Source organism: Anas acuta, chromosome 2, assembly GCF_963932015.1.
Source record: "Anas acuta chromosome 2, bAnaAcu1.1, whole genome shotgun sequence".
In the NCBI taxonomy this organism is placed as follows: domain Eukaryota; kingdom Metazoa; phylum Chordata; class Aves; order Anseriformes; family Anatidae; genus Anas; species Anas acuta.
The window spans coordinates 128876455-129164812 of NC_088980.1; the positions used below are offsets into that span (position 1 = coordinate 128876455).

Here is a 288358-nt window from a genome sequence, read left to right on the forward strand (position 1 = left end):
GCAGACGTGGTTTTGTGATGGTGATGTCACATAAAGGTTAGATTTGTGGGGAAAAAAGGGGGTGAACTCTGTCGTTTTAGCTCTATGTTGACTGTGTGACAAAACGTTACGCTTCAGGTTTGTCCTAAACATGAATTCCACCCTGAATTTAAGTGGCATTCCCAGTTCCTTCATACTCATACCTCAAAGGCACAGATACCTAGAAACAGAACCATTGAAATACTTTGTAGGTTTCAAATTATTTCAAATATCCTCAAATCACGTGAATACCACCTCAACTTAATTGTGATCTCCTGTAGTGGCCTGCACTCACAGTTATTGAAACCCTGCTACTGAATGTCACATTCCTACCTGTCACATACCAGGGTGAATCCTGAGAGACTTCACTGAAGTTTTCAAAAGTCTGTAATGTAAATGTAGCAAAAGCAGGATAAAAATTAACAATGATAAATCCAATTTCACAGAATTGGATTATATATGCTAGCATGAACACCCCAAAATAATAGCACGGAGATCACAGGATCTTGTGTAGAAAGTAGTGCTGATAAAGTGCAGCTGGGCTTGCAGAAGCATGCCCCTCACTTCAGGGGAGCCCCGCAGCTCAGCCTTCACCTGAACCTTGCCCTCAGACCTTTGGCCGGGTTCGCTCCGGACCCGCCTGGCCGCCCCTCGCTCCATTTGGGTGGGTGAGCACAGGAGCAGGGGTTGTTAACCAACAACCGGGCTTTCAGCCGGCAGTTCAGTGACAACCGTTTTAAAGTTTTGGGAACGTGGTGGTAGGAGGGGGAAAAGAGGCTCGGAAAGGTCTTAGGGACATGTGAGACCCCCCAGGCCTGCCCCCTCACCTGCTGGAGGGGTGTTTCGCCCTCTGCAGAGCTGCTCCATCCTCCAGCACACCACCTCTTCTCCCCAGGGCTCCCGCAGGTCAGGTCACGGCCCCTCAGCTCAGCAGGCAGAGCAGGACTGCAAGTGAGCCCTGGAAAAGTCAGGCAGGGTGAGGGAGGAAGAGCATAACCCAATCCTGCTGGAGGGAGAGGGGGCGAAACACCTTTGGGGTGAGGAGGGAGATGGAAGGGCAGCCGGAGTCCAGCGGGCAGATGGGCAGGGCAGTCCCAAAATGGGGCTCAGAGAACACTTTTGATTAGTAATCTGAGCTGCTTTTTACTCCTGCTGGGTTATCAAATGCAACGAGAAGCCAGTGTTGACAACTCCGCAACAGATTGGTTCAAGATTTCTAGCACTTCCCTGGCGAAGCCAGATTGGAGCTGTAGTAAGAATAACTTCTCTCACAATATTTGATACAAACAAAGGGTAGAAATGACTGCTTGCTCGGTTTCTTCCAGCCCGTCTGACATGCAGTATGAATGGGACTGAAGCCGAACCTGTACTGCCCTTTCAGAGCTTCCCACGGGAGCTAAATGATGGAGAGGGTTCTCTAAGGACGGTCAGGGAGTGCTAGCTATAGGGCTCTTCAGTGCCTCTAATCCGCTACATTCACAAATAGTTAGGAGTCAAACATTGTCCCCGAATGCCAGCTTTTTATCACGAGAGGCAACATCCCCTCTGCTCCTACCTCTTCCCAGACCAATGCTATGTTTCCATTCCGTGCCTTTAAAAAAGCCTAGCACCAGTAGGAAGGAAAGAAACCCCCAATTTTCCACGCAGTTAAGCACAACATTTTTCAAACCACGACCTGCTGAAGCAGTCAGTCATTTTTCATTTTTTTAGTGCGCAACAGATCTGTTTGTTTGAGCCTTAGTATTCAGACCAGCACGTGCACTAATCATGCATGTCCCGCTTCTCCCGTAACGCCTGGCATTTGAGCCCCTGCCAACTTCTTTATTCGGGGACCTGCCTTCTCCACACCCCCTTTGTAAACTTTGCATTTGTTTTGCTTTGTAGTGAGCATTGAAGTTCTCACTCCAGCTGGGAGGACAGTCAGGCACCTTCGGGAACAAGGCAATGATTGACAATATTAGGCAGAAAATTGTCTACCAGATGCTGCTCAAAAGGAGAGGTGGCAACCTCCCGACCCCCTTCTCAATAAGCGAAATCATCGCTTCTGTGCCTTGCCTCTGCCCCAATCATCAATTGAGCGGGGAGCACGAGGTCACCACTGCGTCTGGCTGGTGTGCAGCGAAATCCCACCCTGCAGACAGGGCTATGCTTTTTGCTGGAAGGAGGCTCCAGCACCAGCCATGCATTGGAATGAAGCAGCCAAATTCGCCAGCAATTAAGCATTTCTCTCCCCAATCACTGCTCTGAAACATTTACTAGCTCTGAATAATCTTACGGGTACGGAAAGGAATTCTGGATATAACATCCTCAGACTGCGAGAGAATTAACATCAACTAGAATGGCACATCCTTTTTAAACCCCCTCACCAATGTTTTTGTTATTAACTATTTCAATCAGGAATTTTGCAAAGCTGACACGACTGTCTCTTAAAAGGCCCTCGTTACCCAGAAAAACAGGTCAGCTCATCTGTTTCATGCTAGTACGAATACGATGGCTACAGATCCCCCTTTTTGAAATCAAGCAGTCTGAGTAGCAAAGCCATGAATTTGAAAATAAATAAATAAAACTAACATTTACCTACTTAATTAGTCCAGAGGGACCAAGGAAGAAAATAATAAAATAAAAAAGAACAAGAGGAATAAAGAGAACAAACACAGCACAGGATAACAACAGCAAAAAATTCAGTCTACAATGAGAGCAGAAAAACAGAAAACACAGGCCTCTGGCACGCAAATGTGTGAGCACATACTGGAAAGAAATGTACATATATTTTACACAAAAACCTGTTGGGGGTGGGTGGGGTTAAAGTGGTTTGTGAATAATAGCAATGAGTGTGAATAATAATCCCTAAAATGATACCAGAATAAAAGGAAGTGCATAGAAAAAGAAAGACAGTAAGTGAAATACTATTTTAAATAAGTGTATTCATTGCCTTAATCATGGAACTTCCCATGTAAGTTAAATTAAACATACGTTAAAAAATTGCAAGATTGGCACACCAACTTCCCCTTTCTCAGTGAAGTGTCAAGGAACTCAGCTTGACTCTTAAGAGTCAAGACTGAATTTGCGGAGGTAGCAATTACAAAGAAAATAACTAGCTGTTCCTTTCAAAATGAGCAAATTAGATCAAGCACTCAGGAAAACATAAATATTACAGGACCCCATAAAACAGTACTTACAGACTCACTTTTTACGTGGGAACTCCACCGTAAATGTTGTGGAATCACGGAAAAGAATTATATATATAGCTGTCAGTCAATGTCAGCAATAAAAAGCATTTCATCCAATAAATTAAGCAACGGATACAATTTTAGTTTGATCATACTGCTACCTATCTTATGATAGCATAGTTTTTATTTGCATGAATTCTTAATGTTGGAGATGAATGCTCTCTGCTTGGAAAATAGCACTCCAGATTTCTGGCTTGCATACTGCACTGACATTAACCCCAAAGGCTCTTTAGGTAAATTCTACAGTAATTAGAAGTTAAGGGAAACACCAGCTGGACAGATAACCTGGGGATCACCCAAACCACACAGATTTTGTAAATTTATTAACTGAAAGCCAGGACACCAGTTTGAGGGTTGGAGCCATTCTCCATGGTGTACGTGTTCCCAATTCCCAGCGGGTACACGGGGCTCGTTAAAGCCCCCATTTGTTGTGTTTTTTAGGAAAGTTCCCTCATGGAAGTTTCCCCGGAGGTGCTCCTTCCAGTCAGCTCCTGGGGAGCGCTCCCCGCACGCAGCAGACAGCTCACACGGCCTGCTTTTCCCTGACTAAAACCAAACCGAAACTAACCCTGGAAAAAAGCCACCTCTGGGTCATTTCTTTCCTCCTCCTCCGCCCCTTTTTTGGGAACATGCCGCCCCACTTCCCTGGGGAAATCCGCCTGACCTCTTCCTGCCTCTCCCTCCCTGCTCTCCTCCAGGAAAATAATAAATAAATAAATAAATACATAAAAAAAGCCACGAAACACCCCGGAGCCGGCCAGGCACAGCGCCGCCCCGCTCGGCAGCAGATTTCTCCCCGCCTTTCTCCGTCACGCAGCCGGGGACGAGCTGAGGCGGGCAGCGGCGCCCCCGATCTCCACAGCCTCCCCGCGGCCACCGGCCGCTTCCCCCGGCTGCGTGAGGACCCTGCGGGCTCCCTGGGGCCCGTGGCCGTGCTCCCGGCCGCCATCCCGCTCGGCTTTCCCCTCAGCTGCCTCCTCCCGCCCTGCCGCCGCCATGCGCGGCCCCCTCAGGCAGCTCCGCCATTCCCGCCCGCCGCGCGCGCGGGCCGTTTGCGGCCGTTGCGCGGCAACGCGGAGGGGGGGAAAATGGCGGCCGGCCGGCCCGCTGAGGGGAGCTCCCCTCAATGAGTCCCCCATTGCAATAAGCGGTTTTTATAACTCGTAAATAAACATCTCAAAGCCCACGTTAGCAACATTAGGATTGCATAAGACTTTCAGCTCCCTTAAAAAAAAAATAAAGATATATATATCCAAGTAGAGCGTTTGTAACCTTTGTCTGTGGTGAAAATAAATAAAATTCGGAAACTGGAAATAAGTAAACAGTCAGCTATCTGCAAATACATACAAAGGCCAAAACTTTGCTCAGTCGCATCTCATGGTTTTCAAGCTAAAATTTGGCCGACTGGAAACCACAGTTTTTGAGCTGAATTAGATCGGGACAGTCTGTACTCCTGCGGTTACATATTTTACAGCAGTAATACCAATGTAAGCGTGTAACATTAAACAGGCTGTGGGTTTGGGGCAGAATGCGCTTCCTGAGCTTGCGGTGCAGTCACGGCTGCGACTCGCAGCTGTGACGAGCTCAGCTCCTACGCTGCAGCGGCCCTCCCCAGGAAACAGCAAACATTTTTACATTTCACGTCCTAAATCTCATTTACTGCTCTGCCTGGTGGCTGGGGCTTTGGTTTCGTTTTGAGGGAAGATGAAAAAAAAAAAAAAGATTGAAGTACTTTGTGTTTTCTTGCGATTGCTTTTTCAATAATAATGTTCTGGCTGGGATTATTATCTTTTAATTATTTTTGTTGTTGTTTATAAATGGCTGAATTTTGTTTGGAGCCACCTCAGTGACTTTGTTTTGCTGGCTCCCTTTGGTAGAGGTGTGTTATATCTTAATCAGCGATTTGTGTGAGCAAGGAGGAAACCTTGCGGGTACAGAAAGTGTTACTCAATACCAAGGGTTCTTTTTTTCAGTTGTATACAGAACAAACTTATTTGTGTATAAACATTTTTAAATATATATATTTTTTAGAAGATGAATGAGCTGCTACTGCAGGCTTTGTTGTGGGAGGAACAGAGCAGCGGGGTGGGAGGTCGGGGCGGAAGGAAGAGAGCCCAGGGAGAAGCCACCCGAGTAACCCTGGAGGCTTCCCTCCTCTTGGTGTTAAGGCTGCTTGGTCAGAACGTGCTAACACAATGCAAGGCTGGTGTAGATGGCAAGATAATGAGTTTTACTTGAGCTACAATTTAATGAAGCATCTACCGCCTTGGCTGAGTTAGTCATTTGGAACGTGTTACTTAGATAAACAGTCTCAAGGCAGAAAACAAAGGCAGAATGAAGCGGCTCAATAAAACACAACATAGAGAAGGAGCAACACAAAACAGCAGAGGACAGCTGTAGGCACAGAGGAAGGACAGCAAAAGAGGAGTGGGGGGCTGGCGGGGTCAAGTAGTAGCCCCAGGGCATGGAATGAGAGCAGAGATGATGAAACCAACATTTTTGTTTCCGATATTTATTTCCTCATATAATTTTGCCTCGAACACAGCTCTTTTTCACAGGGAGTTTATGGGGACAAAGGAGAAGTAGGTAATCAAATGGACATTACAGGCCTGTAAAAGAGGCTTGTGATAATTACCTGTGACACCTGTACTGTCCTGAAGATGTCTGGTGCAGCTTCTGATAACGACTTGGATCACTTTCATTCTGTGTCTCTATTTCTGTGGTCACATTGCCCCTTCTGCCTTCAGAAGTTCAGCTGGCTGCAAACCCAGACTTAAAAGACGTGGGACCTAGATTACCACTTTCCTACAGGATCAGGAAGTTCATCTTGCTGAATGACTGACTCTGTTTTTAAAGAAGAACTAACCTCTTCTACCGCAAAGCATTAGGTGAGCAGCCTGTCACACAAACCATTATTTGAGTATTTTAAGTTTAATAACTAAAGTATAGCACAGTTATTTCTAAAAGATGAGTTAACCAACACCATCTATTCCTACTAGTTATCTGCAACTAGATTACAGAGAATGATACTCCGTTTGCACATGCATTTTGCAAACTTACTCCTCTGTTGTATTCTTTATTTTGCAAATTGCAGACATTGAGATGAAGGGTCTATAATTTCCTAGCTTGCCTTTCTCTTGGAACACTGGTGCTGCACTGGCACGCATCCACTTTGCTGTAACTTCATTTGAATACAGCAAATTCTTTATTATGATTAACAAAGGGTTGCTCTCTGGTCTGCTTTGAATCTCAGTCTGCTCATGGAGATTAGTAGGTTTTGAGCAATGCCAACTCACTAAATATCTCCGCTTCACTGATCTCGAAGACGTTTGTGACAATGGATTTAGTAGTCGTTTTCATGCATGTTCTTGCCTTTGAATGGATAATACCTTGGTTGTTCTGATTTCCATTGCTGTTTGATTCTCTGTCCCATTCAAAAGGGTTTTAACTCAAAACTCTTTCTTCGTATGTTGCTTCTTTGAGATACATAAACACATTTGTTCCTGTTTTTAATCCTTGAATGCAGCCTTCTTTCACCTCTTTGATTTTCTTTTAGGTGAATACATTGCAAATGTCTGTGTATTACCTCCCTCTTCAGGGTAGAAACAAATAAAACTTTCTCTCCCAAGGAAAGACTTACAGAGATTGTTCTTTGACCAGGAAGAGGCAAGTGGTTTTAAAGTAGGGAGATCTCAGTTACATGTCCTGCTGAAGCTCTGTCTCCCATTTCACCACAAGAATTAGAGAATGGGTTACAGTAAAATCTTAGGAGATACCGGATCAGCTACCCCCTTTATTTTTTTATATCAATTTCTCCATTAACCTCTTCAGCTTTTGATAGGTCACATACAGACTTCATTGAGCTCTTCAGTCTTAAGTATTTGTGACAAGTATGCTCTCTCAACTTGGATCATTTCACTTCAAATCATATTTTCAGTATTGTTATTTGTAAAGGTTTTTCTCAGTTCCGCTGCAACATAAAATAATCTTCCTGTCCCTGATATGTGGAAGAACATTTTCTGAGTTACTCAGTTAATGGAAGTAGATGGGAATTTATTTATGTTGATCACAAGTACACGCGGAGTACTTTAGAGTACATCCACCGTCTTAATTTCTAACTTTTCAATTAAGGTAATGGGCATGAGCCACAGTGCATGTTGCCACTTACAGAGGTTTTCTTTCATACATTTAGTTCCTAGTCTTCTCTAGGGGTTCTGACCACCGAAACATTTGAGTGTTAAAGCCTTTGTATTTCTTTTCTGAAATGAAGATATTTAATAGGTAAAGTGCTCTTGTGTGGTAAGAACTCAATGGTTCTAGATAGCTTACATATAAATAAAACAATGACCAGCAAATTCATCCCTGTCTTAAAATACTCATTGCCAAGCAGTCATGCATGTAAGGTTTTCTAATGGCTAATGATGGTATGGTATGGTGGTCTAGTTAGGAAAATGTCTTACATTTGTGTGCTTCCCTTCTTCCAGCTGGAACAGGGCATCACCGTTATTATCCTCTCCTACATCATGAGGATGCGTTCATTTAGAGGATTCCCTCATGGAAAGAGGACCTTATGTCGCTCATTTATTTCAGAGCTAGGCACGTAATAGACAAGTAGAACCAGGAGTTAAGCTTTTTTGAAGAGGAAATATTTACAATTTGAGGTTTCTTTTCATTAATGTTAATAAGAAATAGCACGTGATATTTTAAACAATATCGTATATTGAGGTTTATGACATTAATTCTGTCAACTCATTGAACACAACCCTGTGTAATAAAACAGGATCCTGGAAAGAAAATCTTTAAATTTTCCCTAGAGAAAGGTCATTAGCCCCCTCCTCCTTCACAAAAAATCATAAGACAAGGTGCATTATTTTATCTCAAAGTATTAGAGAAAATTTTAAACCCTTCAAAAATACTAAGTTAGATCCCTGAAAACAAACAGACCTCTGAAGCCTTGGGTTGCTGCCAGGTTGAACTGTTGACTTCTCTTTTAAATGCTGCAGGAGAACAGCAATTAATCTCCAAAGCCTGGCTTGGTTTCCGAAAATGGATGAGCACAGTGAATTCTGTATTAAACTAAGGAAATTTACTAGACTTTCTCAGAAAAATAAAAGCAGAAGTGTTCAGAGCTCTCAGTTCACAGAAAATGGGAAAAAAAAAATAATAATAATTAAAAAAAAAAGGATATCGTTTATTCAGAGTATTTCAGAGATGTTCTTTTTTTGAGGCAAATCTTTGCTGATCTGTCTTACTCAGTATCTTTACCTGCATTCCAAAGGCCAATGCTGTCTCTGAGGTACAATTTCCCACTGCTTAACCCAGTGGGTCAGTAAGGATACCTGGCCCTGTACATAACACCCACACTGACATCATCAGCACAAAACCAAAGGAGGTGGTCTAAAAACTCTGCAAGAAAGCTATGCCAGCGCCGTGCTGCTCTCACAGCAATAAGGCAGGAAAAATGTGTTCACTGGCTGCAGCCTGCCTGGGAGAATTGCTGTCACTTCTCTCCACTCTGAGAGCCAGATCAGCCTGAGCTGCGAGCCGCTGATCTCTTCCACCTGGTGCTCATGATTTTGGGCAGGAAAAATATCATAGCCTAGGGCTGTGAAATCTAGGGCCAGGTTTCATTAAAAACAGTGTCTGAATTGCTACCCAGCAATGTGAGGTCTGCCTGGCATCAGTACTTGCCCAGGGATGTACTCAGCCCTGCTCAGTCAGAGATTTATAAACATTTCATTATAAAGTGTTGGAAAACTGGCCTTTGTTTCTGGATTTAAATTCACATGTGCTTTGCTCCCCAGTTTCCCTGCAGTATAACTCTGGGCTTTGCTACTCAGGTAGCCACCTCCAGCCCTTCCTACCGGACCCAGTGTTTCCAAATATTTGTTCTGGGCTGTGCTGCACTGGGATCACATCACCTTACAGATTTATATAGCTTCCAGCATGAGTCACATTGTACCTAAAACATCTCTGAGTTGTCAGCATTTCCAGCTGAGGTAAAAAAATAAATAAATACACACCTATAATCCTTGAGTTTTGACTTTGTTCCAGCCACCTTGATTCTGCTGCACTGACCTGGCCTGAAAATAGCAGCAATGGCAGGAGATATTATTATTTTGGTGCATTTGTTCCCTCAAAAGATAATTAAACTATAAATTATACGTGTAGATGTGCACCAAAAGACGCTGTGACCATTGCAATTTTTCCATTGATCAAACTTGAATTCCGTGCAGAGTTACAATCCGGCAAGAGGTTTCCAGAGTATGCACAGAACATTTTCCTAACGCTGAACTTTAAAACCAGCCCATGAAACTTGGTATGATTTTAGATGAAGGCAGAAGGATTATCACTGAATCTGCCCAAAATTCTCAGTGTTGAGACGAGCAGGAAGATTGAATAAAAGATTTTCCAGTTTGCCTGTCAGCAATTAGGAGGAACAGGAGATAATGAGGAAGAAACGAATGGCATTATTTTGGAGCAGACCTAAAAAAAATAGTGCATGGTTCATCACGGGACTAATATTGTATAGTGATTGATGATTCTGTAATCAGAGCCTACATGGAGAGAAACAGGCTGTAAATTAAATGATGGAGTATTTCATAAATGGCCTGGAATTGTAATGCAATGATCAAGAATTTACGGAGAAAGACTTTTATGCCCCTTTCTTAGCAAGCTGCAGCCTTTCTAACAGAAATAATTAGGGTTCTGACAATGTATTCATTTGAATTAAGGATTGAGTTTGACAATAAAAAATAGCCTATAATCTGCATGTCACGTGCAGCTTTCTAGTGACACACAACCTCATGGTCTAGTGCACCAGCATTCATTGCAAATTAGTCTCAGTTTTACTGCATTCTTCAACCACACCAAGTGTAAGTACCTGAGGAAGAAAATTCTTTTACTATATCACAGCTAGTTAGGTAGCTCTTACTACTAAAAATCTGGAAAGTGATTCAGTGACAGACTTTTAGAATCAGTGTCTCTCTGTGGTTAGAAATTTCCTTTTTTTTTTTTTTTTTTTTAGACTTAGTAGTAAAAAAGGAGGAGGAGGAATCTGTTCTGTTTCCCCTTTGAAATCCTCAGGTTGGCAAGCCAGTTGGCAAGCCAATGGCTTCCTCGAGCAATTCACCACAGTTCCTTTCTGGAAACCTCTCTAGAACCAAAGCATTCCCTTTAGCTCTGCACAGAGGTGGAAAAGTGAAGATGGAAAGTAAATTACAGCATCTATTTTGGGAGACAGGTAGGATCCTGGTTAGGAAACTGGACTAATATGAGCAAACATTCACCAAAGAGTCTGTGACGATTTCAACTCAACAAAACATCTTTCGATCAAAGCCAGGTACGTATAGCACATGGGCAGATCAGCAATGCGGTACACATAATACCCCTGACACCACCAGGAAACCAGGAAGTTCTGGATATATCTTGCCTGTGCTCCACATAACATATGTGCATACTCTATTTGGGAAACCCCAATGGCAGCGGCCCTAATTCTTTCTAATGTTGGGTGTCGAAGGGCAGCTGACCTTTTTATTGATGTCAGTATCTAAGATACACGACAACTGCTAATTCTCAGAGAGGTTCTGGGCACAGTCTTCCACCAACTCACCAGAACGATGATGGTCTCCTTAATGATGGTATCATTATTCAGCTCTTAAACAAATGGTAAATAGGAAGGGATCTTCCTTTCTGTGATCACAGTCTACCAAAACAGCATTTTTGAATTACTTCACCATTTTCAGGGTCAGCCTGAACATTTCAGAGTCATGGGGAAGGTCATTGCAGCAGCTACTACTTCTGAGCATTCAGCAACTGCTCTTGAAGCCTGTGTGTGGGTCTGAGCTGGGGCAGCTCTTACCTTAGTGACAAAGGCATCCATCCTAGCGAGAAGCTTACAAACCTCATTAAAATATTCCTTTGTCATTCTGTTTTAATAATGCCTGGTAAAAGGTTTTCTAACTTAAATACATGACAAGGTTCTTGTCTGTTTGTAGTGCATGAATCTTTTTTTTTTTTTTCTCTTGGTCTGAGAAGATGGAGCACATGTTAGCACGTGGAGGGGATGAGACACCTATTTCCAAGAACTGTGATTCATGGTTTACTTTTACCCCAGTGTGGTCATGGCAATAAATGTGTCTGTGCAGTAACCAACAGTGGAGATTTCAGTGGCTGTGCCCAAGCTCTCAGAGATGAGCATGTGAAAACTCAGACTGGCTGTGAAAAGGGGCACACACAGGAGAGAGTCATGAGCTCCTGACTGCCCTGTGGTTTTGGTCATGAGGTGAATGACAATTTACGTTATAACTGTGTGCTTCAGTGCTCCAAGCTCTAGGGACTTTTTTAAAAAAACTTGTTTTCATGCAATATTTTTATCTTAAAGCTCCATTATGTAATCTGTATACACAAAGGCCCAATACAAAATGTTGTGTTGAGATACACACTAAATAAAAAATAGTCGTCATTGGTCAGGATAACACATCCAGCCCTTTTCATGGAGACTGGTTGAAGGATGACTGCATTACCACATTCATGTAACCTAAAGATATTCAGCCTCTCACATGTAGCCCTCTTATGGACAGTTTTGCCTTACAAGCTTGTTTTTATTTTTTTTTAACCTAAAAATACTATTGCTGAATTCAGCTTTGTTGTACCATACACACACTCACCAAGTAATAAGTATGCCATAGATTTAGGGAAATAAATGTCATTAACTTTCATGAAACAATCAAATGCTGTAATGATGGGCAGGACAGAAGCACCCAACAAGAGACTTAATCACTGTTTTTTTTTTTTTTTTTTTTTTTCGTAGCAGGATTTGGGAAGCATGTAGTAAACAAAGGATGAGGCCACATGCTAAGCAGCAAGGAAAAAATAAAATTGTGACTACCTGCTCATTAAGTGAGTATTATCCGTTCTGTGCACTGGGTGAAACAAAGGGCTAGTGGAAAAGACAGCACCTTCCAGCACCTTCCAGGAGCTATTTGATGTAGAGAAAAATGGCTATCAAGAGATGCTCCTAGTCAAGGGATGCTGGCAAGTACTACAGCGGTGGTAATGGGCAGAGAGCAAAATCATCCAGCAAGTTGTGCATCCACTTCAGAAACTCTGCTTGGTCTCATACTACTCTTTTGAAGCAAGGAGACAAAGTTCTTCAGTGCAGCTCACTGAGTTATTGAGCTCAGAAATCAGGAAAGTCTCTTCCAGCCATAAAATCAGCAGTGGCAAAGCAGCTGTGACCACAGTGAGCTGGAGTGAAATCAGGGTAACAACCAGAGCCCACCCAACAACCAGAGAAATCTTTTCATTTTCAGATTTACATAACAAGGCAATCCTTTAACATTGAATATAAGCAGGTACTGAAGCTTTTGAATCCAACCTGGAACTTGTCGTGTTTCATGCTCTCATGATGGTGTTAGAGCCAGAGACAACTTCTGAGGGATGTTGAGCCAACACTTTTCACACATGTTCAGTTTGTTTATGCTGCATTTCTCTTTTTTTTTTTTTTAAACTTTGGCTACAAAATCATGCTTCATAGAAGAAAAGCCTGGCAATGCAAGGAAAATTGCTGTAAACAACTACAATGAGTGCTCCAGCCTGTGCACAATAGACATGCTAGAACTCAAAATAGCACCGCAGAGGACAAAAAAAAAAAATAGTCTTAACAATAAGAATATTGTTTGTTTTCAAGAAATGCTGAGCATTGTTTTCAGTTCCTAGATTAAGACCATCTCCAAAAAAGCCTTTGTTATTGCCCAAACTAAACTCAAGTTAGGAAGCATTCTTACTTCACTTACGAATTTACCTCCAAAAACCCAGTGGTGGGAATGCAAGAAGTGAGCATTTGTTCAAGACCAAAAGCCTCATCCTCTTCCTTTCCTTTGTCTCCCTGTTTTGCCAGGTGTGGGAAGAGCAGCTTTAATGAGCAGCAATAGAAACTAAGTGTCTAAGAGAAACCGAGTTCGAAACTGAGAGCTTTTGGCAGCAGTCCCCTTTCCCCTCTTTTTGAGATCCTTAACACATGCCAAAGCTTTTCTCTTAACACTTGCCAGGGCTATTGAGTACTGAAATCTGTGTTCTGAACTTAAAACTCTGAGACGTGTATGGAGGGTGCTCGCTGCCCAGCATATCTGCCAGAACCCAGCAAGACTGAAATTTTAATCACAGATTCAGCTTTGGAATCCTAGAAATGAGAATTAATCCTGCCCGTGCTCTGTCTCCCCTCCACTTCCCTCTTCTCCCAGCTCTTTTGTCCCATCAGGCACAAACAAGAGTTTCTTGTATCCTGCGGTCTCTCTGGATGGCTGTGCTGATGCAAAATTGTCCCTGGGACTCATGCTTTCTTTAATGCTTGTTGGAGTGAGGAGTACATCGCTTGCAGCACAAATATTGCTCACAATAAAACGGACAGCAGCACCAGATGCTGGTTGTTCACTAGCATCTATTACTAAACACAAAGTTGTACAGATGTGTGCAGTATCAACACAAGGTACACTAAAGCAGTCCAAACTGATGGACTCTAGGAATTCCTCTTATTTTATCCTTTTTTTTTTTTTTTTTTTTTTTTTTTACAGAAATTGTTCATCAGGTATAAAAATGATTTTAGGGGGTGTTACTAACAGCTTAACAGCAAGCTTTTTATTTTTGTCTCAACATGGAAAACAATTCACGAGTTAAACATTAAGCTCCCTACCCAGTGCATGAGGAAAGCTACATGAAGACCCCAAAACCTACCTGACAAGGAGAATACCACCTTCAGGGGTGCACTGAGAAAAAGCATCCTGTGTCCTGGACCCTGCAGTGTCCTGGACTCCGCAGAGACCAGTGATGGATTCAGAGGTGACCATGCCATGGGCTTTCAGCTGTCTAGGAATGCTGGAACACAAAGAGAGACTTCTTCTGAAGGCAGGCTGGTGGATTTAAGGACTCTTTGACCAAGAACAAAACACATGACCTGTGATTTAACGCAGGATTTTACCAGAAAATGTCCCGCCTTCCCTGAACGTGCCCACTGTGGCTGCTTGTTTTGGTGCTGAACTCCCTGACATTGAGTTGCATTCAGTGAGCTCAGAGCACGCTTACTGGATCAGTGCCCTCAGAACAGGATCTGTCTAGGTCCTGGGTTCCAGTGGCACCTACCTAATTAAATAAGACACCTAATTACTTGGATTAGATTACAGCTGGGGATGGCCCAGTTGGCATGTAAGCAAGTGCTTTTAGTGGACTTGCAGGCCGTATGGGGGACTATCGAGTGAATTTATGTATTTTTTAGAGCTAACCAAGCAGCTGCGAAACAGCAGTAGGTCTGGAATGCACTTTGAAATTTTGGGTGATTTTTGATATGTGAATCTTTCTCTGGCTGTAGCTCCAAGCCTGACATGTCCCAGATCTACCAAACTGGATCTCTCAAGCCAAGAAGAGGAACTGCCAAGTTAGCAGCCCCACTCGGTGGGCATGCATTAAAATAAATAAGTAAAAATCAAGCAGAGGTAGGTAAATTCTAGCTGAAAAAAATTAGACTTGCTCATTCACCTGCCTCAGGCTATGCTTTCTGTCTGTGAAGAGTCAGTACAGAAGTAGCAAGAAGCCCCATGTGGTATGATAGCATTCTCATTCTTTTTCCTCTGTTGAAAAAGTACTTTACAGAGGAACAGGTGAGTTAATTTCATAATAAATTAACTGCACTTCAGATGGCATTATTTGACTTGCCTTGATTTCAGTGCTGCAGCTTTCATCTTCCTGCAGTATGAAAATCGCACACATGTTGCTGGAGACCATTCCCTCAATGTGCAGCTTCTGTTGTTAGTCCTGAAACACTACAGAGACATCAGGACTGCACTTAAATCAGTGAGGGATGCCCTGGCATCCAGATCTGTCCAATTCTCGAGCCAGATCTTTATCTCAAAGGGGTTGAGGCACACCACTAAGCAGTTCTGACTGCAGTGTGATGTGTTACACAGCGCTTTACATTTCTCAGTACCTTACGATGGAGATGACACGTGCTATAAAGCATTAGGTTTGTGTGGATTTGCCAGGAGGGCAAGGGTGCACACAGACATGAATGGAAAGGACATGTGCTCACCGTATGGGTGTACTCATGGTTGCTTGCTCTCTGGATGAGTTCATCCTTGCACTTCTCCAGAAGAGAGTATGTGCCAAGCATTTCTTCAGGCTAAGTTTTCTGCATTACAAATAGTAGTTGGCATTATCTCACCCAACACACAGGTTTCAAGACACAGGCTGTCAGAACAAACTGGAGTGGTTTGTGTCTGGAAGATGAGCATCAGGAAGTATCTGTCTGTTATGGTTTGGTCCCTGCACGTGGCAGACAAACCCTTAATTTTCTCCTCTGCATTCCCTACTGACTGCCTCAAGTGGTTGTTCTCGGTACATTGCCTGTTTGAAACTCCTCTGAAGGCATCTTTCATGGTGCCATTAGTGGTATGGAGGACTCAGACTCTTAATTATTCTTCTCTGTTAGGAATCTAGGGCTCTAAGATCCTCACGAGCATCCTCCATGCATGTTAAAGCATTTATTCTTGAAAGCAAATGAAAATTTGCTGGGCTCAGGTTCAAAGAAACCCCACAGAATTTGTATTTTTTTTTAGACTAATCTAAAATTATTTAATTCATTAAGAGCATGTCTGTACAGCTCCCTCAGGCACCAGGTTAATCATGTATGTTTTAGTTTTGCCATATCTGTGGCTGAGAGGTGTAGGATAACCCCAGGCCATCTCCCCTCATGAATGGTGTTTGCATTGCTGTAGCACCTCATGGCGTTGTTGCCGCCAGCTCACACATTTCCAACGTGCTTCCCAACTGTCCTCTTCCATGAACCACACCAAACTGACCACAGACTGAGGAGCTTTTCCCACATTTTCACACCAATTTATGTTTTCTGACAGTTCTCACTGTAGACCCTTGCTTGGATTATGCAAAGTGGAACAGCATGCAGGAAAAGCTTTGAAAAGGGAAGTTGCATGATACGAAGCCTGCATTTCTCTGGCTTCTCCCCTCCCCATTGACTGACACACACACACAAATAAAACAAAACCGCTTAATTATCTCCCTTATATGCAGTAATTACCTCGTTTGTGGCCAAACCACAGTGCTGGTGCAGAGGCACACTAGCTCCTGCTGCACAGGCCTGCTTGGCTGCGAGGAGGCTCCGTAGCTGGGGCTTGGTCCTGGCCATGTGGGGCTGGAGCAGCTCAGGGGGCATCACCCCCTGTGCCAGGGCCCACAGAAAGCTCTGCCAGAATGGGCTGCAAAAACAGGCTGTGCTGGAGCTAGGGGGATCCCCAGACACCAGATCTATTGGAGAACACCCAGGTGGTCCTAACTGGGATTTGGAAACTGTTGGCAAAATAATGTTTCTGTCTAGAATACCATAAGCATCACATTACAACGAATAAGAGAAAATTGACTTTACTCCCACTGTTCTCTTCCCACTCATCTGCTTGATGAGTATTTTAGTTGCAAATTACCAAGGACAGGATCCTTGTCTTCTTCCCTTTCCATTTACTGCTCCTTACACTGTCCCCAACAGACCTGTCACAGGCATGTGGCAATCACCATCACTCAGTCATGTACTAAACCTTTAAGTGTGACCTAGGTTGCAAAATCTGGAGGGAGAAAAAACTCAGATTTACAACAACCTTCATGTGCTTCGTACAGTTTTTGTGCTATTTTTATGCTCATAACTCACTGAGTCACTTTTTATGGGGGAAAAAAGAAAAAAGGAAGAAAAAAAAAAACACAACACCAAAAACTTGATTGTGCAATTAAAGACAAGGCCACTGAAAATAAGGTCACAATGCTAATTTTCCACAAGAATCTCCTGATTTGGTGAACAAGGTGGCTGAACGGGATCTGCTTGAAAGAGTTCCATGGGACAAGGCCCTGGAGGGAAGAGGATTCACGGAAACTGGTTGATATTCAAGGATCACCTCCTCCAAGTTCAAGAGTGATGCATGCCAAGCAGCAAGAAGTCAGGCAAAAATGCTGGGAGGTCTATATGGATGAACAAGGAGCTCATGGCAAATCTCAGACACAGACACAAAAAAAGCCTACAGAAGGCAGAAGCACGGCAGGTAACTTGGGAGGAATACTGAGACATTGTCTGTACACGAAGAGACAAAGTTCGGAAAGCCAAAGCCTGACTGAAATTGAATCTGGTGAAGGAGTCAAGGGCAACAGCCGTGGCTTCTCTAAGTTTAATTAGGTAAAATGTGGGCCTGCTGCTGAAGGTGGCAGGGGCCCTGTGACACATGACATGGCAAATGCTGACATACCGAATGCTTTCTTTGCTCAGTCTTTAACAGTAAGACTGGCCCTCGGAAGTCCAAGGACCTGGACACAGGCTTTTTTTATTTTGTAGTTTGCCACTAAAAAAAGGCTGCAGGTGAGAGAGGAAGAAGATCTCTGACTGCTAGCTGAAGTGCTGGCCTTTGAGTATACACTGGAGAAAACTTGGTTCTCTGCTGCTCGACTTGAGGTGCAAGGTAGGAACTTTAGGTTCAGATATTTTTTTGCAGGCTCCCATCATTTCCCCCCAAAATTAAAGAAGGAAAACTGTGACTTGTAGTATATGGCTTTTGTAGCTCAGCCAAACCCTTACAGAATTTGTGTGACAAATGAAAAATACAATGTTAGCCTTAACGTTGTGCCCTTGCCAAATTTCAAAGATTAACTACATAAATGTGGAGCATGCATGTGTGGCTCAAAGCAAGTCACACAAACCTTTACGTAATAGAAATTGTCAAGCTGTCTAAATATACAGATTGCTGCCAGATTTTCCTTATTTTTTCCCCGTCTTGTGGCAAACTGTAATCCTTAATAATAATGGTTGTTGTGATTGTATTAATTATCTTATTTTATCCTAATAGTCTGAATTACTTTAACTGATGATGTGATTTACGTTCCATGCCAGTCATATCTGTAAATGCACAGGGCTTGACTACTTTGGTCAACGAGCTCTTTAGCAGGGACTATTTCAGAAGTGTTTGCCATAGCTGTAATATTCTTCCTAGCATCATGACAGACGCAGGGTTCCCAATTTCTGCCTAAGCTCCCAGCTCTGTGTTCTTGCCTATCAGTCCTTCCACAAAAGCTGTGCAGCGATTCCAGTTGTGTGAGTTATATTAAGGGTCAATCTCATTTGTGTAATAACCAGCCAAGAAGAAGTAGTGATAAAGTACCTTGCCAGCTAGAGTGCTAGGGAGAACAGCCATTCATGAAAGATCATGTCCCTGCAATTTTTGGCTTTTGAAACGAATCTGTCAGATGTGTTTTATACAAAGTAATGTCAAGGCACTCTTTAGCTCCAGCACTTTCTAGTTCAATACAATGTTGTGCTCCAGGAACAGAGGGTGAACTGTGAGTGTTTGAGTGAATATGTACCCAATTAAAAGCAAATTGACAGTCACAGTTCACAGGGAATAATTCTATTTTAAACACCAGGTGTCACTGCAGTATACTCCTGACAGCATACCAAGCTCCTGTTTGGTTAAAGCTTGGCTTTTAAGCAATGTCAAAGAGGAGTGGAGAACAAAGATGTGCCTACTTTCTTTTCCCAAGTGCATGCATGCAGCTATATGGTTAGCCAGAATCTGGGCAAATTGTTCAATATTTCAACCAGCTACATTTGTAGTTCTACACAGTAGTCTTCAAAGCTGAAGCTAGCCATTGTAATATAACTATTTTATCGCCAAGAACAACTGTTTGGAAATAATATGTATATATATATGGATGTATGTATCTGTGATACAGTTCTCTTGATGAGAATAATGTATGTATTTTTTAGAACAGCCTCTGCTGGGTAATGTTCAGGAAATTAGTTCATTAATAAGTTGTATCAAGTTATGTCTTTTGCAGTTTTTCTGGTTCATGAACAAATGTTGACTGAAAGGCAATCTATTAAACTATCAGATGCTGAATAATTTTGCGTGCTTTCCTTATTTTTACAGGTTTCCTATTTAACATATAAGCTTATATCTTTCAATACTAAGATACACTAACACAGATTAAAGAGCCATTACCTTGACAGTGAAGAGATACTATTTGTCTGCGTGAGTGCAATTTTGCAGCCTCCTAACTCAGTATAACTGATCCGTGGCTGCACAGTGAATTTTCCAGAAACCTGTTCATCAGTAATAGCTTGGTATTAAATGGGTAAAGCTGCTTTTCTCTCATCTGTAATTAAAGATAATGAGGGGGAAAGGTACAGTTCATGGAGAATGTGAGTCCCAGCAGGCTATGCACCACTTGATCCTCATGCTCTAGTGTAAAAAGAAGCCTCGCTCCAGTGAAATGCTTCAAAGATGACATTTACTTGTGTTATTTAGGTGCAGAATACAGACTTGTGTTATGTATTCAGCTGTGGTCCTAGTTTAGCTGCCTCTGCAATGTTTCAGTATGTTCACAAAGGAGAGTCTTGCCATTGACGGAGCAGTGCTGCAAATGGCTGGGGAACGTTACCTGGAGAGCACCTTTAGCAAAGCAAAAGGAACCAAATTCTATGACAATTTCAGAAAATAACCCACAAAGCTGTTAATTGCAGCTTTTTCTTTAAAAATGCCAAAAGCTGCACAACTTTTAAAGGCTCAAGACCAATATTTTTACCTGCATTAAAGAGCACAGTGCTGCTATATTCATGGGAGTTCCAGCTTTAGTCTGCAGTCAATTTAAAATTTGTGCAGTGCATTTTGAATCTTGACAGGATTGTGGCTTTGGGGGAATAAGGTGCTATATAACACAAAGGAGACTTAAAAGTTCATTTCAGATAATGAAATCAGCACAAAATGCCTGCAATAAATAAAATTCTGTCAAATAATGCAAATATTAGGACATACAAAAGCAACTGTCTACAAGGACTAAATAAAACATTTGTTAAGAAAAACAAACAGAAAGGAGGCACAAATCGAAAAAAAAAAAAAGGACAAAGCTTCTTTATGGTGTTTTATTCTTTCTATCTGGCTACTGAATTTATATAGCATTTTCAATCCACCAAATTTTTGCAGGATCTTTAAATTAAACTAATTTCATTGCAATGTACCATTTCCCATTTGACATCATTTACAAGGATTTCCATTAAATTCAAAAGTTATTTGCAAATATATTAACTGGAGAAAATGGCAAAGCCTATTTCAAAAGCTTTCAGAGAATACAGTACAGAATCTTAGGATTTTCTTCCGCATATAAACAAGTAAATATTAGGATACTACTGTACATAAATAAAAGTTGTATTTTATATTATTGACGTATGTTCTTACTTTTAGATAACTGCCTCATACATTTAAGTAACATTTTTTTTCTTTTCCTTTTTTTTTTTCCCCTGACATATTTACATAAAACGTGTCTACATTTACAGTAAATAACCATAATTACCTACTGTGCTTTCAGCAGCCAAAAGCTGAATTGGCTAGAAACATCAGATGAAGATTCTTCGAATAATGGTATGACTAAATTACATCAACTTGTGTATATTACTAGAAAACGTTGAAAGGAATTTCATGGCATTTATCAATTTAAAAAATGCAACTTAGTCTTGGATCTGAACTGCTCTAACCGTAGTATAAGCCCTGCGATTACAGCCAAGCTACAATTTATGGAACATACATTCTGCAAAACTACAGTATTTTGGTGTCTGCAGTGCTGTTAATAAAACCATATTGATTTCAGAAAGGTAGCAAGCCAAATAACCAATCATGTAGCAAACAAGCCTCAGCAGTGCCAGCTTGGAAGTCTGCATGCACTGACTCCAGGTTTATATATTACAGTCATTTCTTTGAACTGCTCTCGCTACCTACAGATCCGAACCGCACAGTTCTTTTAACTGTATCCACTCCGAGACAGCCAGAGACAGCTCTAATCCTCTCTTTTCAGAAGATCATGCTGGTTAGAGGATGTTTTGAAGTTCTTCAGTGACCAGAAAATCAAATAGTTGTCCAGAAAACACAATTTGTTGCAAAAACGTTACTTAGGAGAACATTGCTAGAAAACCATTTTACTGATAAATATTTTTTTTTTCCATTATAAAACAAGTTAAAATAAATGAAAGTGTCTGTAATTACAAATACTTATCCACTATGTTCTATGTAGGCAATGTTCCATGCGTGCAGCAATTTTGTGCTGAAGCTCCTACAGCACCCAATTTAAAGTGAATCCTACTGAGGCAGGAGTTTAATAACAGCCATGGGAGATAATTATCCATATAACAGACTCTGCATTGTTTGTTGTTCCTATGGAAGTCATATCAGTTCACTAACATAAAAGAAAGAAAATTCACTTCACTGAAAATACAAACAGAAATACGTTAACACCAAACCAAACGTCCTAAACTTTTAGGGTCTAATCCTGCACTCTTATCTCATGCAAATTATTACTTTTAAATAAAATAACCCGGTTTTGATTTTTTTTTTTTCTCAAAAAACTTCTGTGGAAGTCCAGATCTGCACGTGGATGGAGGTACTTACATTAGTGCACCCACCTTTGCCCATTTGGGGTTTATCATAGAGCAAAAGCATGTATTTATAATTTATTTTCCTTTCATTTAAGCTGATAAAAGGTTGGGAAATCTACATGACAGTGGGGCAAAGAGGGCTTGACCCTTCCTCTCTGGGCTGAGGGAATACTGAGAATAGTAAACAGCTCCATCCATCTCTTGTGCCATTCTCTGCAACTTGTCCCTTGACTGCAACCTCCTCTACAATAAAAACCTTTAGGAATAGGTAGTCTGTGATATGGGTGAAGCACAAAAGAAACTTAGCTACTTTTCCTCTGACCTCTCTTTTCCTAGTAGCTGCAGTAGGCTCTGCCTGTCCTGCCCTGACACTACATGCTCTTCTCTGGGCCGGCACTGACTCTTGGCACACCTCGGACTAGCAACACCAGGCAGACTGAGGAGGAGCAGCTCACACCTCAAAGCTCAAGGGGTTGGGACTGGGAAGGCAAGGGCCATTCCAAAGTTGTCATCACCACAGAGCTGAGACAGGCCCTGCACAAAGGTGGTCCATCTGGAGCTCATTTGAGGTCTGAATTTGCCACACGGGTAGGACATTCGGAGGAGACCGGTTACGTGACCATTCTCAAGCAGCCTCAGAGATAAAGACCAAGTTTAGTATCCTCATGCCTGTGAAAAAGGAGGTTCTTGTGCTCTTAAGCATTTTTTACTAATGTAAAAAACAAAACATACAACAAAAAAACAGTTCATCTCTTACTGTACATCTTTCTGTGTCAGCTGAGTGTTTCTGAGCTATGGTACATTTTGCCTTGAGATAAAGCGAAGATCTCCACAGAAGTCTGCAGGACAGGATCTGATTTCCCCAAAACGTGTGACTTCAGAGCACGAGTCCAGGTTTCTAAACTCCGTTCAGAACTGTGAAGTGATGCAGTTTCTGTGCCCGCTGGACAGTGGCCAGATGCTGTATTTCATCAAGGACAAAAGAGAGAACCCAGACGGTGATGGCTGAGCATGACGGGGAGGAGCAGTTACATAAATAAGAGGATAGTTCAAATCCAACCTATGCTGAAAGTTAAAACATGAACGTCTCTTCGTAGAAATTAGGAAGTCAAAACACCAGTGCTGCCTTTTTTTTTTTTTCTTTTTTCTTTTTCCTCCGTAAGTAATAAGATTCGTAAGGCTTTAAAACAATACAAGATTAAAATCACAAAGTTGGTAACATTGCCTTGTAGTGAAAGGGAGGCATCCTGAAAGCTAAACCAAAACTTTTAAAGTCACGTTTTACATACATTGTAAATCTAAGCAGGTTGTTGCATTATCTTAAATTATGAGAAACAACATAGCTGCCTTCTAAACTGAACAAAGGTCACATTTTACATTTTCAGTAACAAATGTTCTAGTTAAAATTATACAATTGAATTTGCAGAGACAGAAAACTTGCCAGGCAGTTATAACAATAAATTAACACAATAAATGAAAGACAAATTTAGAAATGTGTATGGCAAGAGAGTACCACATACAGTAGACAAGCTGCTGTGCAGTAACAGTGAGCATCTTTACTTTTACAGAAACATCTTTACTTTTAGGCACTTTACTGTTGTGATTGTAGTGACAGTGCTTCTGTCCAGTTTGAGACAGAAGATGTCCAGAGAACAAACCCCACAGCTCAAAAAATCAGAACTAAGCTTTGTGTTGCCTATAGATTGGGCAGGCCAATGGATACTAATTCAAAGACACTCCACGCACTTGCTATGCACATTGCCATATGAGCAGGGCCAACCAAGTGTAGAGCATGGAGATGTTCTAGTGATTCTGCCTACAACATCTCATCATATAGAGTTAGATTAAATATATCTACATTGTGTAGACCCTCTCTTGATGACCTATGGCTTACACGTAAGTTTAATCAATGGGAACCTTATATCACAATAAGTTTTCAACTTTCTGTTGTCCATAGGAAAAGAACAGTGTCTGGTGTATGTGATACACTAATGCACTACTGGAAAAATATTACCTGGGCAACTGATTTGTTTAATACTTTTTGTTGAGGATATATGAATGCTGAGCATGGGATCTTTTGTATTGACCCAATGACATGGGGTTCTCCCTCCTTGGAGAAAAGGAACACACTGCTTTTATCTCTGTGATGCTTCATCCGTAGTTCTTATTCTCAGCATAATTCTCAACATGTTGATAACTGGCTAGGTAGCAAGGGATATAAAAATGCTTTTTTTAAAACTTTTTTCCTTTCTTTTTTTTTTTTTTTTTTTCCTTTTAAGGTTGAGATCTGCTCTGGCTATGTCTTCAGCCATGATCATCCCAAAGGACAGATACAAATGAACTTCAGCACCAGGGTATGAAATCATATTAACAGCAATTATGCTTCCTGCTCTGAGAAAGAGGTTTGCCCTTGAGAGTCTTCAGCACGCTATCCCAGGAGCAGCCATCAGGTTGAGCATCTTTTGCATTCACCCAGTTCTCAACAGACTGCACACACCAAGTTGCTTGTGAGGCACATACCAGCCTTATTCAGGCACGTTCCAACCTAAATAAACAACACTCATCTGAAATAACTGCTAATTAACCAAATATCCTCTTTGGAATTTGGCCCAAATCAAAATGTTTGTTGCAGAAATAGATTTCTTACAGTCATCTTGTGAACAAATGCACATACACAATTAAAGACAGAAGAACGTCCTTGAGGAGCCAAGTGTTTAGCTGCTCTCAAGCCAATGCACTTGGCCTGAATGGCTGCTTCTGAAAAGTATTGCCCAACCCAGGCTTGTTACATGTGATGGCTCCGTTCTGGTTCTTTGCGGGGTGAAGAAGAAACAGGGAAGCCCTGTCAGACTTTTGCAGTCAGAGCATCACAGTTAACGCTCAGTTCTGTGAAGCAGAAAATGCTAGAGAGAACACTTTATGTCACAACTTTACATGTCAGCTTTCAGAAAGCACATTGAAACCATTTATCCAGCATCTTATAAAAGCACCATTGAAAGGTTGAACAGAGAGCACCGTGTACACAGAATTTTGATCAAGACAACCGAGAGGAGCTGTTCAGGGAGCCAAGGAGAAGTACACAGCCCAGAAGAATCCCCACAAGATGGATTCCTCAGAGGCACAATGCGCGAGGACTTGGCGAACAAGGCAGCTGACCCCCAGCCAGTCACTATTGTGGGACGGCCCAGTTTTGGGTGACTGATACTTCTGAATCCCAGCACCCACTCCTCTTTTGCCATTCCCCTCATCTCTGCCCCGTGCAGCCTGCTATGTGTAAGCAAGCCTGTAACTGATACTAATACAAAGACTGAAGCTACCAATTGTTCACAGCTGACATGGACACAGACCACAGCCTCCCTGATTGCTCACTGTTGAAAAACGTAGGTTCTTCGAAAGAAGACTGATCATGCTTATTGCAAAGCTTAATTACTGTAGCTACATTACTGGGCTTTCTAGAGGAACATTGTGAGAGACTATTGCTAAACTGAGGCTAATTGAGGTCCTGTATGTTTGATGTGTCTTTATAAAGCTGTTACCAACTGTTCCCAAAGCTGTTTCCCCCACAGATAAATGGGGGGAATGCTCCTTCTAGTTTTGTGTCAAACAAAGAGTATGGAAAAAAAGGAGTATGGAAGTACTAAATACTTAGTAAAAAAGGCACTCTAGCTGATCTAACTGTGGTAACTAGGTACATGCCTGTGTACACATATCCTTAACATTTATTTTGCTCTGTGGCTGAGCAAGCAATTCTGCGCTTGTCATGGTAGAAAGAGACACTACTGGCTTCAGGATGGGGATAGAAGTCCCAGGGGAGATGGATTCAGGGAAGAGATGTCCAAACTGCATTTCCTATTTCTACCAGTTCCCAGAAGGGAATCAGAAAAGACCTTTCTAGTAGTGTAGTTACAGAGACGTTGCAGCTGCACTTGGCTTCACTATGTCAATTTGAAGTGCGATCTTCTTATACAGTTGTGCTAACAAATGGAGGTAAAGAAACAAGTCTGTGAAGTTGCCCCAGAAAAGATCACCAGGTAACAAATAATTCATTCTGGGTGTTGATATTTTATTTACGGGTGTGGTGAAAGAGAAACAAATAGCAGTGATGAGACAAGTAGAAGAGACTCCTCTTTCTTTTTAGCAAAAATAATGTATTTGAAGATTGCTGCTGGGAAAGTATTTCCAGTGTATTAGTGAAAAGGAAGCATTGGCAATAGCCATGAAAGAACAGATCTTACTTCTGGAAAGAGGGAACTAAAACAGAAGCTTTACTTATTTATTTATTTTAAAGTGATGTTAATTACTTATTTAAGAACCTTGGACTGAATTCTAAAACATTCTTCTACAGCATTAGACTACATAGTGGGGATTGTAGGGGAGTTATAACACTGCCCCCTCAGTGTGTCCTTGTTCAGAAGGGTAATTCCTTTCTTCGGCTCCCAAAACCCAAGCGTCAGGAGGTCTCAGGGGGTGAGGGCAGGTGCTAACACTGCAAGCAGCAATCCAGAATCTGACCGCCTTCCCCACCAGGCTGAGGGTCTGGTGGGCTGGAAGCAGATCCCTCCTGCAATGACTTCAGAGAAGACTGTCGTGGTCAAAGCCCCTGAAAGTGGCAAAGGACAGAGTGGGGGTAGCAGCTTGCACTAAACGCTCTGCAATAAACACTGGCTGTGTTACTGTGTCATCTGTCAAGAGCTGGAGGTGGAGAGCTTGAGGAGATGCAGATAAAACACCCATCTCCACCTCGTGACTGATGGAGGGGCAGAAGGAAAAGATTAAGCTCCTGTTTCTAATGTCCAAGATCAATTCACATAAGAAGGAAATAAAACCAATTTCAGACCCTGTCCACCACTCAAGATTTGTCTTGTCCACAGCAGCTGTTTTGCAGAGGTTATGAGCAGCCTGAGAGTGGCAGAAATGGGAAGGAAGGTGCCAGCACCACGGCACATCAGCGCTGAGTGCCATGCTGTGTGAGGCAGACCGAGACAGCAACAGAAAAAGACAGGGGAAGGGATTTCACTGTGAAAAAGGGAAGTCTGGGGGGTCTCAACAGGGATCAGAAAGGAAGGAAGGAGCTGAGTCTGATATCCCGTCCTCCAGTCCAGCACTCCTGGTTCTGCCTTGAAAGACAGCAAAGTGCGACCAGGCAGTCCTTCTTCCTTAGGCTCGCTGATCTTGGCTTGGGGTACTTTTAGAGTGATGCTTGATTTTCTTCTTTTGCAGCTTAAAATTTTGCAATCTGGAGTTCAATGTTTTTCTTTGCTATCATTAACTGCTATTATTTTTTTTATTTTTAAACTGATCTTGAAATTGCATCTGGTGAACCTGACAAACCTCGTGTTGCTACTGTTTCTCCAAAAGCAGTCATCCATGTAACAAGTAAGACAGCCCTTAAGGGATAACTGCATCCTGAGATGTGTTTGGGAACCTCAGGAGTTGTGTATGTCTCCCACTGAGCTGCAGGAGTCAGACCAAGGATGACATACACAAACGAGTACACCTGAGCACGAAGCGGGCAGCAAACACATAGTTAAACCTCCAGAAAATCTCCAAACTCAGCACAGAAGATCTTGTGATACGTGAGGCATTTTATCTTTGGCCTGAAACAGCATGAAGTAGAAGGAGAGAACAGTCAAAGGTGAACTTCATGAATTCACATTCGAGGGAACGCTGCAAGGGGAGGAAGACCAAAGTCAGCTATAAAAAGCACTGCAGTGAAGTGGAAGAAAAGTCTTTGCTGCGGCCGTGAGAGCATGGCAGCACGATCAAGATAGCTGCAGACTGGTCTGTCTGAGCTGCTTTTCCTTGCAGGAAGAGAGCCCCAGCTCAAGTGTGCTCCACGGCCGTGCAAGGTCAGGCTCCACAAAGCTTCGGTCACTCTGTGGGCGGTTTGCAGGTGAGCGCTGCTCCTCAGAGCCATGCTCCTTACAGGCTGCGCCATAAACCAGTACACTTCCTTCAGTTATAGGTATTTCTAACAAATGTGTGTTCCCAGGGCTGTGTTTGCCCTGTACAGTACCAAGTACCGCTGCGTGCTGGCCAGTGATCCGAGAAGGACCCAGCCTGATATACCAAACCTCAGCACTAAGAGAGAACTGAAGCTAAACCCATTTTGGGCTGCTGTGCAATGAGCCACTCTCAGTTTACATACTGCCTGTTTTGCATTAAAAATAAACTACTCTTCAAGCACATGCCAATATTATGTATGTGAATATTATGTGAATGCTACCAAATTTGGACCGTAGCTTGTCCTTGTGTACAAACCACGCGTATATGTGTGTATGCACAGGGACACGTGCACAGATGTACACATAAGTGTGTACAAAGGCATATAATGAAATGCCTACTCTCTACTGTTGGACTGTTCTTGTATTATCATACTATTCATCATTGCACTATTCTTGAAGAAAACGTGTATCAGTCCAGTACCTGCTTATTTCAACTTTTTTTTTTTTTCTTTCACTAGTAACAGAATAACCTGGTATCTTTGGAAAGACAGTGGCTTTCAAACTGCTTGTCAGAGCCCCAGGAAGTTTGTGGTCTCCCTTAGCTACGACTCTCCTGCTCCTTTTGGCAGAGGAACAAGGATGACCAATGGCAATCCCAGAAGAAATCCACTCTCTTTTCTACCTCTTTTTTGCCTTTTTTCTTTTACACAGACTGAATTATTTTAAGCTTAAAAACAGCAAGGCATGGTCCACATCCCTGCTTAAGAAGATTAAAAAAATAATATAGCAATTGTTTGTTTACGTACTTCTAAAATAGGAAAAAGATGTAAAGGAAAAAGAAATAAAACCCAAGGAAAGAATGGGATTCCTCTGGTTACATAAAGCAGTAAGGTAATCTACAAAAACTTCAAAGATTAAAAATATGTTGTAAAAATGAAAAATATCATCCACTCAACACAATACAGAAGTTTTCCTATATAATACAATAGATATTAAAATATTTTAAGTCTTTAAAAAGGGCAAAATTCTTTAAAAGATGACTCAACACTATTAAGGTTAGACTAAACATTATGCCAACACATTCATTTGTACAACTTCTTGCAACATGACAGTCGTCTGGTGTGTGTATGTGTAGGTACATGTGTGCACACGGGAGGGACACAGTGAGAATGCTAGGAGTGTCACTTGCCATATAAAAGCAGTATTTCACAAATAATTAAATGAAAAACCCTACAAATACCAGTACACATCTCAAAATACTGCAAGTCACATTCTACAGCCCCGACATTAAAAACAAACAAACAAACAAACAAACAAAAAAAAAAACAGGAAAGAAAGAAAAAAGCCTGCAGAATTAATTCAAGTACATTTGGGGTAGGTCCCTTGTGAAGTGAAGTGACTGTTATTTGCACTTTAGTTGTAATGACAGTGGAAAGGACACACCAATATCCTGACTCCATCTCAGCCCCACCTGGCTGCAAGGACTGATTTACAGCATGCTCCCAAAGACAAAGAGGTTAGCACACCTTCACGAAGTGGATGCCCGAGCTTGAATGAAGAATGATTCTTGAAAAACACGTTGAAGAAAATGATGTACAATAATCTTCTAAACTGAAAAGCTAGCTTTGTGTAAAGGCAGTCTTTTTGGTATGTGATCCTATCAGGACGACAAACACAGCACTCCTTCCCGAATTCTGGCCATCTTGGAACTAATAATAAAAAGGTAACAATAAAAAATAAATTTTCCTGTGAGCCTCCGTCCACCACCCAGAACAACCCCATGGATATCACACCCAGGCTGAACCATGCACGGCTTCTTCACGATTTCTATTCCGTACTTAGCTTTGTTCCTCAAAATAAGAAGCGATCCCCTCTCCTTGTCTCACATGTTGTTTTGAAAACACCAGCAGATAAGATAAAGGCTGAAATCTGGCTGCCAGAGTAGTTAAAGTCTGGTGACATCCCTGTGGTGCTGCAAGTCCCCTATGCTCTCATAGTCATTCTCTCCCGAAAGAGCAGTGTGGTTTGTGTTAGGCACAGACAAGGTCCTGTCTTCTTCTTGGCTCACTGCCTGGATAGCTTCATAGTCAGGCTCCAGCTCCCCGTTGGGTCTGTCTGCTGACTGAGGCACAGTGGTAGTACTGAGAGTGTTTTCAAAGTCCTTCACACTTGCATAGAGGCCACTGCAAACAGACGGGGACCTCTGAGATGTGATTTCTTGAATACAGGTGTAAGGAGAATCCAGTGCCTTGATGGCCTGTCCTGGCTTGCTCACTGAAGAGTACATGGCTGAGATCTAGGAAAAGGAGACACCCACTGAGTGTTTAAGTATGGCATAAAGTCTGCCCCCCTCCCACCACCAGTATATTGAAAGACAGGACCTTCCAATAAATACACATCCTTTCTTACAAAATTGCTTTTCTTGCATGCATTTATAAATTTATTATTTCCTTCAAAAAAGAATGATGACATTTAGATAAATAAAAGTTATTTGAATATAAATCCCTGCGGGCAATTCAGATCCAGGACTGGCTTTGTGAGCAGGAGCTCTTGCAAGCTTTGCTATGGTACTGGAGCCAACTTGGGCTGAATGAGACAGGTATCAAAGAGATGATCAGGTTCAGCTGCTGGAAGGCAAAAGGTTGTTGCCTGACCTTTGCTCTTTCATTGTAATGGTAGCAGCTACCCTCCAGCTTTTACAGACACTGCAATAGGACAGCAGTTATTTCTTGGTTTTATAGGTGCAGCCAACGAGGGACCAAAACGTGAAGAGAGCATTAAAAATCAGGAGGAAAATCAGAAAATAGCAAATAGTCAGTGCTGGCCTTGATGTGCAAGGTCTGTTCCCTTGGCTAGCCTGCACCTGAGCTGCACCTCAGTCACTGCCTGTAAGAACTGAAGAGATTTGTACCTCCCAGCTGCTGCAAACACAAGAAGGAGCAGGAATTTCTCTCCTTCTGGCTCCACGTGGGGTGGGTAGAACAATGAATCCAACAAGGGTAGAGAAACCTTCCCAAAAGTAAATTTCTAATGGCACAAATTGTATAAGCAGTATTCTAGAAAAGCTCTCAGAGGAGGTGGTACGCCCAAACTGCTGCACAAAGGTGGCCCTTCATGAAGAGGTGAAGGAGAAGCCCACGTCCACGTGTCCCTGTGCTCCTGGCTGGCACCCAGTGCATCCTGACTCCCTCTGCCAGTCGATGTGCAGAACTTCCCTCTCGTGGGCCACAAGGCTGAAATTTTTTGCTTTGCTTCTCTGGCACCTAGCATTGTAATTGACATACAGCTCCTCTGCTACATTTGAAGTCTTTCCCCCCAAGCATGCAAGACCGCCATGGATTTGTATCAAATTGTAAAGAAGCACTGGATATGGTCACGAGCAATCTTATTTCTGTTTCACTTTTCTATCTCTGTTTCAATCTCATCAATTTCTTTGACTAACAAACATTTAAAATAATAGTTTACGTTCCGATGCTTTCATTGTGTTTTTCAGCCCCGTACACTTTGAATGGGAAAGGTAGGGCATGTTTCAAACTTCTTAAGTAGAACTTAGCAACCAAACCAAGGAGCTGCCCTAATGATCAGCTAATTAGGGTCTCTCGTTATATTCAGACACCTTTTTTTAAGCTTATTGGCCTGACAAAGCCATATGCTAGAATACTTCTATTCAGAAATTTATAAATACTTCTATTTCAGACATATGACAGTGCAAACTCTGTACAGAAAAACTTCAGCTTTCATTTTCCCTTCAGACAATTTTCACCTTTCTTAGATCCTGCTTAATCACGCAGAGCTTATGCTAATTTCTGCCTGAAAAAAGGTCTCTAGCTAGTTATTGAATTTCATGCAAGAAACCAACCTCGTCTTCTGTAAGAGATGGATCTTCCTCCCGAGACTTGTAAGACATCGAACTATGCCTCTGTAAAAAAGGAAGAAAGAAAGAAAAAAAAAAAAAGGCTCATTACCAGTCAACAGCGTGGAACCTACAATAAAACCCTCACATTACAATCAATACATTGTATTTTATGGTCATTTGCTCACTAGTTCCATTTTATGGAGCTAATATCCAGCGTACATCTCTGGAGATAACAGCCCTGAGGTTAGTAGAGCTTTTTAATGTATCTGCTCTTGTGCTGACCTAAAAGGGGCAAAAATAATGTAATGGTTAAAACAATCTCTGCTGCGCTGTACCCCTGCCTTTAAACTTCCAATGAAGTAAAGTGTCTGCAGAGGCTTTTGAACAATTAAAAGCGAGGTGCTGTGAAACACTAGCCAGCCTTCTGCTTGATTTTCAGATACACTCCTAGATTACAAAAGAACTCACTGAGCTGGAGCCTTCCTTACGATTACTGTCCTTCCTTCAGCGAGGTCTGGAAGCTCTGCAAGGCAGCGACATTTTCCTCTACCACAAATTGTAGCAACTACGCCGAGGTGCACTCACAACCTTCAAAGCTCACCATGAACCAGCAATGTGCCCTTGCAGCCCAGAAAGCCAACCATATCCTGGGCTGCATCAAAAGCCGCGTGGCCAGCAGGGCGAGGGAGGTGATTGTCCCCCTCTGCTCTGCTCTTGTGAGACCCCACCTTGAGTGCTGTGTTCAGCTCTGGGGCCCCCAACAGCAGAAGGACATGGAAGTAGTAGAGTGAGTCCAGAGGAGGGCCATGAGGATGATCAAGGGGCTGGAGTACCTCTCCTATGCAGACAGGCTGAGGGAGCTGGGGTTGTGCAGCCTGGAGAAGAGAAGGCTCTGGGGAAGCCTTACAGCAGCCTGCCAGTACCTAAAGGGGGCCTACAGGAAAGCTGGGGAGGGATTCTGTGTCAGGGGGAATGGATTTAAACTAAAAGAGGGGAGATTTAGATCAGATACAGGAAAAAAATTCTTTAATATGAGAATGGTGAGGCCCTGGCGCAGGTTGCCCAGAGAAGCTGCGGATGCCCCATGCCTGGAGGTGTTCAAGGCCAGGCTGGATGGGGCTTTGGGCAACCTGGTCTGGTGGGAGGTGTCCCTGCCCATGGCAGGGGGGTGGAAACAGGTGGTCTCTAAGGTCCCTTCCACCCCAAACCTTTCTGTGATGCTGTGATTCTGTGACTTTTATGTCAAGCAGGGCCCTGGCTACCTCACAGCAGATGTACAAGTCCTCCTTACCAGGGCAAGCAGACCTTGCTGAACTCCTGCTCCACATTTTGGAGTTTTATGCAAAATGTCCACTTAAAATATTTCAGACCTCCTCCAGTACAGACCAAGACGGAGAAGTAGAGCTATTTTTAGCACAGTCAATTAAATATTGGCTTCCAGAAATGTATAAGACATACAAGATTTATTTATTTATTTATTTTCCATAGAGACTCATTACAACAGATGCCTTCCTTATTTCATTTTTCTTGGTGGTTTAATTCTGAAAAATTCCAAACTTCAGGCTCCTCATGCAGGTCTCAGGAAGACTCTGACCCAATGCACTCTGAAACCTACTCCTGGTGGAGCTTCCTTTAGGCCTACAATCTTTAACTTCTGTCTTGCTGGCTGGAAAATCTACGCTTTAACCTGTGGTTTGCTCACTCACCAATTAAAAAAAGAAGTTCAAATGCATTTTGGTGTAGCCTTTTATTGAATCTGCAATACTACAGATGCTCAGTTTTTTGTTCTTGTTTGTGGGACATGTTTTGTCTTGTAAGTTTTTAGGGTCAGCTTTGGCCATTAAAACAAATACATGCTAGAAAGAATCTGCAGTGATGTTATTTTCTCTAATTGGTGTGTTTGTAAGCACCGTGTGTCAGGATCCCTTCTACCGTTTCCCAGTCCAGTATTGAGAAACATCCCCAAGTACTGACAGTCCTGTCTGTTTCCCTGGTACACAGCATCCTTTCTTCTAAATGTGGAAACTGTGACACATTGATTTTGAAGGATATCATCATCTTGGAAACAGAAGAAAATACTTGCTCCTAAACGCCTTGTACCTAGCAATTCTATAAATTACATTTGAAGCCTCAACACAAACAGAACAAGTTCTTATTTTCTTTCCACTTTCCTTTTGTTCCTCAACAGCACTGGATTTTTTGCTCGTTGGCTTGGCTGTTGCTCCTGACTCAGGCACCAGAACAAGAACACCATTCTCCTCGGGTGCATTTGCGAGAGATGCTTTGCCCGTCCTCAAGCTGTGAAAGTCTGAAACCAGATGGGCAGCAGCCAAATGTACTCACAGAGAACATTTTTACCAGTGTTCCTGGATTTTCTCACTCTGGAAAGTCCTGGATGAAAAAGAGGATCTGTACTGCTGTATCTGTACCTGGAACGCTGACCAAGCAGTGTGCTTCTTCTGGATCCAGCAGGCATTACCTGGGGGCACAACTCTGCTGGTAATGAAACAGTGCCAGGCACAACCTGTCGCACCAGAACTCCTCTTCATGCTGTTAAACTCTGGAGCAGTCTCAGGCTTGGCCAGCCTTGCTCCCTCCCAAACATGACAGGAAGCAAGAAGAGACACCTATGGAGTCTGTTTAACTAAAAGAGTTACAAATCTAAAATACATTTCCATAAACATCTTGTTCTTGGTTGCCACATCTGAAAAAAACAGGCATTGCTGTGCATTGTGTGAAGAAGCAGAATAGAGGGAAAAAATTATCATCACCACAACAGAAAAACAATCCTGCAACCACCTCCACGTACAATGCTGACAATAATGACATTTATATATTCAATCAATTACCATTTCCAACTCTGCTGCAGCTGTAGCTCTCAAGGACAGGACAGGCGCACGCCTCGATGCATAATGCATGTACCTAGCAGAGGACTTTGGAAGGAGCTGACGCTGCCGAGGCTTAACTCAGGATGACTTTAGCTCTGAATAAATTTTAATTAGACAAACACCTTTTTTCTGGCACTTAGGGGACTGCATGTGTCATTTCTTGATTAATCCTTCAAAACTTGAACCATTTTAATCAATTCCCAGCCCTTGCAGTCACTGACATTGTATACACGGTGTGCTGGGGAGCTACTGAGCAGCAAATGCATTTCCTTTGTATCAGTGACAGGGAAATACAATGATTTTCTGGAAGTCTTTTCACACCTGGTAGGGAAAATGTCATTAGTACTGAAAGCTGCTTCTCTAAAAGATTAATTAGAAATTACATGTGGCCAGAATTTGGAGGGAGAGAAGTGTTGATGAATTATTATTGACAGACATATCTTAATTTACTAGTTAACAAGCTCATTATTTTTAAGAATGTGCACTGGAGAGTCTGGATAAACAATTTTTAGATTTTAAGTAGCCTTCCCTTTGTTCACATCGATACTCTAGGGCTTTATAAATTACATGGTTAATCAGTTATTTAACAAGGTATTTTTCTGCCCTCTGCCTGGATTACTGAAGTACTTCAAACAAGAGAACAAACAGAAGCAAGTAACAGTACCTCAGCTTTCCTATGATTTTTCAGGTATATATTTACATTAAAATGTTGCATCACACCTGAAGGATTTTTGGAAATTTTCATGAATACCTAACATTATTTCATGACTCAGACTCCAAAATTATATTAACCTGTTAAAATCACAGTTCTATTCTTCACAATTACAAATTATTTCATCAAGTTCTGAAAAATGTGAACTTAACAATTTGTGACAACTCTGTGCAATGATTCAAAAGTATTCTTGCAATTAATTCTGGTGAAAAACTAAGACTGGTAAAACAACTTGTTGAAAATGTCATTGCTCTGTTTTTCAAGGATTTCACCACTAATTTGTCCCTAGGCTGGGAGAAAGAATAAGCCACTGAGAAAACACAACTTTTGGCTGTGATTTTACCAGGTAGAAGTTCATTACTCTGTTCATGTGTGACAAACAGAATTCAACAAGTATAAAATCTTGATAAAGTCTTTGCAGCTTTTATGGCTGGCTTAATGGAGATTAGTACTTATTCTTTTGTGATCCTTTTTACATAGCAATTGCTGAATATCAGCTACAAGACCAAAAGTAGATCTTATGTTTCAAAAGTCTACAACTGCATTCTCTCTCCCTCTCTCTTTTTCTGTTCCTATTATATCCTACAGAGGATACAGATGAAACTTTGAGCAGATGCATAAGATGCAGTTAAGTTGAAGTGGCCCAACAGAAGAGAGTCATCTAAAGCTAAGGCACCTAGAAAAAATGCCTCACTCTTCCATCCACAAATCCAGGTTTTACTAGAAAAAAACAAGCGTAAGATTCTGAACAATATATGGTTGTTAACAAAAGCACTGGATACCTATTTTAATTTCTCCTACAAGTATAATACCATTGGATAAAGAAGTACAGTCTTCCTATGTAACTTCTGGATAATATTTGAGAAAAGCTTTATGAACAGCATGCTGCAAAGATCCTACATGTAGGTTCCAAAAACATGAATACATGTTTTTACTAAAGTGTAATGCTGTACCATGAATTTTCCTATTTCTATATTTTACAGTCTTGCATCAATTTGAGTGTGGTTTTACTTTTTTTTTTTTTTTCCGTTTCTTGCCATTTTTTTTTTTGTTATTTAAAAAATATTCCTCTGCCCTGTGTGTTCTGTAGTGATTATCTGTCTGTTTGACAAAGACAAGTAGTATTTACCTTCTCTGGTTCACTTGCTCCTTCTGTTCCTTCTCCTTCTTCCACTTCATTTTCTTGCACGTTCTCATTTTCATCAAGAAGTTTCATGGGTACTGGAGGGGGAAGCTCATCTTCTACATCTGGTGTGTTGTCAAGAGGGCTTTCTGAATTAGCACTTTGGCGACTTTTTTTATTTCGGTCTACAGATGCGTATTCTGCTGATTCAATTCTGCACTCAGGAGTCTGATCCTGACCTTCAGATGCCATCAGTGAAGCTGCTGACTTTCTGTTGCAGCTTCTTTCCATGTTGGCTGCTGCTCCAACATCTTTGATTTCCTTCACAGTTTCATACAAGCAGTCTTCAACTATGTTCTCTTGAGAGGAGCTGTCTTTTAAGACTTCGTAAGGCCCTTCCATTCCAAGACCTTGATCATTTTCTGCATTTCTAGCTGAGATGATGGTTTCCATGGTATTGTTAGGGGGAATACTGGGCAGCTCCCGGCTCTGGTGACATTTTATGGATTTTCCAAGACTGTCTTGTGGATCTAGCAGATCAGAGACAGATGTTTGTACTTCTTCATAAGGCTGGATACAGGCAGTTGTACTGTCCTCTGAGAGCACTAGAGAAAATTATAAAGAAGTATTTAAAACAACCGCATGACTAAGAAAGCTGAATACAGTTTGGTACTCTCTACATTACTCTGTTTCTGTGTCTTATTAAAAAGAATAAATGACAGTAATGCCTGCAAATGCCTAGTAGTCATCATGTTTTCAGTTTAGAAAAAGCTTTCAGTTACGGAGCTTTCTGCACTCAACTGTTAAAATGTCATTCTGACAACATCTTAAATGCTTTGTGCACCCCCAAATCGCTTTAGAGAACAACGGTATTCCCAATAAAGACAGGTTGGGTGTGCAGGTGCAGGCAGGCACTTACGTTCAGCTGGCTTATACTTGAATTGGTTATGTTGAATGCTTGCAGACTGTTCAATAGTTTCAGATGGGGAACACTGCTGGGAAGCCTCAAACCAATTGCATTCAAAATATCTTGTGGGATTTTCCTCTTTCCATTTCCTCACCCTTTGTAATCAAAAAAGAAGGTTGTCCTGCCTTCTCCCTGCCCAGCCCTCACCTTGTTCAACACACTGGCCAAATTCTCCTCTGAATCACACCTTGCCCAGCCTTGTTAAGTCAGCCTCACTGCACGCCACACCAGGAGCTCCTTATTGGAAGGCTGTGCCGTACTTCTCCTAGTCTCACACCACATAATGTAGGTTGACAACCTACTAACAAGCCAGCCATATGCACAAAAGAGACGAGTAGACTTCAGAAAGTAGTGTTAGGCAGAACATGTTATTTTAAGTAGCAGAAGTGGGCCACATGTCACTGTCACAAAGAGAGTATCAGGGACTGAAATTTATGGGACCTCTCATCTTACAGTGCACACGTGTGACATTTACCTGCATTCAGGGATGTATACGTGGGTACATACAAGTGTGTTTCAGATAGTACATGATGTGTTACTTTATAAGACACCATTTCTTTGAAAAATCACTTCTGGACAGCTTTACAGTACAGTTTCTATGGTGTTCCCTTGGAATAATCTACCTATTCTTCCATTTCCTTCAGTGTGTTTGACATCACGACAACAAGTGCTGCTGATGCAACCAGTGCCACTGATGTGGTGGTTGTCACATATGCATCTCTACCTTCAGCACTGGACATGCAGACTCACACAACAGCTCACCTAGGAGCTGTAACCTGACAGAAAAACTCAAGTTGGAATTTCAGGCATGAGATGGTAATCATTGTCTGAATGGGAAACACGAGGAGAAGAAAGGGAAAACATCTTTCTCCATTTGCTTGACTCCTGCATACACCCAGGGAGGAAAAAGTCACATTCAAGTTGTCCTGTTCACATGTCCAGGATGCCTGCAGACTTCCTGAGGAACATCAGGACCAGCCTGGGGAAGCTGGAACATGTTTTCCATTTCTGGCCTTGGCCCTCAGGGACTTCTGTGCTCTGCAAAGAGCTTGTCATAGACAGGCAGCCACCAACAAAACTCTGGCAGGTTGGGCAAAAGAAAAAATAATGTTTGATGGTGCTTCTCCCATAGCCCTGCCCCTGCTTAAAAGGCAAAGAGCAAAATAACTATTAACCAAAAGTATATCTAAAACATAAAATAAGAAATTAAAGCAAATTATTTCCTCTTCTGTGAAAGGGTTGCTATGCAAATTGTAAGCTGAGTAGTATCTGACAGTCTAAAACCTGTCTGATAGTTGACAGCATGCCTTTCAGGAGCAGCTTCTGACAGCTGAATGTGTGGTGACTGGTGGCAAGCAGAAACGCTTCCCCCTTTCCAGAGGGCTTTTCCCTGTCACTGAGTCACTCAGAAATGTGAGCACACCCAAATGCAACAAGTCAATGTACAGGGGCTGTGATGAACCACAAAAACAAAGTTTAGAAATGCCTTTGGTCACTTGTCTCCGAGGGGTAAAGATTTAATAGCTCAACCTCCAGCTTCACAGTGAGGTTGGAGGGGAGCTGGGAGGAGGGGATGCAGCCCCCGGTGCCATGGTGAACATTTGGCTCCCAGCAGCGCTGAACCCAGAGCACGTTTTATTTTTAGGTTCAGCCGAGCAAAATATTTTCCAGTGATACTTGACTTTCAATGTATGTGAATCACTTTGAGTGCTCGGCAAAGCAAAGACTGAGAAAAAAAAGGAAGCGTTGCTCACCCTCGCCATTGCTGAGCGCCCCGTTCTGCTCACTGCTGGGGGGCGGCTCCGTGGCCGAGCTCGTGATGGAGTGGCTGAACACCTCCTTCTCGGAAGGCTGCAACACAAAGCAGTGGGATTTAATCAACACATGGTCAGAACGCATGTTTGCATGAACAGAATCACAATGAATTTCATTCCCATCTCAGGAGAGACTCTGACTCGCATGCACCACTGGCAGGAGGGTAAAATCAGGCTGATTATACTCAAACAGATATTTATGTGTTTACAGATGTTAAAACAAACAAATGTAAGTGTGTCCAGGGTGGTCTCCCTTCCAGACTTTATGGTAATAGAAATTACCACAGCTTCAACCAGTGAGAAGACAGCAGCTGACAAATGGGTAAACTGCACTTGCACTGCAACCCGAATGAATGAAAAAGCAGGAGATATGGAACGACAACACAAAATGCAAATTATTGAGATCAGCAGAAGCTGTAATCCTCTTCCTGTTCGGAAACTTTTAAAATTTCCTGTGTTTAACAATCTCTAAACTTCTGATCTGTTTTCCAGCCTGCAGTATTTTGCAAGGGGCCTGATGCAAACCGACCCCAAGACAACACGAGCTGCCAGGAATAAACACTTACCACGTTCATCAGATTTTCATGATCTCCATTCTGATGTTTGGACTTCTTTTCCCTTAATGAAGAGGCAACACAAAATGTTACTCCAGATTACACTATTCCACAAATGCCAATCATTAATGGCTTTTACACACCTGCGGGGAGCAGAACTGTGATTCACCACAATATTACAAATTTCGTAACTGAAAATTATTTCAGGGACAGGTAAGGTTTCTGTGTAAGGTCACCAGCAAGATAGGGTGGTGATGAACATATCTGAAGAGGTACAGCAAACACACACAACCTTTTTTCTTGTTTAAGGAAAGATCACAAGAAGCAGCATAAGACACCCACAAAATTCATCCTACTTCCACTCAGGATACTAGTTATAATTAACAATAACCACGAGCAGCTCAAGAAGGCCTACAAATTACATAGCAGCAGAGGCTTTTCAAGATGAATGCTGCTTCAATTGTACTTCACGGGGCTCCCGGTATGGATCGAATTTCCCATTTCTACCATTTTGGAAATAAAGCTCTTATTCTGGCAGGTGTCTCCTAGGCAGGACAGACACCTGTAGGATCCTACCCTTTAGAGAGGCTGAACTCGGAGTCAGCAGTGTTTGTGACTCGGCCTCTTGCAGCTCCCTTCGTTTTTAGCTCTCTTCTCTCTGTGAAGGCCTGACAGATCATATCTACCACTGTGGGGTGAGTGCAGGTTGCCTGGCTCCCTCTCAGCAGGGCTGAGCCTCAATGTTTTGAAGGGGCCTTGAAATTTGAACGAACAAAGTCAGTAGAAGGGCCTGTACTTGTGCAATCTCTTGTGGAGAAGAAAATAAGGATAAGGTATAAGTACAAACCATTAATTAATAGCACTGTCTGATTCTTAATCATTTTGGTCTGGATCAATTCCCTGGTCTCCAGGAACAGCCAAAGCAAAGCTACAATACATAGAAATCATTTTCCTTTCCTTTTTGCCTATGCTTTTCTGTCCTGTGAATTGTGCCCACTTCACTTTCTCAATTGATAACAGGTTATAGAAACTTTTACTTCCAGATCTTTCTGCAAAAATGCCTGTTCTCTCAGAAAGCCTGGCGAGACCAATGGTCCAAATGCCAAGTTAAGAATGCAGAACTACATGTGTGTGCTGGAGGGAGGAAGGCATCTTGTGAGGAGGGCATCCTGCAGAAAGACAGAGGGGAGGACAGCAGCTGCTGCTTTACCTGCTTCATCTCACTGCACCACATGCTAAAACGGAGGCATAGGAACACAGCTGATGCCTTTCCCTCAGCAGAGACCAGCACTAACATGCTGCTCCTGTCCTGCAAACCCCCGGGGACAGTGGATCTTCGCAGAAGACCTCTGCTGGTATGGATCTCCCTCCCAGATGACACCAAGATTTGCAGCCCTTCCTCTCCCTTTTCCCTGCTCAGATCAGCTCTCCCTCATGGTTTGTAACAAAGCTTTGCCACATGTGCAGTTTTTCAGAGGGAGAAAGCAAAATTTTTTTGCTTTTATTTCAGCAGGAGATTTTTCCCACTCCTCCAGCTAGTTATAAAGCATCATTTAATACTAACGCTGGTGTAAAGAAACTATTCAGAACAGATTATTGTCTTTAAAAATGTTTTTAGCTAATTTTTGTGTGCGTGTCTGTGTGTATGTGATCTACACCCAGAAGAATGCACAGAGCCGAGCTATGCCAAGGGAATCCAGCAGTGATGTACAGGATGGGTGGTGCTAGAGCAGAGCTGGCACTGCCACCTGGCATGGCATTGCCATCAATGTCCATGACAGCACCTAGCAAGCTCTACAGCCTTATTCCTTCACACCAAAAATAAATTCTTAGATTATTCCTCTACAAGAGAAAAAAACAGTATGAACTGTTTAAATTCAGGTTTGCTCTGAAAACAGATGTTGTGCTGTCAGGCCTGAGATCCCAAATAAATCACCCCGAGGGTAAAAAGCTATCGTAAGCCAACCCACAGACATGCCTGCGGGTGCAAAAGGCAGGGTATTGTGAATTAACTTATCCCTCTGAGAACACAGAGTGACTACTTTGCATTAACTTACTACAATGTGGTAATTTATTTCTGTACCTAAGTCCTCAGTATTTCTTGCTAACTAATTCCTCAGGAAGCTAATCCATGCAGTACTTGATTTGAGAAGTGTTATTGCTTCCTAAGCCCCCAAGACATACCTGTTGCAGCTGGAACAGAGGAAGATGAGGAAGGTGAGGAACAGGAGTGTTGTCACAGCTGCCAGGCTTCCCCACAGGATGATGTGGACCCGTCCACTGCTGAAGAAGCCACCGTCTGGTCCCATGATACTAGCAGGAGCTGGTGTCACTTGTGGATGGAGAGGTTACTCCTTGGAGAAGGCTGGCATCTGTGCTGAACGCAGCTTCTGTTTCTGCAGAAAGAAGAACATCTTTGGAAGTTAGCACAGATTTTGAAGATAATGAATCTGACAACTCCAAATCTGACAGGAGAGGTTTTCAAAACCAGATCTTACAAAAAAACAGTTTTGACTGCAAGACAGCCAGCCAAAGATATTTTCAGCTACGTTTCTGATGGTGACATAGAACAAACTTTGTCAAGTATTAACACAAGCTGTTATGTATCTACAATCTCAACATGAATAAAATGTAGCACAACATCTCCGTACTCACACTTTGAAGAAGAAAGTTTATAAATCCATTTCAGGGACCAGAGCAGTCTATTTTGCAATGTTCTTTGTTAACTTCATTGAAAAGTGAGCTTTCAAAAACAACAACTTCTGCAAAGTTAACACAACATAATTGCAGCAGGACTTTACCTCCTTCCCTTGTCTCCTGCCTCCATGGGATTTAGTGTTTCAAGTACAATGATAAGAAAGTTAGATAAGATTTTAAAAGAAATAATGCAAAAATCTTTCTCACAGCAGATCAGATCTAATCTTTTAATCTGTTTCTATGTGCGATACTTATTTTCTTAATAGTCGGTCTGAAGAGTGGTCTGAAGAGTAGTAATATTGATTTTTATTTTTTTGCTTTTCTCCAACTAAATAGACACCTAAGATAACAACTAATGAGAAAAATAGACACGGTGTTTTTTAGAACTTGAACAAACACAACTTTTGCTACAGCACAGCAGCCCCTGCAGACACTTCCTGGGTTAACAGTATTTACAATCCATAAGTTTTGTTATTCAATATGTTCTAAACTCTTGTACATATTGTTAATATAACATACTGTCGACATATGGCAAAATTAAAAAAAAAAGAAAAGAAAAAAAAAGAAAAAAAATCTTTCATTCTGCACAGCTGAAGATATCTCTTTCTCCATAATTTAAAAATAAGTAATACAATTGCAGACTTTCAGCCTTATTTTGGGATTGATAAACTCTCAGGTAGAATACAATGGTCAAGAAAGGAGTAGTTATCTTATGGGAATAAAAAAAGCATCCCAAACATAAGACTGAATAATGACTTAAATCAACACGAGTTACTTTCAGATTTTCAGCTACATTTCTGATGGTGACAGAGAAAAAACCTTGTCAGATATTAATACAAAATATACTTTAATTGTATGTATATATTTTTGTTTATGCAAGTTTATGCATATCAAATATGTATGTACAAATGTATATATATTTCTACAGCATCAGAAGAACATTTTTAAAATAACAAATTCAATTTGGTACCAACATCATATCTGTATCAAAAACCACTATGTCACCATTTTGTTACTAAAATATTATGAGAAAAAAGTTTAATTTCTAGAAAAATGCCTGTCACATCAAAGGAAATCTGTTGAGTCAGCAGAATAAACAAACAAGTTATTTTACTATGTAGAAAGTAATGTTTCTGTTCCCATGCAAAATTGGTTCATTGATTTCCATCATGCAGGATCAGACTTCCAGACACCTTCTAAAAAGAACCAATTCTAACCAATTTCTCCATGGTGAAAACAAATTTTAAGTTATTAATGATATTGCAGTAGCTTGAAGAGGTGAGAAACAAACATGGAATTTATTAATTTTTCTGAGGCATTCTAGCCATGTCCAATTTACCCTGGTTTGCATTTGTTGTGGGGAACAGAGAATATGAGGAATAACCTGAAAAAGACCAAAAGATGTAGAAGTTTATGAAAGAATAAAAAAGTTGCTGGTCCTAGGAAGATAGGCATCAAAGCATAGTTGAGTATTTCTGGTTTGGCCAAGTAACTGGAAAGTCAGATAATCTGTAACTTTACAAAACCCATAAATACAAAGGATGGGGAGGGAGCAGCAGGTGTCACATGTTGTCCAAGTGCTGGATGTGTTTTACTCATAATTTTGAGTAGCAGTAAGTGCCCAACAGCATTTTAGTTGTCTTCTTTCTTAGTTTTCTCAATAAATAAGCATATAAATTTAGAGAACATGAATGAGGAAAAATAAAAATCCATATTTTTTTCAAATATTAGGCAAAAAAAGGTAAGAAGAATAGAGATTTCAAAGTATGTTTCTGAAAACAGAAATACGTGGGTATTTGCTTTTTGGAGCAGGCATAAAGTTGTCTTGAATGATATTTACTCTGAAGAGCAATACTGTTCTCCTCTCAAAAGACTAAGTGATATGCCAAAAGCTAACACAGCAGAAAAAGTTTCTCTACATATAAGGCTGCTGGCCTTTAAAAACAGACAATGTTGGAGCTAAGGAAAGCTAAGGATGCATGGTGTAAAGACACACAGGAAAGCTGCATCCCTTGAAAAACTTCAGCACAGTTAGGAAGTTGTGCGATGAGCAGAAGCTTTTTAAGCTGAGCTTAAAAAGAAGTGAGATCACAGAGAGAGCCAAGGGAGAGAGACGTGTGAGTGCCAAGACGTGCAAGACTGAAGCCAGAAATGAGAAACCCCACCAGGCAGAAGCCAAATGGAGGAAAGCAAATGACCAAGGACAGAAACTGTACTTGTTCTGCAGTGAAAGGCCAAGAATGCAGACACCAAAGCTTTGACTGTAAATTGAGAGAAAAAGGTCAGAAATGGTCAAGTGCTGTGGCATTTCTAGCTCCTGGAGGAGTTTGGCATCTGTGCAAAAGGACCTGGAAGCTGCTCAACAGTTCTGCTTTAAGTACAGAACAGCAACAAGTAAATATAATTACAATACAAACAAAGCATGTATATTCACCCGGTGTTGAAGACAGCACCCTTCTCAGGCGGTGCCATCAGAGGACTCAATCCTACTGTTCAATGCCTCCCAAACTATGAGGCTAAAACAGTTTTCATTCAAGCAGGTGCATTTGACACAGAAAAGCTTCTGGAAGCTGGACAAGCACCCACCACCTACCATGACCAGCCTGGGACAGAAACCTGACAGAGGACAGTGAAAATACAACGGACTCGTCTGCTTCCACTTGGGCAATGCCTGGGCACTAAAAGGTTAATGTGCGGTTAATATAAGGGATTTTGGAGTTGCTTCAGAAGCCAGTTTTAAGCAGAAACTTACTTGCAATCATGACTATGGAACAATAAGCAGCTAATGTCAAAAATCTCCGAGACACCTGAAATGGTTAACTACTGCTTTCACAATAAAAAGTTATATCGTGCTGCCCTCTGGTGAGGCTTTCTGTTAGGGGAAAGGTATTTGTGCCTGCTGTCCTCACGGCTACGGCTCGTGTGATGGTGCTTCAGAGGTGAACAAAACCCTGCTGCTAAGGATGGAGTTTCACAGAGTCTGTCATCTGCCTGGCTCGAAAAAATATCCTGATACCACCCTTGAAAGACTGCCAGACTTGAATAGCTTAACCTTGCAGGGAGACATTGCTGGGACAGGATAATGGTCAGCTGAACTGACTTTTTTCAGTATGTGAAGATCTTTGAAGATGATTTCTGTAGTTGCACTCTTTCCAGAAAAAGGCAAGGGTATCTTTCTTCAGAAATCTCAAGTTACTAGTGACACCAAAGTCGTCGTCATCGTCGTCGTCGTCGTGTCCCCCCCCCCCCCCAAAAAAAAAAAAAAAAAGACTAATAAAGACAGACCTGGGGTACCTGGATAAGAAAACTTATTTCATCTAGGGCAAAGTGCCAATGATGGCTTGCGTTCACATTTCAAAATCATTATCAGTTCAGAAAACTAATTCTTACATTATATTGAACAGAATTTCTCCTTCTTGTTGGAACTTTCTCTTGCTTTTTAGACATCAATATTTACCATTAGTGGAATCTATACAACAAAAAACACCCATAGCCATTTCTACAAAATTACAGTTAAATGCACAATTATGTTTGTAGTTTCAGAAAGAGGGATATTTCACTAGATGACCCGCACTTTTACTGTGAATAATGTGTTGTTTTTCCTTACGAGTGCTGTAGGGATAAAGCACAGCTCAGGCATTTCAGAGTGAGGACAGAAGGGTACAACGTGCAAGCAATTTGAACGTGAGATATACAAAAGAGCGTGGGAAGGCTGCAATTTTTGGGAGTGCATAGAGTGAGTACGTCAGCTCATGAGGGAGCTGCTGCAAAAGCTTGGATCGAGACCTGGACTCCTTTCAAGCCTGGGGATGGCCAGATCCTGTGCATGCAGACCCGGTGGCCTGGGAGGCACAACAGGAGATGGCAGCGTGTGCCTGTGCCCACTGCCAGGGCTGAGGCTCTCCATGGGCACTTCTCCCACCAACCATCCCTTCAGTGTCCTCTCACTGCTTCTGGGCTTTGCCACCATTTCATTCATGTCCTGTTACAAACCACGTTAGGCCCACATTTCAATCAGCTTCCATGGGGAAATGGGTGGGAAAAGCCAATGGCTCCGCATTTCTGGTTTCCTTCATGAATTATAGATAGAGTCTAGGCAAGGGAAGAAATTGTTCTGACAACTGAATGACTTTGGATGTGAAAACCCAAACGCGAGAGGACAGGAGAGACACTGGGATGGCTCAGGATCACAGCTCTCTGTCCTGAGCTGTCAGACCAGGAGCTTCGTGGGCCTGCCCCTGTGTTGAGCTTCCCTCTCAGGCTGCAAGGCCTCCTCGCACTCACTTCTCCTGCCCACTTCTCCCATTGCCAGTACCTCCAGTTACTATGATAGCATCCCTAAACTATAAAACAGTTTAGTCACATCATCTGGGTTGGAAGATCTCCTCCACCCTACTAGTGCAGACCTAGGAGGGACTGGGGAGAGTGGGGAAGAAGGCCTTGGAGGTGCGAGTATCATCATGGATGTAGCTCCCTTTATCCTTTAGTGCTGTCTGGAAGTGGCTCCTCAGTGTTTCCTTTCTGCAGCTTGCCACAGCTGGTGGACTCCTGATAGCAAAACTTCACACAATGCCCAAATTTTGGGATGCCATCAAGGCTGCGCCTGCGCCTGCATGGGCAAAATAATTCGGCCAAACTTTTCACAGGTATCTCCTACTGAAGATCCTGGCACGAAGTCTGAGAATCAGAATATAGGGGGTCCTTTTGACCTCATGCCCCTATGCTAGAAATCCTCCTATTCTCTCAGCACTCCTACACCACAGGATGTGCCCACCTTTCTACCCAGCCTGGCTCTTCTCATTAGCTCCCAGTTCCTGTCTGCTCACTACCCACTTCTGTTTGCTGCCTGAGGCAATCACCTCATTTATAAGTAGCAAAAACAATGCTAAGACAGCAATAAGCATGCACGGGTACCGAATAAAGTAAGTACAAAGATATGGAAATTTTATCAAAAAGCAAAAATTCAGATAATTCACAGGCATTTCTACATTAAAATAGATGACACTAGAGAACAGCCTGAATACAAAAACATTATCCTTGCTTTAAATTGGTGCTAGGTACTTAAGAGTAATTGCTCACTATTAGATGCTTCTGGAGACAACAGGTGACAGAACTGCTGTTTACACTGAGGTCCTGCTTGCAGAAACTCTCCCTACACCACCATGCTACCGGAATCAAGACTGAGGCTTCTGCAAATGCACCATAGAAAAGTTGTATGACCAATCTGTGCTAGTTTTTCTGCACCTGTCTTATGGTGTTTCAGCTTCTAGTTGATTATATTTAGAGCCAGTACTGAACTATGCAAACATTAAGACCAAGATCACGTTTTTCAGTGTCTAATGTATTTCACTTTTGGGGTTGGTGTGCACTAAATCAGAACAAATCCTTCCCTATGACAGATTAACGCTCTCCTAGTGCAGTTGCATTTTGAGCTACTTGGCTTGGCAGCACCCATGTAACTGGAACAGTTGAAGACAAAAAGACACGTCTTATTGCAAGCAGTCGGGAACTGCTACAGCAGACCAGATGTGCACATAATTAAGGGCTGGTCCTGAAAGCCTGATGCTGGAAGGAATTACTGACATGGACTATAGCACTGCTGTAGGCTGTCAGATGAGCCTTGCTGAGGCTGTGCATGCCGTAAGCCTTCAAAAAAGCTCACGTTTCTGCTTTGTGAAACAGCAGAATGATGAGGTCCTGATCTAATCCCCCACTGTATCTACTTTTACAGAAATCACTGCTGGCTTATCAAAGATCTGTGTGTGCTCTATAACGCAAAAACAGACCCCAGACAAAACCGAGCAGTCCCAAATTACCAGTCACTTTTAACCCCTTTTAAGCATTAACATCCCCCAAAGAGAAACCAAGTATCTCTGAAACCATCTATCTGAGGCACCACAGAAATCATTTAAAAAGGCCTGTGTCTCAGTAAATGCTGACCTACACTGCCACCTGCATTCAACCCACCCGTGCCGTGTCAGACCTTGCCACCTCAAGGTCAATGTATTCAAAGTTGAACTGACTTCTACATTTTGCTCTCTATTCCTATTAGAATTTTAGCAATTCACAAACTCAGAGCCATCACCAAATATCTTTTCTTTCCTTACGTATTGCTCCCAATTCCACAACCTCCAGGCACAGAACATCATAAAATCTCCCTTCTGCCGCTTCCAGTTCTGCATCAGAAACTTGTACCTCTGCCTCAGGTGTATTCCAGCTTGAGCAATATCACGCCGTGCTTCCTCGCTTCCCTCTGCCTGGCCTTCCTCCTTCTGCTCACTTCTTCACAGCCTGCCTCCCCTGTGAAGCTCCCGTTTCCCAACCCTCCCTATGCTCCCAGTGGTCCTAATTGCACACAAGCCTGCATCGTAGGCATTTCCTCCTCCTCAGAAAGACATTCTGGAAAGCAGCAAAAATCAGGACAGTTACATGAACAATTAGCACATGAATTCAAGAGCTTGCTTCAAGTCAGCAGAATAATTTCTATAAAAATGGTGGAGAAGTTTAGAAAATAAGAGATTTTATTATTCAGAAAACAAGAGCAAGGTTTTCTAGCAGACTGTAGAACTGGATTTTCAAAGGAGGGTGAGCATAATTGTATGTGAATGTGACTGTGTCCCAGCAAAGTAGAGCCTGCAAGCAGGGGTTAATAAATGTGCATAATTACACACCTAACTTGTCACGTAGCTAGCACTGTTATTTGCCACATCCACAAGGTCTTTCTGTGTATAAGCCATACGCTCACAAATCTCTGCTGAAGGTATCTGATGCTATAAATCAGGTCTTAAACCAACATGATTTCAAACTAGCCTAGAGCTCACAAATTCATGCCAGGGTGGGTGACAACATTACTCCTGTGTCACTGATAAGAGAACTACCCGTTACCAGCCCTGCAAAACCCCAGCACAAGCTGGGACAAACCAGTGCTGAGGACAGAGCTTTCAAGCACAGAGCCCTGGCAGCTGCTGGGGAAGAAACTGATAATGAAGCCTCTGTGAAACAGCTCGCAGGAACTCTACTGCATATTTTCTCCAGGCTTTAGCAGCCAAGTAATGGCTGTCTTGAATGCTCCAGCAGAAAAGCTTTATCTGATGAGTGACCATGCCAAAGACTACAGCTTAATTGTAGCATATTATTCTCTTTCCCACACCCCCACACTATCCCATATTGCTTTCTGGCTGCAGTGAGGTAATTAGACCATGATTACTGCATACTTTAGAGCATATAGAAATGAAAGCTGTCTTTGTGAAGTTTTTTTCCAGCTCTGCCACTATTATTCCTAAAAGCTTTGCTTTTCCGGGAACTGGATGTTATTTCTTATTAAACACGGCCTGTTTATAATTGCACTTTGCTGGTTATAATTCTACCATGCCAAGTGCCCTTTTAGCCTTTGCAGTGCAACAACACTACATGAAGCGGTTTGAACAAACCTTTTGCAAACTCAGGTAATAATAATGGAAATGGGACTAACTCAGAACGTAGGCACACACAGAGACTGCCTCCACGACCTGACCTAAAAGACCTCTAAACTCCATGTCAGTCTTATCCGTTTTTCAAACTGATGTCCCAGTCAGGCCCATGAAACACAATGGAGGGACAGTACTTTTCCAGAGGCTACCTCCGACTTCCAAAAGACCCTGAACTTTTAAAGATATGGGAGCTTGCAAAATATGCACTAGCAAAACACAATGCTCTGATTGTCTGTGACGAAATGCTGCCACAGAAGTGGGATACTTTTTAAAGAAAGACTACTTCATAAGGGTGGATTTCAACTTATGTGTGTTTAAATCTCTAAAACCAGGCTTCTGCTCACTCAGACACTATCTAAATGATCCGGGCTGAGAGGTCTCACCTCTGTACTTATCACAGGAGGACATTAGATGACTTTCAGCGACTACATGTAGATGCTTAACTTTTACATTGGTAAAATTTTAGTACATATAATGAAATTAACTATACCTAAACTGAGAAATTTTAAAAATGCCTCGTACCAAAATGTTTGGGTATTAGGGCCTTTTAATACACCATGAGTGAGATCCCCCCCCAAACTGAAGCATACCAAAATAATTCCAGTTTTGAAAAACCTAAATAAAATAATTTTTAAACTAAAAAGCCCACATCACTGAGTGCCAACACTAGCATGTAGTTTAAAACTTGGAAAGAAAGGAGTGTACCAAGGAAGCCAAGGGGAAGTCCATGGAGGTAAAGCACAAATTCCGTAAGAAGGGCTTGTTATGTTTAAGATTAAATAATCTCAAAGAAAAAGAAATCAGTGAGAATTGAGCTGTGTAATACCCTGCAATATTAGAAGTAGCAGTCAGTAGCAGCTTAGTGACAGACAAATTTAAAGAAAAGAAAAGAAATGTTCACATTGTCATATATTTTGTAAAGTCGAAGATCTACTCCAGGTTCAAATTTCTTCACTCCATTCAGAAAAGTGATTTTTCAATTTAGCATTTTCATTTCATTAGAAATGCCAGCTTTTCTCTTAATTATTCAGCACACATATGCAAGACCTTCTGCATTGTTACAGATCCTGAAGAGTTTATGTTTTATCTAGATCAGGCCAATGCAGCACACTAGAGATTCTTTGTGTAAATAACTTCTTTCTCACAAAAAAGAGCCCAAGACAAAGAATGCTGTTGAAGAGACCTTTGGCAGAGATGAGAACTGATCCCAGATACCTGGAGTCCCCAGCCAGTGCCATATTTTCATCATCTTTCTTTTCTCCTTCAGGTTGGAAACACAGGTCTCCTGCTGCTGTACCATTTCATTGCAATTTCCCTCCAAGATGGGCACAGAGATTTCATTCTGTTGCTCCTACTGGAGATGGTAGGTGGGGAAAGAGCTGGGGCTAATACAAATGATGATTGCCTGTGATATACCAGCACATCCTGCAGCATCCCCTCCACACCAAGGCACACACAGTGTCCCATTTGCCAGCCAGAGCAGCATGGGGTAATGAGATAAAACCAATCAAACTAATTCCTTCCTCAACACTGGCTTGCTGGCATTTCTTTCTCCAGCTTTCCTGCTGTGAAGAGTGAAATAGAAAACTCTGGACTTGATCCCAACGGACTGAGGCAATAAAAGCTAATCTGCAGTCCTATGGGAATGATCCATGAGCAGGGTTCCCTCCACGCACACCCAAACCCCTCACTCCCTCCTCCACAGCAAATACGATTATAAGATCTAATGAGCTGCAACTAATGCAATTCTGAACGTCTTCACAGCTAATGAAAAACAGGTCTTCTCCTTCGAGGTTTAATTGAGATATTTGGTTCATACACTACGGGAAAGAATCTCCCCATAAAGCTAGGCATGAATACTGCACTTATATATCCAGCAAGGACAGTTGTCTGTCAATTTTTCATCTCTTTCTCCTGATGGCTAGATACCTGATGGAGAGATCTGTGCTGAAGAGCTGTGTACGAAAATATCTGTGATGGGAAATGAACTTCATGAAATAAAACTTCTCATGTCATTTCAAGGAAAATCTCTAGTCTGAATGTCATCTACTAACCACCACTTTGCAATATCAACTTGAAATAAACAGAGCATTTCCTCAACAAGAATAACTAGTAATCTCTAATGAAAACACACCCCTTGCTTCTTAAGCAAGAGTCAGAAGAGAGAATTGGGCCTGTAACTTGGAAACTTGAATTTGCTCATTCACAACCAACTGACTAAAAAAATATATAATTTTTTTCCTTTCCTCCAGTCTGCTCTTTCTGCTGCCTGTTGGCATCAATTTTTCTGCAATTTAAGAATCACTGGCGCTGTGAGACTTCCCCTGCCTCTGTGCTTTCCCCTGTTACTATCATTAGCATGACTTTAGCAGGAAGACCTACAATATGTGTAGCACTGCAGAGATAAAGACAAGTACATCAATCCCGCTGCAGAAAGTTTTACCGCTACTTTGAGCGAAGAACTGCCAAAGCATTATGACAGACAGGCAATTGCTGGTAGGCGAGACTTGTGGAGCGTCACATCACTTCCCACAATCTATGAATCAATAACCCGCCTGCCTTTTCTTCTTCCATTTTTTGGCTTTGTGCTGACCCAATCGTTACTTTTCTCCCCCAAAGAAATTGGTCTTGTTAAGGCTTTGAAGGTGAAGAATAAGATGGGAATTTGATGAAAACCGAGGTTGGATACAGCATAACTGTTCTCCAGGGAGAAGAGAGAAAGTCAAAACTGGGCCAGGAAGAAGAATAGTCTTACACTGGTGATATATGAGGGGAAAAGCAGCTTGAAAGGTGTGTGTGGCTGGCAAGCAGTATCCACCTCTTATTTAAAGCCTTTCAGCTGTGCAGATGTGACCACGGCACGGACACACACATGCAGCTGCACCTGCCTCCACCTGCATGCATGCCATGAAAGCAGCCACTGCCTCTGCTCCCACAGGACCAGGAAATGACTTCGCCAAGCAGTGTTTCATCTGCTTTATCCTTGTTTTTTGAACAGTGTGCCGTGCTCAGGCCTGCTGTAATGCCCTCCTGAATATGGCTTATTTTAATGGATAACCTAACACTAATGGGGAACAAACAGGCGTTTCATCCTTTTCCATTGCTTAGGGAGACAAATTTATTGTAAAGAAGTCAGATTCTGCAGATGGGAAACAGTTCAATGGGACAGTTTTGGAAAGAAAGCATTCACCAATCAAGAGGGTGACTGCTAGTTATTGAAAGCTGAAACACTTACAGGTTAACTTGATGGCAGCAACAGCAAATTAATTTTTGCTTTTGTTGAAAGATTTTCTTGACTATGACGAAAAACTGGCTAACTGCCCAAAAAGCAGAGGTCGTGCAGCTCTCTGTGTTCTTTGATGCAGTATCTAGTTGATGTGCTACTTTCAGAAAAACAACTGTGACTTCCTTTTAGAGAACCCTTTTTGGATTTTCAGCTGACAAGTAACACATGATCACAGACCTTAGCTTGGAGCAGTTGCTAGACTACTTGCCTTTCTATTTCAATGAGTTATTCAAGAGAAACTCAAGCCTAAGTTTGGCTGAAAGAAAGCAAAAACAACAGAAAGACTCCACTCACTTTATCCCAGTTTCACAAGCCTAAAAATAGCAGAAGGGAGCTAATGGATTTTATGTGGACAGGAATGAGAACCCAGATTGGTGAGGGGAAATTTATTCTTAGAAAAATCCCTCATTCTGGAATTGTTACACACAGGCATGTGCTGACCCAAATAGATCATGGCTCCTATCACTCCCTAGTGCATTCAAACAGATAAAATGCTGATGTGCACCAAAAACGTTTTGGGAAAACAGCAAGCAAAATCTGCATGGAAACTGCCAGAAAAAGAAAAAGCACAGCAGCTGGTACACAAAAGCTAACAGGCAACGACAGCACTGCTGGCAAACACAGGTGAAGTGAAAGCAAGGAAAAGACAAAATGATGATGAAAAATACAAAGGTCTGCCCAAATGTATGGAGAAAATAAGGCAGATACCATAGAATACCTACTGCTATCTTGGAAAGATAGCCATCTGAGCTGCTTCAGGATGCCCAATTTATTCCAGTATGCTAGTGCTGCCTAACCTCAGGGACACTGGTTTTCCCTTGATGCCTTTTTCTGGCTTGGCTTTGCAGATATGATAGTGGAGATGGACAACTTGATGCAAGAACGGCAGGACATTGGTACCCCTCTGGCACGGCAGCTGGAGGCCAGCCGAGATAGCCTAAGGCATTTAAAGCAGCTTTATGTGCCCTGCCTGACAGCACTGTCTCGTGGCACACGCAGAGGCTTCAGGCACTACTGGGAACTCCCCACAACACCCACAGTGCATGGACATGGCTGGCAGAGGTGGCACAGGACCTACAAGGAATGCTTGTGTGTTCCAAATAGCGATTAGAGACCAGGAAAAACATCCCAGAGCATCCCATATGCTTCTGGCTGGGGAGTTGAGGGAGGCCCTGTTCTCTGCTACAGTGAGGCTAGATGGTGCCTGCAGGCACTGCCCAAAATTTGGGAGTCTTAATTTGCAGTTGAATCTCATACCAGTATACATGTGTTAAACAGATACAAACATATTCCTCTACAATCATTTCCTACACAAGTGCTGAATACTGTTAGCACTAAATCCTTGTTAGAAAGCACTAAGGATTTATGTAGGGATGAAACATTTCAGTCCAGTATCAAAAGAACTATTTTCTGCAAGCAGAACAATGCCAGAGCATCACAGTCCTTCCAGCTGGCAAAACCGAAAGGGAATAGCCAGATTTTCCAAAATGTTCCGTACCACAGACCCTATAATGTTTAATTATCTGATGATGCTTAGGACTCTGGGTAGAGAAGAGAAGAAGCAAATAAAACCACATGAATCTGGCCATCATTTGAATATTTAAGACCCATCTGCGAAGCATCAATGTGTGTGCCCGTACCAACATTGTGTTAAACATCCCCACGCAGCTACAGAATACGTGTGTAAGCATGGGATTAACAAACAACTGTCAAAAGATTTCAGAAAAAAAAAAAAAAAAAAAAAAAAAGGCAAAGCAAAAACCAAAACACATTCTTCTCCCTTTGTGAACCTATTACAATGAAGTATTCATTTCCCTGCAGTTTTTCCTCACTAAAATTTTGTGTTACTGTAAAGAGATAGGTATGCAGGGAACTTCTGGCCCAATTCTGTTCTTACATAAAAGCTGAAAACAGAAAGTGGTCCCATCTCTGGAATTAAGTGCAACTGCAGATTTCTTTTTATTTAAAGCACCATTAACATAAGTATCCAAGTGCTGAAATATTAAAACTGCAATAGAGGCAATTATTTGCTCAACCAATTTACATCAAAATAAAATATATAATAAACTTTTTTTTTTATTCAATTAGAGAGACCAGAAAAAAAAATACAAGAAAAAGCAGACGCCTTAGAAAATAATACAAAAGTATTCCTGCTGCAACTGAGTTCCCAGGAATTTTGAAATTTTAAGTCAAGTCATGGAGTTATTTTGTAGGCTGTTCTGCCTTTGTCTTTATTACCGGTGTGCTGCTATGAAAAAAATATCCAGATACCCTGTGGTTAGTGCTAAGCATTAGTTACTATCTCATGAAAGCAAGTTGAAACTTAAATGTCAGCCTTCAGTGTAAATCTGCTGAGATTTAGTCTCTTCCCAGAGTAAATCTATTATACCTCAGTAAATAGATAGGATATAAATAAAGTAGGGGCTCGGCAGAGTTTAAAATAGGAATTGCCACTGTATTAAAAGGCTTATGGGCAATGTTACTTAGAAGTATTTGTTTTAAAGTCTCAGCAGGCTCGTCCTGATGCCTATGGTGTAAAGCCATCTGCTGAACAGACAGAATCGATCTCTGAGTGTGTCCTGCTTGGTTTGTAAATTTACCTACTGTGACTAAGTACATAACTCATTATTAAAAACAGTCAGACCTGATCTTTCCTGAGGGTAAACTAATGCTTCTCATCATCCTTTTGAAAAAAAAGTATGCAGGAGATAAGGAATAGGTAAGGCATTTAAATGAGACATCATTTGAAAGGTTTACTCCCATGGCCTGACTCAACATGCAAATGTGGACTCCCAATCAACTTTGCAAGAGAATTGTAATTCATAATTGGCATTTCTAAAGCATTTTCACAAAGCTGTGTAAATATTGACTAATTAGCCACACAAGAAGCCTGTGGGGTAGGTGAGTAAGTACACCAACCCTCTTCCGTATCTGAGCAATTTACTGGCCTCTCCTACGGAGGCGACTGAGCAGGTGGGGGGGTTTCCAGCCCCATACCCTTTGCCAGCCCACGTTGCTCTGACCTCTGATGTATCACCTACTCCTCTGCTCTGAAGGTTGGATGAGATCAGCTCTATTTTAGAAGAGCTCTGAAAATAGTGGGCAAACCTCAGTTCATCATCCAGAAGTCCCATTAAAAAAAAACCACCTTGTTATTCAAATGTCAAAATAAAACCTGAGGATTTGATCTAACTACATACATTATTTACCTGATGATGGTCACCCATTCTACTTGAGGAACACAAAAAAGGTAGTGCACTATTATGGCCTACTCCCAGAATCAAAGTGTGAGTAGGATACTTTCAACGAAAGTTTAGAAATAGACCTCCACGTGTGTGTACTAAGACACTCCTTTACTTAAAAATCAGTGAACTCTTCCTCAACAAGGTTCACTAAGGCCACGTGCAAAGACCAGGCTGGGACAACCTGATTTAGTGGGATGTGTCCTGGCCCATGGCAAGGATGTTGGATCTAAATGGCCCCTTCCAACCTAAGCTATCTAACCACCACATACCCTCAATGAAGGGTGAAGGAAGTGCGAAAGTCCTGCTGAAGCCTCCAAGAGGCCCTACCCTTCATCATGTAATAAAACACTGAAGTTGAAGTTAATGTCATTAGCCTACAAGAAGGGTCTAAAAACAGAGTGAAGATCCTTGGAGGCCACATCATCTAGAAAGTCAAATACACCACTGAAAACTGTTTCCATCAAATCCAGCTCTTCAAATTAATTGTCCCTTAAGAAAGAAATAATTACTCACTAGTGTCTTAGGTTTTCTGGTTTAAAAGATCAAGTGCTAATGGTGGCTTTATTCCAGAGCTTTGTTAATAATTGCCATGTTCAGGGGTGACAAAGGTATTTTCCAAACAATTGCCTTATCACAAGCTTACAATGTATACAACGTACACAATATGACTCATTTTCATTTGGTATAATCCTGCTTTGTCTATTGAAGCCATTGGTTGCGTCTCATTTCAGCTGCAATCTCTTTAGGACAAAGATTGTGACCCTGTGATTTTGTAAAGCCTCACTCACGGTTAAAATGGTATATAAATTAAATAAATAAGAAGAAATTAAACTGCAGGAATTTCTTCTCCTTTTATCAGAAATTTGTAAGTGAGGATGAAAATAGTTTTAAATGTATTTTATTATGATAATATCTTCCAGAGATCTGGTTATCTTTGGTTTTTTAGATATTGGGTGATGCCTTTGAATTTAAGTGTGGCAACAATCCAGGTAAAAATAGTAAACAGGGAAAAGCAAATTAAGCTGTTGTCTGATTGAATACTAAATCCAGTGTTATTCCACTCTGCAGCTCATTCTTCAGCCTGGTTCATGTGTAACTGCTGGTAAAATACCAACATGTTAATGCTTTTTAACTATGGCCTGAGTTATCTACTCTGAGCAAGGCTAGACAAAACAAGCAGTAGAAATAGAGCAGGACTGGATGCCCTAGAGAGCAAATTGCTTCAAGAAAACCCCAAACCAAAGGAGTACAGACTCAATATGTGACTCAATATATAAAGTGACTCAATATGACAAAAGGGCAAAAAGGGCCTCTGTACTCAGAAGGTTTATACTGGCAGGAAGAACAGAGAAGCAGTGCAATGAAAATTACTAATATTGTCTACAGAGTTTGTCTCCCTTTCTTTCTAAGCCCAAATAACTGGTGGATCACATCACTGAAAGAAGGCACTCCAGGCCACTTGCCCCTGCTTTCATGACGCCCCTCAGCTCAGGCCACCTGAAAGGTGTGTGAGATGACCTGCTGTGGGCCAGGGTTAACTCCGGAGGGCTGGTGGCTTTGGCACAGACACGGTCCCCAAGCCAGGCTGTTCCATAAGTGCTCAGTGGCTTGGGCCTCTGCAGGGCCAGGAACAGCCAGAAACATGCCATCAGTGGTAATATGGTAGAATGATAAGCCAAGGCTTATCTCCAATGAAGTTCCATATGGCATGCTTTTTTGTGCACACATCTTTATCTTCTTCAGGACTTTGAGAGAGAAAAAAAAACAAAAACAACAACAAAAAAACATCATTTTTTATCTCTGTATAGAAATACACTCATGAAAACAAGTGTTCAGCCTGCTCTGAGGCTTTGACAAGTAGCACAAAGGACCTCAGGAGACTGTCCAGCTCTTGCACCTGCAGCTGGAGAGTAGTGAAAAGAAATGGATACTTTGGTCTTTAAGAATAAAGCGTGAAGACTAGGTAAGTTCCTCTTTTCATGTACACTGGTGTTCACCTACAGCATGTAAAATCCAGCAGTACTGGTAAAATGGACTGATAAATTGTCTTAGGTAGCCTTCTGCTCCTAGAGACCAGCAACTTCACACAGCTGTAAGGTGAGCTGTCTGCTCCCTATGCCTAGAGCTTGTAATTATGGATTCCCCAACCTTCAAGCCACCAAGCCTAACAGAACACTTCAAACTCATTGTTTTTTTCATTGTGCCTTTCTTTTTGCTTAACAACACTAAAACCTGTAAAGGGAACAGCACATGACATCAACTCTGTGCAGTAGGTTGGAAAATTCACCCATTTGCACAGCGTTGATAATGTCCTAAAATGGGCATTCACCCTCGAAAGGCATTAGCATGTAACAGCAGCTGCTCATCCTCTGAGCACAGATGAGTGTTGGAAAGAAGTGCTGAGAGGCTTTGTCCTAGAATTACGTGTCACTGTTTAAAACATGATGTGAGGAAGTTATTTTAATTGCCCATACCAGTCCAGGAATGAAATGGTCCTGCTCGCTAGCTTGGTAGGAGAGGTGCAAACTTTTTTCTTTAGTCAGAGTGTTGTTTGAGAAGAACATGTACATGCCTGAAAATCTGGAAAGCCTCACCATGAAATAAAATGAAATAAAATAATCCCAATAATATAGCTTTGCAAAATACTAGCTAGTACTGATAGTGTTTAGCCATGTCTCACATAGGAAGATCCGATTTCTTGCAAGCATTAGCAATGAAAGAGCACAAACTGTTATTTCTGAGATAAATGTTCCAGTTCAAATGTCACAGACCACATCAAAGGCATTCACAGCTGGTTCTGGGATTTAAAGAGGGGAAAAGAAAAAGACTTACACTGCCATAGAAAGGTTGGTGGTGATCACAGTGCTAATGACCACAAGAGAAAGATGAGATTTTTTTTAAAGCATCATTATCTAGTGGCCTTGAGTGCTAATCAAAACAAGGACTATAATGCCTACTTTAATGGGGTTTGTCTCAGTAATGCTCCTAAATGGAATAAACTACATTAAACCCAGACAAGCTATGAAGAGAGATAAATGGCAAAACAATACACCAAAAAAAATAAAGATTCTTTTAATCTGCTATTAACTGAGTTACCATCCATGGCATTCACAGTTAAATGCAGTTTTATAATCCATTTGTTGAATTGGACAACTAAAACAGAAATGTTGCTGTTCTTCTGCTTAAAACAACAGATTAAATAAGGCCCAAATTAACCTCCAGAACTGCTGGTTTGGTGAATACTGTAACATAACAGACTGCATATCTACCTTTTTACTTCTTTAAAATTAAGGAAAGCAGCTCCCCTGGAGTTTTTTCCTGAAGTAAATTGAGGGAATTTGCCCTCATCTAGGGAGTCCTGCAGATCAGCTGAGCTTCAGCACATGGCAGGGAGGATGCTCCAGCAGACTGAGGACCTCACACAGCCCCCCCATGGCCACTGCCAGCCCCCACAGCTCCAATGCAGCAGGGATAGACACAAATGGATCTCAACAGGCTTTGGATCACCCCCTGAATGTTTATGGAAAGGGACACTGAAAGCCAGCAAGATTGGTGCATCGCCATTTACCTCCTCCTTCTTGTGCCTTTGGCCTTGCTCATCTCTCCTCTGCATATTCTGGCCCAACACATAGCCATGCTCACTTTTTTGACCTTGATATCCTGGAAGATGAGTTACGCTTGAACCCCTCGGTGGGGATTTAATGGGTTTTCTATTGTATCTACTTTGCTGTACCTCTCACACTAAGCTGGGAGGATCCTCAACATCTGAGAAAGAATGCAGACTATAAGATTTTTATCAGATGTGTTCTTGCCAGAAGAGGTGACAATTTACAGATAAAATGACAGTCAAGACATAGAGGTGTTGACATTTTAATGTTCATTTAGATGCAAGACTGAATTGATGCTAAAGGTCCAGTGTTGGGAAGATGGAATAGCTCTTTGTCCATGCTGTACACAAAATGTAGGATCATGCACCTTATCTTGATGAAGTTTTCAATAAGGATCTTTAAAAACTGGAGCTGTAGCTTAGAAAACGTATAATTTATTCTATAATAAATGGGTTCACCCCAGTATTCCAGAGGAAAAAATAATCTTATGGTTTGTATTGCTTTTGTAAAATGGTCGCTCTCCTGCACTCAAGGGACTGTGAAAGGTCAGTGGTGTTGAATATACATGATTTATAAAGTACTCTGGGATGAGAGGTGCTGTGTAAATGTAAAATATTATTAGAGCATACTCTACTTAATTGACATACACTGAAATGAAATTGGCTGTGCCACAAGAGCAGAGCTAAGAAACTAATTTAGTCTGATGACAGTGGCTTGTCTACAGCTAGTGACAGTCTATGGCAGCTTAAATATAAACTCATCTCACAGACAGACTTACCTAATGCTGAAAGTTATTGCTGTTCACCTGGACCAGGTCATAGGTAGATTTAAATTTGAAGACTGTGCTCCCTCCAGTCTTTCCATTAGAAATGACTAGGTGGGCAAAGATCAGAGGCTATTCTGCACCACGGTGTGGCTTCTGAGGTGTGGGAGTTCCTGTGCAGCCCAGCTACCCTCCCTAGAAATGCCATCTTGCAAGAGCCAGTTCTTGGGTGTATGCCAGGAATGCTTGGGATGGGTCCTCACATGCCTCAGAAAGGTAGCCTCACTTTCAGACTCAAAATACACATCTTATTTATCCCTGGTTTTCATGGAGACTACCAAGTTCCACCTAGAGATTTGATCCTTGAGACTTGTTCACTTACAACTATATCCAAAAAGGCTTCTTAAAAAACACAGTCTCATAACTGAGTGACAGTGAGCTGGACTGGACTAGCAGTCCCACTGCTCCTCACTCACAGAGTTTCTGGCTTGGAGGGGAAATATAAATTATCCTTTCATGCACTTTTTGGGACTGATTCCAACTCCTCTCTTTCTTCTGACCACAACAGCCTATCCTTTAACACTGCAATAAATAATCAGTTTGAAGCAGATTTTAAAATGTTTTAACAGCTGACATTATTACTACATTTTACCATAAATGGAAAAATCCTTATTCCCCTTCCCAAACAAAGATGTAGATTGCAGATCATATTCTGAATTCTTTTTAAAACCTAGGCCAAAAGATCTCACCAGCACAATCTGTTCCCCTTCACATTATTATTTTCACTCTCACAGATTCTTTTATCTAATTCCTTTCCTCCCTGAAGTTTACAGTGTCATTCCAAAGATTTTTCAGCTACGTTTCTCCTCCCTCCTCTTAAATTCTCTCCCTCTCATCAACCACCTAAAGTTCTTTTTCAAATAGCAATATTTTCTTTCAGAAGAGCAATGCTATGAATTCAGTACTACAAACTAATCTGTTCTTACCTTTTCTCCCATGCTAAAACAAGCAGGTTTTTTTTCTTTCTTCTTAATAAATAAATAAATAAATAATAAACTTATGGGGTTCCCATTCCTAAAGGGAAAATAGGAGTTATTTTTTCTGAATGTATTAATGCTTTCTCATGAAAATTGATATATCTGTCTGAGTGGTAAAGAAGATTTGGTTTATCTACATCTGAGAGAATAGTTACATGATGTTATTGCATAAAATGATTGATTTGCAGGCAACGGAAGTTTTATTTAAGAATAATGTCTAAGTTAGTCTCATCTACACAAAACAATTTGTATCTGCACAAAAACAAAACCTACTCTATACTCAGAATAATTCCTGTCTTTACTGATGACTTAGACTATTTGGCTTCTTCTGTTCTCTCTGGATAATTTTTACTTTTAATAGATCTGCTCCTTTGGCTACAGCAGCAATGGCAGACGATGCCACTTAGGCTACACTGGTTGTGATTTATCTGTGCTCCCACTGTAAGCATTTATCACTGGGGACTACTCTTCCCTTTTTTTTACCTTGTATTTCGATAGCTCCTTCCCTAACAAGGAGAATGACAAAACACAATATAGGTTTTTAAACTAGGGAATGACATTTTTAGCTGAGATCTATGTGCAAATGTTTGTTTCCAGCTGTTTGAGCAAAGTAGCAGCACATCCAAGATGAATGTATACATATTAACCTTTTTTGTAATATAAGAAAAAATTATCTTAAAAAAATAAATCTCTCATCTATGAAAAAAAAAAAAAACAACAAAGGCTTACTTGCTTGGATGTTTACATAGACCTATGCCTATGGAAATAATATCTAACTAATTTCTCATAAGCGATGGAGTCCAGTCAAATCCTCTGCGCCATTTCACCCTCTTTTGACATTAACAATCCACAGGCTAGAAGGCACAGCCGAAGAAATCACTTCCAGACGTTTCTCCCATATAGGAATTTGAGGAATGGTTGATGACCATGTAGGGTCTCTACTTCTTTGCATTTACTAGATGATAAAGTTGAGTGGTATCTGGAGGATTCCACGATCTCTGCTATACCACTATTTTTCAGGACCTAACTCGGCACTGGAAGTTAAACCCATGTCTGGTTTCTTATCACATACCAATTGACCATCTTGTCCATGAGAAAGATAAAAAGCCACAAGGCTGTTTCTTTATATACTCCAGGTCTTCACATTCAAGCAATAGCACCAAGTGTTTATAGTTCATTTTCCAGCATGTCCCTAAATTTCTCAGTGACATGATCTTCAATATCACTTGCAATATTGGCATCTCGCAATTGCTCACGTCTACTTTTGTGACTTGGACACAAGTGCCATCCTTAAAGCCCTGACCTCAAGCACTTAAGAAGTCAGTGTAGGTAGAGCTAACGAGCAACCTCTCTAAGCTGTCTAACAACTCTGCTTTCTTTTGAATCCACAAACCAAAAAAACTCCACAACAAATGTGTGAATGAAATGAGGTGCTTCTTACTGTATCTATCTGCCTTTGTTGCTTCTGATCCTTGGAAACTTCTGCATTGACTCCATTGGCATGGTGAAAATAAGTCATAGCCAGAGGCATGGAGACATGCAGAGCAGACTTATGGTTTAAGCTCTCCTCCAGAGTCCTCAGCCTCCCTGTAGCACACACCAGCCCTCCCATGACCTCAGATCCCCATCAATCATCAAAGTCCTTCCTTCTCAAGCTAATGCAGCAGCAACTTCCGATCATCTTGTGTCAGGCACATTTGTGTTTGTAATTCATTTCACACTATGCAATTCATTAAGCACTTTATTTTGATTACCATAATGTGCGAATGCAATTTTGTATCTCCTCTATACAGGGTCACTTTTATGTCAGCTCGTTTTTGACTGCGACAGGCTTTTCCCATACTGAAGGCAAAACAGTGTTTACATTCAGTTAGTTAAAATATTTACATTGCACATTCAAATGATGCGCTTTCCCAGTGACAGGGCTCTCTGTGGTATTTCCTCCTGTACCTACTCTGCAGCGGAAACAGATGATTAAGATAAATATTCTGGGTGTCTCTAAACAAGCAGATTAGGGAAAAAAGCAGCACAGCTATACTATGCTAACATGCCTGGCCTTTGCAGTACCCATGCCAGCCGTGCTGTCTGTCTAGCACTGCGTGAAAGCCTGTCTTACAGGACCCACATTTAGAAAATGCAATGACATTTGCCAGTCATTGCATTTCAGACAGATTCTCCATTCATTGATCACTCACTTGCCCGCTTGGTGTGCAAGGTGGGTTGAAGCATGATGTGTGTCAGTACTGGGAGAGGAGGTAAGAACGGGGCCGTGACCATAGGATCACTTGTAGGAGGCACACAGAGAGGACAGGGGCTGCTGCTGAGTGAGACAGTGAAGTCCCACCACCCTCTTGTTTGGTAGCACTAAAGGAAGCCAAATTCTCCCCAAAAGGAGCAGACAAATGGCTGCTATATGACCCTATGGGATTGAGGAGAGAATCGGGAAAAGAAGGGAGGAGTTGAGCAGGAAAAGCAACACTACAGCTGGCAGGAGAAGGCCACAAAGTGGTAGCATTCCTGGGACTCAGGAAACCCACAAACTCTATTCTTTTAATATAAATGAACAAAATACTGCAACTGATGCTGTGTAGAGACCTGCAGCACAAAGAGCTGTGCCAAAGGCCCGCATGGCCCTCTCCCCGAATGGGCTGCTTGAAGCTCACAGGACAAAAAAAATAAAAAGGTATTAATGACTGTAAACTTTCATATCATTTAAGGCACATTATCATCTACACAATAAACAGTTAATTTTGATCACATGCTTGTCACTATCAAACGCATGCAAATCCTTCTGAAAGGAAAACAGATGCAGAGTGAATTAATTCCTCACGTGGAAACTCGGCAGCAATGCAAAATTAGAAAGAAAGACTTATAATTCCCGACCCTCGGTGGGTGTGCTCCTTACCTTACAGCAATGCCCACGCAGGTCTGCATACGGGATGTCCCAGGCAGGGAGCAAAAGCTTCTGTGCTGAAAAAAAGATGATGCTCTGGTTAAGAGGTTACTGCAAAGGCTGTGCCTGTGCTGACGCCCATCACAAACTGCTGCATCTTTTTGTTTACAGAAACATATACAATAGATGAAAGTCGACTATGTAAGGGAAAGCTATCTATTTTAAATTGACCCTGCCTTGGTGTCGTGTACTCCAGAGGAAATGGGTTATAAACGCCACCATATAAATGAGGCATGCAGCATTCAGCTCATGAACTTTAAGCAGGATAGTTTGATGTGTGGGAGACAAAGTTGTTTCACTTTTTCCAACTAACAGAGAATGAGACCATGTAACTGTTTGCCAATTGAAACATAGCAGTGAAAGAAATTGTAAAGTAAAGCAACAGGCTCTACACCATCCTAACCCAGTGTATTCACAGTAATAACTGAGCAATTCTGATTTAACTGAAAACTGTATTTATCCATGGACATTTTTATTTCCTGACATGAGTGCCTACAGCAAAGCATCTGCTGAATAATGGGTGTGAACTGCAGCCAACTTAATCATTCTGGTTCCATTTTTTGGCTTCTGCAGACGAGCTCCAGTTTGGGATTCCCACCCTTGCTGGTCCCCAAAATGTCCAAGATCATTCAGCATCTAATCTCGGGCTCCACTCCTCCCTCTTCTGGGGGTAACGACAGACAAATGTTTCCTCCAGACTTCCTCACCTGCTGTCCCACTTGGACAGCTATCCAGCAGTTGCACAGCTGGATAATTTGGCCGGCCACCTAGCCAGTTCCACTGGTTTTGGCAGACGGGTGCCCAGGGTGATTGGCACCAGCTGCTGCTGTCACTGGTGGGATGTTTTCCAGAGTTTCTCATTCAAGGCAACACGGTTGTTCCTTGAAACAGTTGCTCCCTGAAGATTAAGGCCAAGCAGCAGCACAAGAACTGCGTGTGTCCCCTGGGGCTGGTACGTGCCACCAGGCGAACAGGAGGCACCAGCTATGCCCTCCTGAATCCCAGGCGACCACAGACATGCTGGAAAAAAAGAGCAGAGCCCTGAAGTGCACAAATGACACTGTCCTCCTCTCTGATCTCCCTACTTGTAAAAATCCCCTCCCCCCCCCCCCCCCCAAAATCCCAGTATCTTTCAAAGACTGCTTGTGACAGTCAGTGCTCCAAGCCTGGAGCTGTGCTAGGGATGTGCAGTGCTCGTGCCTGCAGGCACATCAGCCAGGGCACACAGCATGAGCAGCAGCTACTGGGTGCTCACCTCTACCACCACTGTCATTATCTACCAAAACAGCAGCACAAACTCTCAGGAATACAGTTAACAACTGTAAGGAACAAACAGCAATAAGGACAGCAAGAAAGACCTTGAGAGTTGCTCAGACAAAATATATCTTCATTTTAAAAATAGAAAAATAACAAAAAAAAAAAAAAAAAAAAAAAAAAAACCTAAAAATATCATTGAAGTAGTAAGGACACAGGAGAAATAACTGCACACCAGCATAAAATCTGTTTAGCACAGTCTGCCTACTCTTAGTTATTCCAAAGTGGTTGAAAAAAATAAATGCATTTTTATTTCTGCTGAGGTGTGTGGAACAAATGTTAATTTTTTTCCCACTGAACGGAGCAGTTTATGCACCCCGAGTACCTGCAGGGGTGAGGAACTGCTAATAGGAAGAAGTATTTACCTTGCCTAATGGCTGTATGTTAATGTATTTCTATTAGCAAAACCCGTTTAACGTTGCATATGTATAGTAGCTTCTGGCTTAGAAAGTATGAAAGAAAGCACGAGACGAAATGGTCTTTTCTCTCTCTGATGGGAACACAGATTTTTCTCACTGATTGTAATGCAAACCAAACCCTCACACAGGGATCAGACGAGCTCCAAACACCCCCAGCTGCAGCACGACAGCCACGGAGCTGCTCTCCTGCAGAGCACCGCGGCCTCCAAACTTCTCCCCGCGCTGTCACACACCCTTCAATTAATAACCAGACAGCAGCAATCACCACCATGCCACCACAGGGATAAGAGCATTACCTCCGCATCCAGGCCCCCATTTCTGCCGTGCGGAGGACACCAGGAGGAGCTGTCAGCAGCTCGGATAATGCAGCTCCAGGAGCTCCAGCCCTGACCTCCTTCACTTTGCGATTCTGCATGCACGGCCGGACCTCCACCTTGGCGGCTGCCAGCCCGTGGCAGCCCGCGCACAAAGCTGCCTCTGTCCGCCCTGGCAGCGGGCTCTACCACAAAGACACCCTAATGCACGGCCATGCACTTCTACTTTCCTTCTTCTCGCTTATTCTGATGAGGAGTGATGAGGGAAAGAAGCAGTGTATTTTTGATCAGCTGAAGCCTCGCTGCGTTACCAGGAGGTGGTGGCTGGAGGGGAGGTGAAGGCCACAGCAGTGGCTCCCCGCCTCACCTCACAGTTTTTTTCTCAGGGCTGTGGGTGGCTGCGTGAGCAAGCATCGGAAGCAGGGGAGGAGTCACCCCAAGTGCAACCCTCGACTCGAAGCCTTGGCTGTGATGAACAGCAGTCTGGTGACACAGCAGGGCCAGCGCTACAAAAGCCACCCCACCCACCCACCCAAACCTCCGCTCGTGGCTGCGGGACACAGCGGTGATACTGTGCTGCCACAGGGCTCTGGAGCCACACACACCCCACAGCTCCTGGCCAGGCTGGCCGGTCATCTCCTCCACATGGCAGTGCCATTTTCCTGCTCCAAAAGGCAGGAAAATGATACGCTTTCCTCACCCAAAAATTGTGCGATGAGGCAACAGGTCACCCTCCAGGCAGCTGTTTGCAGCTGTCAGTATGTGAAGAGGAAAGTGGCAGCACTTCTAAGAGGCAAGCCTTTCACAATTACATGCCTATATATATATTTTTCCCTCTTAAAAAGCACACTCTCATATGTGCACAGCATACACTCCAAGTTTGTTTTCTTTTCTATCAGCAAATGAGAAGTTATCTCGCCCTGCCTGCAGGGAAGTGAGCGGCGATCCCTGCTGAGACCAACTGGAATTTCACAGTTTAACTCAGATGTTCCCAAGCCAAGCTACATGATGCATGGTAGCCGTTCCACATTTCTTCACGTTAATTATAATTCAGACCTTAAAATACTGCAACTGAACACTGCGGTAAGCAATGAAGGGTTTACTTCTAGTGACAAACAACAAGAGACACACAGTCCTTGGGTGCAGCACAACTCTGAACACATTCCAGGCCCCTGATGAACCACCATAGCATTACAATGATTTCCCATGCAATTAGTATTAATTATGACTCCCTGGAAGTTCCACAGGGGCCCCATCTCGCTTTTTTAGCGGTCCTACCAGGTCAGCCTGAGAGCCACTAGCACGCATCACTGGCATACCAGCTCCAAGGGCTCGTTCTTGCAGTTAAATTTTGGGGAACTTGCCAGAGCTGCCTTTGGTAACCATCACAGACATGCCATTTCCAAATCACTGCCTGTGAGTTTCCAACATGAGATGTTTCTAGATAGAAATTTGGAACTATTTTCTAAAGACAACCCGATTGTTTGAAAGCATTTTGCTGTGGCCAAAACTCCAACATCCTTTTTCAGGAAAACCGAATGGTGGTGCCAGTGGATACTAGCAGCCCAGTAAGACTGCGCATCTTGTACTCAAAATTAAGCTAAGAACAGAAAGTTGTAAATGAGCAACCACCTCTTTGAATTTTGCTCTTTAATAACTCCTTTAAAAAGTTTATTTTCTTTTGATATACTAATAAGATCAAGATATTTGCCTTAGCATCTTGCCAAATGAACTCAAGCAAGATCAAGATTGCTTTGTTCCAGCAGAATCAGATGACTCTGTGGCAATAAACAAAATGAGATATTCTTTGACTGAACATCATAAATATCTAAAACTCATTTCAGAGTAACACATGCATTTAGCTTCCAGGTCAGTATCCCAGCTGATGGATCTCAAACTTGATCTCTTTCTGCCCTATAGAACTCCTTAAGTAATCTCAAAAATCCATATATTTCTATCCTTTAAAACAAAGTGCTGAGGCAGTTGTTTAGAGTCAAAAGGACACCCTAAAACAGAGAACTGCATGGAGGCCAGCTGACAAATGCAATTCAATAAATATTAGAGGATGTAATGTCTAATGCTAAAGTACATTAGGAAATGCTTGTTGCTAGCAGCAAGTAGAATTACCCCAGCTAAAACAGGTCAGGTATAATCAAGAATAATGTCCTGTAGGCCAGCTTTATTGCCCCTCCATTTTCTGTTTCTCCCAACTTTCTAGTCCATGCGAATCTGTGCTCCGCAGCATTGCTCTCCCCATGGCATTTTCCTCCTTCACTGTGCAACATTTGGGAACCACCACATAGTGTCACCAGTCTGTCTAATGCCAAGTGTCTACTACATGGTATGGTATGGTTTGGCTTGGAAGCAGCCGAGAACATGATGACAGTTACTGCTCTTGGAAAGTCTCGAGCAGAAGAGTGCTACAGACTGCCTGTGCCATCTCATGTCACCTCTACCAATTCAGCTGTCTGCAGCTCTAGACTTTGCTTAAGGGCTCATGTATTTAGTGTGGATAAATCTAGGTATGAAAACAGAAATGCGCAGTATTTACATTTGGAAGGAAACATAAGCTACGTATATGTAAATGATAAATCTCTGCTTATGACAGCTTATTGATTTTTTTTTCCTTGTAGATCCTTCTTTTTCTGGGTCTTTGTGATCCATTTGTTTTTTATTGTTTAAAAGCTTTATTGTCTTCTTTTTCCACCTCTATGGCATGCAAAGATCAGGCGATTATTTTTTAGAATCACATGAAAGATGAACACTTTCAGACTATTCTCACTGTTGTTTTCAAGTACAGGCTACCTCATTTCCATTGGTGTAAATTGAAGGTAATTCCCTTAATTTCCAGTATCTTTGGATCTATACCATCCATCTGAGATCAGAATCCTCCTCATCTCTATCTCACACATCCTTAGCTCTCAAAGAGCATAACACAAAGGTATTGCTCAGAGCAGTTTAGGTGACAAAAGAGTTCTGTCACTCAGTGGAAGAATGGATTAAAGAACTACAGAAAGAAAGCTTCAGAGAATATCTTTTCTGTAAAAATATGCATGCTTTTGCATGAAGATAAGGTGCAGTATGTGTCTTGGAGGTATGGAATGATTATATTTCTCTGGACACTGCTACTCCAAAAATCTGGTTTGATCACAGGCTTTTGTGACTCTCTCTCTCTGCAAATCTGCAACTAAGAGACAGAGGGATACAATATTCATTTTTCAGAAAACATGAGAGCGGTAATTTACTTCTCCAAGAAAATATGCCAAGACTCAGTCACTGATATTTTAATACCCTATCAAATTCAATCTTTACAAATACAAAGCAAACATCTTTAAGCAAATTATGAACATGTCTATCCATAGAGATGGAAATTGTACAATTTACAATTGTAAATTACTTCTCTAATTGGTGTTACTTCAAATCTTCAACCAGTCAGAGAAAGATGTGTTCAGCCTGCATCAGGTGCTAATGAAGCCTTAAGTCTAGATAGAGATCTTAGTTAAATTAAAGTTAGCTGTTGAAGAAATCCATTTTGGTAACACTGCATATTCTAGATTTTCCTAAATGAGAGATTTTCCAGTCAAACTTTTGACTGTTGCTCCTTCCTGCATTAACTTTTTAAGAGAGTTACTCTCACTGATAGCTGTATCTGGAGCATGGCATGGCACTGGTAGATGCATCTCATCATGTCCTTCCACTGCCTAAGCCCAGTGCTGCACTGCATGAGATATTTTGCAGCTCGAGCTGGAAATTAAACACAAAATTACACCGTAATCAAGCATCTAGGAGCACATCACCTTTGGCTTGTCAGTTCTCAGAGGTACTTGTGTATCTCCTACATCCTCTGAAGGCACACACACTCTGGGCTGTGTGCTCTTTCTGCAGAAGATGACTGCATTTCACACTGAGCTACCTATCTCACCGAATTACCTTACTATGACACAGATCATTTGGGTCTACAGACAAAGGCTCCACTGAAGGCTCCTGACTACCTCAGGTGAAGACATCACCTATACAAATCACATAAAAGATTTATGGTCATTTGGATTTTAACTTGGGATACCAACCATATATCTCAAGCCCCTTCTTCCAGAAACCAAGTCAAGGCCCTATGAAGATCAAAGTGTACCAATACAATCCAAGTTCAATATTTTGTACTACAAGAATGCAAAAAATTTTCTCAAATCTTTTTAATGGAAGTTGATTATAGCAATTACAAAATACTGTACATTGGGGAAGCTTTACTGTTTTTTAAAGAACACTTTTTGTTGTTGTTGTTTCTTTTCAAATTTCTTTCTTCTCTGTTGTAATCTGTCAGGTTAGCACTAAAAATGGAACTAAAACTTGCACCTCACCTGGTTCTAGTAAGGCTGTTTTTATCGAGCTTTTGACCATGTCTCTTTGGCTTCCATTTGTGGCAACTGGAATTTTCATCTGTCCTTTCACCCAACTACTTTATAGAGTTAGGATTGCTTAGTCCAGACAATGTCGGGTTATTCAGTCTGCATCGGTCAAGGCTAAATACTTCTAGATGGTTTCCTAATGGTATTCATTAGGACAGGGATAGCTACAAATGGGCTTCCTTCAGCTTCAGCTTGCCTTCTATTCTTCCTTGCAGCTTGCTCATTTTTATTAAAAATGAAGGAAAAAAATCACATCACTGAAATTTCATTTTCTCCTCCTCATAGTCTTCAAATGTATACTCTCTATGAGGCCCAACAATTCTGGAAGAAGACCTCTCTAGACCATTGCATTTAACAGCAGCAATGACCAGAATTTTCTTTTTCTTCTGTTAATTCTCTGCTACATCCTCCCACTTTCCCTATTTTCCAGTCCTTAATTAAATTTCAGGTCAAAGCTCTTTCAGACTCATGACATTCAAATGTTTTTATATTTGGTTAAAAATAGTGCAAATGCATTATCTGGTATTGTCATAACTAACCAGGAGAAACTCTCCAAAATTATTTGGATATATGGACAAGATTTGATTATCTAAATCAAATTGCTAAACTACAAATGCACAAGGGAATCATATATTTATTTTTAAATGTCAAATCTAATTAAAGTGTGCTCAGAATAATTGGCCAGGCTATGGGATATTAGCTGACAGAGGTTTTGGAAATGGAAGCGATACCAAGGTAATTGGCAAAATAGCCACCAGAAAATATAAATCTATATATCAGTCAAGGATTTGGGATTACAAATGCTATAGGGAGATAAAGAATGACATCCTCCTGTCATTTATTGACAAGCTGTGACAGAGCAGCTAAGAAGAAGGATACCTGTGCCATTGCCTCGCCACCAGCCTGGACTGTGCTGCATCCTACCTCCCTGGGCTGACTTGTATTTCTGATCCTGCCCAACCTGTTCGAACAATCCCAGCTTTGCTTCCAGGAATGGTGGCATCACACTCAGCAAAAGCATAACTGATAAAACTGTTTGCATTCAGCAGATTGCGTTATATGAAAACTATTTGTTAAAATGTAAAAATTAAGAGCTCTGTAACAAGGAAGTATTTCAAGTATTTGCACAAACTATTCAAGTCCTTCACCAGACCTACTGCTCTGCAGAAACTTTTGGAAGCTCGTTTAAGTACTGAATCAGTGGTAAAAATCTCTGTTCAGTTTGTTTATTCATAAAAGAAAGGATCTACTAAAGAGAGAGAAAGAGTAGGGAAACAAAAACAAACCACCCTTAGAAACTTTGATTTAATCAGAGTGGATTGAGATGGTGTTTAATATTAGAAGACCCATTTCAGGAGAAACAGGATAGGATGCAGACCACCAGCTACTAGTGCTTAGTCTCTTTGATTATCCTTCAGAAGTGAAAATCAGTTTACAAAGCAGGAAAAACAAGATGAGCAACCTTAATCCACACCAAAGACACATAAAAGGCTGACTAATTATGCCAAGCACCTTTTTATGCAAGGAAGGCTGTCTGTAATGTTCTCCAAAGCACCCACAGGAGGAAGCAGAGAGAGATGCTGCCTGCACACCTGCTCCATGTGGCACTAGCCTGAAATGTAGGAATACAGCCCAGTGTTTGACCTATGTTATGAGCATGGAAGAAAGGAAGAAAGGAAGAAAGGAAGAAAGGAAGAAAGGAAGAAAGGAAGAGGAAAAAAAACAACACCAGGCTAATGAAGCACCTCATATTCACATAGCTCCCGAAGCAGATGAACAACGAATGAGTAAGAACTGGGGTTTCCAGCTTCTGTCTCTTTACTGTTGTCTTGGGATTTTATGCTTTTTTTTGGACTGCATACTACCTGTAAGAGTGCAGACCTGTTTGGCTATTTATTGTTGTCTTGTCCTTAAGCACGTTGTTCTCCCTTTGATGTACTCACCACAGATGGATTGGTGCATACGTGGAAGCCTCATCCAAACTTGGTTCAAGATGCTGGGTTGAAATAATTTAGAGATTCATAGGAACTGAAAAGAAAACTTAAAAAAGCAAATCTGACAAATGTCTGATAAATGCAGGCTTATGCCTGGCTGCTGATAAACTGTACCCTGCCCTGATTTTCGAATATACTTTAAGCTCCATGGAGCCTCTGAAATCAGCACTTGTCTGAGCGAGGACCAGTCAGCCAGAGGTGCCTCTGACCAACAGGAGGGCGATCTGAGAGCTCCCTTTTTGGCAAACAGAGTGGAGAAGCTAGAAACGTACGTGAAATATTTAGTGAAGTTTCAGGTCAAAAGTTCTTTCATCCACACCTCAGAAAGCTGCCAAAGCAGAATATTCCACTCCTTCTCCACCTGCTTCCAGCAGACATTGCCTTGGTCCCTGCGGATGGCTTTGGCAACTTCCTGCTGTTGTGTGCCCCTGCCTACTGCCTTCAGCTCCTGTGCATGGGAGCTGGCAGGCAGAGCAGACTGACGGACACATAGAGGGCAGCATCACTGCTCCGAGCAGTGCTCGGACAGGGAGGACAACACAGGACATTTGTACATCCCCCTTTTCAGAAAATCTCCCCTTAAATCACTCCTTCAGTGGGAACAGAACTAGATGCTTAAGAAGTCCTCCAAGGCCAGGTGGATTGCAAGATTTTTTTCATCTCTGGATGGGACTTCTATCAGTTTTACATAAATTGCTAGCACAGCCAAGGGGTTAGCAGGAGCCTGTTCATCTCCTCCAGACTCTGTGCAGTACAAAATACACTGGACAAGGGAGTTAACAATATTGCCCATGGACTGGGAGACTAATTGGGCTGGGAGAGACACAAGCAAAAAACCCTGAAACAGAGATCAGAGATGGGAGTCGCTTAAATGAGCAATCTTTGCCAGAATACGTAATGGCACATCACAGAGGATCGCGTTAGCCTACCTGTAAAAAACCCACACTTAACCAAACCCTGAATTTCATGTTCAGTATTTGCATTAAACTCATGGGAATCACATGGGCTTCAGTATGCCTTTTCTCCCACATCAAGGCAGATAGGACAGATAGGGATGGGAGACAAACACTTTCTGTTAGCCTGAGGGGAGATGAAGAAGCAAAGAAGTCCCCACGTGCACACACGCTCATACTCAGAGCCTGCCTTGCTCACAGCTCCCACTCCGCAGGTGTGGAGCAAGCAGAGCCTTCCTCCAGAGATGGACTCGGTGGCCCAGTTTTGGAGCTCTTAGCTATTGCAACACTGAAAGTGGCTTTGTATATAGCTTTCATGCTACTCAGATTCATCTTCCTGAGCTTGTTCCCTCCTCGCATTTGTTAATAAATTTCATTACATTTTTTTTACTCCTTTTTCACATGCACTCCTCTGTCCCCAAGGAAGGCGATGGATCAGCTGCAGCCAGCTGTGTACTTTGGCCCAGGGGCTCTACCCGATGCCCCTGAGAAATTGGCAGCTGCCCTGTGATGATGGAGAGGGAGGGTGCCCTGCACAAGGCAAGCAGGATGAATATTTCATTTGCAACCAGTGGGGCTGAGGAAAAAAAGTTATCCATGCAGTATGTTTAGGAAAGCCTCACCTCCTCTAAATGTTATGTGCACCACACAACAAATGGCAATTGTACCCTCCCTGCTTTTATTTATTTTACTGTGTGAGGAAGGGAAAGATAAAATAGTAATTCTCCTTTTTCCACCACTTGTAAAACCAGATGTTTAAGGTGGCTGTCAACAGTCTCTCTGTACCATGACCAGAAGTCATGGTGAGTTAAAGCCTGAATCTTTGCTCACACCAGCTTGGAAAGCTTCCCTTGGCCCACCAATTCCTGTTCCCTTAAGTGAGAGGCACCACAGCCTACAATCCTATTGATGGAGCAGGTTTTGTTCCATGAAAAATGGCTAATAAAGTTCAGAAAATCGTCTTTCTCTCTCTCTCTCTTTCTTTTTTTAGCTTTCCTGATTTTATAGGACAGCAAGAAGTTAAGTTCAACTGAGGCTGGGTTATCTCAAAAGCAGAGGCCCCTAAGCTAAAACACAGACATGAAAAATGTGAAATACAGACACAAATCTTCTCCAAGAGATCCTATTAGCAAGGAGATACGTGTGCTGGAAGACACTTTCAATAATTACAGGTCTTGGGCAAACTCAGAAATCTGTCTGCCTCTTTTTATGAAGCTTCTATTTTTTCTTTTTAATTAATTCCAAATCCTGATAAAACAAACTCATTTTACTTGTGTTTCATGAACTCATGACCAATAAAATCTGCTGGATTTGAACTGCAAGCAAAAAAAAAAAAAAAAAAGGTGAATATGTTAGGCAGTCATTTAGATATTGGCTTGTTTAAACAGGAGGCCATTCTTTTCATGAATTTAACGTCAGCAAGCATAGAAGGTGTCAAATGCTTTGGCCTTTATGTTGTTTCTCAGTGATATAATTGCCAATAGCTCCTTTTTTAAAAAGAAGGACACTCATAGTCCTATTTTTTATTTTATTTTTTTTTAATAACAATACTTAACACAGGGGAGGGCATAAACAATTTGCAGCTGAAGCTACATTTCCAGACAAATAACCCTTTAACTGCAAGCTCAAAGCCACAAAACCACTGTTAACAGGCAGACCGACAGATCAGAGTGGGTAAGATCTGCTGTTAGCAGTGACCCACTAACTCTGTTCTTCCCCACGCCAGCAGCTCCATCCTTCCCATACCAAAAGTGTTATCCATGTACATGTGTGCAGCTAAAACCCCAAATTATACCCTGTTCTATGCATAGTCTTTTTGAATACAGACACGTTTTCATAGGAACCATTTATCCTTTACACTTCTGTTTTCAGATTTATCATTTCCATTCAGTCAAGCTCCCTTGTTTGTCTTCTTATTTTGGCCCTAACCTTTTGTGAGCTACACACAGGACTCTTTTGACTCAGCACCATCTTGCTGATCTCAATTCTTGTGTTAACAAGAAGACAAAAACAGATGCCCTACCCCACCACACAACTTTAAGTTCTCACTCCTTGTGTCTGGGATGAACGCACGAAAATGAAACCCAACAGAACCACACAGGAAACATGAAAGGTGACTGTCACTGCAGAGACCTCGTCTTTGTTTTCCCAACTGCAGTGAAGGAGACACACTCCCGAATGCCAAAAACTAAGGAAGTTTGCTTAGAGAACCATTGCCTTAAAAAAGTCTTGTAATAAACTATTCGGTAGCGTTAAACTTTCTGTCTCCCAAACTCATAATTCTCTACTGAAAGGAGATAATGTGAGGTGAAGTATTGGAAAGTGAGGTGGCTTAACTTTATACACAGTCAGCTGGGCATTCTCTACAGGAGCGGTACATGGACCTGCAAACAGGGTTTCTGGAAGCTGAAATAAGCAGCAGGAAGGACCCCGCACAGCAGGTTTCCATTGCAACCCCACAAATACCATCCTCACATAAAATAGCCATAGCAATAAACAGAATTGAATGGGAAGCTGCATTACTGGAGGCTTGTACAGAGAACAGCCATGGCACTGGTGCAGCAATGCCAGCTGAGAGGCTTTGCTCCCCACAGCTAGGTGTTACCCAGCCACTGGACCACACCATCACTTCTCCATCACCAGCACAGAAGCATTGCCTGCAGGCTTAGACTCTCTGGAGTGCCACAGGAGGGTTTGGCACAATGAAATACGGGTCTTCAAGCCTCCAGAAAGACAGAAGCAAATCCCGATAAGCAGATTAAATCGATGCCTATGCTAAAATAACAAGCAGTGAGATCAATGTGCTTGGTGGCTAAGGTGGTTGGCCATGTGGGATCCATCAGGCTCGAGCTTTCTGTCCAGCAAACGTCCAGACAGTTTAGGAAAAAGTGCACTGAAGCAAGATTTAGCATCTCTCCGCTGTAACAAAACTTCAGAAAGCTCAAGATAACCCTGCACCTATTTCCCTTCTTCAGTGAGATGCAGCATCTGTCAGGAGCTTCACAGATTGAAAGTTTGGCAATCACTCAAGGAACCTCTGTCAGAAATGTTAAAACAGTGGCATGATTAGTTCAAATAATCTAATTCATGGCTTTAACTTCTGAAAAGAGCATTGACAGCCTGAGTGTCCTTCTGAAGCACCAGCACCAAAGGGAAAACACCCTTTAACTTTTGCACCAATTGCACTTGGTGGTTTCACACAACCATCCACACCAGTCTGCTGGAAGTAAGACAATCTCCCTGGGGCTGCTGTAGCCCTGGGGCTCTGTGGACATGCGGTGGCACTGCCACTGTCCCCAGCGGTGCCTGGGGAGCCAGGCTTGGCAGGCAGTCAGGACTGACCAGAGGAGACAAGCCAGGAAATACAGTGAAACCAAGAAAACTTCGCTCCCCAATTTTCCTCCGCACAAGAACCTCAACTTTTGTGACAAATTCTTTGCTTTTCACTTTTTCACCCCCTATCCTGAGCATCAGTACATTAAGACCTTTCAGTGGGAGCAGAACTGTGCTGTATTGATATTCATCTAGGAGATCCCGGACAAAGTTTTTTTTTTTTCTTCTTTTCTTTTTCCCCCAGCATTATTACAGTTAATTGGAAACATCTGCTACAAATATCTGTATGCCAGCAGCATCCCAATATACCAGGCATTCTCTGCAGAAATACCCACTCTGTCCTTTCCGGAGAGGTTTCGCCAACGGCATCTTTATTGTCAAAGAAAAGACACCATAAGACTAATGGGCCAAATGCAGAGTTTAAATTGTCTCTGCTCATATTCACACAAAGTAGTAACATATGCTGTGCTGTCACAGCTGTGAAAGATATTTTCACATCCTCGTTCAGATTTTAACTGCTTTCTTGCAGTGAAGCAGGTCAAGGAGCTTCAGGAACACTGTTCTCTGATACCCAATAGCATCCTTAACCTAATACATGGTTGCAGTGAGAATAGTCAAGTACATGCAATTAACATTTTACATTTTAATTTAGATTAGTGTCAACATATTACGTTAACATAAGCATGTTATTTAATGTAATGTGAATGTTAAATATTTATATAAGTATTTATGTAAATAAAGGATAATTATTTGAATGTCCACTGAAAAAAGTTCCCATGGGATAGAATGCAGCTTAAGTATGAAGCATTTGTAAATCCCAATAAATACATTTGGTGAGACAAACTGAAAATCTGGGCTTGAATTTACAAACATAGGATATTTAAATAGGTTGACAAAGATGATGAAAAAATTTAGTTCAGACTGGACTTCCTAAATATTATTAGCTCTCTGTCTGACTGTTGTAAAGAAATTTCTTTTTAATAGGCTGAAATATGAGACATGACCATTTTTAATACAAGGAATCTCCAACAATTGTGACTAATGAAAGAAAATCACCATGTCAAATTATTATTTTTAGGGGGGGAAAAAAATGAACTCAGACATTTATAGTAAGGAGTGAAGTGTGATTTTAATCTGATCTTTAATGAAGTCAGTCCGAACCAGATGATGTCTTTACTACAGAGCTTGTTCACAACAGCTGGAGATTTCTCTGTAACTGTAATACAGAGCATGATGGAAAAGCTTGTTTAAAAAGGTAAAGAGTCATAACTTACAACCTCCAAACACATCTTTGCAGCAGATGCTCTTCCCTTAGATGCCAGACTAGGAAACTTTATTCAGAGAAGAAAAAAAAAAGCTGAGAAATTGAGCCAGATTTTTTTTTAATAGATTATTATGGGTAAAATTTTCATGCAGATGGTCATTATGAATTCTTATCTCAAACAAGGAGATTAGAAACAGATTTCCCTTTTAAATGAAGATCAGCAATCAATTTTCTGTAATGTAATCTTCTTAGATCCTTCCCCCGCCCCACGGATAATATCAGGCATATAATATCGGGATATTTGGCAGAATTGTGATGTTGATAGTAATAATGTGAAAATAATAAAATAGGTACTCTGACTGAAAGACCACATATTTCTTTATTCCCCAAAACAAAAAGAATAGTTCCCATAATATAACTGCAACAATATGTGAATTTTGGGACAGGTTTTCTTGGTCTTGAGTAGTGGGTTTAGGATGATCATCATCACTTCCATCTCTCATCACTTTCATCTCACACTAGTTTGTTTTTCTTCCTGCCCTTCTTAAGAATATGCAATTATTTTATTCCCTAAGTAGGACATTCATTTTATTTTACCCTAGTGATTATCACTTCTGCTAAATTCAAGAGACATTAAGTGAATAAACCCATGAACCTCAGTGTTCAACCTGAAGTTCAATATTGGTTAAGTAGCGCTCTTGAACCCTCACCATAATGCCATACAAAAATTAATATAATCGCTCTACAATTTTAAGGCATCATTAACCAGAAAATTATACAGTGAAGTGCATAGTTATTGAACACATACATAGGTCTTTATGCCATGAAAAATGAAATGTCAGATACCTGTCTATGATTCTAACTTTTGCTCAATTGAGCTGTAAAGCAGATTTATCTTGGGGAAGTGGTGTGCTGGGTTAGCAGTGCCACATCTTCCTCTACCTGTGTGGGTAAACCCCTGATCAAACTTTTCCATATGTACTGCAAAAATGCAGAATCTGTATTCACGCACAGGTGGAAGATGTGCCATTTCCGCTGGTATTAAACAGAACTAGATGAAGGAAAGAGGGAAAAACTGTGCAATCTTGTTTGTGGCATTGAGTCATTCTTGATTCTCAAGTTTGTTGGCTTGCCACACTGCATGTCTGACACAAAATACAACCTCGCTCTCAAAGCAGAGTAAATCAGCAAGTAAAATTCTCAGAAAAACAGCAAAGTCTGTCCAATACTTTCCTAAAAATGCATATTACACCTGCTTCAGCCATGAAATCTTAATTAATGTGTTTAATATATTTGGAACAAATAGTCATGTCAAGCATAAAAAATGTGAGCACAGAAACTGGGTGAGAATAATCTCAAGAGAAAAAAAAAAAAAAGAGGCAGATGCTTTTGCTGCTTATTACACAGGATACAACACAAGTAATGATAACCATTGTTATAGCTGAACCAAAAGAAAGCTTTGCATGCTTTAAGTGGAATAAATTGTCATCTCTATTCTTCTCTTGCTTGCCAGTTAAAGAAATGAGCTTTAACATATGAATGGACAAAACAAATTGCTGGATTTTCTGTGAACTCTTAATTATATTTTTTTCCTCTCAAGGTTAGGGAGAACAGAAATTATGACACACGCTTTCTTCTGAAATCCACAGAGCAGCACAATGCTCAAAGGACTGTGTATGGTAATGCAAGATGAGAAGTGATGAGAATGGAAAAGAAAAGGCATTGGCTTTTCTGGACCTGATCTGCGCCCTGCAAACATGACCCCCATCTGCTGGTAGGACTTCAGGGCAATCCTGGGGCCAAGCTAGCAACACCCCAGGTCCTCCTTTCACATCCAAGCTCCCTATTTCGCTTGCCTAAGATCCTCCCCCAGCATCACTATCAAAACAGAACAAAAGCCACGCTTCGCTCAGAGCACTGAGCACACAACTAAATACGTAGGTGTCCTACTAGGTCTCTGTTGGCAGCACAGAACTCACCTGCCCTGTGACTGATGCCAAAAATAACTTGACTGAAGAGCTGAATAAAGAGCTTCTGCCTGTCTTTTGGAAGGCACCATGCCAACATGGGACGTGGCACTCAACTGCACAACAAAAACAGTGCTTGGTTCTCTCTCATCTCTTGCATCTTCTTAGTTACCTGAACCACACTCCAGCTACAAATCTTACTGTAACTGCAAGGAACCATCCCATCTAACATCCATCTGCGTGATTTCCATCCAACTTCCACAGCAGGTGGAATCTTTCTTCGTGGAGACTCTCAAAAGCTGCCTGGACATGGTCCTGGGCAACCTGCTGGAGATGTTTCTGTTTGAGCAGGGTGGTTGGACCAGATGACCCCAGAGGCCCCTTCCAGCCTCAGCCATATGGTGATTCTGTGAAACTGCTGAAATTTCCCTCACAGCATGGGTGGTCTTGCAAGAAGTAAACCTATGTGCTCTAGGAAGGTTTAGGCTGTGCTCCTGCACAGTGATCACTTATTATCAAAGAGGAAGAAGAAACTCAGCACATTCCCACAAAACCAAAGCACCTTAAAAAAACAGATGTATCTGACAACTGTCCCATCATGAGTTGTCCAACTTGTGGTCTTATAAGCATTCCCATTTTCTGCTTTGTTGCAGCTACATGTCCAAGAACACATCTTCTACGCCGCCCATAGCGTGCAGACACATTACACCACTGGGGAATGCTCCGAACATGTGGAAGCAGCTAGCAATTTAATTAAAACATTCACACACACAGAGGCACGTGCACATCCTATTTCTCAAGAGAAACACCTTAAATAAACATTCAGGCACACAGAATTGCATGAAGACTCCCACATCCCTTCTATAAACTGAAGAATTGCCATCTTAGAGATTATCTTTATTTTTACCTCTGCTATACCAGGAAAAGGCTGTTCACAAGCCTTGGAGATTATCAGGGACTGTCTTCTATTTCCTGGCCCAGCTTCACCCCTGGATCGTTTGCTTCCTCTTATGTCATTTAACCTAAATAGTTCTTTTCCCTCCCTGGTGTTTACTCTCCTCCTGGACATTGACTCTCCTAGAGAAAGCAGCATCTCTGGCCTTGTTTTATAATCTGAACAAACCAAGCTTTTACAGTGCCTTTCTGGTTCAGCGTGCAATCCATTGTTCCTCAGGCTGTCCTGAGAGCCCTACTGCGAACCTCTTCCAGTTTGAACATGTCATCTGTCTTTAATGTGCATAGTACATGCTATTCTTACTGTGCTTTGTCAACGCTTTAAAATATGTTGCTAATGCTTTCCTGTCCCTGCTAGGGACCTCACCCACTATCCTCTTGTCATACATTTATCTTATTATAAGGAGCAGCATACTGGTAGCTTGATTCTAGACAGGATCCCAGACCTAGAATAAGTCTTAGATCTAGGATCCTGGTCCTAGGTGAGCTAAGATAGCTGTGTTTACTTTTTCATGGTTTTCAATTGATGAGCTTTCAGCTCCCAGACTGAATTCAGAAGGTTACTCCCCAAAAGCATGGCCTTTCACTTTGCACAATTACATTTCATCCCAAGTCTATTACTCCAACTTGGAAGAAAATCTAATCCTTGTATGATGTTATGATTCTGTTCTGAAATGTCAGTGACTCTTACCTTTGAGTCATCTGCTAATCTGTAAGTGCACTGCTTTTTATTTGTGCCAATGACAGGAAGATATTCAAAGTGTTTCATCTCCTTTGAGGAACTTAATTAATAGCCTTCCCTTGGCCCAACACTCCCCTTTCAAGACTATTTATTCATTATTTATTCCTCTTCATTCAATTTTGTACCCACTCAAAATTTCTTCTGTAAATCTTCATCTCTTACCATACTGGTAATTCTCCCTATGAGTACCCTATTCAAGTTCTTTATCAGAGTTGACATGGATTACATCTATCGCCTTTCCTCAGCAACCGAACTAAAGAAGATGAAACAGCTACCCTCGGCACAATATATTTGTTAATGATTTTTTATCTCATTACCCACTTGCTTCCATGACTTTATTATCTTCTTCAAAATTTTCCCTAAAATATTACATCCTCTAGAGGTTGCCTTAACAGGCTGTTATTTGCCCAAATCAACTTCCCCTAGCTCTATCTCATAATTTGAAACATAAATTTTATATTTCTCATTCTCATTGCACATTGCAGAATTTCTAAGAAATATATTGAACAATCTCATATATCAATAAATATCTTTTCAGGCAGGAGCAGAAATGTTTTTAAAGGTAGAATTTGATGACTTCTGAAATATTGCTAGTCTCTGGAAAAGAACTGCTGGATATTATGTTTCTCTATCTTGTCCCTGAAACTGTATTACTGTTCTTAAAGTCATACCACTCTGGCTTTTTTTTTTTTTTTTTTTTAAGCTAAAATAGCAAACATGGTTCCTCTTTATAAAGGCCTTCCACATGAAACCTAAAATCAGATACCTCCCCATAACTTAATCACAAAGGTTAAAAAGGTCACCCCCAAAGTAATTGTACAGTTCTCAATAACAAATCTAATTTCTTTCATTTGGAGCAAACATGTATAATGCAAATATTATTCAGAAACTACCGCATTTTGGAATTAAACACACTTTTTTTGCAGCTGCTGTTTTAAACATCAGTTTGGAAATGGAGCAAAGTCTTGTCTCATTGACATACCCTTGCATAAACATTAACTTCAACAAATGAGTTTAAGTGTTTTCAGCCACCAACTGTGGCACTCAGCTGTATCTTCCACTTTACACTAGCCCACGACCTAATTAGCAGCACTGCAAATAGTCTAGGTATATACTAATATCATGCACAAAGATGTAATTAGAAGCGTGTGTATACACAGATATGGATGAAGAAAAGAGAGAACAAATATACAGCTCCAACTGATATCTTTATTAACTCATTCTCAGTAGCAGTATCATACACGGACTTAGTATGAGGTTAATGTATACCACACACTGTGACCTTTCTGACTGAATTTAATTGTATCTCTACCAAGGATAAAGAAAAATTATAAGGCACATGCTGATTGATTTTCTTGCTTGCAGACCACAAGAGCTCATTTTAACAAAACCTTGCCATTAGATTTACAATACAACTGAAAAAGTGTTTCAAATAATATACACTGTAATCTAATTTTTGAAACAATTATACCAAAGACTCTCCATCATAAGCCACAAAAGTCTCCATTTACCTCTTCTGTAAATGTTCTTTATTGCATACAGCATTATTCTTCAGTTGTTACCATGCTTAAAATGTGTGCAACGTTGTCAGAGCCTTGCTGCCAAACATTAAAGAGCACTTTTAGGCATTCTGCTCCTGTAATCTTCAGGGACTACAAGTCAGCGGAAAAGCAAAGTAAAAAGAAAAGACAGGTCATCATGAATCTAAATGCAAAGTAATCTCATAATAGACACTTCCACACTACATGCACAACGTACTCAGGTTCCACAAGAATTTTCCTGTCCTTAATTTAGTAAACCTGAGACCACTGTCTTCATGAACATAACAGTGCACTGTGAGCTGTTGTGAAATTGGAAATTTTACCAGAATATTTTATACAATGCAATTGCTATATAAAGTATGATATGCCTCTTTATAGGAGCTTTATTTTAAGCTTAGTTTCTTTTCTTTTAGGCCAACTTAAATATTTTTTGCTCATTTTTCATTATTTTAAATGCATTTTTTGTGCTATTTTCAGATATTGACTAGTGACACCATACTCTGCACTAAAAATACCCATGGGGATCTTTGAGATAAGTGTTTGTTTAAAGCAGATCCCACTTGCAAAGCATGACAGTAACAGCCCACCAAGCATGCTGGGGTTTCAGATTTTTTTTAAAGGAAACACATTTTGTCATTAATGTATATGTTTTCTATCTAATGCACTCATCATCGTGGCCAGAATGACTCATCTCCATTAATGCACTGAGCAGCACTGCGCACAGCTGAACAATCAGTTGGATCAGTTGTGTTTAGAGGAATGGAAATTTGGATGACTCCCAAATTACGGTAGACCTAAGGTCCCATTTGCCATCAAATCATTTGTATCAGAAATGACTTTAAATGACAACACTAAAATTAAATTTGTCCCATGTTTAACATGCCCATTAAAAAGAAATCCTTAAATGCCATTCACTGAAGCTCAGATGCGGATAGTCAAAATGACTATGTGGTTGGCCACAGCCCACCTCAGCAATATCCATGACTTGTACAATCTGCAACGTCTGTGACATCAAGGCTGAACCTACCCACTCAAGAAAAGAGAAAGTCACTTTTACAGATACCCCATTTCCACAAGACTCTGATGCAAAGGTACTGGAAGTGTCATCAGGAGGCCCAGAAAACAAAATTCAGCAGCAACAGCAGGCTGGGATGAACCTGGAGCTGGAGGGTTTTCACAGACCTTTGAGCAAGCAGTCAGCTTTAACAAAGCAATCTCTTAAGAGCCACTGTAAACCCAAATTCACAATTTCTCTTTTAATTCATCAGAATGCAAGCTCACTGAACAACTCCATTAAGGCAAAGACAGAATTAGCCTCATCACACATGCGGCAACATATGTCTCTTTCAACATGCACTGCAAAACAGATACGGAATGGAAAACAGATGACTTAGCTTCCTATTCTGTCTACTGGTAAAGAAAACATTCACAAAACCTGCATATCTTCATGTAAATTATTCTACTGCAAAGATAAATATCAAAGGTATGTGAAATGATAGATAAGTATCAAAAACATCTTAAAAGAATGGAGCGGAACTAAAAACACCTATCAAATCTCCAAAGAAAAAAAAATAAACAAGAGTTTATTTGTGTTCCCAGAAAAGCCTCAAGCCAAACATTAGCATTTTCTTTGGGAGGCAACTTTCTGAATATTGAGAGCAAGCTTAAATAAACTGCTGCCTTTTCTTTTTAGAATATTCAGGCAGTCTGCACATTTTTTCTTCTTTAAGAAAATAAACACGAAAACCAATGCAGGAAGAACTTCACACAGAAGTACAAAAGAAATTCAAATACTTCATTATAATTATAAACGAGATCTTGGCCAAGAAGACAGACATGTGAACCACTGCCAGGTGGGAGTGTTTGCTAGCCATCCTTCAGGAGCACCCGTCACAGAAATTCACCCTTGTCACCTTGTTCTTGTAGATATCCTTTCTGCACCTTTCATTAATTTTGTTTTGCTTTTTGTTTTCTTCTTTCTCAGTGCTGTCTTAGCCTGTCCCCTGCTATATTCCTGGCTCTTCTTCTGTATCCCTAAAACCTCAGATGAGGGCTTGCTGGTATAGAACATAAGAGGTTCTGGGGCTCCAGTTTGCTTCCAGCTGCAGTAATTCTTTCTAGTTAGTAAAGCCTGGATGAAAAGCACTGCTGCTTTCTTGCTAGATAGTAAACATTCCTCTTCCACTGGGCACACAAATTATCTTCTGTTATTTGTGAAGACAGCTGACTAATGTTCTTGTTTACTTCTATGAACATATTTATACCATTCCTCGCCTAGCCCAGGGAACTGTGCTGAAGGTGCTGCAGCTAACATATGGCAAATAGGAGGAAAAGCCTGAACACTGGAGAGCAGCACACTGACTTTTACCTTGAGTAACACAGAAATAGTCACTCTGAAGTCTAAATTTGGGCAAAGAAAGCAGCAGCAAAATAGGTATCAAACAATAACTATCTTCAGTGAACATCACTCATCAACTCAGAGGAAACATGGTTTTCCGCCTCCAGGGACAGGTGCAACATGTACTCATTAATGGCTGTTTATACAGATCAACACTACTGCTGTATTAATTTTTTCCCCCCTTAGATGAGGTATTTCATGATCAAAGTATAGAAATCAACACTGCCAAAGCAGCATTATTTGAGCAGTCAAGTTAAGCACACGCACGTTTGAAGGATCAGATCTTAATGAGTTTTTTTGGTTGTTTTTTGGCATGAATACAGCAAACACTTCAACACAAATATAACTCTGCCCGTCCAAAGCGAAGGGCTCTGCTCATGTAATTAGCATCTACAAGCGCAAGTATGTGTTTATAATAAATGAACAAATCATTAAAAATTTATTAGATTATTTCATAAATAGACTAATTAGTTTTGAATTTCTTAGATGCTGTCTTAAACCACATGACCAATATATAATTTGTTACCCTTCACTTATCAGTTTTCATTACAATGAATCCTGTGAATATGACACAGACTCATTAAAACCAACAGATTGTTGGTCAAACCTTTGTACACGATGCATGAAATTCAGTCCAACCAAGTGAAAACCTCTGTATTGCTGTTCCAGTCAACAAAGCTGTAGACAAATCCATATCTTTAACTTGGTCATCACAATCTCAACTCACATCCCAACATCAATGGACATCAACACACACCTCAGACAAAAAGGCAGCCTGCTAACTCATAGGGTCCCTCTGAAAAGGAGAACACATCCTGTGATCGCCAAGGTTAGTTTAAATTATAAAAGTTGGGTCTAAATTTATTAAATTTGGTTTGAAAGTAGTGAAAATTTCAAAGTCTTGCAGCAGTACATCAGTTTCTGAGAAAGTTGATGTTAGAAATATTTTCCAGATGTAGCTTAAGATTTCCAGATGAATTGAGAAAGCAGGAGAAAGTGAGAGAGACCTGTTCCTGACCAAAAGCTGCTACTTGCTCATATTAAACACCATTTATCCAGGATGTGCCAGATGAAACCAGATATTGGTGCTACAGGAAAGTGCCTGAATAAAATGTTTGTCTACTCTAGAAGAATTTTTTCTCTCTATTGTTTTATGAATGTTTTCAAAAGGCCCAGTTTCACTTTTGTACAAAAGAAAAGCAATTTTCAAATCTAGCATTCTGGAATAAAACCTTTATTTTTTTTTTTATTTTTTATTTTATTTTTTTTTTTACAAGTCATAGACAAAAACAACCAGGCTTCCAGGGCATGCACAACAGAAAACCCAGAAAACCTAATATGAAGTTTTCATAATACCTACGTAAATGCTTACCTAGGTATCTATTCCAAATCCCTATAAGTGTCTGTCCATATCTCAGATTTGTTCTTACATTTTCTGTGCATTTTCTACATTCAGAACCATTAAACTTACTTATGGCATCAGTAAGCTATATGAGGAACAAGACAACTGACATGGCAAAACCAAGCTGAATACAAAAGATCTCTAATACATCCTGTAATATTGTCAGAAACCGACAGAGACCACAGAAGCATCACGGAAGTAATAAAGGCAATAAATTGAAGGTATATGAATATCTGTTTTTATTTTCAGGACACTTCCTGAAATTATGAGACCAATTTAGCTTTGTTTTTCACACATCACTTCTACATCTTGTCAGAAGGCAGTGCACAAACACTGAAATCAATGTTCTCTTGCTAGCCAGGGCTAACAGATTTAAGCTAATTGCAACCACCTACATAAAAAAGTTCGTACTTTCAGACCAGACTGTGTGAAATATTAAGTCTCTGCAGATCTAGCTAATGGGATGAGAGTTATCAAGTGTCCACACTTCTTAGCTGAGGGCAGGACATCGGAATACCAGCTCCCAATGAGCCCCTGCTAATGCTGGTGGGGCAATACTCAACTTCATCTTGGTTCCCCAAGGAATGCCCAACAGTGACATAACAGAAAGACAACTGGTCAGTGTACTGCCTCCAAACAAGAATGAAACTATGAGAAGAGAAAGCTTTAGCCAATGCTTGTTCTTTTTCTGTTGTTTGCCATTTCTTTCAACAGAAAGAACTAGGCCCCAGACCCCAGCAAGCATCAAGTGATGAACAAGTTGCTCGCCCTGGCTACATGCTTAGCTAAACTAATAGGAAAAGAAAAAAAAAAAAAAAAAGAAAATGTGACACCTGTTTCAATATTTTTTGATATTTGACATTTTTCAATATGTGGCAACCTTTTCAGTGTCGTTACATTTGGCTTTGAAGCAGAATTACATTGTTTCAGCTCTACATATCAATAAGATCCTCATTATCTGAATTTCATCAAGACCCTCATACTTTTAGTGTATGTAGAGAAGAAGACATTGCTGAAGAAGGACTGTCTGAAACAATATTCAGTTCTGTCACTCCCACACAGACCCACGCATTGCTGCTGAGGTTAACTGTTCAAACCACAGTGTTATGACTTAGTCAGCTCAGTACTGCATGGAGACCAACAACTAACTTGAAGATGACTCCTGTTGACAGTGACAGCAATATGTAGTTAAAGTGCACCAAATGTAATGTTCAAGGACAGAGTATAGAGAACGAACCCTGTAATAATCACAAGCACACCTGCAAACCAGAAATCATTTTCTGATGTGTGAATATGTGTGAAGAGTTCAAGTTAATTTAGCGCACAGAATGCAAGACCCCATATTCTCCCTTGCATAACTTGCCCTAGGAGGTTATAATGATTCATTTTATTTCTACCAAATCTATGAATTTGCTTTCCTTCACCTCCCCTTCTCCATTTACAATTGGTTAATATGCAAAGGTAATGCATTTTATTGAAGAAATAAGGAAGGTCTGCATTAAGTCACGTCTGCTTCAGAACTCAGTTGACTCCCCACCAGCTGGAATCTATTATTTGATTAAAAATGTTGTTGTGCCAGCTGCCATGCAGCACGTTTCACTACCCAGATTCCTGGTGGAATTAAATCCATATTAAAAATGTAGTCTAGCATGAATCAGCCTCTTGTCAATGTTAATGCATACCTGGAAAATGAAAGCATTTAAAAAAGCAATCCAACTCTCCTAGAACTGGCCAACTCAACCTCTAATGCAGAAGGTGCTCAGTGGGGAAGAAATTCAAATTTCACATATCACAAGGTAGTAATGTCGTAAGGCAATGTCCTAATTATACCCCCAGGTTTGTTTTTCATAGTGATTTCTCTTACCATAAAAACAAACCAAACTTTCCTTCCAACAGAACCAGTCCTGAAATAAAGATGGCTGCTGAGATTTAAGAATTAAAAGCAAAAGCTCTTCTATTTCACTCATACTGTGAAGTATTTATTAGTGGAGGGTAATTATTAGGGAATTTGCCCAGAGCAAAAAAAATAATTTATAGTTCAAGCCTATTACTGCAAATTTAGAACGAGAGACTATGTCAGGCAAAAAGCCCATTTAATTCAAGGGGGATTTCTGCCTGGTGTGGACTGCAGGAATATGTGCCAAGAATATATGCTGTGAATAAGTACTGAAAATGTTGCTCAGTTTCTTGCAGTGCAAGAATATCAAAAGCTTTAAGGCAATCACTTGCAAAGGCACACTTAAAGAGCCTCTAAACAGGAAACACAGTGATGGCATATTGATAGGACTGATTTTTCTCCATCATCTTTTCCAGCTACCTCAAAGCACGTTGCAGAGTACAGTTTCACTATCTCTATAAAAAAAAAAAAAAAAAAGAGTCCATCAGCAGCTCTGAAGAACATTTATATTCAATGCTAGGTTTGCAGTTTGCTTTGTTCAATGAACATACGATAAAAAGTTCTGATAGCTTCAGATTAGTCTTTTAATACACAAGAGATAGTCTCTCAACCCACAATATAAGAACATGCAGAGATAAGGCTGAAAGCCCAAGCCCACATCCTTTCCTCATGTGGAAATGTTCCTCATGTCAAGGTAAACAGTGCTAAATTCTTTCCTTTGAAAAACTGAAGAAGTAATACATGGATATTAAACTGATTAACATTAGTCAATCTAAACTCCCAAGTAGCAGTTAAGTTATACGAGGTGCAAAATAAGTAGAAGAGAATATATATAAATAGATATATAATATATCTATATATCTAATATGTAATAGAATATAAAAAGAATATACAGAACTAAGCATAATTGGGTGGTCAAGTCACTACGGAGACAGCTGGTAAAAACACATTTGCTTAAACTGAACTGATGGCCTGAGCCCAGCTGAGAGTCACCCAGCACCCATACCGTGGAAAATGCCACCGTAATGGGCAACTTTGCTGATAGTGTCTGCAGAGAGGCAAGTTCCCAACAGTGCAGTCCCACCAGCACTGAACTCCACTTCATCTCTACACAAGGATCTACACATTTAGACACACGGCAGTTCAGACTTTCTGAGAAGAAGACAAACAAGAAGAAACTAACTTTGCTACATCTTAGAGATCTCCCTCTCAAATCCATTTGAATTCAGTTTGAAATAACCTGAACTATGACTTCAGATTTTATGGTGTTAAATGATTTATGTTTCCAGATCCACTTTATGACTTCCTCAATAAGCGAGAAATATATTACTTCATGTATTTTTAGAGCTTTGTACATTTTGACTTTTCCCTCAATTACCTCTTTCACATGAGTAACGAGTGCTGTACTGTGTCCCTATCTATGTTTCTTCAAATGCCAATTAGAAATGCATTACACACACACACAGATGAAGATCCTGCACATACAGACATGCAACGTGACAAATAGCAGACACATGGTAAGTAATGTTTATGCACTTTTCCTGTTCACTAACTTTCCTGGTAGCATATGCCAGCAACCCCAGTTCACCCTCATTCAAAAACTTAACCTGTCAAGGTTACATTCCCTGTTTCCGTTGCAAAAAATGAAGACATTTTCCACGCCAAATATGTAAAGTACCCAAACCTAGAACAGCACCTGCTTTGCAGAGAGAAAGCAACAGCTTATTTAAAGACATCATGAAGACAAAACACCACTGAAAAGGAAGTGTGGCATTTCTCCTTGGCATATGCTAGTTGTCTCAAAAGTGTCACAGGCAATGATATTTAAAATAATGATGTTCAAGTCCACCAAAAAAACAACACACCATACCTTTAGAGACGGTGTGATTTCAGGAAGGGAACACCATAACATTCTGTGTAATAAGAGTACAACACCAAGATTTGCCAGCAGAGACATTAAAAAATAGGTTGAACGTCAATTACAGTATTCCTACCCTAAATGGTAAATAAAACTTTATCCTTTACCCCCTCCCCCCCTTTACCGGCATGTATTGTGTGTAGGTCCTACATTTCAATAAAAGGAAGCAAATTCATTTAACAGCACACTAGAGAGTTTTTATAAGATATGCAATCTACAGGAAACCTATGTCCCTCAATACATATTTGTTGACTAAATGTGTTACTAGCATTAATATAACAGTTACTGAAATGATAAAAGATACTGAAGTTTAACTTACATTTTAAGAAAACTACCAGGTAGTAACAGCAGTGAGGTATTTTATATTAAAAAAAAAAATAATCATATTTTTGTATTATTATTATTATTATCTGAAACCTCCCATTTCTGGTGTGCCCCAATGCCATCACCCATACACCTCCTGTACCTCAATCCTGCTCACAAGTGGAAGAAAGGAAGTGAAGGAGGGTCCCTGCTCAGCCCACCATCCACCATGCACCTGCAGAGACCCCAATCAGTCTCCAGTCCTCAGCCTGCCCACCTCACCCCTTTAGCTCATGTTGCCTTTGTTGCATAATCTGGAAGGCCTAAAATGAAAGTGGCAGGAGACCTGAGATTGAAGAAGGGAAGGGTTATGGCTGAACTCATGACACAGGTTCAGTACCTCCTTCTGTCACAGAGCTCATCTGGATGCTTGCAAAAATGCGTGGCAAACATCCCATCTACACTCAACCCTCTCATTTCCCAAGCCCTGACCTGCAGCAGTCTTGAGCATGCACCTGCAAACAGAAGTGCTGGGAGATCTGACTAGGGAGAGCTGATACTCAATAAAGAAAAATGCCACTAGCCCTTAAGAAAAAGGATAAGCTGTACTTCAGCTCAGACATTCAAAATTAATAGAAATATTTTTGGAGCATTTCTTATTAAAGGCATATGTCTTCATTTTTCATGTTTGCTATGTGATAATAGCATTCCTTTTCCTCACACAGTGCTGTGAAAAAACCTCTGGAAGAAGCAAAGCACTGAGCCATCACAGTTATTTTCTCTTGGATACATTACAGTACCATCTAGGAGTCACAGGACAGGATATAGGCACACTGTAGGCTGTGCTGAGAGAGAACAAAAAGATGGTTCTTGTCTCTGAGGGTCACATTCAAACATAAAACAAAGAATAATAAATGGATATGTATGGTTCACGAGGAAACAGGAGGAAACAAAGAGGCAGCATCACTGAACACAAGAGGCAGTGGCTGTAACTCATCACTAACCTACTTTTTTTTCCTAGGGATTATGGCAGAGGAGATATTAAGAAGGGATTTAAAAGGAGAAAATGAGGTTAAGTGTGTTGATGTCTGCTCAGAGCTCATCCTTAACTTAGTAACAGCAAAGAATAAAGCACACAGATGCTGGTTTGAACACATGGTAAGTCAGTGATGAAGCTGGTATCACAAGTGAACTGGAGTAGACTTATGGATAGATGTGCCAGAAGGGCTTTGGATAAGAAATCAGGATGCTTCTTCGTATTATTATTCTAAGAGAGAGTGATGATTTTTACTGAAATGCTCACAAGAAAATGATTTTCTTTTTACATCACATTTGAGTAAAGTAAGAGCTATACAGGTTTTATGGGGACCATGCTTGGCACTGGATGGAGAGGTGGCATTGTTTCATGACCACGGATATCCCTATGAAACATGAAAGAAACGTGACTTATAGTTCACAACTGTTTTTTAAAATCCAGGATACCATTAGCTAAGTTGTTTGTTTTCAAGAGTTACTATCTTTTACTCCTTAAATACCTGTTTGCAAGAGCCAAAAACTTCTCTGCTCCAAAACTGTTTTGGTCTTTTAGACATTTGTTTATTTACATATGTTCTACTTGCTATTTAATTCTGTTGGAAAATATTTCAGATAATATTTTTTCCATTTTTTTCCTTAGCTCAGCCATTTTGCAAAGTTAAGAAACTAGTGGAATCTGGGGGGCAGTCTGAGCTCAGTAACAAGTCGGTTCTTAAAACACGTTTGACTTTCAGGAGATAATCTCAACAGTAATGCCGCCTTTTATCTAATTGACCTGTGAAATCAGACTAGTGTCTAATGACCTCCCAAAACATCTGTTGTATTGTTTAAGGGAAGGTATTTCAACAAAAACATGTTGATATTTGGTAAAACATTGTTCAGAGAAAAAAAAAGGTAAAAGTAGAAAAATGCAGAAGACATCTTTCCATCCACAAAGTTTTTAATGGTAGTTTCCAAATCAATTACCCTACATTTAAAGTTCCAACAAAACATCAGAAGAAAGCAATTTCAGGACCACTTCATAAAAACAAAGGAAGCCTTTTCACCATACTGTAATTAGACAAACCTTACCAACAAAAGGTCTGTTTAACACATGGATCGCCTCTAGTTATTTAACAGAATCACAGAATTGTAGGGGTTGGAAGGGACCTCAGGAGATCACCAGGTACAACCACCCTGCCAAAGTAGGTTTCCTAGAGCAGGTATTTCACTTAATACTCTTCCACAAGTTAAGGATCAACCCTGGAAGGAAAGCTGGTAGGTAACAAACTAGCTTGCTAACATGCCGTTGTCCTGTACGCTGGAAGAGCCCACTGAGGACCAGCATGCTGATAACAAGAAAACTGCACTGGGTCCAGCATGGTTGGTCTTCCAAGGTGGGCAATCCAGCAGAGCAGTCAGCAGCAAATAGCTCAGGCATTGAGAGAGGCATTGCTTTACATCTCCACTGACTTGGATGGAGATGCTGCGCTCCCATGAGGACCTGGCAACTCATAAATAACTAAATGTACATGTCTCAGCCTGGCGCTGAATTCCACTCTGCAACTGGGTACCCAAGCTCCCCTCAGACTATGGCGCCTTGGCAGGCTCCTATAGGATGCAACTTATCATACAAGCTTCCCAGCTAGGTTAAATGGACCATGTCCTAAAAGTAGCTACTTCTCTCTGCCGACTACAGGGAGACCTCGGGTGACCAGCTTCGCTGCAGACATCCTCCGTCTGAGTGTCCTGAAGAGCACTCCAGGCTGGTGAGGCAGAAAATGTGTGTATTCATGTTGTAGTTCTGGGGCTGCATATTAGTTGGCTCTCAAAAGCAAAAAGTTATGCTCCTGACAGCTGTAATGACAGAACTAAATTAAGAAAATAGAGTTCAGAGAGGCAGAGAGATGTGGTTGAGCTTTGGATGAACAAACCTTATTAACTGACCAGCTACCATCTATCTAAGCAGATTAAAAGAATTATTATTACAGCTCTAGTTTAACGGTTTGGAAAACTGACGTTTAAAGTTGCTGCTCAACATTCAGATATTCTTAATGCTGTGCAGTAAATTCGTTTTTTGACACCTGCTTGTACGTACACTGTAACTCTTGCAAGCTAATGGCAGCGTTCAAAAGTATCGGCAAGAGCAAATCAAAATGTATGCCTTTTTCAGAAACAAATTATTTTTGTGACTTCATGTTTTTACCAGATAGCAACCATAAAAAACATGTCCATCGCAACAAGAGCCCAGAAGAAAGTCATTTATATTACAGTTTCTTCAGATCAAGCCAAATGAAATTAGATTTCGAAATCCACAAAATATAGTCGTATGAAAACACTGTAGCATCTCTTCGTATGCCAGAACACTGCATGTGAAAGTTCTTATATTTGATTTCTCAGAAACTACCTCTAAAGCGTCATGTATTTTCATGCTTTTTAAGGCCATACCACTTCCTGGAAAATAAATAAATAAATAAATAAAAACAGAAATCGTGCATGCTTCAGGCAGTCCTACATATTCTAGCTGGACATAGATTACGCTGTCCCAGTTGAGTGATTTAAAATTGCATTTATTGTGATGTTTTGTGATTGAAGAGGCCAAAGCCTCCCTAGGGGAAAACTATAAGGTGGTCTGCAAACCAATTTAAGGAACACACATTAATTTCTTAGCTTCAGAAGGTTAATATGTGCCCTGGTTTCACTTTAAATAATGCCACCCTTTTATTAACCAAGGGAAAGACAGTAACTTTCAAGTCTATAGAGCGGAAAGCAGGTTTTTTGTTATTGTTTCTGTGTTTTTACATTTCCCTCCCCTCTCAGAATATGCAAACCAAATTTCAGAACTCCCAAATCTATATATCAAAGTACCTTCAGGTTCAATGCCAAATACTAGAGTCAAGAAATGCCAGTACAAATTTAGTTCAGCTCCCTTGAGCTTACACATTAAGATTAAATATTTAATTACATGATGACATGCAATTTTTTCATTACCTGTGTTCTAAATAAAAACAAACAAATTCTGTAATGACCCGGCAAGATATTCAGATCTCCATCTCATTTCAAATATATGACCTCAGTAATTAAAATTACACAAGCATTTACCTTGCAGAGAGACATACACAGTCAGGTAAGAATTTTCTTAAGAATACACGAGTTTGATCTTTTCTTTTTCAGTGGACAAACCATTTTTGGAAATAAAATGCATCTTCCACCAGCAAATACTACTTGTCATTATGTTGCCATCTAATTCTGAATGAACAAAATCAGCAGAAATCTCCTCCTTTTGCCTTATTTTTTCAAACAGGTCTATCACAACAATCAGCTTATCAAAATATTTTAACTCCCATTCTGAAAATACCAGCTATTTATTATTTTAATCTGCTGTACAGACATCAGTCTAACATTCAATTAGAATAAGTGGTTATGAATCACGCATATTTTGGGAATTTCTGACCCAATGCTTGGGTTTTTAATATTTATTGATAAAAATATTGTATTTCTAACAGAAATCTACATACAAACGAGCAAATTAGGAGAGTGGCAATCCTGCTTTATGACTTCGAGGTGTCTGAGCTCGGATATCTGCCTTCTCTGCCGACTTCCACCTTGGCTCGGATAATTGGAATAAAGATGAATGAAAATTTAGGCCTGCAGTTTTAATAGTAACTATTTGTTATTTAAATTTCCTTTTCTGCACTGAACGATTGCAAGAATGTGTGCTCAGAATTAAAAGGCTGCTCTTTAGCATCAGCACATTGATTTCTTGGGGTCCTTGCAAAGCTTTTCACATTGTTTCTGGACTGGAGATATACACCCCTCTAACTGCCTGTCAGACATCATTTCTGCTTTATGAATAAATAATACGATGCCCAAGGGAAGCGTTGGTCTAAGACAAAAAATCAATATGTGTCTAGCATGTGTTAGGCCGTTGTACAGCTGAAGTCTGTCTCAAATATGTGGAGTAATTTTAATAACAAAACAAATGCTCTCTAAACTGAGCTTAAAGGAGGGTTATTAAGAAAGCACTGCCACTATTTCGCTGTGTATCCCATTTGAAGAATAATAATATTGCCCTCTTAAAATGCAAATAGATATTCGTATTGCAAAGTATTTGGCAATTACTTATCTACAAATTTCTAATATACATGTTACAGAGGTATGGAAGCAACTAATTTTAACTTTGTTCCTCTCAGAGCAGTTTTGGTACGAATTTGTGTAATAAAGCTGTCTGCTACTACAACTGCCTTAATTTATATCTTAAAAATATCCTCTTCCAGAAATGCTTTCTATTTTTACAGAGGGCCTGGGATCAAAAGTGAAACAAAAGCAGGGCAAATTAATCATTCATGCAGCTCCCTAATCGCCTTAGTCATTCCTGCAGTGTAAGCCTATTTGCACACCCAGCACTGGTTGCAGATCCAGCATCCACCACCAAAGTCACAGTGATGCAAACCCATCGCAGGAACACCTGAACCCCTCTACCTTTTCAGTATGGGTCAAAATAAGACAACTTTGCCTACTGTCACAAGGGAGGTCTTTAATTCATTTATACTACAGCTGAGAAGAGCTGCTCTCTCACAGCTCCTCATCTCCCCAAAACATCTCCTTTCTGCTGTGTTTCTCACCAAAGTCAGCCTCACACATGAAGCCTGTGAGGACATAACTGGGGTACAAAAGGGTACAAACCTTTGGTGCTTTTTCTGAGCAGCTTTGAGGTTCAGCAGATCAGCAACCCAAACAGCACCAGAGGAAGAAAAAGAAGAGGCAAAGACAAGACAGCGAGCTGTCATCAGACGCATGAACAATCTCTGAGACCACTGACTCCAAGCCAACAGTGTCTAGCCCAGGGACATTGCCCTCAAAGGTCTTTTTCCCCTCCACCACTGTGCAGACCTCTCAGTGCAGATCCTCCCCCTGGGAGCATGCTGACAAAGCAGCTCCTCCTGCTACATTCACATAATGAAAAGCACAAACTTCATGTATTTATGACCTTTTCAGGTTGAGGAGCTGCAGCTGAGCGCCCTGGCCTGGGGGTGGTTAGTGCTGCAGGAGAGCTGGCCATCTGGAAGTGCAATCTAAAGAAAGCAGAGGAAAAACCTGATATCTTGGGGAAAGAAACCTACAGACATGCAGAAGCTACAGCTGAGGTGTTCTGAGGCTCACACTGAAGGACAGCATAGAAGAGCCCATCAGCATACATACAAAATATTTTTTTTACCAAATAGAAGAAAGTGAAATGGTAAAGACATGGAGAGGTGGCTTTCCAGAAAAAGAAAAATCCAGGAAAAAGGAGAAGGATCAGGATGAAGCTCGAGTGTATTTTTATTGATGTTGAATAAATGCAAACCCCAAACCACTGGTAGTGTTGGTGGAATGTTTGTGTTTAAACGTTATTAGGGAAGTAAGCAGGAAGAGAACTGAGAGCTGAGCAATTATTCCCAATTTACTTCAGGAACAGGAAGGCTCCAAATTCTGAGCACCAAACCAGCACATCCTGTGCACTGAAGGGACTCTGGGGGACCTGTGTGTCCTGCCTCTCTAATGACGGGCAGAGCTGGGATCCTGATGGTGCTTCCCCTGTCCTGATGAACAACGCCATGTTAGCAAGCCCTCTCTGACCTGCAACCAGCCAGCACCCTGTCCTTCAGACACACACCTCCTGCACTCATCATGTCAAGGCTGGGCCTGAAAACCCAGTGCAGAGACACAGGAATGTGGCATACCGCGGTGAAAGCTGTCCACTGCCACCGCACACCCCAAAGCAGGCCTTCACCTCCTGCCCCCCCCACATGATCCTGTGATTCTGTATGTGCAGGCATGGTGCTGAGGGACATGATTTAGTGATGGGACTTGGTAGGTCAAGTTGGTGGTTGGACTTGATGATCTTGAGGGTCTTTTCCATGATTCTGTGATTCTGTATTTCCACCAACCCCTGGCTGACAGGACCACGTGGTGTGGGACACTCAACCAAGGCACGCTTGATTCAAACTGCCTTATGTATGGGGCAGCCCCTTCCCCGCTGGCAGAAAGCAGCATAATTTTGGTGATAGTTGCACCAAAACTATCCCAGACTTGTGAGGGCCATAGAGCAGATTTTATCACTCTGGTCACCGCTGATCACAATGAAGAATAATGGGGCTATGCAAAGCAAGCACACTTCAGCAGAGCAGAAGCAGGCAGTGATGTATACCCCATGCCACCAACACGTCTGTCACATAGCATGAAATTACACCAACGTGTGGTATGGGAGAAGGACACCAAAACAAGGAAGGGTTTTAAGCTGCAGGACACAGCTAAGAAGGAAGCTGTCACCTGAACTGTGAAATTTGTTTAGGCATTTCTTGAAGAAAAAAATAATACATTTCCTCTGATAGTATAAAACCCACAATTTGTATAATTATTTACATTTAGCTATGCTTGAAGAAAAAAAAATAAATTAAATGTATCTTCTTACAAATAAGAACACAGATTTTCAATTAAAGTTCTGAGCATTTTTCCAGAAATAATAAGAAAACTTGCTTTCTAGGTCAGCAAATGAAGCAGTATTGTGAGCTGAGTTCAAAGGGCAGCCCAGCGAGTACCCAGAAGACTGTCAAGATCCTGCAAGGGATCTCCTAGTCTAGAGGCAGGAGATTTTGATAACATCAAGGAAAATCTGAATTAAAGACGAGGCCCAGTTTTGCAGCAGTCCTCTTGTGTACAATATGCAGTATGTGAAAACTGCTGCCAGATGCCCACCTTCTCTTCCCTTCTGTTTGGAAGACATGTTCAGAAGATGGCATAATTAGACTATCAAATACAGAATGAGCAGCAAGTTTGAAGCTCTGATATTTTATTATATATGTAGACAAAAAAAACAGAGTATGACGCATATTGTCAAAAAATACTTTAATGCTATTTTAAATGATCAGTTATGCTTCCTAGAAGTGACACTGGCCGCAGCCTCTCCACCTCAGCATGGTAGAGCCATACCCACCCAAGGGGAGGAACCCCTCAGTGAAATAACCAGACCCTTCTGTGTAGGCATTGCACCTCCCTAATTGCTAGCCACACTTGCCTTCCTGACCTCAATCTGAACACACTTTCTTCAGCCACTCTCTGAACTACACTAGCCAGTTGACCCAGAGCTGGTTCGTTGTTTTTAACACAGCCAAAAATCCCACGCTGCCAGGGTGCAGTTTGATGCTATTTCTCCAGCAATAAAACTGGCAGAAAGGATCCTGTCTTTACCACTCAGCCTCACTCAAGACAAAACAGCTGCTTCTGGGTTGTACTACAAATGGGAGCAGAGAAGTAAATCCAGATTTTTAAAAGACCCTGAAGCCCCACCAAAACATTTTTTTTTCAGCTCCAAGATTCTCAATTTTTTTGACCCAGCAGGAAAAACCGCTAGACCTACAGCTGTACTCAGATGATGTAGTCCGGCTGTCTAATTCTGATGGGAGTATTACACAGCATGATAACCTGCTCACAATTTCTGATTTCCTGTGCAAGAGCTCAGCATATCCAGGTCCTTTAGAAACGTAGCAGAGTCATCGGCGCTTTCTTATTGCAAACAGAATTTCCAAAATGATGAGTGATTCAACAGGAAAGAGAAAGACCCCTCACCTTGCAGAGGTGTTTCATTTCCAGATCTGAGTATCATTCACAGACAACAGGAGTTTGGAACTAAAACACTTCATCTCTGACAGATTAAAGACAACTATCACAATGCTCTGGCTTCCACAAAGAAGCATGGGTAATATTAAATTGATTTTATATGGATTTTACCTTTAAGGTGTCTGGCCAGGTTTTTTGATTTCTATGTTCATTTTAAAGGCAATTACTACCAAGAAGCAGTATTTCCATCAATTATACACCAATTATATTTATGTATTTCACATGGGCACAAGATCTGGGACTGAAGTATCTCTGCACTATGTATGGATAATAAAAAGAGACTCAGAGAGGGGCTTGGAGTATATTCACACAAACTCATTCATTGTAGCTTAGGAGATAGCATGTCAAACAAGTTGTGTAACCCAGTATACTACCACAGGTGTGCTCTCAGCTTTTGCTTCTCAAAATCAGTTAAACCATTAAGTTTCTCTCAGCTAATGAACTTTCCTTTAGGAGAAGCTCGGGTCCAAAGAAGGGCGACGAAGCTGGTGAGGGGCCTGGAGAGCAAGTCCTACGAGGAGCGGCTGAAGGAGCTGGGCTTGTTCAGCCTAGAGAAGAGGAGGCTCAGGGGTGACCTTATTGCTCTGTATAAGTACATTAAAGGAGGCTGTAGCGAGGTGGGGGTTGGCCTGTTCTCCCATGTGCCTGGTGACAGGACGAGGGGGAATGGGCTAAAGTTACGCCAGGGGAGTTTTAGGTTAGATGTTAGGAAGAATTTCTTTACTGAAAGGGTTGTGAGGCATTGGAACGGGCTGCCCAGGGAGGTGGTGGAGTCACCATCCCTGGAAGTCTTCAAAAGACGTTTAGATGTAGAGCTTAGGGATATGGTTTAGTGGGGACTGTTAGTTTTAGGTCAGAGGTTGGACTCGATGATCTTGAGGTCTCTTCCAACCTAGAAAATTCTGTGAAACATGCACAAGGTCAGTCAGCATGATGTGGTCACCTTGAAAGTTTTTCACTTGTGGTCTTATCAACATGCTGGAAGTGAGGAATACCAGGTTGGTATGCCCTAAAATAGCATTGATTCCCTGGAAAGTTTCAAGGCTATCTTTGTGCTAAGAAAGGGACTTGGAGTGTTCACAGTATTTATCAACTGAGCCACAAAGTGAGTGCATTGCATACAACAAAATGAACTGCACAAGTTAACACCTTATATTCAGAAAGAACTGAACACCCTATTCAGTACTGATAAGCCCTTGAGAAAAATCTCTCAAACTGCAAATACTCACTCAGCTGACTGGCTAATTAAGTCAAAATAGCCAACACTAGGATTCACTAGCTTAAAAACAACACAACAATCCACCATTAACAAGAAAACCTAATTCGATGTAAAGAAGGTAGCTCCTAGTCTAGTGATAAGCCTGCAGGTCACTAAGCAGCTGTCTGTCCTTCTCCTCCCAAAATAAAAAGTTTCTTCTTTTCCTGAACTCAGTTTGGTTAAAAATAAAACCAAACCAAAACAAAACAAAACAAGCAAACAAACAAACAAACAAAAAAAACATTGTGAAAGTGCAAATGACTGCCAAAGCTTTGGAAAACAGCTCTTTCTCTCAAGATCTATTTGTTAACTTGCCATTTTGAATAACCAGAAGCATAGGTTTAGCCCCACCACCACTAGATTCATCTTTTGGTCCAGTGCCACATTATCACTTACTAGAAAAAGCCACACAACAAAGTTTGGGATACTGCAGTTTTTGAAAAATCAACATCTGCTAGATGTTGGGAGATCTTAATTATTTAAATGGCAATATGGTATAAAATTGATTTTGTTCAAATCTCATCAGAGCTCCAGAAATGAATGAAAGCAGCACCCTATATACTGAAGACTTGATCTCACTGGTCTCCATGCAGTGGTATCAGGTACAAACAGCAGATCGCATGTTCAGACTAACTTCTTAACTACTATATTATTCTCTGTACCTTCTGACATCCTGCTTTGTAACTTAACTGTGAAGTACGAACTCCCAGCTGTCTATTTTGTTATTTGTTTTCTGTCCATATACATGGACACCTCATTAGCTATGCTTTCAGAACAGGCTTTGAAACAAGCAAAAGCAATATATAGATCTGTAGCATCTACAACAAACAGCAGCAGAAACAGCTTTTAAGAACTTGGCAAAGTGAGCAAAGATGACAATTTCTGATAGGCACCTGTTGGTTTCCTTAATCAAAACAGACCTACCAAGCAAACCTCCCAGCACCAGAAGCAGATAATGAGGTAAGGAAAAGCTTTCTAAATAAGCATGAAAATAAACATATCCAGCTGATTTCACCTTTTGCAGCTGGGGCTGGAAGTACTGCTTCTTAAGACATGGAAAGAACTGCATTTTCAGAATATATCATGTCTTTATTTTACACACACATGCTTACATCTTACCCAGCGAATTATGGGTCATGAAGCTGTAAGCAACAGCTTCCGTAAAAGCTATTTGTAGTATCACTGCTACCCAGTGTGATTGCTTAGCACCGGCACGCTCATAAATTGCAGGTGTCTTCATAAAGTTGAACTAAAGCCAAGCTGACCACCACAGGAAACAAAAAGCAGACGCATAAATAATTACCTTGGAGTCTCTGTAGGGCTTGATGATTCAGTGATATATGGTATTGACAAACGTTTCCTCCTAGACAAAAAAGGAAAGAAAATTTCACAGCTCTGAACAATTATGCCACACTATGAGAAAATAACAGAGAATATACATTACCTCCTGTTTCTTCAAATTTAAAATCATATTCAGAGAAAGATACTTTTAGAGTTTTCCTTCCTGTACTTAAAATGCCCCAGTATAACTAATATAGTTTTTAAACTCATTATTTTTGTTTGTTTAATATCTTCTGACTTTCGAAGATCTTATGAAGAATTTAGGCTGAGAATTTTGAAATTTTTATTCTCTCATCTATATATTGTTTCCAATAGTATGGATCTCATGGACCAGATCAGAATGAAAGGTTCATATACATAAAGTTAGGGTAGTTTATACCCATGCAGTGACCCTTAGAGAGGTTTCTGAAAAAACAAACAAACAAACAAACAAAGTAGCTTGGTTTGTAAATTGACAGAAGAAAATACCTTCTTTTCCCTGGATGCTTATTCCAAATGTAAGGGGTCTTACACCTTTAACTTTGTAGGGAACTGGTTTGCTGTATTATTGAAAGACTAGTTTAAACCACAGTTGGAGCACATCTTCACCAGTTGGCTTCTTCAAATGAGTTATGACTTTCCAAACTCAATTAGCTAAAGCTATGGTCCAACTTCTCGAATAAATAAGGCTGTACAGTGCTAACCAGTAGGATTAGGAATTCTAATTACTGCCGAAGTAAGTGAAAATAGATTTAAAATAGGCTAGTTCTGAAGGAATATGCCATTTCTTCTATGCCACTAATTTTCAGAAGAGATTCATGTTTCTAAAGCAGCTTAAGAAATCAGGGATCCTGTCAGGCTATCTGCCTGCTCAGACCACAGAAGGATATGCTGATTCAATTACTTTCTTTTGACGTAAGCCCACATTATAATTAGTGTAAGCACATATTACAACTCAAACCCTTTGCACAAAGAAATTATTTTTTTTGCAAGCATTAACCAGCTGTTTTGCTAGTTCAGGCCTCCCCATTGCTGGTATAGTCTACTAAAAATAATGCAGTGCAAGCTACTACAGAACTGTTGCTTGGTTACATTCTCAATTATCACAATGCTGGCCTTACTCACTCAGTGTCAAGGTCAAAGCAATTGTTTCTTTGCTTTAATGATGAAGTATCCTGTTTATAAAAATCTTATCTGCTTCCTACTTGGTAAAATATTGCACATTTCAGTCAATCATTGGTGCCTAGTCCTGCAGAGAGACAAAGTGTGAGAAAATGACCTGCAGCATTAATTTTTGCCCTTAACACAGATTTTTTTCTCCAACTCCACCCAAAATGTCAACTGCCTCACAATGACACAGGCATCAATGTTACCAACATTTCTTTCCTTCTTTGCCAGGTAAATGTGGCAGAAATGTGTTAACTGCGTATTTATTGCAATTCTTACCTCATCCAATCACAAGATGAGCAAAGTGGCAATTTTTAATTAGCATGCATCTCTAGCCAGTGCTGTAGGGAAAGCTAAAGCAAGCAGGAATTTTCACATCGGTTTTAAATGTGCAAAGTTTTTGGTCCTTTGCCTCTGAGGGCAGGTGTCTGGCTGCAAGGACTGCAATGCTCCCCAGGCTACTCTACACTGCTGAATATTTCATAGCCCCTGAGAAACACAGCTGTAATCAACATGCCAATAATGAAATGGGCGGCGATAATACAGCAGAGGTGAAGTGCGCCATTAGAAAGCATCATTGCTTTGGCTGCTACTGCAGGATAGCTGTAACAATTTATCATATTATTTGATAAAATAATAATGTTATCAGCTATGAAATCAAAATGTATGTTATGCCAAAAAAAAAAAAAATAAATTAGAAAGTGTCTCAGGGGGCCAACATGAATAGCAAAGAGAAAAAATCAGGATGAGTGCCAAAGCAAACGCATTCAAGACAGAAACTCCACTAAATGTATTAATCACCAACGTCAATTACATACATGCACGTCAGGAGTACTAATAGAAAACTAAGCTTAAGGAATTTAAAAGGAAAGTCTTTATAAATAATGCCACAGAACAAGCAAAGAAAAAAAAAAGTTAAAAAGTAGCAAACATTTTTATTTCAATTAAAGTTTGTAGAATAACCAGCTGATGCCCTCGCTTCTTTGTAACCTCAGGTGTTTACAGTCAGGTCTGTATTGTCTGGTGCTGGTCAGTAGTGAGACACAGTGAAAGAAAGTCCAACAGCAAGACTACTGTAATGGCATTTCCTGGAGATAATGCCATGAACTATGATTAAGGATCTCATGTTGAAAAGCAGGATGACCCAAGAGGTGAAACAAAGTGGGTGAATATCAGTTTGTACCCATGAATTGTGCAGGGAAGCTTCACAGAGAGTAATTCTTCCTCTCGCTTAAAAAAATTCCCCCCAAACCTGCCTGTCCCTAACACATAAGCCACCCTAGGTTTCTGAGAAAGGAAGCTCTGACTGCCTATAGAAATGTAAACTAATGTCACAGATAAGGCTATAATAGGTAGGTGGTGAAAGGGGGAAGGTCATCCATCAAGAGACATGTGGGTGGACAGCGAGGAATTCTCCATAAGCATCCCTATCCCCAAAGATGACCTATACACATCTCTATTAATTTGGATTGATGTGTGGCTCAGACCACTAATTCTCTACCCCAAACTGCAATGATGAGCATGGGTAAGCTGGAAAAGGCACGGTCTGGCTGTAAGAAACAACTTTCTCCAAACCTCCTCCAGAGCAAGGGGAGTAGTAACTGAGGCCAATGTGGGCAGAAAAGGGTTGAGGCTATCTTCCCCAGTACACATTTCCCCAGACATCAGAAGAAACCCTGCTGAATCACGGCCCTCATGGCTGTAGTCTTTTCACATTCCCCTGCCAAGCAGTTACTGACACCCACAGCTCCTTTCTGACACTGAAGTGGCCTGCAATTAAGTGAAGGCTGATGTTGGCTCCCTTTGTTACTTGCTCAAGCTCACAAGACTAAGCTGAATGTTATTCCCTGAAATTAAAGAAAGGTTTGGATGCGAGACTGCTGGTAGGTGCACTTGCAACACTGCGTGTTGCAAGGAGAAATCTTGACAGACGTGTGAAAATGCTCAATGGGATGCTGCAGATATGACTGAAAAGAGAAAGCTAACAATAGTGGGGAGAAAAATATTACACTATTTGAGAAAGAACCTCTATGTTAAGGAAATGTCAGCCTAATCATCTTTTATGTGTTTTAAAAAGTATTTCATAGAAACTACAAGAATCTAAACCCAAACACTTTTGTAAAAAAAAAAAAAAAACTGATATATATTAATGAAATAATCAACATATTCTCTTCGTTCAGTCCCTTTGTACTCAGTATGTTCTCTATATGCATACTCTGTATTTTCATTTCTTTCCCCACCAGCAACAGACAGGCAAGGTGGACAGGTTTAATATTGCCAAAAGAAAATCTGGTGTACACATGTTCAGTGCAGCGGGGGGAAATCAGCTTTCTCTAACATCCCAGAAACATCACCTGTCACTCTGAAAGAAAGGGGTGTCTCAGGGTGATACTGCACTGGAGTCATTCCCATGCTTTGATAATCAAAGGACTCCTCCTAGTGTTATATTCCATCTGCCAGAGAAGAGATCACACAGATAGACCTTCCAGCCAGATGGAGTCACCACAAATTCTCTTCATCTATCAGGAGCTCAGACACAATTGAGATGCTTTCATTCATATTCTGCTTTCTCTCCTGCAAATACTCAAAGATAAGTTGCTCAGACAAACTCAGAGTTAGTTAGTTTAAATGTCACAGGCAAATTTTCTGCAGCTCATTTTTTCTTTCATTTTTTTTTTTCCCAGCATGAAATAATTATTTTTATTAACTCACTGGGGATCACACCTTCCTTTTAGTATCTAGGAAAAAGTACAATGTGACAGACAGACCCTGGACAATGTAAGGTTGGTGGAGCTGTTCTTTTAATTGCCTCATTAAACATCCAGATAGTAGTTTCAGTAGTTGCAAATTTTGTGCAGTATTGACAGCTGTCTTCTGTGTGTCAGCATCCCAATCTCATCCTTCTATAAAATGGGATGACCATGGTGATACAGGCTTCTGTAATTTGTGAGGTGCCTTTGATTTACATATATAGAAATATATATTTGTATGTATATAGAACTAATTCTGAAGGAAGGATTATACATATATACATATACATGTGCAATCCTAACATCAAGGGTTTCCCAAATAATGCCCAACTCCAAAATGGGGCTCTCATTTCCAAACTGACTCTTCTGAGATGCCAGGGCAGGCAGCAGTTTACTGCTCACCAGCTCTTTCTCCTTGGGTAACTGACTCTACTGGGAGCCTTGCAAAATTTGCAGCATCATATTAAATCTTCCAAGCCTATGTATTTGCCAACATGTTGAGAAAAAGGACTTGGAAGATGGTAACAGCATTTCCTGATGATAAGTAACAGAGGTGAGGCTGGCAGCAGCACTGCTTACTAAAGCTGTCTGGCACTTCTCTCTTGCAGAACCATTTTCAACTGTTTAAAAAATGCAGCCTCATGCTAAATTTTCATTAAAACAATGCTTGTGTTTGTGAAAATAAAGCCAAAGAAAAATGTCTTTCCTTGCCCAAGTTAAGAGGTCTTGGCAACCTTTTCCTTTGAGAAGCTCCAGTATCTCTGCTCTTTGAAGTAGGGACTTGACATGAACCAAGAAAAAAGCTTTCTGTCAGAGAGATGCTTTTTATTGCACGCTGAAATGGAAGAGGCGTAATACTGTGAAAGCAGGAACAACAGTAAAGAAACAGAAGAGTAAGGAAAAGAGGGGAAAATCGGGACTAAGAGATGTGAGGGGAAGATAATGGATGAGAAATGGCAAGGAAATTTGGCTGCAGAGGCAGGGAGAAAAGCAGAGTAAAGGAGGGCAAGAAAGTAGGGAGGAAGGAGAGCGAGAGAGTCAGTCAGTTTAGGCAAAAGCTAGGGAGAAAAAAAATGAGTGAAAAAGGAGATTGGGAACCATTTGTATGAGAACAGGGTGAACTGAGATCCCTCCAGTTGGAACAAGGGAAGTCTGGCAGTGCCTTGGCAGAGGCAGGAGGACACAGGGCAAGGGAGACAGCAACTGAGACCCGAGAGGCTGTGTGAGAGGCTGGCAGCAACTAGAGTCAAGAGAAAGCCAGGAAAGTAATGTAAGACCATTTGGGGAAAAAGAGAAAACATACAGATTGAAAATAGGAAGAGTGGCTGCATATTTTGTCAGAATTATCAAGAAGAACCTGTACCATTAAAGCATATTCACCTTCACAGCCAAGTCCGTGAAGGAGTGCAGGTACACAATCATAGGACATTTTGGGAACAACTGGTCTAGAGCATTTCTTCTGCTTTACCTCATCTCTCAGCATTGCTGGCACCAATAGCAGAAAACAGTAAAATAATATATGATATGATATGAATGACATGATACTGTAGTACAGTTCTTCACAACCATGAAATTCTAATGCTTTGTTCCTCTTAATGACGCTATACTAATTTACATTAGCTGTGGATTTTGTTCAAACTGTCTTTTTTAGACATGCCAGAGGCTTGAGAGGTCTGCCATAGAGCGTCCTTCCTGCCCAGGGAAAACCAGGCAGGCCTCGTCTCTAGGTGCTGCCCCTCCACAAACCACACTGCATTGGGGTGAGAGAGAAAAGAAAAGGGGGGGAAACATTTCCCAGTCTCATCCTGATGGGTCACAGATACGGCATCCCCAGATCTGAGTGCTCCTGGGTCCACTGGTGTAAGCATGCCCTTAATTATTGCCATGGTAACTGCTAAGTACACAACCACCCATCCTCACGCTGTATTCTTTTTGTGCATTTTAATTCATGGAACTGGCACACAGAGCCCAGGAAAAATGACTGTGAGGAGTGCTTATTTATTTACTGAAGAAGCGAAAGCAGTGGTTCTGATGATGGCTGCTGCTAGAGTTATGGATGCACCAGTGTAAAATACTGCACTGAAAACCTTTCCCATGACCCAGCACTGAAGTAGTTTTTAAAGCAACTCAGCAATACACTTAGATGTCAACAGCAGCCTCTTCAGCTACTGGAAAAAATTGGGGGGGGGGGGGCAAGGGAGAGATCTCACCACTGTCTGAGGCAGTAGTTTCAATAAAGTCTAATTTCACATAATAAAGCTTAATTTCATGTAATTGTCTAGAGCAAATTCAAGGGGAGATCCTGGAGGGTGGGGGGAAAGACAGGAAAGGCCAGAGAATAAGCAGCAGCCTTCCAGTCTGCCAAAAACATAAAAGCTGATTTCCTTGCATTCCACCTCCTCCCTTCATTACCCATTAATGAGGTTTCTGTGCCCAAATCAAAGCTTCAGGCACCATCTTTCAGTCCTCACATCAGCTAGAGAAGTCCGACTGTTTACAGACACTGAAACTCACCATACAAATAAGTACCTGGCAAGAGTTGGCTCTATGTAGCGTGGAAAAAGCACAGGAGAATGTGAGCCTCACCGTTTACTCATAGCACAGACCAGCCCAAAACAGATACTTTTAATAGCAGCATCTCATTTTTCTGGTTTCAGAATAACACAAACAGAATAAGCTCACAAAGGCTTTCTCCCAGGACTTCCCCCACACCCTGCAGAGTGTTCTCCAACAACATGTGATCTGGTTCACGCCTTTGGAGCCAAACAACCAAGTAGTGTTATGGTCTCACATCCAAAGGCCTTCCCGCAGCAGCACACACCAAACTCATGCCACTCATTGCCTTGGGGCTGCATCTCTTGCTTCTGAAACAGAGAAGCCCGTTTCAAAAGCTTTGGCGAATTTAAGAGTGTTTTATACCAACTAGGGATTAGATGATTTCCTGCAGACTCAGGAATATTGTTATTGCAGCTTCTACCACTTCTTTTTTCCTTCATCTAACAGCTGACTTGCTACCCTCAACTGCTCCTTTGCCTACACAGTCTCTATGTGATGGAAATAAGGATGAAAGACTAAAGCTCTCTGTGTCCCTCTGAGTAAATCTCCTATACCCAATGTATTACAGAAGAAAATATATACTGGAAAGAACTCCCTCCAACAGGGAGGGAGTTTGGGGGCTGCAAATTGTTCCTCTAAAACTAAGATACAGCAAGGTGAAACTAATGAAATGGCTAGCGGCACAATAGCCAATGTGCACGCTTGCCCATTATTCTAGACCCAACTGTGAGGCACCATGGGTACCTGGTACATTTAAGGATATTATCCAAATACCCTTCTCTTTACCTTCTTCTTAATGGCATAAGTTGTCGCTGGAATACAGAGCGCAGCAGATGATCATCACATGCTACAATCTCAGCAGACTTGCCTTTAATCAAGCAGCACAGCTCAAAAAGGCATCTCACTAAGAAAGTACCCTGCACCTCAGCCATAGAGTGTTTGCTCCAGGAAATCTGCAGATGAAGCTGAAAAATGTAGCAATTTAAGAGGAGCAAAATTGGACAGCAAGAACATTCACCTTTTATCTGAAAATGATTCACGAGACACCCCTCCAAAGTGTCAGACAGCAGCAAAGCAGTTCATCCACTATTGATAACCCAGCACACCCCAGCCATCAATAGCCATTTGAGTACTCTTAAAGTAGATTTAGCTTCATCTTCATTATTTTCTGTATTGAAAGACCAGGGACATATTCATGGATGTTTATGAAACGGCAAGCGAGCAAAGTATTGTATGTTTTATTACTCTACCAAAGAAAAATCTCGTTCAGACACAGCTAGCGTATAATTTCTGTCTCTCTAAAAGCTGGAAGGCAATCATTAGCATGCTGGATCTGGCAAGTTCATATTATCTATCTGGTAATTACAGAAAGATGGAGAAGCCTTCAAAATATACCCTCAAATTTCTGCATTTACTACACACCTGATCAAAATACTACCGCCATTACCCAAATTAGCACATCTTTCCCATAAACCATTACTCAGAACACATTAACATTAATATAAAATGCATCAAATAATTATTACGGGCTGTACCCACTACATTTTATCTACCCTTCTGACTTCAAAAGTAAAAGCTGTACAATGACAACCTGAATGCAGGAAAATACTTTATTGACAGTGATGACAAGCTAGGTTTCACCGTAATTTGCTGGCCATTACTAGCCCAAATGAACACTACAATACAGCTCCAGTTTTTCAAAAATGTATACCATCAGTCAATGCTATTCATACCGCAGCAGTGTCAACATGCTAGATGCACACCAAAAGATAATCCCGTCCTCCAGAGATTGCTGTATAAAAGGATAGAAAGATGAGAGACAAGGGAGACATTAGGACATACATATGCATTCATATACAACGTAATTGGGATGACTGGCCTGTGTCTCATTATCTCATTTATTCATGCTTCAGGTAAAGCACAGACGATGTTAGGGGAAGATCACAGAAGCTGGGGTAAGATGGCTATCCAAGGATCTGGACGAACAGAAAGAAAGCAAACTGAACAAGGAAGGAAAAAAGAGGTTCAGCCAAAAACAGTGCTTAGGGGTTAAAAAAAAAAAAAAAAAAAAAAAAAAAGCACAAAACCAACACTCAAAGCTGTACAAATGCACGTCTAAAGCCAGTGGGATCAGGACCATGTTATTTGGTTTCTGGATTACCCAGAGTCAGAGTTTGGTGACACCGGGGCAGCACAACACAAACACAGAGCTGTCTCCAGCCCAGTGAATGCAGCAGCTTTGCGCAGAGCCTCCTACATTATTATGGGGACAATGACACATGGACCAGGATTCACCCTGGTGCCAGGCCCAGCCCCGACATGTTACCTGGCCAACAGCAGACCACAGGAGCACCTTGACTTGCTGGGACAGATCAAATAAAGCTGGAGTTGGACAGAACCTGTACCAAACTACCCGGGGGTTGTCACACTGGGTTCCCCTGAAAATCCTCGTCTCTCTTCTCATCAGCCTCTTCTACCACTGTCTGAACAGTGGAGAACCCAAATTGTAAAGTTTGCCAAAGCAAAGACACAAGGTTTGTGCCTAAGGTTAGAGAGAAGCTTCTAATCAAGCCAGGAAACAAAAATGGAGTCAATCCCAGCTGAAGAGCACTTCTGAGTTGTTGTTCAAGGCAGTCCCCAAGCTTGCTGTCAGAACAAGATTCAGCCACTGCCTAGTTACTTGTACCACGGCTTTCTTCATCACTGCTCCTGCTCGGGACTTCTACCACCAGTTTCGCCTCTGAAGAGGGTTACACCCAAAACCTATGGCCTCCAAGGCAGTCTGAAAAAGGAAAATTCAGCTCAGGCTCACCACATCGTTCAATGGTGCCTTATCTCCTAGGGATTAAAGGCAGCTTCCAGTGCACTCCTTCTACTGAAGGGCACCGTGTCACCACCTGAATGACAGGGACTCTTATCTCCCCAGCTTACACACCATTTTAATTGCACGGGGGCTGGCCGCCTGGTCAGGGCCAGTGGAGATAAGGTGAGAAGCATGCCTGAAGCCATTTGGGCAGGAGCTGGAGGCAGCCTCAGTGGGAACCCCTTCCCGACCATCGCCCAGTGCTTTATTTATATGCATCCTTAGTATAAGACAACGATACAAAGACTGCAGTAAAAACACCCAAGTGCATGCATCCTGCTCAGCGCTAATTCCTGAAACTACAGCAACAAACAAATAGATTCAATTACCGAGGTAGACGCTAACCCAATTCAAGAGGATTGGTACATATGTTATAACAAGATGCTGGGGCCTCAGCCTGATCACATTTACGTGAAAAAAAATCATTTTATGCAAATCTCCTATCCTGCATGGCCTTCACTTGTGGATAAGAAAAACAGTGGTGTGCAGAGATTCACGATGCATGTCAGATGGGCAATTTAAGGTAAATCATACCATTCAGTTATGCAAGACATATAACCTGGGGAGAAAGTGTGTAGCTTCAAAGTCATACATTATTTATAAATAATACAGCCATCTCATGAAATATCCAAAAGGCTAACCATCCATTTTTTTCCATTATTTTCCTTCAGTTTCAGAAATCAGGGGAGAAGCTAAAGATGAACATTTACCTAGAAAGAGGTAGGTTTTAGGAAGGATGGATTTGCACAGTGAAATTAGTTACAGGCTTGCAAAAAGCTCTACACGACCTGACCACAGCAGGATGGCTGTACCCACCTGTGTGAGAGGAAAGGAGAAGGCAAAGAAAGCCAGCTGGAGTGTGCCAAGGAGAGAAACTGCTCCCCAGGGAGCTCTCAGCCTCCCAGGACTATCACCATTCTTTAAAATCACTTCTTCCTTTCTGCCAATTCCTTTTTTTTTTTTTTTTTTTTTTTTTAATGTGAAATCCAAAAAGGGCAGTGCAGATTCACAAATCCCAGCTGCAGCATCCCGGCACGTGGCATGCTTTCTGTCAGCAATGCTGCCTCTTCAGAGCACGGGCTACACTCTGCGCAACACAGGGAGACATCTCCGTACCCAGCTTGCCAGTTTCTCCCAGCACTTCTGTTTCTATATGTCAGCAGTCTGACACCTTCTCATCCTTGTCACTCAGCAAAGCACCTGCCCAAATTCCCCTGTGATGAACAATTAAACTATCTTTTAATTCTTCTCATGTCCTCTCAGCAGCACGGTGATCCTGCATGCCCACCAGTGCTCTTACAGCTACCCACCTTCTGATATCTATGTGGTTTATCATTTACTTTCATGTTGCAGACTCTCTGCTCTTCAAAGTCCTTTTTAGATCTCGGTGTTCAGCTTGTATTTGACTCAACACAGCCTGGCTGCTTTCTGTTGGATTCATTAGGGGCAGATACCCATATGCTCAAGAATAGCTTTGTAGTCTGAACAACTCCTAACATTTGTGCTTTCAGCAGACCACTGTTTCTGCTTGCTTGTATTCAGATGCAGATGCCTTATGTGATTTTTACAACGTGTTCAAGCAGCCTCCCATGCCGACTCTGAGGGTCTGAGGAAATGAATTTTCTTCCTCCTGACTTTAATCCTATTTTTAACTGGTCTCCTGTTATTTGTGTGTGGGAAAAGTACTTCGGTGTCTAAAAAGCCCTAAAAGTTAAAAGATAGATATGCACACACTGTAACTTGGACCTTTTCTGAAACTCTTTGAAGTCTCGGTATGCATTTTCGTTGTGTAGCAAATGGGAAGTTTTCCTAAAAGGAACAAGAGCATATATTCAAGTTCACTGCTCATGCCACACGTGCATGAATGAGGCAAATCAAACATACAACAGTCAAAAAAATCTGATAAAATTTCTTATTAGCTTTAGATATTAGCTCTTATCAATTCAGAGTATACCTCTTATCAATTTTCTCCAATAAAAAGAGGGAAACATCAGAATATTTCTCAGTGCTAGGAATGTACCGTTTTTACACAAATGAAACTAAAAATGAACACCTCTCTTATATAATAAAGAGCAAATGTAGCACCAAGTGTCATTTTATACACACAACCACCTCTCTGCACAGACGAGTTTGTATACATAACCACTTTGAAACCACAACAGGATATCAACATACAAATTATGAAGTGTTTAAAATCCACATATTCTTCAGTTATCATGGAAATCTCATCAACAGCTATTGGTCAAGTACATTTGGCCTGTTGACTTTTGAAGACTTTTCTTTTAACAATGTGATTTGTTTCTTAATCATTCGAAACATGTAAAAATGACTTAAAACACCGTATGTACCCCAATCCTGCCAAGTGTTTTTTCTTCCCACACCAGAGGCTACAAGTACCAAAACCAAAAAACGAAATCTGTTTTCTGCAGGAAGAAATACATGTATCTGTTCCTCCTTTGGTTAAACTTGTTCCTACCAAAGTTTGCGTCCACTTCTCAGTTCAAGTCTTGGAAAAAAAAATAAAAAATCACCCATTTTGCATCTCATGAAGGTCTTAGCCATGGTTGCATATACGCAGTCATTTCTCTTTGGAAGTTTCTGATATTGCAGGTACATCCAGAATTTAAATGGCTGTTGTGCCTGTAATTTGGGGAGGACTTAGTAAAGGCTTAGATTTCATCCTTTTCTAAAATGGCAACTCTCCTCCTTCAGGAAAATCAAACAACTTGCTTTAAGACTGCTCCTCTTCCACCTCAAACAACTTCATCCCTGACCTGGAAAGTCTCCCAGTCACCAAGGACCACACTTGAGCAATACTATTTACAGTGAGAAGGCAGCACCAATATATCAGTGAACAGTCTCTTTGCCAACTTTGAAAATCCCAAATAATAAATTAATATGAAAAAGGTTTCAGACTTTATTCTTCAAATAGAGAGTCAGGGGATAAAAACAAATTGGACCATAGTCAAAGGGTAACTCCACTGCCATTGCCCTATTGACAAAGACAAAAGCTGTGCCTGCAATTAATACAAAATTAGCTTGCAAAACAAAATGAGAAAGCTAAGGTCACTGATAACATCTCCGTTTCTCTCACTTGCGTAAAAAGCTGCACATTTTGTGTGTTCTGTTTGCAAGCTGCTGTTAGCTCTGTCAGAAGGAAGAAACAAACTCAGTGGCACACCTTTGTGTTTTACAACAAAAATGCTCTTTGTAGGCCTGTGTTGATAAAAGTCTCCCGCCTTGCATCTTGGCTATGATACTGCTTACGGGCTATCAGCACGACAGCCAAGCTCACCACCTAGTTTGTTATTCCATGGAGACAAATGCGGCACAATGCTGGCTACAAGTGATGCACAAACACAGCTAGTAAAAATGGGCTCTTAAGAAAAAGCAATACTTAGAAAAAGCCGTACAGGGAACTTGCACAATAAACATTTACAGACTTGAGTCACTGCTAAGAATGAGGTTTCTGCTTATTTTTCACATACGTGGTCACAACAGAGATGAAAATCCTGCTCTTTTGTACACACCCTGCAGGAACAGGAGAAAATGACAACCTGCTTCCCTGCTGAACAACCAACCCAATGCACACACATGAGATTTTCTGTTTTCAAAACTGAGAGAGAAGAAGCAGGAATGAACTGAGAAGCAGACAAGAGGTACCAGTAATATATTAAGATCTTTTTCTGGGTGAGAGTGAAGAATCATTTCAAAGTCTTTAAAGAACAAACCAGGGAACTGTTATTTAAGAGCAGGGTCTATAAAAAAAAAATAAAAAATAAGTCTGTCTGCACAGAAGATGGCCCAGAGGTGGTCCTACCACTCATCCAGCACAGCTGCTTATGAGAGTAGTTAGGGTGGCCACAAAATCGTGGGATGCCTGAGGTTGGAAGTAACCTCTGGAAATTATATATTTTCAGCCCCCTGCTCAAGCAGAGACACCTGGAGTGAGAGGGTTGCCTTGGACCATGTCCATGAAGCTTCTGATGATCTGCAGGGAGATATACAGAAATTCTTCACAACCCCTCTGGGCAGCCTGTGCTCAGTCACCTGTACAGTATAGAATTGCCTCCTGATGTTCAGAGGGAACCTCCTGTATTCCAGCTGGTGCCCATTGCCTCTTGTCCTGTCACTGGGCTCCACTGAAAAGAGCTTGGCTCTCACCTCTAGGCACCCTCCCTTTGGGTAATTACAGACATCGATGAGATCCCCCTAGGCCTTCCCTTCTCCAGGCTGAACAGTCCCAGCTCTCACTGCCTCTCATATCTGAGGTGCTCCATCCCTTTATCATCTTCGTGGCCCTTTACTGGGCTCTCCCCAGTATGTCCGTGTGTCTCCTGTACTGGGGAGCTGGTCTCAGCACTCCAAGTGTGGCCTCACCAGTGCTGAGCATAGAGAGGGGAAGGACCTCCTCGCTCAACCTGTTGGCAATGCTTTGCCTAACGCAGTCAGGATTCCAATTCTTTGCCACAAGTGCACACTGCTGACTCGCACTCAATGTGTCACCCACCAGGACCACCAGGTCCTTTTCTGCAGAGCTGCTTTCCAGCTGCGTGGCCCCCAGAATATCCTGGTGCCTGCAGTTGTTCCTCCCCAGGCACAGGACCTGGCACTTCCCCTTGTTCCCAGTCATTCCCGTATTTAAATTTTGGATGTGGGACAGTTCCTGGCTACTGTCCGTAATGCAGCAGAAGCTGAAATCCCCTGGACATGCACCCCTGTCAGAATACAAACTACCTCCAGTCCTAACTCCCATGTTAGCTACATCCACCTCCAAGAACTACCTGCAGCATCAGCATCCCCTAATTTAGTTTGGTACACACCAAATTGTCAGGCTACGCTTTGGGAAGTTAACCCCTTACTGTATCAAACCCTCACCACTGCCAGAGCTGAGTGATAAAAATCCATTAGAGAGGGTGACATGGGAGGGTAAGGAAAAATCAAGTTTGCAGCGTGTGCCTTCAGCACCCTTCTGCTTTTAGGCTGAAACACCAGCTGCAGGGAGAGGAAGCAGTACTGCACTTCTCCCTGCCACAGAAACCTCACTCTTTAAAGAACAAATGACTTAAAATAAATGATTTTTTTTCAAGAGCTTGCTCCTACCTGCATGAAATCATCCTGATAGAGACACACACCAGGGGTGCCAGAGTACTAATAAATCCAGGTACCTAGTTGTTTAAAAAGGTATTAATCTTTCAGTTCTGGTCATTTACCCACAACTATCTTCACACTTATTTTTTCTGAATTCATTCTTTCTAAGTGTCAGCTACAGAATAACTGCAGGGTGTATGGATTTTATTAAATGATGAAAACTAACATTTCAGAGTTACACCTCAGAAAACTGATTATCTATTGTCAGATAGCTTAAACATAGAAATTAGTTTTTGTTGTTACTGTTGTTTTTTAATTTATTTCTATTAGTCTAGACTCCAGTGAAAGGAAGCCTTTCCTGTTTAAAGCTGTTACTGTTTCTTAATCATCAATGTAATTAAATATACGAGCTCAAAATTAATATAGAAAAGAGCAGAGCAGAGCGTGCAGCTTTCTCTGTGGAACACAGCAGCTGCAAAGCCTTGGAAGTTCTTGTTCCTATGGTATCACAGCACTGCAAAATATAATTTCTGCCCTGTTCAGAAAAACAAATGAAAACAAGTTTTCGGAAAATGTTAGTACCTGTATATCCTGAATAAAATATTATTGGTTGCTGATTAAAACTGACAACTCCTGATAATTTTACCACTGTCCAATGGCAGTAATTCCCACAGCTGGGAGAAGCAAAGTGACAAAAATCAACCAAGCGTTTCCAGATTCCCAGACAGCCAAGCATGAGATACACACCTGCAGGGCTGTTGTGCTCCAGGGTGACTCTACCCAGCTCTTTGGGCCACCTCACTCCTGCATCGAGCCACATCCTGCACTGCTGGATGGCTCCAGCACTTCCAGGCCCTGTGCTCCATGGATGGCGATGAAACCCAAAGTCACCTCCCCAGGACCTGCCCTGCCCAGCATCTCTGACAGTGCTGGAAACCAGGTGGCCAGGCAGCACTGGTGAGGCTGCCCTCCTTTGTTGGTTGACCAGACAAGAGTTTGGGGGTCCCATCACGTCTCACAGCCTGGACCTCTCCTGTCAGCCCACCCTAGCTGTCTCTAACTGAACCTGCTGATGTTAACGTGCCTGTCAAGAACAAACTGCACCACGTTCCATGCACACACTGTGCCTGAATGCTGAAAAAATGGTAAAGGCATAAATGCTGAATTGGCTGCCTGCTTTGCGGAGTAAATAATTTAGCTAATTTCTGTATAATAACTATCTCTCTTTTTGGGGGGGAAATCAATGCTCTGCTTCCAGGCTAGTTTGCTTTCTCCAGCACTTCTCTGTAAACAAAACTGCTCATGAAGATGCTAACAGAGTCACCTGAAAAAACAACATCCATCAGTTCATGCTAACTGGTTACAGCCTACACCATAACTTACTCATGTAACCAGATACAGACATCATGTTTTTCCACACATATTATTTGACTGTTAACTCTAATCAGCTCCTGGTGTGTGCGGCTCAGAAATGAGATGGACATGTTAAATAAAATTAAAGGAGGAGTCACAAGTGAGAAAGGGCTGCAGGGTTCACTCACACATTAAAATACACAGCTGATGCTGCAACGTAAATCCAGAGTATGAAGTGATATCTTAAGAATGGAAAGAAAAATTAATTCTTGCTTTCACTTCAGCCAATAAAATTGACTGGAGCCATAATTTAAAAGATTTGACAGGCAGCCAACCAAGACACCCTGGAAAACTGAACTGCTGTACCATACCTCTACATAATTAGCACAGAAATGTTTTCCAATACATTGGTAAATTTCATGTCCTTAATTGACAGAATATTTTTTTCCAAATTGTCTACAGTTGCAACACTAAGATGTGCTTATATAAACGCATCTCATTTGACTACCAAGGACATAGCTACAAGAAGAGATAAAACAAGAAGGAATGAAAATCACATCAAAAAGTCAAACTGCATGAATAGATAACACTTTAAGTGCAGATTCATTATAGGAGGTCTATAGGCAACCATTTACCTCAGGTCCATATGCATAATGTCACATGCCACTACTCCCTTGTGTGATGAATTAATCCCCGCAGAAAAGCTCTGTGACAAGTCACATCACAAGAGTCATGAAATGGAGGTCACTGTACCAGCCAACAAATGACACATTAAAAAAGGAAAAAAAAAAAAAAAAAAAAAAAAAGCTGCAAATGTTCTTTTTACTTTCCACTTAACTATCAACGTGAGGGATTTATTTTACTAATCTGTGGCTGGCAGTGTCAGGGCTACTTGGAGCTGCAGAGGCAAAGAGAAATATCCAATTTTCAAACCCCCTCCAGCTACATCAAGGTAAGAAAGAAGAGCACTTCTGTCACTTCTGAGCTGATTACGGCAACACAGCCTACATTAGGCCAATACTATTTTCTGGCTTCCTCCTGTAACTAGGACAGACAATTAAGATGGCCAAGATAGTACTAAACATACCTTTCTATGGCATGCTTGTTTGTAGTTTATTTTGCCTGTCCCATTACAACGTTACATCCCTACGTGAGCAGCATAACGGGGAGGGCTTGCCCAAATCTGGGCATATTCAGACTGTTTAAGCATTAGGTCGCTGTTCAGGGGAAGTGTTTTTTCTTACAGAAATGTGATAAAAATGAGGCAACAGTTTGACAGTACCTCAAAGTGTGAGGCAGAATACACAGATCCAGTTTGGCCTTTATCTATTTTCCTCTTCTTTTTCCTTAGGCAAGCAAATCTATAAAGCCTCTCATCTAATGCGTTAGATTAATAAATGATGAAGCTACAAACAGCAATGCCCCAACCTTCCATGATGTGGGCTCAATTATTTTGCATTTAACAAGAATAAAGGAAAATGAAATTAATTTAATCTCTGTAATTGCCAAAATAAATGACACAATCTTGCCTATTATAACAGATAAAAACAATACATTTACATTTACCAAATCACTGTACGAAATGTATTTTTTACTCTGAACAGTTTTTTTTTTTTGTGTGTGTGTGTGTGTGTGTGATGTATTAATTACCACCCTTGGAAATGTATCTGCCAAATGCTGCAGCAGAAGTCATGAGGACTTTTGTCCACAACGAGGCTCTGGATCAGTGCTACTTTTAAACTAAGCTCAATGACAGCATTTCAAAGGAAAGAAAAATTACATTTAGGAATGTGCTTGATGAATATTCCTGATTAAAGCAGTGTGGAGCTACGGGTTTTCTCACGGTATGCATGCTCTAATAGTCTGAACACTGGTCCACACACTCTACTAGAAGGAAAAGTAGCAATTATTTATTAAGAAGAAACTTTTGCAGGCTGTGTAATTTGCTAGGATGCCACCCTCAAAACCGAGCAAGTTCCGCCCGCCTCTCCCTTATTTCCCAGTCTCTTAAAACAATGTCCCTGGGTGGCAGTGAGCAGCAGCATGGTGCAGGCACCAGTGCTCCTACACAGCCCTCATTCCCAAATCTGTGCCACTCTCCATGTCTCTTCCTAAATCCTGGATGTCTGACGTCCTCAAACCAGGGTCCTTAATTCATATTAATTCTCCTCACCATGGTACAATGCATTTCTCTGTGCATGGTAGATGCGTTTCTCTGCGTACCCTTTCTGCCTTGTGAGTTACTGCAGGTGAGTAACAAGGATGCTAAGTGTCATCCCAGGTAACATTCTGCACAGCCCTACCCCCCTGTCCTTTCATACATCTCTTGAAATAGCCCGCCTGAAGCAACCTAGGACTTGCTTTGCCATTTTTGGCGGCCGTACCCTAGTGGTGGCTCACAGCCATGTGACAACAAGCATATCCAGGTCTTTCTCTTCTTCAGTCACTTCCAAATGATGAGCCTCTAATCCCTTTGGCTTCAGCTGTAAAATTCCCATTGATTGATAATGGATTTTCCACTGATGTAGAATCAGGCACTTTGACTACACCACTACGAATTAACAGAAGAGAGCTCTGTTAATCCTTTATAAGCAAGCTTAATCTTTTGGTTTATAGAAGAAGGAGTGAAGGCCTCCTTTTCTCCAGTATCAGGCAGAACGTGACTATTTCATTTTTTTTTTTTCTTGTTTTATTTGATTGAAACCAGTATTTTTTTGGAAGACACAAATTCAGATAACACCACAGATGCACACTTCTGCCAGGCAAAAATGGAAGTGTTTGAGCTATGACTCCTGCCTGAAGCTGAAAGCTGGAATCAGCACTCTGGGAGTTGTGTTTACTCCATGGAATGTGCTGTCATACTGAAACAGCAGACTGACAAAGCCTTTACAGCATTCACCTTTCAATTAAACAAGACTAATATCTGAAACTTCACATTAAAATAGCTGTAAGATTTGTTAGGGTTCTCTTAATTATGTGATTTGAACATTTCCTGTACATTAGCACTAGGTTAGGGCTATTAAACTGCAAGCAAATATTAGCACCATTAAAGACTGCTACAGACCTTGGCTAATAACTCTAAAGCAATCAAGTCATCAGAAAGATGAACTTACATTAAGACACTTTTTCCATTAAAATGAGATTTTGTTAGATCAAATCAAATACACTTTATTAGATCTGTGGGTAGCAGAAAAGCTTTCATTTTTCACAAGAAAGGAAATTCATCATTATGCTTCTATGTCTGGTAAACAAGAGTTCAATCACACAAACCCTTACTCCACTGAGAAACCACTGCTCACAAAGCAAAGACTTGCTCCACTGCAGTCAACAGTCTGAGCAAGGATACTTAACAGCAGTAAAATCTTGAAAGATCAAGCCCAAATATCACAGTTATAATTGGTAATGCACATCAAATAGCCCTTAATTTGATGTCCTATCCTGCTGGGCACTAGATGCAAACATTTCATTGATTTGATAATTCATCATAAGCACTGCTCCTATGATAGGATGAAAAGAAGTGTTAAATACAACAGCTAAGTGGTTCCTCTAAAACACTGAAATGCCACATTTCTCCACAGGACAATAAAATGTTTATCTGTTGTCATGCATTTCATTTCCCCTGTTTAGGTGGGTGACCTTTTGAAAGGAGCACTGGAGGCTGATGTACACCTTCATTAAAGCAGTGCCTCTTTCTTCCCCTGCGTCTACAAGAACAATGAGCATGGGAGGGATGAGGTGAGCAATCCAAGGAGTAATGAAGAGATTTTGTTTCAGAGGGTTATCAATTATTTATGAGTAAATCCCCAGATGAACACATCCAAAGCTGAACAGTTTTTAATACATTTCACTTCTGTACACATGGCACAAAGCAACCAGACACGAGCTAAATTGGATGTCTGACTACTCGTGGTGTCAAATGGTGAGCTGAATCTGGACATCAGTAAATCACTGATATGTTTTTAAAGTACAAGAGTCTGCTAGATTCAAAGCTATTTCACAACATTCCTCCAACTCAAAGAAATCATTCTTTATATTACCTCCTACTCATCAACATCTCAGCAAAGAAAAAGGTCATCCTGAAAAATTTCTGTAATTATGCTAGCATAGTTGTCTAAACAGTCTAATTTTCAAAATCTTATAAACATATCACCCAGCTTTCAATGAAATTTTATTCCACAATTGAATGAAATAGAGCTGATTTTCTTCTGTTCAGAAAGAAAACACCAAGCTATGGTCTTTTTCTCCAAAAGAGGGTTTATCTTTTTCAAAACAAAACACTTTCCTTTACATTTTTTAATTGCATTTTTTAAACAGAAGATCCAAAGACTTGTTTTGTGATATGGAAAATACAAATGTTACATGGTGGTCTTCCTCGTGAAGCAAGGACAATGGAACCAAATGTTTAAATTTGCTAAGCATGCTTTCCACAGTAAGCAAATAATCTATTTTAAAATGATGTGATTGAAAACAGTCATGTTGGAAGTCTGGAAATGAAAATCAAACCCTCTGTTACACCTTCTGATTGTTCTTGAACTGTTCTTTTCAAAACCTCTTTCTTGCAAGTTCCAACCAACATGGTACTGCCAACGTCATCGACACTGCCGCTCATACCTCAATGGATGTCACCGTGAGTGTCAAGGTGGCTCTGAGGCCACATTTACTGAGTTAATGAGAGCAGCTCAGAGGAGAAGGACCTGAGGGTGTTGGTTGACAAGAAACTCAGCATGAGCTGGCAATGTGCACTTGCAGCTCAGAAAGCCAACTGCATCCTGGGCTGCATCAAAAGAAATGTAGCCAGCAGAGTGAGGGAGGTGATTGTCCCCCTCTGCTCTGCTCTTGTCAGGTTCCACCTGGAGTGCTGTGTTCAGCTGTGGGGCCCCCAGCACAAGAAGGACATGGACCAGTTAGAGCAAGTCCAGGGGAGGACCACAAAGATACTCAGAGGGCTGGAGCACATCTCCTATGCAGACAGGCTGAGGGAGTTGCGGTTATGCAGCCTGAAGTAAAGGATCTGGGCAGACCTTACAGTGGCCTTCCAGTACCTAAAGGGGGCCTGCAGGAAAGCTGGGGAGGGACTCTTTGTCAGCAGGTGTAGTGACAGGACAAGGGGAAGTGGATTTAAACTAAAAGAGGGGAGATTTACCATTAGATATCAGAAATAAATTTATCTCTCAGAGGGTGGTGAGGCACTGGAACAAATTGCCCAGAGAAGCTGTGGATGCCCAACCCTGGAGGTGTTCAAGGCCAGGCTGGATGGGGCTTTGAGCAAACTGATCTCGTGGGAGGTGTTCCTGCCCATGACAGGGGGTTGGAATCAAAAGGTCATAAAGGTCCCTTCCAACGCATATGATACTGTGATTCAGCTACTTCATGAAGCGAGGCTTCAGGCACAGCCAGGACATGCCCTGCAAAACAAGCCTCCCCAGCACATCAGCAAAACTCCAAGCCACTGCTTGCCACCTGCAGCTGCCTCGCAGGAGGCCACGTAGACGCCACGTTGAGGGGATGGATGACAGTTGTTCCCTGAGGGGATATTGCCCTGTGGCACAGCTGGACAGCTGCTGAGGGGGAGGCATTTAGGAACTAAGGTAGCGAATGGTCATCTGCAAGCTGCCTTCCAAAGGGACAAGTCCAGGGACAGGCTCATCAAAAAAAAAACACATTTGAGAACAAACATTTTCTGCCTTTTTCATAGAACTTCAGGAGAAGAGCTGGGTCTCCCACATGCTCTCTGCCCCCTCCCATTTAGGCCAGCACTCCCCTCAGCACCTCCATGACTCCAGGAATAAATTCTACTCCTGTCTTATTCTGGCTAGACTAAACCGCTCCAGTATCACAAAGAAAGCCACTTAGAAATCCATTTTAGATTTGTTTGCAGTACTTTAAGGGGTTTGTTATGTATTTGGATGAAAGGAGCACATTAAGTACATCTATATTTACCTCATTACAGTGTGGCTCTTTAAGTTAGATGAAAAGATTTACTCTGGCCAAGCTAGTTTGTTTATCGACATCAGCTAAGATATGTTTTCAAAGGCTCACCCTCATCATGTTTACATGAAAGCAGACAGATTTTTTAAAGCATTGTACCACATTCTGAGAACTGGAAAATGACAAAAAAAAAAAAAAAAAAAAAAAAAAAAAAACTTTTGCGAGAACTACAAAATCAATGATCAGCACAGGAACATTTCTACCATTTCCAATTATTTGTAACAGAGTTAAAAAAAAAAAGACCAAAAAAAGACAAAAAAAAAAAAAAAAATCCCATCTGAACAATTCCTTTGTACCCTGCAGACTTATCAACAGCCACAAACTGTAAGTGGATGATCAATCACCATGCACCTAGCTTAGATAATGGTGACTTACATGCTTCTTTCCCTGGAACACCGAAAGTTAGAAGTTAACCACATCTGAAGCACAAGACTTTAAGCAAATGTAGTCTCCCAAGTATCTAAATTTTTAATCTGTACTTAAACAAGAACAATTAAAGGTTTTTCACAGGTGCACTGAAGAAGAGCTCTTGGTTACTGCCAGCAAAGCATTCGGAAACACAGCACAAACAATACATTAACCACTGACCAAGCCCAGCTGTACAAGTCATGCTTATCTCCAACAGGACCCAAAACATGACTTTGTACTCACACGCCTTTAATATTGAAATTTTATCCTTGAGTTATGTAAATATTTAAATGGCATTTATGGACAGTATCTTTCCTCATGAGTTGATACTTTCCCACGGAAGACTTCCAGAGCAATTAACAATGCTGATCTTTATCCTCCACACTGACTGTTCATTCATCCTTTCTAAAACGAATACTGCTTACATACGACCCAAGAGGGCTGTAACAAGGCAGTATTTATCTGCCCTAATAATCTACCATCACTGTTTTAATTAAACCTTGGTTATACCACACACACGAAGTGAGGAAACGCCTCCTGTCATTCATTTTCACCTGACAGCCTGGCTGCTTGGTGCCCTTTTGCAGGGGATCCCCCACCACCTTCTCCCATGCTCCCAGAATCCCCAAACTGCAGTGCTGAATCAGGCTCCTTCCCATAGAGGGACATGCTGCTTGTCAGATTTGACTGATGCTGCTGGCTTCGGTGCCACAGTTTGCTTAAGTAACTGTGGAGACAGTGTTGTAAAATAAAATGTTTTCCCACTGAAGACAAGAAGGGTGAAACTACAGAGGGGTTTGCTGCTTCTGCCCTCGAAGAAGCCGCTGAGCAGCTGGGGGTTCCTGCTGACCCTGGTCCATGAGCAGTCTGCACAATGCAGTGGTGCCTGCCTGGCACACAGGGGTTCCTCACACAGGGACGAGGCAAGCAGGATGTAGCATGTACCCTGAGAGACCTGCAGGGAAGCCCTGGAGCACATTCAGAGCATGAGAGATACCAGGATGGAGATGGGGGAACAGCAACTTAGTGGGTCTTAACTTCAGCAAATTTGCACCTGAACATTCAGACTTAAGCCTTCAGGCTTAAGCTTCCTGCCGCATGCAGCGGGTTTCTACAGGACATCCACAAGTCCTCACGAACATGCAGTGGATTCAAAGTCTAGAGTTTACTACCAGCAGTACTACAGAAATGAATGTGCACTGCTTGCCCTTTCCATGTTTTAGTCAGCATAAGCCATATCTGATGATACAAACGCTCAGAAATGTGCGTTTTGCCTGAGGAAGAAGCCATCCCAAACCTCCTCCCTCACCAGAAGAGACATTTGTGGCATCGTTATACACAATATACAGACTGCAACGGATAGCAAAGACAGCTCCTGCATCCTTGGGATGCAAACACCCCAATTTGCAAGGGAGTTACCCCAGCAGAGCCGTGGCTGGGCAGAGAGGTGCTGGGGCCAAGCTACTGGCACCGCAGCAAAGCGTTCCCACCCAGGTCACGACACCTGCTGGGTTCAAAACACCCGGAAGCAGCAGCATCCCTACAGCATCATGCTGTTTTGAATGATTTATTGTTTCAATTAAACGTTAAACAATGTCTTCCAGTCTACTTGGTCTATTAATCTTATTCTTGCATTGTATTTTGCAGTTACAAATGATACAGCACTGGAACTACTGTGAAAAAGCCCCTGCGTTTTCCACCTCCGTCCCCACTGGAAGGAGGAGGACTGTGTGAGTCCTGCTCCAGCCACTGAACTCACCAGCACTTCACCATCAGCATCAATGAGCTGATAAACGGATTTAACTCCTTTGTCTGTCAATGAAGTCAGCACTGCCCCAGGAAAGTGTTCGTTAACTAAATGCCGCTGCACAGCCAGCAAGGAAAACTCAATGCATTTCTTGTGGATTCCTCAGCATAGTGCTTCTTAAAATATAAATTACTTCTAGATTATCAAGCATTTCTTATTTAGGACTTGAAGTCCAGTTGCCACTTTCTAATCAATGTAACTTTAATAGTAGGATAGATTTAGAGAGTATGTTATCTAGTAGTAGTAGTCATTTGCATACAATACATGATCTAAAGGCAGATTCAAGTGCCTGGCAATGAGGTTTTTGAGGAGCGTTGTGCCTTAAAATGCAATAGATTACCTCCTTTGTTCCTCATTAAGTGACATTTCATAAAAGGAACTTAATAAGAGATAGATGAGCTCGTCGAGTGTCACATCCCACAACCTTTACTCATATAAGCAACGTGCTGCCTTCAGATCAGCTTCTCATTCAAAAGTTGCAGATCCTCATTGCTGACCTGAATATTGATTTTATGTTAATAAAATCCTGTGTTGAAATACTGGTTAAAGATAGAACTGCTCTTGTACTTCAGGCCTGCAAGATGCCGTGCATATTGTACTCGCTATTTTATTCTGACAAGAGCAAAAGCCTCTCACCCCTTACATGAGTTGGGTTACAGGCTGCAGAATTTGGCCCTCGTTAAATAAACTCACAGCTGAATAAATCACTTTTCCAGCAAGGGGAGGCACTTTTGCTATAACGAAGCTGTACCCCTCACACACAGGTATGTTTATCAGGATAACATTCTTAAAGATGTAAAATCTGAAACCCTGCAGTTTCTGCTTCTGTATCATCTAAAGGAAACAAACACAATAACAAAGTACTTCCATTTACATACGAGGTATCTTAAGCAGAGCTTGTTTTTGCAAATTCTCTTAATAGACGTGACTCCAATCATAATTTACCTGCAACACAGACTTTCAACAGGACGAAGTAAGACTTGCTTCTGGTTTCACACAGCATGCTTATTTTTTGAAGTTTCATTTAATAAAATGAGAACTCTGGATAAAAGTTAATCGAGCCTGTCTGACAGGAAGGGGAAAAATCTCTTCTGCCAGAATTTTCTCTCTGCTCTCTCTCACTGTCACTCTTTCCCTGCGTTTGCTGCTTAATGGCTCAGTATTATTTCAAAGCCCGCTCCTTTTACAAACGCAATCAACTCAAGCATTCAGCACCGCAGATGATATATGACTCTGCTTAAACCCAAATCTCGGCGGGGCAGATTAGAAAGAAAGGTTAAAGAGCTCTATCACTCAGAGCGTTATAGTTCAGGCACCTACGAATCACTGCGGCGCTCTGTTCAGCTAATTGGGGCCATTAGCGCATGGCACACCGGGGCAGCCCAACTTTCGGCAGCCAGCTCCTTTTGCCCCTCGCGTCTCCAAAAGCGGCCCCAGCTTTACCCCGGTCGCCTCCTCCTGTGTTTCCAGAGGTCCCAAGCGGAGGAGCGGAGCCGGAGGGCTCTGTCACCCGACCCAAAACCCAGCCGAGCGAAGCCCGCAAGCGCCGCGCATCCCGGCGGCCGGGCACCCGCACAACGCCGTGCCCTCAGCTGCGGGGCCGCATCCTGCGGGAACTCGCCCCCAAATGGCCGCCGAGCCCGGACAGGGGAGGGGGGCAGCCTCCCCGAGTCCCCCGCACCTCCCCGAGTCCCCCGCACCTCCCCGAGCCCCCCGCAGCCCCTCGCAGCCCCCCGCAGCCCCGACTCACCGGGAGGCGCCGGCCCCGCGGATGCCGCCTGCAGCCCGCGGAGCGCTGCCCGCAGGGGCCGGGCAGCGGCGACGGAGGAGGAGCAGCAGCAAGTTGCGGCGCGGTGCTCTCCCCTCCCTCCTTCTCCTCCTCCTCCTCCTCCTCCTCCTCCTCCTCCTCCGCCCGCCGGGAGGGTCGGGGGGGGGCCGGAGCGCGGCCCGCGGAGAGTGCGCATGTCCCCGCGGTGGGCAGCCTGGAAGGGAGGGAGAGGAGGAATTTTATTATTCTTATTCTTTATCATCATTGTTTTTATTATGGTGATGGTTATTTGGCCTTTCCGCTCCGCGAGCGTGGCTGGGAAGGACAGGTGTTAGGACAAAAAGGACCTCCGGGGAGGTCCTGGGGGGGTGTTTAATGTAGGAAGAAGGTGTTGAAGTGGAAGGGATCGCCGCGTTTTTCATCGCGCAGAGAAGTGCAAAGACCGAGTGCAGGGCGCTCTGAGAGCAACGGCAGGAAAGGCTGCAAGGGCAGAACGCTTTAACTTAGATCTCGGGGGAAGTTTTAGGGAAATTGCACAATTACTATACGTTTCCACCCACATGCGGGGACTGACCTAACACCCAGTGAGTTTCTTACTTCCCGAGGACAAGTTCAAAGCCCCCTATTCCATCCTGCAGTCATACGTATGTGACATGCGGCTGGCTCAAGGTCTGAGCCTGCATCTGCATTTGATGCTTGCCAAGCAAGGACTTACCTGTGAAGGAAGATGGTTTCTGGTTGGTTGGTTTGGTTTGCTCTTTTTCTAAAAAAAAAAAAAAAAAAAAAAAATAGAAATCCAAATACAACATGGCCATCAGCAAATAAATTTGTATTTATTTATTTATTTATTTTATTTCTTGAGCCTTCTTTATGCTCTTTGTCCAACAACTCCTGTCCTCACAAGACAGCATCGTCCATGTGTAGAAGAGCACAGCCCAGTTTATCCATGTGGCCCCTGCCACAAAATGCATATTATTCTATCATGTAGTCTGTCAGCTCATGTAATATCCAGCTGGTTATTGTCATTTTGTCAATCTGGTGCTGTTTTTCTTCTCTGTTCCTCACATGCCACTGTACTACCCAACACGTTGTAGCTGACCTAATGATGGTTTTCTCTGACGTTGTTGTCTGATTTCCATTGCTTGTCCTTTTCACACAGAGTTCCCATCAAATCCATTGGTAACAAGGATGCTTTGTGACACCCCTCACATCTCCATCCACATCCCACGCGGTGACTCTGCGATGAACCCAGCTATCAGAATGACTTTAACTCCTTCCCAGCCAATTGTGTTGGTTTCTTGTCATTCTAGTCAATGACAATTTGCACTTCTGGAGTTAGCCACTTCATCAAGATCTTTTTTTCTACCTCTGTCCTCCCTCATTCTGCACCAGTGGTTCCCCAGCTCTACACAAGGATCATGGGTGTCCCATAAAGTCCTGGTAGGTCATCATTGACACTTAGTGCCTTCACAGTGTTTTCAGTTTAAAGCGTGAAATTGCATTGTGATTTGTAGGAAATGTTGGAGACTAGTGTACAGGTCCAGAAAGACTGGGAACCAATGTTCTAGCAGCTGTCTCCCTTCAGCTGCATCTTTTGGCCCAGTTTGATGTCATCAGCAGAAAGCAATTTCCCGCAACCATTCACAAGGGATACACAAAACATGTCGGTACACTGAAACCAGTAGAAATATTAAAACTCTCTTAACCTGATGTGGACATTGCCAGTCCTCCAGATACTCCTTTTGTTTAAATTTAATTAGTTCCTTCCAAAACATAAGCTAACCTTCCAAAACCTTCCAAAAAAACCCCCATAAGCTAAATCAAAACCGTATATTTGCTGTTGGACAAGAGTCACTATGTACAGTATAAAAAAGGGTATTACCATAATAATTTTTATTCTCATCTTAACCTATGCTCCTCTTCAAATGTAAACAAGGCTGAAGATGGTTCCTAAGGAAAACAGAATAGAATGGAATGGAATGGAATGGAATGGAATGGAATGGAATGGAATAGAATAGAATAGAATAGAATAGAATAGAATAGAATAGAATAGAATAGAATAGAATAGAATAGAATAGAATAGTTCAGTTGGAAGGGACCTACAAAGATCAAGTCCAAGGTCAGCTCTCCTTTGCCTTTCACCTTTCTTCTCGCCCACCTCCTCTCTAGATGGACCTTTATCTTCTAGCTCCAAATGCCATTTGGTTTAATTTATCCCTGTATTTAGGAATAAAAGTTACTATATGCTTCTCTTTCAAACAATAATCAATGAAAGTGGGGTTTGCTCATTAACTAACCTTTATTTGCAGACCTATTCAGCATACAGGGTAAGATCAGCAAGGAAAGGAGAGATGCAGAGTATGAAGGAAAGGATGTAACCTGTGGTCTCTTGACAAATGGGAAGGACCAGTCATGGAGTCGAAACAGAAAGTGTGTCCCCATGTGTGTGAAGGCAATGGCAGAGATGGAGGAAAAGGGACTGTGCAGGCAAGAGGAAAAGATGAAGTCCCTCAAAAAGGCTGGCACAAATCAAGCACTCTCAGGCACAATTAATTCTACACTCTGCAAGAGTGAAACTATTCCCTCTTGTCATTTCTGTGACAGGCATTCCCAAAGGCCCCGATCACTGTTAGAGCTCCATTATGTGAGGCCTTGTGCTGATACATAAATGACGTGGTCCCTGCCACAAGGGCCTTACAGTTTAGCTTGAGCCAAAATGCAACAAAGGAATGTGAAAAATAGCATAAGGGAGAAGGAGAGGAAGGGCAGCTGAAAGCTTGCATTGCAACCTATGTTACACTACTTTACAATTATATCCGAATAATATGTGAATAATGTACGTGCGTATCAGTGACCCACTCTTCTCAATCACTTCTGTTGATTTTTTGCACATTAAAAATACCAGAAAAATCGAGTACCTAATATAACCTTTAGCCCTAAAAGCTGCTGTTGGTAGTAGTCAGCCTTGCAGGGCTGCAAGTTAACACAAGAAGCAAAGGCATGGGAGCTGATGGATGTCACAGCCCTTGGCTTGTAACATTTTGACAGAGAGCAGCAGCGAGGTGCAGCTGGATGTGCGTTGCCTTCACCACCTTCCCAGACTGGAGCAGCCTGTTCCGTCCTTTGCTCAGCCCTCCACTGCCCCACATTGTGCCAGTGCAACTCTTTGCAAGTGAGCTGGACGGACAAGTTATTTTCCAGCCGGATCAGTTCGTTTTCAGTTTCATGGGATGGAGCACATTAAGCCAGCAGTGCACCTCTGGCAGGACAAGGAGGCCCTGTTCCCAGCCATGCAATCCCATCATTTCTCTTTTTTCAGCTCTGATGTTTGAATTCCTTCACTTAATGCCATTCACTAATCAAGTGGAAACACGACCAAGGAAGAAACAGGTGCACAGTTTTCTGCTGGGTCAGTGCATTGAATCAGCTCACAGGCAAGTCAAACAAGCTCCAGAGCCACTGCAACTGAGGAGGTCGGGTCTAGGTAACTGGGATGAGGTCTGCTTTAGAGGAGAAGGAAAAGGAGGAGAAGGAACAAAACTTTCCCACTATGGCAAGAGCAAGCCTTCAAATGTGCTTAGGTACTCATAAGTGAAGCATTAGAGGGCAATTTACACATTAACCCAAAAATGTGCTAACTCTGCCAGAGCAGGCAGCTCTGCAGTTGGCTGCAGTCCCTAAATTAATTCCTATTTTATGTAATGTATGGTATGGTCTTAATTCCACATCTCTTATTCATGTAGAAATACTCATTAAAGGAGTTTTAATAAGTAATTGGGGAAAACTCTGAGTTCTCAGCCTGCAGGGTTCTGTGGTTTGGGGAAAGTGAAATATCTTTTGAAGATGCATTGAGATATCCCCTAATTACCATTTGTATATAGTATAAGCAAACCTATTATAATAAGGATGCAACACCAAACTACACAAATGTAAATTTCCTCTGGGTGACTAATGAAAGGAAGTGCTGTTAAAATGAGCCCTTGCAGTGTCCCTCACCCAAGCCTCTTTGTGTGATATAGCATGAACTATATGCTTTGAGACCAGGGAGAGGCTCATCCTCCACACTCTCCTTCCACATTGGCAAACACGTTGAATAGGCTGATGCGTGTTTCTTTCTTCATCCCCATCCTGCCTCACTTCCAGCCTCTCATCCACCCACTCCATCTAACATGGACTTTGTCATTACTTAACAGAGCGTATTATGTGATTGCCCTGACCTGCCCCCAAAGATAACAACTACCCCTCTGTCTGTACATTGTTGGCCTGGTTTTCAAAAGGTCTGAGCAGCTCTAGTTCTGTAAGGGGCAAAAGGACCCGAGGATACAAGCACCTCTGGAAACCAAGCCACTGTGGCTAGGAAGAGGACTCTATAAAGAGGTTTGGGGGTTGGTAGGAAAGCATTGCTTCCATTCAAGGAGCACATCAGTAAGAAACTGCCACCGGCAAGAGGACATTAAATAATCTAATAGAAGTTTCTTACAGTCCAAAAAACCCTGTGAGAGCCTGAGTGACTACTGCATCTCTGAAATCAATGACAAATCACATTATGGTTGAGGCGTGTAAAATAGCTCTGTCAAAGAAACGGCCCCTGGCGTGGCCGATTTATCTGAGACGATCATTGTTAGTTCTGCATCCTGGTTAATGCTGGGTCCTTGTGGGCAAGCGAGCAATTTTCTTACAAAAACACTGGGCCAAGGTTTTCTGCAAAGGAGAGGAATTCATTAAACTGACAAAGTAATTCCTCATGACGCCAGCGATGGGGAAGCCCACTTCCACATGCAGTTTGCTTCTCTTCAGTGGTTACACAAGGAGAAGAACAAAGCAGCTGTTGTCTCTGTCCCACAGAACCTGGACCTGAGATCAGACTTAGCAAATGGTCAGCCTTCCCACTGCAGGTGAGCTCTGAAAGCCTAACAGAATATGGACCCACTTTGCTGAGCTTTGAGTGCCTCGCTGCCCTGTCTCCATTGTAATTACTCGTCAGCAGTACAACTACAAGGGATCAGAGTGAGGTCCACTGCACATATGCCCAGTAGTTTTCCACAAACAGGTTTCCACCGAGGAATCCTATTGTCATGAGACATTAGAGTTTTGGGCTCATCAATTCTGGTGACACAATCCAGCAGTTTATTTTCAGAGGGAGTGAGCAGGTGTCCGTGGCAGCACTTTAGCTGACAGTGCTTTGGTATTGCTACTCAGGAGCAATTTGTTACTCTTCTTATCTTGATTCATTACTGGAAAATATTGTTGGTTTTATGGCTTTATTTATTTTTGCATTGGGGATAGCCTTACTGGGACAAAGGAAAATGTTTGCTCTCTTCACCTGACTTCTGAGTATCAGACTTTCAGTATGATGATAGAGGACTGGAAAAGTTTTATTAATGATGCATCTCCAACATTGATTGTAGATGATGATTGGGAAAGAGAAAAAAATAATATTAAAACTTATGGCTGTAACTGACTGAGAAAATACTTTGGTTCAGAACATTTCATCAATACAATTTTTTTTTTTCACAAGTATTAGAGTATTAGAAATCTGTATACGAATTATTCAGTCAGGAATTTCATTGTTAATATTAAAAATGACTATATATACAAACTACATAAATTACTTTTTTTTTTTTTTTTTCATATCTACCTTAAATAAAATCTTGAAGGCTGCTGTGATATAATGCTCCCTCAACATTTTTTAAACTACTGCTCAAGAACATGTAGGATCATTTTCTAGGAGAAGCAGTATAGCAAGTGAGCTTGACCAAACCCCATCTGAATCTAATTACTAGGAAGGCAGGCGGACGTCTAATGGCAGTTACAAGCATCATGCTTGAATCTACAAATTGCTTAGTCTATCTGAGCTCCCCGTCTTTGTATTGAAAATGTGATAACTACACAATTGCAGTTTGCTGCAGCAAAGTTCAAGACATATTGCTGGTTTTTGAGAATCAAGGAGCAATATGGACAAAGTTGCACTGCATCATGTGTAAAGAAGCTGAAGTAACCATTAAAAACAGACTGAAAAAACAGAAATATCAAGAAATCCAAGCCATTACCATAGCAGAGCCCATTACAAATGTCTAGCCAGAACGAGGAGAGAGCATTTGGAAACAAATCAAAACCTGCCTGAGGAATTGAGTAAAAAAAGACTTTCTGAATTCACTAGTGCACATTTCAATTAATAGCCCACCTGCCAAGTGTAATGAACCTGAACACATTGTGGCTATTAATGCTCAAAAGTAGCTTTTTTTTTGCCAAAAAAAAAAAAAAAGAGAGAGAGAGAAAGAAAGATTATTGAAAGGAAAAATAGTACTATTGCCATTCTGTCACACGTTTAGGTAAAAGGTTGATTCTTGCGAAGGCTAGAAAAAATTCTTTGCCTTAGGCTGAGAGTGATTAATTATTACTCACAAAACACCAGAAAAATGCAGAGAGCAGGAAAGCTCTGCCTGGAAAGTGCTAAAGTCATGGCCCAGGGAAGCAGCTGTGGTGATGCAGGAGGTGAATTACATTTCTCAAGGTGCAAATTATCCTGTGCTAGAATCAGCATATAGCGGATGAGACACTGCTGCCCACCCCCAGCAGAAACACGGGTCCTGCCTCCCCAGCCTCGGGTAGATTCCTGGTCTGGGTGAGGGTCTCCAGTCTGGCAGGGCTCAGGGGTGGAAGGAGCCAGGCTGAATGCTCAGTTTGAATGACAAATGTTGCACCTTGTGAACTCTTTTCACAGCTGGCCACATTGAGGAAGAGGTTTGAAGGATTACAGCCTAGAGCAGTTGACCTTTCTAACCTCCTTTACCAGCAAGCTGGAGGTCAAATTAAAGGATTCTGATCCTTTGTGTCCAGTGGGACAACTGACCTCTCTAACAGGTCCCTTGGAAGTGAGCTAGTGCTTCCAATGAAGACATTAATTTGGCTTGTTTTCTTTTTACTTGTTTTGTTAAAAAAAAAAAAAAAAAAAAAAAGGAACAGACCCTTCTGTGAGCAAATGTTGCAGAGTGATAAGTAAAATCACTAAATGCAGCAGCTGAATGACGGGCTTGTGGTTTTCTATGCAGTGAGAAGTGCTGTCACGAGGGCTACAGGTGGCACGAGTGACCACAGGGCCCCAGCATCTTCAAAGGAGCAGCTCACGGGTGGAGAGGTAACCCTATCCTGGTGTACCTTGGGGGTCCAGCCCCCACATAGACTTTTACTCCTGCAATACTTTTTGTTTCAGGCTTCTACCGATGGTATTTGGGTTGTTACACAATCAGAAGAGAAGCCTGGAAGACCTGAAAACAAATTAATAAATCTATTTTCAACCTTGAGAATGATTTATATGGCTATGTATATCTACCCTCTCTGTTGGTATCTTACAAGTAAGAAAAAAGGATTTTACAAATAACCTTGAAGTTCTGTTTTAATACAGCCCTCATAATTAATTAAAACTGCAGAAATTAATTTTGAGCTAAATGTGTACTTCAGGTGCCCCAAGACAGGGATGTGTTTAAAATGAGGGGCAAACAAAATCTGTTACACAGAGAATAATTACAGGCAGAATAAAATTAAAGCAAGCCATTATCTGAAATGCAAAAATGTAATATGTGTGTATTAAAATAAGTTAGATGAAAGATTTTTCCACTTTTTTTTCCCACCTTTCCGAATCTTATGGAAAGAAACATGCCTCAGGCAAACTCCGGAACTATTTCCTTTTTGATAAAAAGGCCTTTCTGTTTCAAAGGATGTCTGCTTAGTTCTATAGCTACACCTATTTCAAATTCAGGGGGAGTAAAGCTTTTGATTTAGTACAGTGTTAATGTTAGGAAAGACATTTAATCCTCAATTTTCTGAAGACTCTTTAAACTCCTGGCAGCCACTACCCTATATCACTCTGCAACATTCACTCACAGAAGTGTCTGCTTCTTTTTTTTTTTTTTTTTTTTTTTTTTTTTTTAACAAGACAAGTATAAAAGAAAACAAGCCAAATTAATGTCTTCATTGGACACACTAGTTTACTTCCAGGAGACCTGTTGGAGGGGTCAGTTGTCCCACTGGACACAAACCTTCTGTTTCCTTGGATACAAACTCTTTTTTGACATTTTCAGATGCTTTTCTTCCAGATGTTACAAACTTTAGGCTGCCTAGTTGGTTCCTGCGTTTGTAACCTTGATGCCTCCACTTGAGTTGCCCCTCTTGGCACTTCTGCAGTATGTCAGGTGGGTTTTTCAGCACCAGTGAGAGCTGGTCTCTACGTCTCCAATGTACATGGCAGGGTAGTAGAGGGAAAATTCTCGCTGCTCATAAAAAGTGCACATCACTTTTTGAACTATCATAATGTTTATATTAGTTATCCTCCAGCATTTCTTATGGAAACACAGACTACTTCAAATATTGCTATCAGTTCCTTGAACTGGTGACCAGTTCTGAAAGAGACAATATGCAATATTGTTCTGAAGAAAAAAGTTCTGCAGAAACAATATGCAATATACCGCATATCCTTCAGCAGAACAGTTAATTCGCTGACTTTGTCCTTTTTTCCTTCATCAGTTCCTTTTTCTTGCCTTCCCCCCTGGCTATACAGTATAACCCCACTACAGAAATACCAGTGTAATTACTGGGCAAGACAAATCAATGTGGATTTCGAGATGCCTGGGAGTGATGTACATGCCCTCTTTTCTAGGGCAGTCTTGTACAGCTGGGGCTGAAAGCAGAAACATGCTCTCTAATAAGCCCACCAGATCCTCAAAAGGGCTAATGCGGTGCAGCAGATCGTTTTACCATTGTAGTGCTAGTGATACAGCAGATACAGCGTCTGCCAGAGCTCCTGCTATAAAATAACATACTTCAGGAGTTTGTAAGGTCACTGCCGAAACTGTTGTTCCACTTTACACTGAGGCTGATACTGTCAAATCAGAAACAAATCTTTAAAGAACCTAAGATAATAACCTGGTAGCTTTTAATTTATGAGAAATCTTCCTTGTGTTTAAGATAGTGATTAAGGATTTGCTCCCTGTAAGCTCTTGCTTTTCTGTCTGCTGTTATCACACGTGGCCATCCTTCCATCTTTTTTTTTTTTTTTTTTTTTTTCAGGATGCCAATGCTGTGTATCCATTTTTATTTAAATGGACACACATTTACCATGTGTCCTACTCCAGATATATGGGTGCAAACAGCAGAAGAAGGAGCAGGACAGACTAGTCCTGGGCTCTTACCACCTCGCTCCCAGGCTGGTCAATATTCCTACAGGGATTTTACACAGAGACAGTGCTAGCAGTGTGTGAGGACTGTGGAGAAAGCTGGTGTTATCTCAGCCTCAGGAATTACTGAGATAGACAGTGCTGGGTAGTGTGCAGCTGGCACAATTCTACATAAACATAGGCCTGTTTTTAGTAAAGCTACTATTTTGCATGAATTAAAAATAAGGGTGAAATAAAAGCTAGAAGAAAGTCTACCGGTAACTTTCGTACAAAAAAGAGAAGAGCAGAAGAACAAAGGCATCAAAGATGATGAGATCTCTGGGGACAGAGCCTGCCCTTGGAGACAAATTCCTGAAGGGCATTTTAGTAGGGGCTCGCTGTTTGTGTGCTCCTGTTACAGAAACGAGAATTGTTTTCCCAAGGGTGAGATTCCAGATTCAGCTGTGTGACTTACCTTTGTATTATTTGCTGTTTCAGAAAGATGCTCTATTCCAGCAAAACATCACAATTTTATGGCGCTGAAATGCCAGAAGGATTTGGAGTGACTTTCACCAAGCCACCTGAAAAGTAGGTCAGTGGCTATACGTTTTAAAGGGAACCGCAGTACTACAACAGAAACTGAGTTAATCCTGATGTATATGATGAATGTACCCCCTAACCCCCTAACCTCGCTGCAGGGGACAGTCTGAACATAAATCTATCTTCACTAATCTTTTCGCAGCTGATTATTTCCAAAGGGAAAGGCCTCGTGGCATTTTCTTTTTCATTAAATACCATGGAGAAAAATTGGTTGAGTTTGTTTGCTCAAACAGAGACATCTAAATCCAGATTTAGCCTGTAAACTCTCAGGAAGGGAGAGTAAGATTTCACAGAAACAGAAGGATACATAATAAAACTTAGTTTGAATTCATTTAATTCTGGAATTACTCTTCACAATGTAAATCTGCAATTAGCTGCATTCACATGAAAGACAGACCTCTCACAGTGATGGTTCAGCTAATGTGTAGGTTTAGGTCTCTGCAGCTACATGCAGTCGCCATTAAAACCCTGCAGGAAAGCCCTGGCGTATTCTAACTTCCTGAGTTTCCCCAGAACAGCTCTTCCCTGCTGTATTTCGTTTCAGCCTTGGTTTGTTGCTTTTAAATAGCTATTTTTAAAATTCTGAAATCTCCTTTTAGCTGGCAGGCAGAAAACGTAGGCTGCAGACAGAGGAATGTGTAAGGAGAAGGAGAAAAGGAGGTAAAGCAAATCTGAAGTATGTCAGAACAAATTTGAACATCACTTTTTAAAACAATATTAAAACACTTCTTTACAGAGCAGACACCAGGGGACAGAGCAGGCATAAACATGCTAACTAAACTTACAGATATTGCATGGAGGAGTTCTCAGAACAATTCCTATTGGAGTATAAACCCTTGGACTAACATGATTTAAAAAAAAAAAAAAAAAGGAAAAAAGGAAAAAAAAAAAGACAAATTAGTTGTCAATAAAGAAAAATAAAAATAAAAACATCTGAGTGACTGTGGCTTGCCTAGAATGTGGACTGATGGGGAGATCAGGGATTGCGCAAAGGATTTAGGTGGCCTCCTAGGTGATGGGTGAACATGAGCTCCCTGTGGGACATGTGGGGTCAGAAGACTGACGGGAGGCTTGGAGAAGCAGGAAATCACCAAGAAGAAATATTGCAGTATCACGTTTGAATATCATCCAGATTTTGGAGGCTGCACTTCAGAAAGGCTATGGAAAAATGGAAGCAGCAACCAATTCTGGTGCTGGTGCTGGTGCTGGTGCTGGTGCTGGTGCTGGTGCTGGTGCTGGTGCTGGTGCTGGCTGGGTGATCACCAGAGCAGGCAGGGGCAAGGGCAGTGATAGTCTGATGGACCTTGAGACATTTTGTCCTGGTGAGGAGAGTACTGTGCTGGCGAGGAGCAGCTTCAGGAGGCTCTGCTGTGAAGTAGAGGCACAAGCATGAGGACAAAAGCTGTTCTCCAGGGTTTTTCTTTTGGTGAGAAAGATAAAAACGTCTGTAGAAAAATCTAATTAGCCTGTCAATTAGGAGATTCTGAAGTGGTCTGTCACAGTCTGTAAATGACACGGTTCAGAAAAAAGTCCTAAAGATTCAGTGGGTAGAAGCTGGGGCTGGGCAAGTTCAAGCTAAAAATAAAATCTAGATCTCAACCAATGCAACAGCTCATGAGAGGATGTGGTTAGCTTCTCTCTTGCATTAAATCTTTGAACCAGTATTGTAATTCCTCTAAAAATGCTCTCTTTCAGTCAACAGATAGGCGTTCAGTAGGCATTCCCAGGGTAAAGGGTAAAAATTGGAGGGTGTTATGATGCAATGATGCACCCTGGATTTAAAATCTGTGATTCTACAATAACCACCCTTGAGCAATATGTGATTAGAAGGGTTGAAAGTGTGTTAATTAATACAGAAAAGTTAATCAAAGTGGGTTGGTTAATCAGACAACCATAAAGGACAAAACGTAGAAACAAGTTATGTTTCAGTGCTAGGAAAAGAGGTAGGAAAAAAAAAAAAAGTGCTTCCAGAAAGCAAAATTTCTCCTTCAGAGCAGCCTTGTGCAGAATGATTAATTCATTGTAGGCTTTTTGTGGTTAATGCATTTTTAAATGTCCCTTACTCGTGCACAGGTGCATCAGGGGCAGAAGGTCCACGTAGCACAGGACTGTGCAGGAATAGACTAGCCACGAGGCTGTGTATTTTGAGCACAAAGGGTTTCACACTGAGAGCAGAGATGGGACTTGGGTCCTCCTCCTGCACAGCAAGATGATTTCTCTGAACGGTGGATGTCTGCTTCCATGAGACACAGCTGAGCAGCTCCAGCTTTGCCCAGCTGAGAAAGGCTGCAGACGAACTTGCTGTAGGAAAGTAAACCTCGGCATCATGAAGATGCTTGTGAAATACTTTTGGGATTTCACCCCCAGTGTCTTAACACGTCTGGTTAATTGTCAAGTGCCAAGTCTACATTCATCAATTAAATGAGAATCATTACAAACTGTCTCACCCATTGTCACAGAGGCAAAGGTTCCTTTCAACTCTAATAAATTAAATTAAATTGGCTCAAACCCTGCAACCAGAGACAGATTGGCTTTGTGTTGAGAGGCATTACTTTGATTGACACCTGTCTGGCTGACCGGGAATGGTTACCGGAATGAATGGCATCAGACAAAGGGGTTTTGTGTGTTACAGGGGGGATTTTGCATGTACAGTCACACCATCAGCTGTCAGATGCAGAGCCTGGGAGAAGCAGCAAGCAGTCACACGGCATTACTGGATTTGGTTAGAATAGAGGAGTCTGCTCCCAGATACATATGGGGCTAGATGTGTGTAAATATTATTGCTGTTGCTGTTTCATTCATCTCTATTTGAGGGATCGGCCAGGAATCAATACATATCTGCATATAACTGCAATTCATTAAAAAACTGCATCTCGCATACTGGATTTTCTCCACATTTCTTCCCAGTTAGCAAACAGCCTGGTGACCTCAAAAAAACTATGTTTTTTCTTTGTTGCCAGGAAGCTGATCTAGCTGATTTTTACCTTGTCTGCGTGTTTTTAAAAGCGTGGGCTTATTTTTTATTTTTTTCTCACTGTAACAGTTGTCTGCTCACCAGTACAGACGTGACACCCAAACTTCCCATTTTTTAATGGTTTCATCAGATCTCTGTGTGCAAATGCAAGCCATTGCACACTATCACTGGTAATTCACTTTGGCTAAACCTCGTCTACATTGAATATATTCTGAACAAATGCTGCAAACTTGCATTCAGTATGAGGAAGCTGTATTGCCACACTGACTGTCACATGGCTCTGCTCAGGCACCAGGCGCTTGCATGTGAAATAAGTAGTGGGCTCACAGCAGCTCAGGATAGGCACCAACAGTTTTGCTTCCCAGCCGGTGTAAATCAAGGCGGTTTTCCTCCCACCTGAGGATCTGGCATGTGGGGTTTTTAAGAAGAATGGGAAAAGCTTGGAAGATGATGTACCATTTTTTTTTTTTTTTAATTTAATGATCTATTTTAGAGGTGCCCTTTTCTAACACGTTGCGTATTTGAATTACACAGCTGCAGCTCCTTCAAAATGCGGTTAAACAGGCTGCAATTTTGCAAACATTTAAAATTGAGAATAAATAGCAAGGGAACTAAATAGCTATGTTTATATGCAAATCAATATCCTAGCTGTACAAGAAAGACTTAATATTCTGACTTGATCTTATGAATTTAGGTACAAAAGAATTTAAAGTGGTAATACCAAAAATGGATTGCTGAGGAGGAATATACCAATAATTTCTTCATGCAAATGTAACTGGTTGTCAGCTAAAGGCATTTGGTTCTGAGTCTTTTGGGCTAGGTCTTGTTGGATTTCTTCTGAGAAATGTTCAGTTGAGTTTAATTGCAGCATTATTTTCTGATCTCTGTTACTCGAATCCCCAGACTAGAAGTAGCAGTGTCGCCTCTGTCTTCCTTCCTCTTGGTGCTTTTGGTATGATTCGCACAGCAGAAACACAGGTGGGTGTAACCACAAACAAACTTATCCAGTGAGGCAATGGAGGTAGTGTCTGCACAGGCACTTTCATCAAGGCTGGTGGCAGGCGGAGGGTGACAGCTGATAATCTTGCACTTCAGAACTTGGTGCTTGTGGTTTTTCTCAGCACTCAGAAGATAAGGGCTCTTTCTAATCCATTTTCCTTTCTCCTCTCAGTCATTTGAGCACAGCAGATTCTTGTCATTTGCTGCTGACTTGTCCATGTGCTATAGGCTGTTTATATTAGCCAGTCACATCAAACAGTGAAGTGATTTGTATAGCAAAGCAGTTGGTGCTGAAGATCCAGCGTCCATATCCTCTGAGGAAGCTGTAGTTTTACAAGGTTTGCAATACAATCATGTAATGGCATCAGAAGTCTGCATCTTTCAGGGAGTGTTTCTGGACCAGTTCTAGTCTGGCCCTATGGTTTCAATACCAACTTCTGTTTGAAGTACATCAGGTCTCCTCATTTCGTTACATCCAAAAGGACTTCATCTCATGCCCTCCAACACCACTCCAGGATGAAAACGAAACCATGGCTGATAGAGCATGATCAGGAGACTCACTTCAAAAGCAGACTTGTGATCTGAACTGAAATGCTAATGTAGATGTGCAGACACCACCATTTCTGAAATGCAGATCTTGCTAGTAGAACTGTGGTGAGGGTTATTTCTAAAAGGCTGAAAAAAGGTTTTAGTCTAAAAGTTTAGTTTGGGTCTAAAAATGGAGATGAAGAAGGTGCAATAGTTGGTCTGTGAATGAAAATGGAGTGGTAAATTTAGCAAGTGTAACGCCACAATCCACAGCTCCTGGTGCTCTTTCTCATAGGATGGGCTTTCCCAGGAACTCCTTCTTACTTTTAAAAGGAGAGCAGTTAAAAAGCAAATCTTACTTTTCCTAGCATTGTGACAGAATCCAGTGAGCCAACAGTAATTAAACTGCAGTACCAAAACCTTCTCACAGCGATGGCAGCAGAAGAATGCTGTGAGCCCAGCCTGGGCCTGGGTCCGTAAAATACTGTCACTCCATGAGGTGTGCTCAAAGCCCTCAGCTGCCACTGCTCGTTGTTTATAGGGAATTCAAGCTGATGGCACTGCTTGGCCTCTGGGGGAAATTACACTAAAGGTCAAAAAAGTGAGTTCATCAAACCTCTTCTAAAGAACAGAATGAGTGGACGCATCAAAAATTGAATATGTTAACAGCAAACAGTGCTTTTGGGAAGGTCTCCAAGATGTACCAGAGTGTGAGGAGTCAACAAATGTGAACAGCTCATACTGTTGACCTATTCTACATAGACTTTAACAAGCTATTTTAAAGACTCTTTCACCTAAAGCTTCTGAAACCAAATTTTTATGGTATATAAAAGGTTGGTTCTCACCTGGATAAATTCCTATTTCAAAGATAACAAATGAAGGCTATGAATGAAAGGTCTATTTTCACAGAAGGGAAGGTCGCTCCAGGGAGACAGAGCCCTGAAGAGAGCCCATGAGAGCTTGTTCTGTTCAACATATTCATAACTGTTCTGAGGGCAAGGTAGCACTGTGAGATGAACCTAAGGTATTTGTGTAGGAAAAGAAAAGGCCAACTCTGAATAGATACAGACAGATTCATGAAACTGAGCGAGCCAGGTAACGAAACAGAAGATGAAATTCAATGAAGGTAAATGCAAAGTGATGAACACAGCAAAAAACAGCTCTGACTTTATATATGCAGTGATGGCTTCTGACCGAGTTGAACCACAAAGGAATGAGATTTAAAATAAATAATTCTCTGAAAATATCAGCTCTATACATAGTACTGTTAAAAAACAAGTTTCATGTTAGGAACTACGCAGGGAAAAAAATAAAGGACAAGTCAGAAATTATTAGTATACAGAATATTAACCCACAGTTTGAATGCTGTATGCAGTTTTGATCTCCCTATCCCAATAAGTAGAAAGTAGAACTGAAATAGGTGTACAGAGGGAGAAAAGGAAGATAAAGGGAAGAAAGAAAGAAACGTCTGAGGGGAAACAGTGGAATCTACAGATTTGTGGGTTACATAGAGAAAGTGAATAGGGAATGATTGTTCTCTATCTCTCTAAATATAAGAAGCAAGAGGCAAAAAAATGCAACTAACAGCTGCAAATTTGAGGTTAATAAGATAAAATATTTTTCACACAGGGTCCAGTTTAAGCTATGAAATTCCTTGCCACAGGGTACGTTGGATGCTAAAAATTTCCATGGGTTAAAAAAGCATCTCGGATAAACTAATGGAAGAATAATCTATTGAGCACTATTAAATACATGCTACGTATTAAGTACCTACCATTGAGTGCATTTAATAGGCTATTAAATACCACCTCCAGCTAAGAAAGTCCCTGAGCCACAACTCACTGGAAGCTGGGAGAGACTATCAGAGAAATAGCACTACGTGCTTGTCCTTTTCTTATGCCCTTCCTTTGGCATTTGCTATTGGTCCTAGCCAGAGAGAAGAACCTGGGTTAGATGGATAGACCTTTGATCTGACTCAGCTTGGTTACTCTTAGGTCCTGAGTGATGTTTGGAAGATGCTACATTCAAATTTTCCTTTCCAGGCTGAAAGATGGCAAACCGAACAAAGATAGAAGTGGCCTGGGTCTGACATGCACCTCACCAAGGAGAAGCCATGCTCCAGTGGCTGGTAAGCTTTTGGACCTGTGTGCTGTGACAAGGGCATGTATTTTGGCATCCCAGTTGCCAAAAAGTCTTTATTTATTTATTTATTTTTCAGGAGAAGTTCACTGCCATTTTCACCTTCACAGACTACACCATATATAGAAATACTGAAAGATGTGCTTTTCTAATTATATTAGCAAAGGTATGGCTGTCCCACAGATGAAATTGTGTAGTGACATATTAATTAATTTCTCACATATTCAGTCTGAGCCTTCAAGGATGAAAGAACAGCTCCTGAAAGTGCCACCACTTATACACAAAGAGACAATCAAAAATATATATATATTTTTGTTTTTCAGTATCTAGCATGCTCAGCAAATTGCTATTCAATACTATGTTCCACCTGTCATTCATAAATTACTTCAGCTATATTCCCTCCTTTAATGATAGGAGCACACTCCTTAACAAAAGCTGGCTGTCTAAACAGTGTATTCCATTTTGAATCAATTAATTTTATGTGTACATCTAGGCCCACTATAAAATATATGTGGAATAATTGTCTACTGGAGTAGAGTTTATGCTTAACACCCAAAGTAATTAAAACTACATGAGGACAATTTTGACAGTGTACTTTATCATTAGGACTTATTTTCCCATCATACCCTCCAGAGGGCAATTTGATGACCATGTAAACAATTAATCATGTATGAATGAACAATGAAAGCATTTTCAGCAGTCCAGAGATTTCATTTCCTTAGCAAACACATTGGTACATAGCAACAGCAGCATTACTGCCAGTGCCACCGATGTGGTGTAGGAGGCTCCAGTTGGTAGAGGAGCAGAGGAATCCTGCTCCTTTTGCTCTCCAGAGAGCTCCAGCCTGCTCTGATCTGGCCATCTGAACTGAGGACCAGAAGTGGTGAGTTGTGCCATGCAACACAAGTTGCTACCAGACACCCACGTTATGAAGATTAATGGACACAAGTCAGGACAACGATGTGCTGTGGATGTAGGTCTTGTTGCACGTCCGGTAACACAGCTGCAGCATCATGTAGTGCTGGTGGAGGTATTTCAGCATGCAATAAATCTGCCAGAGATGTATAGCCATATGCAGGAACCTGATCCTCCACAGAATTCGGATGACTGTGTAGCAGTCCTCCCTCTGTGATAAGAGAAATCTCTTGTACTGCAGCCAGAGCACAGAGACTTTGGTCCTGGACTATCTAACCTTGACCAAAACCTGTCCTGGCTTTGGGGTAGCAAATCCCAGTACCCTTAATCAAGTTTCTCCGATTCCTGTCATTGTTACAGATGCATTAAAGGGAGCAAAAGAGGGAACAGGTCCCTAGAGAGCCTGGGATAAACACAGCCATAATAACAGAGAAAAAGTCCTTGGAGAGAGTTGTGCAGAAATTCACACATTTCATCCCTGAAGGTGTATACTGGAAACTCCTGAGTATTATGAGAAGAAAGAAGAAGATTGGTGACTATTGTTGAATTTCAAGAAAAAATGAGTAGAGATATGCAGAAATACAGTCTTTGTTATGGAAATGTAATTACCCAGTATAATTATCTTTTCAATAGCAGAAGTTCACAAAGTTACAATGGGCAACTGTTTATTAAAAAGTGGATGTCTGAATCCATGCACCTAAATAAACAACTTGTTCCTAGAATTCCTGGGTGCACAGCTCTTCAGACAGCCAGACCACGGACCTTCACTTTTAAAAGTTTTGTCTAACTGAACTACAGATAATTAAAAAAAAAAAAAAAAAAAAAAAAAAGCAGAGCAATGCACAAATCTGCTGAAGCAGCATTTGTAAGAGGTTTTTTTGCTGTTACAGCAGCAGTTAGCAGGAGTTGAGGGAGCTTAACCCAGTCTGGCAGTGCTTCTCTGAACAGTGCCTGCAATGCAGGCGTATTCAGAAGGAACGGGAGAGGAAGGAGTGGCTGTGCACAATGAAGAGAAGTTAGGGTCTATCCCATGTGCCAGAGATTTTCTGTGGTGCTAGGCAATTGCTTAAAAAGCAGTATTTTCTAAGCTGTCTCCCAGATAAGTTCCTCAATTTAAGTGCTGCAGGCAGATGGGTTTTCTGTCCCTTTATGAGCTGGGAAGCAGCAGAGGGGCTCTGGCTGGGTAGAGCTCATACCCACTAGCTACACCTGATTCAGCCTGGAGAGGGGCCAAGCTGAAGCGATAACAGGGCAAGGGAGCTGGGGAAGACAGAGTGCCATGCGCTGAGAAGGCAGATTTGTGTGTCTGGCCAGATCTCTGCAGGTTTCACTGCTGGTTTTTAATTGACTGTGTAAAGGAGTGCCCCTTTTGGAAAGGCCTGAAGGAGGCCTAGGGTGGTCTTAGCCTGCCCTGAAGATATTCAACAAGTTTAAAGTGCCTGTTTTGTAAACCAGCATAAATGAGCAAAACAGAACAGGGAACCTAAGCCCTTCCTCACCATCCCTGCTGATGAGAGCACAGAGGTCAGAAACCAACTGCCTTGTCTCTGAAAAAGAACTGGACGAGACAGAGAATTCTATGGGTTTTTGTAAGTATGAAAAAAAACAACCCCACACTGATTTATATTGTTAAAATTTTAATGTGCACAACTATAAGATCAGGGTGCTTTCTAGTTGTGAAGACTTTTTGTGTTTTTTTTAGGTCAAAACCCCCACAGATTTGTTTGGAATAACAAAACAGAAAAGCAAAGATCTGGAAGTTAATTATTTCTTTATGAGTTCTTGTTAATTAATTCTTAATTAAAATGCAGTGCAAAAAGAGCTTGCTCTGTACTCACATCATTTATTTACTGAAGGCTGTTTGACTAGTTGAACATGGTAGAACAAAAAACCATTTATATAGTCACAGTTTTGTAACTCCTTATGTTCAACATGCCTTGGTAAGATCACTGTACCTTATCCAAAAAATATGAAACCAGTTGTTCACTGCCTTTTGGAAGATGGAGCTTCCTTTTCTTCAAAGAGAACAATTCAGAGCAGCATTGTAATTTATATATAAAAGCCAGATATTTTCTGCGTGGATCATTGTATTTAGATGCAAATGTAGCCTTTGGATCTTGCTTCATTACAAACATGTACAGTGTAGTGCTTCTGAAAGGATATTGCTGATTTCTGCAATATTCAATTGATATAATATGAATTAAAAAGACAACCCTACAACACTTCAGCTAGCATCGTGGTATTATGGGCATTTAAACCCACTGCTAGATGTCTTCTTTTGAATTCAGCTTGTATGCACCACTGAGTCCCTAGATTGGACAAATCCATAAAACGTGTCTTTATCAGAGGCGTACTATTCACTTTGTGTAGATGTCTTTGATTCATAGCAGAAATTGATTTCTGAGTTATTCAGAATAGTAAAGCTCAGTCTCTTTGCCAGTTAATTGCTATACTAGCTTATGCTTCACACCATACGGAAACACTCTTTTAAATATGCAAAGAAAAAAAGCTAAAAATAAATCACAGCTGCTGTTAGATAGGGGTCTAAAGATACAGCCAAGGCAGAAAAAAAAAAAAAAAAGGAACTGTCTTGGTTTAAATACAGCTAAACCACTTTTAATATTGAGAAGTTCTTTTTCTGTTCTCTGATCAATATTCATTAATAGTGTCCACAACAGAGAACTTTGAATATAAAGCACTGAGATAACAGCAGTAATTACAACACACAGTTTCATAGCTGTAATATTTTCCTACTGCTGGTTACGTTAATGACTGCTGTAATAATTTGTATTTGGCTTATAAGGATCAATTTATATCAGCTTGTTTCTTAGTGAAATGTTCAATTTAAATTCAAACCAATATCTTAATTTACAACAACATAAAGCTTCTGAAGGTGGAAATGACTTTTATCTTTGCAGCAGTAATTGCTCCTGACCAGTAATGATAGCTTGACCTCATCCACACAAGATCAAGTGTGTATATCAAGCCCTGACACGTTATCACCGATTTCCTACAACCAGCAAAGTACAAATCTGAGAAACACTTTACTGTATTGTATGTGTCCAGATCAGATCTATGATGAAAATCCCTTTTATTGCACAGTCCCAGTTACTCTGCATAACAGCTACCTCACCAAAAAAAAAAGAGTAATTTTTTTCTTGTTCCTGACTTTCTTTCAGTGGGGACACACAGCACAGATGTGTCAGTGAGCAAGGGCAGCAGGGGCAGTAAAAAGGGGTAGCAGTAAGTTTCAGATTATAGAAAAATGCATGCAGCTTTATTGCTGGTTCAGCCTGGTAATAACAGTACAGACTCCCATGTAATACCTGCTCTGGCTATTCCCTAAATTGATAACAAAACTTAGATTAGCACTAGCCTCTATCCGGTGAAATTGCACTGCTGAATGCAGTCAATAGAAATTTCTAACCCTCCAGTTTTCCACAAATTCAAGATTTTTGTGTGTTTGGTGAGGTCTTCAAAGTAAAATTGCCCACTTCTGTCAGAAAAAAAAAAAAAAAGAGAAAATGGACAACCCAACACTGGAGACAGGCCTTAGCATGCTAGGCCTAGCTAGCCAAGTAGCTGAGTTACAGACCCAAAGGGCTCATGTATAAAAAAATGGCAGGTGTGTCACAGAAATGATACGAGAATGCTGGTTGTTGAAGTCCTACGGGGTGCATATCTGATTGTCAAAGGAGGAAGCTGAAGCAGAAGTGCATGAAAAACTTTGCTATCCTTAGCATTAGGTTCGCCTCGCACGGAGGAGCAGGATGAGATACTTGGCTGGTGGTGTCTCCCCTGTGAGCAGGCACCCGTGACTAAAGCTGGCTGCCTCAAAATCTTTTGTGCCTTCAGCCAGACTGCAGTGAGTGAATTGTCAGGCTGGCCTCTGTCCTGTACTCTTCCTTACTTAGAAAGTACTTCCCCGGATCTAAGCCCAGGACTTGTCCCTCGGACAAAAGGGGCAAAGCACCACACATGAGACAGCTGAACTCTTGATGTCCATTTGGGGCTGCACCTGCTGGGGCCCAAACATGGTCTGAGCCTGTTGCTGTCAGCGGCTGTGCCCACTGGGTGCAGGGGACAGTGTCACATCAGTGCGGCACTGCCTGCCATCCCCTCTGTGTCCTTCCTCCCTTTCTCAGCAGGGCCGCACAGGCCTCCATGCTCCACAGAGGCCGGTGTTGCCATCCATTTCAGACAGTTTCAATAAACACAACACTGATACTATCGCTAGAGCTCCTCGCATCCTTCCCAGCCAGAACTGGCATCAGCTGCCAACTGTGATGGTTGCTCATTTAAGATCCGTACTAGTACCAGAAAATGAATGATAAAAGTCTTGCTCTGGCAGGCATCAAGCAGAGCTAGAAAGCATATGTGCAGTTTGTTCCAGAGACTCCTCCACAACTAGAGCAAATGGTTTTATTCTGTCTTTGAGAATTTTTTCATTCAAGGCACTGTGCAAGCCATGACAAATGAGCCACTCCTTAACAAACAATTTGTATCAATTAATGATACTTCACTTCATACTGAAAAGCGTCAGGGCTTCACTGGTTATATGTTGTTTTTCATTTATGCCTCTGGATATATTCAGTCTTTTCTGATGGGGAGAGATGACCACCAAGACAGATGTTTTTTCCCATTTGCAGTCTCCTCACTCCTGTCCCTTTCCACCACTACCAGACCTGACTTCAGTAATCAAGGGCAGCAAATTAAAAAATTCTCTTCAATTACACAAATACAGATGCCAATGAGGGATATGAAAGCTGGGAGAAGATCCCTAGAGGACAGCAGCAGCTGGGGCAGGCCATGACGTGGAGACCATCCAGAGCAAGTGTGGAGACAGCTGATGCAGGCAGCAGCCTCTCTGGACGCTCTCCCAGCTCTCAGGGACTGGAACGTACACAAGCACAGACAGCTGTTTCTTCCCTGTAGGACAACAGGGCCACACTGGATATATGGACTGCTGGGCCCTGGTCCCTGTCCTTACAAGCAATCACCTCTTACAATTCTTTTTCTGAACTTAATGAGGACTGCCTGAAAATCTCTTCATTTATGCTGTCCTTGAGCATAAATTCCAAGAGAGCACAATTGTAGAAAAGGGGGGGCACTCTCTATTTCCTAGCCTAAGTGTATTTATATGTAGCATGCAAAATATTGGTTTGTGCCAACACTGTCCTTTCTCTGAAGTGTTCCTACACCACTGCCGTGGTACAGTTTTAAGTAAAAAGTGTATACCCCTTTTACTGCTCCCCACTTGGTTGAGCAAGTTTAGTGCTGCAAGCCCTCTCTCCTAACACAGCCTTCCCCTTCTCCACCCTCTGCTACCTGTTGCACTCACTCTTATGATGAGCAACCAGCCCAGTAGGCAGGGCTCTTCATAAGGTCTCATCACTGCAAATACTTCCTAGAATCTCATTTGCTTTTCATATGGTTGTCTCCAATGGTGGTTCATAGTCATTCTTTGTTTAGTTGGCAAATACATGCCTCTCTCTCTGTCAACAATAAGGTCTGTAAACAACAAAGTTTCAAGTGTTTGATTTTTGTTTTCATCAAATATATAGTTCATGGTTTTATTGAAATTCATTCCATTTCCACTGCTGTGGTGCTGAAGTTCATCTGGTAATTTGAATAGGATATCCAAGCCTCCTCTCATTTTATGATACTGTCCAGCTTCAAGGCATTAGCAAATTTCATCAACATTACTCTTACTTATTGTGCTGGAAATGCACAAAAGTCTTACTTTGGAAATGCTGGAAAAGTCTTACTTATTGTGCATGGATGGAAATGTTAAAGAAGACAGGTCTTAAGATCAGAGAATTTCCCCTATTATCATTACTCTAATTTCATGTTTTGCAGTCATTGCTACTCCCTTTGCGCTGCAGACTCAAGATAACATGTACAGACAGAAGAGCTTGTGCTTGCCGAGCAGTATCTTCATGGAGCTTTACAAAGGCAGCACCAACACAGATTACAGCTGGGATCCAGCAGGTGGTGACTGTTACAAGCCCATGTCAGATCAGTCTGATGCCAACCAGCAAACCATTGGTATAGCATCATAGAGTGGTTTGGGTTGGAAGGGACCTTAAAGACCAACTACTTCCAACCCCCCTGCCGTGGGCAGGGACACCTCCCACCAAATCAGGTTGTCCAGAGCCCCATCCAACCTGGCCTTGAATGCTTTCAGGGAGGGGGCATCCATCCCTGGATGCACCATATAGTGGTGGTGGAAATTTGTGCCATGATTACCAATGTATAGTGATTGCCAAACTGGTGATTTTCTTGTTGCCTCTGAAGTGATACCCAGCTTGAGGAGAGCACAGTTCCAAAGTGCCACATCCTTAAATGTTCCTTTCCCACATACACAGTGGCTGCACTGTAGAAACTCTGTGGACACATCAGAGTGAAAGAAAAATACTGAAACACTGAAGATGGTTTATTTGATGAGGGCAAACACAGCTGCTCTCATGCTATCAGATTCATGCGTGCCCAGCAAGCCTACAAGCTTCTATTCTAGTAAACTGTTAGATCGATCTGTGAGACTGTGCCTGGCCCACCACAGCTAGCAAGCTTCCTGAGTAATTCCTGGGCATGGTTAGAGACCTGTAGGTGGTTTGCATGCAGCAGCCCTGTTTTAGAGGATGAGACAATTTATTAGCATAGATGCAAGCTATTCAATGCCAGTTGGCCTCAGCACCTGGGAGTGCTCCTAGGCACATCTAATTTATTATTGTAGACAGAGCCTTTGTGAATACTGCGGTGGGATACCTTGGCAATGTTCACAGTGCTATGTGGCCCAAATCAATTTGAATATGAAAGCATCTTTTCTCCTTTCTAAAATATGAGTACGTGCTGTTATTTCGGGAGAGTTCAGTGTGCCCTCTACCAGCCTGGCTGATGAGGCCATCTCCTGCTATGCGAGCACCTGGCAGGAGATGGCTCAGTTGTGCACTGAACTGCTGCTTCATGGAAGCAGAACCAGTTTTAGGCAAACTGAAAGCAAAATGGCACTGTCTGCAACCCAGCTGAGGTGCCAGGCAACCCGGTGTTCTTCAAAGTCATGGGGCAGGAGGTAAATGGCACAACAATTACACAGATAATGCAAAGAGCTTTTGTCGGCGTGGGCTCAGGACACCATCAGTTTGCAGGTCTGGCACAGGCAGCTAAAAACCTCATCTGTCATCATTGGGAGCAGTCCAAAAGAGGCAGGCATGGAAAGGGCTTTGTGCGCCCGGAGCTTTGTGTGGCAAGAGGCGGTGTGTGGGGAAACTGGGTGAGGAAATGCAGCGCCATTGCTTTGTCATGTCGATGCCAGCTGGCAACTGCCTCATGTCATTTTGAAATCCATTAAAAGTTTGGATGAGCCTTTCTGTTCTTTATGTTTCCTTCAGTGTTTATCCACCAGTGAGCTGTGGAACTAAGGTCTTTATTGCAGCAGGTAATGGATGTTTAAAAAATAACAAAAATAGCTTTGTTAAGAACCAAGCAGAGAGTAAATAAGGATTGTGAATGGCAGCAAAATGCCTTCCGTGCTGTGTGTGGAGAGGACCCCATCCCCACAATGTGTCACTTCCCCAGTGTTGGGGTTACATGGTACCAGTATTTCTGCCTTTCTCCCCAGGCAGAGGAGGAAGGGGCCCAAACCTGTGCCAGTGATGATGTCCTGACTGGCCTCTGTCCACCACAGCATTTCCAGCAGTACAGAAATTGTGCTGGAGCTGGGGCTATGGAGATGTGCTGCCCCATCCCGGCTGCCCCCTGCCCCTGCACTCTCACTGTCTATCTTTGCTTGTGGCACTCTGGTATCTCCTTACCTTCTCTGGCCATCACCAACATGCGTCTTTCTCCTCTAGCTCCTTGCTCGTGGAGGTGGCCAAGCTCACATAGCCTATACATCCTTGCAGTTTCTTTTTCTTCCTCCTTTACCCTGCTGGGCAAAGTTCCTTTCTCCAAAGCTTTCAGTGGCTGCTGCAGTCCAGAAAAAGTGCAAGTCCTGACACACAATGAGTGAAATACAGTATTTTCTCTGTCCAAGGAAAGTAATGAAAGAAAATACCTTTTCATGTTCTTTCCCATAGCAAGGTCACAGCTAGATACCTCTGACAGTTCACTGAGCCTTTGTTTCTTCTTTCAATGTGCATCTACGAGAAGTGTTTGCCTCCTAGGTTATTAGCTTGCAGAAACAATAGCAATGGCTTGAGATTTCAGTTATTTTTATAAAAATCAAGGAAATAATTTTTAGCTTGGCAGACAGCCAGGGCAAAATTCAAACATGACCTTTTTTACCAGTTATGGTCTTTATACCATAGTCTATCTATGTTAATTTACTGCAGCTGCTAAATTGGAGCAGGCACTATTTTCTCAGCTCTCAAATAAAACTGTTTCTGTTCTAAGAAGCCTTTTGTCACTTGGTGATGGAGCAACAAGTCAGTGGCTGAAGAAGGATTGCAAGTTACAGGAGGGAGTAGGAATTACAGCGACTCCTTTGAGTTCAAAATCACCAGGCTTCAACAACCAAGACTGAAAAAAATGTAGGCAAAAAATCAGGATGCTGAGCTGTAACACAGAAGCCTCTTCATCACAGATCTATCTTCCCATTTCACGCCCTGCTCAGGGAGCACATGGAGAGACCATGTAACACTTCAGTGGCTTTTCAAGTCAACACAACCAACCGAGTTCATAGCAGAGACCTTTAGACACTGCCTGGATGCCAGTACCAGTGTTAAAGTGTCCTAAGCTCAGCTTGAATACTTATAAAGTGGTATTCAGTTAAAGGCTAGTAGAAAAAGTTCCTAGCTGCATGCTTTGATTTTTGCTTTCCTTTCACTGAGATACACGTTAGTGATGGCAGAAACACCTAGCTTCATCCCTTGACTGAAACAAAAGCAATCCTACAGCAAGTAGTATCAATCAAAATAATGCCAATCATCTGTCATGAGATTGCACGGAATATTTCTCCAGGCAGCATCAGCTTGGATGAAGCTGTGACTCAAGTTGCTGCTAATGCTTCCTCTCTGATTTGTTCTTAATTTTTACCCAAATGCTCCTGCAGATGCTTGCTTGTGTGCCCACTTCCAGGATCTGCCCCAGGATGGGGTCTGATCCTGCTTCCTCTGCTTTCAGAGTTTTCTCCAAGGCTGCTGCCAGTGCTCTAAAAATCCATCTGGTAAACTGTAATACCCATCAAATACAGCTGTGGAGCTCATGCTTGTCAAATTTGTATTAAGAAAACAGAAGACAGAAAGAATAAAATCACTGGTGCCTTAGCTTGCAGCCAGTGTCCAAAACACAGATCTGGAATAAAGTTAATGTTTATGAACACTTGCTACAGTGCAGTGTGGGCAAAAGGCTAACAGAGGCTTGTGTTATCACTATTGATAATCCAGCATTAACAGATGTTTAAATCACTACACTTTAACCAGGATTTTAGGTCTGTTTTCCTATATAGTAACCCTTTGTTTTGCAGCCCTTCTTGCCCTACCACATCCTTACCGTAAGGTGTGGTGCCTTGGGGAAGGTTTATATAGTGTGGAGTGGAAGACATCTGCAGAGCTCCTTACTTACTTACATCATGTACATGCACAATCCCCCCTGCCCAGCAGGCTGTTTCTGCCATGGGCAGAAGGAAACAAGGTGCCTAGTTAGACTTCCATACAAACATCCCAAAGTCACGGGGCCTCTTTCTCAGTGGGACATCAGGAGTACTCCACAGCGGTAAATGTTAATTTTAGGAATACTGATATGAATTTAAGGTCGGATACATGATCAAGCTGATGATGCCCTGTGCAGCACGTTTTATGCTTACATGCCTAAGAAAGCAAGGTCAGCCTTGGAGGGCCATAGTAACATACCCAGGTTTTATGAGCTTTTGTTAAAATAAAGGGGAACTTAACTTATGTGTGCCATGTGGGTCTGGTTCTCCTCTCCCTAGATAAAATAGGATTGTGCTAGTAGTTATGAGAGCTTAAGAAATGTTTGTCGGGAAGAAGTTGTCTGTGGTAGTCTGGTGGTATAGTCTGTGATGGCTGTGAGCTGGCGTATGAGCACAGGCCATACTGGCATTTCAGGCATGAGGACAGGTATGTCTCTTGTGTACAGCTGAACAAGCTTCATACCAGGACTTCTCAATTTGCCTGAGGGAACTTCTACGTTTCCATTTTGACCTGTATGTATCATTACAATGCTGTGAGGACATCGGCACGGCTCTGTGTGACTTACCATTCCACAGCAAAACGGGCTTTATTTCTGTGCAGTGAATGTAGTTTGTGGATCAGTTTACACTTAAGCATGGAAAATCATGCTCTTCCTCAAGGCGTTCTTCAAACACTATTTCTGATTTTAACTCATGGCCTGGGAGGAATGGTTTTACTGCCATTGAACCGTAAGGGGAAGAGGAAAAGTAAAGAACAGCTGGGTTTAATGAGTTGGAACAGATGCAGGTATTAAAGCAGTGTGTACACTTGTCATTCAAAGAGCTCCTACATGGGTATAAATGATGAGCAATTTAAATCAAGACTTTTGTTACAGAGGTTACAACAGGCATACTGCTTTTAAAAGGTTCAGAGCTTGGTGTCTTAAATTACTTTATTTTCTTTGCTACAAACAAGTCCAAAGCAATGTAATTTATGGAGGTGTGAACTATCAATCTGTATTTTAATATACAACGGACCTTTTATTCTGGACTATGTCACTGGTTTCCTATTACAGTCACCCTTTCCTCCTGTTTCACATTGCATGTCAGGCTATATGAATGTTTCCAAGGCAAATTCCTATAATGTTGGCTGAGCATTTTTTTCTTTTGAAGACTATTCCAGAGGTGATGCATCAATAGCTTCAAATCTTTGTGCAGTGCTTGAGCATAGCTGGAAAGGAAAAAAAAAACAACACACACACACACAAAAAAAAAAAAAAAAAAAAAAAAAAAAAAAAAAAAAAAACAACCACTTAAATCCATTGAAGAGAAATGTGATTATTTTGTAATTTCGGTGAATTATTAAAATAATAATTTAATAATTAATAATTAAAATAATAACATAATAAGAAGCATTAAAAATAAATCACATGTTAAGAGGATCTCCAGACTTCAACACCAACACAATCTTAAATGACAGGATCTGGTATTAGGAATATGGAATTTTCTCTGTGGTATTAAAGATGTCAATTTATCCTTATGCAGATAAATTCAGCTGCTTAATTTTAGACTGAGATTAACTGTTTTTCATGGTGGTAGCTTGACAGTCTTCAGTATCTAAGTGAGACTGGGACGAAATTGTTATGGAAAAACTTTTCATCAGTAATTTATTCTTTAAATCAATGCTAATAGTTAGTCCTAGGGCTAGAAATTTAATAAAAATATAATGATTATTAAAGATGGCTTAGAGGAAATTAAATGCCCCCAAAAGGTGTTGCTTTTACAATAATGACAGTATCTGTGCTTAAAATTCAAATCAGCTTTTTCTAATTACCCGTGAAAAATTACTATTTCGCTTTCATGGATTCAATCCATAAAAGTCTTCCTCTACCTTGAAACAGCTACCTGGGAGATACGTGGACAGCAAGAATAACTACAGCCGTCCCCAGGTCTATGAATCCTTGTGTCTCTGGAGGGGATTCAGCCTGTGAGAAGTCGGATGGCCCACTTCGTCAAGGGGCTGGTGCTTGGCAGCCTTTTGCAACGGGTCCCATGCCAAGAGCTCTTTCCAGCAGATGGTAACAGCTGGCTTATGACCGACTTCGAAAAAGTGCAGAAGGAGGCCTTATGAAGGGCCCATTGTACCATCCCAATGATTTTTTTCTTGCGAGTAGTCCTTTGTTGCACAGTGGCATTACTTATTTGGGCAGTTGGGGAGGACGTGCGTTAAGGCAGCTGGCTTGTCACTAGGCTGACTCCTGCATTACAGAAGTCCCAGGGATTTGAATAGGATCTAACCTTTGTGTGCATGAAATACAGGCCTTAAAGTAACAGAGGCTCTTCTTACTGCTGGTGTTGGAGATACTTGTGGTACTGAATGTTTTTAATTATTGCAAGGGTGGCCATTCAGACACTGCAAAGGCAATCTAGGGAAAAGCAGAAGAGTGCCTGTATCTCTCTGGTAGTCTTTTTATTAATGGGTGGATCCATGCCACATTACACTCTGCACAACAGATGACTATGCAAATCACTTGTCTCACTCCAAATGTATATTATAAATACTCAGTTTGTGTCAAAATCGTACAAAAATGTGTTTTGATTAGGTGTATCAATAAATCTTTTATCACTGTTCCGTTGTTCTAGCAATAGTTTTATTTTATTCATATTATGCTGTCAGATCATTCTTTAGGCTGCTCTGGAGTAACCAGCAGCCTAATTAGCAGGCCTGTAATTTCAGCAAGCTGTATTTTCCAATTCTGGTTGACATCCAATACTCAAAATCCAGATTTCATTCAAAGATTTTTTTTTTCTGATTGTACCTCCAGCACATGTCAAAGCTCTAACACATGCCAGTTTCCGCACAGTTTAAGTAATGCCAGTAAGAGGGGTTGACTGCAGCTTTCCCTCTTTATTCAGATATAAATTACTGCACGCTAAATCTCTGTTGATTAAAGCAGATAAGGAATGGGAGGGTTCTGCAGGCACAATGCTGGAGTGTCTGGACTGTGGTTAGATCTTGAACTTTTAGGGTAGCTCTTGTGCAGACATACAACAGCCAAAATGCAGCTCTCGTTTGGCAACATTTTCAACTTGTCTTCGTTTAGAAACAGGGTTCTGGCGCTCCTGTTCATCAGGGGTCTGGCTGTCTGTAATCCCCCATATTTTCATTTTGAATACATAGAATTGCAGAATCATTTAGGTTGGAAAAGACCTTTAAGATCGATTCCAAACATCACTCAACACTACCAAGCCCACCACATAACCAAGTCCCTAAGTGCCACATCCACACATCCCTTAAATGCCTCCAGGGGTGGTGACTCCACTACTTCTGTGGGCAGCCTCTTCCAATGAAAAAAAAAACACCCTTTCTGTGAAGATTTCCAGTCTAAACATCCCCTGTGCCCAGTGTCCAGCTGGAAGCACATTTGACAGGAAGACAGAGGTTTAAATCTGCACAAGTTACATGGAGATAGGTAGGCAGCTGGATGGAAGGTACAAACTGCTCTTAACCTTACTATGGGAATCACTCAAACATGGAGACTGTAACTATTGGTAAATTAGTGAGTCTACACACAAGTATTGTCTACACACAAGTAAGAGAAGTATTGTGCCTCAGTGCAAAACATACTTGGATACAAAAAATTCACCGATACAACCTGCCAGTGACTAAGACAAATTCTCTGTATTGCTTGGTGCTTGTGCTGATGGCAGTTAAAGCACCAGGCAAAGATCTCTCTCTGAAACCAAGACCTTCAAGTGCCACTGTGGGACCTGATTTTCACCATTCATCCTGAGAACAACATTGTTACATCTCACAAGTGGATAGGTTTTCTCCAGCAGCAAGCCACTTGCTGAAAATCTCAAGTCAAAGTCCAAAATGCATCAGGTAACTAGAGGGAAAAGGTGGGTGTAGGTTTTACAGTAGTTCATACTACTGTAAATCAGGAGAAGCTCCTTTCATACGCATAGGATTAAACTAGATTTACAGCATTGTAGCCAAAAGAATACAGCCTCAAGGTCCTGAAGTACCCTGACACAGTGATTTATTCAGTTGTGGGCATCTTCTTCAGATAATTGTACAGTAGAAGGGCTGGGGCTGCACAGAGGAATAACATAATCATCTTTATTTTATTAAGGTTTCTCTAATGCTAACATCTGCCAATTAGTGTTGTCCTATTGTTCAGATCACAAGAGGGCTCTGCCCATTGCAGCCCCTGTGGTCCCAGCAGAGCCCTAATTCAGCTGTGCCCATGCAGCTGTGCCAAGAAGTTCCCACACCACTAGATATTGTGCATGTGGTCAGAGCATGGCACAGGGACCACGGCTCTCCTAATCACACTTTTTGTTGGTTTTATTTCCTGTTGTTTATGTCCTTGCATGCTGTTCTTGGCTGTGTGCAGAAGAAAACATAAGGAAATACAAGGAAACAACAAATACTGAGGGATCCCTCTTCTGCACTCCTGCCTTCTTGGAGCTGAAGGCTCAGGAAGCTGAACTGCAGCAGAGCTGCTGTACTTAACAGTGTATGATAAAACTATTCCTTATGATTTTTTCTAATCCAGTATTATTTTATTTTATTTTTTCTCACCATTTATACCTTTAAGACTGCTTTTATGTTTTCTTCCTGTGAGACTTTCAACAAAGCCCCAACAACATCTATCAGGCTGGCAGTGAGGTTCAGAGACAGTGTTTCAAAGCTGCTGGGACAAGCATGTATGTAAGTGAAATTTTGCAACCATACGTAGTCATCCGGCCAGAGAATGCCTTAGGACAAATCTGATCAATTACAACAAAATCTTATCACTTACATTTCAACAGTTCAGCACTAAAATCTGTCACATAAATTTAAGAAATTTTGTATACTCTGTGAACAGAAAACAGCCAACTGCATTCAGCCAAAGTTGTTTGGGTTTCTGCAGATGTCTTCCACCTAAATATTGATCAATGTTAACATTTTTATTACGTGAGCTGGAAAGATTAAAATCATGTATTTTACCTCTGTCTAGAGGAACTTCTCTTTTCAATCTCCCCCCAGGCGGTACCTATACAACAGCAATGTCACTCTAATTTAAAACAATGACAAGGAACCAATAAAAACTATTCCTGTTCTGTGTGCCCCTTGCAGCATGGCTTTCTATTCCATATAATCTGAGGTCCTCCAGATTTGTTTCAATGTTTAACCTTTACCTTTATGTTGAACCTTACCTAGCAGCCTGCTAGTGTACAAGAAATGGTAAATAACAATAGTTGCAAGGGGAAAAACACCTTTCTTTGTGTTTAGGGGAGGGAAAGCAAAGCTGATGTTATTTTTCTTTCTCTGTGAGGCTGCTGTGCACTGCTTCCAAACAGCTGTAGTAGTCATTGGAGTGATCCAAATTTAACTACCGTGGGAGTAATCCCTGTAATTATCTAAGGAACGTTCATTTGAGCGTATTAAAGGAAAACTTAAAAATTCCCAAGCAAAAATTATTATTATTCCTGCAGTGCACTGTACAGTGGGAAAGCCATAATTTTTTCTGCCTTGAGTGCTTCATCAAATTATCTGATTGTTCAACTCAATCCAAAGAGCACAAAAGCCCTTTGTTATAGCAACAAAAACCCACTAGATAATAGCTGAATGAAGAAGGCTGCAAACAGTGAAGTTGCAAATATGGCCACATATTTTAGGAGTGGAATTTTTCCACTCCAATTAAAAGCTGCCATCCCAGGGCAGGGCTGCACTTCCCAGACACGAGAACATTTCTGCACCTTTGACCCAAAAGGATGGCTTTTTTTGGACAACCAACAACACCAAAATCTTGCTGGGAGGAGTCCAAAGACGAACAATGGGATACTTTTCTCTGTGCTCCTCAAGTCTGTTCACTACTACCACTACAATAAGCAGCATCAGATCTGTTTTGTTCCTAGACCTGAAAGACTGAAGGAATTCATCTGAAGTGTGCCTCTTATGACGGCCTAGTTGCCTCCCATTATTCTCCTTGTTTAAGAGATTTTGGATCCATAACATGATTTCCTCTTTCCTAAGAGCCATGTTATGTTTTTATATCTACCAATGCTATGTAATAAAGAAAATTCATGAAGTTGATATTCTCTTCTGAAAAAAAATAAATAATAAATCATCATGATTTTAAATGATTATAGCTTTTACTCAGCCAGTCAAAACCATACCTGGTACAGTACAGCCCTTTGGGCAATGCACTTTTTTCTTAAGGGAAGTCTTTACCTAAGGGTTGGTAACCACTTGCAGGGGAACCCCAATTCTTCAGAGCTGCCCAGATGTGTTACCTGAGGGAGTTGTTTGGGCACAGCAATAGCCAGGCTGCTCAACTGTGCTTGCTCATGGGCAAAAAAGAAGACAGGTTAAAGGTAGGTTCTTGCCAGTTGTGCTTAGGAGCTGGAGACTTCTTCTTTTCATAACTACCTGTGAAACTCACCCTGGCAGGAAAAAAGAAGCCTATATCCAATGGGGAAAGCATGGCAGGCAAGCTATGAGGGTGGGAATCAGGTTATTTGCTGACACGGCTGACACAGTGTTCAGCCATCCTGACCTCATCTCGCAGCTAGGTTCAGATGAAGGAAGCAGGCACAGTGAGGTCAACTTCTCAATAACTCTCATCACTAGCATCTCACTTGCAGGCTGCTGCCATTTGTTTACTTTTATTATGCTTGGCAGGTTGGGGAAGGAGGAAGAAAATTGTACTCCCAGAAAATCCTCCAAAGCTATCTGCATTCTTCACTTGAAATTATTTATCACTGACCTTTTCTTCTTCTATCTAAGAGAACAAGCAAACTATCAGTTCTTTTCTGACTTGTCATAACAATAATAACACTATTATATATTCTCCTCCCTTTTATTTTTTATCATTGTGTATGCTGATCTCTACTCATAACCAACCACACACTCCAAAGAAAGATGGAAAAATACACACACACAAACATAGAAATATCCTTTCATTTCCTCTTTTGTGGGTCTTGGCAGACAGAACTGTAATGAGACTGAATTCTGTTTGGCTTCCTCATACCAGAATCTTATGTTGTAAAAACCTGACTGATGGGAGTTGCAATTTCCGTGAGATCAGTCCAAATTTATTCTCACCTCCAAAGAATTAAATTACAATATTTGCTATTCCTACAGAATCTAGTGCTGTAAGTACACTTCCTAAGACATCCTCTGGAGGTACTTTGGGATATCCAAGTCATCTACATGGGCTGGCAGACACAACATGGGACTTATGGGAAGATCTGCACCTTTCTGTAAGATAGATGGTTGGAGGCCAGGCAGGATGCACCCAATGTCTAAAAAATACTAAGCACCCATGTACAAACAGCTGAATCCTGTCCAGGAGTGGAACACGCTGCCATTTCTATTTTTTCTCTTGGATCCTTTTGAATCTCTGCATGAATTAAGTAGAAGGAGAGACAAACCTTCCTTAAAAATGAAGGGTAGAGTGGGGTATGTTGCCATGGCCAACAAGTATTCTCCTGTGATCGTTCTTCATCTTCTATCAAAAAAATTTCAAGCCAGCATGTTTAGGACAATAAAAAAATATATCAGGATAGGACAAGTCTTATGAACAGGATGATAATGCAGAAAAAAAATAAAAAAGAAAAAAACCACACACACGCACACACAAAAACCAACAGACACTTGGATGGACAGGACCAATTAGGCAATCTTTACCTGCCAGGGAAGAAATAGCTTTGTAACAGCTAAGAAAAGCACACAAAAGACTGATTCTTTCTTCTTCAAATGCAAATAAGACTTGGAGTACATTGTGGCATGTGGCACACATGTCAGGGAAATGAAAGGCATCTGATATTTGCTTAGCTTCCAACAAGAGAGTAGCATTTTGGCACAGCTTAAGTGGCAAAGAAAAGCAGGTGTGAGGTATGAATTTCACATTACCTGCTTCTATTGCCAACGTTACATGCTCTGCTACTTCAGCTGGAATCTCACATTCAGGAGGCAAAAAAATGCGATTGTGAAATATCCAAGAAAAAAAACACACACAAGCTCTTGTTGTTCAGCTGTAGTCAAAATGCTTTCTGGGAAAACCCATTAAAGAAAATCTGATCTGACTTGTCTAGCTGCAAAATATAAGCAAGCTCCACATAATGTTGGCACAATTAGACACAGTCATCATTTATTTGGCATGTAGCATTTTTTAAAAGAATTTGTACCAACTTGGTACTAGTTAGAAGGCTAGTCTGGCATTGAAGAGTGTTCATTTAGTTGTATTCAGAAATTTCAACAAGAGTTTGGAACCAATGTCACCTGGATAAATGTAATGTCAACTAATCATTTATGCTAAACAAGCAAAGGCATTGCATTTGAGCAGTGCCGCCCCTTACACGAGCACACAGAGACAGATTAACATGCCTCAACATATGCAATATTCAGGGAAGGTTCTGGGTGAATCTTTCCTTGCTAGTTTACACCAGCCTAAGCCTTGATCCCTGCTGCATTGAAATGGCAGTGGCAAACATCATCTCTTTCTGCACAAAGCCTGGCAAAATATACAGGTAGGTGCCCATGGCAACCTGATGCATTTTCAAGGAACCATCAGCCTGATGTATTTCCAAGTTATCTTTCATTATGAAACTGCTGAAAATCATGTACCAAGGCATTGGCTGGTTGTTTTAGGGAGCTTTTTTGGCTTGCACTCCATCATTTTTGGTTTCCTGACTTCAATAGTTTCTAGATCACAACTCAATAATGAAGTTGGCAGTTTCTCCCTTGTTTCTCTTTTTTTTTGTGCCACTATACCATTAATCAGCAGTTTCCAAGCAACTTCTTCACTTTTGACGCTGTAATTGATACAATACTTAAAAGCTTTAATGTGTACCTATTTAATTGAGACATTTCTTTACCAACTGTCATCTGGAAAAAAAAAAAAAAAATCTTTCAGCTCAGTACATCTGGTGTTTCTTTGGGACACTTCTGCTCTGTGAAGGTAAAACAAGGCAAAATAATCATCAGGCTTTCCAGCTGATGTTTCAAGGAGTGGCTGAGCAGTGCTGCATGGATCACATCAGGCTCCCAAAGGGGCAGAGGAATCTCTTTAATGTATAAATAGTGAACAACGAGATTGATATCACTGTGGTATTTCATCTAAATGTGATGTATTTTCATGCGTATGCTTGTGCTGGGTGAATCCTAAGGAAAATTGTGCATACAAAGGCAAGCTAAAGCTGCTTCACATTTGACTACTTTTCCTGATGGAAAAACTACTTTGCCATTCCCATGGCACTTTTCTTCAGAGAGCTTCCTCATTTTTGTTCCTACAATTTGATCATTCTCAGGCAATGTGAAGCCAGTTACGCATAGATTTAAATCTCAAATTGATAGAAAGAGCTACTTTATGGCCTGCAAGAGTGGGCAATGTCACTCAGAAATTAGCAGTTTTAAGTTGTTGGTGGCTTCAGCAAGCTTCTGATGAGGAATCAGAACCCTGCTCAGCTATTACTCTCTGTAAAATGAAATTTTAGAAACACAGAGAATGGAAAATGGTTTAGGGTAGCTTTTCTTTGAGTACAGCTTCTTTCTGGACCCATCCATCTTTGTGAAACTCCTTTCAGCATGGTCCCCTCCTTCAGCTTGCCCTCTCCATATTTCTAGGATGAGAAGGCAGCCGCCTCACTTCTTTATATGTAGGGAATGACAAATATTTCTAACTAATGGCTGAAAGAACTTACAGCAACTCTGGAAACTGCTAGCTGCTATTAGATGGTGGGTGGCAGCCTTGGGGCTCCTCAGGCACACAACAGCTCCCAAGGTGCTCAAGTGTGCTTTGTTGTGCTGAGGCAGCAGCCAAGAGCAGAGCAAGGCCATGCTAACACGGAGCCTGTGGCTTGGATGAGCACCTAGTGGCAGGAAAGGTTGGAGAGACTGCTGACACCAGCACTGCTGGCTCACAAAGGAGCACGGGGATGCCCCAGCAGCCGACTCTCATCTCACAGTCTCATGCCCACAACCCCCCATCACTTTGAAGTATGTGGGCTCTTGGAAGTATTGTAGTGTTAGGAGGCTGAGCAGCTGCTCCTTCACCTGTATTTTTATTTTATGACCCCTTTAAGCCCTTTGGAGGTACTCTAAGAGGGAGAAAGAGGATGAGTCATAACCCAGTTTTGTGAAACCTAGGCAACACGACACAGTCAGAACCACAGGTATGATAAGAGCAGTGGAAAAAAAATGACAACTATGACATTCTTGGAGATAAATGATCTTTACTGAGGAACTGTATCATTAAAGAGGAAAAAAAATGCATTATTGACGTAACTATGGTGAAAAAATATGGTAGAGAAGCAATATTTGGAAGCAATAAAAGGAATTTCCCCAGAACTTGATCTTCTAGAAGAAAGGTTTTACTTGAACTGTTGCAGTGAGAGTATAAACAGCCGAGAATACTTTGATATCAGATAAGGAAAGTACATAACATAAAGTGTAAATCCCCCAGTATGTCAGGTGACATTCGTGATTACACTCCCCAGGGGCACCCAATGTATCGGGGAGACAACACCGATATTAAAGGTCAGAAACTGTGAACACAAATCACAAGAGGGAATAAAGAAATCTCCACTCACGAAGCACTTTAATGAGATGAAACTTCCTGTCACAGCTGTAGAGTTTATAGGTATTGACTACGTCCTGAAAGCCCCAGGAGAGGGAGAGGCAGAAAAAGCTTATTAAGACAATGAGCAGCACAGAGGATTTAAAATTTAAATATGTCACCAACAAATAGCCCAAATCAATAACTGAAATAGATTATAATAGATTATATATATATTTGTGTGGGGCTGGGAGATGCAATTATTCCTCTGAGTTGATCATCTCTGCTTGATTACATTTACCTGAATGCCACACAAAAGGCAGCACAGGGTAGGGTGTTGGAGACCTCTGGCTCATCACAGGAGCTGTCTGCTGCCATAAACGTATTTTGTGAGACCCCACAGGCAGTTTCCTCTTTGCTGTGCACTACTGCTGTTCTCCAGTGTTGTGCTCACCTCCAATCAGGCAAGGCAGGAACACCATTCTTATTAGTCTGGACAGTTATTAACGTATTAGTTTGCATCTGCATAGACAAACCTGCCTGGTGCTTGTAGCAAGGAGTGGGCTCTGAATGAACACTGTAATTCCGGCATTGCCAACAAACCCAATAATCATGGTGCAAGGGATTTTGCAAACATATGCGAGGACAGCTTGTGCCCCCTTCACTGCCTTTATTTTGAAGTGGTCATCCTTTGAATATTTCCCTGAATGGCTCACACATTTCCTCTTTAATATGCATGTACTTCACATGAGAAGGTGAATGAAGGTAACAACAGAATTGGTTATCCTAAGAGCCCTCAGATATTTGACTTAGATAATGTAGCTAAAAGGGGATGAAATGTGCGTGCACTGTCAGTAATTCAGATTGAGTGAAATTACAATGATTTCTTCTGTTTTGAGTGATGAAGAGAAGAATCTTGAATATTTTTAAAACGTTAAAAATCCCTGTCTGAAAAAAATTGATCATTTCAAAGTAGCCTAGTAACCAATGCTCTACTATCTCTTATCATCAGAGTTGAATGGTGACAACTTACACAATAGTGATTAATCTTTTTTGACCTGTGGATCCTCACAATTTTCAGGTGGAGATGAAGACTCCCTGGTCCTGACTGCAAGCCTACCAACCGTTAGGATTTTCCTTTAAAAATAATCTTTCATGAGCCCACTACAGGTAGTCCATAAATCACTAAGGTTCCGCAGGCTGAAAACCACTGCTTTAAGAAATTGTAATTGCTACATTCCTTTATTAACCGGCAAAATATGCTTAAATAAAATTCACCAGTTTTGCTATTTATATGGCATTCCGTATTCCTAATTTCATTTCTTCAGTATCTTTTCCCTGGGAATACCTATCTAAATTGTCAACTGCTGCCTATTGTTTATATAATGTAGTTTCTATATCTATAACAACTCCTGCATTATCCTATTTGTTCTCTTCTATCTTCTGACGTGCTTACTTCAATTAGTACAGAATAATGTAATTATTACACTATTATTATAATCACATAAGGAGATACCTGACAAATACTTTGAAATGGCTCAGATCTGTATTCTACTAATTGCTGCAGTGTCTGTGCATATCATTGACTGTGCTGCATCTGAAATTCTTGTGTGAAGCCAACTGAATCATATTCTTCCTGTGCTACGCAGGTTTTTAACCACACATACATGTCTGTTATTCTAATACAATGCCAGACCAACATATTCACGATCCAGTTGCTAGGGGGTTTGTTTTATTTTCGTCTTAAGTGAGCATAAAACTGCAAACAGAACGAGAGCTCCATGTGAAGGAAAATTGACATATTTAGATTTACAATACAGAATATTTTTAACGTGGCCTCTCAAAAATGCAAACAAGCTTTATATTGGAGTTACAGTACTAAATTTAGTACCGTAACACTATGATGTTGATATGTTTTCAAGTTCAAAGAAATATGGTCTTCTAGTCATATAGGTGAGAAGAATTCTCTAGAGTGACTCTCCTGAGATTCCTTATGCTAATTAATAGATAATGAAATGGAACTAGTTACAGAAAATGGTTAGATAAAAATCCTCTATTTTGATATCATGTTGCTTTAAGTCTGCTAACGAAGCACTTAATGTTTCAATTTCTCTGTTAGGGAGGTATTCTTTACTGTAATCTATGGTTTACATGTGGGTAATGTCTAGATACCTTCCTGAAGTCTATCAAAAGAGAGGTAAGAACTGATGCATAAATAAGCTTATAGAATATCAGGTGAAAGTTCCTGCCACAGAAAGAATTAAAGTGCATGGAGAGACTACCTTGGCTAGTTACCATGTTCATTTGAGCGATATTGGTATAGTTCGCTGACAATACAAATACCCTAGGACATCAATCTGCAGGCACGGCTATTCTTAGCAGAAGACAGTGAAAACAAACTGCTTTGCTTACAATATTCACAACACTGAAGCATACCCTTAACAGAGTAGTGCAAACGTCAATATGCTGCTGAGCTCCTCAAAATTTGTAACAAGTTATCCCAAGCACAGACAAACCTTCAGGAAGCCTTTGAAAATATAGATCAAAATTCAATGCAACTGTTTTCTCCAAATCATGCTGGTAGGGTGGCTCTGGAAATGTATTCCCTCTTAAATTATGACAAAGTTTCTGTTAAAGGTAAGACCGTCAAACAGGAAGGTACCTGTGGGTCACTGGGTATAAGGACATTTACAGCCCAAATGTACATATTTAATCTATCTGGAGCTTCATGCAGGGATTCCAGACCTTAAGGTGCTAACCTTGGGTGGTTGCCACTCATTTCAGCTCATCTTTGTGCCTTGTGCTATTATGATAATGAGCTTTCCTCGCTGGAAGCAAATGCATATTTTAAATCCGCATAAAAATCCAAATGATAGCTGCATGTATTCAATGTGGTATTTATTACGCAGAGAAGAAAAACAGATGAAGTGAAGCTTTTGTTCTACCTCACGTGAAGATGTAGCTATTATCATCAAGAAATCATCAAGTTACAAAAGCCAAGGACTGGCACAGTATGTTCTTAGCCAGTTAAATACTGCATGTTATTTTAGCAAACATTTCTGCTGGCAATTGGCAACCTCAGGCAACAGAAATACATGTTTGCAGAGGAGTAAAGAGCAACCAGGGAATCTGTTTATTCACTCCTGTAAAAGCTTTTCTTAAATGATATGCAGTTACTATTTCAGAATGAACTGTAAACCAAGCTCGTTTTAAGCAGCACTTTTGTTGGTTGAGTTTAATTTTGCTTCTGAAAACCACATTAACAGCATTCAACTGTTAGTTGGTTTATTAATGATACACAAATTCAGTAGTACTATTAGCATAAAACCATGTTTAACTTCTATGATTTTAAGAGGCATAAAGGATCTTTATGAACTCTTCTTTGGGGAAACATTTTAAAAATTCAATAACTGGCATATGGTGTAAGAATATCCAGTTCAAAGGAAGAAACAAAACAAGACAAAAACATGGATTGGTTTATATTTTTATGACTTAGTACAATAACCAGTGCTGCTCCAGTACAGTAGAGGATTCATCCCGTCCTTCAGCATGGCACTAGTATTTTATAACGACTTCCTACAAGCCCTCTGTGATCTTGACCTTCTCTGTCCATAGTTCTTACAAGGATAGGCCTCATGACATCACTCCTGTTGGAATGTTTTAATTTTCCTGGAAAAAAAAAAAAACAACTCGTTCTGCACTGCAGGTGCAGTGCATTTTCTTCCTCCAAGAGCTTCTTCTGGGTGGCCGCCTGGGAGCATCACCTCAGTACAAAACAGGCAGGCTGCTGGACTTGTGTTGCCTCTCTTCTTCTTAGCAGTGGCTACCTCCCTGAAGGCAGCATTAAATTTTATTCCTAGACTACACAGTGTTACAGCTGGATGTGTGGACATGAAATTTTGCTTGCTAAATGCTGCACCTATCCCTATTTGTGATAAGACTCAGACAGAAAAAAAAAGGATGAACATGCAGAGTAAGGAATCAGCTGCGGCCAACCACAGAACCAACTGCAGAACCAAGTGCATTGAGGTACAATACCATACCTGAAAAGAAGCCTTGAGAGCCCTCTGTCATGCAGTGTTTTAGAAGAAGAAACTGAAAGATCACCAGATTTAAAGGGAAGAAATGAGCTTCAGTTCACATTCAGAGTAATCAAAAGCCTTAGCCAAGATGCTAAAACCAAACATGTCCAAACTATGGAGACATCAGACACCAAGACCTCTGAAATGTGGGCCTTTCTATAGTCATAAAACATTACAGAACAGGAATGTGATAAGTAAAGAAAAGAATCCTCCCTGGATCTAGGAGAACAGTGAGGATTAATGAGAAAAGATGAAAATTGACTGACTATAATTAATGTGATGGTCTTTTTCTGCCCATCTTCATAATTAAAGTGTAAAAGGTGGCTGCATTTTTTTCCTTGCTATATATGGTGCCTAGATATAAATCATCTACAGGCTCATGACTACACTTCAGTGAAACTAATGACATGAAAAGCTGTAGACTTGGGATGAGGCAACGTTTATAATAAAAATGATCAGCCTGGTGAAAGGAATATTAAAATTATTTCTATTATAATATTGTATCTTTCATGCCTCTTCATGTTACTATGCTTTGGGAATGTGTATCATCACCAGGTATAAGAATCATGAATCATTCAGTTTCCAAACGTCCCTGGAGAACAGTCTCAAATGCAGATGTTTGACTGTTCCCAGATTACTTGCTTGAGTTGGAGGGACTGATTCAAGGTCCCTCATGGACAAATCATCAGTTTTTCTGAAAAGGAATTTAAATGTTGTGCTTCAGAGGTCAGTTGGAATTACTCTGGTATAAATTGAGAGTAGTTGAACATACTGGGGTTAACTACCGCCTGGGCTTAAAAGCAGATGAAGAAATGCTGTTCTTTTTAATAGCTGTGTCACCTTGCTGGCTACCTATCTAATTTATTTCCTATAAAAGTTAGCACACTTTCACCAGAATTATCATAAGCTAAAATTATTGCATCTAGAGTGTGTGTAGAAAAAAACTTGCTTGTCAACATGTAAGGAAGGATACACAGTCCCTTGGTTTCCATTCACAGACACATTCTATTCTTTGAAAATAGCATAGAACCTTTCTGCTTACATATACCTGTTTTTTCATGTTACTGCAAATCTCCCAGTCTTCAAAATAAATAAATAAATAAATAAGTTTTAAAAGGCAGAAATGGTTTTCAGTTATTCTAAACAGATCGCTTAATAGGAAAGATGTATTTTTCACTGCTGACAAATTCCTGGTAAGAAAAAAAAAAAAAAGAAAAAATAAAACACATTTTTTTTGTTCATTTAACTGTGCAGCATAAGTTAGACAGCCTACACTAAATTACTATCAAAATACAATAGGAGGAAATATAAAATATTTTTGCCATGCTATTTTGAAGTCAGTGAGTGTCATAGTACAAACAATGTGTAGAGCAAAGCCCTTAGAAAAATCAGTGATCATTCTTTCTTCTTCAGTCCTTTGCTGATGCTGTTCCTTCAGTGCTATCACAGAATCTGATGGAAATTTTGCTACAGATTTTAAGTGGAATAGATCAAGCTCTTTGTGTTATGATAAAGAAAGATATATTGACATTTTGTAAGTTACTTTTACCTACTAAGTATAAAGTATTCCATTTACCTGGTCCTGGATCTGTTCCTTTATATCTTACTCAGGAAAAAAATTCTATTAACATCAGCCATATGTTGGTTATAGAGATTCTTTCAAAAGACATTTCAAATAAATGTATTGTTTTCCCATAATGGAAAGACTATGATTAAAAAAATGAGAGAGAAAGAGAGAGAATAAAAACATTAAAACTGTATTGACTCCTCTGAGTTTAGTTTTACTATTTAATTTCTATTGGCTAAATCTCAGTGAAGAGAATGATTTTTCTCAATAACTGTGTAATTAAAAAAGAACACAGAGGACTTCCAATAAACAAAAATAAGCTTCTGAGAATAGGTTACCCTTTACAAAGGATGCTAGATATTCAATGCATTTCCTGAAGATTGGAAAAACAGGCCTGTATTGAATATTAAAATAAAAATTCACAACGTGTTCAAATGCCATTACTACTAGGTTTATTCCGTTGTATCCCTAATCCGTAATAAGATCTCAATAGCATTGAGCAGAACAAAGTAATGAGACCATTGCAACAATTTATCAAGGAGGTTTCTGCCATCTAGTGGAAAATATAGAGCTTACACCAACCCCACGAATATCTAAAACCTTTGTTTAAAGACTGGGTATCTAACCTGTTATAAGTTGCCCCCTTAATTAATTTTCAGAGAGCATTGCATTAATAATAGAAAGGAATTTATTGAGTAAGCAACAGCAAGCAAAACAGCGCTGGGCGGCCGGGGAGTCTCGGCTCCACCAACGGCGCGCACCTCACCCCCGCAAGGGTCCCTTTTTATATCTTGGTAATTCCGGGATTATGCAGCACATCCTGGTATATTCTGCGACTGGGCGCACTGTTGCTAGGGGGTCGTCTCTGTCCCTCTGGTGGTCGTGAAGATGAAGGCCATAGTCTTCCTTGGCATTGTGGTTCAACTTCTTTTTTTTATTTGGTCATGTTGGCCCAGCGTGAGATGGGAAGGCAGGATGTTGATACACTAGGTCAGCAATTTATCAGGAGATGGTTACATGAGCTTTGCAGCAGTGTCTTTAAACAAAAGAGGCAACTGAGATGCAGAAGGAGAGAAGGGGGGGGGGGATCTCTTTTTTGTTACATTAAGCAAAAGAATTTTCATAGTGTCTAGCCAAGCATTATACAGCTCCTTACTTCAGCAGGGAGTTTTCACAACTCCCGTTCCTCAAACAGAACTCCTTGTTTTTACAAAAGACAATGAACAAACATTTATTGTGTATTACAATCCCTCCTTTTTCTTTTAGTTACTCATTTTGTTCATTGAAGCTCTGCAATGCCTGGCTACTAAGAACTAATGTTTCCTCGACTTCTTCGTTGGTACTTATTGGCTCGTATCTGGCATGTATGAGCATTAAATGTGCCGCTTCTAAATGTCCCTTTACAATCGCAATCATTTTATTAAAAATACATGGTCCAAAAGTTAGTGCTATTACTAAGAACAACAAAGGTCCTGTTATTGTTGATAATAAAGTAGTAGGCCAAGGTGAACAATTAAACCAAGACTCATACCAGCTCTGTCGGGCTTCATTCTCCCGCTTCCTTTTTTTTTCAACCCTTCCCTGGGTCTTGCCATTGTATCTCTTACCTCTCCAGCGTGATCAGCATACACACAGCATTCCTCTTTCGGGGCTGCACACAGCCCGTCCTGTTGTAAAAAAATACCAAATCTAATCCCCTATGATTTTGTAACACTACCTCTGAAAGCAACCTGATAGATTTTCCAGGGCCGAGATGGATTGTTCAATTTGGGTCAGGTCCTCGTCCACAGCAATGCATAAGGAAGTAAATTCTTGATTTTGTTTAACCAATGAGGCTACCCTGGTCCCCACTCCAGCTCCTCCCAGGATTATTAGGGTGGCCAAAGTTAGAGCCGTGAATGGTTCCCGTCTTTCCAGATGATGACTTTCCACTGTGTCTGGGTGTACATATAATCCTCAGGGTGGTACAGAATCCTTGGTATAATTATCACCTGTATACAGAAATCACGAGACGCATTAAAGAGTTTTAGTGATAGACAAGGAGTTATGCCCACTCACAAACAAACCCACCTAGCGTTGTTGGCTGGGATTAACCACTCGGCTGATTGTTTTCCATTCTCCATGATATTACGTAGGTGACACTTCCCACTAGGAACTGTGCACACACACCTACCACCTCCAGTGACTTGTGTTAGTGTTACCCTTATGTCTTTTCCCCAACTGCATTGTAGAGGGTTGTTCTCGTTTGTGTGGGAGGGATGCTATCGGGAATCCTGGGGATTTTAGTATAGGCCTTTAGTATAAGGCCTTCATCATAATATGAAGGCCTTATACTAAAGCATAATCAACAGTGTTTTGTTACATTTGGGTTTGTTTTGTTTAATAATTGGTAGCTGGCACTCATGACCCCCCCCCCCATATGTTATTCTCAGCTATGTTATCATTCTCGGCTTTACCTGAGCTCGTAGGGCTGCCGAGGGTTGGAAGTGTAGTATTTTCCGCAGGCTGGATTCCCTGGACATTTTCTGACAATACCTCATTTGGTCCTACTGCCTGGGGCCTATCGGCATCCTCCTTTTTATTAGTATGAGTCCTCCCCTATCAGTTCTGTGTTTGTAAAATCTGACACCTCACATTTTCCCTAGTACCCAGCTAGTATCATCCAAGTTTGTTATATTTATATATAGAACCTTGCAAATTTCTTTATTTCCATGGAAGGTTCCTGTATACCCTATACCATGCCCTCACCACCTGTAACGGGGACGTGCTTGTTGGTTACAACCTTGCGGCCCATATCCTACTTGTAAGAATTTATTCCAACCAGCCCCGAGTGTCCAGTCCGTAGCAATGGTTTCACACCCCCAGTATGCACAATAATACATGTTCGGGTAATTACAGTACCCCTTTCCTGGGTTAGAACTTGGGCAGAAATAAAATCCTGATCGGTTAAAGCATGGCTGCACTGACACCAGGTCACATAATGTGATGCGGAAACCGGGAGCACCCGCTGTCGTTGTTTGCTGGATGACGAATTGATCCTTCCATCTGATCAAGCTCCATTTAAAAGGCTGATGGGGATGCGCAGACCCATAGCTGACCAAAATGATGATACTGACTCCCATGTATCGTAGGAGGTGGTTGGAGCCCATCTAAGTTGTCGGCCCCTCAGTCCCCCACCGTTTTCACTTCTCTGCCTCGCTTGTCAGTTCGGTTGCAGCGAACTACAAGGTATCGGTTCTTCTTGGCAGCAGCAGTGTTCTTCAAGGGAACCTACTAGGGAGCCTTTGAAACAGGGCCTCCTCCCCTTCTCACGATACGCAGATAATATACAATACTTATCGAGTCCGTCTTAGTGTCAGCTTCAAGTTGTCAGGGCCTGGAGCTGCCTCCCACTTACCTTCCTGGATTGGTCCTTTCACACGGCTGGCATGCGTGCATCTTTTCTCCGCAGTTCGAACAGCCGTTTCTGTGGTAAGCAAAACAACATAGGGGCCTTCCCCATCGTGGTGTTAAAGCAGTCTCTTTCCAAGTCTTAATTAGAATTGAGGGTGATCGAGTGGCAATTCCAAGTCATAGGGCATACCATATAGCATTTCAAAAGGAGAAATTCCTACATCAGTTCTGGGCTGTGTCCATATGTTTAACAGTGCAAGGGGTAAGCATTTTACCCAAGAAGCCTTAGTTTCCAGCACAAGTTTTGTTAGTTGTTTCTTAATTTCACCATTCATTCGCTCTACCTTTCCAGAAGAGGAGGGGTGCCAGGGGCTGTGAAAATCCCACTCAATCTCTAAGGCCTGCTTTGATCCTTGCAGTAAAGCTTTACACCCATTCAGTCACGTGGTCAATTAGGACAAACGAGTAACTCAGTAAAGTCTACCTGTATTCTTTGGAAAGGTCAAAGCCCTGGCTCCCGTTCCCCTCTAGATAGGTTACAGAAGGCCTTTTTATTTACCTTTTGACATATAGTACATCCTCTGCATGTGTGCTTCCCTAAAATATATATTCCTACACAGACATGCTTTCTTAGAACAACATCACACATTGCTTGCACCTCCCAATGACTCTTCTGATGTAAAACAGTTAATATTTGCCTCATTATCACTTTATTCAGCATTTCTCTCCCATCAGGGAGTATCGATTTTCCTTAAAATGATCCACATATTTGTAACATGAATACCTCCTTGGGAGGTTGTAATTGCTCCAAAATCTTTTTTAGAATTTACCCAAATAGATAGGTGGCCCTGCAAACCCCTGAGGTAAAATTGTCCACCTATATTGTTGCTTCCGCCCCCATTTCAGGGTCTTTCCAGTCAGAGGTGAATATACATGTATGTTTGCTCTCAGGGCCAGAGAGCACTCCATTAATAACACTGTTATTCCAGTCTAACAATTTACTATTTGAATGCCCAATTTAATCATCAAATCCCTTCCCAACAAGTTAGTCTCTGCCTTGGATACATACAATAATCGCCCAGTGATCATTTTATCCCCTAGTCTCAGCTTGGTATCCCCCAAAAGTGGCACTGTTATCCCAGTCCCTTCTACCCCCATCACATTTAGGGTTTCATTAGTTAATTTAATTCCTGATACTTTACAAGTCAGTAATGACTTAGCTGCCCCAGTATATTGGGTTTGATGGCAAGGTTCGGGGGGTGTGAGGGATGTGGGGGGTGGGAAACTGCAGTGGCAGCCCCCGTGAAAAAAAAAAAAAAAAAAAAAAAAAAAACAGAAACCTCCCCGTGGTAGATAAGGGACAATTTCATCTGGCCCTAAAGGGGCCCACTGCTGCCCAGAGCCAATCCAAACAAACAAACAAAGAAACAAACAAAAACCTGCTGCTCAACAGCAGTTGGGAGAGCGAGAAACCCCCCCGCAGACACCAAAGTCAGTGCAGAAGGAGGGGGAGGAGGCGCTCCAGGCGCTGGAGCCGAAGTCCCCCTGCGGCCGCTGGAGAGGCCCCTGGTGGAGCAGGCTGTTCCCCCCTCCCCGATGCTTGGGAAACTGAACAAACACCACAGCAAATATGCAAATATACCAAAACTTCTAGACTGTTACTTAGACAATGCCTACATCACCTTTCCCTGCTCATTCAACTTCGAATACCTTTAACACTTTCAACAAACCTTTTAACACTTCCTTTATCTTTCTCTAGCCTTTACTTTTCTAATGCCGACATCAAAGGCTCAGTCAGGGGCCAACTTAATTCCGTACCTTTTCCCTCCAAGATGCTGAAACAACATCAATATACAACATTTCATCCTGTTTTCCTTCTTTCCACAAAAACAACATTGACTGTAATATGGTGTTATAATTAATACTTCCATTTAGGGGCCACTCCACTCCATCCTCTAGTTTATAAAGTGGCCACCACTGATTACAATATTTGATAAGAGTTCTTTTACTCTCTGTACACTCTCACCCCACTATATCCCTCCAATGTGTTAGTATACATCCTAGGAGGCTTTTCCTCGGGATTTCTTTGCTTTGAACTTTTCCTATTGTAATCTACAGTGGTTAATATTCCACCGTTTTCCTAGAAGCTCTTTACTAGTCAATCCCAATCCCTCCAAAATCCACAATATATAGATACACAAGTAAAATCAGACCACTGTAAATTAACTGCCTGTAGACAATTACACTGGGAACATTTAAACCTGATGAGCCGATAATATGCCTGGGCAAATTTTGTTCCCTTAGACATACTCCTCAATGGCAGTTCTTATATTTACATATTTACATATTAACATATGTATAAAAGAACACTTTAACAAGAATGCCCGGGCTTTTATATATACAATATGCAATGTACAGTTATTATTCCAGTTAGAATTATTCCTCAGCAGCTGGAAACATTATGGCAGTTGCCATTAAAGCTCGCTTACCCTCCTCCTGTCTTTCTTAAAATCTTGGACGTCCCCGGAGTTAATGGGGACGGCCACATATTCCTAGTCACTGGTCCCTAAGCGCTAGAGTCAGAGTCGCTATCAGAGTCTCCCTGGGGTTGCAGATTAGGAAGCCCGGGAGTCGGAGGGGCTGCAGATGGTGGTGGTGAAATATAGGGAGGCAGCGGGGCTGGGGTCTCTAATTCTCGGTTTTTCTTGTGCCTCTCATTCCCTCCTTTTTCTTTTAGAGGATATAAATTGGCTCGAGTTTCTGAGCTGATCCACAAATGTGCATATTCACTTTCTTCCAAACTAAAAGGTTCCTTTGAGTTTACATAAATATTTAGGGCCTGGCAAACCCAATCTTCAAAGGACCCAAATACAGGCCAGTAAAGGTGGTCTCCTCAAATCTGTTTATCACCCCAAACTTCAACACAATAATGTATCATTTTTACTTTATTTCTTCCCCGCCTAAAAGGGGAATCCTCCCAATTTTTAATCATTAATCCCGGGGTAACCTAACATCAGATGTTACCCCGCCCATGGGACCAGAAGGCTTACTCTTCTTCTGTCCCATCTTCTGGAGCGCCTTCACACACACACACACAAATCGCTTCCCCCTTTTCGTGGCCCAGTCCCTCGCGGGATGTGGGAACCGCACTACCGAGGGGTCCGCACTCGCTTCGTCCGCAATTGGACGTCTCACAACGCTACGCTCCAGGATACCCAACCCCAACCGAATGGATCACCGGCCTATACTTACTCACTCCTGAATCTTCGTTCAGTCTTCATGCACAAAGATTACTAGGGGTTGCCGGCTTTATTTGCTTGCTGCCGAATTTAGGGTTCGTCAGTGAAGGATTTGAATGAAAGTAGTCCTAGCGAAGGCCGCTGAAATCAGCAGGGCGCCCCCTCCGAAGGTCTTTCAATCAGATTGCCTTCATCTGAGTCACGGCACCAAATTTGTTATAAGTTGCCCCCTTAATTAATTTTCAGAGAGCATTGCATTAATAATAGAAAGGAATTTACTGAGTAAGCAACAGCAAGCAAAACAGCGCTGGGCGGCCGGGGAGTCTCGGCTCCACCAACGGCACGCACCTCACTCCCCCCCAGGGTCCCTTTTTATATCTTGGTAATTCCGGGATTACGCAGCGCATCCTGGTATATTCTGCGACTGCGCGCACTGTTGCTAGGGGCTCGTCTCTGTCCCTCTGGTGGTCATGAAGATGAAGGCCATAGTCTTCCTTGGCATTGTGGTTCAACTTCTTTTTTTTATTTGGTCATGTTGGCCCAGCGTGAGACAGGAAGGCAAGATGTTGATACACTAGGTTAGCAACTTATCAGGAGATGGTTACATGAGCTTTGCAGCGGTGTCTTTAAACAAAAGAGGCAACAGATGCAGAAGGAGAGAAGGGGGGGGGGGGGGTCCTCTTTTTTGTTACATTAAGCAAAAGAATTTTCATAGTGTCTAGCCAAGCATTATACAGCTCCTTACTTCAGCAGGGAGTTTTCACAACTCCTGTTCCTCAAACAGAACTCCTTGTTTTTACAAAAGACAATGAACAAACATTTATTGTGTATTACATAACCCATCAGAAAAAAAAAAAAAATGTATTCACTTCCAATACAAAATGCATCTCTTCTGGTTGATATATTCCAAAATATTTCCTCTAACGTATCCTTGGTCATATTGCCTACCCGTTATATTTATCCTCATTAATATCCTCAGTTACTCAATCATATTGAATAAACTACAGTACTTCTGAATGACATCAAAATCTGTCACCTAATAAGGATAGAAGTAAAAGTAAAATAAATACAAATAGATAAATAAATAAATAAATACAGACTTCACAAGCAACCTTACTTCTTAAATGAATGGATAAAATACGATAGCTTCCCTGTTTTATTCCATAACCTCTGCTTATGGTACACAATTTTAAGTGCTACTGGCGCCCTGAGCAGATCCTTTATGTCAATTTTATGTCAAAAGCTTGCCTTTTTTCTCTAACTTTACTGGACTAACAAAAATATTACCTCTTTCCATATACTTTTTTTTCCCCTCTTTTTAGTATCATTGGAGGATCACTGTCACACCTATAATATATTAAAATAACTACTCCAATTAAGAAGTTGTAACAGGGAATATGATCAGAACAAGTGGAAATCATAAGGTGTAATCCCTTTGCGGTAGGGCAGCCAGCTGCTGTTGGCACATCTCAGATCAGACACTGCTTAGGGGCAGGTCAGTCCAAAGACTTGGGGCTATGACTGCAATGGTTTCTGCTCGAGTAGACCTTCACACCTTAGGTTTATGCTGCTTATGTTTGGGTACTTAAATCCATGTCTAAATAGGGATTTTGGGCATTGCACAGACGAAAGAAGAGTCAGTTGGCCTCTCTCCTTTAACTATACACAAATACAGCCTGTATCAACCCCAGATCATTAAATGAGGCTCGTAGGAATACCCGGGGGAGAGGCCGTCTCAGCGCTTCGCGGACTACATTTCCCAGGCGGCCTTGCGGCAGACAGCCCGCCCGCCCATTGCCCTCGTCCGCGAGGGGGCTGCTGGGAGTTGTAGTAGAGGGGCGGCGAGAAGATGGCGACCAAGATCAACGTAGTGCTGCGGCCGGTGAAGAGCATCGTGGTGCGCTTCTGCCCCTTCGAGTCCAACGTGGAGAGCACCAGGTGAGGGGCGCCGGGGGGCTGTGAGGCAGCCCCGGCCCCCCGGCGGCGTTGGTGTGCCCTGGGCCTCGGGCCTGCGCCGAGGGGGGGGACCTGGGCCTGCGCTGAGGAGCTGGGGGGGGCACAACGACCTTGGGGTTACTTCAATTAACCCCAAGTTAATTGACATAACTTGTTAGTAACCCAGCTGGGAGAAACGCCTTGAAGTTTTGCGAAGTTCTTTCTACGTGTTAAGTGTATAAGGAACATCCGTGTGGATTTTCACAAATAAAAATCCAAACGAAAAAATCCTCATAAAAATAAAAATCCAAATAAATAAAAATCCTAATAAAAAAAACCATAAAGAGTACGTCTGAAACTATTAAATACAAATTCCATTATGTTTACGCTTTTGTCACCCTGCCATGTCAAGCTGTTCAAATCAGTTTTTAAAATATCTTCCATGTGTTTGCTGAACTTCTCCCTACAGTGTACTCAGTATATCTTTATCTTCCAGAAAATTTCTTGAATGTATAAGCCGTAAAAAAATACAAGCCACCAACAGGAACTGCGAGGTGACTGCGGATGTGAGACACGATGGGTCTGAACCACTTGTCGATGTTATGTTTGGTAAGGAGCTCTTTTTGAATCCTTGCAAAAAAAACCTTCCAAGTTTGTGTCTTTACAGCGTTACCGTCTCCTTTATGATACTTTTTGCTGTGGTTTCTTGTTTTTGGTTCTGGTTTACACCTAAATGTGCAGCAGGGAGGAAAAAAGGAAGAGGGAGTCGCTGATGGTTTGATATATATAGAAACATGCATGTATGTCTTTGTGCTAGTTAGACCTGGTAGGGTTGAGTCTGCTTGTGCAGTAACAGAGTTCCAGGGAAGGACGTGTAGCTTTGTTTTGATGTAAGAATCTGTTCACTTTGTAATTTATTTATTTTTTTTTACCTGTGGTGGAGGCATCTTGGTCTTGAGAATAGAAAAGTTTAATACTTTCAGCTGCTTATACAACTGAGCAACTTGCTGTGTAGCTTGAAGGAACTGCTCATATAAGACCATACGTGTGCAGGTGGCCTTGCAAAATGAGGTCAACTGGAGTACAATGAATTTCTTGGTTTGCTTTGAGAGTACAGTGAGGAGGAAGGGACGATGGTGGAAATTTCCTCAGTTCTGGAAGCAGCCCAGATTCAAGGCTATGAACAGATGGCTGTAATCTGCTTTTGTCCTTTTCTCTGGCTGCATCTTCTTTCCTGCTGTGCTGTAATGGCCCAATATGGCATGTAGCCTATTAAAGTTTTCATTATTATTTTTTCCTGTTACCCGCTTTTCTTTAAGCTTTCATATATTTAGTGAGTCACTAGAAATGCCATAAGTGCTGAACGTACTTCACTTTGCTGAGGAAAGCCAAATTATTTTAGTGTTGACAATGGTTGTTTCTCCCTCCCCCATGCCTCTGCCTTTCCCATCCATGACTCTAACTGTGATGTATTAAGACATAAGCAGTAAAGCTTAATGTTTTCTAGTGTAAAACAAAACCAATTTATTTCACTAATGCCAAGAGCTCTGAACTCTTCACTAAGAGACGATTTTTTCCAAGTAAAGTTTGCAGTCCTTGCAGTTGGCAACTGTTATTGGAACTTGGGTGACCTGCATGGCATTGCATTATATAGGTTTGGATACATCTTTTATGTTTGCAAATCTTGTAAAAATTAACTTAGGTACTGCCCTTAGTTTCTAATGCTCCCTTCCTGTTTTAAAGTGCTATGTTTGATTGTGCTCAGAATTTTAGAAATCCTAGTGGTCTGTACTTTCTGATGTTATAACTGCCAGATTGTGTAAAACAATTCACTGTTTGGGCTAAAGAAGTAAGTTAAATGGACCATATACAACATGCTGCTAAAGTGCTATACCATGTGTGGAAATTATGCATAGCAGTACCTTCTGTTAGATAACTTTGAGGGTATAATGTGAGGCACTTTTATGAAATATATGTTCTTACCATAGATAAATCTAGAAAAAATGTTTATTTTTGAATAATGCAGTGCAGAAATAAAGATCACAGGCTCATTCAGTGCACTTTAATATATTTGTTTGTTGCATAATAAGATTTTGTGGTAAGTGGACTACCTTCTAATCAGACAAGATGAACAGGGTATTTGGATTTATGTATACAAAACACAACTGCACGCTGAAGTAATTGTGGCTTAGACTTTGAGTTCTTGAAATTTCTTTCCTTTGCAGCTGATGGAGATCGATTGATAATGAAAGGAGCCAACCTGACGACAGTAGAAATGTTAACAGCATTGGGGTCCAGATGCAATGCAAAAGAGCTTAAGGCAGAACAGAAAAGCAAGAAGAAGAATCCCTGAAGAACAGAACAATGACTGTGTTTGCATTTACATGTGTTAAAACAGAAAAGTGTACAGAAGGATTTATCCAAAGCAACGAATTCCAAGAGAGATGGCTGAAACACTGACCAGGTTAACATAGAGCAGAATGAACTATTTAAATGTTCTCCTGTCATCCACGAAATGAAGGCATAATGCATCGACAGATCATCATCTACTAGTGGATCAGAGTGACTCAAGATGCATGAATGCATCTTTCTAAGCACCAGCCTCTGTCATCTGCATGTTGGACTAATATCACATGTATTTGTCTATAATTATGAATTAGTTAATAAATACTAAAGTGAAGATGGGTCTGTCTAGATGTTACTTCCAACAATTTTTCTATGTGTTGAAACAACAAATATTACAGCAGTTCTCATTTGTGAAAATTATTAAATATAAATATCTGAAGAAGACTTAAAAGTAATCATTATTGATGTAGCTGAGGAACTGCAAGCTGCAAATACAGAATAGATTTTCTGATACTCCGTTTATATTACCTCTGTTGTTAAGTCCCTGTCATTTTCTTCTTTTTCAAGAAAGTGTGAGATTTGCTAAATGTAAATTAAGCTCAGCAATTAGAGTTAACAAGGTAATGAGACTGAACACACAGTAGAGCTACTCATCCTGCATAAAAGTAGCGAAGTCTAGCTCAAAGGGAAACATAAGTTAGTGTTTTTGATAATTGGAGGAAAGGTCTATCTTTGAAGTTCAGTTTTGTAATATTTTTGTCACTCAGTTGTGGGAGATTTCATTAAATATTTTACAAAGATCAAAGGGAGAGCTTTATTTGTTGTTTATAGCCCAGTGTCCAACCCTATTATTTATTAACGTAAGTGCTTAGGTGTCTCGTGTATTGCAGAGCTCTGTGGGTTTGGAAGGGCTGATCTGTCCTCAGGCTGTGCAGGTGAAGGTGTCAACTGCACATGCATTTCATGTGCATCAGTTTTGTTCTATTTCAGTTCTTAATGAAAATGTGACCAAATTTTTAGTTTCAAGAACTGCAGGTGCAGTCTTATTGAGGTATTAGTTTTACCTGTTCTTAATCAGGTGTTTGACTTTTTATAAAACTTTAGTATGTGCATTTAGTCATGCATTTAGTATGACATTAATTTGACAGCAGACTTGTGGCACAAATCTTTTATCTAAAACTAATTTGAACTTACTTTTGCCAAGATTTGCAAATAGACACTGTCCTTTCTGAAAGCAACATTGTTTTATCTAGCAGCACTTTTAAAGTCTGCCCTCCCAACTTCTTCACCAGGTTGTTTAAGTCAAGGCTATCTCTTTATCACCTTGCAGATGGAGATGTAGAGCTGTGCTAAACACACACCTGCGTTGTGTTACGATGGCCTCTTCTGTGTGTTTGCAAGAAATAGAAGTGGGTGAGATAAAATGATTGGGGCAGATAGGTCGATGAAATTCAGACACAGGAACAACACGTGTGAACTACTTTGTCTGGGATGAATACCTTCTCTGCAGTCTGTTATCCTTTTTTCTTTATTATTATTATTTTTAATTAGGCCACCAGCTCTTTGAGGTGGTTTCAGAATGCTGAGCTCCTGAACCTGCTACTGAGCTCCCTTCTGGTGAAGGAGTTATGAAAACATCTGAAATTCCTTGAAAGGATTGCAAGTCCTGTGAAGCTAAAAGAGTATTTTAGAAAGTGAACAAAATAGAAAAAATAAAAATAAAAAATAAGTTGTTCACGGGACAGTTTGAGTTCCTTTTTTTTTTTTTTTTTTCAGTTTAGAGGAAAATGTCATGGCATGATGTTACCTGAATTAGTCTTAGAGAGAAAGTGAGAAGTGGAAAAACACTGAAGAATTATTTTAGTCCCCAGTTAATCATGTATTTGTATGCCCAAAAGGTGATTTTTGTGATCTTTTAATTTTTACCAATTTGTACAACAGTTAAGTAAATTATGCAAAGGTTGTCTTCAAATGTGAAGCACTTATATCCATCATAAATAATTAGCCATACATATCCACTTAGGGAATATAACAGGGGTTAAGTAATAAGGTTCTAGAGTGTTTATATTGGTCCAAGATAGAGGTTTATATATACGACAAGGAGAGAGAAAAACGAAGGTTCAGCTTTTTACAGCTAAAATAAATCTCCCCTGTTGAAAGATATTTTTTTTTTTCTTTAGTCTAATGGAGAGGCATCCGACTCACTATAGACAAAATCTGTTCAGGTATTGTAACCCAGAGGTGCCCAACTTTGTTGCTTAGGTCAGGTAAAAGGCCAATAACACCGCTATTTGAGAAATGACTGACAACTCCGTGGACAAAGTGTAGGCTGCTGCTGCCTTTGCTCTGCGTGCTATTAGCTGCAATTTGCAATGGTAAAAGTACAGTACATTTTGTGTGTGAAAAAGAAGTCATTTTCTAGGATTCAAATATGTAATGTAAAGAAAATGCACAGGATAGAAAAACAAAGCTAAGAACGTGCATTCTCAAGACTACAAGATAGTGAAGTTATACAAGCAATAGGGGGAAGAAGGTACTCCTGTGATGACTATTATGTTGATATGTAGAAAATTATTCTCCCTGTAATCTGCAGATAAGGGTAAAAATGCATTTCTAAAGTATATTGATGATAATCTTTAATGAATTTATTCTCTAAGCATTTAGATAATTTTGCTGTGAGCTCTTCATGCAGTACCAATTTCTGCTCCTGTGTAACTGAATGAAACAAAGCAGAGTGACTGGCTGCTTGGACGTTTTATTGACATCCACAGGCTAGGGCTGTGGATATAGAGGGTATTAAGGTCAGTCATACAGAACAAAGCAGGGCTGGATGAGCATTGACTTTGCATGTTATTATTCTCTGACCCACAAATCTTGATGATAATACCTCACCAAAAATGTAGCCACCTGCCTGAATACGAAAGGAGCTGGAACAGGTCCTTAAAACACCAGGATTAACTAAATACAAACAGCACGCTGTGTTGGGTAAATAGGATGTCTGATAGCAGGTGATGACTTTAAAATGTTTTTAGGCACATCATGTACTCATCTCGGAAAATCGTTTGCCCTATTGGATGTGAAAGAATGCATTAATGATGGTTTGTCCTAGTTTTTCACCTAGACTCTGTAAATCTTGAATGAGCAACAAATACGGTATAATGAAGTGAAAATTGAAAAAGAAATTTAAAAAAGAAAGAAAATCAAGTATCCTTGGACTGTGTTTAGCTGTTCTCAAGGCTCTCCTCTCCTCTCCTCTCCTCTCCTCTCCTCTCCTCTCCTCTCCTCTCCTCTCCTCTCCTCTCCTCTCCTCTCCTCTCCTCTCCTCTCCTCTCCTCTCCTCTCCTCTCCTCTCCTCTCCTCTCCTCTCCTCTCCTCTCCTCTCCTCTCCTCTCCTCTCCTCTCCTCTCTAATTTTGCTCCCAAACATACCTTCCACATGTGTATACACATGCACAGGGAGGGTACACTCCTTGTAGTTGAGGAATTGCTGGCCTCCTGCCCACCTCACCAGCTGACTGCACAACCCTGGATGCCAGGCCTGGCTTCTCCACGGTGTGGTTAGGAGTCACCTCCAGGCCAACAGCTTGCCTATTGACAGTGCCTCTCTCAACGGCGCTTTCATCCCCTCCTTTCTTCTCCCGGCTTAAGAGCCTTTTTCCTTCCTGCAACTATTTGATCTCATCCGCTCTTGCCTTTTCCCTCTGGGAGGCCTGAGTCAATCTTCTGCGCTCTTTTTGATGTCTGCCAAGAGCCTGCAGTAGCTTTGACCAATTGAGAAGCTTTGCTCCTGGTAGACTCTTGCTTGTTCTCTTCTTCCCCCCCTTTATATATCCAGATACCTTACTATATCCAGACACCTTACTATATCCTTACTATATCCAGAACCTTACTGGCTCTGTACACTGAGGAGCGTTGGGACACAGCAGTGCTTTGCGGAGCCACTTTGCTCTCTGATTGTCTTTTACCTAACAGCAAATAATCTTTACCTTGAGCTGGTCTTCTCAAGGTTTTGCAAAGTTAAGGCTGTGCCCAGCAATAGATATTAAGAGCCCCCCATATCAAATGGGGGGCTGTGTTGTGCTTCATGATGGAAGGTGGGTGTGCTTACATATGAAAAGAGCATTTCTTTTAAGATAAAATAGCTAGAAAAGCAGAGTGGCAGACCTGCTTGTGAAAATGCTTGGTCAATAGGAACAAAGCCTGGGAAAGGCCGAGTCCCTCGTGGACAAGCTTTCATACCTCAGTCTGATGATCTTTGCAGGAAGCTCGACAGGCAGGAGACAAAGCAGCACGTTCCTTCTTGTTCCTTCTTTACCCAGTTAATACTTCTCTGTTTTTTTTTGACCCCTACACCCTTTTTCAGCGGGGGATGAAAGACCAGCCTGACTTTAAAAATAGCATGCTCTGCAAGAAAAACCAGCAAATTTGTCATGTGAAACACAGTTCTTCCTCAAAATGTCTTTTCTTTACTAGTGAGTCTGAGTGGTTCAAATTACTTGCATGAATAAAAGAAACATTATTTTGAGTTTTAAAGTTTCTTTTCTAGGTGGGACTTTAGAGAACTTCTCTTCAAAATCTACTTCTCAAACGAATCCCACAGTATTTACTGGAAACGGCAAATTAATTAATTGTAAGGCTGTTTCTTCTTTTCCTTCATGTAGCTCAGCACCAAGTTAGATTGCTCCCTAGTATATGCACATACAGGGAAGGGTACCAGAAACAGTACCCAAAACTATCTTATGTCAGAAATATAGAAAAAAAAATCAGGGAAGTAAGGTATTTCTTATTAAGGTTACCTTAATTAATAAATTAAGGTATTTCTTACCTCCTCGCACATTTTCTATGGCCTAGGTTTTAGATATGTAAACTCATATTGTGAGAAGGAATCAAGGATGTAAACCCAAACAAATAAAGTGAGGCTTTTCAGGTCTAGAAGAGCAAACTGGAAAATACCTGCCTGTCCTGCATGGTTGCCTGGGATGCCAGAGGCAAGAACTTTCTTAGAAGATCTTTTGAATACAAGTCACGTACTTAAGAAACTTGGCACGTTGGCAATGGGAGCGGGATAGAAGTAAAAACCAGCTTTAGCTTTCAATTTTTTCCCTAGTTTCCTTTGACAGTCTATGAAAGAGAAAGGCCCAATCCATTAAACGGGCTACGCATAATCCTAACAATTTACAATGAGGGTTGTGTTCAACACAGAGAGCAGCAGTCATGGTCCCCCTCACTCCAAAGCTCCTGAGAATGGAGTTGTCACCTGTGTCACCCCTAAGACATGATGAAGGGGGTTAGGGCACCTTCTGAGGCTGTGGCAATATTACACCCACCACTCTCCTCATCTTGGACTGGGCATGCTCCCATTCCAGCCATAATGGCCAAGGTAAAACATGCCAGGGGTGGCAGAGCTCTTCCACAGCCCCTTGTGTGACTGACGTGCCTCTTTGCAGGGTGGCGAGTTGTGGAGCTGGGCAGAGCCTGGCATAGGAAAAGCCTGGTCCTCTTGAACACAGCGAAGACCCCGTCTCTGTGAAGGACAGGTGGCTGGGCCTGTGATGCTCTCCTTGGTGAAACCCTGAGAATGCAAAGCAGTGCAATTATTAAAACTTTAAACAAAGCTTTTTCCTGAGGTTGCCTTTAGAATGGTCAATTAATATCCTTGGTAATGAAACTTTCCTTAGAATATGCAACTGAAAATGAATGCTAAAACTCTTCTAAATCCAGTGGGCAGGTCTTCAATTTGTGATTCTAAATTTCATATGCTAATTACTCATTGTAGAAATATTTCTTTTGTCGATATTTATTGCAAATAATTTTGCCATTTTTTTGTCCTTACCATAACCTTATGTCCTTATTGTTTGAGAACACACAGAAAGGACAAAGTAGGTTATTTTTATTTGGTTTTATAGCCAAATGGAGTTTGAGGCTAATGTTTTGTACATCTGAGTTGTCTAAAAAGCCCTGCAGATTGTTACATTTCTGAAAGTCTCAGCTGTGAGCAGGTGTCCCCTGCTAATAAGCTATGGATAATGGACAGCCTTGAACAATTTGTAATCATCCCAATTGGTTTTAGCATTGCGATGACTATTCTGACTATGAATTTCTGAAGTGAAATAAAAATGTGTTTATACTAATGTGTGGATGTTTGCTCTTCATGGTAGAGTATCTACCATCCAAATAAAGAGGATTTTTCAAAGCTTACAAAGTCAGACTCAGGCTCATATATCTGAAGTCACCATGAGGTGAGCTGGAACTGAAATCAGCCCATTTTTCTCTGAAATGAGGAAAATGAAGCCTGGAGTTTCTCTTCCCTGTCACTTTGGGCTCTGGTGCTGTCCCTGTCATTCAGTCAATGCACCGCCGGTGAGCTGTCACAACATCAGAGCAGTAAACTTTCCCCTCAATGTAAGCATTTCCCTTTAAATTTGCTTTGAACATGCTGATGACGGCGCAGGGGCCACGCGCTGAGGCTGACAGTGTGCTAATTGCATTACGTTAATTCTCCGCGGCATCAGCAGCGCCCGGGGCACCAGTTGGCTGGCACTGGAGTCGGCCACGCGTAAGCCAGCCCGTCCCCGACAGCCGGCCACTGAGCGCCTATGTGGCAGCCTCCACGTCCAGAGGGAGGGCTCCTTGGAGGAAGAGGAGCTGGAGAGTAAACTGGCTTTGTTTTGACGTGAAAGCCAAGACGCGTTGCGCAAAGCCCATTGATAAAACATGGCCATGCCCAGCCCGGTTAGCTCAGGGTGATGCAATGCCTACACTCCAGAAGAACTTAAACATATTGACATCCACATGAAAACATGCAGGTTCGTGTGTTGCTTCATAATCCCTGGTCTGGAATTGCCAAAGTATAATTCTCCTCAGATGGAGGAAAGCTTACCTATGCCAGCCATGCAACCATAGCACGTGTTTCATCATGTCTACCCATGATGACATGGCTGGGAAGGGAAAACCACACTTGTACAACCAGGAAACAGAAACAAAGCTGTGCCATGTATGCAATTTTTCTCATCCATGCCTTGGGGGGTGAGTAACTATTATTCATGGTCTGTTTGAATTTTTTTTACAGCTAGTTTTAAGATGAAGAGTAGAATTTGGACAGTGCCGTCCAATTTTCCTGGCAAACTCTTAAGACTTTCTTAAGAGGTAGTCTTGTCTAGAATAAGCTTACTGCTTAGGGAAGGTACTATATGTGTGTGTGATATTTCTGCACACTGGAAGGAAGGCAAGATCCTCCCTTTTACACAGTTGGGCGAAGCACAGTGCTATCAGATTGGGTTCCTTCCAAGTTAAACATATGGGCATTTTAATGAGTAAAGGTCTAGGGAAAAAGTTGCATTTCCTGTGCAACCTAATCAGCGATACGTTGCAGACGAGCAAGGTGGTGCTCTGCCCTGCCCAAGGAGCAGGTATTACGACTCTGAAAGACAAAATATGGCTTGGCTTACATGCAATGGGCAACGCTATGGCTACGTGAAGAGAAACCTCAAACACTGCTGGTCACGGCTTCCCAGCTCTCGTGTCAGCTGAAGCATCACTGCACGATGTGCAGTTGCCCAAAGGAGTAGGACAAAGGTCTCTCTGCAGTCTTTTCCTTTGGTCCTTTTCTTTGCAATTGGTAATAAAGGACTGCAATATCCTCCCCTCCTACAAGATGCAAGGGCTTGGCTGCCTTGGAAAAACATCCTCTCTGGCAGGCCCAAACTGCCAGACCGGTGGTTGCTGCCGACTGGCTACGTGCTGTCCGTGCAACTAACTCCCATGGAAAATTTTACTCCCATCAGTGTTGCTCAGATTCTTCTTCTCTGGGAACACGTATAGTCTAACATGGAGAAGAGGACAACTTCCCTCAGAGAAATTAAGCTGTCTGCACTGAAACAGTAATATGGGAATTGAACACTTTCAGGTTTGAACATACGTATTTGCTGCCTCTCTTAAGATATGTGTAGGGAGGAGAGGAGACTACACACAAAACACATCAGACCATGATGTCAACACCAAATTAGACAGGAAATGGGATTTAGAAACTGATCCCCATGGCCCAATCATCCCTGAATATCTGACCATTTTATTTTAGCTTTAAGTAAGTAGCTGCAATCCATCACCTTTCAAATGTTTCACCAATATATGTACAGTATTGTCATCATAGCAAATCAAGTATCTTCAGTAGTCCAGTCCATTTGTACCTTACCCAAAAGGACACATCTCAGGTCCTTCTAGTTAATTTGTTTGATACAAGACATACCACAAATTTCAGCATTCTCCTGTTTCAGAGAACTTTTGAGATGTGGCATTGACAGAATCACAGCCAGTAAGCTATATCACTGGATTAATTTGCAAAACGCTAGATTTCTGTAAAAATTGAGAGATTTTCACCATATCCTAACAGTCTGCTTTTCAGAAAAGAGATACAAGACTCATTTTTTATTGTTATATCTTATGTGAACATGCCTAGACTTGAACAGTTCGTAAGGAGAGTAAATCACAACAAAGGACTTGTGGAAAGGTTCAAAACACAGCAGCGTTCTGCACAGGTACATAGGTGGATCTCCCTGTCCTTCAGATCCAGGAATACCGTCTCACCACTAGATGGAAATAGTGGATTTTACATCTTCCGTCGCACTATCAGCATTTATACCTGCATAATGTTTGTATATCATAAGCCATCTGCAGGCAGCACTGCAGGAAGGTGGATCAGAAATTCTTTGGTAGCATAGGTGGATGAAAGCCAAGACTTCTATTTCTAGAAATCATCCCCATTTTACAAGACTGAAGACTTCCTAATTCCTGAAAGATGATTCTGTTTGATCCCTGATCTAATTGCTTTTAATTTAGCCTTTCTGTAAACAACCAGAAGGGAACGGCAGGACAGGCAGCATTTTGGTTCCGCTAACGTGAATTGGTTAGTAAACTTCAGCCTAATTAAAGAAAAAAAAAAAAAGAAGAAGATAAAAGTGGAAGGAAGCTGAAAGTCTTGTGTTTCAGTATTCCTGTTTAATGACAAAAAAAAAAAAAAAAAAGCAATGTGGCTTGTTGCCTTATGACCAGACGCTATAGCTTTATTTGCATATTAAAAGAAAACAGACAGTCAGAGAAGTGGAAGGTAATTAAAGGCAGTTCAGTAGGGAAGGTTAGTTACATAGAAGTACTTTAAAAAAATCTCAGCTGAAAAATGAGCTGATTATTTAGCGTATAATAAATCTGACCTTTTCTAGAAAGTATTCAACCTTTTAACTGTTTCATTTTGCTCTACGACACTGCAAGGCGTAAACAGAAGCACCAAAACATCCAGATTCACGGCATCCCTCCATCTTGTGATGTTCCAGAACCGGCACAGAGACCTTGCTGTCTCCTCTGGTTTTGATACCTCATTTTCAAACTTCTTCATGTCAGTACTATCAAAGAAGCATATAGCCACTGCTACTACACCAAAAAAAGCTCCAGGCACTGGGCATATCTTCAGATTTTTGTTTTTCTGGCTGGGAGATGGTAGCTCTGGGTTTCACCCAGACTGATGCAAGGCCAAAAGATACACTGATTAGCATAATCCTGATGATGGAAATAAATCTTTGGGATACACTGGAATCAGGGTTTCTGTTGCAACTCAGAAATAGAAGCTTTCTTTCAAAATATGACAGTAAACACCTGGTGGAATTTGACAGACGATTGGCCCGAACCTCACAGGGCCCAGTAGATACGGAGATTTTGTGCTGGTGTTGGTTAGCAGCAGTGGTAACTGCAGTGTTTTCCTTTAGGAAGTGGGGATTTAGGGTGCTGCGGGTCAAGACGCACTCAGACCAAGGCACCAAATCTGCATTTCCTGTGTGCTAAAGCATGAGATTGCACAAAGGCTTTGCTTTTTAATGTGTACCTGCATAAGTTCCCTGTATTGACTGATGGTGCTTGCTGTCACTGTGTGTGTGTAACAACACTTCAGTGTCTGCAGCACACTGCAGATTGCTGGATTTAGTGATACAGGACGTACCAATGGGATTTGGGGGGATAGCGGGAAGACCTGCAAAGGAATCCCATGCACTTTGGGGATGCTGACTCTTTATTACCCTCTGTCCATGCCACATGATGCCCCGTGCTCGCTTCTCCCTGATTTATCACAAAAAAATATCACTGATGCTGTAAACCCTAACACGCAGGCATAGCTTAGGATTCATCACCCCAGCCTGCAAAAACCTCCTTGGGGCCCAAATCCCAGCCACCAGCTTCGCACCGGCGGAGGAGGAGGAGGAGGAGGAAGGAGAGGAGGAGGAGGAGGAGGCCGGGCAGCACCGCGGCGTGCCCGCTCTTGTCACGGCCGCCGCGGGCGGGTCTCGCCGGGCGGGGGCTCGGCGGGGAAGGGGCCGGGGCGCGGCGGGCGCCCCATTGGCTGTGCCCGGCCCCACACGGCCGCGGCCCGGCCATAAAGCCGCCCGCGGGGCCGCTGCCGCCCGTCCGCCGCCCGCCGCAGCCCCGCCGACAGCCCCTCCGGAGCCGCCGCCGCCGCTTTTGCCGCTGCCGCCATGGCCATCGATGCGTTTTTAGGCAAATGGTGCCTCGTCTCCAGCGAGGGCTTCGAGGAGTACATGAAGGAGCTGGGTAAGGGCACGGGGGCTCGCCGCACGCCGGCAGGGCTCTGTCCAAGGTCCGCGGACGGGGGGGGCTGCAGGGGGGCGGCGGCAAAATTTTATTTCATTTTATTTCATTTTATTTCATTTATTTATTTTATTTCATTTTATTTATTTATTTTATTTTATTTAAATTTTTATCCCATCCCATTTTATTCCATCCCATTTTATCCCATTCCATTCCCTTTTATTTATTTTTTTATTCCATTCTACTTTGTTCCATCCCATTCCATTTTAATTTTAATTATTTTTATTTTATTTTATTTTATTTTTTTTTGCACCGTAATGGCTCAGGGGCAGCTGCCCATCCCCACCAGCCTGCGCTCCCCCTGCCCCCCGCAGCCCTGCTGCATCCCCAGGGAGGCACCGCGGGTGTCTCCGAGAGACCCCCGGCGGATCGGCTGCCCGCGGGTACCCTTAGCATTGCCACCGGCTGCTTGTGCCCTTCAGTATCTCAAGGGGATGTCCCCGGCTTGCCATCCCCAGCTCCAGGTTGCCGTACGTTTTGCAACACCGCGTTACTGAATCAAGAGCAGGGCTGACACTGGCAGCCTCCTCTGTGAGCATCCTGGCCAACAGGTGGTAGAAACACTGTGGTGTTCGTGTAGCCCAGAAGCTGTGATTTTCTGCTGAAAGCTAGGATACTTTCTCAGGAGGTGGAAGATTTTTGCCTTGAATGTCTTTGGAGGGAGGAGAGGAAGGAATTTAGGTCACGCACAAATACAAAAGGCATCACTGCATTTGTGCTCTGCAGAAAGCAGGGGCTGTAAGCACACTTTGTGAGAGACCTGTCAATGTGTGATAGGTTTGATCTGAGATAACCCTCTGGATTAAGCCCTCTGGGAGACTTTAGTGGAGGAAATTCAAGAATGTAAAGCTCCGCTCAGTTCATCAGGATGCTGCGGTGCTCGCGTCTGGTGGCCGGGGCCGGGCATGTGCCCAAACTGCAACTTCAAAGTAGAAATTAAGTGCTGCAACTACAGAGCACCTCCCATGTGTAGGCAGCAAGTGAGTTTGTTTGTGTTCAGATGGCAATCTTAAACCAGTCACTTTTCTGTTTTACAGTTGCAATTTAGGCAAGTAAGCTTACTCCAAGTCACCCTTTAGGAACCAGTTCTTTATTGGATCTCACCCTTGCTGACTACTTAGGAAAATGCCTTTGATCCTCTTGAGACACACGATAGATGGGATTCTGCAGATTCTGCTCACTCTGTGTAAAAATGTTCAAGGATAAAGGAGTGTGAATTTCACTGCTTGCCATACGGAGAAAATTACTTGGCTCATCTCTGTTTAGTCGGATTTCAATGTGTAGCTGGTCAAATAACTCACTGATGGCTGTGGACTGGACAACAGCAAAGGGATGGGTGGGGGACACTGCGCCAGTAACTTCCAGTTCCATGCACAAAACACGGACTGAGGAGGACTGTTTTTTGCTCTGCAGGCTGATGCTTACATCATTATTCATTCCTTGAATCTGAGCTGATTCTGGAGAAGCAGTGTCTGGGAATTTCTTTCTTAATTTCACCTTCCAAGGAAACTGTAATCTTTGTTGTGTGGACTCAGCCCCCACCCAAGTATGCTGCACACTCCAGCAGAGTGCTGTGCTGTATCTGACAGCATTCCTAACCACGCCAATTGCAGAGCACAGATGTTTGCTGACTTGGTAGCACTTTCTGCTCTGTTTGGTTGCTTATCAATTCTTGGTTCAAGATCTACACTTTCCAGTTTAATGGAGTCTAGTTTGTTGCCTGAGCACCCTCTTACTGATTTCTTCACCCTTCAGATCAAAAAGACTCAAGCAAAGCACTCGAACAGGGCACACGGGCTGAGGGAGGGCGAATCTTTTTTTTTTTTTGCTGAAGGGTTTTGAGAACAACTGTCTCCAGATGATACCCCTAATGTGCCAAATTTTCAGTCATTTGCAAAGGTCATTTCTCTCAAGGTCCTTTTTTCTTTTTTTTTTCCCTGCACCTGTAATTTGCCTGCAAGCAGGATTTCACATGATGGGAGTATTCTAATTCAGAAGCCTATATTTTGGAGACAGGAGGTAGAGGATGAAATTTATTAAAACTCACATGCTTGTAATTGTGTATAGCATGATTGAAGAGTGTATCTTGAGTAAATTGAAATAAATATGGGGGTGGATTCACCAGTCAGTTAATTCTCTAGAATTTTTAAAACATTCAGAACTGAAAGGAAACACTTTTGTTACTTTATGCGTTTGTCTTTGTTTTCCTGTTTATTGCACATTTCTGTTTGTAAAAAATTATTGCTGAGTTCTGGTACATCAGGCAATCTTTGATAAGGAGAAATAGATTTAACCTTATGTCTTTGAGGAAGCAGAGGAATAACCATGCAAATACGCTTTTTTCCCTTCGCCGTTAATGGATAATTTAAAACATCCTTTTTCTTTGTGACTCTTGAGCTTTGATTTTCAAGTGTACTTAAATGACTAAATGGGAATTAGGTGTTTGAACTTTTGTGTGGTCCGAAGCCTTATAGGGTTTAACCGACTTTGTGACACTTGGTGCCTCTTGCCTTGCAGGTGTGGGTATGGCCATGAGAAAAATGGGAAGCATGGCCAAACCAGATGTTTACATTATTAAGGATGGAGATACAATCACCGTAAAAACAGAAAGCACCTTCAAAACTTCACAGTTCAGCTTCAAGCTTGGTGAGAAGTTTGAGGAAAGTACATTAGATGGCAGAAAAACTCAGGTCAGTATACTAGATTTTCTGTTGAATAAACACAATTCTTTGAGTGTTTCATAGATGAAGATACTGTTTAAAAGTCAGCTTTCACATCCATACTAACAATGCTTTATTTGATGAATAGCTGTCACTGTAAGTCTCATTGAAATCAATTAATGTTTTTTTTTTTCTGGATTAAGCAATTTCCAAAGAGGGAAAATGCTGAAGCTAGTCATGTCTTCTGTATTTTGTTGTTTTCAATTTGTTGGGCAAGCACTGTGTTAGTAAAACCAATAGACATTTAAATCCATGTTAAAGCCAAATGCCACTTTATTTGAAGCCTATGGAAAAAATCCCATTGATGTTTAATCAGAGGCAATTCAACCCTACAGTTAACCTGACCACTCAGTCTCTGCTATTTGCATAACAAGAGCCTGGTTCAGTGTGCAGGGGTTACACACCAGGCATAAATGTGAATCACAGTTCCTAATCACCAGTTTTAGAAGGCAAAAAGGCTTCTCTCTGCACAGAGTGGGGAGCATATTCACCCAAAAGGCGGTTAACAACAAAGAAGTCCTCAAATATGTCTCTTTTCTTCTTGTGTGACTGCTGTCTATGTACCATTTCCCCCCACCTTCAATGCCATTCTGGCAATTCATCTGTTTTTGCAAGATCAGATAAATGTTACACAAAAGCTCAAAGCCCAGGACAAAGCAATGAACAGAGAACATCATCTGCTCTTGTTAACTGAAATCAGGCATGCTGTCAAAGGTCTGTTGCATGCAGGAATGTGTCAGAGTAGTGAATGAACAGTGAGCTAATGTAAGAAGAGGATCAATAAAAATATAAGATAATATCCCAGCTTTGTACATGACAATGACAAAATTACTATTGAGTGAGCCGGGGTGCGATTTTTTCCTTTGGATTAAAGTGTTAGAAAACATCAGCCTTCATCAAATGCCATGGGTAAGATATTGAATCTTGGGTTCTTTATTTCAGACGCTTATCAACTTAAAAGATGATGGGTCATTGATCCAGGAACAGGAGTGGGATGGCAAGAAGACCATAATAACACGGAAACTTGTGGATGGACAGTTGGTGGTGGTGAGTTCAGTCCCGTTTTCTCATCCTTGAGTGCTGCTTGCCGATAGCCTGAGAAGTGACTCTAAAAGATCTTTCAGCTGCAGCCTTTTTCCTTGTATTCTGTACCAAGGCAAATTAATCAATTAATTTCTTTATCTTCTAGGAATGTGACATGAATGGTGTCAAGTGTATTAGAGTCTACCAGAAGGCGTGAGGACGTCTTCATATTCAGTAGGAACTTGCTACAAACAACTCAGTTCAGTGGACAGAGCTCCTTTACACTCCATAATTTCCTTTTCCCCGTTTTCTAGTATTTCAATGGACTGAGTAGCTGAGTGCAATCCTTTTTAAAAGCCGTGATGTAACTATTATGTAACTATTCTGAACTTAAGAGGCTATTAAAGAAAATTTTCAAATATATGAAGTGGAAATGTTGTTACTATAGTAGAATTTTAAAGTGAGGTTTTATAAAAACTCAGTTTGGTTTTAGGCTTTGCTACAAACTGCCTTCAGTTCAAGATCATGCCAAGTTTGATAACAAACAGTTAATAGCAAACTGAATTTTGACCAGCCTTTTCATCTTTAATTACTACGGTATTAAAATTTGAAATAGAAAAAAGCATTTCAAATTCAGGCTCTACAGTTGTTTCTATCTTGCATGTTAACAAAGTAAATAGAATTTGGCGGGTATAAATAAGAGATAAGCCTTGTTGGTGTTTAAATAGAGGAGTGTATTTTCAGGGGTTGGTTTCTTTTTTCACGTTTCAAACCCATACATTTCTTATCTGAAGAAATACACATACTGTTGAGCCAATAGATATGATAAACCTAAGTAAACACGTAAGTGCTTTGCTTCAAGGAAGCCTTATTTTGAGAACGCTCTTTGTTTTCCTAGCAAAATACCTATTTCCTGTCTAGTATCATTCTACAAACTCTTAAACAAAATCTACTGAAATACTGCCTAAAACTTAAAGCCTCATTTTATTATTATTATTATTTTTAACTGGCTTGAAACATCTAGAAATGGAGTTTATATGCTTTAAAGTGCCACAATAAATACTCAGAAATATCAGTGTCTTGAGTATTACTTTTACACTGGTTGGGAAATAGAGCCTGTGATGTAAGTAGTTTTCCAAGGAGCTGTCAGGTAGGGCTAAATTAAAAAGTGAAGTTCTGTCACGCCAGACAAACAGGCCCTAATAGTGAAACTATTTATCAGCCGGTGATGAGAAGATTTCTAATGACTGGATTCGGAAGTCTGGGGGATCGTGCAATTGTACCCTTCTAGTTTGCAGCATCTGTCATTGCAGAATCTATTGCTACTTCAACCCTACTGATATTTTAGCTGCTTACTGTATACATCTATTACTGAGCTCCCCGTAACAGCAGAAAAATCTGTTTTGTATGTTCATCCTACCCATCAGCAGAGATTGCTTTTCCCATAACTTTAAACTATTGACCTTTTTCATAATTTGCTGAGTATTTGTGAATCATTCCCTCTACCTACCTCGTCTGAAAGAAGTTAGAGAAGGAGCACACCTTGAATTTTTTGTTTTTCACGATCTGTAAAAATACACCAAATAGGAGTGGGAGAATGGATGTAGCTACCATGGCATGATATGAAAATTCTGCCTCCCTCTCAGAAGAAGCAGAGCATTGCTGCTTTAAGTGAGGGCATCGTGCCTTCCTTGGGGTCACTGGTCTATCACTTACTACTACTTGTTTACGCTTCTGATACTCAGTAGTGTTAACTGTTTATATTTCAACAGAATGGAAAAAAAAAACTTCCAATGTCTTTTATAGGACATCCGTTTTGATTATGGTGAGATCATTTCTTGTAAAACAAAAGGCAGAAGAGTATCTTTTTAGAGTTATTTCCTATGGAAACAAGGCTAGTAAAGTCTGTTTAAGTGTGTGTGTATTTCCCTGCCCTCTGATTTCAGCCACATGTGAAGTAGAGGCTAGAGGTCCCAAAGATAATTAATCTTCTCCAAATGTCATGAAAATAGGAGGCCTGATGAAGGAGACAGATCATTAAAGTGCCTTGATGATGGAAAGACTGCACAATGGAAGTCACACTGACATTAAATGGAAGAAAAACATTATAAGCCCTTTTGGCAAACATAAGATGTTATTTTAGATATGAAAGTTGACCAGCTGTAATACATATCAACAGGAAGCCGGGATTCTTTAGAACTAATTCTCCACAACTACTTAGGCTAACATATTTGTTTGCTTTATTTTGAAGTTAGCTTCAGCCTATGTTGCTGTTGACCTCAATGTAAGCATACTGTGACCCGGAACTGCCATATATGCAACCCATTTGTGTTAAACTAGATCACGTAGATAAAACAACAATCATTTTATAGTACTGCCAGCCACCAAGATTTGTGCTGCTCAATTCTTGAAAATATAATTTATTTCCAAGTTTTTTTCTATTTGTTATTATACAAGCCAATAGTTTCACTCTTTATGAAATTTGTAAACACAATGTTCTCATCAGTGTAAAATAACCAATTGTCCTGAGATTTGCATAACTCTCTGTAGGTCACTATATCATATAAGATGGCCAAAAGCAAGACCTCCGAGAACAAATGAAAGAGAAGAATTTATGCATTACCTAGCCAGCACTGCTTTATAATCCCACAGAATTAAAAGTAAAGGACACAAGTTTTGGCTAGATATTTTAGCAAGTAAAACTTGCTCAAAGAGAGGGAAGCTTCCATATCAACCTCGATGCATGTTCATTTAAAATAATGAGTAGTGTCTGATCTGTATCTTTATGCCTCATTTTCTTCTCAAATTAGGGTAGTTGTGCTGTTTTCATAGAGTGTCTTTGTTTGTTTGTTTGGTTGGTTGGTTGGTTTTTGGGGTGATGGTGGTGAAAGTGGGTAAAACTAAATTTTTTAGCAATTTAGATCTGATATTCTGCCTCATAAGGGAAATCTCATGTCTAAGCTTTCCAGGAACACTAATGAAATGACCCTGTGCTTTGGAAAGAGCATACTGGCTCTATACAATGCTCAGACTATCAAAGATTTTCCTGTTATGGTTTGGTTATATGATTTATTTCAAAATTGTTATCCTATTCTGCCTGCACTCTTTACAATTAATACTGGCCTTTCCTCTTCCTTTCCCCTCCCTACCACACACATGTGCTCCAGATCAAAGTTTTTTTTTTTTTACAAAAAAAAAAACAAGTGATGGAAAATCTCTTAAGTTTTCTGAGGTTGTGGTCCCACTGTTAGCTGTCAGCTGTCCAGAAAAAGGGCAATGATTATTTCTTTAAGTGTGGAAGTCAAGTGTAGGAAGATAGTTTTGCTCTGCCAATGGCTACTTGGGTGATATTAACTATGAAACTCAAACAATCAAAAAAGAAAATGAGTCATTGAATAGGTACTCTATTTTTTTCAGGTTATAGCTTAAAATCTAGTCAATTCTGTTGAGTATAAACAATAAACCATCTTATCTACTGCTGTATAATATTATGTCCATTGTATTTTGTTGTTCATAAGGTGATCCATTCAGAGTAAGTCTTACTGAAGTCAGATGCTGGAAGTAAGCGCTCCATTTCAGCTCAGCCTGAGGTGTCAGTCCATGATGGCACTAACTGTAGGAGGGTTAGTCTCCAGCTCTCCAGGGCATACCTGCAGATTTTACACAAGAAAAATCATGCATTAAACTTTTTTTTTTTTTTTTTAACAAAGGAACTGCCTTATAAAGGGCTTGTATTCTACCTGAAATTGTTTTAGAAAAATAAAAGCAGGAATGCGGGTTCACTCTAATCAAACCTTTGTTGTTGACTCCTTCCCTGTCTGAGTACGTGCTAACAAAATGAATGGATTGGAAAACCTTTCCACTGTGTTGATTACTCGTGCTTGCAGGGAAAAAAAAGTCCCACACTGTGATAGTGGGTGGGAGCAAGTTATCGTATATTAATTGTTCTTTGATGCCTTATTTCAGTCCCATTGTTCAGCCCTGGGAGAATTTAGCACTATTTTCATAGATTTTGGAGACATTCCAGCATCTGTATAAACAAATTTTGTCCCATGAATCTCCTTTTCTAGCTTTGGCTTTTCAGCCCTTATACATCAAATTAAGATTTTGTTGACACTTCCCAGAATGGCTTTACTTTATACTATTATTTCAGAGGAAAAGGAAACACTATTAGAGACCACACTCCCAAGAGCAAATTTAGCTTCCTTTCCAACAAAAATGTTTCCAAAATCAATTCTCTACCAGATGGTCTTGATTATATTCTGGACATATTTGTAGGTGAAGTCCACTGTAATTTCAGAAGAAACATACAGTTTCAGCAATAAATGTTAAAAGTGCAATAGGTTTTAGATACTGCCCTGCAGTATCTACTGCAAAATAAATAAATAAATAAATCTACTGAATCCCAAATACTGAGACTTAAAAATAATATATTTGCCATTAATCACAGATGTACACTCTCAAATTCAATGCCAGAAGAGGAATAGTCCAGTCTGAGGGTCACACGTACTACATCATAGGACTGTCTCCCACATGCATAGCACTCGTTTCCTTCTGAAACTCGTGCTTGGAATCAATGAGTCTACCTTCAGAAAAGACATCAGCTTGTGTCACTAAGGGTGCAGCTCACATTGTTACGCAATGAAAGTGCCAAAGGGAACATCATGGCTTTGGGCACAGTTTACAGACTGGGCTCATGGTGCAAGGTGGCGTGAGGAGAGAGCTTGCTGCAGCACACCCCAGGGGCATTCTGTGGTTTGATGTCTTCTGGGGATATGCACTTAGGTTATGTACAGTGAGCAGCAGATTTGAAATCATAAAGAAGAAGTCAGCCTATAACTTGACTTAAACAGCAACCTTGAACTAAGAGCCGAGTCCATGACAGGGAGTTTCTAGAAACACCTGGAGTAAGTGGGCTCTTTAGATACATGGAATTGAAGTTGAAGGCACATCATGTTGGCCCCTCACTCTAGAAATGATGGCCATTGTTATGGCTTTGCAATTTAATTTTATGAATAACCCAGTGAAATAAAAGAATGGGATCTATTTCTGTTTTATTGCAGATTGAAATTAAGTTAAAATATCATTGATGCTCCCCCTCTCCGAAACGTATAAAGTGGTAATTAATACTGGGATTTGCTCTCAGAACGTTCTATTGTCTCACCTCTACTCATTCTCCTAAATCATATGGCTTTGTACCAACTTAATGGCATATAAATAACATTCAGAAAATGGGATGTTTCTATTCTTTCACATTTATTTTTTCTCTTGGTGAGATTCAGAATAAAAATGCAATCTGTGTATCTTTAGTGGCAGCACTATTTGAATAATCATTTTCTTTTTGCATAATTCATGGAATACGGTCCCTCTGTTTAACCAGCTTAATTGATGGCTGCTTTTCTGAAACTGACAGAAGAGTAGAAGCCAAGTGATTATAAACAGAAATCACAGATGCTTCAGTCCTCTTTCCCTTTGTCATGTATTTCCACAACACAGTTCATGCTTATCTGAGCCTAAACATTATCCCTCTGGATGTTTGCTTTCTTCATAAAGATTCTTCTTTTTTCCTATTAAATTTAAGATTAACAGGTCTTTTGGATTTAGATTCTGAACATCCAGTTGGCACGATTATTGGAACAAGGATTAAGAAAGATAATAATAAATGTAGCTGCATCTTGCCCAGTCTCTCTCCGCCTCTTTCTCTGTCTGTCTCTCTTTTTTTTCCGTGTGTGTATGTGTGTGCAGAGGAGCTTTCTTTTACTCTTTCTTTTACATTTTTTTTTTTCCAGCACTGAGGGAAAGAAGAAAACTAAGTGTAGAACCTTTCCCTCTGACTACATGCAATGATATCCAAGGCAGACTTTCTGAAATTCTGATTTTAAAGCAGTGTATGGCTGAGCAATATCAGCCCCAGATTAGATGACTGAAAGGCTTAACTGTTCTGCTGTTCTCAGCTGATTCCTGGGAGAAATATGCAGACCTCTGTATGGAAAGGTAATGACGTGCTGCCACATCACATAGACCACGTGTACTTTGTCTTATGCTTGTTCTGAAATGATTTTAAGCAGAATTTTCTCCAATACTTAGTCTTGCTAGGAAATGAGGTAAAAGTGTAATTTCCCAAGAATTGCTTCTCTACTGGATTGATTTTTTGTTTTGTTTTGTTCATTTTTGTTTTAATAGTGACAGTAATATTTTCTGATTGTGATTTATGATAATCAAATGACTTAAACAATCTGAAAATTGGAGAGACATGGATTTGATGGATGGACCACATGGGCTGGATGGTTGCACTCAAAGTGTTGTGGTCAATGTCCAGGTGGAGATGAGTGATGAGAGATGTCCCTCAGGGGAGAATATCGAGAATGGTGCTGTTTAACATCTTTGTTGGTGATATGGATGGTGAAATTGAGTGTACCATCATTTTTTCTATGAAAAGACTTGGTTCCTTTATTAATCTGTCAGCTAGAGCTTTACAGACCTGGAAAAAGTTTGGTCATATACTAGAACTTGAAAATGTTCTAGTATATGTTGTATTTTGCCTTAATTTACATGATTCTGAGATTTTTCCTCATAATTTAGATCTTTCCCCAGTACTTTATTTTCATCTTTCATATACACCTTGGTTTGGGAAGTTAGTCAATGATATCCTTCTGCGATCAGTGTTTAAGACTTAGTCTATAGGAGGTTCTTAAACTCTTTTGTGCTCACTGGGTCTGTGGAGGAGAGGAGAGAAAGGAAAAAATGAGTTTAAAGATTCTTTGATACATTATATGCAAAACAAAATGTCTCAGAAGAAACGTTTCCCCAGAGGTTTTTCTTTATTAAAGAAAGCACAGACCTGAACAATTACCTATCTATGGAAAAGAACATGTACAAAGCCCTTTGGAAAATTTAAAAAATCTTGGATAAAGCTCTACAAATGCAGATTGTCAGCCGTGTCTTCAATTCATGTAAACACGGACTGATTTGGGACTGACTGGACACTGGACTGGCTTTGTCACCACTTCTGTGATCAACTATCTTCTTAAACCTAAGCTCTTGCCCCTTTTGGAGAGGTTTCTCTGCTCTTGTTACACTCTGCTTTACATTTCAGAATATTAATGCTTTCCCTTAACTTATTCTACGCATGTTACTGAAGACCTAATTGCTGCTTTGAGGCTGAAGCATACTCAGCTGGATTTCTCAGCTGGATTCCTGCTAAGATCAAGAGCTAAGCGTGTTTATTATAGAGGCACTGATGCTATCTTATGAAGTGACAACCTTCTATATTAATAGAAAGCCTTGCATTGATTCAAGAAGATTGGATTAGGCTTTAGTAACTGAAAGCTCATATAGAAGATCAAGAATAAATGCTTAATTTTAAGATATGTTATTTACTCCTTAAAAACATCCTCCTTGATTTTTGTAATATGGATGATGACAATAGAATTCACTGGGAACACAATTTGAGCAGCAAATAAATTTGGATAGATTCATGTATTTAATCATTTATTCTGATAGGTTGATGGGGCTAATATTTACAAGAGAAATGAGAAATCACCATTGCTAGTATGGTTTTATTATGCTGTCACTGTCTTATTCTTGGGGAGGAAAAAAAAAAGAGCACTGTGTGGAAATGCAGTAGAGACCAAAATATATTGTATTCACTTGGTGTTCTTCTTATTTAACTACAATATCACAGAGAAAATGTTTCCCTTACATTGTTTATTGGCCTTGAATACTATCAACAGGTATCAGTAGGAAGGATATTAAGTTGCATCTTACAATTACATTTCACTGATACCTTCAGTAATGTTATGATGACATATAAAAAAGGAAAAAAGTATTTAGGATATATCTCTCTCCCTCTCTCCCTCTCTCCCCCCCCCCCCCCCCTTTTTTTTTTTAGTTTAATGTTTTTTGCGACATCTTCTGAAGAAAACACCTATAACACATGTTGTACAATATTGTCAATTATCTCATATAGCTGAATAGAGGGCTGGAATTAATTTTTGACTACCCTATACAATGAGGTGTTGCCCTTGCAAGATTTAAATTAATATCACAAAATAAAATACCAAATGCTTACTAAGCAGATCAACTTTCTTTGCATACTAAGTTGAATGTAGTTACATCAGAGAGAAAAAAGAAAATGTGATGCTATAGAATACTCTGGAATAGCCAGCTTCTTTTTAACGCCTCTCACATTACCAGCAAAATTATGAGTTTTTGTTTTGTTTTGTTTTTATGAGATAACTCCCATGACTTCACCTATTGCTTTCAAAAGTTGTACTTGGATGTAATTTGATGTGATTTCAGATACTGTCTGAGAATAATAAGTCACATAAATAAGAATGTGATTTTATTAACACAATTGCTCTTAATGCCCAAGCCAAGAAGAAGCCGTGCAGGTTTTCCTCAGGTAATTTGCATTTATGATTCTATGATTTAATAGGCGCATTTCAGAGGCACACTTACTGTAGGACAGAGAAGCATAACCTCTATTTTTATAAACTTGCCTTTCTACCAAATAAAATTGTGTTCATTGAGAGTTCTTATGGACCTGCTAAAAATAACTTGTGTAACAACCGGTGTCTGATTTGTCCAAACAAACATTACTCATTAAGAAACAGACTCAAAAATACTTAAGGCTCCCTGGAAGTATAAAACAAACAAACAAACAAACAAACAAACAAACAAAACAACAACAATAACAAAACAAACATCAAAAAAAACATGTAATGTTTAAAACTTTTTATTTCTGAGTAATTGTCAAGAACAGGTAATCAGTTTGTGCATGCTTCTCTGTCCCCTTTGTACCATTTCACTTGGGGAAAAGACTCTCCAAAAGGAAAGTTTGAACATTTTACTGGTTTTGCTCATGTTCTTTCTAGTAGGTTTTAAAGGTCTTCTATTTATTTTCTTTGTGTGACAAGATTAATTCAGTAGAACATATTCAACTTTCCTTTTATATTAGTCCTTTAGTAATTATTATTCCCACTTAAGTAAAAGGGGAATTATATAGAAGTGTTTATGGATTTTTCCTGTCCTAGTTCTGCATGTTAAATTTATTCTAGATATCCAAATGCCAGTTCAAAGCTGAATGGACCCAGTGCTTAGCTCAGGTATAACAGAGAAAATGAAGTTGATTATACTCAAGCCAAAAAAGTAATTTAACTTTTCTGGAATGATCCTGAACAAAGCATTTTCCTATTTTTTTTAATTTTATTTTTTGTATACTTTGTAATCACTAGCTCCCTTTCCCACTCGCTCTTTTTCTTTTTCTTTTTCTTTTTCTTTTTCTTTTTCTTTTTCTTTTTCTTTTTCTTTTTCTTTTTCTTTTTCTTTTTCTTTTTCTTTTTCTTTTTCTTTCTTTTTCTCTTTCTCTTTCTCTTTCTCTTTCTCTTTCTCTTTCTCTTTCTCTTTCTCTTTCTCTTTTTCTTTTTCTTTTTCTTTTTCTTTTTCTTTTTCTTCCTTTTCCTTTTCCTTTTCCTTTTCCTTTTCCTTTTCCTTTTCCTTTTCCTTTTCCTTTTCCTTTTTTCTTTTCCTTTCTTGTTATTTATTTTCTTCCCTTCCCTTCCCTTCCCTTCCCTTCCCTTCCCTTCCCTTCCCTTCCCTTCCCTTCCCTTCCCTTCCCTTCCCTTCCCTTCCCTTCCCTTCCCTTCCCTTCCCTTCCCTTCCCTTCCCTTCCCTTCCCTTCCCTTCCCTTCCCTTCCCTTCCCTTCCCTTCCCTTCCCTTCCCTTCCCTTCCCTTCCCTTCCCTTCCCTTCCCTTCCCCATAGCAGTTGAGCTAGTTTAACAACATTTTGTCTAATGGAGATTCCACATCCTTCCTTCATGATGTTTTTCCTATATTGAAGAAAAATGATAGGTTCCTTTCTTTGTTGCAAAGTTTGTCCCTGGCATCTATCCTATAAACTGATATGGGTGCCAACATCTGGATTAAGGTTATCTTCTTGTCATTCCTGACAAGTGGACAGTTACTTTGGTGGCAACTCCATCTCTTGAAGAGTTTCTCCTTCCATGGCTTTGCTTCCACCTTTCCTACAGGCTCTGTCCATGCACACAAGACATCTCCATCTGGCCATCTGCCATCTGCATTGTTAAAGGGGCAGGGACATTGTTAAAGAAGCAGGGACTGTTATGGTCTTACCATCAACCTGATTGTTTCTCCAGGTTCTGTGTACTCTACATTTATACGAGGCAGGGTCTAGTTGGACTTGGGTTGTAACACAACATGATGAGGCCGCCCTGGTCACTGGTGGTGCTGTACCCTACAAAGTGACTGTGCTTGTCTGCTGACCCAACAGGTCATAGTTTCTTGGCTTCCCTGCAAGCCTTAGCATTCACATGGGAAAATGACAGTATGGTACTGTGTGGAATGAATCAATCCAGTTTCCATTTTTAACTGCAGTTACACTGTTTAGGGTCAGAATCAAGAAACAGAAATTGTTCTTTAGCAAATCCTGAACAGTTCTACTCCCACCACCAGATATATTACTTTTCCATATGACAAGTATTTACTCCTATCTCTGATGGCATACTGCTTACATCTTGGTTACCAAGGGAGATCCGTTTTCTTCCTGCCATTGTACTAGCAGCAGTCTCACAAAGTATATTTATTTCTCTTACAACCTTCTACAAATGCACACTTAACAATGGTCCCTCAGACAAGCAACTAGAGCTAAGCAGTCCAAGCAAAATGACCATTTGCAAATCTTGAGAGTAGCTTTAGGAGTGACATAAGGTGTCTTGCTCTCATTTATCTTCTAGAGACTTAAATCTTGCATTTATTGTAGCTCAGACTTTATCCTTGTAGAAATTGTAGAAAACTAGCTATAGACAGGAGTTTTATCATCTATGGCACACCATGGGGGCTGATCCATCTCACCTAAACTAACCTAAAGCACCCAGCTGAGTTGCTGTGCTCCTGCAGAGGCAGTGGAGAAGGGCAGACGTGACCTGGAAATGCCAGCTGGCAGAGTTTGTGGAGTAAACCACCAGCTGCCAAGCCCACTGCAGACACATTTTGTTGTTTTCCGTAGACTTACAGCAGTGCAGTGTAACAGCAGAAGCCACGATACAGTAGGATGTACATGTCATACCCATCACCCAACAAATCTCACAGAAGCTGTGTGAATCGCACCACGTACTCTAATTCATGAGTCACACTAAGTATAAGCCATGCATATATATATCTGTATTTAATAGGTCTGTTACCTAGCTGTGTGAACCTGTTTAGTTATGAAATAAATTGGTTTTGTTTTGTGATATTCCTTTTTAGACATCTTCTGATGGCATTTTGTGTTAAGGGACAAATGCATAGAAATAGCTACTATAATTAATTTACCTGTCTCTGGGATAGTTTTGTACTATGTTGTATTCCATTTTTTTTATTTCTTTTAGAGAGTGCTAAAAGCCAGCGCATGTGGTTATCTCCAACATCAAAGGAGCTTTTTCCCAAGAGTCTTCAACACAGGAGGGGCTTGATATTTTGCGTGCTTGAGTCACTAGCCTGGGTGACTGATGAATCACAGAAAAGCAGGAAGGTCTGGGTTAGAAGGAACCTTAAAGTTCATCGAGTTCCAACCCCCCTACCACGGGCAGGCACACCTCCCACCAGACCACATTGCCCAAAACCCCATCTAGCCTGGCCTTGAGTACCTCCAGGGATGGAGCATCCACAACTTCTCTGGGCAACCTGTGTCAGTGCCTTGTCCTTGTTACTCCTTGTCCTTGTTACTCCTTGTCCTTGTTACTCCTTGTCCTATCATTTTCTGCCCAAGTAAAAGTTGCTCTCTATTTTTTTTTCATAAGCCCCCACTAAGTACTGAAAGAGAAGAGCCATGCTTTGTGGCAGCAAGCAGGTTGCGCATTTCAGGGTGCAGACTCCCAGGCAGTCAGCCAGCGTAGTTTATGCTGCCTATCACTGCATCTTACCATGACTCCCAGTTGGCTTGATAAGTATGAGGCAGGTGTCTTGCCTTGATCTTCTCTTTCTACTAAGCTCACACAATGCAAGGGATCTTGCTAGGCTGTTTGTAAGGGTCTTCACAGAGCAGACCAGCCCACCTCAGGGTTTGGGAAACATCCACATTTTTCTGTTGAACATAGGGAAAGTCTTGGGTGGCAAGACATTGTTTAAATGTCACATTTCAAGCATGACTATGTTAAGAGCCAACAATAAACTTATCTTTCCCCTTTCCTTCTCTCTCTCTTTCCCTTTTTTTTTCTTTTTTTTTCTTTTTTTCTTTTTTTTTTTTTTTTCTCCCCAAGATATAGGATTGCCTCAATCAACAGAACTGACCCAATCCAGGTATGCCTTAAGTTGCTCTTGTCATTCCAGGTTGATGCCATCACCCACATCTCCTGTGCTCACCTCCTTTGTCACAAACAAGCCCGAGCACCTTATCCCCCAACACCTATAACCACCCAGTCCCACCTCACCTCAGAAGTTTTTAATACAGCTGAACTTTTACGTCACTTACGTTTTGGGGTACAAAGCCTCACAGAGACATGCCACATCCCCAGGGAAAGAATTTGCTCAGCACCATCTATTTTTCTGGCTATTGTAATAACTATCCTCCAGCAGGTGATACTGAAGCCCTCCTTCCTTTCCCCAACCCACCCCCTACTTCCTCTTCCTCTAAAATATTTGCATTTTTCTACTAGGACCACTAGGTGTCACAAGTACTCACATCTAAACTGTAAAATAATATTATTCCCGAGATCTTGATATTATTCTTATTGAGGGGGCCAAGAACTGGGTGATAGATTTGCTGTAAATGTGGGTGTTCCTGGATGCAATAAAAAGAGCCAAACATATACCAAGATGGTGCTTATAGAAAAGATCCGTAGTGCTTTGTGGCAAACCATTTAGCGTACAAGAGAATTATGTCGTCTGTCATTGAAGTGCCTTAATTCAGCGAAACATAGAAAACTAATGACTTGGTTGTGACATGAAAGCTCAACAAAGTATATCTAACACAAGGGAATAGGCTGGTGAAACAGGTGCAAAAGTAGAATACAGAAAGAGCTCCACACTGACAAACTCATGGTTAAGGAACAGAACAATCCTCAAGTTAAATTTAGATGATTTTCAAACCTAAACTGAGTAATCCATGCCACTAATGAGACATATATTCCTGTTCTTCCCACCCTTGTTCCCATCTGTCTGTTTATAAACTGATCAATCATCCCTGCCTAGCAGTATGAGTTTTACACTAGCTGGGAAGATATATTCTCAGCTTCACAGTGGGACTCACGATACACCTCTAGTTGAGTCTTTGGGAGCCTGAGACACTGATCTTTCCTGAAGATGACATTTCATTTTTTTTCGAATGTTAGGAAATATGTTAGTTTTCTTTTCCTTAACCCCATAAAACCTCTCCCCCATCCCTGTAGGCCCCTTCCCATCTATTTAAAAAAATCTTTGTGAACAGTGTGCCAATAACTCTGTATCCCAGGGTCTCCTACATAAATGGCTTCATTTCCTTTATCATTTTAATCAATTTGAGAACACAAAGAAAGTTGTGTGGGACACACTTGCTGAAGGAGTCATGGAGTCATAAAAAATCCTGAGTTGGGAGAGAACCACAAGGGTCAGTGAGTCCATCTGGCTCCATGCAGGACCACACAAACTCCAAAACATGTCTGAGAGCGTTGTCCAGATGCTTCTTGAATCCTTTCCCTTGACTGGCTAGCAGTGCTGGGCTTGAGGCACCCCAGGGTACTTCTGGCCCTTCTGGCTACCAGGGCACACTGGTCTGTTCTTAGTATACTCACAAATAGGATTTCTATCTTTTTATTTTATCATTTTCCTGAAAATTAACACTGTTTTGTACACTGAAATCTAAAATATTACATGCAGTTAGGGACTTGATCAAATATTGTATTACTGCATGACACTCAAACAGACAGACAGTGTTATAAATCTGGAGTGGCCAATTATATTGTCATTTTTAGCTGGCAATATGAGAGCATAATGGCTTTAGGCTATTCCAGATGGTGAATTTAGGCACTGAAAGGTACTGCACCGCTCCTAGAATAGAATACATAACACTGGAAGAAGCAAAGACCATTCACTCCTTCTGTAAAACAGTGTTTCAAAGATAACGATTAACATCACCACATAGCTGTGAGTTATTGCTTAATAAAACTGCATAATTCTTATTAGTCACACTGTGCAGTGCACTATCAGTCAAATGAATCATTCATGCGAGACAGCTAATTTGGTCCCAAATGCACTATTTAGAATGAATGCTGAATGTTCCTAACTATTATTAAGTAGCCACCTGCTGCACATTTATGACATTATATTTTGTATATTGTTGCAATAATCTAAACTGCACTTAAAGGTAGAGCCCAATTCCAGATAATGTTTTGTTAATAACCTCCCATGTAAACAAGCACAATCAATTATGGCCAGAGGTAATTACAGCTGAATCATTTTCTTACAACAATATTTAAATTAAAAAAAAATAATCAGATTGATTCAGAAAGATTTCAGACTTCACTTGTATTTAGATGAAGGTGTGTCCTGAACCATAATAGGTGCAATTACAGAGATAAGATTAAGGAGGTGCCAGCTTTCTTATGCTTTTATACATGTTTTCAGAGTATCTTTGTAACAAAGAAAGATTTTTGTACACTAACTGTCTGTGCAGAACAGACATTTCCCAGGCAGGTTCAACAGAAATCTCTTCATTTCCCTTCATGGAGCCTTGACTTTTTAGGGATATTTCCTCTATTTACCAGCCAGGAACAATAAAAAGGGGTGGAAAAAAAATAAAAAATAGAATGTTGCATTTTGTTACCACTGGGGTGTGCCACTTAAAAGGATTATGTTTTCTGGCCAGTAATTCCTTCTCCTACGGCTTTACGCTGGACCAGCGCCCTTTCCATCCATCTGGCACTTTTCATACATGAAACCAAAACTCTCAGCAAAACGCTGCTATCAGTCATTGCCCTCTCCTTCTAAAAGAGAGGAAAAAATGATGTAGAGGTGTTATTTCTTGGCCAATGCCATGTAAACATAGCAGTCAAAGACCATAGGACACAGTCCATGTCTCATCCAGCAAGATTCATTGCACCTGAAGTTTGCCGTCTGGAAGCCTGTCCTCTGCTTTAGGCTGAGCAATTAGACTCTTTTTCTTGTCAGTAGGAAATCTTTGATATTTATAGAGGCCAGTTCATCCTACTTCTCTTGCACACCTATTTTGTAGAGAATTTTCCCCAAGAATATGCTGCTCTTTCTATCCACTGATGAGGTTGCCCTAGGCAACGAGCCCCTCAGAGGTACCTAAATTGTAGAAGATGACATTTAAGTGAGCTGAATCTTCCAGTTAGTGCACTTCCCAACCCCCTTGACCATGTGCAGCCTGGAGAAGAGAAGCTTTAGGTGCAGCCTTACAATACCCAAGATGAGATTACCAAGAAAAGGGATCCAGGCTTGTGTGTGGTGGGATAATGAGATGCAATGGTCAGAAACTGAAACAGGAGAATGTCTGACTGGTTATAAAGAAAAATGGTTTCTCCCTCAGGACAGCCAGACAGTGTAAGAGATTACCAAGAGAACCACGTGTTCTCTGAACCTGGATATTTTGATGGCTTGACTGGATGAAGCCCTGAGCTACTTGGTCTCAACACAGACCTGCCCCTGCTTTGAGCAGGAGGATGGACTGTGGTCTCCCAAAGTCTCTTCAAGCCAAATGTTTGGTGATTCCATGTTGCCTTTCATGCTGAGATATCACACGTGGGATGTCACATCCACATATCAGAGGCATTCTGCAAAGGGAATGTTGATATGGACATTAATGCAGGGGCTAGAAAAGGTTTAACACTGAGGACTATATCGGATGTTAATGAGGCACAAGGGTCAAGTTTAAGTCCAGCTGGCACCTCCAATAACTGAGTTTCCAGATGTATGCCTGCTCTTTTAAGAACTTGTAACCCACAAGTGGTGCCTTTTGCATAGGAAAAATATAAGGAGCAAAATACATCTCAGAATATGACTGAGAGTGAAATACAGAAAATGGCACAGAAAAAAAAGATAGTGTTGATAGGTATAAGGAAACATGGGAAACATAGATAAAGGATACTCAGATTGTCTGACTGATGAATTGATAGATTTGAATAGATGGACTACATTTTCTTAGCTTTAAAATTTAACATGTCCTCTAAAGACAGTTGTTGAATTAGATTTTTTTTTTTTGAAAGCACTTGATATGAAGAAAAAAGTAAATCTATATCTGCCTCCTAGAATGAAAATTTAATAGTATTTTAGGTAGAAAACTAAAAGATATTTTAGTAACAAAAGCCAGTCAGGGAAATGTCAGATAAGTAAAACCTTGAGCCTGCTGGAAATAGGTAACGTAAACTGGTATAAAGATAATTTAAATGATGGATCACTTAAATTATGTGCAATAGGAGAAATATTTAGACTGTGCTCTAAATTCTGCAGAGAGCTTCAATCTTGAATCCTCTTGACTTTTTGCCTTGAGGAATGATGCTGTGTAAAGTTTGTGCACAGGTTTCTGATTGGTTTTTAGAACAGAAGCATGCATTGAAAAAGAGCCATGTTAATGCCAAATATTGATTTCTCAATGCGTTGCTAACGTATTTCCTATTGCAAGTAAATTGCACAAAAATAAAAAATGTCTATAAATAGAACAGCTCAGTGTGCAAGAGCAATATTACATTCCATACCCAGTGATGCTGATGCTTTCAACTGACTAAGTCTTGTACAGAGGAAATTACTTTCCTTATTGAACAACACATTTCTGTCAACTCATTTTCTTTATCTACTGGGTAATAGAAAAGAAAACCATCATGCTGGATTTTTCACAACAGGTTTATTCTTCTCCTTCTTTCATTTAGAAATCATACATATTTCAGATAAATAAAGCAAAGAGGACTACAGTATGTGACTGTGACCGGACTAAATTATTATTAATATCTTAACAGACAAATGAGCAAATGCTTTCAACTCCAGAAGGTGACCTAATTACACCCATTTGTTGAGCAATAAATAACAGAGAAGAAGGATATTAGAGCGGTTAGTGAGCAAGACTACAAGACACTGACACTAGCGTTCTGTATTGCTTTGAGCAAGTGCAATTACTTATGCATAAATCTTCAAAGTCATGTGCTTATGTGTCTTTTAACATCTGCCTGTAACCTCTGTATTTTTCTTTCTCATCTGAAAGATGCTAAGATAACACTTCTCTACCTCATGGGTGCCTTTTGGAGTACTCAATGCACTGAATAAACGGGGTCACGGAAGCAGTTGAGAAAAGAGGCTAAGAGAAGGGGAGAAACTCACTAATGTGTTTTAAAAACTATGCTAATCTCTTTCTCCCACTAATCTGTATTAAAATTAAGCAAATAAACCCACACCTTTCATCATCCCTGCTTAGATAATATTCTTTGCCCCTACACTCCCTAAAATATTAATGTGGCACACGTAGAAATACTCTGCTCTTTTGTACTTCAGATCCTAAAAAACAAGGGAATTTTTATCTTTACAGTTTTTGCCTTCAGCTTTTCTGGAAGACTCTGTCACCTCTCAGGTACTGCTGATGCAACAGCTTGTGTCAGCACCCTCACTGGATGAGGCCCTTTGGACCCTCAAAATGCTCAACGTGAAAAGTTTTCTGACTTTACCATTCTTTCTTGTCAGTCCAGATCAGATCGTTGCCATTGTGAACACTCCAGAAAAAACAATCCTGCATATGTGAAAACAATCAAAACATAATGCAGTTATTACAACTTTTACATACTTTAAAAGATTTTTCATCCAATGAAGTAAAGGAGGCTACAATCTATACTAAGTAATTATTTTACTCTTTGAAAGTTTTGTGCTTGCAAGATACTGGAAGATCCTCCTCCAGGCTTTAACCTCTATCAGGAGCTCCTGTGATAACACAGCCCTCTGTTTTCAGGTCAGGCCAGTGACTGAAGCTAATTGCATCCTCTTTGCATGGGAGGGATCATAGTGACTTGTTGATGTTCCCTTTACCTGTTTTGAAATCAAAAGCCCTCTGCAATCCATGGAATTGATAGACAAGCTACAGAAGCATGATGTGCAATGGTGTGTGTCATCCAAGTCTTGGACAAACTGATGGGATAGCACCAACTTCATTAAACACAGAGTTCTTGGTTCAGTTACAAAATCAAATTCAAGTAACAAAAGCAATTCAAATGCTCACTGGGTATGCTCTAAATGTAGAAGACTTATACACATTTCATAGCTTCACAGAAGTGTTGGCTGGGATACACTTCTGGAGGTCATTTAGGTCAAAACTACTGCTTAAAGCAGGACTATCCCCAGTACTGCATCAGGTCAGCTGTAGCTTTGTTCCTAGCTGGGTCTTGAAAAGTCCAAGATCATGATTCCATTTGCATACATCTAGATTTGATTTGTTGTTATTCTTGGCAGCAGGTAGTACACTCTAAAAGAATCTTCTGCAATTGCATTGGCCAGGAAGGGACCAAACCCAGAAATAACAGCTTTTCACTGTTTTATCCAGATGAGATGGAGGTTTTGTAGTTGGGAATAATCATAGTGGAATCATGGATACCATAGATATGATATCAAGAACAGTTTGCTCAATGCTCCTCTAGGCATAATAAAACTCAATAGCATTTTGTATTCAGGGTCTGCAGAAGAGGCACAACTGTCCCTAGAAAACCTGCACATCTCAGCTACCTCCTTTTGGTAAACACTGGTAAAGACTCCTCTTTCCATTGGGAAAATCTATACGTTTATGATTATCACTGCCCCTGAAGCTGTATTAATTGCCATTAAGTAGGCTCAGAAGGAAACAGCTTACTATTATCATCCAGGCAGCCCACTAGGAACTTCACTGTTACCAGTTTCTGAGAGTGTGCACTTTTGGATGAATGGAACAAGCATTGCTGGCTTCTAATGCATTATGATGGAGGGGGCTGAATTACTGAATTGTGTGTTCCTCTGTGAAGGAAAAATGTCATTTACAATGTAGGTTTGTCACGTGTAAAACTTTCAGTAGGTTTCTTCAAAGTCCAGTTTTTGCTTCTCTGAATACTTCTCTTGTTCCTAACAACTTTCATCTTCCTTCACAAATTCCATGAAAGTTGGGCAGGAGAGATTTGTTCCACTCTGAAAGCTGCGCATTCATATTCTAACACAGAATATCGAATTCCTATATCAAAGAGAAATTTCACTTAAAGGTGCCATAGAAAAATGATACTCTTGCAGCAGTGAATCCTTTATCTGCAGAGAGCAGGTAAAACCACCTGTACTGTTTTCCAAGCCTCCGTGGTTTGACTGTGAGCTGCAAAGGCAAATTCTCAAACATGTCCTCCACACCTGAAGCCTTCAGGTTGTCACTGGTTTTCCGAATTGGTACAAAATGCAGTGGTAATTTTTGTGATCTCATTCATGATTTAAAATGAGAGCAAAACTAACAATGCCAACTTAGGGATGAAAGAAGGACTGCTATCATATATCAATAACCTTTCCCCACAACAGGCTTGTGCTTCTTTTGAAGCACTATACCCAGGCTGTAAGGCTACAAGCAGTTTCTTGTCCCTTGGGTTATACAATAACTGGTCTTGGTTATTTTTTTGAGTTTTCAAAATGGCTTCATTCAGGTGTTTCTGGTCTCATCATATTAGCAAAACTTGTAATGCTCACCCAATTTTCCCTTGATACTCCTTCCTCTGTTTATTATTCATTTGATCTATTGATTCCAAGTAATTATTCATTTTTAGTTGGCCTGTGAGTATTAGAAGAGGAGGAATTTCAAGGAATGGAAATGAGGTTTACCTTCTTCACAAAAATACTTTTAAAAATCAGATATTAATCCCTCAGATTTTTTCATTAATATTGCATTTTGCAGCATAAGCAGCTAAAACTTCAATGAGATAGTGGTTTTACCTCCAAGCAATATAAATAGCATTAAAATTGCACTTGTTTTCTACTGGAAAATTTACAAAGTTATTATCTGTGATCACGACCAAAGTAAAGCCACCCAGGATTATTCATTCTCTTTTTTAAAGTTAGAATTTATGGTAATACCAGAACATAAGTCTTTAGTCCAAAAAAAAAAAAAAAAAAAAAAAAAAAAAAACCAACTACCATCTAAAAAGGAACATTTTGTCTCTTTGGAGATGCACTTTTGTTGAACTTATTTAAACTAAGATTTGTCCTTGAAAAAGGCTGTTTGAGTTTAGCTCCTTTCTTTTCTAGCTATAGACGTTTTTCTTTTACTCACATTTTTCAACCTTGTTCTCCTGCTGTACAAATTAAGAACAATTTAAATATGAATAACTGAAGTGGTCAGTGCCTAGTTATGCAGTTTAAGGCCTGGCATCTAAGGCAACAAAAGGCAAGCAGGTTTTTTTCTTGCCCCTGTGCCACGTTTAGGATATGTAACCCTGCATGGGCCAAGCTCTGTGACATTGCTGTGAAGCAGTTTGTCCCCAGGGTCACAGTGGGCACTCTGGTGCCAAAGTCTATGCACGACAGAAGACGTGGTGAAGCTGCGGAACAGGAGACACAGTTTCCATTATCACCTCCCTTCTAGCAAAACCATCGCTTGTCTGGGAATGGGAACTGACTTTTCTTGGTGCCAGTCTTGCACATGAGGACATTGCTGCGTGAGGAGGGACTGACAGTCCTGCAGATGGAGATAGCTGTGCCTGAAGCAGCCATGAGCAGGGCTGGACGTGGCCGCTGGACCTCAGCCTGAGAAGAGCCCGTGGGAAAGCAGCAAGGCCTGGGCCAGTGCCAGTGCTGAGGGACTGCATTGAGACAGAGCATCCAAAAATCCTGCTAGGGAATTTTCAGGGCTCTGTTTTTCTCTTGACAGAGGACTGGCCTTGAAACACACAGCAGCACGAAAGCCCAGAGCCCCCTGCCCACTGCTGGATGGCCTCCAGGCCTGCATTAAAAGCTGCTGCTGCCCAAGTTCAAGCAGTGGCCTCAGAGCCTTGATCTGGGAGCCCCAGGAAATGCTCTTGTTAGTATTTTTTTTTTTTTTTTTTTTCAAAAAGATTACAGGTCTCGATGCCTTTTTTTGAATGAGCTCTGACCTTGTCGGGCCTGAGGAAACATGGTACCATGGGTTTGCAGACACTGGGGGCCTGGCAGCACCCAAGGCATCAGCTCCAGGCACTTAATGCTGAATCAAAGCCTGAGTTCTCACTGCTTCCCCCAGAGAAATTAGGCTCTGCCTGCAGGATTGTTGGACGTCCAGCCTTCCTCACACGTCCAGAGCGCTGGGGAGGCTGACATTGCTCTTTCCCCCTCAACGAGGCAGAACTTTCTTCTTGGAGCCCAAAACAACTGTGATTTGAACTAATAATATTTTTATTTGACAAAACTATTTTTTTCCTAAAAAAAAAAACTTAACCAAAACAAAAAGAAAATCCACGTGTAATCCCACAATTAATTATGAGGAGTCTTTATTTTATTTTATTTTATTTTATTTTATTTTATTTTATTTTATTTTATTTTATTTTATTTTATTTTATTTCATTTCATTTCATTTCATTTCATTCTCTAGTCTCTCTCTCTCTCTCTCTCTAAACATCTTTCCAAGCTGCTGCTGTCTTCCATTTTGGCACATGGATTACTTAGTCATATCTTTCAATTTAATCTTTTGGTTAACTCTTATGTAAGAAGAAACTGCTTTGATAAGGAGCATGTTTCTGTATAGCTAGCTATCTGCAGCCGCACATTAACTCTCTGATCCTGAAATGGAGGATGACTTATCAGACACGTCTCAGGACTCTGAGACAGGCTGAAAGCTGTTTGGTGCCTATTAAAATAAATTACAGTTTTAAATAGATTTCATTGTAAACTGATCCAGGTGATTTTTTATTTTTTTGTGTGTGTGTTTTAAAAGCGTCTCTTACTATTCTCCTGAATATCAAGCTAGCAAATGAAAACAGCATCTTATCATGCATAACCTGCTGTGATGTAGGCAGTAGCTTAAAAATATTTACTTTGTGGTACTTTCAAGGAAAGGCTCAGAAGATACCAATTTGTAGCAAGCAATGGTGGAACATTCAAACACATTTAAAATGCATTAAAATTATGGCAAATTTTAGGGAAGACCGCTGGATTGGGTCTTTATACTGAAGTGTCCAGGTGTAGATCGTCCCTGGCTCCTGCCAGGTGTACTCTTCTAACACAGAAGGTAGAGTCTTTCTGTGCCTTTTTTCTTCAATTTCTCCAGACAAACTTGTGGTAAATAAAATATTCAGGCAGAAGTACCTTGTGCTGTTCCACACTTACACAGGTTATCATAGTATGAAGCATATTATAGAAACAAAAGCATATGAATAAATGTATGAGTTTCACCAACACAGAAATCCTTTATAAAAAATGAGAGTAAAAAAGGGTGAAAAAACAGAAAGGATGGACTAAGAACTGGTATGCAGAGGAAGTGAAGGCAAATGACATGAATGAGAAAAAAATAAATGGTTGTATCTATAGGCTATTTAGTTGAAATAAGTTCATGTGAGTTAGAAATGCTGTGGATTAGCGCTATGGCCAAGAAGCATTCATGATTCTATGAGTACTTCAAAGTCAAACTATTGCTTTAAATGTCCCTAGCAGGATCTAGCTAAATGAGATATAGCAATAGAGATGGGAGGGAAGAAATGGTTTCCTTTCCATTTTGTGCCAAAATAAAAGATTGAGTAAATGTTTTCAGGAAAATAAGATTTTTTTTTTCCTTTTTTGTTTGTTTGTTTGTTTGTGTTCTTTTTCCTGATTCCACCAGGTTTTTTTTGCTCTCTTTTTTTTTTTTTTAAATCTTTTACCACCACCACCCCCCCCCAAAAAAAAAAAAAAAAAAAAAAAAAAAAGGGCAGGATTTGGCTCACTCCAAGGCACCTATCTGGGTATATCCCTTAGGTGTTTACATGTGCCCAAAGTCTTTATTCAATCCACACAGTTGCCTGGTGCCAGTTGGGATGCCCTGGGGCATCCCCATGGGGCAGGGAGATGCCACCTCAGACCTACCTGAAGCCCTGAGGCCTGCTGGAAGGTGAGGGAGGCCAGGTGGGTATGCAAAGTACCTTTGGTGGCACTGAATGCCAATATTTAGGCAGATGAATTGAGCCCCAAGTCAAGCCAGGCAGTGCAACCTGGTGGTCCATCTCATCCTGCAGTTGATACCTATTCACTGGTCAGCTCAGCAGCTCTCTGGTAGCCACCAACAGTGCTAGCTAAATATCTGCTGGACGTGAAGGCATTTAAACACAAAAGTGTGTGTCTTAATTTTATGTCTGAGTGTCATGATTAGATGACATTAAATATTTTTGATTTATTTTTTCTGCAAAAATGAATTGGAAAAATTTAATTTTAATGGAGGTAAATGAATTGCTGAAGGCAACTCACATGTTGGTTTTAAGTTACACATAGGTAGATTTTTACCTCCATTAATAGAAAATCTTTCTTTTTTGTCCTTTATTTTAGTAATTTAATTTTAATTCAAATATATATTTTTTTTCTCAGCCCTTTCTTTCATATCCAAATGAGCTGTACACATAGCTCTGAGGCATTGGCATATTATCTGAGATGTCTTGCTTCCAAAACAGCCCTGTCGATGAGTAGCTTGCACATGTATGGAGAAATTATACATGTTCTTAGAAAGAATGTCAGAGCTGATGGATGAGCTGACAGCTTGGAGAATTGGGTGTCTTCCAGTAGGAAGGTCAACAAACATCTCATGTATGTAGTATGTATGTGCTTGTGGATAAAGATTTTTTTTTCTCAAGAAAATTGATTTTTTTGGAAGGAGGAAAACAGAGTATGTGACTGTGCAAGGGTGTGGACCATGCTTGCTGTGGATGAGAAAGAAATCTACTGTATACTTACTCTATAGTCACCGTATATTTATTTATTCTATAATCACTTTTTCCTTTGTTATTAGTATGTTTCTAAGGTAGTCACAGAAATACCATTGTAATGACTTTTAAAGAATACATACTCACCTGCAGCTTTATTATACATGTGTGCACACAAGCAAATCTGTCTAGCATGTAACATACTGCTTGTGTGGTTTACATATTGGTATTGCAGATATGCATACTTTTTTTCAATTAATACATTCAAAAAACTTTCATAAAACTTTCATATTTCTAATTGCAAGTGCCTTGGATTTGTACTAAAAGAAAGAAGGAAAGGAAGAAAGAGAAAAAGAAAGAAAGAGAAAGAAGGAAAGAAGGAAAGAGAGAAGGAAAGAGAGAAGGAAAGAGAGAGAGAGAGAAGAGAGAAAGAGAAGAGAAGAGAAGAGAAGAGAAGAGAAGAGAAGAGAAGAGAAGAGAAGAGAAGAGAAGAGAAGAGAAGAGAAGAGAAGAGAAGAGAAGAGAAGAGAAGAGAAGAGAAGAGAAGAGAAGAGAAGAGAAGAGAAGAGAAGAGAAGAGAAGAGAAGAGAAGAGAGAGAAGAGAAAGAGAAAGAAAGAGAAAGAAAGAAAGAAAAAGAAAGAAAGAAAGAAAGAAAGAAAAAGAAAGAAAGGAAAGAAAGAAAGAAAGAAAGAAAGAAAGAAAGAAAGAAAGAAAGAAAGAAAGAAAGAAAGAAAGAAAGAAAGAAAGAAAGAAAGAAAGAAAGAAAAAACTATTGGAAGTATTTCTTGTTTGTTCACTGAGTTTTATGGGAAGAATAAGAAACCAAGTTCTCTGTAGTAGGTTCACTGACAGGTTTTTGAACAAATCTGGCACTAAAACCAATCAAAAAGCATGGAGTGAGATACACACAATCCCCACCAAAGAGGAATGTTTTATACTACACCATGGAAAATTTGGCTTGGTTTCCATAGCTGTAAGCCTCTGAAAACAGAGCCGTGCAGCCCAAGTGCATGGTGAGCTGGCGAGCTGGCAGAGGAGGTGCCTTCCCCTCAACTCATGGGTCACCAAGTCACTGGTAATGCTGTCCCTGATGCAGAGGTATCTGGTACCAAAATGTGATGCCAAAGAAATCCTTTTAAAAAAGGTATTTTTAGACCAACTAATTGAATTTACAAAGGCTCCATTAACATGTGCCAAAGGCCAAATCCCTGGCTGGAATAAGGAAATGATGCCTATCAGTGCTAGCACTTTCCGTGTGACTAAAGTTTCCTCCTTTCATTTTAACCTTCACATTTGTAAGCATGTTGCTATCATACTGTGCAGATTCCCTGTCCCACTTCTTCCCACTTTTTCTGGTGGGATTAACTTTAACAATTTTGTTGTGTACTCAAAATATGGCATCTGAACAACCAGCCAAACTGCAGTTCTATAACACATCTTTTATAGGAATTATAGCTTTTATAATTGTGGAAGTAAGGCTAAATTTGTGTGCAACTGGAACAGCAGTAAGTTTGAAACAATAATGTGATTTTCTGTAGCATGTTCTGGACTGACTCTAAACAATATGCATTTGCTTAGCACCCTGTACTATGACACAATGGTGGCTGTAATTCTGACAGTCCCCTTCATAAAGATGCCCTATTATTTTCAATGATCTCTGTGGATAAGGACCAAGACTGAGATCCATATTTTGGCTGAAATTATCCATTGTGTTAAGGAGTTGTCTTTATTTCTGAAGACCTGGTCTATGTCCTCTATCTTTGTGCCCTCAAAATGAATGTCTAGGGCAAATCCCACCAGGTGCACCTAGTGCTGCTTCAGGGAAGCTGAAAGGGAAGCACTCTGAACAATGAACTCTCCCATCAGGGGGAACATTGCGCCAGAGAGTAGCAGAAGAGATAAAGAAAAGATGTTGGGGGGTCCCAAAAGAAGAGTAAATATCACTTCCTAAGGCATTTTATCACACAGATACATTTGCATATACCCTCTCCCTTCCCTTCATTTCCTTTCCTTTCCTTTCCATCAGGGTATTTTGATAAAATGGTAACTGAAAACTTCAGTCTTGGATTGTGGCCATATTATCATGACCATACTATGATAAAAGAAATGCTGTCAAAGCCTCTTTAGAATATGCTTAGTATAAATGTAGATTGCTAGGCCCGTGGGATGGGACTATAACCACACTTGAGAACAGGTCAGCAGAGAAGAAAATACTTGGGGAGGCAATTTTCCAGAGATGTAAGTTAGCCCTATTTAAAACAGGTTGTGGAAAAGCCTCATTTTGGAAGTGTGATTCAGATATGCTTGCAGATATGTTTTCAGTTCTGAAAGCTGTGAGATAATAAGGCTTAAAGCGGATTTATCATTGCCCAATAGCCAGCATTTCACAACCTGAAATAAAATTACTCAAGGCTCCTGTAGTGCACGCTCCAAGTTGCATACACCTCCAAGGCGAAAGGCAAGTGGTTGAAATGGTTTGGAAGTACAGCACGATTGCATCAGCCAGGTGAGGAGCTGCTGGAGATGATTCTCAGCCCTGAGTCAGCAGAGCATGGCGTGGTACCGGCTGCACTGGAGGTGGTGCAGGGCTCCCTGCCTCAACAAGAGCCTCGGGAAGCATCTTGGCTGAGAAAGTTCTCCTGACACCTACTCCCTCTGCAGTCATTTTCACATCTCCACAAAGGATGCAGCTATCTCCCTTTGGGGGAGCCTTCCCTACTCTGCCCTGAATGATAGGCATCTGGTTTTGTCTAGCATTTATAGGGATTATGCAAAATGAGTTTGGGAAGATGAGGGAAAAATGGATGATGGATGTCTATGTCCTTGTTTCAGGCACGTGCATTATGGCACTAAATGTGACAGATTAATGTCCGTGAAAGAGGAAAGACCTTTGAAATCGAAGTGTTGGAGACTGCACAAATGCTATATTCATCAGTGCAGACTGCTGAGTGGCCCAAATTTCATATTTTATAAAGCAGTTTTCTGAGTTGCTTACCACATCTGCTTGGCGGATTATAAAGTAGGGAAGGGAAGGGAGAAACAGCAATAACTTTTACTTATTAGACCACAAGGGATCAAAACCAACTAGCTGTACAGAACTGTGAAACAAAGCTGTAATCCTCAGCTGCTTGCCCTTTGGTACCCTGGATGGGAGCATCCACATTGGCATGGTTTGTCCTCTCACAGCACTGCGTCAGAGAGCAAAAGGCTCCATCCAGCAAGTCTGGTACGATATTTGCTGATGGAAAGAGGACAGCTGCTGTATGCTCATTGCTCCAAGGGGAATGTAATCTATGAAGGAAGAATGTGCATCTGGGGACCTCGGCATTTCAAAAGGCACCATAGTCAAGAGTTCTGAATACTGTCCTCTCAGAAATATTAGCTGCTCAGACCACTATGTTTTTCCTTTTTCTCATTCAGCCCCACAGGATAAGAACAAGCCCCCTTGGTATGACTGTTCATTTTTGTATGTGTGTGAAAATTCAACCACTTTTAGAAATTTAATTTCTTCAGAAAAATGGGCAGTTGTTCTGACTTGTAAAGAGTTATTGAACACACACACATATATATATTTTTTATCCTTTTACTGGTTTTGCCAGAAGCCCCTGACCATGAGAGATAATGAAATGGGGTGATGACAGTGCAGATGGAGGAGTCCAGGCATAATGTCACCAACCTACAGAACACAGTGTTCAACAGTGGCATGAAAGATGCTTTGTGAGCCAATAGAAAAGCTGGGAAAGGACTGGATGGGCACAAAAGCTGACTCTAGCTATATATCCCAGCGCTGCCTACGTAGGGAGATGTCATCACGCTGAACATTACAGCCTCAAATGATTCCTTAAAACCACAAAGTCTGCAACTGTTCATTTTCTGCATATTTCTCCCACATCAGTGGAAAATATATATTGAGGCAAACAAATGCCATTTAAACAATAAATTCTTATACAAGTATCTTTTATTTTAACTGCTGGTCAGGTCATGCTATAATGGTTGTATTCACCCCATTTTTAGGTACTTGGAATCGTTTTTCTCCTCTCCACATTGAGAGACCTGCAAATTTTCTGGCGTTGGTTTGCAAATGTGAGTGGTACAATTTGTACCATTTCTGTACTAAGTGCTGAAAAAGTGTCTTATTCACAAGGTGTGAGCTGTCTTTAATTAAAAACTTAAATGCAATACAAACCACAGTAATAAAGTGGATAGACTAAGTCCTTAGTACCCAGCCTTCGTAGAGCAGCCTGCACAAGTACAGCACGGTCATTCACCTCATCTCCTCCTGGCATCACAATGTCTTTCGGACTTGAATTTATGCAAATGTAACTCTGTGCAGTGCCCTCCTATCGCTGTGGGAGTCTTAGGAAAGAAAGCAGGCAGAGCTGGACCAGATTAACCAGCTTGTCAAGCCAGATCTACTTTGTTGGTTTGAGTTTAGACACCTCTTTACAACATAAATTAGTATTATACCCAATTCAGGCAATATTTTGGAGCTAATGGTCTTAGGAACACTATAGGTGGAGATGTTTCATGATGTACTGGTGCTTAATTGGTGAATATTTTTGAGTTTATGGTAAATTAATGGTACCAAACTATTTTGCCCATTCCTTATGCTGCCTTTATGACCCTTATCAGAATTAATCTCAATAAAAAATCCCCCTTTTTTACAACTCCATGGCTGAAAAAAAAAAATAAATTAAAAATCAAGGCATACTACATAGCTTGAAATGTGGATGTCTTTCTTCATGTTATCTACATTGCTCTATAATAACACCTTGCTGTTCTTTGCAGTTCTTTCTTTGATCTTCAGTAACATATAAGGAAAATTTCATCACTATCACTCTATTACATGTAGGGAAATGGTATAGGGAATGTTATTTAAAGTGGCATGCTTAAACTCATTCTCAGAGAGTTGGTTGCTGTACTATGAATGGAAGGTATGTTTTAATAGTTTTTTACTGACTAGTACCACCACAGAAGTTGCAACAGAAATTATGGGTATGCTGTTGAAAATTCTGGAGGGATGATATGTATTGCATGTTGTGCAAGTGAGATCAGAAATTAGCTACTTTTTGACTTGAGAAATCTAGAAATTAAAAAAAAAATGCATTTGCAAGCTCTGGGAAACAAGCACTGTCTAGGGAGAACTTAATGCCTCTTGGGACAAAACTGATGGTACTCAAGATGTGACTGAGTGCCCACATCCCTTTATCTAGACACAACTTGCAGCTGTAAGCTTGCAAGGTGAACACTGCTGCAAAACCAGACTCTGTCATCCCAGGCCTCAGACTATAATGACAAAGAAGAAAGCCTTAGTAACATTGGTGAACCATTTTGTTTTGCAGCTGGTTGATTGACATGGCTGTTGAGACTAATTAGGATTTTGAAACCATAACAATAGATCCCCAGAGAAGGTTTAATAGACTGAACAGGAACATGGCATCATACAGACACCACCTTCTTCTATTTAGGATATTTTTAGAGAGGAGTAAGTTTCTTGTTTTCTATAACACATTAAGAAGAATATCACTTAATTGTGGCCTTTCCTGCAGATTATTTAACAGGAGTTGACCTGGGAATAAAAAGGGAAGACATTATTACATTCTTTGCCAAAGAAACCAAACCAAACCATAACCAAAACACATTGAAAAACAATGAAGGCAGATAGTTTCTCCAGAGTTCAACTGTTTTCTTAGTTCTTCACTGTACAGGGGTGTCAGACCCTCTAGTGCACTTGCTTGTTTGGAGTATATATAAGTAAAGTAAATGCTGAAAGTGAATCAGGCAAGCACATACCTACAGAGAGAATAATGCACAAAAAGAACATGTTTTTTGTTGTTGTTGTTGTTGTTGTTGTTTTGTTTTTGTTTTTTCAAGCTTATAACAAACAGGTCAGCTTAATATAGAGATACAATTCTATACAACTATTATTTTTGTTCACATTACAGGGTTGTGTTAATCAAACTATGCAGTTATGTGCTGACCTTGTTAACAAGCATGAAGAGACTAAAAGCACTTTGTCATTTCTGGTGAGGCAGCTAATGCAAAGCAACACCCTTGTGAGTTTTACTGGGCTATGAAGGATGGGGCCTACAGCTGCCACTGCTGGGTTGCCGGACACCTCAAGTCTCTCCCAAAGTCAGTTCAGCATGTGTGCAGATCAAGGGGAAGTGGGACATAAGTAAAGAACAATAAAATAAAATGGACCATAATACTAGTGAGTTAGAAAAGAGAGGGAAAGAGGCATCAGGTGAGTTTGGGAGTGGTTTCTCCTTAAATGCTTATAAATCCCAGTATAATCCTGAAAGCTTGGACTGAGAAATTCTAAGAACAGATTTTTGTTTGGGTGGACTGATGTTTCCAGAGGTTTTGGTAATGGGTTTTACAGGTTTCATTTAATTGCTCTGTATCTGGGAAAACAGCCATGAATTTGTGACTGATTGGAAATCCAGATGCAAAGTTGAGCCATTTTTTGCAGCTAGGCTCCAGTGAATGTAGTGAACAGTTAAGGGAAAGTACAAGGAGTTCCTGAGGGAACATTTGGGGAGGGAGTAGTGTAAACTGTCTCCATGTTGGCAAGAAAGAACGTCACTAGGAATTAAAAAAAATCTTACTTACAATGAGATGTAGAATTGTTACTGAAAGAACTGTAAATGAGGAGATTTGATGTTTTCTTTTTTTCTAAAGAAAGGCAAAAAAAAAAAAAGTTTTTGTCTCAAGAAAGGAAATATACATGGGAACATTTATTATACAGTTATTTGTTGCCTAGCTTGCTTTCAGAGTGCTATAGCGCATCCAGATGGAAACATCCTTTTGGACATCCTGCAGGAAGGAGCGCTCTTACAACCTCTAGCCTGGTGAACAGAACAGAATGCAACACTAATAGAAGAGGGCAGCTTGTTTCCTTAGCCTGTTAACAGGCCAGGCCTGCCTCCCCTGTCCTCTCCTATAGTTGTGAATAATTTTAACATACACAAAGTAGTCTCAAGTAACAGAATTTAGCCCCCAAAGGGGAAGAAGTGAAGATCTCTATGGCAAAAAGAACTATGCCACAATGTGCAGTCCAACTCTGAGCAAAAGAAAATGGTGGAATCTTTTTTTTTGTATGAAAAAAAATTAGATAATACAATACAATACAATACAATACAATACAATAAAATAAAATAAAATAAAATAAAATAAAATAAAATAAAATATGATGCAATTTTTGTATGTACCTTTTTACCTTTTGCTTTTAGAAATCCCTCTTCAGTGACCAATTTCTTTGACCTTTGCAGCAAACTGCCACACCACATGCTGAGCCTTTAAATGAATTGGCAGAGACACACCCTTGGAGCTTTAAGTCCTCTCATATGGATTATTTCGAAGATTATGGGGTGCTGTGATCTCCCACTGGAAACAGAAGCTAGTCTTTGAAATTTGAGAGGCTTAGCTAACATCTACAGAGCCCACCAAACTATGTAGCTTTACAAGTACTACCACGTTTTGCAATGTTTTCTATTAACCTCATTTTGTTTCTGTTGTGCTGAAGTATTTCAAATGTCTCCTGTGTTTCTGCTGCAAAGTAAAACCCTGTGTCAGGTGGGTAAGGGATAACTGCTCCTGGACGGGGAAGCAGAGACCCAATCCTTGCTTGTGACAGGAGCAGAAATCACTGCTCAGCATGCCTCTGCATTATTCATCCTTGTTTTCCATTCAGCTTTCGTTTCTTCGCCTCACGATAAAGTGCAACCCAGGTCATGATCTAGCCTTCTTCCTCTGTCTTCATTTCTCTGGCGGGAGGGTGTGTTGGGGTTAGCGGGGGGAGCAGATGCTCTCTCCCCTGGGGGGGAGACAAGTTTCATGGCTAATAGATGGGAATGTTGAGTGCAGAGATAGAAGGAGACATAAGTGTCTGTGGAGAGAGCATGGAAGAGGTGACTCTAGAGCTAAGCGGGTTAGAGCTTTCACATGTTAAACCTGTGAAAGAGCACAAGAGATAATTTTCTTCTTATTGCAAATTCCATTTTACTGCTAGAAATTTCTGAAATAGTACTGCCCCTTCCCATTTTCCCACATCTTTCTGCAGCTTTCTCCATATTTACCTGCTCCCATGCTTACTTTTCCTTTTTTTTTCCCAGCATAGTGCTGAGGTCTGATTCTGGCTATGTGACCAAGGAGCCTCAGGCAGACTGGGGAAGTGTCCTTCAACCCTGATGGGAAAGCAGAAGGTAACCAGCTCTCTGACCACTCCTATTGCTTCATTGAGTATATGCTACAGGTATGTGCTGTCTGTAGTGGCACTCATGCATGATAATTTAGAGCTATTAGGTCATCAGTTGTAAAGCAAAAAATTAAGTTTAGTAGAGATACAATTAGGAGACTTTTAATTTCCTTATCAAGCTATCATGGAAGTAAATAGAATCAGTTTGTGGTAAAACCATCAAAGAAGTTAATTTACCTACATTTTGCCTGTTATAGAGAATGTGTAATCAGAGCAGCTATAGCCTTGATGTCTAAATACTGGCAAGGAAAAACTCATAAGACAACAAACAACACAGAAATTAATGGTCCTTCTGTAAAACAGTCCAAGCAATGTTATGTTTCTCCTCCTCTTGCCGGGCTCACAAATCCTCAAAGAAATGCACTGAAGACAAATTTCTTCACCAACTGCATGAGTCAAAGGGTGGATGGATGCGTCTCTGAAAGGCTGACAGCAAGAGGACGTGCCTTCTAAAACACAACAATAATTATGACAATTATATGTCAGGGCTAATTTACAAAATGATGCTTAAATATGGCGAAGTTTTATTGCAGAGGAGGGATGAAGAGTTAGCAGTAGTTACACTATTTTCTTAACAAAAAAAGAGTCTGTGTTTCTAAGTCCATCAGTGTCACAGGTGATAAGAAATCTAACAATAGATGCCCAAAGTAATACGGTGTACTTTACAATAATGTTTTGTTACTGCAGAACCAGAAAATAATCTATGATTTGAGACTCACTACAAGTAAGAGCTGTCATAGGCATTAACCTTTGTAACTGATTTTAGTCATCTGTGACCCAATTATGAAAACTCTAGACTTTTGCAATGCACTTGGAAATAGTAGGCTAGGCATGAGAATGCTGCTATAAGCTGATTGTATTTTCTCCTATCTTGTGACCCCTAACCTACTTAAAATAACTATCAGATGACCTTTTCTGTTTTGTTTCGTCAGCAAAGAAGACAGGATATTTTAATGAGCCTTTAATAAGCAGCTTCGTGCCCCAGATGGGATTCAGGAGGGTGGTTCAAAATGGTATTCAAGGTGGGAATGTATTTCATCCAACTGTAGGTACAGAAATTGCCTCAGCCTAAGTCCAACACAGTCACCAAGGCTCCCTCTGTAGGAAAAGGAGCAGAATCCCAATGGCCTTACATTTGCGAACGAGATCAGCTGTCCCCTAGCACTTTCTGTTTTCCCCTGCTTATTAGAGAGCACAACTGACTAGATTATGTGTAATCAACTTCCATCAAGATAATAAGGCAAATTAATTCCACGAGGTATGTCTAAGAATAAAAGCAAACTGAGATATAATTGTGTGCCATCTCTGCATGGAGTATTGAGCAACATTGCTAAAATGGCCTGCCAAAATGCCTGACTGATGAAAAGTAGTTTAAAACTGAACCAAATCAAAATAAAAGCAGAACTGAGGAGAAGCCAAAAACTTGAAGCAGGTGTAGTTCAGAGTTGGCCCACTCTTGGATACCCCAAAGAAAGGTAGCTTATTCATGCACTTTTCATCTGTCTTATAAAGGGAGGGCCTAACTTGTTATTTTTGTTTTTATCAGTAGAGATAACAGGCTTCATGTACTTGCAGTGGTCTTCAGGGACCAAGATACATTTCCCTGTCATGCCCATGCAGTTGTGGCCCCTGGGCTAGGACACGTGCCAAGCTTCCTACTGCTCTCTCGCCAAACGTCAGGAGTGTGAGGTGGTGTCCTCATGCTGAGGATCTCTGTGTCTCCACATTTCGGACCACCACACCCCCTGGGCTTTCACTGATGTCTTCTCAAGGGGATTATCAATACAACACAATACGCCTCCAGCTACGGAATGGCCTAATGGAGAATAGGGGGAAATAGTTAAGATTACATCATGGCTCCGAGCTATCTGAACCTCACAAATCTGGAAAGCAAATGTTGAACTCAGGAAAACCTTCATGTCGCCCATTGTTAAGTGAAAGCCTGGGAGAAAAATGAACAAATACAATGCATTTTTTTCTAAATACTGTTGATCTGCTCAGAATAAACATTCTAAAAATGCTCTCATGGAAGAATAGTGGATATAATTGATGCATTTTTGTTTGGACACATTCACGAGCATGAGGAACTATCCATTTCCTGATGATTTCCTCTCTTGCCAGTACCTATTAAATCTTTTTTTAAGGAGCTGTTTGCCTTGTTGCCATCTGATCTGTTCATTGAGGAAAGGAGATTTAATTTTTGTGTTTGCAGGGCATGTGAGAAGGCTTGTATCAATGAATCACTAAAAAGGAAATATCCTAATTTACCTGCAAAAGTGTAATTGAATGAAATATTTTGGGGGGCTTTTAGCAACATAATGCTGAAAGCGTTACAGGTTTTGGACTCAAAAAAGGGAGATGAAACTTTGTTCAGAGTTATATAATATACCACGGTGGCCAGAATATATCACTCTTTGTCTTCATAATAAATTAAAATATGAAATTATTAATTTCACAGGTAAAGACAGATAAGCTGACTTTTAGGTTCTGATAATCTTGCACAATCCATCAGAAGACATCTTTTGACTTCTATATTTAATGTACAGATTTTATTTTTTTTTTCTCACACAGAAAAGGTTCATGGAAGATTTCAATAGTAAGTGAGGGCCCTGATATTTTCCTCAGCCAGGGATTTTTTCAGATGCTTCTGCAAGTGCTCTCAGCTAGAAGAATCTGTCTGCATGCTTCCTGATGGGCATAGCATAGCAGGCTGTATCTTTTGTGATATTCCTGCTGACCGTTGCTCTTACTTTTCAGTGGTGACGCCTGTGAGTCAGTGCTTCAGGCATGTTACACTCAGTTCTCCCACTGTTATCAAGATAAAAATGTGCCACAGGCAACTGTCCATCGAGCTTACCTCGGCTATTCACTGGTTCTTCCACTCCTGGCCTCTTGTCCTGGTTTACTACTCATGCTCCAGCCATGAGTTTTCTCTTTCTTTCATGCCCTTTTGGAGAACATGACTGTTGGTTCAGCTGTGGGTATGGAGAATCTGAAGTAAGCAGATAAAATGAGCTCCACAAGGCTCCTCTCTGTCTCTCAGGGCTGTTTTCTACATTGTCCTATCTCTGGGACACTTTTACCAGGTCTGAAATTTTCTTCCTTAATCTTCTGGTTCAGAGTTTCTCACAGAGGAGGTGGGCTCTGCACGGGCCCCATGACTACCCTTTGTTAAAGCTTGATATAGGACTTTTCTGTATCTCTGTCCAATGTCTTTTGGTCTTTTGGGCTTTTATTTAGTTTCTTTCTTAAAAGAGGGTCCTACCCTAGGTCTGCTTGTGGTCTCTGTTCCTATCCATACTGCTCTACAACCCCGATATATATTTGTTCTGTAATAGCTAATCATTTTTTTCAGTGAACTGGAATTCAATAAAGTCCAGCATCTGAGCTGCAGAAATTCTCTTACAATAACATTTTAACTTCTTCCAGGAATCACTCAGTGGCCATGAAATGTAACTGTCTCAGAATGATAGAATGGTTTGGGTTGGAAGGGACTTTAAAGCCCACCTAATTCCAACCCCCTGCCATGGGTAGGGACACCTTCCACCAGACCACGTTGCTCAAAGCCCCATCCAGCCTGGCCTTGAACACCTCCAGGGATGCAGCATCCACAGCTTCTCTGGGCAACCTATGCCAGTACCTCACTACCCTCAGAGTAAAGAATTTCCTTCTTCTATCTAATCTAAACCTAGTCTCTTTTAGTATAAGAACTTGTCCTATCACTAATAGAATCACAGAATTGAATTGTAGTGCATTGATGACATGTTCATCTGTTGATACTGTCAGTTGTTTCCAATCAGTATCTCAAAATTATTTGTTTTAAAATAGTTTGAAAGACTGCATTGTGAAAAAATATCTTTTTTTTTCTCTTTTAAGAGTGCATCCTTTTTCAGGTCAATTTGCTTCATTATCTTTCTCTTCTTTTTCATGACTTTTTACCAAGGCCTATCATCCATCAAATGTAACTGAGCTGTCTCCAACAATAAATTTCTCTTGTTCCACATTTCAGCGTGAGGTTATAGTTCTGGAATGTTTCTGCTAAATCATTTCTCACGCTAAATATTTTCTCTTCCAGCTATAAAATTGCATGATCCTGATTATTCTCACCAAGATAGCGACTTAGAGGTGTGGATGCCTTCTCCTTACTGATTTTTAAGGACAGATCATAGAAGGTCTCACCGGACAGGTTTAAACAAGTGTTCATTACTCTTCCCACTTGTCTATAACATCACTGTGCAAGCTGATAGTGAAAGTTATTTCTGTAAATCTGAAAAGAGTAGGCCATTCCCAGAATAAACGGTGACACCACCGTCACTCTGACTCAAGATTATCTCTTGCATAAAATGTACAGTACAACCTTTGCTTTGCTTTGTTCCTTCATTTAGACTGGTGAGTGCTATGAAGCCACTCCAGAAAAACTCCAGGTGGTGTACGTGTCTGTGGTGGAAGACCTTGTGAGTAAATTGAACCTTCTCTGCATGCCAGTGTTTGTGCTTTGATACACGTTTCTCCTTACCTGCTGGTATGTGGCACCATTGCTGTTGAATTCAAATATACTAATCTAGCTGTGCATCGGTGTTACTCATAACTTCCTCCTGCCTGAGAAACCTTCCCAGCCACCTTCAAAGTGCTTGCTGCAACTTTGAAGTCACAGTAAGTCAGAGGAGCCTGCTGGTAGGGAAAGCTCACTCTTTGTTTCCTTTCCCTTTACATCAGGTAGTAGGAAGCCAACTTTTCACCTTGTGCAAATCAGCACAAGGCTGTTGAGGACAGAGAAATTGCCTGTTCAAATCCAGGTGAATTCTTGTCCTGAGGGCATCTGGAAATACAGACAAATATCCAAAGGACTCTCAGAACTTGTGGTTTATTTATCTTCTTGGTCATTTCCTCAATCCCACCTTCCTTTAAACAGAGAAAAATAGCTTATTAAAACTTAAAAGAATACCCGATCATCTTCTGTTTCCCAGCTTCCTGCCTTTCCAGACAGCTTGCAATTTGTCTAAAACTTACAAGCTATTTATTTAGCTACCACAATAAATATGGAAAGTTTTCTCTCCATATTGGTCCTTGTCTAAAACTTTCTGTTATTTCAGAAGGAGAGATCTGCTGGATGGGAGAAGTGTTTCCATAGCTATCATGCTATATGGATGTAAGGAAGTGGAGTTTGCAGGAAAAGATTTATTACGTCTTTATTAAACTGGCTGATACTGCCAGAAAACTTGGGCAACATTTCAGGCTCAGAATCCCTTAGACATCCCTTTTACTGTTTGAGCCTGACATTTGGGAGGAAAATATCACTGATGTGTATATTTCAAATTGTCAGTTTCAATCACTTATGTGCTGGCAAGGACTGTGAGTATGTCTCTGAGTATGTCTCCATTAAAAAAAAAAAAAAAAAAAAAAAAAAAAAAAAGCCCCTACCTTTTAGATTGTGCCTCATTGATGGATGGGTGGTTCACCCAGAAAAATTGTTTGAGATAAACGCATTTCCAAAGCTGAGTATGGGGATGTATGTAACAGTGAAGTCACTCAAGACTGCTTTTTTGAAGGAATCAGTATGCCTGTCACTGACAGCCCTTTGTTAATTAGCTGACACTATTTTCTATTAAATTGCACTGATTTTCTCAGTACTGTAATGTCCTAGCGACATTAGGCAAGAATAGCCAGTTCAAGCCTATTACTACATACTCTGCAAGTATTACCAGATGAGGAAAAAAGAACAACCTTTCAAGTACTGGGAGAAAGGTTGTTTTAGTACTTTGGAAATCCTTTGTGTTTCTTCTTTGACCTAGCAGAGTCCAAAAACTGCCCAGTGGTTTCTTAAGGGTTTTGCAACCGGGAGGCAGACTCTGGCAGAATATCAAGCGCTGAACGGATTGTTTCTTGGTACTTTCTGAATTCACTCAGTAAAAGTGTTTGGAAACAAGGCAACAAAAGAAATGAGCCATCACCAGCTATATTCACTCCTGGTCAATAAAGGGTCCTCAGTTTGAAGGTGAGCTTCGAGCAGTGCTCTGTGAGACCCAGGCAAGGCTATGGAGGGGCAGACCGAAGCACATCTGGAGTTTCAAGCAGAGAAGAAAAAGAACAACAAAGGGCAGACTACTATTGTGATATTGCTGGCTCCTCCTATGCACAGCACATGATGTTGAATATCACGAGGAGAGTGCCGCAGCTCTGATGTCAAATGCTGTCTCCCATACGTGGAGTTGGCAAGTGATCTCTCTACTGTCGCTGTACAAAATTGCAGATCTACTTCGCTTTTGCTATATAAAGACGTCTTCGTCATCAGTCTGCAATGGGCCCAGTCCTGCCAAGTTAACAGCCCATCTCATACTAACAGGCAGAAATCTCTTGGACCAAGGGATTTTTGTTGCAGGTAGGGAGGGGGTTATCCGGGACTCCATTCTTCTCCTCTGCAGCACCTCTGGCCCCCTCCTACCACTACCACACCCTGAGCTCAAATCTGTAAACCTTTTGAACTATTTTAAAAAATGTACAGCTTGTCCTCTAAGACATAGGAAATTACATTTGATGGTCTATTGTATAAGAATTGCCATATTTAGAGAAAAATCAACAGATACAATCTCTGATTTCCTTTTCCCTATACTCCTCATATTCGCCTCCTCTTGCTTTGCTTGATTTTGCTGCTGCCATGTTGTAGCAGACACAAATGTCACCAATTAGAAGATGGATTTAAAACTAATGAGAGCTAGGTTAAAAGAGCCTGCCTGCTCATCTAGCTGCCAATGGTGAGTTGTGTCTCTGCCCTAGTTCACATCTGGTGTTCTTGATGCTTTGTAGTGCATTTAAAGGTGCTCCTGAAGTAAGCTTCTATTCAGCCCATGCAAAAATATGTCATATATAGTGTCATATATAAGGAAATATTTGCTCACTCTTTTACAGATTCTGAAGCAGTCTTTCCAGTACTCAAAAGAACAGAGGTCAGTGACGTTAGATTGGATCAACAGCTACACAGCTAAACTCTAAAGAGGACTTCTAAATGCAAAACTTGTGTTTCTTGTGATTAACTATTTGGTGTTATAAGTTTCCTCAGTGAAAGTAAACTCTGCAGCAACACTGATCAGGAAGGAACTTGCTAGCAGGAGCTCAGTAACTCTGTAGTAGCAAACTGCATTTGCAGAAGGGCTGAATTGGAACACCACCAAGCAGAATAAAAACAGAAAGGTGTGTTTTAAAATTAATGCAGTAAAAGTTAAGCTTTCTGATTTAAAAAGAAATTCCTTAACATTTTGAAAACTATGGATCTGGCTAATTTCAAAGCCAACAAGATAGTCGGTAAATTCAATAAATACATTTTTTTAAAAAAAGCCCCTAAATAAAATTAAGACACATAAATACAACTTATCATTTACCATTGAGACAATACTTCAATACTTTATTGGTTTAGACATGGAGAAGCATTCTCATGCTCAGTTTCCAAACTGCAATGGACTCCCTTTGGACCAAAGGACAATTGCAAAGATCCAACTTATAATCGTAGAACAGTGCAGACTTTGACCTGGCTTTTCCCAAAACAAATACACATTTCTGTATCTGTTGCACACATAAATTTATCTCCTGGGTGAGGTTTGTGAATAAATATCTCCCATACAGCATATGCTGGTCAACTCTTAAGTCACAAAATGTAGGCTCCTGCAACTTGTTACCCAAAGCAATTTATGTGCCCAGCTCCCACTAACAGCAATTTTAGTGCAGTTAAAACTAGTTTTTCATGATGTGTTGTTTTAGAAAGTTAAGAATTTGAGCGCACAACTCTAATTTTCAGAGACTTTTTTTTTTCATGAGTTTTCTCTTGTTGCACTGAGAGTGGTATTGCAAAATGGAGCTGGCCATTATAAATAAAAAAAAAAAAAAAAAAAAAAAAAGGTAATGCTTTCTGCTTTTCCCGGTCCCACTAATTTAAATGTTTATGACAAACTTCTCCGTTTTGAAGGCACATGTAAAACTTGCAACCTGGCCAAGACTTTCTGTAATATGTGCATTTATAATATGGAGGTTCAGTTAACTTAAATATAATGTTCATTGTCACCCTTCTGGCTCTTATTCACTGCTCTACAAAGAACATCTTGCACTGTGAAATACCCATGTAACTACAATGTTTGTATTCACATGGAGCAAATTATAAGCACATGAAAGTAAAGTACATTCCTCATGATCTTTACACTGCTTGAAGATTAAGAATACAATAGATTAAAAGAATCCAGGAATAAAGTGGTCTCTGGGGAGCATTCACAATATTTGTGTAAGGTTATACTCATTTAATATATAAAGCACAAATAAAGCACTAATAGAAATGTTTGAAATATTTTCCAAACATTCTCATTATATGGCCTTACCCCCCTTCAGCTTCTGTATTGCATCAGCAGAGGAAAAATATCAGGAAAAATATCAGAGTCTAGCTTGTGCACAATTAAAAATTTCAACATATGTAGTTATACAAAAATTGGAAAAACATTCCCAGAAAGTTACTGTTTCCAAATAATGGATACCCTCAAACAAACACTTAGTCCTTTCTTGCAGTATCAATGCAGCCTGACTTCCTGTAGATGATCTGAATGCTCCAGTAATTACCGGGGGGCTTGATTAAATGCATTCAGTGTAATTAAGTTGATTGGCACTGTCTGGAAAGCTTGACCATTTCTTGCTTGCATCAAGAAGTGACAGACATTTTGTGTCTTGAAACAAAAGCTGTTATCAAAAGATGAATCATTTTGAAATGTAAGATTAAATTATATTTTTTAGATCTTAAAATATATTGGCCAAATGGCAGGTATTACAATCTCATCTAGCAGATGCCAGCTGAAAAACAATAAAAACAGCAGTAACGCAAATTCACAGGTGACACACTTCAGAAGAGTTCCTAACTTATCATCCTTTTGCTGCAATACCATCTTGAAAACAGCCTTCACTCTTTTGGTATTAAATATTTTTTCAGAAATAAAGAAATGAACACAGATGTCTGCTACCTTTTTATGGATCACAAGACATCTACCTCTAACTGTATGCTATATTGTATGCTATATTCTTACTCAATTTAAATAGTAATTTAAGTTCAAGGCTTATTTGGTAAATGCTAGCAGTCATCCCGTAAGTGGTGAGAAGCCAAAAGCCCAGGTATGAAGCAAATCTGTGCCCGGTGGGATTTGACTGTCAAGCATGCACTGCCATACTTACTGCTTTCTATACAGTTAGATTACTTGTAATGAGACCAAACAAACAAAGAAAAAACAAACAAACAAACAAAAAAACTTCAAGAATATTTTATAATGTGTGAATGGAACCTATAAATTGATTTCCACGATACTGGAAAATTAAATTTATCTGAAGTGACTGGGCAGAAAAGACTTGCCTTGAAAGAGTATTCCATTTTTTTTCATGTCTACCTGACCCTGCGCTAATGTTTGGAGAGCATGTATTCTTTTGCGTCATTTTTAAAACCTTTTAAATGATTTTAAGTCATACTCATCCAGAACTCAGTCAACACCAGGCAACCTAAGATCCAAATGCTGTTATTCCCTGTAAAAGTTCAGAAATCAATGTGTTCATCTGACTGCAAGACTGGAGCACACTATTCTCCTTAGGCACAGTGTCACGGCCTTCATCCTGACCCAGAAGTTTCTTTGATTATTGGACTGTTAACATCAGTGTTAACTGATGCCTGTTAACATCAGTGGGCATAAAAAAAACACATCAGCAACAACAATAAAACAAAAATACACCACAGCTCTGTCTGCACATCAGTGTCCTTTGAATCAGAATCTGCCTTTTGAACACCTTTGCACAAATTCAGTTTTTGGTCAGCAGTGCTTTGAAGATTTCTGCATCAAACTCCATTTTGTGGTGTAGACACCCCCGTGTTAGCTAATACAAAGAAAGCTTGTGAAATAGCCATCGTGAAATGAAGACAGTGTTATAATCAGACGTTGTTAGCAATAAAGACGTAATTGGACTCTAGTCCCATGCATGGTGCCAAACCCAAATAACCTCTTATGCATGCATTTTTATTGTGCGGCGTATTTAATTGAATCCTTCGAAGCAATCAGGGATTCACATCCAGGTGATTAGAATCCCTATCTCCTTCAGAGTTAAATTCCCAAGTGCTGTGGCCAGCAGGAAACTTCAAAGCAGAGCTGCTGAAGGAGGAGCAGGTCCGCAGCGCCCCGGCGTGCCAGGGAGCACGGTGTGTGCACCTCAGCAAATGTTTCACTCCAGTTGACCAGCTGATAATCCTGCAGGCTTTGCCTGCTCCTGGCAGGTGTTACTTTTGGGAGTGCCTGTGGCTGCAAGCAAGCAGGACGGAGGTGTGCAGCAGTGTGGTGCTGCTTGCAACACACAACGCACAGATGTTTCTTTTTGCTGACAACAAAAAAAAAAAAAAAAAGAGAAAAAAGGGCCTATGTTTTTTACAGAAGTGGTGTGGGCTGGAATCCCACCTTCTTGACAATCTGCATTTATGTAATAGTTAATATCTGTGCTTGTAAATGAACCAGCAGCAGACCAAGTCCTCTTGTATAGCCTCTGTTGTCCAGCAGTCATGGTGGTGTCCCAGGCACTTTTCACGTTATAGTTCACGTGGGTAGCATGGGCCAGGAGCAGATTGCAGGCAGTCTCCTAGTTTGGGGAAATAGGGGTGCATACGTAAATGAGCAATTAGTGGACTGATATCTAGATCAGCTTTTATTGCAAAAGAAATTACGTCCAGACCACTAACAGTCATGACTGTTTAAAAAGCCAGCTAAGCAATTAAGCATTAAACTGCTATGATGGGTAAATAAAAATATTGTTTTTAATGACCGTAATATATGTCAGGCTGGTTTGATTTATGTGCTAGGAGTAAAGACATTGCCCTGTTTTGTTAGACCAGTAGACAACCTTTTCTCATATGTGGTTCCAGAGTAGTTGGGAGGGTCTGCATGTTCCCAAAAGGTCTTCTGATTTTTATGAGTCTATGAACTCTACACTGCAGGTGCTTCTTTGGGAGATGCTAAGGGCACAGCAGTATGTCTGGTGGGAAATGAAACTTCTGCAAAACAATTGTGTTTTTTTTGCTGTCATGCAATTTTTTTTTAGAAAGCAAGAGCATAGGCACTTGCATTTAAAACCTAAACAAAGCAATTCAAGAGGCATGCCAAAAATATCAAACTGAGAACAAATTAAAGCAGAAACACTGTAATGGCTGGTTTCAGATCTGAGCATGCCCACTGCTGTCATGGCAGAGGAAGACACGAGCAGTCTGGATGACCCCGTATTCGCTTGGCAGAAGTCTGCTACTTGCCCCATTCACGTACCTCCCTACTGCTTTGGGCAGGGATTTCCTTTGTTGCTGGATGTGCTTTAGCCCTGAAAAGGTAATCATGTCATTTTCAAGTAATTACAGCTAGCTCGTATTTCACTGAAGTTAATGAGCAGGGCTGTTCAGTGCATTTTTGTGAGTTTAAAGTGACAAAACAAACAAATTGTTTTAGATAGAAGTTCACTGAAAGATGACAGCAAGATAACTTTTCAAATCTTTTCCTAATATTTGCCTTATTCATTAAAAAAAAATGCAATTTTTCCTGATTTTATTTCACATCATCTTGTTCTGGAGAGGGAGAGGAGGGGAGGAAGCTTCTTTTAGCTAGCCTGGCTCAGCAGTGCAGGAGCATGCTAGAAGAGGTGCTTGAATGGAAGTAGAATTTCAGAAATGCAAAAGGTTTTGCTCTGGTCCACAGGGAATTTGAGATGTGACGTTCAAAAAGCTGCCCCCCTCCCTTTTGTAAAGATGGTTTTCCCATTAAGACTCACATACCATCCTGGGAATGTAACAAGGATTTTGTCTGCGATCCAAGAAGACAAGGCCACATTCTCAGTGATTAGATCGCTAAGCTCAGCAGGGGCTGTTCAAATTCCTTCTCTGCACGTGGCTGGTGTGTTTACATCTACCATGGGCACTTCTGTCCTGGTGTGCTCTGTGCTTTGCCTGTATAAGTTGAAAAAGTAAAAGAGCGATCAACATGCAGTTCTTCCCACTATTTTAGTGAACAACAAAAGGTGAGATCTTTGTTCAGGACAGTTTTTTATTTCTTCCTAACCATATTTATTAAGCTTGTTGCATGAAAACAGAGTTAACAGTAGCACTTGCTGTACAGCACTGCTGTGTTCTGTGCAACTGAAAATCCTGTAGTCTCCATTAACTTCGCAATATCAGGAAGTTTACTAAAATATCAGGAAGAGCTGCGCCATTAGGTGAGCTTTCCCAGACATTAGGGTGGAGGGGAGGATAAAATGTCAAGAACAAGCCTAACATCAGAACTCCCGTTTTACGGATGGGTAAAATGAAGCATAATAATCAAGTAATCATTTGGTCTTTCAAGATACTGTCCATCTTTAGCTCACAAAACAAAACAATCCAACTAAACAAACTAACAACTAAAATCAGATATGATACAGACTTATAAAGTCATCTGTAATCACAGAATCATAGAATCGTAGAATCAGAATCACAGAAAGGTTTTGGTTGGAAGGAACTTTAAAGCCCATCTAGTTCCACCCCCCTGCCATGGGCAGGGACACATCCCACTATACAAGGTTGCTCAAAGCCCCATCCAGCCTGGTCTTGGAGTCTGAAGAAGATGAATGGAGAACGGTTGTTTTTGTCCCATCACCTTTTTCTTTTTTTTTTTTTTAATTCATGACCATCAGGAAGCTGACAGGCAACGACTGAAAATGCAACAAAAGGCCACGATTTTCTTATAGTCACTAAAACCTGTTGCATGGTAGATACAAATCCCAGAATGCTGGGGAGGCCACTGGTATAAATCTGTTCACAAAGCAGTTAGATGAGTCTGGGGAGGTACATATCCAGATTCCTTGAACTGAGGATGTACAAGCAAGCTCCAGCTGCAGCAGTGCTTCAGCTGTGGGTATCTGGAGGCTGGGAGGATGTATGAAGGAAAGGACCACTTGGCACACTCCCTGCTTGCACTTGTGGCCTTTCCTCTGCATCCATACGTGGCCACTGCTGGAGACCAGGTCCTAAAACACTTTCAATATGATCTAGTACAGCAGTCTTCATGTTCCTATTGCTAGATAGATCCCATAGCTAAGCAATGCTTAGACACAGATTTATTTTAATGCACCTTTATTTCAAAAGCACTGTCAAGCAATTTCTAAATGATTTGAATAATTTCTCTTTGCATCCCTAACAAGTGATGCCAGGGAGCATTTGCTATTCAGCATTTATGAAAGTATTGATCCATAATCAGATACTAATTGGTTTCTTTGCTGTCTGGAAATAATAATAAAAAATAAATAAAAACACAACAAATTCAAAGCTGTCTCATGAGGGCTGCAAAGATCAAATGCTTTTTGTTTCCCCTTTTCACCCACAATAGCCTGCTTCACAAACTAGCTGCAGTAGGCAGTGGCACAGCAAGTGAATTCCAAATCACTCTGGGCTTTGTTTGACCTAGCAGCCAGTGTAAAACAGAGACACAACTGCATTATAACTTCCTTCCCACAACACAGCATTGTTTGGAAGCTGCCCAAAAATATTACACCACCAACTGCATTCCTAGCTCAGTGGGTATTGGTAGCCCAGAAAAATGGTTCCCTCCTTTGTTAGTTAGAGAGCTTCCTAGTTTGTACCCTGTTGCAGGTGCTCTACTCCATTCCCAGTATCATCAGAATCAGTAAAAATAGAGGTGTCCTTACAAACAGACCGAACTGATGCAAGAGCATAAAAACATTCTTAATAGGAAAAATTATAACATTTTTACTGACTGTTAATGAAATGGCAGATACTGGTTCAAATGTTTGCTTATTTAATGTTTTCTTCCTCCTTCCTTCCCCTGCATCCATTTTTGTCCTCAAAAACAATTTAGTCACATCATCTTTCAGGTAGTGAAACCAATATGAGTACACTATAACTGAATGGGAAAATATCATGAGTTTATATGACAGTGATAAGCTATGTGTTTTAATTAACATCATATCAGTGAAAGCCTTTGTTTTCATAGAGGCAAGAACATTTTAAACCCTTCCTGTACTCCAGCAAACAAGGCAACGAGGGCACAAAGTCCAGGATGTTAATTGCATGTTCCGGGTTTCACTGTTTCAGGGCTTGACTGTAAGACATGGTATTGTATCCTAGGTATCTAGAAAGATAATTTGGGCTAATTCAGTAAAAATAAATAAATAAATGTGTAATCAATCCTGGCTGCTGCTCAGGTTAGGTATAACAATTCTGACACACACCAGTCCTTATCTAAAGCCAGACAGTCTTTGGGCCTGATCCAAAGCCCACTGAGGACAGCAGGAGTTTTCCCACTGACTTCAATGGGCTCCCAACCAGGCTGTTTGCTCTCATCTATTTATAGGCTGTTTCTGTCGTGATCTGTTGCATTTTTACACTCTCTGACCAGGTTCTTGTTAACCACGCAGCAGCATGATGGAGAGCACCAAGCAGAAGAGGCTCAGGAGGGGCTGGGGGCAGGAAGCCTGTGCTTGATGCTGGCGGCAGCTTCTCCATAGGGCCAGGCCCCGGTCCCTATAGAAGGAGTGGGCGGAAGGAACAGGGTCCTGCCCTGCAAGGCACACTGCTAAGGAAATGGCTTTCGGTTCTGGCCTCGCTTACTGAGGGTTTCTCTGCAGATGTCCAGCCACAACGTCCAACCCGGAGAACGGTCCTGAGAGAGCAGGCATCAGGCCCACTGCTTTCCTTCACTTTCCAGAGCTGTTGCTTGTGCCCTACCCTCTACAAAATACAGTTTGGAAAAGGAAAGTGGGTTTGTTAAAACCCTGGTGTCCTTGTTTCAGGCTTTCTTGCCTTTCCCCAGTGGTGTTGTTCTGTAGCAGTTGTCACTGTGGGGCTGGGGAAGGCACCATGGATGGTGCTGGTCCCCAGGGATGCTCCCACAGCCTACAACAGGGCCTAACAGGAATAACACAGGGCTGGTGTGGGACTGAGGTAGTGGTGCAAGGTGAGGCACTTCAACATGGAGCACTCCCAGGTGGCTCAAAGAGCAGTGCAGAAACCAGGGGCTCCCCTGCTTGCCACAGGGAGAAATTATTCCACAGCACTCCATCGGGGGACAGGCTGGGAGATGAGAAGCACACGTTTCAAACTGAATTATCTCTTGGACTTAAGCAGACAAATGTAATTATGTGAGTTAACAACGACATGGCAGCTTTGATGATAGCAGTAGTTCTTGCTGTGTGACTCCGAAGCGACAACACCAGTCTGTGCAAGCACAGTGCTGTCAGTGTCAGACAGGGAGAGTCATTTTTAATTATTCTGGTTACAGTCTTTGTGGAAGAACATAAACTTGTATCCAAGATAGAGACGAATTGCTGTCCATAAAAAAAAAATTATTAACTCAGGTTTAAACAGAGCTGAAAATTAATGGTTGAGATCATAGGGATGAAGTGTTAAAGGTATCTTCTACCTGTAAGTCAGGAAAGCAGATGCTCTAACTGCCCATCTCACACTGCCATGTAGTTCTGTGTCACTGTTTCTGGGAAGCTCACTGCAGTTTCCTCTGATCATGGTCTCATGGCCTGACACAGGCAGGCCAAGAAAATGGCTTTTCAAGGTCAGTCTGGAGAGACCTGGCTACAGGGCACCTGTCCCAGCTTCAGCCACAGAAATACCTGCAGTGGCTGGGCTGAGCCTGTGCACGTAGCTCTCCTCCCGTGGTTGCAGTTTTAACCAGCAGATCACAGCATGTTCTCACGGTTGGAAGATCTCATTGTCCCACGTTACTTTCTTCTTGCAATTTGTGAAAATCAGTGTCTGTATTGTGCCCTCCCTTCAGATTCACACTAAAGGTAACGACCTATTTGCTGCCAGGTGCACACTGAGGACAATGAGATGTCTGTGCCATTGCTCTTGTAGATACTGATTAAAGACTGTGCAGGCAACCCACCCAGAAAAAAAGGCAACAATATGGTCACCAAGAGTTGTACCGTAGACTGGTCACCATAGTCTGTATGTAGAAAGTGGAAGAACTCTTTCTGCAAGAGCACTTCTTAAATTCTGAGGGCTTGACTGCAGACAAAACCATTCTTTTTGCATTTTAGAATACAGTTCATATAACCTAAATATGCTTCTCTTCATAAAACTTAGATGATTCAAGCTAAAGAAAACAAGCTGTAGGTTTAGCACCTCTAGTTTGCAAGCTGGGATCCAGCCCAGATTGTGTTTGCATCAGGTGTTATTGGCAGGTCTGTGCAGAAGCAGAGTGAGCTGAGGGTGATTTTCTGCTCCCTGTGTCACTTATTCCAGTGCCAGGCTTTGCATTGCCTTCTACGTCTTTTCAGGGACGGCTGTAGGAATTAAATGGCTCATTAGGCATAGACATCATAATAATAGGCCAAGGATGACATTCTTGGAGAAAAATACATGGGGAAATTTGTCCCACTCTGCTGCACTATATCCACCCTGAGTAAGTCAGGCTGTCATGCAGATGACTCAGAATAGTAGTGTCACACCATCAGTGAGAGTGATGACTCAGAAAGCAGTTTTTAAGCTGAAAACAACCTTCCAGGTTGTCATTGAAGGTTAGAGATGTATAATGAAGATTACATTAAAATTTGGCCTTTTGGCTTTTTTTTCTTCAAATTATTTGCCAACTTAAACTTGTTGATGACAAATTTTGTTATGCTCATCCTCCACACAGTTCATTTTTAGATGCAGTTTCAGTGGCCTCCTGCCCTTGACATCCATTCACTGATTAAAAAAAAAAAAAAAACACATGGAAGAAGAAAATAAAGCTATATATTACCACGGATTTTAAGCCACTCAAGTAGTTCTGAACTTTTAAGGATATAAAAATAAAATTCTACCCTTTCCTCCTGCAACTGTCTATCTGTTTCCTGTTACAGATTTCTGTATGCCCCTATTGCAACTGGCAAGGTGCAAAATTGACATTACATGGCAAGACAGCAAATATTGTTACAAAATTCTCCCATTCCTCAGAACTAAGCTGGGATTTCTGCATGGTAATGAGTCATGTAAGTAGTGTTGGAGAGCATTAACTCTTAATGAATATGTTTCACTAATCAGCCACCAAAACAAATTAAAAAACAAAACAAAACAAAAAAAAACTATTGTAATACAGTTTATTGACTTCAAAGTTTGTGTAAGTCATGTTCAGTTAACTGCATCTCCCCCAAAACAGCTTTAAAATAAAAGAAAAATTATGATCAGCAGGGGTCCCTGACTTAGGATGCATGTGACTTTTTAACATAAACCTTAATCTTGAGCAAAGAAGCCTTCACATGATCATTTAATACATAATTAAAATACCAAGAAAAGAACATGGCTTTGTAAGATCACCGATTTACTATTTTTCTCTCTCACGTATAGATGTAAAACAATTTACACACACAGCTTCTTTGCCCAGTCCTCTGGGACACTGTGCTCTGCGAGATAGGATATTGATTGTATAACATGGGATTCATTTTCCACCAAAATGTTTTATGATCTCACCCAAGCTAATCTTCAAGCATACATTCAACTGCAGAGTACAAACTTGCTGAAAGCTTTCCTAGAGAACCAAGTCTAAAATAATGGATACATGGTAGTCCCAAGTAGGGCTTTTTAGGATAATACCAGGGTTCCTGTGCAAGGCTGATGGCAACAAAAGCACAAACCTTTGGGAAACACTGAAATGGCAAGACCTAGTTAGATGTTTCCTAGAGCCAGGAAACAGCCTGTGTAGTGACATACATGTGTTAGAAACACACTTTAGGAAATCTCCCTTCCTCTGTGGTGGCATCATTTCTGCAGTTAACCTGTTCTGTCTCAAGATCTACATAAAAGGGAGCTAGCTGTGTTAAAACATCCGGGCAAAGAACAATATTCCAGTTTCCTCCAACAACATGTCGTCTCAGAAGTCTTTTAAAATAGTTTATAAAAATTCCAGTAGACATAGCAAAACAATAAGGTGATAACCTAAAGAAAATAATCAAAAACAAACTAGGAAAACAAGATTTTAGAAAAAAAAAAATGTATGACTGAAGACTGTCTATGCATTTGCTTTTTTAGTGCAAAAAGGAGGAAAATATTTAGTTGAGTAAGGTAGAGCTGCAGGTTACCACTAGCATTGCCTGCTATTAGTTAATAGCAAGTGGCAACTTCCTCTATTAACCAGCTGATGTGTCACGTGTCTTGTTTTAATTTCTTCAACAAATGAGTGTAAATGTTTGCCAGAAAAGTCATGGATAGTTAACTTTTGATACAATGATTAAATTTTAGCCATCGCCATCTCCAAAATACATTCTGATGGTCTCCATCTATTGATAATTTTGTATAAGGTATTCCTCTTTCTCCCATGCTGAGGTTGCAGCATCCAGAGATACATCAGCAGTGTATCTTTTTGATCATTATAATAAAATCTCCCTCTCTTTGTCTCCTCTCTGCCCCCTTCCAAGGCTCAGGCTTTCCCTGAAGTGTTATCATATAGAGTCATAAAGCCCTGCACAAAGAGAAAGGTAAATCTATATATACAAAGCCCCACTGACATCCCAGCAGTGGGATAGTATTTTTTAAGATACCCAAGAGTATTGCTTTTTCCAATTGAAGGACATACATGGAACAAAAAGACTGTGGTGTATTTCACCATTTTTTATACAGTAACGTTTAATTTTGGTCATAAATAGGTGTTTGCATTGCCATATAGAATAAATAAGTGTGTTGTTAAATAATAGCTTTTATTTCCTGGCTATAAACATGACACAAAGTTACTGTTCCAGCATTCATCCATCTTGATTATCACGTTTAATACAGAAATAAATAATACACGTGTTGGATTTCATATATAGGCTTCCCATTGCCTGGGGGTTGGATTTCCTGCTGTTGTTCCTTACAGGTGACTGTGTACACTTATTGATCATGCTGAAGACCAGTGTTGTCTGAGGTGGTTTTGACCCTGTACTTACAGAGCCATATACCCTTCTACTTAGATTAATAGTGGAAAAATAGAAAATACTCTTCTTTTCATGGAAAGACTTTTCCTTCTCAATTTTGAGATTGATGTCAATTTTTAATGTGATTAAGAGCAAATTTCTTAAGTAAATGTCTCGTGAGAGGGTCTGTCATGCTGATGTGAAAATCAGTGAGCTTTCTGCATGTTTAAACTACACACATCTGTACAAGGTAGTCTGGCCACAGGTTCTTTACAAAATGACAGATAGATTTTTCATTCTACATCTTGAAAGAAGGCTCCTATCACCTATCTGCCACAGCTACCACTCACTTGCAATGACTGAATTGTCCTATTCTGGTTTCCACCTGTATGAACTCAAGTAGATTTTTCTGGGTGAGTCTTTGCTTGTGAAAACAGCAAAGTAAAATGCAGTTTGCCTTACCATGAATGCGCAAAACTAGATCTGCTCAAGCAGATCACTGTACAGTAAATGCCGGCATGCCTTGTTGCTGTGCTGATGGTGAGGAGAGGATGTGTCTTTCAGATCTAGTCTGCTCTTTTCAAAATGAGTACCACTTCCTAAGTGCCGTGATTAGCGGCTACCACTCATTGTTACACTTTGGATATTCACCAACATAGATATAGTAGTTTGGTAATGCTGGTGGTGGAACAGACACAAAACCCGATGTGCATGTACGTCTGATGACATTCATGGAATCAATTTTGCAAAGAGCAGTGTGCAACCTGACCTCTGTGCAAGCATGAAATTTCTCCAGACTGTGGAAATTGCTTCTATTTGCTTCAAATCTTTCTCAGCTACAACCAGCAAACACAAAAAGAGCAACTTGGTTTTGCTTCTTTGTTTTTCTCTGCCACTATTTAGCTGCTAGACAGCAGGAAATAGAGTCTAGGGTCATCGCTGCAGTGACACTGGCATAAGCTAGGGCAAAACCGTTTTCTTAGATGCCCTGCCTTTCTCTCCGTTGCTCTATTTTGATAGTCTTTGTCATGGCAGGTCTCAAGCCTACACACACACATATATATGCATCAGGACTGAACTTACTGAAAAGGAGTGAGGTACAGGTACATTCCCCCTGGTGCATCCAGGCTGAGCTTTTTTAAGACCAAAGGCTACACAAAAGTCCTACAGATGCACCAGAAGGAAAGGCTAAAAATGTGTAGCGCTGTACTCTTTTTATGCTTTTAGATTCACCTCCTCCCCATAAACCATTGCACAGGAGTCGATCACGCTAATTATTGCATTGTAAGCTAATGGATTACTTATGCTGACTAAGGAAAGCAAACTTATCCTCCTTTCCCAGCTCACATTGAGATGTCTATGGGGATCCCCCAGTTTTTCTTTCATTTAGTCATATTCTCTCTTCCTCACAGCTTGAGAGACTTCTCACAACTTTACAAGATTAAAAAAAGTCACAGCCTATGAATGGGTTTGTAAGCGGTAGAAGTACATCAACCTGTGTGTGTGTGTGTGTTTGTGTGTTATAAAAAGGATGTGTGCGGAAAGGCATGTAAAATACAAAGGGTAATACCATCGTTTACACGTTATTTCCTTTAAACAGTATCTTCTATTCAAATCCAGATGGTGCTTGGAGAATTTTCTGCTTCTGAAAAAAGCGTTCCCTTCCTCTTGGCTGCCGTACATCCTCGCACCACACCTGGGAGTGACTCTGGTCGCATTCCCATCTCCTGGCTTGGGATCTGAATGTTCCACCATATAATGTGTTATCATAATGTGGATGCTCAGCTCAAGTCCCCGAGGTGATATCCCCCCTTTTCTCTGGGACATAAGCAACACGCTGCTGTTGAACTCTAACATCCTTTCTGTGCTTCACCCTTTCCCCATCTGCTGAAAGTACTCTCAGCAGCCTTACCAAGAAAAGGGGAAGAAAAAACGAAGACTGCTCAGGAGAGTACTGAGTAATTTCCTGATTTAATAAATTAAGCTTGAGAATCCTGCTGCTATTTTTTGTTGCTATTTGTTGTTACTATTTTGTGAGTAGAAAAACTTTAGTATTTTTAGAAACAAATGAGGAACAAGGATTTGAAGTTAGTTTTGCTTCCAGCATTTTGAGTGTTTGTTAGATTTGTGAGAGTCTCCTGGGAGCCCAGACTGGGTTACACCAATACGGCAGCTCATTGTTTCATTTAGCCGAGAGGAACCTTTTAGCCCCCCAGGTTCCCACACATTTTCCTAGCACAACAAATGTGTATGAGTTACCAGAGGCATGAAGCTACTGCTGAGGTAGGGTATGAAACCAACTGGAAAGCAGCCATCAGTGCTGCCCAGCTGTTCAGCCCAAGCAGGGGGCAGGCTGTCAAATCCATAGAAAGAGCAGGAAGCAAGGCAGCAGCATTCATTCAGGGAGAAACCAGCTGGCACCACCATGCTTATGACACGTGCCAGTATGGGATCAGGACCATGCTTTCGCATCTGAGTGGGAGGAAGCAGGTCACCTTCGCTGCTCTTTTATATAGATGATCTTCATTCATGCTAGCAAAGTTGATCTTGTGGCATATAGTGAGAGATGCAGGAGGGTTTTCATTGCACCATCAGCTTGCCACTGCTCTCCAGCTGTGCTCCTTGAAGCTATACCACCAAAGAAAGCTCAGCCAGGACAGTGGTGAGAGCTGCTACACCAAACATCAGCTCAGTGAGCTGTTACACCAAACATCAGACAATAACAAATACCACTTATCAGTCGGGGATGAAAAGCACACACTTCTAAGGTGTTATTCGTCTTTAACATTTAAAACAGGTCAGCTAAACTCTTTCCTAAAGGTGCTTATCATTTTCTGTGGCCTATACAGGCAGGGTAACTCAGATGGCTGATGGTGGGTGAGCTGACCACATGAGCTCCATGGGGTGAGGTTGCTGCAGCTGCATGTCACGGTGAGCCTGAGCTTGTCTTCCCAAAAAGCACTTGTACATGCACACACAGACACACACACACTGTACACATGGGCAGCCGGACAGGTCAGCACAGACTGACACACTCAGCACTCTCGCCAGCACAGGCAGGCCTTGTCCTGTTTCCCTCCTGCTGGTCAGGATGCAGGTGCATTAGCGGGAAATTAAGCTAAACTGGACAGTTAAATAGCCAAAGAAAATGAGGAGAGACAGACAACAACTCATATGGACTTCCCACCTTCACTATTTTTTGAAGTCTGAGGCTGTTCATTCTGATAGCACAGACAGACAGCAAAAGCATAAACTATATTGACACTTCTCTGCCAACCAACAGGAGCTATCAGCAGGTTCCCAAGCTGTTTTTGGATGGCAGAGCTGTTGCTGATGCAGAGTTTGAGAATATTTTTAGGTATTTTGAGAATATCTGTCTTCAGCCTATAAGCATCAGTCCTCAAAGAGCTCACAGGTATCATACAGGCAATCCTTCCTTTGGGAGTACAGCCCCAGTGCTACTATATCAATTTCAGAGAAGAAATATGGCTTGAGTCTAGTCAAAATTAAGTGAAAAAGTGCATCCTTTAGCCATTTTCACAGCCCCCTGTGAATAATCTGAAACTTGTATCAAAGAGCAATACATCAGTTCTTCCCTCATACAAGAAAACCTTTGGAAAGATGACACCTAATCGCCTGATCATTCCCACCATAGCAGTGACAGGGTGACAACATTAACTTTCTGAGGAGATAGTGTCTCCTGCTTTACAAGCACTTCAGCTTTTCTGAAACAATGACAGATGTAAAATCCTACCACATTCACAGGCTGGCTACATTCATCACATCATGCTGCGTTCAGATTACTAAGATTTATTTCTGTATATACTAATTTCATATTTGCTCTTTCTCTCTTGTTTTATTTTATTTTATTTTATTTTATTTTATTTTATTTTATTTTATTTTATTTTATTTTATTTTATTTTATTTTATTTTATTTTATTTTATTTTATATTTCATTTCATTACATATTTTTGTCTCAAACTGTTTAATATCCATACCTGAGCAAAGGTGTATCTTGCATCAATATATTTCTGGTCCAAGCAGTTTGCATCTCCTATTTCATAGGACAGATCATTTAGAAAATATGTGTAGTAGAAGTACTGTTCATGCTCTGGGTAATCTACTCTTTTGATTTCGTTCATGTTAAACTTGCCTTCTTTCTTTATGTGCTGATCTTTTGCCCCATTATAATATGTACTCTGGAAGTTGAGGAGACATCCACTGGGCTGTGACTCTCACAACAGGTGTTGCAGAGGTGAAGTTAGTCTCAGCTACATCACTTCGTGGACATTTTTGGTGGCTGAGAACAGTGGTATCAGCTTGTTCCTGTGTCACTGGCTCTGACTAAAGCTGAATGTATTAATTGATAATTCTGTGCATGCACGTGTATATAGATATAAATATATTACACTTCTTACCTATACAAGGAATTTCATCATGTCACCAGTTTCCTATACCCTTGACCAGTCTCCCATCTCTGAATCCCTTCCATTTACGGCATGCTTTTTAGGTCTCATTGCTTCTCTCTGAACTCTACCCATCGACATATCCATTTTGCACTGTATTACGCAGAACTAGACACAATACCACGCATTGTGGAGGTTTTACTGGGGACAGGCACCACATGCAGATGACCCCAGCCCACTGGCTGTCCTCCTGACTATGCCTCCTACCTTTAAAAGGCAGCGTAAGGCTTGCCTTTTTTCAGTAATGTCAATTTTGTCACTTTTATTTAGTCTGTGGTCCACTAAAAACTCCCAGTGTTTACACTGATTGATGCTTGTTCCCCATCTGGTGTTTGTGCTGCTGCTGCTATTGCCTAGTGCATTTTTCCCTCTTAAATGTCCCCCTGACTGTTTCAAACTATTTCCTGAGTTTGTTGAAATATTTGAATTTGAACCCTGCTTTCCGGTGTGCTTGCATTTCCTCTCTTCTCTGTGTAGTCTATAAATATCATCTGTGCTGTTTCTGAGGAGATTGAATAGGTCTGGGCCAGAAGTCCACTTGACACATCTTACCACTCTGACAGTGAAGCACTGACTGTCCAAACATGTTTTTTGCATCCCTTGTCTGTAGCAGCAAATTAATCTAGCCTAAATTTTTATAATTTTTATGAAAACGTTTAATGGATTGCTGTCAAAGCCTTTCTGAAGTCACCAGAGATGAGGATTGCTGCTCTTCTTCCATCCACAAGACTTTTCTATCACTCTGGGGAGAAGAAAATGGCACTGGTTTGAAATGATTTGTTCAGATTGGCTTCCATTCTCTTGCTCTTTTGGCCCTCATAAGTAGTTTGCATGATGATTTACTTGGGAATTTTTCTGAGGACTGGTTGCCCTGTAAACTCTTGGCTCTTGTATCCTAGTAAAGAACTGAAGCAATATGTTGGAGCTCTGCTTCCTCTTCAGCAGGAGTTACAGGAGCAGTGTTTCTGCTTGTAACCATATCTGGGCAATCATCTCATTCAGAACTTTGATGTTAGCAACTGGCTTGTTTTCTTCGGATTGTTTTTTCCAAGTCAGATGCAATTTAACAAAAATTTACATGTGGATGTTAGCTAACCACAATGCACAGGCTTTGCAAAGGGATTCTCAAAAGGAGGGGAAATACAATCTTAAAATTATTCCTCTTCCTTGACTTAAGTCTTCCAAAGCCATTATCTTAGTCTCTAATGATTACTTTATTTCACAACATGCTTTCTGCCCAAACGGAGACAGCACTGGTATAAACTGTGATGATGCTTCTTGATTGCACCAATTGCCCCAGAAAGAGGAAGCAACAGGGAAAGCCTTAGTGTTGATTCCTGCACTCCTGGCCAGAGGCTCAGATTCTATCTATCTGGAAAGTGGAGACATTTATGCACTACCCTTCTACAATCTGATTGCTCGATCTCTTGTTAACTTAAATGAAAACATGTGTTAACCAGGTAATTAGGGGCCTTCAGTGTTATGTCTTGAAGTTTCAAATTACTTTGTAGTTCCACTGTTAGTAGAGAGGGAAGGTTTGTGAGAGAATTAATATTCCTTTTAAATGCTTTTCTCTGCACAAGTTTACGGGCTACAAAACTCTGAACACTAAATGGTACAAGGTATGAGAAGGTGGCATAAAGCTATACAAAGCTGTGCCCCTCTGCTAGGAGTTTCTGAACACAAGATGACTGAGTGCTCCACCTTCACTGCCTTAGATTTTCATATCCATGCTGGAGAGCTTCCAAGTAATACATGCACGTATATTTTAGTTTCTAGTTCTGCAAATTCATCCTAAGAGCTGAGAGATAAATGATATTGTTGGCATGTTCATTAGTGTAAGTATTGTACAGTAGCTAGATACAGTAAATATTTTTTCTACCCAGTAATTATGTCTACAGATTTCCTAAAGAAGCCTAAAACTCAGTCAGACATGATACAGGCTGTGCTTTAGCTGGCTTGTCACACAGCTCCGCTACAGACATCTCCTTCTGTAGCTTTAGCTCTGACAGTGAGCATATGTATAAGCTCAAAGCACAGGATTGATAATTCGCACAGTGTTTTTGACCCTGTTGCTCACAGAGATGCTAATGAAGAAGTCTTGTCCACAAGGAAGTGTCTCGGGAAGTAGATGGGTTCACTTGGAATTACATTGTAAACACTTTTTCCCTCCCTTACACATCTCACACATTGTATGATCAATTTTGATGATCACATTATATCAAATAATATCAAATAATCTGACTAGTTTTTATTACTATTTCACCAAGTACCTGAAAATGGATCGAGCTGTAATCCTATCACTACACCTTTCCTAATGCCTGAATCATGGCATTCCTCCAAGTTTTAGTTCTTAAATATTCATAGCATTTGAGAAATAATATTTACATATTGATATGCTTCCCAAAAGGTAAGAAAAGTATAATCTTCTTTGAAAATCCTATATGAACAGTGTCTACTTTACACAGCTTTCTCTTTTTAGTGTCTCAGGGAATGAGTTACTCCTAATGTTCTTGCGCCCTTTAGTCCAAATAACATCATTTTATTGTGTTTCCTATCTGCAGCACAATGGCCAATAGCCAATCACAATGTTCCGCACCAAAATGGCAAGGATATGCTCTAATTACCTCCCTAACAAAGACCTTGATTACATCTAAATTCCAGGATTTCTGAAGGCAATTTTTCATGGCATCAGCCTATTTGTTTCTGACTGATTACCCCTTCAGCGCTGCTAACCTTTCACTCCTTTTTCCACAGACATCAACAGAACATCTTTAATGGGAAGGTAACAACATGTTAAAAGACAGAGTTGAGCACTTTCTATACAGCAAAGCGCTTATCAGCCTAACAATTTTTTTCTCTATGAAAAAGAAAAAAATGTAGTGAGGACTTGCTGTGAAGCTCAATGGCTTTAACAACTCAGCCTAAGTCCCCTCCCCAAATCTTTGCCATTTCTAGAATTGCTCAGCTGCTTGTTTGCTGCCTAGTGAAATTGTCCCAGTAGGTAACCATGTTTCTGTGTGTCTGAAATAGCACCACGGGCCATATGCTCACCAAAAACAGTCAAGAAAAAGTTTATGGTTACTACCTGGGATATCAACAGGGACAAAGATTCCCATGCCTGAGAATCAGTGGCTTTCCCTCTCCTCCCTGCTCCTCTCTGCGTAGGAAAGACTAGGGTGTGCGTTACAGTATCACATTTAGCTTTGTGTCACCCAGAGATGCTTGCTATCACAAATAGTCAAATTCTTCCCAGTCTAAGGCAATGGCTGCTGTACCCATACGGCAGATACCATTTTATTTCGTTTCAGTAGTCCCAGTGGTCTCTGTAGCAAGGAGAGGATGAATGAGCCATGCAGGTGTTTCCCACTGGGATGTGGGGGGACGTAGGGGAAGCGAGGTGTGGCAGTGCCTTACAGCACTCATAGAAGGACTGACAGACTGGAGAAGGGAGTGTCTGTGGCCCTCTGAAATCAGCCAGGATTTGCATTACATGGGGTCATTACAATAGATCGAGCTGATTGGTTTAAATGATGCTGTTCATGTGCCAGCATCAAGCTACTCATATTTCTAGATTAAGCAGCAGGGAAGTGGCCAATGGACTCATTTGCCATTGTGAAAGCACTGTTCAAGATATAGGTATCGTACCGCAGTTCAGACATTACTTCTATGAGTATCTGGCCCATGTAAAACATTAAGGAAAGAAGAAAAACTGATTAAATGTAAGACACAAAATAGACCTTCAGACTACACCATTCATATTCACCCTAATTTCTTCTGGAGACTCTTAAGACTGCTCTACGGACTCCAGTATCCCAAAGCACACCACTTCTGAGCTGATTTCTACCACCTGCCTTATTGTTTTTGCCTTCAACACTATCAGTTCTGTTGCACTTTTCCTGTTTTGGAAAGTCCCCAGCTCACATGACATTTTGAAGTGACCTTTGTATAGCGTGAAAGTGCCAAATACTAGGATCCTAATAGCAGATCTGTATTTCATTAGGAATTTTAAAGCTACTACTATTTTAATCCCAAAACTCTGGAAAATTAAGTGCAATAAAAAAGTCCATACAGAGAAGAGGAGAGAGAGAGACTGTGTAACAGAAAAGGAGAAGACGGTAAAGAAATGAATGAGGACTAGGTGAACTGTCTTTTTCTTTGTTTTTCAGTGCTGGAAAAAAAATGTACTAAAGTGAATGTTTATTTCCTTTTCTTGAGGAAATAAAAAGCTGAAAACAGATATTTTGTTGGAGAGGAAAATATTCCATTTAACCTCAGAGAAGCATTTACAGGTTGCTGCAGGAAAAGAAAAGGGAACGACGAGCTTGTTTGCAGCAGTCACTACGCCTTTGCCTGTATCTCAGGGCTGGAGAAGAGCTGGGCCAGGGTGGGCAGCTCTGGCAGTCTTGGTGGGACTGTGCTACACTGCAAAGGGAGGGTATGAGGTAGCTACTGTGCAAAAATGCAGATTCATAAAAGTGTAGTGCAAAAAAATCAGGCCATCACATACACTGCAGATTCTGAGCTGTAAGAAATGCATTTTTCAGATCTCTGTTAAGAGTCTAGGAGAAAAAAAAAAAAACAACAACAAGACATTCATGTGCAGCAGCAGTTCATGTTGTAGGGCTGGTTTTATGGAAGCCTGGCACACGGTCTTGAGTTAAAATCTGTGATTACAATCTGCTTGCAAATGATAATACAAGGGGAGCACTTTGCTTACAGTCCTTGTTACAGACACCAGGGACTTAGAGTGACAGGAACTCTGACACTCGCAAATGTGAATTTTAATATTAAGACTGAAGACGGGGAATTTGTTCCCCTCTCACCCCCCATTTAGGTTAGAGACCATCATAAATTTGTCCATAAATCCCCGGCCTTCTCTCATAGCTCATATTTTCTAGGATCCATCCTGTTTGCTTTCTGGCAGCTGCCACCAGTTGGTCTGCTCCTATATAAAAGTATATCCCAAGCTGGATCCAGTCTGTAGCTTTTCCAAGGATGTGTAGAGAGGAAAGGTGACCTTTACATTTTGCATTTACTTATGTCATTCTCCTCTTAATTTTCTGCTTCACCACACCAGTTCAGATTCTGACATTCAGGATCTCACTTAGCATTGAGAATTCATGTTCTTGACTGTAAAACCAGTAGGAGAAAGTTCACATTAGCACTGCAGCTCCTAGCAAGCCAAAATAAACACATGAGTCTATCACAGTTATTTTAACCCCTAAGAGAAGGCAGAGAGAGTCCCACACGATGGCATGGAGGCAGTGACAAGGAATGAAATACTCCTCTTATGTAGTTGGGTGCTGTGGTATTACTGAATACCAGCCAATGGAAGCAAAAAATAATAAGCTACTACAATGGCTTTTTATTAAGTAGATTGTCTGTTTTTTCCTTAGTTAAAAGCACAGAGTAAGTACAATGAGAGGAATGAACAGCTTAGCTACTCAGCTGGGCTTAGCAGCAAATTCTACCCTTGAAATCTCCTTCGTGTGCTTAACATTAAACCCATGCATAAAAACTGTGTTAGAAGCAGGGTGGATTGCTCAGTGCTTTACGAAATGAAGCCCTCTAGCATTTAGATTTCTAGAGTTCATTCATACCTGCTCCAGATTTTGTTTCACAGCTCATGAGCTATTTGGCAGAGAAACATTATCCTGATAATTTATTTTTTTTATCCTGATACTTTTTTTCCCTGAAATAGCTGTTTTCTTCCAAGTAATGCCAGATACAAAAAAGTGATGCCAAAAGGAGTATAAGCATTTTGGGATGAGAGTAAAACAAAGCTGCAGTAAAAGGATTAGGTTGAATCAATAAATCATCCTGCAAGTCAAAAACTGTTGTGGTAAAGATGATTTTCCCTGTAGGAACTATTCATCAATAAAATCATTTACAGGAAAGTAGTACTGTAGCTATGAGATGAGAAATTTTACACATACCAAGGAAGCAGTGTTAGCCCTCACCCAGAGGCAGATCGGTTGTATTTTAGTATTTTACGCATGAATGCTCCGACCACTTACGCAGACAGGAACAAGAGAAAAGATGGGCATCATCCAAGAAAGAAAAATCATTCATGTGCAGACAAACACTCAATTTCTTGTGTTGAGAAGCTTTTATTGAGTCACGACAATACTTTGGATTAGTCACACTATGGCTCTGGAATATCAAATTATAATGCAGTCATTTTCCCAATAAAAGTAAATAAGAAAATAAAGAAGCACAGTGCATGAGGCTTTGGTCACTGAACTAAGGTGAGTTTTAAGAGCCAGTCCCAGTCCGGTGCAGGGGGGGAGTTTCTTCACACTCTTTGGTAGACTCTAGTGCAGACAACCCCTTTCATGGCACACTCCTAAGGCACAAAAGAGAAGATTAACATAAGGCTCTCACTGGCAGACGGTGTGTCTGTTGCAGTATTTCTGTGGTCAGTGAAAATCCAGATGTCACATTTTAAATCTCTGTATTATTTTTAGGGCCAACAGCAAAGGCATAGTTATGTTGCAATAAGAGTGGTTTCTGTTTTAACAGCATCATACTTAATTAAGCATCATACAATGACAAATAGATTGCAAAATTAGGCTCAGCTTCCAGAAACAAATTTACCTTCCTTATTATTACTGGTTTGAGAGAAACGTCAGCACTGCCTAGTGTATCATTCCATGGCTCATGAACACTTTCAATTTTACAAACATATTTTTTTGTGGAAGTAGAAGCAGCCTCTGTAGTTCAGAGGTCAGGCTTCTGGCCTACAAAACTTTGCACTCTTGAGTCACAAGATGTTTCTCCTGACCTTCTCACCCTGGTGGTTCTCAGCGGTTCCCTGTTACTCACAGCCACCAGGCAAGTGCGACAGAGGTGACAGGACGTGAGACAGACATCATTGGCCTGCAGAAAACGAGGCCTCCTCCACAGTCCTAGCTTAGACCAGAGGCAGGGCTCAGGGCACTGGTAGTAAAGGGACCCAACCTCTGCTCAATACTTTAAAGATGTTTACATACTTGGAAAAATGGACACAGAAATGCAGCCACAATAAGATGTGAAGGCAAGTAACTCTTCCCAGTGTAAGAAAGCTTAAAATAAAATGCAGTCTGAACAAGCTAGCATGTAAAGGCATAGTGCTGCTGTTAGGGAATAAATTGCCCAATCTAGTTTAGGTCCACTCTTTAAAAACTTAAACGAACAAAGCAATTCTTTTCATTCAGAAGTGAAATCTTAATTCCCTAAAATGTATTATGACACTGGCTTGGCTCCCCTGTGGCTTTTACGTGGCTGCTACAGAAAGGTAGGTTAAATAGAGAGTGAAGAAAGTCACTGCTCCACAGCCTCCATGAAGGACCTGGTCCTCTCAATGCTGAAGGCCCTTCAGAGAAGTCATTAGGACCTGCTGGCCCCGCTGCATGTCAACATTACCGGCAGGATTAGGCATAGAGGTCTGACTTTCATGCAATTAAACCTCCAGTACCTACTGAGCTGGGTGTGCTCACACCAAAAAAAGCAAACAGAAGTGTGAACCGACTGGCACTAGTGAAAATAAATGTATGAAAAGGTGTGAAATCATTTTTCTAAGGCAGACAGGCTTTGTTCTGAAGATGGAAGAAAAAGAGACAGCACAGGGACAGAAGTATCTAGCTTGCAAAATTATTTTTTACATTTTACAGGTTTCTGCTCTTTGAACGCCACATTTGTTTTAAGAATAATCTTGAGATCAGTAAATATGATCTCAACTCATGGCAGCGCTTCCAATATAATCACTTTAATGACAATTTGCTGTTATGGGACAATATTTATTTCCTTCCAGCTTCTTTCCCTTTTTTCTCCATCCTTATTTCTCTCATAAGCCAAAATTGATAGTCTGCTTAAACAGAAGCAAACTGAAGACTCCATTCTTCTGCCATCCAGCACTGTACAAGGAGCAAGAGCCTGGTACTTACCACCACCATTTTCCCATCAACCAGTCTTCTCTTTATTGTAGTTTCTTTGCCGTTCCACTTCTGCACTTGCACCAATGACCCTTTCTCCAAGGTTACAACACTCTATAAAGGCCAAGAGAAAAGTTTCAAACTGTAGTCCAAGCTTTGCAGGTAAGAGTAGCAATACACTTTATGTTCAGCAAGATCCATGTTCTCTGCTAACAATAAACTTCTTACCATTGGTGTCAGCACCATACTATTTCTTCTTTCATTACTTTTCTTGAATAGCTTGGAAGTTTCTTAGTGCACTAATAGAGTAGGAAAAAACTCCTCCTGGCTCTCTTCCAGGATATCAGAATCACTCAGAGATCATCAGCCCCCCTTACCTTAACTTTCCGGTCATCTGCTGTCGTTTCATCAAACTGCTGGCCCAGTTTGAAGGAGATCTCTGTATTTTTGAAGGTGCTTTCAGTTCTGATGTTTACTATGTCCCCTTTCATACTGATGATCACATCAGGCTTTGCCAAGCTACCTAGTTTTCGTGTAGCTAAGCCCACTCCTAGAAATCAGAAATATAATTTCCATTACTTTCAATACTTAAAGAGGTCTTATAAAAAAGGATGGAGAAGGACTCTTTACTCAGGTAGATAATGATAGGACAAGGGGGAATGGTCTTAAACTAAAAGAGAATAGACTTAGACTAGACATTACAAGTCAATTCTTCACTGTAAGGTTAGAGAGGCACTGATACAGGTTGCCCAGAGAAATTGTGAATGCCCCATCCCTGCTGGTGTTCAAGGGGCCTTGGCCAACCTGATCCAGTGGATGACATCCCTGTCTATTGCAGGAGGGTTGAAGTTAGATGACCTTAGAGGTCCCTTCCAACCTAAGCCATTCTATGATTCTATGATTCTACATTATAGAAAGCTAGAAACCCACTATCCTTTCATAAAACTTCAGTGGAAAAATGAGGAACACTTTCTTCCTGGATACTATAATGCCTGCTTCGGGTGGCACACTGATTTTTCATACGAGGAAGCGCTGTGTTCAGAGGCAGCCCCAGTTGATAGTGTGCACCTCCAGTAAGAAATAAAGATGTACATTAGCGTATCTCAGAAACTAGTGTACATTTAGATAAGAAGAAACATAGGAGTTTACTAATGTGCATGTGCTTTTATAGAGATAGAATGGGTAGAAGAAAGAAAAAGGGACTGTTTCTCATAAAATCTTGATGAATTCCTTTTAAAATAAAAATTATTGAATAATATGAGAACCTGAACTTTTCTTAACCAGATGCATGGAAGAAACTGAATTCTGAACTGCCAATATGCTTTATTTATGAAAGCATCAAATACACTGGACAATTCCTAGGTTGCTACTAAGACCCCTTAAGGATCTTAACATTTAAACCTCAGTGAAAAAGACAAGTAAACTTTTAAGTAACGATTTATTGCTGTTTTATAAAAATGGAAAGGAGATAGCTATGGTTAGTTCACTTGTTAATGTTGTGCTATGCTCAAATTAAAACATCCATATCAAAGGAGATAATGTTATCAGTAAATTATAATACTATCTGCAGTAATTATTCAATGTTGAAACATTTCTGTTCAGGTCTTCAGAAAAATGTCTGTAGCTGGACTTGCATCCCACTTTTACTCTGGTTAATTAATTAACTGAAGTTCTTTTGTTACTCAGTTTAACATTTCAAATAAGGGGAATTAGTGTCTCAGTGGATCATTTATACAGCAAAAGAAATGCTCTAACTGACTGTCTGTGCACTTGCTATACAGGAATGAAGCCAGCATTAGAATAAAACACAATGCCTAATTTGTTACATTTCTGGCATTCCTCAGTAACAGATAGATTCATTCATAGGATTTAGACCTCTGAAACCAAAGTGTCATGAGACATCAGCTCCATTATATATTGTAAATTATCTCAAGTCATGAGTTTAACAGTGCAATGAAGAGAAACATAAAACAATGCTGCATCTCCTTAGATCCTTCACATTACAGACAAACAGAATAGATTAGGTCAGTTCAGTTAGACAGAGATGAATTTATAACGGTAATTCAGCACCTGCCTTTTTTTTTTTTTTTCTCTCCCGTTTTAGTAAATGCTAAAGTACATAAATGAAAGTATGCTAGAAAAATAATTAAAATGCCTATGCAGCCAGGAAGAAGACAGCATGCATGAGAAAAGCGTAAGACGAAGAACAGACATTCCCAAATGAAATTTATTAAATAAAATCAAATTAAAAAGTAGAATGCAACATCTCTCACCTAGTTCTTTCATATAGTCATCAAAATTTTCACTGGAGACAAGTTTCCAGGTTCCCACAAATCGGTTACACATCGTGTTGGCTTCGTGAGGCAGTGGTCCTGGAGAGAAAGGCAGCGGCCACAGAAGCTCTTGGTGGGAGTCAGAGAGATTGTGTGCCCGGCTCAGACCTCATTTGCCTCCTTTTAAAGATGCCCGGTCCCTGTAATGGTCAGGATGGGCCAATAGGAGAGGCAGGGCCAGGGAAGACAATGTGCACCTTGTCCAAGGCAGTCGTGTCAGTACCAAGGCTCCGGGTGACGCCTGCTTTGGCTTCCTCCACTGAATAGATCAGGACAGTGAGGTGCACATGCGGAAGGGGATGTGAGGCTATCACTGCAGCCATCGAGTAGTCTGGGGACTGCAGGGGGGCTGGAGCCACATGGAGATGCCAAGCACAAGAGTACTGTATCCCCATGAAATCCAACTCTGACTGTCCTCCCAATGCCATTCTGCTGCTATCACCTTTACTACTGCCATCACCTCTATGACAGGTAAATCACAACCACATGGATTTAGGGTAAGAGTTGTTGAGAACCTGCTATATACATTTTTTTTTTCTTGTTTTATGACTCATCACGGAAAGGATCTGTGTGTTTTATCCTTTTCAGACAGAATGGGATGCATCTGTCCTGTTTTCTGCCTTTGCATGAGAGCAAAGATCCCAAACTGTTGGTTGTTCCCTGAGTATACCCTAGAAGGCACCACAAAGAGAAGAAGCAGCCAGGCTTCACTGTCTCCCTTCTTCCACAAATAAAGGCAAGTTCAGAAGATCGGTGCATTCATGGAGCTCAGCTCTATAGGGTTTATCCTTAGCTCAAAGCCAATTGGTGAGAGGTGAGCAGTCTTACTGGCTTGGGAAGAAGGCATATACTATTCTCTTCTTGCCTCTCTGCACTTGCATAGTTAGTTTTTGTAGAGTTAAATGAAGATTTAAGCCAGTGCAGTCTTGGCCTTGTATTCAAATGTTTCTTACTGTCATGAGATTTCTTCAGGTTTCCTTGCTGTCATGAAGGGTGATGGTGACTTCTGTGCCATGTGAAGCAGAGAGGGATGCTCAGGCCAAACACCTTCTGCCTTCAGATGAGGAGACAAAAAATCTGCCTCCTAAATGTCTTCTTCCAGTGGTGTTATTGCATGGATTAGAATGGGTCTGTGTGCCTCTGCTATTACATTTATTATCTAAACTTTCACAGAATCACAGGTCTGGGAAACCTGTGCCAGTAAAGAAGTGCTTCCAGATGTTCAGAGAGAAGATTTCAGTTTTTGACCATTGCTTCTTGTACTTTCCCTGGGCGCCACTGAAAAGAACTTGGCTCTGTCTTCTTTGCACCCTCCCTTCAGGTACCTATATCCAATGATAAGAGCCCCCAGAGCCTTCCCTTCTTCAGACTGAACGATCCTAGCTCTCGTACCCTATCATCATAGGAGAGGTGCTCCAGACCCTTCATCACCTTAATAATCCTTCATTGGAGTCTCTCTATGTTGTGGTTTAACCCAGCCAGCAGCTAAACACCACACAGCCGTTCACTCACCCTCCCCCCTCCCTCTCTGGGATGGGGGAGAGAAATGGGAAAGTGAAGCCCTAGTACTGAGGAGACCAGCACTGGATCCAGCACTCCAGATGTGGCTTCACTAATGCCGACCAGAGGGAAAGGATCACCTCCCTCAACTTGCTGGCAATATGCCTCTTAATGCAGCCCAGAATACCATTAGCACTCTTAGCAGAAAGGATGCTCCTGGCTCATGTTCAACTCCACAAGGAACCCTGAAGCTTTTTCTGAAACACTGAGTTGAAAAGGTTTTTTTTTGTTTGTCTTTGTTTTGTTTTGTTTTGTTTTGTTTTGTTTTTTCAACGTACATTTAGAACTGTTGTCTTGTAGTTAGTGAAAACCAGTCACAAAGGACAAATCCATAAACCATGTGTACAATTGACAGGCAAGAATTGTAAGCATTGTAATTCAAGACACCTCAAAGTATATGAAACTATTGTAAGACCACATCAAGTGTAATACTGTCCCCCTGTCTAAACCACCTTCACTATTACTTGCTGTGATAGGATTGTGAAAGTGAAAGGATTAAACAGCTTCTTTCCTATTTGTATGAACAATAGTTCACTAACAGTTCAATAAAAAATGTCTTTTTGTCATGAATAAACTTTCTGAGCTGGGGCCATGTATGGGCACTTCTCAGGTCTTTATTGCAAAGAAAGGAGTGAAAGAGTGAAATGGAGCTGATGCTGGGACAAGATAGGTAAGGTTTGGATCTTGTATTGAAAGCTGTCATATGTAGGAAGGAGAACATGCTTAAACAGGAAAATGGTACAACTTGAGTAGGGAAAATAATGTAATCTCTGGATTATTCTGTGACTGTGTGGAAAAGTCTTAAATTATAAATGTTGTTTGTATATGCAAAATGTTTTTATTCCATCAGTCATAAGATGAACAAGGGTAAGTTGACCAGAACTTCCTATTACTGCTCAGATCTAATTACAGTTCAGTGTAAGGGTATAAAGTCCAGAGTGATTAAAAATGAAAATAAAAAAAAATAAATAGGAAATAATTATTATTTTCTCCTGCACAGTAGGAAGCAGATGCTGTGTCTCTAAAATGCAAATAAATGTCAATTTGTGAAGGTGTTGTCCAAACAATGTTCTTCTAAAGCAGAGATGCATTATATTATATTTAGTGTAAAGAATAGCTAGGTCTTTTATCCAATCTCTGGAAATGAGAAAACTCCTTCTAAATGAAACTATCCATTATTTCTCAAGGAATAATAGGAAAATATTCAACCGTTGCTCCTCAGGCATTCTTTGTTCTTTCATTTAATTGTCTTTTCCACATAAAGGCACTTTAGCAAGACAAGGCTGGTGCCTTTGGGAAATAAAAGATGATTGGGACATTGTAAAACCAGGCTCAAAGAAATTCAAGAAGAGCAAATCAGTCAGAATAGAACAGCTATACTGCAGTACCAGTAGCCTTAAGAACAAAAGTGACAGAGAATTATTTATACAGACAAAAACCCCAGTCTTAAGCAGTCTCAAACAATGTTGACATTGCTACCATCTATCTCTTTGTCACTAAGAAAAATCATCACTTTCATTTAAAGGACTTACAATCTAGAAAGAAGAGCAGGGAATTAGTTCTTCAGTAGAAATAATAACTATGGAAAGCAATCTTTTCAAGTGTAAAGAAAAAAAGTGGCAAGGATTGTGTGTACATGTGATGAGACGGAGCTTTGAATCTCCCTTTTTTTTCTTGTGGTTCGAATAAAACAGGATTTGAAATCAATACACTTGGAGATTGTGAAGCAGAACTAGAGATAAGGGTAAAAACCAATAAAAATAGAGAGATAAGAACATAAGGAGAATTTTAAAAGAAACAAAAAATAATTTACAAAAAGTAAATTTATGTTAACTTCATTAAATGAAATATGATAGGGGCACATTTCACCCCAACAAAGTCTTAATTAAATTCTACGGGGAGTAATCAACAAAACAGAAATAAAAGCAGAGAGTGGAGGCCAAATGCCTGCCTTGCCTAAAGGACACTAGGGATGTTTGGACACTGACGCGAGGGAGCTGAGGGACCAACTGTGAACATGAGGCCAGCGGTCTGCCCTTCCCAATAGCTGCATTTGGCGGTGTGAGCAGCCTTTCGTCTCCTTAGCTGGGCCACCCCAGGAGACCAGACCAAGACTGCTCAGGCCAAGGGGACGGGTAGCAGATCTGGGTTTGCACTGGGCTTGGCAGAGTCGTGTGCAGAAGTATGCTGAGTTCCTTCCAGTTGAAACCAAGAATGAAAAGAAAAACAGAGAAGTAACAGAAAGGTCAAAGAACAGAATAAGCCTTGCTTCATCCTTCTCTTAAGCTGCTGAAAATCTGTAGGCATGAGTCCTCTTCCCCTCTGGTCATCCAAGACCACTCCCGGAAAGAAGGAGTCAGCCAATACACTAATGGGTAAAAATCTCCTCTTAGCATTCAGGGGTGCCAATTGAAGCCTATGGGTTCTGTGAGATCCTTTTTTTTTAAGAAAGGAATGCTGTGGAATGGTTTCTGATTTTTGGAGAACAGTTCAGCACTTCAGAAAGGAGATGGGAACCTGTGCTGCTCTGCAGGTGAGGCAAGACACTGATCTGCCTTTTCTCCTTGAAAGGCATATTGTCACCTCCATCCACGAATGAGAGAGCACATATTTGTTTGAAAGAGAAAAAGAAATATCTCTGTTTACTCAAGATATTATTGGGCCGCTGTCTTTTTTAGAGAGTAAGTTTTGGACTTGTTTAGAGAGAGAATTGCAGACATGTTCACAGTCTAAAAAAAAGCATCACTAATCCTTCATTATGGTGCTAGCCCAAAAAAAGTTTGTCATAACATCACTTCATTGAAAATCCTAGCACCTCAAGTTTTAAATGTTGTTGTTGTTTTAATTAACAAGTCTGGTCTTTGATTCATTCACCAAGTCTGAATTTGGGTAATAAAATAAATGATGATGATTTCAGAAAAGATTAGCTTCCTCTTTGAAAAATTGTGTGATACAATTGCAACTGCAGGATTTATTTAAAGTGGAAGAGTTTGGGGAAGTAAAGGTTGCTGTATTAATATTGGCAATTTGACATCTGAAATAAAAAGTTTCTGTAACTGTGGACAATGAGAGATCATAGAATTATAGAATCACTAGGGTTGGAAAAGACCTGCAAGATTATCTGATCCAACCATCCCCCTACCTCCAATATCACCCACTAAACCATGTCCCTAAGCACCACGTCCAACCTCTCCTTAAACACCCCCAGGGATGGTGACTGCACCACTTCCCAGGGCAACCCGTTCCAATGCCTGACTGCTCTTTCTGAGAAGAAATGTGTCCTCATTTCCAACCTAAACCTTCCCTAGCACAACTTGAGGCCATTCTCTCTAGTCCTATCACTAGTTACCTGTGAGAAGAGGCTGACCCCCAGCTCCCCACCACTTCCCTTCAGGTAGTTGTAGAGCATGGGCTGATACTCAAGATTTATTTAGTTTATATATCATCTCCCAGTGGCAGGTTTTCTGCTACTACACTGTATTTTTATCCCATTTTTCAAAAGTAATTTTGTGCTAGGTAGATTGAGTACTATATATATGGGACATAATTCCTAAAACATAATTCTTTCTCCTACGCAACAGCTGTTCTTAAAGCAGATGACATTTCAAAACCAGTGAAACCATATTAAAATCAGAGGGCTGTTCATGACTCTTTTAACATTTTTAATTTTTTGCAGAATTTGCGGATGGTCTTTTAGAACTTCTTTTAAATGACTCCTTAGTTCATCTGGAGGGCAGAAACTCTTCCTTTTCTTTTCCTTTCTCTAGCAATATTAATAGAGCAGAAACTTGGGAACAGTCTGACTCATACAGAAGGAAGTCCAAGTATATGAGGTCTGTGCTGTTGGCAGTAAGGTCCCAGCACTGTCGTCTCTGACAACTGACCTCAGTAATGTCAGGAATATATGGAATTTGGTTCGCAAGAGGTTAACTTAATCATACAGCTTGAGATACACTATTTTGCCCATGTTGTGATTACTGCACACCTTTTCAGATTCTCCTTGTTCAGGTCTAGGGAAACCTAGACTTCCTAATTTTTTTGTCTTCTGTTTGAGTTAAGAATTCAGGGCTTCTGTGGACATGAAGTTTTGAAATTGTGGCAAAAGAAAAGGGTAATTCAAGAATAAAAGGAGTTGAAAGATCTGGTGTCTAAGGGGCTTTGCATCTAGAGGGGTTCGTGTTCCCATGGAAGTTTTCTCTAAACACTTTGTGTAAAACACTAAGACTGGTTTAACCTAATGACCTAGTAGAAAATGAATATAGGAAATAAAGTAGGTTGCAACACTATAAAACCGTTAGGCATTTTAGTAGGCCTGAGAGCACTTTCTAAGTTAAGATTTTTTAGTTAATGGTTTTTGTCTACTCCAGGACAAGAGAGATATGAAGGTAAGGCAGATTAGCAATATAAATAAAGCTGAGAGCTTTGATTTCACTTCAGGTGGATCTGGACAAGATCAAACCACTTCAGATCACCCCCAGGTTTTAAATTTTCAGCATTTGTATGGTTTCCGAAACCATAGTCCTGTGTGAGGTGCCAGGTTGCCTGCTCACATTCAAAGCCGATGCTGGGTTTGTGGGCACGTTAGCCACAAGCTCCTTGCAGTCAGTAGCCCATACACAGCATTCATCAGATGATGGTTTGTATCTAGGTCTACGTCTGTCTCCATTACACAACAAATAGCACTCACTGGATCATCTCTGACCCCCATTCTACGGTGAGATGGGTCACAGTTACCAAGCGTGGCATGGGATTTCATACAATACTGCCCGTACAGCTCTGTCCCCGTGGTGCATCCCCCCCCAAAGGCCCTTTCTGACAAACTCCAGCACAAGCCCAGGTTGTAGAAAGCAGAACATTTTATTGAATAGCCATAACAAATTAAACTAGCTGCATATAATTGCTTCGGGATATATCTGTAAAAAGTGCAGTTCTCTTCAAAATGTATTTGTGGAGTTTTTCTCCTTCAGTGAAGTTTTTCCTCAGCTTTAAGCATTTGTCCTGTCTGAAGATGGCTTCTTCATGCCTTTTCATAAACTCTTTTGCTGGTAACATTATTCATGGTGCATTCCTGAAAAAAAAAAGTAAATTTAATCAGCTTTTAAGTCTCACGGCATGTCTGTTAGTCAGAAGGTAGAGAAATGCTTATCCACTGAAAGCCAGTGTAAAAATGAATTTACATTTCTCCTCCTTCAAAAACAATTGCCAAAACAATGAAACTCAAGTTTGAGTGCTTCAGAAAGAAAAATCTAAAATATTTCTTAGAAGTATAGAACTGAAAGACTATCAGTTTCAGCTTCCTCCAGATTTCTAATCCCCCCATTTTATGGCCCCCAAAGAAGGCTCTTGGGACTTTCATGGAGGGTGAGTGGACTCTGGACTTGGGCAGTAGTCTCTTTTCCTCTCACCTTTTGTAGCTGTGGCTTGTGTTCTTCACACACGTACACAACACACACACAGAGTCCTACATGACTTGCTGCTGCTTGTGTCAGCCTCTGCACGTCAGGCTCTGTCCTCATCTTTTTTTTCTACTAGATCAAACTGTTTTCTTCAATCTTTCCTAATCTTTCCTAAAGTTGTTATTAACAACTATTTCTATTTATTCTCCTTTGCTCTTTATCCAAAGAAATTTAAATACTAAATTTGTGGACACATCGTTTTCTCTATGGGAGGGAGAACTCTTCAGGAATTTCATGTTCATTTATAGTTTTGTAACATGTAGGAATCTTAGCTGTCTTTCATGAACACATTTTTAGTCCCCTCCCAGATATTTCAAAGCATCTTTTCTAAAAGTGGAGAGCAGCTCTGGGAAACCCCAAACTGCAGCTGAGCCTCACAGGCACTAAGCACGTCTGCCCAGACAATGCCAACTAAAGGAGACCTAGCTTTCTTTCTTCCTTTCTTTCTTCCTTTCTTTTTCTTTCTTCCCTTCTCTCTCTCTCTTCCTCTCTCTTCTGGAGTGGAACAGAAGGAGCATTTTGTGTCAGCATAGAGCAAGTGCACATAATATAAGCTTCGCTAACGCATCCTCTATTCTGTACAGGACTTTAAAACTAAGATATATAAAAGTTTCCCTAATGGGGATGATTTATTTGCCTTACTCTTCCCTAACCATGTCTTGCTCTGAATGGAAAGCAAGCACCTCTATACCATAAGTTTAACGCCACATGCTCCAGACTTATTCAGAGAAACTTCTCACTCAGTGTACAGACTATTCAGATGTTTTCATTCCCCATATTTGAGTCCAATGTAATACACCCACCAGACAAGAATTCTGCACAAGGAATTCTGTGATTAGACAACAAAAAAGAACTCACCACCACCAGGTTCCCATCCACCACTTTCCTCTTTATGATAGTCTCTTTGCCATCCCACTTCTGCACCTGCTTCAGTGAGCCATTTTCTAAGGTTATGACGTTCTGTTGAAGAAAAAAAGTAAGTGTGGCCTTTTTATTGGGGTGCTATGGACTGAAGAGAAGACTGTTTCCATGTCCAAGCAGTCGTAAAGTAAAAAGGATTCTTTGCATGCTTACCTCTGAAGGCGTCATTTCAACAGTGGATGTCAAAACCATGACTCCTCCTGCTCTGACATCCCCTTTGAGAGATTTAGTTGGAAAATGCCATTTTTAGACTCACCTTTGTTTTTCTGTCATCTGCTGTGGTCTCATCAAACTCTTCACCCAACTTGAAAGAGATCTCTGTATTTTTGAAGGTACTTTCTGATTTGATGGTTATCACATCACCATTTATGCTGATGGTTACATTGGGCTTGGCCACACCAGCCATTTTCCTGGTAGCAAATCCCACACCTGCAAATAAGAAAGGACACCATGAAAGTTTTATCTCTAGTTAGTGTTCTTATCTTATATGGAAAAAGAAAAAAAAAAAAAAAAAGACTTCAGTGTTACTTTTCATTTTCTGAATTATTTATTAATCCTATGTTGCAGAAGTTCTTTTGTGACATCCAACTAGCTGTAATGTTTATAGACCAAGCCAAGTGGGATGACATAAGGAAATTGTCTTCTGTCATTGACAGAGTAGCAAAAACAACATTTTGAAGACTGACACAAAATTTTAATGCTAAATATTCACATATGTACTTGCTCCATATTACCACAATGGTTTATACACTAATTTGTATGCTAACTACAGCTAAAAACAAATAAGCAGAAATATATGAGTTTCTAAGCCACAAAACCAACCAAACAAAAAACACTTAAATCACAGATATATTTGTCAGTGGCTGTGCTGAATAAAAGGAAATGATTAAGAAATAGCTGGCAACAGTTGTCCTGATTAAATCTGGGCTAAAGATTAAGAGTGCTAGAGTCTCGCTGAAAGCTGTCCGAGTGCTGCAGAAGTCTCAGTGAGTATTTTACTCATAATCTCCAGATAACACCCCCAGATTTTTAGCATGTATGGATCCAGTCAGTGCAAGTTACCTCATACATCTCCTACTCTACAAGAATATGAACACCTTTTAAACCTTATTTTAATTCTAACCATGAAGTTTACACCTTTAGAGACGAGTGTTATTCCTCAAATCTTTTGCAAGTATCTGCATGAATCCATGCAAATTTATTTGTTAATATTCACCAGAGGCAGCCACAGAGCTTCATTCACTCTAAACAGGCATGACAATTAGTCAGTGTCCTAGTCCAAGAGCAATATAATGAAATTTAGGTGTGTTGCTCTTAGACATGGAGAAGCTTGCTGCATTCTAGCATTATACCACTGTGTATCTCCAAAGGATAAAAGCAAATCCACATAAAACATTGCAGTAAGGTGTTTTACTTCCATTTATAGCACTACTAAGTAGGCATGCATAGACTTGGCTTACCTGAAACTATTCCTTGCAATTAAGGTTTTTCTTAAATAACAGGAATGTGACAACACTAATCCAAACAGCAAAGGTCTCCAGTATAACACTGTCTAATCAAACTAGTTGGACTAAAAACCCCTTGATAAACAGCAGACCCAGAAAAAAAAAAAAAGAGTAAAGAATAAAATTCAAATTCAGCATTCCTTCCCTTTCCCAGATATAACAACTCCAAATAACAATTCTCACCCAGCTCTTTCATATAGTCCTCAAAGTTTTCACTAGAAAGAAGCTTCCAGGTACCCACAAAGTGGTCACACATTTTGTCAGGCTGGGTAGGAGTCTTCCACAGGATCAAGCAGAAATGCAAGACGGGAAGATAGTATGAGCTCAAGGAGATGAGGAGTTATCTTTAAAAAGGAGCCTTGGCCACATGATGCTCTAGGATGACCAATGAAGAGGGAGTCCCAGTGCCCAGAGTTTTCCTTCCTCCCCTGCCCCTCCTTTGCCAGTAGGTCATAGTGCTATTATTCATATGCCCTTACTGGTACAAAGATCACTGTCATGTTTTTATTTAATTATTTTTATAATTCAAGAATGCTCCACCTTAAAGACAAATATTTAAGTCATATTGTCTATGAGAAGAAAAAAGTTAGGTTCAACCCACAGAAGGCATGTTCTCTCCGATATTCTTTTCTTTCATTTCAGTCTTCCGTATCAAATGAAAATTCCTACACTGCAAGATCTAAAGTGCTTGTTGAGATAATTAAATTTGCTTTTTGCATAACTACAGTCTGAGATTTTCTCCAAAGAGGCACAGAACTACATGAAGAAGTTGATGTGGGGGCAAAAAGAGGGAGTGCTGGTGGCTGTAGAAGGGTAAAGCAATAAAGCTTCTTCCTCGACTTAGATCTCCATAAGGTTGCACCACGCTAACCAATTGACCGCCAGGTCTGTATTCTGCTTTCCTGTGATGGAGAGGGGACATAGAGGTCTATGAAAAGCAAAGCAACAGAACAGGTGATTTCTCTCCCATTTGCTTGTGTGCCTTCTGGTGACCTGTATCCCAATGACTAGCATCATGACTAGTTAAAGCAAAAATCTAGGCTCTGGTATCAGCCTACTGAAGGTCTCTGGATATGTAATTTGCTTTCTGTTTGTACTGTTCAGTTAATAATCAGTTTGAGGTAAGGTGTGTACAGCACCAGCATAATGAGGTCCCAGTGTGACTGATCCTCTAAGTCCTGTTGTAGCTTGGATCACAAAAAAAAAAAAAAAATGCATCAGAAAACAGTCAAGAAATTTCTTAGGCTTTCCTACTGGCTGTAACTTGCTATTTCAGTTGTAAAAACCCACACATTCCAGCCCCAGCATTTCTCATTACGTGGATTTCCTCAGTGGAAATACTCTGCTGGTGATTAGGCAACAAATGTGTTGGTCTACATATTTTGGTATTTGCTGACTTTGTAAGTAAATGTTTTATATAAAGATTATTTACATAGGATTGTAAGACCATAGGAAAATTCAGGCAGGAAGGAAGGTCTCTGGTGCAGCCTCCTGCTCAGGCAGAGCCAGCTGTGAGCTCAGACCAGGCTGCTCAGAACTGTGTCCTGTGGGGGCCTGGAAGACTCCAAGGATGGTGTTGCACAGCCTCACTTGAAAATTGCACCCTATCCAGTCCCAGTGGAAAGGGTCTCCTCACCTCCAGTCTGAACCTTTCTTCTTTCAACTCCTACCTTTCTCCTTTTCAACTCCTATCTGTTGTTCCCCCACCACGTAACACTGTGAAGAGCCTGGCTCCAGCCCCTTGGCCACACTCCACAGGTGTTGGAGGCTGTTGTAAGCACCCCCAAAGCCATTTGAATGTGTTGCTCTCTTGTCCCTTTAAGACAAGAGGCCTGCAGGTCTTTTGTGTGAGAAATATATTTTTAACTCCTTCTTCATCCTATTTTTTTCTCTGAGAATAATTAAATCTTAGGTTTGGCCCATTCTTTTTGAGTCTTTGCATATTTACTGACTTTGGGTTAACTCCAAAACAAATAAAATAATAGTCCAATTATGGAGATCCCTGATTCCTTTCCTGGTTGGTTTTCTCACAGTATCACATGCTCAGATCCTCTTTAGGAGAAAATTCTGAAGGATCCTGAAGTTTGTGTCATTATCTTTTTTTTTTTTTTAATGTTTTGTTTATATTTTTTCGTAGGGTTATTGGATTGTGTGAGAAGTCTGTAGAAACCTGAAAACAAATCTAGTAAAAATACAAGTTCTTGAAAAAACTAGGTGAGGTATGCTTCAGTGGCTCTTATAGAAAGGATGTGAACTTGCTGAACTCAGTTCCTGCACTTACTTTTCTTGCCTTTTGGGAACTGGTCTGTGTGTGGCTTACTGCAATTAGCATTCATTTCTTTGGAGGGGAAATAGGGCTTTTATATTCAAAACTATAGCCTGAAAGCGGGGATTGGCATTGCTTTGGTGTTAACAGCTGCCTGCAAAACTTATGCTGCTGGAAAGGGTTTTTTTGGGAAAGAGGTGAAGCACCTGCTCCATGCAAATCAGTTCAGAGCATACAAGCTCACCCTCCCTAGGCAGTCAATTACTTTCACCTATTTAAAGTGAATCTGAGCTATTTGTAGACATCTTGCAAACATGATGACTCAAAAATGCAAGCAGAAGAAAACCAGCTTGTGGGTTGCCCTGCTTGTTCACTTCAAAGCAGGCAGCTATCTGGAGCAGGCTCATGGACTCTCACTTGGGAATTATCCTACCCACGGTCCTCCTCTCTCTTGAGAGAGACTTCAGCGACAAGAGATAAAAGCTTGAGGCATTGATGTCATCTAATACAGATCCTGCCTGCTGTCTGGGGCAAAGGCCTCACGTAATACAACTGTGCTGGTGAAGACGCAGCACCTAATGGTCATGAAGAAATCAGTGCAGCTTTTGAGCCTGGAAACTTGGCAAAACCTCGGATTTGTGTCTTTTGTAGAAGTCTCTTGCCAGCAAGAGCTGGGAAGCTTGGCTGAACAACTTTGTGGTCATTAGCAGTGATGGGATCAAATACCATCAAAAGCAAGGGCATCTTTAAAAGTGTAGAAACCTTCAAAATAGGAGGAAATTTTGGAGAAACCACATCAGGTTCAAGATAAAGATTTTTTTTTTTTTTTTCCAGAAATGAGCACTATAGTGACCTCCTTCTGTCTCTATCAGAAGTACAGGAGAAGCAAAGTCACTTTCCATGTGGGAAATAGTATGCTTATTTCAGTAGAAGTCACTTTGGGCAGCTTTTGAAAGAGGGCTGTGACAAAACCTTTGTGTTTCCAATATGCATGGGTTTAACAAAGTAAAAATACAGCTTACTCTCCAATGTGGAAACATGAAGTAACAAACCACAGTACTAACAGGAGACATGATCTGCTTCCTTCTCCTCTGCTCTGCAGAACAGTCCCCAGCAGCAAACTGATGTTCCCCATGCACACATGGCTGTTCCCTCCCACCTCACTTAGGACCTGGGCACTATTGCAAATGGTCACTGTGCTGAAGAAGTCATATTCTACCAGCAGAAAATTAACACTATTATTTTCTTGAGTACCTACTAGCACATATCTTCCTGGTTACATTGCTGGGCTAGGAGATTTGGAGACCTCAGACTTTTAATGATGCTGGGTTCTTGTATTTCTTCCTGCATCAACCTGTAAGTACTCAACATGTTTAAAAAGGTTTCCAGTATCTGAAGGTAGGACTGCAAAAACTGAAACATCTAAAAGGTGTTTCTGAAACACTGAACTAAGCTTGTGGTAATGTCAAAAGCAGAAATGAAATCTTGTAACTCCAAGACATAGTAAGATCAAGCCCAAAACAAATCTGGTAGTTAAGACCATTAACTTGCTTTTAAAATATGAATGCTTACATTTCTGAACTTGTTTTAAAGAAGAAGAAAGCAGATACCATTGGAGGGAATGGACCCTTGCCTTCACCAAGTTCTCGTTGAGAGAACTTCACCGAGTCTTCTTAGGAGACTGCTGTTCCTAAGGAAAATATTGACTTCTCATACATATACATACTAATACTAATACTCAGACTAATATAACCTAACATAACCTAACTCCATGACTTCTGAAGGTTTGTATGAGATCTTGTTTTGCTGGCTATAATGTAGACAATACAGATTTTTCATGTTTCTAACTTCTCACCAACTGTCTTTATCTGAAGGACAAGTTTAAAGGTGTCTAAAGTTTCTTATGCTTAAACCTGTCTAACTTTTTTCTTATACAGTCACAATTTTGCATCTGGCAATGAGGTATTTCCTCCTGAGAGTCTATAATGAAAGTCAGCCTTTCTCTGACTCCCTCTTTGGTTTTGTCTGTGAACTTCATTTCCCTGGACTTAGCTCCCAGTTAGTCATATCAGATCTCAACTCTGCAAAGGTTCTGGCTCAAGTTAGATAGGTAAAACCAAAGTGACTTCAGCTGTCATCTTATTAAATGGCTCCCACCTCCTGGAAATCAGGCAGGCACCCATTCTTTTCCTACAGGCTGATGGAGAACTGAGAGAATAACATGAACTTTTTGGCTCCTGGAATTCCCTCAGACCTTCATTTTTCTTTCCACAAGTGTTGACAGTCCCACTAGAAGACGTACAGAGAATAAAGTGTATCTGCTGTTTTAAAGTTTGGGAGTATCTCAGGAAGTTCTACAGGATAACTAGAGCCTCTCTTTGTGCTTTAAGTCAATAATAACATTGAATACACAAAGCACCAAAAACCTTTAACAGATGGTTGTTAGGATGTAAGTGAGAAGAAGCATTTTGACAGTGCCAAACCCAAAGTCTTTACTGGCTAGCTAAAGAAGCTCATTTTTAATAGCATGGAATGAAAATCTTAAAATTTACATGTTAGCCTGAATCACTTTTACTTGCTGTAGGTAGCGTGTGTTCCACTTGCTGCATACATGAACCCTAGTGAACACTGCTCTTTCCCTGATTACTGGCCAGTCTTCACAATGAATATAGCTACTGTGGATGTCTTTCAATGCTATGATAAAGTGGAATGCATCCATTTAGAATCCTTCCACTGCTTTATTTTTATTTTATTTTTATTTTATTTTATTTTATTTTATTTTATTTTATTTTATTTTATTTTATTTTATTTTATTTTATTTTATTTTATTTTATTTATTTCCTTGCTTGGTGTGTCTGAGCAAGCTGAGGAAGACTTCAAATAAAGATGAAGGACTAATGCATTTTGGTAGCTTTTAATATCTTGTAAGTTTGAAATACTCTTCTCAGTGGCTGGCCTTCTTTTGTAATGGCTGACCTCTTCCGAAGGAAGAAGCTTCCCAGAATTTTGCTTCTTGTAATAAAGTTAAAGAAAGAATGAGGTATAATAAATGATACTTTAACAAAACTAAATGGACCTTCTACAAAACATTTAACTTTTGCTGGACCTGCAGTTTGAGTAAACATACCTATTTTTCTGTCCTTGTTTCTGCATCTCTTCACTCTGCATACCACTCTTTCTTGCTAGCAATATTTTAGCCTAACAGTTTGCTATGAAACCTTTCTGAAATCCCTTGCTGTATTTGCCAGAAAGCTCTCCACTACTACAGACACATTTGGAGTGCTTCCAAATACCTAGTACTCCACATAAAGGAAAAGAGTCAGATGCCACGACTTCAGAGACCAAGCCGTACTGAAGACAGCCCTCTATGTGAGGCGGGGTGGAGGGTGGCTGTGAAAGCTGGCAGCTATTCCGTGCTCCGTGCATCTCTCTGCAGCTGACTGCTGCCCCCGGGTGATGGGAGCTGGAGGGAGGGAGAAGATGGTTTGCAGAAGCCACCAACTGCTGCCTGACCTGGACTGGTGAACTCTTCCTGCAGCATCGCCACTGAATTTCACTGTCACAACCATCTAGTTTGATCTCCTACTCAATAACGTAAGTTATGATCTCAACAGTGCTAAGTTTTGATATGTAAAAACTCACTGTATTAGGGAATGTCTATAAAATTAATTGCTTAATCTCAGGCAGTGAACCAGCTCCTCACAGCTCACAGAGGTACTGGAGGTGCAGGGCAGCATGCACAGGGAAGCTGGAGCTGTGCCACCACATCTTTAGCAGGTATAGACAGGGTTCGTTCCTGTGCTTCTTGTCCCTAGCCCTCCTTAACTGGAGCCGAGCCTTAGTTTGGGCATAAAGAGTGTCTCTAAAGCTGCTAGTGACCATAATGGCACCTCGCTGATCCCTGGAATGAATCCTGCAAACCAAAAATAACTTTAAAATCCCCTCTGTCTTTTCCCCACAGAGGATCTCATCACAGCTGAGAGACATGGAAGTTGGGGGTTTCTAGTGGAGACAACATGACCTTTCAGGAAGAAATGGCCATCTTCTGGCAGCCGTTTCACTGATTTACCTTCCTTGTGAATTGAAGGGGAGTCCTACTTACTACAGCACCTTCCCAAACTCCTCAATCTGCTATAGATCAAAGTGCTGCTTCAGGTTGTAACTACTAAAACTACTACTACTAAAATAGTAACTACTATTGCTTCTGAACTATTAGGAAGTTGTCAAGAAGAAAATAGACCTGGAAGCCTTGTCCTCCATCATCTATTTGTACCTCTGTTAGCAGGTATTGTAACACTGGTGTGGCATTGCTTCAAGGAAGCACAGTGCAGGGGTTGCCTGTTACCATTATCTAGTAATAGTAGATGCCAGCTTTCAGAGCCTTTTGTAGTCAGAGCTGTAGTGTCCCTGTGAGCTGCTCACTGAAGACCCAAAGCACATGATGCTGATTGCAGAAGTGTTGTTGCCTGGTTTTCCCTATAGCAAGGGTTCACTACCTTGGCCTCCTTCATTTTTTCCAGAGCTCTGATATTCCTTTAAACTACACCAAGTTCTGCAATTCCTCTTAGCGAGGGTTTTTGCAAATGCTTGGTGGAGCATTTGCTCCATGACGATGGTACAGCAGCTCGTGCTGCCTTAACCAGGGACCTGCACCTGCTGGTGCCTGGTGGAACTGCCAATGCAGTGTACCTGAGAGGACTGTGGCACACAAGAACTGAAAGAAGCATGGCATGAGGCTAAACACATGCGCTTTTTTAACAGACAGTTTCTTCCTCAGCCCCTGCAGGTACGATTTCCTCATTCTCTTGTATCGTTTTAGTCTTGTTGCCAAATTATCCAAGCTGAACATAACTTAATTGCTTTTATGATCTGATATGGCTTTGGTTGTACATAGCCCTGCTCTAATAGCACCTTCTGTGCTATTTTTTTTTTTTTTATGTGAACTGCTAGTAAACCAATACTAACTTTCTGAAATTATATCAAAATAGTTGAAAATCCCTTCTCTCATTTACAAGTTAGTGCCTGGCTTATTGCTGCTTCAAACCACTTGCCAGCATTGAGGCATGACTCTCTTCTGTGAAAAAGGCCCCCGCATTTGTAACACCTCCAGTTCTTCCCCTGCTTATAAAGATGGCATGAATATGATCATCAGCATCAAGAGCAGAAGATGGGAAAGGCAGAAATGTCACTTCTGACTGTTAAGAATGACTCCTTGAGGTCAAAGTCTAAGTCAGTAATTCTGTTTGTTTCACAAACATCTAGCACAGTCTTGTTGTACAGAACTGGTCTTGGTAGAAGAAAACACTTCATAGGGTTTGTGTTGTACTGTTGTACATACAACCTGTTCATATCATGAGACAACCTGGTCTAGTGGGAGGTGTACCTGCCCGTGGCAGGGGGTTTGGAATTAGATGATATTTAAGGTCCCTTCCAGCCCAAACCATTCTGTGATTCTATGATTCATCGTTTCCAATTAGAGACTATGATGTGTTTAGCCTATAAACATTTTATTGTAACTAAGTGCATGCTAAGGTGTTGCTGCACTCTCTGAGATGACTGAGTTGTGTTTGCTGTATACACAGAAAAACCTATGCCTCTTTCCAACCCACTTCAGTTTCCTGTCCTTAAGGACATAAGCCCGAAATCTGACTTCTCCTTACCTTAGCCTTCTGCAAACCTATTGCAGAAGTACTACTTTTTTTTTTTTTTTAATTTCTTAGTTTTACATATATATTTTCCCTGTTCTGAGAAATAATGTTAAGTCAGCTAAGGCTTTTCAAACAGGTGAAAGGATAACTTCTATTGTTTGGCCTTAAATATTCTCAAGCAGGGAGCCTGAAATGCACTTGATTTTAATATCAAGGCATAAAGATACTCAGAAAATATGGCATCAAATTATTTGTTAATAACTTTGAGGCCAAAATATGAAAAATTTTGACAGAGATGACTGGTGTTGTTTTTTTTTTTATGTGTTGTTTTATTGTTGGAAAACTAGGACCTGGTTGCCTAGCAGACCACTGGTTAAGCTAGGAAAGAAAACAAAAATATCTCTATTTTTCCTGGAATCAGTCTAGTATTTATATATTCAGTTTGCACACCAGGCTGTAAAGAGCCCATATTCCATGGTAGAAGTACAGCACCTCCTGCCCATACCAGCTGACAATTTGGGCATGCTGGTGGGAAGTGGAGTACACAAATTTGAAGTGCCTCAGGCTGAAGAGGCTACTGAAGCTAGGTCTCCTAGTACTCAGACAGTGAGAGAGAGGGAAGTTTCTTTCAGCTTTTTTGTTCACCTTTTTTTTTAGTAGTGAGTTGGTAGTGTAGGTCGCCGTGAAGCAAGAGCATGTTTGTGGCTGGTAAAGCTTCACAGCAGTTTCCACCACAGAGAAGGCTTCAGAATGATGCTCTTTCTCTCCCTCTTGGCTGGCATGGGCATTTCTCCTAGCACGCTAAGAAGTGGATACCCTTCTCTTTAGGCCCTACACTCCTTCATACATTGAATAAAGAGAGTTTGCTATTTACCTTGGCACTGAGATTTCTACCTCCCAGACTTCAGCTTGAATATTAGACAGATGATCATCAAGGGAAAACTAACAGTCCATTCATATTCCTCTGTACAGGAAGATGGGCTTGTGAAATAGAAAATCGTGGGCGGTCAGAGACCATTGAACCCACCTTCATTAACTACCATGGTAATTAATGCCATTACAAGAAGAAGGAGCAGGAATTAGTCCTGGTTCACATCCCCACTTACTGTTCTCTTGGTTCTCTTTTTGTAGGATGAGTAGAGGGAAGGGCTCAGGTGATCACCTTGATGCACATAATTCCATTTTAGATGGATTTTAAGAGTTGTATAGAGGTCATGAGGATCTTTTCAAACTTTGTCATGGGAAAATATAAAAATCTGACTGCATCAGGCAAGACATCTGTGAGGTACTCTATGTATGGGGTAAGTGACATTGTCAAGCAACAAAGTACTTGATGTTTTCATGGACCAACATGCTTGAGTGAGTTGCTTGCATTTCTTGGCAGATTCCACACACTGCAGCAGTGAGTGATCTGGTGTGAGCACCTATGATGGTCAGATGCAAATGCTGCAATAATAAGAAGCTCATGGAAAGGAGTATCACAGTGGTGAGAGGTATTTTAAATCCATATCTGTTTCCTGAAATGGTAGTAAAATGTTGATATTGATGAATTAAACATGTGCTGTTAATATGATACATAATGCAGAAAAGCTTTTTAATGCTCACTGCCTCTTTTAATTAAGAAACTGCAAAAGCACTAGACTACCACAGAGCTCTAACCCAAGGGGCCATGTGATTGTTAAGAAGATCAAGATCCTTCTGGAGTTCATGTGAACTGGTTTGATTATACCTGTGATATACTATCACGTTTTTATAAAAAACATCAGCAAAGGTCTTAGAAGTGTCTTGCAAGCATTCTTGTAATTAAACTTCCAGTTATTTTGCTTATGAAAATTTATAAACATCAAATGTAATTAATTTGCTGAATTTACAGCCAAGGAAACTATCTGGAGTAAAGTTGAATTAATTCAATATATTGGAGAGATAGTCTGAGACCATTAACTTCTACCTATCAGCCCATTAGACTATGTAATTTTGTTCCTTGATTACAGCAGTTTCCACTTAGGCTGAACTGTTTTTGTCTGTAGAAAGGCAGAGAGATTATTTGTATTTTCCCCTAGAGAAACAGGTGTTTTCAACAGACATAGAAGTTAAACCTGAGATCCTTTTTGTCTTGCCTACTGAAAACTCACAGGAAATGGTGTTAACTGTTTTTCCCATTAGCAATAAAATAACTTGATGTTCTGATGAAGTCTGATGGTGCCACAAATCCACTATGTCCCTAACGCCATCTGATCCAGATGCAGAGCATCTTCAGCACCATGAAGCAGCAAATACTGTGGACTTTTTCAACTGGTAGTGCTGATTATACGTGCTTCCTGAGTGTCTGCTGGTACAGAACCTGAGTTAGCCAATAATATAGCATGTTCTAGGATCAAAGCAGAATAGGCTTAATGCAATATCTTCACTGGCACTTGATGAAACTGCTTTTCATTGTTCTTTGGAAGTTATGCCTGTTCTGTCTAAAAGTTATTGACATGCGTATAAAAGCTGCAAGGCAAGTCTTACCCAAAGGAGACCTGTATCTTCCATACAAATGAAGTGTGGAGTCTAGATTGAAATTTCCACATTGACAGTCAATGTGAACAAGTCAGAAGTGGAGGCTGTGGGATTCATGTCTACTTACATGGAATTTTGGAAGAGACTTCACCTTCTGGTGTACATGACAAACATCAGTGTGCTCAATATATCAGTACTTTAGATTAGTAGATTATTATTTTAAAGGTCTATAATTGACACCATTCTGATTAGTTTCTATTTGTACTTACATTGCTAATATGAAGGCAAATGTAAGATTGTTAACTTTGCATACTAAAGGAATCGTTTAATTCTACAAAGATAATTTGACTTCATATCTTGGAGATAATGAAGCTCAGATCTGCAAGTACAGCACAGAATAATTCCAGAAGGTGAAGGTCTGCTTTACAAGAAAGGAGAGCAACCAAGAACTGACACCAGCTGCATAATTCAGTCTTCATGCTGAAGTGGCAGCTTTCCCCACTGAGAGACTGTCAAGTGCAACTAGAGTACTTCAAGCTCAGATTTCTCTCTTCTAAATTTCAGAGGCAAGATGATTTCCCTCCTGCCTGACCTTTTTCTTCAAGTTTGATTGTACTGTTAAAAGTAACATCTCTGAAAAGGGAACGCTATATTGCACATAGAATGAAATCATTGATTCCAGTTCTAGAACAAAATCTATTACTTGTTATTTGTATTATTACTATCCAAAGTCACAATGAGTTAAATCTCTGTGTTTTCAGATTGTTGTCTGGATAGCCAAATTCTCAATCTGCTTTTAGGCAAGAGGGTAGTCTGCGCTTGGGCAATCTTTGGTGGATGAAAGGAAGGCAGTGGACATAATCTTTATGGAATTCTGTAAGGCCCGTCCCTCTTGGCATCCTTCTGGACAGACTGTCTAACCGTGAGATAAATATGTTCATGCTAAAGTCAGTAATGATCTGGCCCAATAGTAGTTCTCAAAAGGTTGCAATAAATAAATAAACTTCTGGCTGGTGGAAGGTCACCTGTGGTGTTCCCCAAGGCTCAATTCTAGGGCCAGTCCTGTTCAACATTTTTATCAGTGATCTGGATGCAGAAGTGGAGTGCATCCTCAGCAAGTTTGCTGACAATACTGAAGTGCAAGATGCTGCTGACTCCCTGGAAGGATGAGAGGCCTGGCAGAGGGATCTAGGCAGATTGAAACACTGGGCATTAACAACAACAAAGTTCAAAAGTTCAACAAAGAAAAGTGCCAGGTTCTGCACCTGGGATGGAGCAGTGCTGGACACAGGTACACACTGGGAGATGAGTGGCTGGAGAGCAGCCCAGCAGAAAGGGGTTTGGGGATGCTGGTTTGCAGCAGGCTCAACATAAGCCAGCAGTCTGCCCTGGCAGCCAAGACGGCAAACTGCATTTTGGGGTGTATTAAGCACAGCATGGCCAGCCAAAGGTCACAAGAGGTGATTCTCCTGATATATTTACCATTGGTGTGGCCTCACCTTCAATATTGCATGGAGTTCTGGGCTCTGCAGTTTACAAAGGATGTTAAGGGCCTTGAAAGTGTCCAGAGGAGGACAGCAAAGCTGGTAAAGGGGCTAGAAGGCATGTCCTATGAGGGGAGGCTGAGGACACTTGGGTTGTCTGGTCTAGAGAAGAGGAGGCCAAGAGGCAACTTCCTTGCTCTTTGCAACTTCCTGAGGAGGGGAAGCAGAGGGAGGTGCTAGTTTCTTCTCTCTGGTAACTGAGGACAAGATATGTGGGAATGGCATAAAGCTGTGCCAAGGACAGTTTCAGACCAGACATTAGGAAAATTTCTTTACCATGAGGGTGGTCAAACACCAGAACAGGCTTCCTGGAGAGGTGGTTGCCTCTCCCCACTGAAGAGACATTTGGACAGTGGTCTCATTAACATGTTTTAACTTTTGATCAGCACTGAAAAGGTAAGGCAGTTGGACTCAATGATCTTTGAAAGTCTCTTCCAACTGAACTATTCTATTCTATTCTATTCTATTCTATTCTATTCTATTCTATTCTATTCTATTCTATTCTATTCTATTCTATTCTATTCTAACCTGAGCTAAATTAATATCTTACAAACCTTCTGCAGAACAGGGGCCAGAGTGTGCCCCTGACACATCGAATCTCAATTTCTGCTGTCAAGTTACAATAGGAATGAGACTCTTTGAAGAGAGGAAAAAAGATGATCTCTTTTCTCCTTTCTCTTTGTACTTTTTCACCAAGAAGGCAGAAGAAACAAAACAAAACAAACAAAACAAACAAAACAAACAAAACAAACAAAACGAACCAAAACAAAAATACTTTCTCTTAAAAAAAAAAAAAAAAAAAAAAAGAGAGAGAGAGAGAAAGAGAGAGAGAAAAAGAGCAGTCAGTGAACTAGAGATGTGTTGGTCTGTGATATTTTCTGACCCACTGTAAGATGTGACTACCAGGGCCAGCACTGACAAGAACAAGAGCGCAGCTGCTTGCAGAGTGAAATGCTTCTCTTTCTCTTAAATTAGGTCTAGCTAATGTAGTCAAGATGAGTGGAAATGCAGAGTCCAAATAGCCACTTCAGTGATTCAGTCGAAAACTGAGCTAAATCTTATGTCATTCAAGTTTGTGAAAAGGCAAAAGCAAAACAGAAGAGGATCATTGCTCTGTTTATTCTTTGCTGTATACATTAGTAACTCTTCATGCTACAGGATTTCTTGTACTCACTTCCTACTCTTCAAACTCAAGCCCTTGCACTGTGGAAGCCTTTGTCTTCACCACCTTTCTGAGGCCCGGCTATTCAGATCTTCCTCTCAAGTACTGCATTTTTTTTTCCCCTCCTTCTACATTCCTCCCAGACGAGGTTTATTTGAATATTTGGACAACTCAGTCTCCAAGAGACATTTTTAATTTTTGGTATCTCTTTTACTAACAAATGTTTGCTAGAGTATGTGTCATTTGCTGCTACTTAGCTATGTTTAAAAGGTAATCAAAAGTATTAATGGATGGCTTTTGACTTGTGTCTGCTCAGCCTCCCTAGGAGAAAAGGTGTAGGCAAGCTGCAAGTGCTGGGCTTCAAGCTTTGCCTTGGTAGCCCAACATTTCAAACTTCTGTGGGAAAACTTCAAGGGAAACTTACTTTGTAAATGTGGAAAATTAAGGAAAAGCTCATTAATATTTTGTTTTTTCTTTAGCAGCATGGTAAAGTTAAGACTTTTGTTAAGTCTTTTGTTAAGTCTACTGATTTAGTGCAAAATCTACTTTAAATTGTTTTATTCCTTTTCCTGTGTCATACAGGATTCTTTTAATGTGATATAAGTGAGGAAACAGTGATCATTCTCAGGATAAGCTTAGCATTCTGGGATCAGGAGAGTAAAAGGAAGGTCACAGATTTGTCCGGATAAGTAAAGAATGAAGCAGGCTTGTGGTGGAAGTTAAGTGTACCAGCTATAGGGACCATGCAAATGGTCTGTTCACTGAAAGACCTATTCTTTCCGGGATTATCTAGGGATTTACTTCAAAGCAGTGTTTAGTTTGTGGCATCTGGAAGAGGTGGTTCATTTGCACATGTTTAACATTCTTATTGGAGATTCTGTGTCGTGATATGACTCCAATAAGCCAGCTTGTATAAAAGATTGCAGTTATCATAAATTAAACTCCAAACTCAATCCCTAAGAGCATCTTGACTTTTAAAGTAATTAAATCTTCAGAACACTGAAGTAAATGTCACTGTGTATTGACTATTTCTTCATGTCCTCACCTCAGATTGTCATGTACCTGCAAACCAGAAATTGAAGTTGGCTTGGATCTTGAACTTCAGTTGTGATAATTAAAGGCAGATAATTTTAATTCAGTCATAAAGTTGTCATTTGCTGAGCTGCAGTAAGGCTAATTCATCAGCTGTTATATGGCCATTAAGAGAGCAATCTGTATTTGGACTATGCCCTTGTGACTCCAACCTATGACAAACACAGGGTTTAGCTCTCTAATTTTTTGTTAAGGCAAGCTGAATCATTTCCTATTTTATGGCTACTGTGGCTTGGCTGATATCTGGGATGGGACCGTCCTGAATAAATGTAGATGTCTAAAAGATGGGTATCTACATCAAAGCAAGTCACCTTGGATTCCTCTTTATACTCAACAGAGGCCCAATGTTGGAACACAGAGTGTAAATGTTCTCATTTTAAGGTCATTGCTTATTCTAGTGGATTTTTTTTTCTGTAAATTGCATTAATGCCTTGTAAAATGAGCAACAGTGCTCCTACGCAGGCCTACAATGTGGATGTCTGTATCTTCATGTCAAAACTTAGATGAGATACAATCTATTCAATGGTGATGATAATAACGAGAGTAGGATGCACTTGAGGCTTTTATCCATTTGAATTGACTGAATTTGAGCAGCTGAGGGATTGTAAATTGATGGTTGTCCCTGTCTTTATTAATTAGTACTTTTCTCTTGAATTAGAATCTAGATGTAGGACATCAAGTGTTATTATCCAACCATACCCTGAAACACTGGTCAGTATCCAATCTTCTGCATTCAGAACACAAAGCCATGTATCATTTTCTTGATCTTTAAGTCATTTTTCTCTTTGTAGCTCTACTGTACAGATGACGTCTTGGCCCTAAGTACCTATCTATAATAATCTTTTTTTTCTCTTCCTTTTTTTTTTTTTAAAAACTATATTACAAAGACTGTAAATTCTGACTGTAATCACTTTATGTAATTCTGAAAAAGTACAAATAATCCTAGGTAGAGGAATAATGTCTTTAAAGTTCTCATGTCTATATTTCATTTCTTAATGAAAGAAGCTGACAATGTTCTACTTTTGAGGGGAAAGTAGTTTTCAAAATTTCAGAAACCATGCTGCCACTTCCTTTGGTGATAGTAGCAGGTTTAATAATTTGATTTCTTGTGTCTGCTCAGCATCCCTCTTTCCATGAAATGCACAGCAGTCCTATATGACCAATGCATGTTATACTGGGTCAGGCTGGGATGGAGTTAATGTTATTCATAGCAGCCCGTATGATACCTAATTGCTGACTGGGGTCAACCCACCACAGACCAACACAGTTAAATTTGACTGGTTGACCACATAGATGAAAATGCGAAGGTAAGTGTTTCAGTGCATGAATCCTGGGCTGAATTTTCCACACAGCAGATAATAAAATGCTATACAAAATGTGAGCTTGTTTGGCAGTTTATTTTCCCTGCTTGACAGGCAGAGCTGTGCAAAATAAATTCAAATTTCTCTGCTAGTTGCTTTTATCTGTTTAATCTCAACTGATTTCATGAGATATCCATTAGATTATGTTAAGAAACTGAAAAGACCAGATGTTTTACTCAGTTGAAGGACAATTTTTCCTTCCTTTTATCTTGCTGATAAGACATGCAGATAACACAAAGATTTGCAGAATGAGTCTAAATATATACAATATTTTGCTAAATAAATAAACAAAGTCTAAATTAAGTCTAGATAAACTGCAGCACCTTCCCAGAATTGTGGATGTGATGTGCCATATTTAAAATAAAGAAAATAAATAATGGCAGATTAAGGGTTAGTAATGCAGCAAGGGCTGGAATTGGTAACATAGAAAGTGCTACAGTATGCA

General features: G+C 40.9%; 5 protein-coding genes and 2 long non-coding RNA genes across 9 annotated transcripts; 3 read left to right on the plus strand and 4 right to left on the minus strand.

Annotated features, from left to right (window-relative positions):
• Positions 1–20194: 20194 nt before the first annotated feature.
• Positions 20195–128884, minus strand: PAG1 (phosphoprotein membrane anchor with glycosphingolipid microdomains 1). Of its 3 annotated transcripts, XM_068672166.1 has the most exons (9): positions 128729–128884; positions 102979–103038; positions 64581–64645; positions 41755–41966; positions 39583–39634; positions 38957–39053; positions 36242–36840; positions 31516–31575; positions 20195–29952 (listed from the first exon to the last, which is right to left on the minus strand). In XM_068672166.1, exons 4-9 carry the CDS (start codon positions 41877–41879, stop codon positions 29602–29604), a joined length of 1284 nt encoding a protein of 427 aa, XP_068528267.1. In that variant the 5' UTR covers positions 41880–41966; positions 64581–64645; positions 102979–103038; positions 128729–128884; the 3' UTR covers positions 20195–29601. The 3 variants fall into 3 exon arrangements, with proteins under 3 accessions (XP_068528267.1, XP_068528268.1, XP_068528269.1); XM_068672167.1 differs by lacking the exons at positions 102979–103038; positions 128729–128884 and adding an exon at positions 66658–67041; XM_068672168.1 differs by lacking the exons at positions 64581–64645; positions 102979–103038; positions 128729–128884 and adding an exon at positions 48463–48601.
• Positions 128885–180295: 51411 nt separating this feature from the next.
• Positions 180296–183130, plus strand: MRPL53 (mitochondrial ribosomal protein L53). Its single transcript, XM_068672169.1, has 3 exons — positions 180296–180453; positions 180947–181059; positions 182676–183130. Exons 1-3 carry the CDS (start codon positions 180365–180367, stop codon positions 182801–182803), a joined length of 330 nt encoding a protein of 109 aa, XP_068528270.1. The 5' UTR covers positions 180296–180364; the 3' UTR covers positions 182804–183130.
• Positions 183131–193159: 10029 nt separating this feature from the next.
• On the plus strand, positions 193160–198260 carry LOC137851234 (fatty acid-binding protein 5). Its single transcript, XM_068672170.1, has 4 exons — positions 193160–193385; positions 195960–196132; positions 197105–197209; positions 197352–198260. The coding sequence occupies exons 1-4, from the start codon at positions 193310–193312 to the stop codon at positions 197400–197402; spliced, it is 405 nt and encodes a 134-aa protein (XP_068528271.1). The 5' UTR covers positions 193160–193309; the 3' UTR covers positions 197403–198260.
• Positions 198261–226325: 28065 nt separating this feature from the next.
• On the minus strand, positions 226326–228305 carry LOC137851235 (uncharacterized). The gene is made up of 3 exons (XR_011093087.1): positions 228235–228305; positions 227628–227690; positions 226326–226581 (listed from the first exon to the last, which is right to left on the minus strand). It is a non-coding gene; the product is annotated as an uncharacterized lncRNA (long non-coding RNA).
• LOC137851236 (uncharacterized) lies at positions 226575–240268 on the plus strand. Its single transcript, XR_011093088.1, has 3 exons — positions 226575–228590; positions 229130–233726; positions 236179–240268. It is a non-coding gene; the product is annotated as an uncharacterized lncRNA (long non-coding RNA).
• An 18463-nt stretch (positions 240269–258731) lies between these two features.
• On the minus strand, positions 258732–263006 carry LOC137851237 (myelin P2 protein). Its single transcript, XM_068672172.1, has 4 exons — positions 262840–263006; positions 260944–261116; positions 260579–260680; positions 258732–258999 (listed from the first exon to the last, which is right to left on the minus strand). Exons 1-4 carry the CDS (start codon positions 262910–262912, stop codon positions 258949–258951), a joined length of 399 nt encoding a protein of 132 aa, XP_068528273.1. The 5' UTR covers positions 262913–263006; the 3' UTR covers positions 258732–258948.
• A 6291-nt stretch (positions 263007–269297) lies between these two features.
• On the minus strand, positions 269298–272680 carry LOC137851238 (fatty acid-binding protein, adipocyte). The gene is made up of 4 exons (XM_068672173.1): positions 272525–272680; positions 271093–271265; positions 270774–270875; positions 269298–269527 (listed from the first exon to the last, which is right to left on the minus strand). Exons 1-4 carry the CDS (start codon positions 272595–272597, stop codon positions 269477–269479), a joined length of 399 nt encoding a protein of 132 aa, XP_068528274.1. The 5' UTR covers positions 272598–272680; the 3' UTR covers positions 269298–269476.
• Between the last annotated feature and the right edge of the window lie 15678 nt (positions 272681–288358).

Excerpts from the sequence above, each read along its gene's own strand:
- LOC137851238 (XM_068672173.1), bottom strand. The coding sequence starts at position 272,597 with ATGTGTGACCACTTTGTGGGTACCTGGAAGCTTCTTTCTAGTGAAAAC. Across the intron at positions 270,876-271,092 it reads CAGATGACAGAAAAACAAAG|AACGTCATAACCTTAGAAAA; the intron begins GTGAGTCTAAAA and ends TTTCTTCAACAG. Across the intron at positions 269,528-270,773 it reads TGGATGGGAACCTGGTGGTG|GAATGCACCATGAATAATGT; the intron begins GTGAGTTCTTTT and ends TTTTTTTTTCAG.
- MRPL53 (XM_068672169.1), top strand. The coding sequence starts at position 180,365 with ATGGCGACCAAGATCAACGTAGTGCTGCGGCCGGTGAAGAGCATCGTG. Across the intron at positions 180,454-180,946 it reads TCCAACGTGGAGAGCACCAG|AAAATTTCTTGAATGTATAA; the intron begins GTGAGGGGCGCC and ends TTTATCTTCCAG. Across the intron at positions 181,060-182,675 it reads ACTTGTCGATGTTATGTTTG|CTGATGGAGATCGATTGATA; the intron begins GTAAGGAGCTCT and ends TTTCCTTTGCAG.
- PAG1 (XM_068672166.1), bottom strand. The coding sequence starts at position 41,879 with ATGGGACCAGACGGTGGCTTCTTCAGCAGTGGACGGGTCCACATCATC. Across the intron at positions 39,635-41,754 it reads CTCTGTTCCAGCTGCAACAG|GGAAAAGAAGTCCAAACATC; the intron begins GTATGTCTTGGG and ends CTCTTCATTAAG. Across the intron at positions 31,576-36,241 it reads GAGCAAGTGAACCAGAGAAG|AGGCATAGTTCGATGTCTTA; the intron begins GTAAATACTACT and ends CCTTTTTTACAG.
- LOC137851234 (XM_068672170.1), top strand. The coding sequence starts at position 193,310 with ATGGCCATCGATGCGTTTTTAGGCAAATGGTGCCTCGTCTCCAGCGAG. Across the intron at positions 196,133-197,104 it reads TAGATGGCAGAAAAACTCAG|ACGCTTATCAACTTAAAAGA; the intron begins GTCAGTATACTA and ends TCTTTATTTCAG. Across the intron at positions 197,210-197,351 it reads TGGATGGACAGTTGGTGGTG|GAATGTGACATGAATGGTGT; the intron begins GTGAGTTCAGTC and ends TTTATCTTCTAG.
- LOC137851237 (XM_068672172.1), bottom strand. The coding sequence starts at position 262,912 with ATGTGTAACCGATTTGTGGGAACCTGGAAACTTGTCTCCAGTGAAAAT. Across the intron at positions 261,117-262,839 it reads TGACTATATGAAAGAACTAG|GAGTGGGCTTAGCTACACGA; the intron begins GTGAGAGATGTT and ends TCTGATTTCTAG. Across the intron at positions 260,681-260,943 it reads CAGATGACCGGAAAGTTAAG|AGTGTTGTAACCTTGGAGAA; the intron begins GTAAGGGGGGCT and ends TGGCCTTTATAG.